This window comes from Pituophis catenifer, unplaced genomic scaffold (assembly GCF_029215685.1).
Source record: "Pituophis catenifer annectens isolate HBS135680 unplaced genomic scaffold, rPitCat1.0.hap2 SCAF_8, whole genome shotgun sequence".
Lineage (NCBI taxonomy): Eukaryota > Metazoa > Chordata > Lepidosauria > Squamata > Colubridae > Pituophis > Pituophis catenifer.
The window spans coordinates 69,616,240-69,890,117 of NW_027256888.1; the positions used below are offsets into that span (position 1 = coordinate 69,616,240).

At 41.9% G+C, this 273,878-nt stretch overlaps 8 protein-coding genes across 11 annotated transcripts; 3 read left to right on the forward strand and 5 right to left on the reverse strand.

Annotated features, from left to right (window-relative positions):
• Positions 1 to 2,097: 2,097 nt before the first annotated feature.
• On the reverse strand, positions 2,098 to 54,890 carry HERC3 (HECT and RLD domain containing E3 ubiquitin protein ligase 3). The gene is made up of 25 exons (XM_070949189.1): positions 54,827 to 54,890; positions 45,283 to 45,547; positions 37,695 to 37,854; positions 36,656 to 36,732; positions 35,334 to 35,555; positions 33,305 to 33,396; positions 31,195 to 31,325; positions 30,490 to 30,650; positions 29,367 to 29,443; positions 28,425 to 28,549; positions 27,238 to 27,297; positions 23,603 to 23,714; positions 21,061 to 21,250; positions 18,413 to 18,576; positions 16,765 to 16,878; positions 15,519 to 15,542; positions 15,348 to 15,437; positions 12,094 to 12,264; positions 10,926 to 11,069; positions 9,589 to 9,755; positions 7,894 to 7,960; positions 6,471 to 6,553; positions 5,091 to 5,274; positions 4,895 to 4,997; positions 2,098 to 2,604 (listed from the first exon to the last, which is right to left on the reverse strand). The coding sequence occupies exons 2-25, from the start codon at positions 45,506 to 45,508 to the stop codon at positions 2,396 to 2,398; spliced, it is 3,153 nt and encodes a 1,050-aa protein (XP_070805290.1). The 5' UTR covers positions 45,509 to 45,547; positions 54,827 to 54,890; the 3' UTR covers positions 2,098 to 2,395.
• Positions 54,891 to 67,671: 12,781 nt separating this feature from the next.
• Positions 67,672 to 111,554, reverse strand: LOC139320257 (E3 ISG15--protein ligase HERC5-like). The gene is made up of 23 exons (XM_070948490.1): positions 110,933 to 111,554; positions 107,721 to 107,841; positions 106,419 to 106,495; positions 105,806 to 106,027; positions 104,040 to 104,131; positions 102,101 to 102,231; positions 99,837 to 99,985; positions 99,172 to 99,245; positions 97,582 to 97,685; positions 95,502 to 95,561; positions 94,925 to 95,027; positions 93,149 to 93,329; positions 88,571 to 88,716; positions 86,635 to 86,736; positions 84,651 to 84,755; positions 84,465 to 84,572; positions 79,648 to 79,791; positions 77,265 to 77,431; positions 76,486 to 76,552; positions 73,726 to 73,808; positions 71,782 to 71,965; positions 68,649 to 68,748; positions 67,672 to 68,089 (listed from the first exon to the last, which is right to left on the reverse strand). Exons 1-23 carry the CDS (start codon positions 111,297 to 111,299, stop codon positions 67,881 to 67,883), a joined length of 3,096 nt encoding a protein of 1,031 aa, XP_070804591.1. The 5' UTR covers positions 111,300 to 111,554; the 3' UTR covers positions 67,672 to 67,880.
• On the forward strand, positions 81,245 to 84,871 carry PYURF (PIGY upstream open reading frame). 2 transcript variants are annotated; one of them, XM_070948486.1, is made up of 3 exons: positions 81,245 to 81,506; positions 82,741 to 82,921; positions 84,641 to 84,871. In XM_070948486.1, exons 1-2 carry the CDS (start codon positions 81,316 to 81,318, stop codon positions 82,880 to 82,882), a joined length of 333 nt encoding a protein of 110 aa, XP_070804587.1. In that variant the 5' UTR covers positions 81,245 to 81,315; the 3' UTR covers positions 82,883 to 82,921; positions 84,641 to 84,871. The 2 variants fall into 2 exon arrangements, with proteins under 2 accessions (XP_070804587.1, XP_070804588.1); XM_070948487.1 differs by having other exon boundaries at positions 84,666 to 84,871.
• PIGY (phosphatidylinositol glycan anchor biosynthesis class Y) lies at positions 82,911 to 84,068 on the forward strand. Its single transcript, XM_070948488.1, has one exon. It carries the CDS (start codon positions 82,927 to 82,929, stop codon positions 83,140 to 83,142), a length of 216 nt encoding a protein of 71 aa, XP_070804589.1. The 5' UTR covers positions 82,911 to 82,926; the 3' UTR covers positions 83,143 to 84,068.
• Positions 111,555 to 114,225: 2,671 nt separating the features above from the next.
• On the reverse strand, positions 114,226 to 156,321 carry LOC139320252 (probable E3 ubiquitin-protein ligase HERC6). Its single transcript, XM_070948484.1, has 23 exons — positions 156,075 to 156,321; positions 151,660 to 151,816; positions 150,420 to 150,496; positions 148,010 to 148,237; positions 145,290 to 145,384; positions 144,449 to 144,570; positions 143,467 to 143,609; positions 142,139 to 142,197; positions 141,601 to 141,728; positions 139,911 to 139,970; positions 139,299 to 139,395; positions 138,323 to 138,512; positions 135,719 to 135,870; positions 135,518 to 135,625; positions 133,211 to 133,318; positions 131,218 to 131,388; positions 129,060 to 129,206; positions 120,769 to 120,935; positions 119,192 to 119,258; positions 118,238 to 118,308; positions 116,680 to 116,863; positions 116,145 to 116,247; positions 114,226 to 115,428 (listed from the first exon to the last, which is right to left on the reverse strand). The coding sequence occupies exons 1-23, from the start codon at positions 156,319 to 156,321 to the stop codon at positions 115,205 to 115,207; spliced, it is 3,105 nt and encodes a 1,034-aa protein (XP_070804585.1). The 3' UTR covers positions 114,226 to 115,204.
• A 2,335-nt stretch (positions 156,322 to 158,656) lies between these two features.
• On the reverse strand, positions 158,657 to 202,364 carry LOC139320253 (probable E3 ubiquitin-protein ligase HERC6). The gene is made up of 23 exons (XM_070948485.1): positions 202,118 to 202,364; positions 197,661 to 197,817; positions 196,010 to 196,086; positions 194,102 to 194,329; positions 191,226 to 191,320; positions 187,862 to 187,983; positions 187,440 to 187,582; positions 185,383 to 185,441; positions 184,835 to 184,962; positions 183,271 to 183,330; positions 182,658 to 182,754; positions 181,647 to 181,836; positions 180,103 to 180,254; positions 179,902 to 180,009; positions 177,567 to 177,671; positions 174,835 to 175,005; positions 173,798 to 173,944; positions 165,898 to 166,064; positions 164,329 to 164,395; positions 163,380 to 163,450; positions 161,548 to 161,731; positions 160,618 to 160,720; positions 158,657 to 159,208 (listed from the first exon to the last, which is right to left on the reverse strand). The coding sequence occupies exons 1-23, from the start codon at positions 202,362 to 202,364 to the stop codon at positions 158,997 to 158,999; spliced, it is 3,090 nt and encodes a 1,029-aa protein (XP_070804586.1). The 3' UTR covers positions 158,657 to 158,996.
• LOC139320544 (uncharacterized) lies at positions 168,043 to 171,562 on the reverse strand. The gene is made up of 3 exons (XM_070948918.1): positions 171,403 to 171,562; positions 169,333 to 169,841; positions 168,043 to 169,047 (listed from the first exon to the last, which is right to left on the reverse strand). The coding sequence occupies exons 1-3, from the start codon at positions 171,560 to 171,562 to the stop codon at positions 168,043 to 168,045; spliced, it is 1,674 nt and encodes a 557-aa protein (XP_070805019.1).
• A 13,864-nt stretch (positions 202,365 to 216,228) lies between the features above and the next one.
• Positions 216,229 to 248,513, forward strand: PPM1K (protein phosphatase, Mg2+/Mn2+ dependent 1K). 3 transcript variants are annotated; one of them, XM_070948329.1, is made up of 8 exons: positions 216,229 to 216,510; positions 223,764 to 223,862; positions 226,020 to 226,514; positions 230,800 to 230,900; positions 238,646 to 238,811; positions 238,998 to 239,142; positions 241,312 to 241,446; positions 244,159 to 248,513. In XM_070948329.1, the coding sequence occupies exons 3-8, from the start codon at positions 226,093 to 226,095 to the stop codon at positions 244,288 to 244,290; spliced, it is 1,101 nt and encodes a 366-aa protein (XP_070804430.1). In that variant the 5' UTR covers positions 216,229 to 216,510; positions 223,764 to 223,862; positions 226,020 to 226,092; the 3' UTR covers positions 244,291 to 248,513. The 3 variants fall into 3 exon arrangements, with proteins under 3 accessions (XP_070804430.1, XP_070804429.1, XP_070804431.1); XM_070948328.1 differs by lacking the exon at positions 223,764 to 223,862 and having other exon boundaries at positions 216,229 to 216,584; XM_070948330.1 differs by lacking the exon at positions 223,764 to 223,862.
• The last annotated feature ends 25,365 nt before the right edge of the window (positions 248,514 to 273,878 follow it).

Consider the following 273,878-nt stretch of genomic DNA (forward strand, 5'->3'; position numbering starts at 1 on the left):
CTTTTCATCAGGGAAAGTGCAAAACGTGGTTGAATTAGAAGGTACACAAGTCCGGCAGCTCCATGCCAACCAAAATTGAATTAGGACTAAAGTCCACCTTCCTCGCCTGACTGAAAAATAAAACCCTCTTCAGGGCTGCGCTGGATCAGGATTGCAATTAGCTTTTACCTCCATCAGACCCAAATGGACTAATTCCATTAGTTTCCATGGATTCAGCCATTATCAACTTCAACTCGGCTTGGACCACCAATTGATAAAATTATCGGGGGCAGGGGAGGGAAAATTCATTGTGACTTCTATAATAAAGTGTGTGTGGAGGGGAGAGAGATTTGGGGGAGAAAAGGAAGCTGGTTGTCATTTTTCTTCCATTCACCCCACTGTCATTTGGCTCTGGATCTATCTCTGTGGGGCAGAGAAGGCCTGCTTCTAAAACAAACAAAAAAAGCATCATCCATTGATAAGACAGGCAGAATGGCAGAGACGTTCAGTCTGCAAGAAACACATCTGCACGCATCTGCGCACTGAGATGGGAGGAAAACATGGACTATGCCAGGGGTGTCAAACTCAAAGCGCTTAAATCTGGCCTGCGGGGCCACCCTGGAAACAGCAAAGGACCGGCCCGCTGCGCCTCTGCCAGCGAAAACGGAGTGTGGTCCTCCAGGGCTCCGTTTTCGGCCGCGACGGCCTCCTGCAACTCTCTGCCAGCAAAAAACAAGGTTGATGCCCACCCCCTCCCCCCCGAACTCCGTTTTCGCTGGCAGAGGGCTAGCAAAACAAAATAGAAACAAAATAAAAGGAGAAATGTTTTCCCTTTTACATTTGAGCACCCAAGAAGGGACAGGAAAGGGAAAGAGGAAAGACAAAAAGAAGGAAAGATGGGAAGAGAGCAATAAAGAAGGGAGGGAGGGAGGAAGGAAGGAAGGAAGGAACGAAGGAAAGGAAGGAAGGAAGGAAGGAAGGAAGGAAGGAAGGAAGGAAGGAAGGAAGGAAGGAAGGAAGGGTTATAATGTGAGGGAAGTCTGAGGGAAGTCTTGCCTTAGCACTTCGCCACCTCATGTGCCCCCACACGAGTGACATTGAGCTGGCCATGCCCACCCCGGCCCTCCCAAGGTCAAACACAACCCTGATGCGGCCCTCAATGAAATCGAGTTTGACAACCCTCGACTATGCTTTGAAATTCCCATTCCTAGAGAAAAAAGAACAGTGCACAGAAACACAAATTCTCCTTTGAACAATTAACCGAAAGGTAAAGTATTCAGGTCCTGTAATCCAATTCTGCATGATCTCTACTGCCTCGCAAGCTTTCGGAGAGGAAGCTGTGCGGTCAAACAGCTAAGCTAAGAAGATTTACCTCACTGATCATTTTCTGCAGACTATAGGAAATGGAGAAATTCTGCAAAGGAGAGAAACTTCTCTGTTTTTCATTTCCTGTCACCGCTCTTCCAATAACAACCTCGGTGCCTTTGAGGCATGAAGAAATTATCCCTGGAACTGAGAAAGCAGGTCTGTGAGCAAAGAGGGAAGTTCTGAGCTGATGGAGAAGGAAACGGAAAGGAATTCACAGTTGTAAAGATGAAAAAGAAATTCACAGTAGGGCAGAATCCATTTTTCGAAAAAGATGGAGACACAGGGGTGGGCTGCTGAGGGTTCGTAGGGGTTTGGGAGGACCTCTTGCAGTTCAGAAAACCCGCAAATCCCACTCCTGGCTGGCTCCGCCCACCCCTCCCAGGAGTCCACACACGGCCCATTTTGGATGCAGGTAAGTGCAGGGCGCGCACAGAGACTCAGGGAGGGCGAAAAACGGGCCTACCAGAAGAGCCTCCAGAGCTTGGGGAGGCCCTTTTCACCCTCCCAGAGGCTCAAAGAAAGCCTCCGGAGTCCAGGGAGGGCAAAAAGCCCCCCCCCCCCGCCGTGGTGCAGGAAGCCGACTAGGCCACGCCCACCATGGTCATGCCCACCCAGCAACTGGGCAGAGAACCCCTTGCTAAAATTTTTGAAGCCCACCCCTGTGGAGAAACCTCAGGAATATAAAGGTAATTTCCCAGACTTTAGAGAAGCAGAGAGAGAGAGAGAGAGAGAGAGAGAGAGAGAGAGAGAGAGAGAGAGAGAGAGAGAGAGAGAGAGAGAGAGAGAAGGAGAGAGAAAGAGAGAGACCGTTTTAAACTGAAATAAGTCATCCAATAAACATAAAATAAGATTTAAGAGATAGGTCAAAACTGTGAATGTTAAAACCCCAAGAAATATTGATAGACCCTTTTCTGTGTCCTTTTTCCTCCCTCCCCCCCCTCGCCCCCTGGCTTCCCTGAGCAATGTCTCCCATTTCCCTGCAAAAGGAAGAACAAGACAAGGGTTTCCTTTCAGTTTCAAAGGGTCTCTGTTGGGGGGTGGCTCATGCTCAGGCCAAGCTGAAGCCCTCGTAGTGGTCGATGGCTTGAGTCAGTCGCGTGCTCAGGGTTTCTTTACTGCTGTACTTGGGCAGGTCAAGAAGATTGTAGCAGGTGTGGGCCACCGGCAGGTACCGCTCGTCACTGGAGGTGGACTGAATGATCATGCGTAAGCTGGACATGCCGTAGATGGGGATGCGGTCACTGCCAGTCAGGAATACTGCCAGAGGGACACAAGCAGAAAAAGCACGTCAGAAAGTCATCAACTGTTGTGGCCCACCAGCAGCCTGCGGAGCTGGCAGCGGAGTCGGACAATGAGGAGGCTGGGGAGGACAATGGGCCAGTCTTGGAGTCAGGGGAAGGCCCGGACGAGGGCTCTGCGTCGGAGGCAGATATGGGGCCAGGGCCATCTGGGAGCGATGCACAGACTCCGGAGCCTCCAGAGGTGGACAGCAGAGAGGCAGAGGAACAGGAGGGGCCTGTTCCTAGTGCGTGCATGCGAAGAGCTGCCAGAAGGCAAGAGCAGCTAAAGCAAAAAGGACAACTCGGGAGTAAGGCCAGGAGATGATTGGCCCCTCCCATAAGGCTTAAAAGAGCAGCAACGGCTCTTGGGCTCTTTGTAGGAAAGCAACGTTGTTACATTTGTTTCTTGTCATCTCTTATTTCTGAACTTTGTGGGGCTTTGCCAAAAAAAGCCTTTCAGGGTGCCAAAGAAGACAAAGGTTTGTGATAAGGCTGAAGGACTTTTTCTGAAGGACTTGTTTTGGAATTAATTTGGACTAAACTGAGAATGAAGTAATTCTCAACTGTTCTAATAAAATATGTTTCTTTAGGACTGATTGTGTCTGGTAATAACTACTTGGGCCTAGGTCACATCAACAAAACAATACTTGCAGAAAACACGCACTGTCCCACTGCCTCCATTCAAAGTCTTCTTTCTGTTTCCCGGGCAATGAGCTGCCCCTCCTTTAGTGGTGCTCAATTTATAATCACAATCGGAACCAGGATTTCCGTTGTTAAGCAAGGCGGGCTGTTCAATTAGTCGTTTCAGATTTTACTACCTTTTCCCCCAGTTGTTAAATGATTCGCATAGTCGTTAAGGGAAATCTAGCTTCCCCCACGGATTTTGCTTGTCAGAAGACGGCTTTGAAGGTCGCAAATGACAATCACATGATCCTGGGATGCTGGAACGGTCGTAAATAATTTGCTAGTTGCTAAGTGTTCCAATTGTGATCACATGACCGTGGGAATGCTGCAAGGAATGGTCATTCAGTCATTTTTTTTTTCAGTGCCACTGTGCCTTCAAACGGTCCCTAAATGAATGGTTGTAAGCTGAGAATTAGAAGTAGTCCTCGACTTACAACAGTTCATTTAGTGTCTATGGAGATTCTCAGTCATCCAGGTCATAGTTGTCCCAAAAGTGCTTTTTGAAAAGGCAACTGGACTTTCTGGATTTTCTTTGAAGACGTTTTGCTTCTCATTTGAGAAGCTTCTTCAGCTCCGACTGGATGGTGGGGAATGGAAGGGTTTATACTCCTTGCAGACAGCTGGTCATTTGCATTCTTTTTAGACAGTCATTGAGGCCACCTGGATGTTTATCTGTGTCATCAGGATCACCTGAGTAGTGCAAATGGGTGTGGAGCCTTCTTGGAACTGTTGAAAGGACTGTGTTGTAAACTAGAGATAGATTATATTTGCACTACTCAGGTGATCCTGAGGACCACAGAGAAACCTCCAAGTGGCCTCAATGACTCTCTAAAACAGGGATCGGCAACCTTAAACACTCAAAGAGCCACAAAGGTCCTAACCGGAAGCCCCCGTTCAATTCTGGAGCCGACCGGAAGTCCAGTTCCCCCATCATAGTCTCCTCCTAGCACGGCATCCTTTTTCTTCTGCTGACCGGAAATCTGGTTCCCTCATCATAGAGTCTCCTCCTAGCACAGTGTCCTTTTTCCTCTACCTGTCCTAACCAAAAGCCCTACCAATTGTGGAGCTGACCAGCAACAGGGAGCCGCAGCAGAGGGATGAAAGAGCCACATGCGGCTCCAGAGCCGCAGGTTGCTGACCCCTGCTCTAAAAGAATGCTAAAAATCAGCCTTCTACAAGGAATATAAATCCTTCCATTCCCCACCATCCAGTCAGTTGAAGAAGCTGCTTAAATGAGAAATGAAACATCTTCAAAGAAAAACAAGGAAGTCCAATTGCCTCTTGAAAAAGCAGCTTTGGGACAGTTCATTTAGTGACTGTTCAAAGTTACAACGTCCCTGAAAAAAGGGACTTATGACCAATTTTCACACTTATGACTGTTGCAGGATCCCCCTGGTCACATGATCAAAATTCAGAAGTTCGGCTTTTCAGGAGCGCAGCCCTGATGAGAGCCCACAACATTTCTGTCCTCACTGGCCTATCTCATCGTCTGTGTTATACTACCAAACCTCAATGAGAGAATCACCAGTCTGAATTGAGTCTCCGCTGAAGAAAAGAAGTTATTGTTCTACGTAAATACTTACAAAGAAATTTCTTCTTCTTTTCTAAAGGGAATTCGTGAAATGTTTCCCAGAACATTTGTACAGTTGGGTGTGTAGCTGAATAATCTCCCTTGTAACTTGCACTCTGTAAAATAGATGCAAATGACAACAAGTTGTTTAAGAACAAGAGGTCAATTATGATAATAATTTGGGTGTGCTGGGTAAAGAGCCCACTAACCTCTTCCAGCTCCTTCCAGTTGTATTTGCTACTTCCAACGATCATAGCCCTCAACTCAGTAGGCTGGAAGAGTTCAAGCACCTTCCCACCACACACCTTCAAGAAGCCACTTGAGAAAGCAGTGTACCACTCATGCACTGAAACGTTGAAGACGTAATTCACATAGGCATCCACAAATTCCTGTCTGGGGGATCAGAAGGAACATCTTATTTCTCTCTAAATAGAAATGGCCCTTTGTTGACCAGGAATCGAATATTTCTATTGACAGTCTTGAGGGAGCATATGTGCCAATGTGGCTACCAACTCGAGATTCATGGGAATTGCAATAGAAGTGCAGCCTAATTTTTCATCCCTTCGTTTTATCAGCCAAACTATGCTAAACAAACAATGCAAAAGATTTCTTAAAGGATGCCATTTTGCTGAAATTTTATCACTTTAAATTGTGGCTCGTCTCCTTTTTTTCTCTCTCTCTCCTGTGTGCATAATTACATGACCTATTCTTTTAATCTGGCTGTAGCACAAAACCGGGATATTAGATATTGTAGGATCAGGTTTCTCCAATCTGACAATGTCCCCTATCAATTATAAATGCCAATCTGGCACAACTGGAGGGCACAAAGTCAAACAAGAGCTGAAATCTCAGCTCTTGCAGCAGAATACAATATGTGCTAGAACGAACAGAAGCTTGAATCCATGTATCAGCATCTAATACGGCGGTGCGATAGCTCAGTGGTTAAGACACTGGGCTTGTCGGCTAGAAAGCTGACAGCCCAGGTTCAAGATCTGAGCATCGTGCAATGGGTGAGTTCCCGTCTTTGTCTAACTCCTGCCCACCTAGCACTTTGAAAGCATGCTAATGTGAGTAGATAAACGGGTACCACTTCTGTGGGGAGGAAACAGTGCTGTGCAATGTCATACTAGCCACATGACAGCGGAAATGTCTTCAGACAGTGCTGGCTCAACAGCCTTGAAATGGAGATGAGCGCTGCCCCCTGTAGTCAGCAACGACTAGCGGAGTAAAATATGCACAGATTCCTTTCCTTCCATTTCCTTCCTCCATCCTTATATGTCCCCTTGGATGGAGCAAAATCTGAGATAATGAAGGAGGCCAGAAGCAAAGAATAGAACCTGATCTTTCTTATATCTCACCATCCCATCATGGATTATTTATCAGTTTGAAACATGTTTCTTTATGGCTCTTTTTTCCTTAAGTTTCATTTTTAGACACATGCCCTCCTATCTGATTAGGCAAATTTGATACTCTTAAGAATTCTAAACTGAAGCTGTTGGCCTCATGATGAAGGATCCAAAATCATTCAGAAAATCATTCAGCTTCAATCATTTAACCTTCTTCAACCTTACCGTCAACCCAACACTTACCTATTATTGTTCTGCACAGGTATTTTGTCTCCATCAGGAACAAGATTTTTCTGCTCAACTACTCCATAACTTTCTTTGCATATCTGTATTTCCAACCCAAACAAACAATGGCAAAGCTGAATTATTCCAGTTTATCTCTTGAGCAACAGTAGCAGTATTATTATTTTCCAGCAGGGACACATTTTAAACAAAACCTTTTGTCTTTCCAACATGACTGATGTTAAGATAGTCTTGGTTTATTGCAAGTGACAATTTCTAATTTGACATACTAGGGATACGGAAGTGTCAACTTTGCAACAACTAAGAATATAATTCATTCCAAAATCTGTAGGACAGATTTTTGAAAACTGAAAATTCTCCAGCTGTGTTAAAAATCCCAGAATTCTCAACTAGTTATTCAATCTTGAATTTTCAGGATTGCAGTCAATATTTTTAGGGAGTGCCCATTTAGGAAAAATGGTGATAGATAGGTTCTGAGATACTTTCAGATTGATAAAGTTTTCAGGCTGCCTGTGTCTCTTTTTCTCTTTGGGATATTCCAGCGTGAGGAAGCAGAATTAGGACTTTCAGAAGATGCCTCCATGAACACAAATTAAAGAACTAGAAGGGACTATCCAACCTATGAAGTCCAACCTTCTGCTTAATACAGGAATCCAAATTAAGATCCTAAACAGAAAGCTACCTAGAACCTGATGGATAATTTCCAGTGAGGTTGGTCAAACATGTTCTACAGTTGTAGCTAAATGTCTACGGAGATTCTCAGTCATCCAGGTCATGGTTGTCCCAAAAGTGTTTTTTTTTCAAGAGGCAACTGGACTTTCTGGTTTTTCTTTGAAGATGTTTCACTTCTCATCCAAGAAGAAGTGAAATGTCTTCGAAGAAAAACAAGAAAGTCCAGTTTTCCTCTTCAGAGCTGAAGAAGCTTCTGGGATGAGAAGCAAAACATCTTCAATGAAAAAGTTGCCAGTTGCCTCTTGGAAAAAAAGCACCTTTAGGATGTTCTACAGTTGAGACATTATTTTTCTCCAGTCAGAATCCGCTGCTTACACTCCAACATGATCGACAACAGATCAACTCCCTGTATTTTCAAATTTAACAGTTGAAAGGATCCAAAAATAGAGTGTTGGGAGTTATGGAACCAAGAAGAAAAACTACACTAGGAAGAAGGATACAACTTTTCAGTAATATATTTATCCAATGTCTTTTTTTGCTATATCCCAAATGGTCATCACATCCCCTAATGCCCCCAAATCTGAGCTTTAAGAGAGGTCATCTTCTCTTGATGTACAGTATCTCCTGGAAATGGGAGAGCAGCTTGTAGAAAATCTCCTACTTCCAACCAATTTGAAACTAATATTGCTTTGGAGCACTGGCATTTGATAAGCTTTCATAAACACCAACAGTAGGTATAAATTGTCCTTACTGTAAAGGAGAGGCAGAATGTTTCTTCGATATCTTCCCCGGGATAATCTAAAAGCTCTTGGAGGCTCCTAAACAGAAGGATAAAAATAGCAGGAAGAAAAAGGAAGAAATTTACTGGTTGCTTTAATTATGTACAGGTAACCCTTGATTTATGACCACAATTGAGCCAAAAATTTCTGTTGCTAAATGAGGTATTTGCGAATAGGGTAGGGTAGGGTAGGGTAGGGTAGGGTAGGGTAGGGTAGGGTAGGGTAGAGTAGAGTAGAATAGAATAGAATAGAATAGAATAGAATAGAATAGAATAGAATAGAATAGAATAGAATAGAATAGAATAGAATAGAATAGAATAGAATAGAATAGAATAGAATAGAATAGAATTCTTTATTGGCTTTATTTGTGTTTTCTTCACAGCACTTCATGAGGTAGATTGGGCTGTTGAAGAAAATGAGAAAGTCAACCAGGGAGCCAATCCATGGCAGATTAGAACCTGGGTCTCCTCATTCTTCATCCACTATTTTTCCTACAGGTAGTCCTTGATTTACCACAGATCATTTAGTGACCGTTCAACGTTACAACGGCACTGGAAAAAGTGACTGATGACCATTTTTCCCACTTACCTTTCCAGTCTCCTCATGATCATGTGATCAAAATTCAGATGCTTGGCAACTGAGTCACACTTAGGACCGTTGCTGTGTCCCAAGGTCATGTGATCCCCTTTTGAGACCTTCTGACGAGCAAAGTCAATGGAGATGCTGGATTCACTTAACAACCGTGTAACTAACTTATCAACTGCGGTGATTCGCTTAACAACTGTGGCAAGAAAGGTCGTAAATTGGGGCAAAGCTCACTTCACAAATGTCTCACTTAACGACAGAAATGTTGGGCTCATTTGGGGTCATAAGTCGAGGGAATGCCCGAACTACACCACACTGGTTGTCGAATTTTGCACATGTTGGGCATACACGATTCATGGCTCTCCTTTTCAAAGATCCTATATATAATCACATGGTTTGCTTTTGATGTTATTTTGGGGGATGGAAAGCTTTGTCTCCAAGGAAATGTACTGAATTTCAGCCTAAAGTATATATTTGCCAATTCTTTTCTTTTCCCCTACAACAGAGGACATTGTAATTTTATGCTGATCACGCAAAATGGCCAGGATAACATCCCTGGGCAATATCTACTGTACTTTTTGGGGTATAAGATGCACTTCCCCACTCCCCAAAAGAGGGTGGAAATGGTGCATCTTATACACTGAATACAGACATTTTTGGCCTCCTGCCCCACGCGTCCTGTTTTCGCCAAAACCGGGCCCGTTTTTCACAAAAATGGGGCCTGCAGAGGGTTTGGGAGGCCTGCAGAGTGCTCCTGGGGGCCGGGGAGGGCAAAAACATGACACGTGGGGGTTTTGGGAGGCCAAAAATGGGCCCATTTTTTGCAAAAACAGGTCAGTTTTTTTGCAAAAACGGGGGTATTTTTGCCCTCCCCAGCCTCCAGAAGCACTCTGCAGGCCTCTCAAACCCTCTCTGTGCATCCCCGCTTTTGCAAAAAACGGGATGTGCAGAGTGTTTGGGAGGCCTGCAGAGTGCTCCTGGGGACTGGGGAGGGCAAAAACTTTTTTTTTTCTTGTTTACCTCTTCAAAATCTTGGTGCGTCTTATACTCCGGTGCATTTTATAGTCCAAAAAATATAGTACCTTCCTTCCAGGGGAGAAAGCTCCTTCAAGTCATCCAGGCCGGGTTTCGCATTCAGAAGTTTCTTATATAAAGCCAATGGAAAGTGGAGGTCCACCACGGTGAAGTTGTAGATAGCCAGACCACAGATAATGCCAATTAGGTGAAACCAGTTGTGCTCAACAAAACACTTTAGGAAGAAGGAAAGCAGCGTTAGGAGGAAGTCTAGAACTAAAATAATAGATTTCAGGTTAAAAAGCTGCTAAATTCACTTCCAAACCAACATCTGTTTTGCCCAGCCTTTCTTCACTGGAATACTCCAGATGTACTACTACATAGAGCAATCTGATCCCTAGTGCAGAGGTCCCCAGGCCATGGCCCATTCAGATCTGGGCTGTGCGAGCAACTGGCTGGAGCACGCATTCGTGCGTGCAGTTTCACTTGCACAAGCGCTGGGCTAGCACACATGCAACTTGTCTTGCACAAGCAGTGAGCCAGTGCACATGTGCATGCACAGCTTGACTTGCACGTGCAGCGGACTGGTGCATGCACATGTGCGCTCACTCAGGGCAGCCTGCCACTTGCACAGACCCGTCCTCTGCTCCCCCCACCCCCCGCTGGGCCATCAAGCCGTAAAGGTTGCCTTAGACAGCTCCAGGTCTGCACAAGACTAAATAAAACTCTTGAGTCAATTACAGATAGCCCTCGACTTACAACCGTAATGGAACCTCCCCATCCCAATCTTTAAGTCACTACAGTTGTAAATCGGGTCACCCACCTAACTGACTTGATTTTATGATCTTTTCTGCAACAGATGTTAAGCAAACACAATGGTCGTAAAGCAGCTACCTTGGTCACGAAGCAAATGCCATGACTGTTAACCAAACCAATGGTTTGTTACGGGATAATTTGGCTAAAAACTGATGGTAAATGCCCGGATTTGGCAAAATCATCCAAACGTATGGTCATGTGATCGTGGGGCATTGCAAATGGCCATAAATACCCCAAGGAAGTCCACTGTTATTTCAAACAGACGTTAAGCGAAGATTGCCCGTATTCAGGAGAACGCATTAGCCATACTTAGGAGCATAGGAGCTCTGGTGGCTCAGCAGACTAATTAACACTCACATACATCTGCTGCCTGCAATTACTGCAAGTTCAAATCTCACCAGGCTGAAGGCTGACTCAGCCTTCCATCCTTTCTAAGGCAGGTAAAATAAGGACCCATATAATGGGGGCAATAAGCTGACTTTGTATAAATATACAAAAGTATGAAGGCTATTGCTTAATGCATTGTAAGCCACCCTGAGTCTCCGGAGAAGGGCGGCATATAAATCAAATTAAAAAAAAAAATACTTACAGTATCCGAGAACCAGAGCAGATTTGAGTCTGAATAGCAGGTGAACATTCCGTAGATGGGATTCAAGAGCTCTTTCAGTAGGAGGAGAAAGAATTCCTTTGTGACACCTCCAGCATCTACAGCTTCCTCACCATCAAAGATCACCTACCAGAACATACTGAATTGATTTCAACAAGGGCAGTTTTATTTAACTATTAAACAAATGTATACGGCCGCCCACCTCACAAACAATGCTTTAAGATGGTTTTCATGGGCAAAAGAGAATAGCCAATTGGCATTGTCTATGGAGATTCTCAGGTCATGGTTGTCCCAAAGGTGCTTTTTCAAGAGACAACTGGATTTTGTTTCTCCGTGAAGACATTTCACTTCTTGTCCAAGAAGCTTCCGTTCTGAACTGAAGAAGCTACTTGGATGAGAATGTCAGAGTTTGTTGCAGAAATCAAATCCAGAAAGCTGGATAAACTGATTCAGCAGGATTCATTAACTTCTTTATATACATAATAATACATGAAGTAAATTTACAATACCAACAGCAGATTTCTTTCAATCTGGTAGCAGTTACAAGCAAAACACAAGCAGAGCACAGCAGACTAGCTTCAGTTCAGAGCAGGCAAGCCCAGACTTGTTTAGTACTCAGCACAAAATCAGACTCAGAGCTTAAAGATGCAGGGCTAAGCCACGCCCAGACTTCTTACTTAAGTTTCTGTTTCTAAACAGCTCTCATTGGCTGACCCAGTTGCTATGCCTATTCATTGGCTGACCTTGTTACCATGTCTTCCCAGTCATGAATATTCTGACAGAGAAGCAAAATGTCTTCAAGGAAAAACAAAGAAAGTCCAGTTGCCTCTTCAAAAAGCACCTTTGGGACAATAAATTCATTCTATCTCTCATTGAAAAAAATGGGGTGACAAGCCACGGCAGGGGATCCCACCTCTCTGAGAAAGTCGTCGTATTTTATTTTATTTTTTTAAAAAATTGAATGTTACTTCACAAACAGGGTTACCCTTCACAGCGTTCTTCATTTCATGTGGAGATAATTATTTTGTATGGGTGAAGTAGTCCCTCACATGGAATTTCACCAGTAATCAGAAATAAAACTTATTGAAGCAGCTCCCAGATGTGAATTGGATGCTGCTGTGAAGATTAGGTCACATTGACAGGAGCTTACCTTCAAAGGCTTTTTCAAGTCAACATCCGAATGGATGCTCAGTTCTCTCAGAGCATCGCCAACCAAGTTGCTCCTGCGAACATGAAGGACCAGGAATGGGCTTCGAGCGAGAAGGGGCTCCAGAGTGAGAAACATAAAGACATTCTGTAGATTTGCTCCACTAATGGCCACCTAGAAACATTTGAGAAATGGATTTCAAGGGAGAGTTCCTCAACCATTCCCCACCTCTTGTTCCCCTGACATCCAAGGAGACGAGTTATGTTTCTTTAAGTAGAAAGAAATTGATAGCCTGGTGGTAGAGTGCTTAGAATGAGTATTGCAGGCTAACCCTGCCCACTGCCAGCAGTTCAATCCTGATCAGTTCAAGGTTGACTCAGCCTTCCATCCTTCAGAGATCGGTACAATGAAGACACAGATTGATGGGGAGAATATGCTGACATTGTAAACCACTCAGAGAATGCTGTAAAGAACTGTGTGTTGTGGTCCGCCAGCAGCCTGCAAAGCTGGCAGCAGACTCGGACAGTGAGGAGGCTGGGGAGGACCATGGGCCAGTCCTGGAGTCTGGGGAAGGCTCAGGCAAGGGCTCTGCGTTGGAGGCAGAGAAAAGGCCATTTGGGAGGTATGTGCTGCCTCCGGAGCCTTCAGAGTCGGACCTCAGCGAGACAAAGGAACAGGGGGAGCCTGTTCCCAGTGCGCACATGTGCAGAGCTATCAGAAGGCAAGAACAGCTAAAACAAAAGGGACGACTCGGGAGTAGGGCTGAGAGATGATTGGCCCCTCCCATAAGACTTAAAAGAGGACATGGGCCTTTGCAGGAAGCGACGTTTGTTCATTCGGTTCAGCTTAAAGCCTGAAGCTCTGTTTGATTCTGGCTTTGCTAATTAGGTCTTTGGCAGTGTGTCAAGGGAGATAAAGGTGGATGATTATCCTGAAGGACTTCTCCTGAAGGCAATAAAAGAGGTTTTTGAGACTACTCGTATGTTTTAATAACGCAGGGAGCCTCGGTCAGAACACTATGGATGGTATGTAACTCTAACTTCTATTGCCATTATAATGAGGCAATCTCAAAAGCTGAGGTTATTATGGGTTTGCATGTATACTGGGCTTTAAATATTAACCTTCTAAAATAGGAAGCAGTTGCTTAGACTCCCAACGTTGGCAACTTCCAGTTGGGTGGACTTCTCAACTATGAACATGCTGGTTGTGAAGTTCTGGAAATGCTGCCCATGGATAGAAAGGAATACAGCCCCAATACTGAATTCCTCCATTCTTTTCAGAGCTAAACAGCAGGAAGGATTATACCTGCTATGCTAGAGAGCAAAACTTTTTCTAATCATCAACATTCTGAACTCTAATTATTATTCTTCCCTCCCGATCCTATTCCCCAAGGTGTTCGTATACAAATGGGAAGAAAGAAGGGAAAAGGAATCTTTCTTTATCTTTAAAAAAAAGTCTATTAATGATTATGGGATCCTTTCATACTAGATATCTAACATGAAAAAACCTACAAAATACATTCAATAAGGCTCAGAAAGGATTGTTCTCAAATCAAATCCAGCCTTCTTGAATTACAACAATTGTACAGCTCTTAATGGATAACAACACACTGTGTGAATGTTGAGAGACACAGAGCCTGGCCCATCTGCTGGTATGTTGGCTACTACCAGAAACATGTACCGATAATGTTTAGCCGACAACAAAGCCAAGAAGGTGGCTTCACTCTGGCCACTCAAAAGTATGATATAGACATGGGGGGAGGGGGGGAGGGGAGGAGGAGAATAGAATGGAATGGAATGGAATGGAATGGAATGGAGTGGAATGGAGTGGAGTGGAGTGGAGTGGGAGTGGGAATGAGAATGGGAATGGGAATAGAATAGAATAGAATAGAATAGAATAGAATAGAATAGAATAGAATAGAATAGAATAGAATAGAATAGAATAGAATAGAATAGAATAGAATAGAATTTTTTATTGGCCAAGTATGATTGGACACACAAGGAATTTGTCTTTGGTGCATGTGCTCTCAGTGTACATAAAAGATACATTCATCAAGAATCATAAGGTACAACATTTAATGATAGTCATAGGGTACAAATAAGCAATCAGGAAACAATATCAATCATAAGGATACAAGCAACAAAGTTATAGTCATACTATATAAGTGGAAGGAGATGGATGATGGGAACAATGAGGAAGAGGGGAAGGGGAAGGGGAAGAAGGAGAAGGAGAAGGAGAAGGAGAAGGAGAAGAAGAAGAAGAAGAAGAAGAAGAAGAAGAAGAAGAAGAAGAAGAAGAAGAAGAAGAAGAAGAAGAAGAAGAAGAAGAAGAAGAAGAAGAAGAACAACAACAACAACAACAACAACAACAACAACAACAACAACAACAGTACACTTTCCTATGGAATTCTCCAGTTGGGTGGGGTGCACTGTCTTGACCTAAAAAACCTAACCCACCTGTTTCCTAGGATGGGAGACTACCAGAAACTAAATCAGTTTATAGGCTACAGTAACAAACTGAAAAAAAACAACAAGGTACTAGGATGCCACTTCTGTATAGTTGACATGAAAATCTACATGTTCACAAAGTCATTACAAGAAATTCAACTGTAAAGAACTGAGATTACTAGTCTTTAAGCCATCTTGTAAAAAACAGTTAACTTGACTAGGTTCTCTCCAAATAATCCCGTAATTTTCTTTTTTTCCAAGCAGTCTTTCCTTTGGAGGAAAACAAGATAGCTTATAGTCTTTGCACTAGCGCCATCTCCTGGGAAGTGCAAACAGTAACTCAGGATGAATTCCTACCCAACAAAAGGCAGAATTCAGCAGTGGATACGGCAAAATTATTGTTCTGCCTTCCACGGTCACTTCTGGCACCACAGTATTTTATACATACACAAAGTGTAATAATTCCCAAAAGGGATGGCATAAGATTCCACTTTTCCTCCTGGCTATTGGTTAGAAATGCAGACACATGTTGTTAAAGAACAGAGCATCCCATTTTTTCACATCCAAGGTGGGAAGGACTGTAGGTGACTCAGGTTTTGCCCAACTGATATAAATGAAGATCCATCTATTTCAAAGGCAAATCAATCCATCTAATTTGGCCTGAAATGAAGGAAGGAACTAACGTTTCCAGCCTACAGCCCCCACATTCGTGATGTTGGTTAAGGCTGATGCAGGTGGCCAATCGTCACATCTGGAGGAGCAAATGTTTCCAAAAGGAAAAGACAAGCAGAGTGAAAGAAGGCACCGTACCTGCATCTGCAGCTTAGCATCTGTCTGCAACATCTTCGTTTTGGCTTGTCCATCAAAGATAAAAGGATAAGAGCACAGAGTCACAGAGTCCTGGAAAGAAGGAACAGTTCAATGGTGGCCATTTCAGATTCCAGTGAGAACTGTGTCGGCGAGAGAAACTGGAATATTTACCTGCATGATAGACGGTCTTGCTTTCTGTGCAAGGAGAGAAGAAAAAAGAAATATAAACAGCATAAGCTTCCAACAAGCATGGCTAATAGGCATTCGGTTAAACTTTATCTCATTATAACAATCACAGATATCTGCGGATATAAGATTTAGCAGTATCAAAAAGTGTTTCAGTTGGGGTGTCCAACTTTGCAACTTTAAAACCTATGGACTTCAACCCCCCCAAATTTCCCAGCCAGCATGGGAAAGCTGAAGTCCATACATTTTAAAGTTGCAAAGTTGAACACTGCTGGTTTTTGATATTCTCAGCCTTTTAGAAGAACAGGTTAAAAAATGCCAGTACCCCACATCTCCTTTAGGGTAGCGGTCACCAGCTGATGGTCCGTGGACCACTGGTAGTCCGTGAGAAAATTTTGGTGATCCGCAGAAAAATTATTTGCATTTTTATATTGCACTAAATATTATTTATCTTTTTTAAAAATTCATATTAGTGGTCCACGGGATTTAAAATTATGAATTTAGTGGTCCCTGAGGTCCGAAAGGTTGGTGACCCCTGCTTTCGGGGACTGGAGGCTAAAACATATAAAGGATGGTTGCTGGAAGAGGGTATGTCTAGTTTAATTAAAAGAAGGACTAGGGGTGACATGATAGCAGGGTTCCGATATCTAAGGGATTGCCACGAAGAAGACGGGGTCAAGCTATTCTCCAAAGCACCTGAAGGCAGGACAAGAAGCAATGGGTGGAAACTAATCAAAGAGAGAAGCTACCTTGAATTAAAGAGAAATTTCCTAACAGAACAATTAATTCAGTGGAACGACTTGCCTCCAGAAGTTGTGGATGCTCCAACAATGGAAGTTTTTAAGAAGAGATTGGACAATCATTTGTCCAAAATGGTATAGGATTTCCTGCTCGAGCAGGGGGCTGGACTACAAGACCTACAAGGTCCCTTCCAATTCTGTTTTGTTTTTGTTTGTTTTTTATTTGATTCTGTTATTCTTTTCTGTTCCTTTAATTTACCATCTACTGCTTTGCTTCTTCAATCTATTGCACATTCTCCTTAACTATTTGACATAGTCCCAGGTAGTCAAATCTGGAAACAAAATTACGTGCATACAAGTAACTTGCATAAAAACTTTTTCAGAATTAACAGTTGGCGAATGTTTAATTTTGATTCAGGGCGCACAGAACCTTCTAATTTAAATAGTTCCTGGAGCATTATTCAGTTTGGCAATTAAATGAAACTTCTTACCACTCTTGCTTGATGCAAAAACCACATCAGGTAGTCTTCTTGAATATCTATCAGATTAGAAATCTCTGGGATATAAAATTTGTCATATTCTATGTGGTTAGCTTTCTGATTTACCTGATATGGGGGAAAAAAAGAAATCAGAATCATGCAATAAACAATTTCTTCACAGAATTATTGCAAATCCCCAAAAGGAGACTAATTGTAAGAAAGAATTGTAAGAAGACTCTGCCAGATTTGGTTTCCCATTAAGTTAATATCCTCTACAGGAAGTCCTCGACTTATGACCTCAATTGGGACCAGAACATCCATTGCTAAGCAGGGCAGTATCGAATGAGGCTTGTCCGATTTTACGACCTTTTTTTGCCATGGTTTTTAAGCAAATTACTGCAGTTGTTAAGTGAATTACATGATCGTTAAACAAATCCAGCTTCTCTCATTGACTTTGCTTGTCGGAAGCTGACTGGGAAGATTGCAAATGGAAATCATGGGACTTCAGGATACTACAACTATCATAAATACATGACAGTTGCCAAGCAACCGGATATTGAACGCATCACCATGGGGATGCTGCCATTGTTATATATATAAGTGATCGTAAGTTACTTTTTTCACTGCCACTGTAACTCTGGATGGTGGCTAAATGGATGGTTGTAAGTTGAGGGTTATCTATAGTTTGCATATCAATTTGCACAATATTTTTTTCAAAGTCAACACAAAAATGCATTCCAAGTTTTCAACAATTTCTCTGTTAATTGCACATAATTTTTCCTAATAAAATAAGAGTATTTATTCATTATCTGCCCTCAATAAGTATTTTTTTATTGGGGAGGGGGGCAAAATATCTTGTAAAATTTGGAAACCTATAAACCTTGACATTCCTTCTTTCATTTTCCAAATAGGTTCAGGAAAGGCAAAGTAGGTATATAATGACAGCAATCAAAACATTGCTAAGAGTCCTAGAATCAATTTGCAGACAGATTATTCTAAAGAAAATCTATCCATGTATTGGTTGAGAATTAACACTGACTTGATGGCACTTAACCAACCAACCAATCAATCAATCAATCGACTTTTCACTCAGTTTAACTTAAAAGTAGCATTTACTTATGATGGAAATAAAAAGCAGTAGACAATAAAATTATGGCACTACTGTCCATCATAAATCTTATGCCAGTTGGCATAAGTGCAAACACAAGTTGCAATATTGCACCATATATACTGTATAGATCAGGGGTGTCAAACTGGCGGCCCATGGGCCGGATGCTTCATGGCAGGCCACGCCCACCCCAGCTCTGCAAAAGGAAAAACCGTCATGATGCATCACGTTGACAGCAAAGTGACGTTTGCTGACATGGGTCAGTGACATGGGTGAGTTTGACACCCATGATATAGATGAACATAAATCTACACAATCAAATATGCAAGCTCTTCAAATTTATACTCTGCATTATATATTTTCCAAGTATGGAAAACCATACAACTCAGGACTTAAGGTATTCCATACACACACACACACACACACACACACACACACACACACACACACAAATGCAAACGTACAATGTACAAATGCTTGGTGGAAAAACAATCAGGGGCATCATTGTCATTAAAGACCAATGTATACAGACTCACAGAATTATTTCCTTACTTTATGTAATTTCTCCAGAAGTTTTAATGCAGCTGTGATGTAATTGCTATACAAGACTGGGACCTGGAGTGTTTTTTTCCCATTCAAGAGATAAACCACGGCATCTTTATAGAGATCCACTAGTCTCAAGAAATACTCTGGGCATACCTGAGACCACCAGTTTTCTAAATAAAGATTACATAAAGCAAAACGGGTTATTGATTTCAGTATAATGGAAATTGAATGAAAAACCAACATGATGGCTGGCTGGGATTCTGGGAATTGAAGTCCACCTATCTTCAAGCTGTCAGGGGTTGAGAAACACTTTCACAGATCCTGAAGATAAAAAATGAGGACAGCAGCCAGACCAGTGTTTCCCAGCTTTGGCAACTTCATGTGTGGACTTCCACTCCCAGAATTCCCCAGCCAGAATGGCTGGCTGGGGGATTCTGGGAATTGAAGTCCACATATCTTCAAGCTGTCAGAGTTGAGAAACACTGGCCTAGGATCTCAAATATGTTCAATGAGATCAGAGATGTACTTTTGGAAAAAATCAAAAATATTAATTGTAATCCAATCTTAGGCAAGTGAATCCTCCTGAATCAAGCGGATTTACTTGCTACATAAACCAAAGACTGCGCTATTAAATCCAAATGCCTTCCTTGAGTTTTAACACTATCATGTTGTTGAAACGCCTGAATAGGGGACGGACGGACTGGTCCATATTGTCCAATTGGTATGTGGAGCCCAAAAATGGATCACAAAAACTGAAGAGGAAAAAAAAAAGGGGGGGGCCCTGCAAATTGGATTAGTGATTCTTCTGGCCCTAAGGAATATTCTGTCAAGCACCAGGGAAACCAGGAGTTTCCAGGCAGTTCAAATGTGTATAAATATTTATTGTAAAATTAATCTCTCTACAAGAATTTGACCAACTGAGCCTGGATAGCTCAGCAGACTAATGCATTGTAATTTAACACCAGCTGTCTGCAATTAAAAGTAAGTTCGAATCTTGCCAGGCTCAAGGTTGACTCAGCCTTCCATCCTTTCTAAGGTAGGTAAATTGAGGACCCAGATTGTGGGTGCAATAAGATGACTTTGTAAAAATATACAAAAGTATGAAGGCTATTGCTTAACGCATTATAAGCCGCCCTGAGTCTCCGGAGAAGGGTGGCATATAAATCAAATTTTAAACAAAAAACAAAAAACAAAAAAAATAACAGTCAAGGGAAATTAGCGGGTGTTAAGAATAAAAAAGAATTCAAGTTGAGCTAAACTTAGATCTCTCGTGGGCATGAAGGGACTCATGACTGATGACATGTTTGACTCCTCCTTCAGACTCAGCCTGGTCATTTCCTACATATTAACAGCTAAAAAATAGTCCTACATCATTGAAAAGCATCCTTCACCCAGGTATTAATCAGGCAACAGCAACGCACCATGTTGCAAAGGGGACATTAACAGTTCTTAAAAGGGACAGTGAAATTTGGTGCCATTTCCTTCACTATGTTGGAAATCATTCATTTGGTGCCTCCTGTTTAGCTTCTAGATTCAACTTTCAACAACTAAACTCCTCTTTTATATTTGTTTTATGAAACAAAAATGAGGGAATGGTAATTTGGAAGAGATGCAAATGGATGAGACTATTTGTATGCATTATTATTGTGAGGTTAAAGCATCAGTTAAGGTTCTAGATGATGCCTATAGCAATTCTCAGTCATCCAAGTCATGGTTATCACAAAGATGCTTTTTCAGAAGGCAACTGGACTTTCTTGTTTTTTCTTTGAAGACGTTTCACTTCTCATCCAAGAAGCTTCTTCAGCTCTGATTAAATGGTGGGGAATGGAAAGATTTATATAGCTATGCAATTTGGGATAAACACCCTTCAAATGGTGTGGGACATTGAACGGATTTCCAGAAAAAATTGCAGACTACAGGAACCATTAGCAGTACTCAGGTGAGGGTGTAAGGATGTAAATTACCAGCTGTCTGCAAGGAATATAAATCCTTCCATTCCCCACCATCCTGTCAGAACTGAAGAAGCGTCTTGGATGAGAAGCAAAATGTCTTCAAAGATAAAACAAGAAAATCCAGTTGTCTCCTGAAAAAGCATCTTTGGCTTCTAAACGATGATAAAAATGCAAAGTAATGGAGCAATTTGGAAGTGCCATCTAAAAAGCAACTTATAGCTGAAGAAGATGAATACTGTGAATTGTCCACCACTGGATCCCTCAATTTTGTCTCATCGACTCATTTCTAACCCCTTAACGCAGCCCTTTTCACCCCCTTTCCACCTGGAAAAATGTGTTGGTTAATGCACATGGAAGTTTGAGGTGATGGCCAGGACAGGTGAAACAGAAAGTGATGTCCTAAAAGCACCACTGATGATGTCCACAACCAAGGAAGACCACAATATTACTATGGGGTTTCTACGGGGAAGTTCTGTCCCCAAGAAAGTGCTGTAGCCATAGAAAACTTAAGCTCTCACTCTCAACCCAAGTCAACCAAGGAATTTAAGAGAAAGCAGTCAGAAGACTTAACTGGGCTGAAGATTAAGTGGTAGTATTTCTTGGCATTTCACAGGGCTGATATAAAACCTGTTTTGTGACTTATTTTGTCCTCAAATCAGTGCAAGACAGCCCACTCCCAGAAAAGAGGTTTGCATCTTCTACCTAAAACTTTACTGGGATTTTTGTCCAGGCGCAGGATAGCCGTTGCCAAAGGAAGCGTTAAGTTTACGTAATATTTTGAGTCTTGAAAGAGAGGGCATTCCGGAAGAATCAGATAGATCCTCATGGCTTCAACATCTGGCGGGGAGCTAGGCAGCTGGGGGATCAAAAAGCTTTCAAAGCTCTTCAAGATCTGGAAAAAGAAGAAAGAAAATTAGGCATGGATTACAGCCCTTATTAAAAAGCAGAGACATCACCCTGCCAACAAAAGTGCGTATAGTCAAGGCTATGATTTTCCCAGTTGCAATGTATGGCTGTGAAAGTTGGACCATAAGAAAGGCTGAGCACCGAAGAATTGAGGCCTTTGAACTATGGTGCTGGAGAAGACTCCTGCGAGTCCCTTGGACTGCAAGGCGATCAAACCGGTCAGTCCTAGAGGAGATCAACCCTGACTGCTCTTTAGAAGGCCAGATCCTGAAGATGAAACTCAAATACTTTGGCCACCTAATGAGAAGGAAGGATTCACTGGAGTCCGTTGTGCCCCTTTTGGTCGCCAAAGGGAAACTTTTGATACAAAACTGTAACCACGTTCCGTTGAAAGCAATTTTAACACTTTGCACAACCAGACAAGTATAAAGTTCACCATGATTTGAAGCACTGTAGCTATGTATGGTTATATACAGCACCCCTACTTGATCCTAGCATATCTTTCCCATAAACCGGTGGGCAAAGTAATTGTGCGGATTGTGTCTGAGCTGTGACACAATCCGCACAATTACTTTGCCCACTGGAACTGCATTAAATGCACCGCATTAAATAAATGGCTAAGATGATGTGGTTCTTGTACAGAATGGTTTGGTAAAATGAAATACTTGCCACAGAGAAAAATTAGAGAATGACCGTTTTTTTTTTCAAAATGTCTTGCAAAATTCTGTTATTGTAGTAGCCAGTCTTGATAAAAATTGTAGTCTCCTTGTGAAATTTAGCTCCTAGTCTAGTCTACCTAGTCAAACTGCCCAAGGAGCTGCTGATCCAATTCTACAGAGGAATTATTGAGTCTGTCATCTGCACCTCTATAACTGTCTGGTTTGGTTCTGCAACCCAACAAGACAGACACAGACTTCAGAGGATAATTAGAACTGCAGAAAAAACCATGACTACCAACCTGCCTTCCATTGAGGACCTGTATACTGCACGAGTCAAAAAGAGGGCTGTGAAAATATTTACAGACCCCTCACATCGTGGACATAAATTGTTTCAACTCCTACCCTCAAAACGACGCTATAGAGCACTGCACACCAGAACAACTAGACACCAGAACAGTTTTTTCCCAAACACCATCACTCTGCTGAAGAAATAATTCCCTCAACACTGTCAAACTATTCACTAAGTCTGCAGTACTATTAATCTATCATTCCTCTCACCCATCTCCTCCCACTTATGACTGTATGACTGTAACCTTGTTGCTGGTATCTTTAAGATTTATATTGACTGTTTTCTTATGACTATCATTAAGTACTGTACCTTATGATTCTTGACGAATGTATCTTTTCTTTTATGTACATTGAGAGCGTATGCACCAAGACAAATTCCTTGTGTGTCCAATCACACTTGGCCAATAAAGAATTCTATTCTATTCTATTCTAGTGGAAATGATATGCTATCATAATATAAGCCCCACCTATGAAAAGAATGGCGCTTATTCCACAATGGTGGAATATTGCACCACAATGGTGCAATATTGTTTTCATTATATTGACAAAGTGATCCTGTAGGAATCTCTGTGTGGCAAATCCTCAAAAATTCAAGCCAGGATTTGCTTCATGGCATCCCTGGAACTGGATGGATCCTAATTTAAAATTGTTTTCTAAACTTTTTTTTAAAGAACAGTACAGAAGAATAGAGTAGAGTAGAGTAGAGTAGAGTAGAGTAGAGTAGAACAGAACAGAACAGAACAGAACAGAACAGAACAGAACAGAACAGAACAGAACAGGAGTTGGAAGGGACCTTCCAACCCCCTGCTCAAGCAGGAAACCCTATATCATTCAAGACAAATGGTTGTCCAATCTCTTCTTAAAACTCTCTAGTGTTGGAGCATTCACAACTTCTGACGCAAATCATTTCACTGATTAATTGTTCTCACTGTCAGGAAATTTCTCCTTAGTTCTAGGTTAGTTCTTTCACTGATTAGTTAATTTCAAATTTGAGATTAGTTTCAAATTTCAAAACCATCAGGAAAAAAACAACGGGATGAGTATCCAGACATGTGTTAGACGTAAAATGCATAATTTTGTTTTTACTTATCAAGGGGGAAAAAACTGATATGCTTGTGCCAGAATTAATTCCAATAGTTTAATTTGCACTAATGAATCAATTCTTTGAAGTTACCGTTCAAGCTTTCTCAACCTAATGTCCCCCAGGCATTCCCACAATCTACCAGGCAGCAAGTGGAGGAAAAGAGTTTAATCTTGAGTTTTCTCCTTAAATACTCCCAGAAGGAAGCAAACACTTGGTTTAACACTACTACTACTATAAGTTTCAGTACCTGGTCACGCAATGTAGAATGCTGAGATGTCATTAGCTTATTAAACATCACTCTGGTGCAATTCAAGTCAATCCCTGGAATTTTGGGACTCGTTTTAAAATGTTCATCTATTCTAGAAAAGAATAAGCACATTTATATCATGTTTTTCTTGGAGCAAAGAATTTAGGCATGCAATGCACCGAATATAAAAACAGCAAGCTGTTATTTTAGCTTACAACCTATAAGTATATATGACTAAATTTCTCATACAAATATCATCTACAGAAGTGGAACCCTATCCAAAGTACAGAACCAAATATTAAGGAATTTTTTTCAGGATTATTTTATATTCCTAAATTCCAGATAGAATCCGGTCGGCTACAACAGCTCTCAAATATATAAAGTTCAACTCAAAGAATTTTGAATTCAGAATATCTTTTCCATACATGGAACAGTGAATGGATTCAAAGCAGCCTGAATTTAAAATAGTTCACCCTTCCTTAATGAGGGGATATAAGTTTATATTTTCTAAAATTTACAGGGTTTTTTTCCCCTTCCTTTAGATTTGCTCAATTTTGAAAGCAGAAACACCATCAAACCAATAAAAAGCAAAATGTAACTCTTGGCCCAGAGCAAATTGTACCCACAAGTGAAACAAATGGATCAATAATTGATCCAATTAAGAAGTTCTGATAGTTCTCTTTATGATGGAGTGGAACAAATTGTAATGACACCTTCATATCAGATATGAGACCAGCAAAAGAATCTGCAACATTACAAATCATGTAACTGAACATTAGATGTCTCCACAAATTAGCGTCTACAACATTTTGCAGTGAAAGAGAATTTTCGTAAGTTGTCAGTACCAAATACCAACCTCATGTTTCTTATTGGTGAGCTTGCAAGTAAACCACTGAGTCAGTTATTAGGAGCTGCAACTACAGCCGATGTTCTCTTGACAGAAGAGGAGGCTCCATTTAATCATATATTTTTACCAATTCCCTGCTAAAGCATGCAGATACAAAGAGCTAAATATAGCTTCTGAGACATAAGTACTATTGCCATAACAACACAAGACAATAGAAATAAGCAGTTCCTGGAAGTCTGTGTCCACCATTCTGGATACATAGACCTCTGGCAATATGGCAATTCAGCCAAAATCTTACTCACTGCCCCATCCTCTCTACCCATATATTAGATATACCATATTTTTCACACTATAAGACACACTTCCCCCCTCTCAAAAGTGGGTGGAAATGTCTGTGCACCTTATAGAGCGAATATTGCGGTCGGGAGGGGGAGAGGGGGTTGGCATGGTGACGGCAATGCTGGAGCCTTTGCTGCTGAGCAGCTGATTGGCGATTGGATCGGCCTCCCGGAATACCACAGATCAGCTGTTGTAGGTGGCAGGGATTGCCGCCGCTGCCTATCACTGCCGCCGTTCACCGCCGCCACTGAATGGCCATCGGCAGCGGCATTGAAGGCAATCGGTGGCAGCAAATGGTGACGATTGGAAGCTATAGGCGGTGGCGATCTCCACCGCCTACAACAGCTGATTGGCGGTATTCTGGGAGGCAGATCCAACCACCAATCAGCTGCTCGGCAGCAAAGCCTCCAGCGTTTCCCAGGGTCAGTGACAACTCAGCTCAGTTGACCAGTGGTGGGTGCAACAGAGTGGAGCCCTGACGAGCCACGGGCTGAGGCTATGATAACCTGCTGAAGCTGACCAGGCTGTTTTCTGCAAGGACACTAGCGTCTTATAGTGTGAAAAATATGGTAAGTTATCACAATAATCTTTTGTTTCTCCCCATAAGTTATGAAGAACGGCAACTCCGTGAGATCAAACTTTTTTTCCTTTTTAAAAAAATCCTGCCTCTTTCTTGTATCAGGAAGCTATAGAACCAGAATATTCTAACATTGGATATACTGAAGAATATTTCTGAACAATGGACTCAGAGGTTATTTTTAATACTGTCCACAGAGACATCTGCCTCTATGGAAAGATTGTGTCTAAAATATATTATGACAGAGGATCATGTGCTCCCTAATTAAGATTGAGTTTAAAATGGATTTACAAATGAAAGCCTACAAGAATGACATGGAAAAAGATGTTACGCTAGATATAAAAAAGAAACTGGCTTCATAATTAAAGTGGACATGCAAACAATAAATCAGAAGAGTGACCTGGATAATTTTCCTATATTGGATTTACAAAAGAAGCTTGGTAACATTTTGGAGAATCTCAAGAGAAGGGACAATGAAAAAAAATGAAAAGAAGTCAAGTTCTATAACATTATTTGAATGGACTAAAAATTAAGATTGTTAGAAGTAAAAGGAAGGAATATAAAACAGCTGTATTTGATCAGGGTTAATATTGATATGTGATCTCTGTAACACTTAATCAATTTCTCCTGACACCAGGATTGAAATGACAATAATTTTTGTAGGTTTCTTTACAGATAAAAAAATGGAATATGGGAATAAAAGATTATTTGCTATACTTTAAGAAAAGATTATAAATTACTAAAAATATTATATCTGTGCTGAAGGTGAGAATTCACTTCTATGGGTTTTTTGGTTTTTTTGCTTTACTATATTCATGTTTTTCTTTCTTTTCTCCTTTTTTTTCTTTTCCGCACTTTCTACTTGTTCATTTTATTTTTCTACATTTTTTTAGTTTATGCTGATTTTTACTGGTGTAATTACAAGTAGTCCTCGACTTAAGATCACAATGGGGCTCAAAATTTCTATTGCTAAGCGAGATAGCTGTTAAGTGAGTTTTGCCCCATTTTGCGACCTTTCTTGCCACAGTTATTATGTGAATCACTGAAGTTGATAAGTAAGTAACCCGGTTTTTAAGTGAATCTGGCTTCCCCATGGACTTTGCTTGTCAGAAGGTTGCAAAAAGTGATCACGTGATCCCAGGAATGCTGCAACAGTCATAAATGTGAAAAACTGTCATAAATTACTTTTTTCAGTGCCATTGTAACTTTGGATGTTTACTAAATTAATGGTTGTAAGTTGAGGACTACATGTACTGTACAGGTAGTTCTCAATTTAACACAGTTCATTTAGTGACCATTCAAAGTTCTAACGGCACTGAAAAAAGGAACTTATGATTGTTTTTCACATTTACGACTTTTGCAGCATCCCTAATGGCCATCTGATCAAAATTCAGACACTTGGCAATCGACTCATATTTATGACGGTTTCAGTGTCCTGGGGTCACGTGATGACCTTTTGCGACCCTCTGACAAGCAAAGTCAATGCGGAAGCCAGATTCACTTAAAAACTGGGTTACTTACTTATCAACTTCAGCGATTCACTTAATAATTTTTGGAAATAAAATAAATAAAATAAATAACTGTGGCAAGAAAGGTCGTAAAATGAGGCAAACCCCACTTAACAAATGTCTCACTTAACAACAGAAATTTTGGTCCGTTCATTGTGGTCGTAAGTCGAGGACTACTTGTATAATCTTTACTTTAAAAATTACTATAAAAGAGGAAGCTATAAAACCAGTATCTCTCTTCCCTGAATCAAATCTAGTCAATTATCAGCGGTCCAAGTTTAGTGATTTATACCGATTTAACATTTCAAAAGCTGGATTGGAAAGTTAGCCAAATATTTTTTTTTCCCCATTTTAAGCTACTTACTTGTTTTCAAGGAAGCTTCCATTCCAGCAAGCTGGTGAAGATAAGATCTGCACAACCTCACTGCTTAGAACAAGGAAAACGCAAGTAAGCAAAAGACAAGAAAACTGGTTAAAGCTTATATTGCTTAGGAATTGCATGTAATTTTTCATATACTGCCTTGATTTGCTTATCCACAGTTATCTGACTTACTGAGCTGAAATTGCCTTGTGTTTACATAATACGCTACAAGACGCTATTCACAAACTCTAACAAACTGAGTTCCTATGACATGATAACCAAAATTAATCAAATCAGATTATGGATTAATGTAGTAACTGAACCTAATTGTTATTCACCCTTTTTTCTCTAATCTGTTCAATTGCCTTTGCTCTTAACACACTGACTTAAAATATACCACACACAACTAATCTAGAAATGCCAAATGGATTCTTTAATTCAGCAGAGAAGAATTTGATAAGAAGTGATTGAAAAATTTGGGCTAAAAATCTGATGAACAAACCTCTGGCTCAAGAAAAAAACCCTTTATGACACACCATTAAAAGATTCTCTTGAACAGCTTGACACTATGAGAAGCCAGATTGTTGGGGACAATATGCTGACTCTGTAAACTGCTTAGAGAGGGCTGTAAAAGCACTATGAAGTGATATATAAGTCTAAGGGCTAAATACTATTCTTCTAAATTATACCATTATGTATGAGTTAAGTATTGGAGTGGTGCGGTGGCCTAGAGGTAGAGCTCTCGCCTAACAATCAGGAGATTGTGAGTTCAATCCTAGGTAGAGGCAGATATTTCTCTCTCTGGGCACACTGAGAATATATCTGCTGAATAAAACTCCGCATTGGCAACAGGAAGGGCATCTGGCCATTAAACACTCTGCTAGCTCCATTCAGTTGCCCAGACTCCACCCCACAAGGGATTATGGAGTCGTTAAATGCATGAGTATGATGTATGAGTAAAAGTGTATTATATCATTAAGAGACCGGGTTTGATATAGTGGTTAAAAGTATCAGGCTGGACGTGGGATTCCATGAGGTCAAGAGAGCTGCTAAACCACAAATCCATAATTTATGAAACTGATTATCATTTTGGATAATGAATTGGACTAGATCAGGCCTCTCAAACTGGCAGCCCGCAAATGCCCACTTATCACAATAATTCTTTACAAATTGAACAGAAGTGAACCTACTTCACCGAATTAGAGTTATTTCTTTCAGAAAGCTTTTGCCTCCACATGTCTATTGTGTTGTCATTAATCAAACACGTGTGGTCACTGTGATTTATGGTCCGGAAATCATCAGCTGGTAGAGAATTCTGTAAGAAGGTGCAGATTTCAAAGAGGGATTCACTGTGAACGGAAGGAGCACCAGAGACATCACTGCTGCTTTTGTTACACTGAGAGTAACTTTCCGGGAGGGGGGGGCAGATTTGCCCTGGATTACTCTCTGTGGGCACCTTTCCCCTCCTCCGAGCAAACGTGCAATTCATAATCCTGGACAAACTACAAGAAGATTACCTAGCATTTCCCCAAACTTCCTTTTTTGTGGATCCTTCCCATTTCATTTCATGCATCTGTCCATTTCTTACTCCGGGGATTCTCAATTTTGGCAACTTGTGGGACTTCAAACTCCCAGAATTCCCCCATCAGCAGTACTGAAGGCCACACATCTTAAAAGCTGCCAAGGTTGAGAAATACTGCCTTATTTCTTTCATTACATTTAGGACTAAAGATTCAAGCTAGATAATTCTCGGTTCTTGTGGATTTTGGTGTTATGGCAAGAAACAAAACTTTGTCATTTTTATTTTATTTTTTTGCAGCTGAAAGTTGCAGAAAGAATGTAATTTGATATAGGTAGAGGAGGCTGTAATATACTTTGCTGCCTCTTCTTTCAAGATTGGGAATTATTTATAATTACCTGTAAGTGATAGATTCATTTAATTTATTTATTTTGCCCAGCAATAAGAGCAGCATAATTTCAGGGGCGGGGGTCTCTTCATACAAAAAACAGGATGGGGGCTGCATGAGCTTTAGCCACACTGGAAAAGGTGCATGGCCTTTACGCACAATTCAGTATTTCCCTTCCTGTAACTATAAAAGATATAATGGAAAGTCCATAAAGCTTTACATTACCTCTTTTCCTGAGCAAATTACAAATGATTGGTCTCCTCCAGAGAATATATGTTTAACAATATAATACGGGCAAGCATCTGTTGAAGAAGATTGACAAGTATTAGTTAAAACCATCAGACATCATAAATATCCCATTTGTCTTTCTTTTGGAAACCAAAATTCATATAGCCTGAAGGGTTGGGGTTGGGATCCAAAAACTGGTATCCTGTATATCCTGCTCTCTTCCAGTCACTAGAGTAATGGCTCAGTAGCTTAATGACCCCAGAGATGGTTTCTGCTCTAGCGGTTTGAGACCTGAGCACCACGACAGGGTGAGCTCCCGTCACTCACCTCAGCTTCTGCCCACCTAGCAGTTTGAAAGCATGTTCTATGCGAGTAGATAAATAGGTACCACTTTGGTGGAGCCAGCGCTTCAGGCGGCAGAATCCTGCTGATTCGGAACCTTCCTGGTTGTGAGACCATCTTTCTTTTCTGGTGCGAAACCAGCTCGCCCTCCTGTGGTGCGCCATGGGAAGCGTGCAAGCGTGTACCTACCACAGCTGCTAAACAGGCAGCCAAACCACTACTCTGCATTAGCATTGTAGTCCTTGAGTTACAACCACAATTGAGGCCAAAATTTATGTTGCTCGCTGAAACATTCGTTAAGTGAGTTTGCTTCATTTTATGACTTTTCTTGCCACAGTTGTTAAGTGAATCACTGCATTTGTTAAATTAGTAACCCGGTTGTTAAGTGAATCTGGCTTGCCCGTTGACTTTGACTGTCAGAAGATTGCAAAAGCTGATCACGTGACACCAGGACACTGCAACCATCGTAAATAGCTGCCAAGCATCTGAACTGAGAGCATGTGCACCAAAGACAAATTCCTTGTGTGTCCAATCACATTTGGCCAATAAAGAATTGTATTGTACTGTATTGTATTGTACTGTATTGTTGATCATGTGACCATGGGGATGCATCAAAGGTCGTAAGGGTGAAAAACGGTCATAAGTCACTTTTTTCAGTGCCGTTTGAACTTCAAATGGTCACTAAACGAACTGTTGTAAGTCGAGGACTACCTGTAGTCTGCTGGCTAATGTAACAACGCCATACGCTAAAGAAACAAATACAATTCTAGTCACTTACCTGCTCTACCAGAGATCTGCTCATCATAAGCTGCCCAATGGCCTTTGACTGGAGAAGGACATTTAACACTGCAGATGTGTCCAGTTCCCAGCTGGCCTTTCGTTCCACAGCCAAATGCATAGATCATTCCTGAAGAAGGCACAAAGGCTAGAGTGTGCTGTCTGAAAATATCAAAATAACCAAACCGTTTGTAAAGCAGTTCATCTTCAACAACCAATTATATTCAGTGCAAAACTGAACTTGAAAGAGGACAACTCTTTTTTTTTTTCCTTCCTGACCATTCATCTATTTCACAAGTGTCAAATTCACCCCGTCACGTTGCCGTCACGTTTTTTCCTTTCGCAGAGCTGGGTGGGCGTGGCCTGCGCGTGAAGCAACTGGCCCACGGGCCGCCAGTTTGACACCCCTGATCCAGGGGTGAAATGCTCCCAGATTGCCCAATCCGGTAGCGATCGTGGCGGGTGGTTCGGAGATGCTGGCTGGGGGATTCTAGGAGTTGAAGTCCATCCATCTTCAAGCTTCCAAGGTTGAGAAACACTGATCAAAGTGAACAGTTTTGGACACCAAACATATAATAAGGAGCATCCAACATTACTGATTAACTCTCCTGAGAGTTCACTTTCCTCTAAATTTTATTTTCTGTTTGTTTAAGCCAGGCTGACAACCTTTGTCCTTGTGAAAAGATTTGTCCAAAAGGCCACTCACCTACCACAAGCGATCTGGGAGACTTCACTGCCCATCAGCTCCAAAACTCTTCTAGGGTTGACTTCATCGTTCAATGAATCATGACCAAGTTGTCCGCATGAACCAGCACCAAAGGTAAACACTCCTCCACTCTGCAACAAAGATCACAAGAACATTTTCATTTAGAGTAAAGCTTCCTTTGACCCCAAATAAGTTCCTTCTTCAGAGCCCTAAAGCAAACAGTTCTGATAGAAATCTCAACAACTTTGAATACAAACTTTTTGGGGAAAATTTTAATTGGCTATGGTATGAAAGAGGAAGAAATGAAGGGGGGGAAAAGGATATGCCATATTTTTCAGAGTATAAGATGCACCTTAGTTTTTGGGGAGGAAAATAAGAAAAAAGCTGATTGCTGGGTGGATCGGCCTCCCAGAAAACCCCCAATCAGCTGTTCCCAGAGGTGAATTTTAGCAACAGATTCATTGGTTGTGAGCTCTGTGCCTTGCTTTTTTTTCAACCTCTGAAAATTCTGAAATTCTGAAACTCTGTTTCAGAAAAAACTTTTTTTCTGAAGCTACCTTTCAGTGGCTTTTTTTTCTGAAGCTCTATTTGGAGGCTTTTTTCCTGAAGCTTCGTTTCTGAGGCTTTTTTTCTAAAGCTTCGTTTCTGAAGCTCTGTTTGGAGGCTTTTTTCTGAAGCTTCATTTCTGAGGCTTTTTTCCTGAAGCTTCGTTTCTGGGGCTTTTTTTCTAAAGCTTCATTTCTGAGGCTTTTTTTCTGAAGCTTCGTTTCTGAAGCTCTGTTTGGAGGCTTTTTTTCTGAAGCTTCATTTCTGAGGCTTTTTTCCTGAAGCTTTGTTTCTGAGGCTCTGTTTGGAGGCTTTTTTCTGAAGCTTCATTTCTGAGGCTTTTTTCCTGAAGCTTCGTTTCTGAGGCTTTTTTTCTAAAGCTTCATTTCTGAGGCTTTTTTTCTGAAGCTTCGTTTCTGAAGCTCTGTTTGGAGGCTTTTTTTCTGAAGCTTCCTTTCAGAGGCTTTTTTTTCTGAAGCTCTGTTTGGAGGCTTTTTTCTGAAGCTTCATTTCTGAGGCTTTTTTCAGCCTCTGAAACCTCCGTTTGAGAGGCTGGGTGGGGCTATATTCGGAGTATAAGACGCACTCAGATTTTCACCCTCCTTTTTTGGAGGAAAAGGTACGTCTTATACTCCGAAAAATACGGTACATTTCTTAAGCACTAAACAAAGAACTAAGTCTACATTTCTTATGTGCTAAAACCCCACCTCTCTGATGTACTAAATAATGAACAAGCACTAAAATATATGCATGCAATTTTATACAAATTATTTGCACTTATGTCAGTATACTTGGAGACAGAGAAAAAGAAAATACTATAAATTAAGAAAACAGTGCATATGCCTAAATATTCTCCAAACAGAATTACTTGAGATCATCCAATTGTTGAACTATGGGAAAAAATATTTAGACACTTGCTGGGTCTTCAAGAATATTACCAATTTAAATTGCTAGTGATGAATGTCCCAGTCATACACATACACTCGGTTATTAGAATAACTTGATTACAATTTATGCTCCTCGGTTGGTATGTGAAATTAGGGCAGGGCTGTCAAACTCCCGGCCCACAGGCCGGATGCGTCATGTGCTGGCCACGCCCATGCCCGGTTTAGCAAAGGGGGGAAAAGTCCCAATACGTCACATAACGCAGCTGTGACGACGTGAGTTTGACACCTCTAAATTACAGGCATTTAGTTTTTACTTACATCAGAAATGCTACCCTCCATTTCAGTCCTATTCTTTGGAACCTACTCCTCTTTGAAAGATATTTGAAGTCCAAACTCCTGAAGTTCAAAAATGTTCTTTAGGAAGCAGGAAGGGCCTTTCGTTTCAAAATGTTTTCAACTAAATTGTAATATTTATTGTTAATACTTGCTTCTTCTATTGGATTCTATTTGGATCATTTTGCTTGTATACGCTAAAGTGCTAGCACATATCAAATAGCAATACTACTATGATTGGATGGAGAAAGAATGTCCTTCCCGCTCTCAAGTACCAGCCAATTTATGATCAATTATAGCGCTGCCTTAGACACATAGCCAACATTTAAAAGATGCTCTCCTACCTTTGTCAGAACAGCAGTATGGTCATTTCCACAGCTGATGTAGACAACTTTTTGAGTCCTTAAAAGTTTCACATGGCAAGGAGATTCCCGATCTGCATTAAAGAGTATAAAAAGCTATAAAACTTGGCTATTCCAAGGAGAAAGGAACTGCTACAGATCCCAGGTCCTATTTGACCGCTTGTTCTTCAAATGTTGCAGACCAGTTGCTAGAATTCTCAAGGATGGCCATGGTGCTTGGAAGATTTGAGTGGCTGAAGACAATGCGTAGGGTAATCAGATTGGGGAAATTTACTAAGCTTGCCTTCACTAAATTCTGGTTAAAAGGTCTTCTGGAATCTGATGGCTGTAATATTTAACAGCCTTTTTTTTTTCTGTGTAAGGAGGACTTTTTGCCAAGCCTCTCTTTTGCAGCTACCCACAATTGTATGAACAAGAGAAGGAAGCCCACAAAGAAGGCTCCCCATTCAAAGACTTAAAATCCTCCATGATGGATCTTCCCCAAGGGAAAAGCAGAAGGAATGGCTTCTACCCTGTAAGCATTTTGACTGAGTTTGTGTCAAGATCAAAGCATGCTTATGTTGTTGCAACCATTATCGCTTCTCAACTTGCCAAAGGACTAGGGGGGAGGAAAAGGTGAGACGGAATGCAGGCTCCAGACTTCAAGGAGGAAAGCCCTGAGGGCCAAGGACACATCTGCAGGTGTCAGCCAAAACCAGAGACTCTTTCTCATAACAATACAATGATAGTCAATTGGACAATGTGACCTGCACTAAAAGGGGTGAGGGGGAATTCTATAAGGTAACTATGTGGGTTTGCATGGGAATTAGATAGAGCTGGTATTGCCTTCAATAGTATCAAAATGATGTACTCAATAAAGTTTTGCATTGAGACATTGGCAGGTTTCCAGTGTGCTTGCTTTAGTTGGGTTCGTCAACAGAACGGATGATGACAGCTCACTTTTCATAAAGGATTTTCATAAAGCACAATGGCAATGTTTTAAGGCCATTCCACTAAAGAAAAATACATGCCCAACCACACAGTTGTAATGGGCCTCATATCAATTCCACCAGGCCGATTAATACACAGAGATGGTTAAGTATCTGAACTAGGCAGAAAAGAGAAGGAAAGAGTTTCATCTCCTTAAAATCTCCCTCTCTTCCTTTCCATTTCTGTGGCTGTTCAGAGATACGCTTGGGCTAAGATGTTTTATAGATGGCACTTTCCACCGGTAAGACTGGCAAAGATGTTTAAAGACAAATCAGCTAAATGTTGGAAATGTCACCAGGCACCTGGGTCGTATTATAATATGTGGTGGAAATGCACAGAAGCCAAAAAATATTGGACAAAAATATATACGTGGTTGGAGAAGATGACACAACAACATATTGATTTGAAACCCGAAATATTTTCGTTGGGGATTTTACTAGAAAGTTATAGTAAAGAGAATGTATATTTAATTATTCATGTAATAACTGCAACTAGGATTGTATTTGCGCAAAATTGGAAAAGTGAAGATATTCCTACGGATGAGAATGTGATTAGGAAAATATTAGAATGTGCAGAAATGAATAGGTTAACACTTGTAATTAAAGAGAAGGAACAAACTGAATATTATATTGTATGGGAACTATTTTACCGATGGCTAGAGAATAAATATGAAAGTTAGAAATAAAAGTAGATGAGTGAAATACAGAAAATATATTAATAGAATTAAATAAGCTTAGAAGAGAATTGTTACAGTATTAGATATGCTATGTATATCAGTATTAAGAATAGGCAAATAAAGAATATGGCTGTAAATTTTAATTGTTATTGCATAAGACATTTGTACCCAGACGACACACTGTTTAATGGAAGATGACTGTTTGTATTAAAATATAATAATAAAAAATTATAATAATAATAATAATAAAAAGAGATACGCTTGGGCTGAGAGAGAGAAGCAGCATGAAGAAATCTCTGAGGAAAAAACGGAAGAATTGAGTTGGAAACTTCTGCAACATCTGGAGAAAAGACATCTTTTAAGTACCTTTCTCGTCACTCAAACCCAGCTGTCCAGAGGTGTTCTTCCCCCAGCCAAACACAGCTCCTGAGAGGGACAAAGCAAAGCTGTGTGCTCCACCTGCAGCCACCTGAGACAACGGGACCCCGTCAAGCGATCTGACACGTTGAGGAGTGTCCTGCAAAGGGAATTCTTTACCGAGCCCAAGTTGTCCGTGGTTGTTCTGTCCCCATGCAAAGAACTGTCCATCTGTGGGGGAGGGAGGGGAGAAATAAAACCCAGAGCTCAGAAAAAAAACAAACTTTTTTCACCTCCCAGCATATAGGTAGTCCTCGACTTACAACCATTCATTTAGTGAACACTCAAAGTTAAAATGGCAGTGAAAAAAGAGGCTTATTTTTCACCCTTATGACCTTTGTAGCATTCCCCATGATCAATCATGTGATCAAAATTCAGATGCTCGACAACTGGTTTGTCCTTATGACCGCTGCTGTGTCCCACGTGATCACCTTTTGCAGCCTTTTGACAAGCAAAATCTGTGGGGAAGCCAGATTTGCTTAACAACCGGGGTGCTAGCTTATCAACTGCAGTGATTCGCTTAATAACGGTGGCAAGAAAGGTCATAAAATGGAGCAAAACTCACTTAACTAACGTTTCGCTTAACCACAAAAATGTTGGGCTCAATTATGGTCGCAAGTCAAGGACTACCTCTATTGCAATCACATGAAGAAAAGCTAACATGTTATTTCTTTAAAACATTTATACAGCTACCCATCTTATATCGAGATATATATATATATATATATATATTTGAGATAATTAGAGAGAGCCAGTTTGGTCTAGTGGAGGCCTGTCAAGCTGGCGGCCAGCAGGTTGGATACGGCCCACACAGGCCACACCCAAGCCTGCGCAGGCCACACCCACCCCAGCTCCGCAAAGGCAAAAAACATCCTGATACGTCACGATACAGCCTGCAATGCGATCGGGTTTGACTCCCCCTGGTCTAGTGAAATGTGTCCAATCTTGGAACTTTAAGACTTGTGGACTTCAGCTCCCAGAATTCCCCAGTCATTATAGCTCCATTACAGTTGTATGTTAAGAACTACTTATAGCGTGCCGAATAGATGTACTTTTGAGAAATTCTACTGTTGAAACTAGTATATTTCAGATATTACAGAGAATTACCATTTTTAGAAACATTATCTTCTGTTGACAAGAAAAAGAAGTGAGGGTCATCCTCTTTTTGAAACTTTTCCCAGAACTGTTACTATCATTGAGTAGAAACTTGTTTAACTGGAAGGGTAATTTAATAAGAAAAGTTGAATTATTAAATGTTAAAATGGTCATACCAGCTGCTAGAGCTAGACAATGCCAGTTCCCGCACGAGACCTGCAGGATCATCTCTTGGTTTAGCTTTTTTATTAACCTAAGAAAATAAAATAAATTACACACTTTAACAAACGTGCAGAGGTGTAATATAATTACCTGGTTTTCATTATTATCATCTCTATTACAGAGATTGTAACAGTGAGACTAATTTAGGCAATATTATCATAGTCCTAAAACATTATTGGCTTGAATTTTAAAAGAAAACAAGAAACATAGGAGTGCTTTATTATTAAATATAATCATGTACTTAGTGGATGAATATCACAGAGGACACAAAAATGAATCAAGAGATGTCTATTAAATCACTTGCATGTAACAGAATAACAGAGTTGGAAGGGACCTTGGAGGTCTTCTAGTCTAACCCCTGCTCAAGTAGGAAACCCTACATCACTTCAGACAAATGTCTGTCCAATCTCTTCTTTAAAACTTCCAGTGATGGAGCACCCACAACTTCTGAAGGCAGGCCGTTCCACTGATTAATTGTTCTAACTGTCAGGAAATTTCTCCTTAGTACTAGGCTGCTTCTCTCCTTAATTAGTTTCCACCCATTGCTTCTTGTCCTGCATTCAGGTACTTTGGAGAATAGGTTGACCCCCTCTTCTTTGTGGCAGCCCCTCAAATATTGGAAGACTGCTATCATATCACCCCCAGTCCTTCTTTTCATTAAACTAGGCATACCCAATTTCAGCAACTGTTGTTTATATGTTTTAGCCTCCAGTCCCTTAATCTTCTTTGTTGTTCTTCTCTGCACTCTTTCTAGAGTCTCAACATCTTTTTACATCGTGGCGACCAAAACTGAATGCAGTATTCCAATGGCCTTACTAAGCTATTATAGAGTTATTAACACTTCACATGATCTTGATTCTATCCCTCTGTTAATATATCTGCAATCTTCCACTGTCTTTCACTTTTTTATGGAAAAACAGATTTCCTTGAAATCAATCTGCAATCTTCCACAAGAATAAGAAAAGTCCGACAAGCATAATCTCTCATCTTTACCTTGGAATTGTTACAGCATCTTCCGTCGTTGTAAGGCCCAACTGCCCATCACTTCCTGCGCCCCAGGAAAAAAGCTGGCCTTGGTCACTAAGCGCGACATTATGAGACTCACCACAGGCCACATGGACAATGTGCTGATCGGCTAAAGCATCAATTTGTTCTGAGGGAAAAACAAGTGAAAGGTTGAACCTTTCCAAGAATCCAAAACCTTTTACCTCATGCAACCCTTCGAAGCAGAAAGAGTGGAAGGGGAAGAAGAGAGAGAGCTCAAAACCCAAGATTCGTTAAAGCTATCATAGCTGAGTTGACCATGAGCCTCAACTCCTAAATATAAAGAGGTAGTATCTTGTAGGTCATTTGAAGTTGTGCAAAACTGCTGAAAACCTTTGAATTTTCAGAATTCTCCATCAGGCAAGTGGACTAGAATAGGGGTCTCCAACCTTGGCAACTTTAAGACTTGTGGACTTCAACTCCCAGAGTTGGAGACCCCTGGACTAGAACATAAAAGTAGTTAGAAGATTTCTATTTCCAAAACAAAAGATTTATTTATTTAAGAACATGTATGTGGCCGTCCACCTCACTTTCAGTCCAGGCAGATGACAAGGATAAAAACCCAATACAAAAACAATAAAAAATAAGCCCCCATCAATCTTGCGACAAAATCAAATGAGTCGTTTGATGGGCTCCATCCCACTCTGGGATCCCCAGCCCCATTGGCAAAACTAGATCTTCAGGGCCTTGCGAAGGACTGTCAAAGTAGGGGCCAATCTTATTTCCCTCCAGAGAGAAGGAGCCACCATAGAGAAGGCCATTCTTCTTGGACCTGCTAGATGGACCTCTTAAGGAGAAAGGACCCATAACATTCCCTGCCTCCCCCCTCTCTAGTGGGTCAGGTACATATGACTGGCAAAAGATGGTTCTTCAAAGATTTGGTTCCTCCTGCAACTTATCATAACTGAACACTACTACGCATCTAAAAATATCCAATTTGCATGTCTGAAACTTCCCTAAATATTATGCCATCTGATACAGATACAGTAGTGGCCAAAATTATGGAAACCTTTTGGGAAAAGTGTATTTTCTAAAACTAGCTAATAACACCACTTTTTTTGAGAGTAGTACTAAAATTATACATCAATGGAAAGATAATTTAATCAAGAATGTAACTTTTATGAAGGATTTGCTATTAGAATAGCAATTATAAAGAAGAAAAGTGAAACGAGATATACAAAAATATCACCATAGAAAAAACGAGATACACAAATATTATCACCATATCAGTTAATACTTAATTGGGTAACCTTTAGCATGAATGACAGCCTTACAACATCTTCCCATGGAGTGAACCAAGTCTTTTAGTTCTGCAGCTGTTATAATGTGAAACCAAGATGGAATGATTGCTTCTATTAACTGGGTTTTATTGCTGGGTTGCTTCTGACTAACAAGTTTCTTTAGTCGGCTCCACAAATTTTCAATTGGGTTAATGTCTGGGCTATTCCCAGGCCATTCCAGCAGTGGAATATGATTATCTTGAAACTCCAAAAAAAAGTAGTGTTATTAGCCATCAGACCTCAAAAATACACTTTTCCCAAAAGGTTTCCACAATTTTGGCCAGTACTGTATCAGCCAATTTTTTCCTCTGTCCCCACTATTGTCTACTCCATGCTAGTTCTGTTACAAAACTGTAGTGTTGCCAGTTTCCCATAATGCTAAACTGCAACTACCCTCCACGAGAATCTTTTTTTCTAGATCAGGGGTCAGCAACCCGCAGCTCTGGAGCCTCATGTGGCTCTTTTATCCCTCTGTTGCGGCTCCCTGTTGCTGGTCAGCTCCACAATCGATAGGGCTTTTGGTTAGGACAGGTAGAGGAAAAAGGATGCCACGCTAGGAGGAGATTCTATGGTGGGAGAACTGGACTTCTCGTCAGCAGAGGAAAAAGGACATCACACTAGGAGGAGACTTTGATGTGGGGACCGGACTTCCGGTGGGCTCCAGAATTGGAATGGGAGCTTCTGGTTAGGACTTTTTTTTTTTTGTAAATATTTTTTATTTATTTTTTCCAAATTTAAACATAAAACATAACTTTCAAGAGCAAAAATCTCGATCCGGTCATAGGTGGTTACCACGCTTACATTCCTTTCACAAGCTCAATTCACAATTTCCATTACATCTTTTATAAGTAAACAAAAAAGGAAAGGAGAGAAGATAAAAAAGAAATTCAAAACTTAAAAAAAACCAGTTTTAACTCAAATTTAACATTTTCATCTATATAAATCCATTATATCGATCCAAAATTAGTTTCAAATTCACTTTCACTCATTTTTACATCTGCATAACAATTCTAAACATATCTTTATTCTTCTTTATCTTATATCTTATACAAGTCATATCAAAATAATTTTTACAATATTCTAACCTCTTGTTAAGTGTTTACCTTACAATGTTATCACCATTTATTCTTAATTTCAATTCAATACCACTCCATTTTTATTATATTTTATAAAACAACATTTTGTCTAATTTTAATCCTTTGACCTTATCCTCAAATCAGTTTACCTTAGTTTTTTTTTTTTCTCCCAGTTTACATATTACAGATTTCTCACAAAGGAATTTTGTGGCTCTTTGAGTGTTTAAGGTTGCCGACCCCTGCTCTACATAGCAAGGAGAAATTCTTGTTTCTCCATTATACTGGGATAAAATGGGCAGTGATGCTTTACCAGTATTCAGTGCACTGTTCCTGACAAATCTCTCAAGTGTCAAGCTAAAAACAATTTAACAGGAGACCAAGACATTCATTTAGCATGCGAAGACTATTAAGGCACACTCTTTTACTCTTCAATTTCCCAGAGCTTTCTAGGAAAGTGCTATGAAGCGGTGAAAAATATATCTGAGATGATCTCCAGTTAACACCCTAACATTATTATCAAGAACTCGTCAGACTGAAAATAGCAATTCGGGAGAACAGCCTCTCCTAGTTTCCTTTAAGAGGCTGCACAGAATTTCAAAGCAGATGGATTTCAGCAACCTTCCAGATGGAATGTAATTTTGGACAGTGCAGCTTGTTCCTTTGATGCCACTTGAGTTCCAGGGGAAGTAGAAAAGATATGCAGAATTCCCTTAGTTGGGCCATCTCAGACTGTGCAAGTTTGATGGCTTCAGGGTGCTTACCCAATGCCTAGAAGTGGTGAGGGCATAAACAAGGATAAACTGATTGCAACTCCAAACTGAGTGTCTCTGCGTTTTTGAGCCCCTGTTGTGGCCGGCCAGCGGCCAGCAGATCTGGCAGCAGATTTGGACAGTGAGGAGGTTGGGGAGGAACATGGGCCAGTCCAGGAGTCTGGGGAAGGCTCTGATGAGGGCTCTGCGTCGGAGGCAGAGAGGAGGCCAGAGCCGTATGCCAGTTATCAGCTGCCTTTGGAGTCAAGCATCAGTGAGGCAGACAAACAGCTGGAGCCTGTTTCCAGTGTGTGCATGCGCAGAGTTGCCAGACGAAGGGAACAGCTAAAGAACAAGGGTTGACTTGGGAGTAAGGCCACAGGTGGACGATGAATGGCCCCTCCCAGAGGGAATAAAGGAGGAGCAAAAGGGGAGGTGTTTTGCAGGTGACAATTACCGTGTTTCCCCGAAAATAAGAAAGGGTCTTATTTTCTTTTGACCCCCGAAATATGGCCTTGGCCTTATTATCGGGAGGGTCTTATTATTTTTCAGGTGCAGGAGGCCCCTAAACATAGGCCCACTGCAGGGGAACTGGTGCCGGAGCACTGACCAGCTGCTTTGCCGGTTCTGCTCAGGCTGCTGCCTCCAGCAATCATGGCAAGTTTTAATTTGCTTCCCGTGCAAACAGCATGAGATGAGGTGGGGGGGGCGAATGGTGGGGGAACATGCCCCACGTGCACCTGCCATCCACCCGGAATGGCCTCACGGAGGCCATTCCCGCAAATCGTAGCTTGCACCCCCCTTCTCTTAGTGGCGACCGCAAACGAACTCTTGCCAGCCCTAGCCCTGTTGACCTGGGGGGACGGGTACTGGCGCTGGAGCCACCGGGAGGGGCATTTTTTCTCTCCCCGGTCTCCAGAGGCTTTCCTTGAGCCTCCAGGAGGGCGAAAACGACCTTTCCAGGCTCCAGAGGCCCTCTGGAAGCCAGAAACGAGCCCGTTTCCAGCCTTCCCGAACTTCCGTTAGGCCCGTTTTTCGCCCTCCCTGAGCCTCCGTGCACACCTTGCACTTACCTGCATCCAAAACAGACTGCGTGGGGACTCCTGGGAGGGGCAGGGTGGGCGGGTCCAGCCAGGAGTGGGATTTGCGGGTTGTCCGAACTGCACAGACTCTTAGCTAGAGGTTCTCCCAAACCCCTGCAAACCCCCAGCAGCCCACCCCTTGTTTGGGACTGTGAATTGTTTGTGAGATACCTCGGCTCTTGTATTTATTGGTTTCGTTTTTAATTATATTGTTCACTTTGTTTTATATTGGCTTTCTACAGTATTGTCAATCACTCAGAATTTTTTGTTATATGCAACCATATATACATTTTGAAAATAAAAAAGTAAAATTCCAAATCCAAAAGAATTTTGGTCCTTTCAAAGGGCCAACGTTTAAAAATTGTTGGTTTGGAGACACACATGAATTTAGTGGAATAAACAAACTGAATTATGGAAGTTTGACCAAACTATCCTCAAGTTAGTACATATGTTTTGCATTTCTTAACCAAGCTAGAGACCAGACTGTATTCATATTGGAAAAGAACAACACGTTACAGGCATGTTTCCAAAATCTACCCTGCAGATGGCAAAATATAATTATTTTCCAAAAACCTCAGTTTGTGTGGGAATAATCTGTGGGGGATAACAGTACTAAACTGGACTATTGGTTCTGCAGGCAAATAGGTTGAGAAGGAAAATCCATGAGAACATGATTGTAAAAGGAGAAATTTATTTTTAAAACTTGTTACCATTGGGGCCACTTCAAAAGATAAACGAATTTTTCCCAATATGTATTTCCCCCAAAATAAGACCCTGTCTTATATTTTTTTTGAACCCTCAAATAAGTGCTTGGCCTTATTGCCATGCACTCAAAAGCCTGATTGGGCTTATTATCAGGGGACGTCTTATTTTGGGGGAAACAGGGTAGCTACAAACTTTTTCACTTCTCTACCTTCAATAATACATATAGAAACACTAAAGGTTTTGTTTTGTATTTGTTCAATCATCAATGTTTGGAATGCTGGCTGACAATTTCCTTATTTCCATGGTTTGGGGTATCTCAAAGTAGTTTAGGCTTAACAGGGAAAATATCCAATTAGATTGATAAAACAAATATTTAAAGTATTTGAAATCAGCCCAGTAAAAAAATTTAAGACAGAAATGATGAAACATACTAAAATTACCCAAAACTACCCTGTTTCCCCCAAAATAAGACATCCCTTGATAATAAGCCCAATCGGGCTTTTGAGTGCATGGCAATAAGGCCAAGCGCTTATTTTAGGGTTAAAAAAATATAAGATAGGGTCTTATTTTCAGGGAAACATGGTAGGAGACCTCCAAGATGCCTTCTAATCAGTGGTGAAATGTTACTGGTTCGCACCGGTTCAGGAGAACCGGTAGTGATAAAAACTACCGGTTCAGGCGAACCGGTAGTAAAGAAAAGCTACCTTTCCGATGATCAGCTGTCCTGCGCAATTTAAAATCGCTAGAAAGCAGGAAATCCTGCTTTCTAGTGAATCTAAATCACGCGACATAGCTGTTCCCCCCCTCGCTGTTCTACTTACCTTCCCAACCCTCCTTTTTCCACGCGAAGTGCACATTTGATGCGTACTGTGCATGTGTACACGCATCATGCGCTTGGCGCGCACCACGCATGCACAGGCAGTGAACCGGTGACAAACCACGGGAAGATTTCACCACTGCTTCCAACTCTGTTATATTCCTTTCTCCTCCTCTTTTCCCCACAACAACCACCACCTTGTGAGGTGAGTGGGGCTGAGGGACAGTGACCAGCCCAAAATCACCCAGGTGGCTTTCATGCCTAAGGCAGGAATATGATACCACCATGCCCTCCTCACATCTCTGAGATCAGTGGTGGGACACTGTAGGTTTAACAACCGGTTCGGTGATTACGTTCTTTATGTACACATGCACAGTTTTACAAATACTAACCTTCTGTGTTACCACCTGGGAGTAACACAGCTGAGGCGCAGCAATCCACTCTGCCGTGCCAATCAGCTGAGAAGAGAAAGGTAAGTAAAGTGCAGGGGCGGGTGGGCGGGCCAACCTGATCGTCTGAGCGAACTGGTTCGCTCCCAGCTGATCATCGGAGCTACCGGTTCGCCTGAACCGGTCCGAACCAGTAGAATCCCACCCCTGCCTGAGACCGTAACATTTTAAAAAAGCAAAGCACAGTCTGTGTCTATAAAGAGACTTCCCCATCCCTACCTTTTAGAATTTGAAATAGAGTCCATAAAATCTATATCATCTGAGACTTTCTATCCATCAGACCAGAGGAGAGAGAAAGCTGCTTTAGTGATTTTGGGAAAGCAACTGTTTGCAAAGCTGCCAAAATCTGAATGAGTAAGAGACTACCAGCATTCTTTTAGCTCTCTGTCAACATCATGGACAAACTGAAACAGGGTGCTCTTGTTGCTGCAAGTGTAAGGAGAAGGATATAATTTGAACAAGACACACTCTGGACGTGACACTTCATGGTTCCTGACAAAGGTTATTTTGAGGTCAGATAGAAAGAGCAACTTAAGCAGGGGTGAAATCCAGCAGGTTTTGACAGGTTCTGGAGAACCGGTAGTGGAAATTTTGAGCAGTTTGGAGAACCAGCAGCGGAAATTTTGAGTAGTTCAGAGAACCAGTAAATACCACCTCTGGCTGTCCCCAAAATGGGGTGCAAATGGAGATTTTGCAGTATCCTTCCCCTGCCACGCCCACCAAGCCACACCCACAGAACCTGTAGTAAAAAAAATTTGGATTTCACCACTGAACTTAAGCCAGATCTTCTAGAGGAGAAGGAAATTACCTTCTCATTATAGAGTTTTATAGAGACTCTTAGTTCACCATTAAAAAGTCCTAACTTTTTCTTAACTTTTCTTATACTGGTCACTCCCCACAAATAATTCAAATAATCTACTATCAAACACAGTATTGATAATATCGCTCCCCAATGTTTCCACCGTTTGGAGCACGTGTCACAACAAACCCTGTTTGTGAAAGTGTCCTCTAACTTGCTTTCAAAAGTTCAGATGTGCTCATCAGCAAAAAAACCCCAACATTTGGAACCCCTGATTAACAATACAGTCACAGAAAAAACATAAATATAAGAATGATAATTCAAAACTCTTCTTCTTCTTCTTCTTGTGCCATATCTGTCATCGGACATTAGATGGTGATCCTATTTTTAACAACAGCCACATGAAAAAGTGCTGTTGAGTTTTGTCCAAACCAGTCTCTTAGATTTTGAAGCCATGATGTTCTTCTCCTGTTCGTTTGCCTTCAATTTTTCCCTCAAAACTATTAGAAACAATAAATGCCAACAGAGACAAATCATGAAAATGAAAGGATTTGGAATCAAGAGCTCAAAATCAACCCACCTGGCTTGCCACCTTCTCTCTCATGACCGAGTTGGCCTTTGGTGTTCACCCCACAGGTGTAAACTTCCCCATCTTCCAGCAAGAACACAGAGTGGTGTTTCCCACAAGCCACTTCCTTGACACTCCTCTCGTGAACGAATTCAGTGGTCTGAGGTTCAGGGATGACCGCCTGCAGAGTACTATCTGAGCCAGGAAATCCGAAAGACCAATATCCCCAACATAACATCTTCTCCGCTTTCAGCAAGGCATGGATCTTGAAATTTTCCTGCAGATGAAAGAAAAAGAAATATCTCTCTCTCAAAAAAAAGAAAATAATAGGGATTGCTGTGACCCAGGCCCAAGTAGTTAGTATTAAATACAAACAGTTCGAAAACAAATAGACTTTATTAGAACAGCTGGGAATTAACTCATTCTCAGTGTAGTTTGCTACACTAGTCATATTTCGTGTAGCAGATAAAAATGAATTTCCCAGATCACATTTTTCCTGCTTCTACTAGTTGCTGTTCAATCTCCTTCAATAAAGTGGCCCAAATAGCAATAGTACTTAGACTTATATACTGCTTAACAGTGCTTTACAGCCCTCTCTAAGTGGTTTACAGTCAGCCTATTTACCCCAACAATCTGGGTCCTCATTTTACCAACCTCGGAAGGATGGGAGGCTGAGTCAACCTTGAGCCGGTGAGACTCGAACTGCTGGTAGTCAGCAGAATTAGCTTGCAATACTGCATTCTAACCACTGCGCCACCACGGCTCCTATTAAGTTCTTTATCCAGAAGTCTCTGCCAGTTCACTTGCCCATTGTGGGACGCTAATGAAAAGCAGAGATTTTATTTCTTGTTCTGATTCTTGAGAAAAAGCTGCAGCAATAGTTGTGTTGAAATCTCAGGTTGTCACTTTTGAAAGGGCAGCTTCTGCTCTGCTGATCATTACTGCCTAACTACAAACTTCTCTTATTCCCTTCCCCACATTATCAGTGGAAACAAACAGCCAAATGTGCTGAACAATGAACTATATTAACCATAATCAAGAAGAGTGGAATTCTTCTGCTCTTTTATTCCTACCCTCAAGGAAAACAGATTTGCTGCTAACTGTTTATCCTCAAGTCATGCTTAATTACCCCATGCTGGAAAGAATAAATTATATAAGATGTTGCAAGTGCTTACAGTACATATTGCAAAAGTACTCCTCTCTACTTCAGACAATTAAAACCTACAGGTCACAACAAAGTACAATGCGTCAAATTCAACTAGGAAGAAGCACTTGGGGAAAAACAGGGTAGCAAACAGAGCACTTTTCTACAAGTAGAAGTAGTATTATTATTATTTTTATTTTTATTAATTTAATTTATATACCGCCCTTCTCCCAAAGGGACTCAGGGCGGTGTACAGCCAGCATAAAAACACACAAATATAAAATTTAAAAACAATTTAAAAATATTAAATAGTTTGGCCCATCTAATTAAAATAAAGCTACCCAATTTAGACATTTAAAATTAAGAATTAACAATTAAAAAATTAAAATTAGGCCAGCCCGGCTTGTTGAAATAAAAGCGTCTTGAGGGCCCGGGGGAAGGTGCGTAAGTTGGGAATCCTCCGTATCTCAGGGGGCAATTCGTTCCAGAGGGCAGGAGCCGCCACAGAGAAGGCTCTCCCCCTGGGGGTCACCAGCTGACATTGCTTGGCCGACGGCACCCGGAGGAGCCCCTCTCTGTGGGAGCGATTTTCCAGATGTAGCTGTTTTCAGGAGTTTCAGTGAGGGCTCTGGAAAACAGGATAGCAACTAGAGCACTTCTAGTTCTAGTTCACAATCCACGTTCTCCTGGATGCATGGCTGTCTTTGGAAGATCACATGACGGCCGTGGCCAGGGGAGCTTTTTATCGGGTTCGCCTGATGCACCAGTTGCGTCCCTTTCTGGACCGGGATGCCCTGCGCACGGTCACTCATGCCCTCGTCACGTCACGTCTGGACTACTGCAATGTTCTCTACATGGGGCTCCCCTTGAAGAGCACTCGGAGGCTCCAACTGGTCCAGAATGCGGCCGCGCAGGTGGTTATGGGTGCGACTCGGTGCACCTACATAACACCCCTCCTGCGTGAGCTGCACTGGCTCCCGGTGGTCTTCCGGGTGCGATTCAAGGTGTTGGTTACCACCTTTAAAGTGCTCCATGGCTTAGGACCGGGGTATATACAAGACCGCCTTCTGCCAGCAACAACCTCCCACCAGCCAATACGCTCCCACAGAGAGGGACTCCTCAGGGTGCCGTCGGCCAAACAATGCTGATTGGCATATGAAATTTACAATCAAAAACAAGAAATAGATAAAATTATATTAGATTCAGAAAATAAATTAATTAGTAGAATTTATAAATTTCTCCTACGCTATAAATTGGAAGAAGAGACAGTCAAAGAAACGATGATTAAGTGGGCTCAAAATATCAAACACACAATACCTTTGGAAAAATGGGAAAAGTTCTGGCAGGAAAACCTAAAGTTAACGAAAGCAACGGCATACAAGGAAAACCAACTGAAAATGTTTTATCGGTGGCATATGTCTCCAACCAGATTGGCAAAAATACAACCTAAAAATAGCCCAATTTGTTGGAAGTGCAAAAAGGCACAAGGGACTTTCTATCATTTATGGTGGACATGCCCGGCAGCAAAGAAATTTTGGTCTAACATCAAAAAATGGTTGGAACAAATAACAAAAACACAGATTGAAAAAGAACCAGAAACATTTTTATTAGGAATATTTAACAAATCATACCCTAAGGATATTAAATATCTTACAATTCACATATTAACTGCTGCAAGAATAACCTACGCAAGAAATTGGAAACAAGAAAAAATACCAAGTGAAACAGAAGTAATAGGGAAAATTTTAGAATGCGCTGAAATGGATAGGTTAACCAAAGAATTACAAGAAAAAGAAGAATCAGACTATTATAAAATATGGAATAGTTGGTATAATTGGTTAAAAATCTATGTGTTTTAATATGGTTGTACACCGCCCTGAGTCCTTTGGGAGAAGGGCGGTATAGAAATCTAATAAACTCTTAAACTCTTGTTCTACCAGTAGGCATTAACAAGATGTAGCTGTTTTCATGGGTTTCAGTGAGGGTTTTGGAAAACAGGATAACAAATAGAGCGCTGGTCTACAAGTAGGCATTTTCCAGACATAGCTGTGTTCATGAATTTCAATGAGGGTTCTGGAAAGCAAGTTAGCAAATCAAGTACTTGTCTACAAGTAGGCATTATCAAGATGTAGCTGTTTTCATGAGTTTCAATTAGGGTTTTGGGAAACAGACAGCAAATAAAAGACTTATTTATAAATAGGTATTTTCCAGACATAGCTGGGTTCATGAGTTTCAATAGCAATAGCACTTAGACTTATATACCGCTTTACAATGCTTTACTGTACAAACACCTGTACAAACACCTTTGAAATGCCATTTTTATAGCACTGTGGAGTTATCTTGTTAATTTGTATAAGCAATAGGACCTAATATACCGCTTCACAGTGCTTTATAGCCCTCTCTAAGTGGTTTACAGAGTCAACCTATTGCCCCCAATAATTTGGGTCCTCATTTTACCCACCTCGCAAGGATGGAAGGCAGAGTCAACCTTGAGCCTGGTGAGATTTGAACTGCCAAATTGAAAGCAGCCAGCAGTCAGCAGAAGTAGCCTGCAGTACTGCACTTTTACCACTGTGCCACCATGACTCGATGAGTGTTTTGGAAAACAGAAGAGCAAATAGAGCACTTTACTACAAGCAGGCATTTTCAAGATGTAGCTGTGTTCATGAGTTTCAGATGAGTGCTACATTCATTCTCCCTCAAGTTCTGAAACACCTCCCTCCTGATTCATCCCAAATTAAATCATCTACCAGTCTAGCCACTCTGTGCATCCGAGGAGGTGAGCTTCAGCTCACAAAAGCTTATGCCTTTTAATTGTTTTTTTAAGAGGAAAAGATGCTATCACCTGGTCTCTTCCAAACTGAATCCAAACACTTCTTTCTAACCAAATGTGAAGCGTTGCAGCTGGCAAAGCACCCATCAGAGCAAGTAAGTCTCGGTATTGTTGTTGGCTGGACATTAATGCCAGAACAAATGTGTTTTGCTAGACATTGTTGGTAATTTATTGCTTGCTCATGCCACCAGAAGCTGCGCGAGGAAAAGCACAGCACATCCTCATATTTTATGACAACTTAATCTTTCAGTAGAAAGCATCCGGTAACATTAGAATTACCGTAGATAGAATTAGCTATCCACAGTATAGCAGCCTAACTAATAGCTCAATTCACATGAAACCGTGCCTAGAGAGGTTGAAAAATGAAATGGTTAAGGGAGTAAAAAAAAGGCACTTGTGTATAGGTAGGAGTGTGTGTTCAATCCCATTCTGAGATGTCTTGAGTACAATTTATTCCAAACTGAAGCCGGCTGAGAATATTGTGCTCCCAAACAGAGGCTGGGAAAAACAGTGCCAGCAATTTTCTGATGGCACAAAATAACCAATCTGTTCTTTACCAAGGAGGAAAAAATCACAGCAGGCCTGTACTTTAAAACAGGGATCCCCAGCCCCCAGTCCCTGGACCAGCACCGGGCTGCGGCATGCCAGAAACTGGGCCACGCAAACAAGCAAAGCCCCATCTGTGGGACCCAGGCAGAATGTGAAATCACGCTCCTTCCAGGCTGAGGGAAAAACCTCAATGGAGCGGGTCCGAAAGGTTGGGGGCCATTGCCTTAAAGAGCTAACTAAAAAAGCTCCTATTACTTATAGCAGGGGTGTCAAACTCGATTTCATTGAGGGCCGCATCAGGGTTGTATTTGACCTTGGGTGGGCGTGGCCAGGGTGGGAGTGGCCAGCTCAACTTCACTCATGTCAGGGGTGCCTGTGGCGGCCCGAGCACTCTGCCAGTGAAAACGGGCTCCCAAGCTCCGTTTTTGGCTGCGAAAGCCTCCTGCAACCCTCTGCCACTGAAAACAGAGCTCGGGATGGCCGCATTTTCACTGGCATAGCGCAGGTTGGTTCTTCCTGTTTCCAGAGCGGCCCGGTTGGCCAGATTTAAGCACCCTGCGGGCCGGATCCAGCCCGCAGGCCTTGAATTTGACACCCCTGTTTTATAGGAACTTTTCAAATGCATAAAATGGAGCTACAACTTCCTTTGAGTCAATTCATACAAAACTGCTAATAATCTTTTGTGTGTTTGTGTGCCGTTGAGTCAGTTTTAACCCCAGGCAAATTCCTGGGATGATCTCTGCAGTTTTCTTAGCAAGGCTCTTGAGAGAGAGTGACTGGCTCAAAGTCACCCATCTAGCTTCATGCCGAAGGCAGGAGTAGAACTCATGGTCAGCTGGTTTCTAGCCTGGCGCCTTAACCGCTGCATCAAGATGGCTCTCATGACAATAATTTAGTAATATGGATTTTTTTTTCCAACAGGGATGAAAGCAAAGATTGAAAGTATTGTTTTCCCTAAAGCAAAAATTACAATCAATTTGCAAGACAGTTCACTGAACAGGATAAAGAATGCATATCCTGGACAAAAGGCAGAGGATCAATCAATCAGATAAATATAATAAAAATTATGTGCATGATTCATACAATAAACGTATTAAGCCTTACAAATGAAGGTAAATATACCTGTCCCAGGTTAATGTTGCAGGATCCAATCTGGGTCAGTCAGCAGGAACGGAGGTTTAATCTTCCAGGTTTTTGCACCCATGCTGGAGCCCATCTTCAGAGAACTTCTGTGTGCTTTGCACTATTCTGTGTATGGTATTTATATGGTGCCTGGTTGAGTGTGGCTTCTTATCGGTTGATTTGATGGCCAGCTATTATTGTAATAACCTTTGTGGCCTTCAAAAACCCAATGTAGAGAAAAGTTGCCGGAGGATGGGCTCCATCCACAAGTCTGAAAGCTCGGAAGACTAAATCTCTGGTCCTGGTGACTAACCCAGATTGGATCCTGTAACTTTAAGCCTTGTTTGAACAGACCACAATGGAAATCCACACCATTGTCTATAAATGGAAAGAATGTGAAAAGGAAGGTCCTTCCATTCAGCCTATCCCTAACCCTGTCACGGATCCTATTGTGCTGACGCCATCATGGGAAAAAGGTTTATTTGCACACAGTCACGTACAATTACAGGCCTACAATTGACAAGTGAGGTTTCATCACAGGCCATTGCAAGATATGTATCTCTAGCACACTTCCTTCTCTGATTCAGGCGAAATAACCGATTGGCAGGCAGACAGACAGGGAAAGGCTTCTAATCTGTTATTTTCATTTGTACTGGACAAAGTTTGGAGATTGCATGAGCCTCACTCAGCATTGTGATTTATGGCAGCCTTCCTGAGCCAGACATGCACATTGCAAATCCTTGAAAGCATGGATTGTGAATTGTGGGGGGTTAAAGTCCACACATTTGGAGCATGGACAGATCAGACACATTTATGGAGCATGCACATTTACCAGCCAGGTAATATTTTTTTTCAGGTAATATTTTTATAATACAATCACCACATCTGGTGGAATTTTACAAAAACTCCAGATTACATTATCTTCCAGTGGAACGTATTTTTCAGCCAATTGTTCCAACTCTCTCTTTTTTTTTTTTCTTATCACCAGAAAATCCTTTACAAAAGGAAAAAAGGAACAGCTGTACAACCGATAAAATTAGCAGCTATCCACTAGGAAACCCTCCAAGGATAATATTCCATCCAGACAAACATTACTGTCATGGCAATAAAGAGTGTGGGAGAAGAGTGCACTAAAAGCAATAAGGTTTGTGTAGCATCAAGTCAAGGGTTTTTTATTGTACTGCATTCTGCTACTAATTCCTTGGCTGCCTCCCATTCACTGACACACCAAGAGAGAAATCAGTGGTCGGGTTTGTATTATACCACCTTTACCAATATGCAAAAATATATACTATACTCAAACTCACAAAAGCAAGCTCCAATTCATGAGAGGCACGCCTGTCTCTCTGTGTGTGTTTTGTGTGTGTGTGTGCATTTGTGCTCACCTCTCTGCTTTCCAAGGTGCATTTAAACCTTCTGATGTCCATTCCCTCCCATTTTTGAAAGGATGCCAATACCATCCTATCCACCCTAGCTTTGCATCGGAGAGATGATGATCTGCACACTGAAAAGTATGCATCACAGAGATGAGGTCATCACCAGCTCCTGGAAACTGGCTGTTGGGAAGCAGACAAGAAAACACCTCCCAGGTTCTCCCAGTCAGCCTGGATGACTGGGAAAAAGAAGAGATGAGAGGGTGGGGAACAGGGGAATAACTTTCAACAGCTTCTCCAGCACTACCAGGTGCAAACGCAAGAAAAGAAATCCAGGAACAGGACAGAGTCCAATTCTGCTGAACAGGACAGAGTCCAATTCTTCAGGATTTATGTTGCCCCTAGTGGGTGTCTACTTTCCTAGACCATGTGGCACATGCCTAGCTATTTGGCAGGTCTGGAGGCCATAGAAAAATTCCAGAGATCAATACAACACCCACTCTTCTCACTCAATGCTCCTCCATTATCTCAGCTCTTTGACAGTTGGCTAATATCTGCAGTGTATTTAAGGAGTAAATAAACCGTTTGAACACCGTTTGAGGACCCAGTTTGTGGGGGCAATAAGCTGACTTTGTATAAATATACAAAAGTATGAAGGTAAAATCATATAAAGAGCCTTGATGGTACAGTGGTTAATGCACCCTGTTATTAACACAGCTGCCTGCAATTTCTGCTGGTTCGAATCTCTCCAAGGCTCAAGGTTGACTCAGCCTTCCATCCTTTCTAAGGTAGGTGAAATGAGGACCCAGTTTGTGGGGGCAATAAGCTGACTTTGTATAAATATACAAAAGGATGAAGGCTATTGCTTAGCGCATTGTAAGCCGCCCTGAGTCTCCGGAGAAGGGCGGCATATAAATCAAATTAAAATAAAATAAAATAAAATAAAATAATAAAAAAAAACAATTGCTTTTCCAAAATATATTCTACAAGTTCCTCTGCGGGGGATCCCTCAGAATGAGATGTTCCTGAACAAGGACCACCAAAGGGAATGGACATCCTGCATTGGATTGTGTGCAGAAATCTTCAAATTATAAAATGGAGAGGAGCCATTTGGGCATCAAGTCTCTCAGAAAGGTTAGATTTTGTAAAAAAAAAAAACCAAAAAAAAAAAAACCAAACCTATATTGGTTGGGATCCATTCTCCCCATCCCATAGCAGGGAACAGAAATGGGGATTCCCCATTCAAACGCACAGATTTGTGTCCCCTCATAAGCACAATGTTTAGAATAGAATAGAATAGGATAGAATAGGATAGGATAGAATAGAATAGAATAGAATAGAATAGAATAGAATAGAATAGAATAGAATAGAATAGAATAGAATAGAATAGAATAGAATAGAATAGAATTCTCTATTGGCCAAGTGTGATTGGACACACAAGGAATTTGTCTTTGGTGCATATGCTCTCAATGTACATAAAAAGACAAGATACCTTCATCAAGGTACAACACTTAATGATAGTCATAGAGTACAAATAAGCAATCAAATCCTACTAGGAAACAATCAATATAAGGATACAAGCAACAAAGTTACAGTCATGCTTGTTTATACCTGTATAAATGGAGATCATACAGACATAACTTAAAATAGAGCAGCCTTTCTTATCTATCCCAAAGGTGCTTTTTTTCAAAAAGGCAACTGGAGTTTGTTTTTCCTTGAAGACGTTTCACTTCTCCTCCAAGAAGCTTCTTCAGTTTCAGTTTTCAGTTCTTGGAAACTTGTCGGTAAGAATATATGTCGGAAAAGCCACTGCTGAAGAAGCTTCTTGGAGGAGAAGCGAAACGTCTTTAAGGAAAAACACAGGTCCTTTTGAAAAAGGACAACTGTGAACTGGATGACAACAGTTGGGACAACTGTGAACTGGATCAGAGTTTCCAACCTTGGCAACTTTTAAGACTTGTGGACTTTAACTCCCAGAATTCCTCAGCCAGCAAAGCTGGCTGAGGAATTCTGGGAGTTGAAGTCCACAAGTCTTAAAAGTTGCCAAGGTTGGAGACCCCCTGATTCCTGGATGACTGCAAATCTCCATAGAAACTTTCTTATTCTACCATAGAACCCCCAGGAGGACCGTATCTCCAAAATGCATGCAAGATCTTACCTAAGATGGGCAGGAACCGTGGCACCTGGGGACCGCTAGGCTTGAAAAGAAAGAACCGGATAAATCCCGCTTCGCTTTTGCAATGAACGGGGGGGATCTGCTTCCATCCACCCCATGCTAAAGTTGGGGATGCGGATGATGGGGACCCAGCGAGGCCAGGATCAGGAGACACACACACACGCATGCATGCATGCATGCATGCAGAATCCGGATTAAAGAGGGGGGGGGGGCGATCCTAGCTAGCGCTTCTTTAGGATCGATCCTTAAGGAAGCCTGCCCTTAGGGACCCGCGCACACCACCCAAAAAGCTGGGAGTCCAGTCCAGCCGCCTCCCCGTTGGCGCCCAAGCCCCAGCAAGGTGGAAAGAAGGAAAGCACCTGGTCACTTGCTCCAGCCGGGGTTCCCCAGCCGCCGCAGCCCCCGGGGGATCCAGCCGCGACCGCAGACTCCGGCAAGGGAGCGTCACCCCCCCTAAACAAGGAAGTTTTCCTTGCTCCTCCAGCAGCCCCCCCCCCACGCGCCCCTCCCGCGAGCGCCAGTCAGACAGACAGCCAACCGGAGTGACCCAATGGGTAGATCTTCCTCCTGGGCCAATAGGAACCTGGCTAGATGATGACGTAGAGGAGGGGCGGGGCTACGGGATAAATTTTGGGGAGGGCGAAGGAGGAGGGAGTCATACACCCCTCACCCACCCCCACCCCAGAGGCTGCCAGGAGGGGTGGCGCCGGCTCTGCTTGTCCAATGTAAGCGCAGCAGGCGAGAGGCGTGCAAGCCGGGCATTTAGGATCGCTCAGATCTCAATCCTCATCCATCCCCCCCCCCTTGGAGAAACCCTGAGTCACATCGACTCAGGAGAAAAATCGGGATACGGGCAGGGGTGGGTTCTTAATTTTTTTTTACTACCGGTTCTGTGGGCGTGGCTTATTTTGTGGGCGTGTCTTGGAGGTCGTGTGACTAGGTGGGCGTGGCTAGCTGGTCAGTCTCATTTCTGGAAGGTCCTCGCACTTACGACTAGTCCTCGCACTTACGACCGGGCGCATTTGTTTGCTTTTAACACTGATCAGCTGTAGGAGGGCCCTTTGAAGCCCTGAGGCAAGAGTTTAAACAGGTTTTTTTCCCCTCTAGTCATCAGCTGGGACTCAGGAGGCAGCAATAGATTGGGGGTGGGACCAAATAAAAGGTAAGAATAACGTGGGAGGGCGGGGGGGGAGAGAACCGGTTCCCTGACGTCATATCGTCACCGCTACCGGCTTGGCCGAACCGGACCAAACCAGGAGGAACCCACCACTGGATATGGGCAGTCCTGGGGTGACATCCTGGTAGCGGTATTCCAGTATTTGTGGAGGGGCTGCCACAAAGAAGAAGGGGTCAAATTATTCTCCAAAGCCCCTGAAGGCAGGACGAGAAATAATGGTTGGAAACTAATCCAGGAATGAATAAAATAAACCTGGAATTAAGGAGAAAACTTCCTTAACAGTGAGGACCATTACCCAGTGGAACGGCTTGCCTTCAGAAGCTGTGGGTGATTCATCATTGGAGGTTTTTAAGAAGAGACTGGACAGCCACTTGTCTGAAATGGTATAGGGCCGTGATGGCGAGCCTATGGCACGCGTGCCACAGGTGGAACGTGGAGCGCCATATCTGTGGGCACGCAAGTGTTGCCCTAACTCAGCCCCAGCGCGCATGCTCATGCAGGTCAGCTGATTTTCGGGCCTTCCAGGCCCACCGGAAGTCGGGAAATGGGCCATTTCTGGCCTCTGGAGGGCCTCCGGGTGGGAGGGGTTGGGGAAGGCTGCTTTTGCCCTCCCCAGGCTCCTAGAAAGGCTCTGGAGCCTGGGGAGGGCGAAAAACTGGCTTTCCGGTCCCGGGAGAGCAGAGAGAGCACGGGGGTTGCACGCACATGAACGGTGGGGCGGGGTGCACTGAATTATGGGTGTGGGTACATGCATGCACGACACCCCTGTGCTCCCCCCTGCTTTTGGCACGCAATGGCAAAAGGGTTAGCCATCACTGGTATAGGATCTCCTGCTTGAATAGGGAGTTGGACTAGAACAGTGATGGGTAACCCTTTCGGCACCGAGTGCCGGAAGCACGTGTGCGCACACACAGCCATAATGCAATGCGCGCACGACCCCACCCGCACACACCCCGTGCATGCGCCCGCAACCCTCACATATGCCCCACCCACCACGCATTTCCCCACAACCCCCATCTGCGTGGCCAGGAGGACTTTTTATCAGGTTCGCCTGATTCACCAGTTGCGTCCCTTTCTGGATTGGGACTCGTTACGCACGGTCACTCACGCCCTTGTCACCTCACGCCTGGACTATTGCAATGCTCTCTACATGGGGCTGCCCTTGAGGAGCACCCGAAGGCTCCAACTGGTCCAGAATGCGGCCGCGTGGGTGGTGACGGGAGTGATGTGGCGCTCCCATGTGACCCCCCTCCTGCGCGAGCTGCACTGGCTCCCAGTGGTCTTCCGGGTGCGCTTCAAGGTTTTGGTTACCACCTTTAGAGCGCTCCATGGCTCAGGACCAGGGTACTTACGAGACCGCCTTCTGCCACCAGTAGCCTCTCACCGACCGGTTCGCTCCCATAGAGAGGGGCTCCTCAGGGTGCCGTCGGCCAAACAATGTTGACTGGCGGCCCCCAGGGGGAGAGCCTTCTCTGTGGGGGCACCTGCCATCTGGAACGAGCTCCCCCCGGAGATACGGAGGATCCAAGACTTACGCATCTTCCGCCGCGCCCTAAAAACGTTTTTATTTCAACAGGCTGGTCTGGCCTAACTCTCCCTTTTAAATTGGGTTTTAAATGTTTTTAGATAAATTGGATGTCTTAAGTTTGTCTTTTGAGCCTAAATTATTTAATCTTTTTTAATAGTTTTTTAACTTTTGTATGTCTTTGTATTTTATCTTGGCTGTTCACCGCCCTGAGTCCTTCGGGAGTAGGGTGGTATACAAATATGATAAAATAAATAAATAAAATAAATAAATCCCTGCAGTGATCCACTTAACAAATGTGGCAAGTGAGTGGGGCAAAACTCACTTTAACAAATTTCTCACTTAGCAACATAAATTCTGGGCTCAATTGTGGTCGTAAATCAAGGACTACCTGTATAGCAATCGATACTGTTGGATGTACTGTCTCCCTCATTGTATTGTTGACGGGGGGGGATTTTAGGATTTTTAACTGGTTACATTGCAATGGAAGTTCATGTTATTGCTGTTCTTTTATACATTTTGTTATTGAGAAAGGTTTAAAAATGATCACTGTTGTTTTTTTTTAAAAAAAAATACTGCTGTTTTGAGTTTACTTTGTTAGATTGTGATTGTAAAGCTATCCTGAGCAAATGTCTGATTTGAATACAGATGTGCATAAATCGTGGGTCTACATTCAGTTCCAGGCAGTAGGTCCAAAGTTGACATTCAGATGAATTGTCTGTAATTGATTAATTCAAAGCAGTGGTCTAGAAAAGCACATGACTCACCTTATTCCATGAGAGGAGACCGAAGAGCATAGCCTTTAGAAATCTTCTAGGAGAATATATGAAGGAAAGCTGAAGTTCAAAGAGACTTTATCTTTAATGATCTGGGATAATGCTCAAAAAGTTGGATTGTCACCTATAAATAAAAACAGATGGAAATTCGTACTGGAATAACCCAGAATATTTGCATGCATTAGCACCCACAAGCATAACAATTTCCATTACATGTAGTCCTTGACTTACAACAGTTCTTTTAGTGACCTTTTGAAGTTACAGTGGCACAAAAAAAAAGTGACATGACCTTTTTTCACACAATGGTTGCAACATCCCCATGGTCACGTGATCAAAATTCAGATGTTTGGCAACTGACTTATATTTATGACAGCTGAAGTGTCCCGGGGTCATCTGATCACCTTTCCTGATCTCTGAATAAACAAAGTTAATACAGCAAAATAAGTTAATGGAGAAGCCAGAGCTCCCAGCAGCCTATCGCTTGTACAAGTTGTGCTGCACACATGCTCCACACACACACACACACACACACACTCAATCCAGCCATTTATGCAGCCCAGCTCTGAATAGGGGTTTGGAGACCTTTGCTGTAGAAACTTTCCCAGTATTTGTTTGTTTATGTTTGTTTGTTTTATTAAATTTGTATACCGCCTTACTCCCGAAGGACTCAGGGCAATGCACAGGCACAGAATAAAATACATAAATACAAAAGTTAAAAACAATTTAAAACCAAATTAAATAATTTAGCCCAGGACAATTAAAAATCCCAATAATTTAAAACAAATTAAAATTTCAGTTTAAAAATTTAAAAGAAAGGGGAGAAAATTAGGCCAGGCCGGCTTGCTGGAATAGGAGGGTCTTAAGAGCATGCGGAAAGTGCGCAGATCCGGGATCCTCCGTATCTCCGGGGGGAGCTCGTTCCAGATAGTGGGTGCCCCCACAGAGAAGGCCCTCCCCCTGGGGGCCGCCAGTCGACACTGCTTGGCTGACGGCACCCGGAGGAGCCCCTCTCTATGAGAGCGTACCGGCCGGTGGGAGGCTGTTTGTGGTAGTAGGCGGTCCCGTAAATAACCAGGTCCTAAGCCTGGACAGGTATTTGCCTGTCCCAAAGGTGCTTTTTCAAAAGACAACTAGACTTTGTTTTTCCTTAAAGACATTTCGCTTCTTCGCTTTAAAATGTTTTTATAATATTTTTTAATAATTTTCCTGTGTTCTTTGTATTATTTTTTGCTGTAAGCCGCCCAGAGTCCCTTGGGAGTTGGGCGGCATAGAAATTCGATAAATTAAATTAAAATTAAATTAAATTCTCATCCAAGAAGCTTCTTCAGTTCTGACTGTCAAAAACTGGGCAAATCATAAATTATAAACCTGAGACTCTGATAGATCTTAGCTTGATTAGAAACAGAGGCCATCTGCAGGGCACCAAGAAAAGAAGAAAAGGCTTAGCTTGTGAAAGCTTCCGATATCAGAGGCGGGTTAGTATTTAAACAGACTAATTTTATGTTCTGTCACCTAAAGCTCCTAGAGCAGGGGTAACCAAATTTGGCAACTTTAAGACTTATGGGCCTCAAGTTCCAGAAATCCCCAGCCAGCATGGATGTCTGGGGAATTCTGGGAATTGAAATCTACAAGTCTTAAAGTTGAGAGTTCAGCACCTCTGTCCTAAGCAATGGATATGTCACCAATCAATCAATCAGAATAGAGCTGGAAGGGACTTTGGAGGCAACCTCTGAAGGCAAATTGTTCCACTGGTTAATCGTCCTCTTGTTAGGAAGTTTCTCTTTAATTCTAGGTTGCTTCTCTCCTTGATTAGTTTCCATCCATTGTTTCTTGTCCTGCCCTCTGGTGCTTTGGAAAATAAGTTGACCCTCTCTTCTTTATGGCAGCCACTCAAATACTGGAATACAGCTATCATGTCACCCCTAGTCCTTCTTTTCTCTAGATGAGCCAAACCCAATTCTTGCAGCTGTTCTTCATATGGACGCACGGCTGTCTTTAGAAGAGCATATGACGGCCGTGGCCAGGGGGGCTTTCTATCAGGTTCGCCTGATACTCCAGTTGCGCCCCTTTCTGGATCGGGACTCCCTACGCACGGTCACTCAAGCACTTGTCACTTCTCATCTGGACTATTGTAACGCTCTCTACATTGGGCTCCCCTTGGGATGCACCCGGAGGCTCCAACTGGTGCAGAATGCGGCCGCGGGGGATTATGGGAGCAACTGGGTGCTCCCATGTGACTCCTCTCCTGCGCGAGCTGCATTAGCTTCCGGTGGACTTCCAGGTGCGCTTCAAGGTGTTGGTGATCACCTTTAAAGCTCTCCATGGCTTAGGGCCGGGGTACTTACGGACCACCTTCTGCCACCAATTGCCTCCCACTGGCCAGTTCGCTCCCACAGAGTGGGCCTCCTCAGGGTGCCGTCGGCCAGACAATGTCGGCTGGTGACCCCCAGGGGGAGAGCCTTTTCTGTGGTGGCACCTACCCTCTGGAACAATCTACCCCCAGAGATACGAGTGATCCCAGACCTCCGGAGTTTTCGTCGGGCCCTTAAAACCTATTTCTTTCAGTTAGCCGGGCTCTCCTGATTTTATGGTGGGTTTTTAAAATTTGAAATTGGTTTTGAATTGAAATGTTTTAAAATATGGGCCAAACTTATTTAATTATTTTAAATCTATTTTAACTTTTGTGTACAAATGTTTTACTTTGGCTGTTCACCGCCCTGAGTCCGAAAGGAGAAGGGCGGTATAGAAATCTGAAAAATAAATAAATAAATAAATAAATAAATATGTTTTAGCCTCCAGGCCCTTAATCATCTTACTTGATCTTCTTTGCATTTTTTCCAAAGTCTCAACATCATTTTTTTGGGGCGACCAAAACTGGATGCAGTATTCCAAGTGTGGTTTTACTAAGGATTTATAAAGCGGTACTAATAATTCACGAGATTTTGAGTCTATGCCTCCGTTTATACAACCAAGGATTGCTTATAGCTTTTTTGGCTGCTGCCACACACTGCTCTGTGTGGCATCGAGAATCATGTACTCGAGTGACGGTGATGATGATTGCAACTCAGGAAATGCATTTGGAATATATGATGATTATTTGGGAGCAACAAAGTGAGCACTGAGAAGCTATTCGAACATTGAGCATCAAACCAATCTGAAAAGATTCCGACTAGGAGAAGACAAATGCATCACAAAGTCTACTGATGATGTTTAGGCATAAATGTTCCAAGGGAATGTCAGAATTCCAGGGTTCATAGGAGTGCACCAAGGCAAGGGACCTATCACTGGCAGCTGTTACAACAATATATTTGATGGTGTATAAAACTACATGAATTTAATAATCAGAAGGTATGCAGCAGATTCTGTATGCAGCAAATTCTGCCATTTGTCAGAAATGGTGTAGGGCAGTGATGGCTAATCTTTTTGCCATCGCGTGCCAAAAGTGGGGGGGGATCGCGGGGAGGTTGCACGCACGTGCCCACACCCGTAATTCTATGCGCCCTACCCCCCTGCATGAGCGCGTGATCCACCTACACTTCCCCCCGCTTTTGACACACAATGGCTCAGTGGGCCCAGTAGGCCGGTTTTTTCGCCCTCCCCAGGCTCCAGAGGCTTTCTAGGAGCCTGGGAAGGGTGAAAACAGCTTTCCCCACCGCCTCCCGGAGGCCTGTTTCCCTACTTCTGGTGGGCCCAGAAGGCCCGAATATTGGCTGGCCTTCACGCACATGTGCGCCAGAGCTGAGCTCGCGTGCCGACTGATATGGCTCCATGTGCCACCTGTGGCACATGTGCCATAGGTTCGCCATCACGGGTGTAGGGTCTCCTGCTTGAGCAGGGGGTTGGACTAGATGACCTATAAGGTCCCTTCAAACTTTGTTAATCTGTAATCAGAGTACTAACCAGGACAAGCCTATGATTTTATAAAGAATGAGAGAATTATTGGGGGGAGTAGATGATGGAGTACAATGATCCCTCCCTTCCCAGCTGTTCTTGATGTTTGTAGCTCTTATTTTTTTGAGTGACATGATCTTAAAGTAGCCTCACAAAAAATTGAAGTAATGCAACTACCAGTCCAGTGGTCAGTTTCTGTCACAGAATAATAAGGTACCAATAACGAAGAATATTTGTAGCTCAGGGTTGAAATGAGGGGTCCTTGGTGCTCTTTGAGCTTCTTTTCTTGGAGACATTTCATTATCCAACTAGATAACATAATCAGTGTGCTGATAGTAAAGATTTTGAAGTAAGCAAATGAAGCTGTACTATGTATAATGACTAAAGGAGGACAGAAATAACCATTTCCAGTTTAAATGTACATGTTTGTGGTTGTGTAGAACAGAGTTAGGGATGCGGTGGCTCAGCGGCTAAGATGCTGAGCTTGTTGAAAATAAGGAGCAAAAATCACTGCCATCATGGCTATTCTGAATCTTGCAATAACAAACACCCTACCATCTCCAAGCTATATAAAAGGAGATAAAATACATTATTTATCCTTCCCACCCATATCCTTATTTCAGTTTTTATCTTGTTCTATGTTGTAAATAGAGGGACACGCTGGCTCAATGGCTAAGACGCTGAGCTTGTCAATCAAAAGGTCGGTAGTTCAGCAGTTCAAATCCCTAGTGCCACGTAATGGGGTGAACTTCCTTTACTTGTCCCAGCTTCTGCCAACCTAGTAGTTCGAAAGCACGTAAAAAATAGGGACCACCTTTGGTGGGAAGGTAACAGCGTTCTGTGCGCCTTTGGCATTTAGTCATGCCGGCCACATGATCACAGAGACGTCTTCGGACAGCGCTGGCTCTTCGGCTTTGAAACGGAGATGAGAACTGTCCCCTAGAGTCAGGAACGACTAGCACATATATGCGAGGGGAACCTTTACCTTTACCTAGAACAGAGTTCCTCAACCTTTCTGGTTTGGTGGACTGGCGGGGGCAGGGGAAGGTTCCACACGAGTGGCAGGCAAGAGTACACATGCGCACAGCTCCATTTGCACAAGCAGGGGGGCACATGCTGCTTGCCTGCCTGCTCATCTACCACTTCCGTGGCCTGGTTCCAAAAAGCTCAAGGCCCGATAATGGGCTGCAGCCCGGGGGTTGGGGACCCCTGATGTAGAAAAATCACTCTGGGCTCGTTAGAGCCCAGAATTATACCTTGTCCACTACAATTACTTCAAAAATTGGCCAATACTGTAAACCCTCTGAGGTAAACCAGGCAGGAAACATGACTAGATGAGCTAATTCAACTTTATTGTAAAGCTACATTAATAGAATCTTGCACGTTTGAAGGTACAAACTGGTTATTGCTGCTTTTAAACACTGTTCCATTAGAACAGAGGTGTCAAGCTCAATTTCAGTGAGGGCCACATCAGAGTTGTGTTTGACCTCAGGTGTGTGTGACCAGGGGGGGGGACACCTGGCCAGTTCAACGTCACTCATGTCGGGGGCACCTGTGGTGGCCAAGTGCTAAGGCAGGACTTCCTTCAGACACTCCCTCACTCTCATTATAATCTTCCTTCCTTCCTTCCTTCCTTCCTTCCTTCCTTCCTTCCTTCCTTCCTTCCTTCCTTCCTACCTTCCTTCCTTCCTTCCTTCCTTCTTTCCCTCCCTCCCTCCCTCCCTCCCTTCCTTCCTTCCTTCTCCTTTCTTCTTCTTACACCTCTTCTTCTTTTTCCTTCCTTCCTCTTTTCCCATCTTTCCTTCTTTTTTGTCTTTCCCTTTTTCACTGTCCCTTCTTTTGCTCAAATGCAAAAGGGGAAACATTTTTTCTTTTCTTTTTTCTTTTCTTTTCTTTTCTTTTCTTTTGAGTTTGTTTTGCTAGCCCTCTGGCAGCAAAATCGGAACTCCGTTTTCATTGACAGAAGCACCGTGGGCTGGTCCTTTGCTATTTCCAGGGTGGCCCCGTAGGTCAGATCTAAGCACCCTTGAGTTTGACACCCCTGCATTAGAAGGAGCCCTTCCTAAGTTTCTTTCTCTGACCATTAAGCCACTGGGGGCTCCTGCCTCTCTTATCTGTTTCCCAAGCAGCATCTCCGTTATAGGTGCCTTTGCCTCAGTGGTGGGTTTCAAAATTTTTCACTACCGGTTCTGTGGGTGTGGCTTGGTGGGTGTGCAATGGCAGGCGTGCCAGGGGAAGGATACTGCAAAATCCCCATTCCCACCCCACTCCTGGGAGAAGGATATTGCAAAATCTCCATTCCCACCCCACTTCAGGGGAAGGATACTGTAAAATCTCCATTCCCTCCCCACTCCAGGGGAAGGTTACTGCAAAATCCCCATTTCCTCCCAATCAGCTGGGATTTGGGAGGCAGAGATTAGATGGGGGTGGGGCCAGTCAGAATTTTTACTACTGGTTCTCCGAACTACTCAAAATTTCCGCTACCGGTTCACCAGAACTGGTCAAAACCTGCTGAAACCCACCTCTGCTTTGCCTGCTATTCAGACAGAGGCCAGTTACGTTACCTAGGCATTCTCTTTCAGAAAATTGCTTATAGGTTTGTAGTGGCCAGGAACTATGAGAAAAGACATACTCTGAAATATCGATGGACTTGAAACACTGCACAACAGGAGTGGGCTGCTGGGGGTTCGCAGGGGTTCGTGAGAACCTCTAGCTAAGATTCTGTGCAGTTTGGAGAACCCCCAAATCCCACTCCTGGCTGGCCCCACCCACCCCGCCCAGGAGTCCCCACGTGGCCTGTTTTGGATGCAGGTAAGTGCAGGGCGTGCTCAGAGGCTCGGAGAGGGTGAAAAACGGGCCTATTGGAAGTTCGGGAAGGCCAGAAATGAGCCCGTTTCTGGCCTCTAGAGGGCCTCCGGAGCCTGGGAAGGCCGTTTTCGCCCTCCCAGAGGATCAATGAAAACCTCCAGAGCCTGGGGAGGGCAAAAACTCCCTCCCGCCGCTACCATGATGCAGAAGGCCAAGTAGGCCACGCCCACCATGGCCACGCCCATCCAGCAACCGGGCAGAGAACCCCATGCTCAAATTTTTGAAGCCCACCCCTGCTGCACAGCCCTAGTTATTATTTCATTTTGTTATAGGCTTTTCCCTCTGACCTGGGGAGTGGGTAGCCAAAATAAGAGCAAATACATTAGAAGCAACTTATTAAAATCACTTTTTACCTTTCTTCTATTTAAAAATCTGTGCCCTGCTCACCTGAACACAAAGGATGCATTACTGTATTACCACATACTGCCAACTCCCCAGGTGACATGGGTCTTCAAAGCCAAATGTTCTCCTACATTCAGGCCAGCTACCACCCTCAGAGGGGTCTGTAGTTCACTCTGATCCCATTAAGTGAAAAAAGATGAAGTCAGTTAGGTCACAAAGACTTTAGTAGCTGCTGCTCATCTAATGACTTCATAGATCTTTGGTTTTGATCCAACAATACAAAGACATTGTCTATCGATTGGTAGTTAAGGAGCAGGGCAAAAAAGTGATTTTCCTCACTAGTGGAATATTTTGTATGTCTAGTTGTTGAAATAAAGCATATCCCGGTTGATTCAGTTCAGAAGTGGTATTCAGCAGGTTCTGACCAGTTCTGGAGAACCGGTAGTGGAAATTTGGAGTAGTTCAGAGAACTGGTAAATACCATCTCTGACTGGCCCCGCCCCCATCTATTCTCTGCCTCCCGAGTCCCAGCTGATCGGGAGGAAATGAGGATTTTGCAGTAACCTTCCCCTGGATTGTGGAGGGAATGGAAATTTTACAGTAGCCTTCCCCTGCCATGCCCACCAAGCCATGCCACGCCACGCCCACCAAGCCACGCCCAAAGAACCGGTAGTAAAAAAATTTGAATCCCACCAGTGATTCAGTTCTATTCTTAGACCTATAGAAGTAGAAACTGGATAACTTGTGTTAGCAGAGATAAAAATATTACTTCAATGTAGATTTTGACTTTTTAAAATATTCTTTCTGATCCTGGAGGATCAGAAAAGAGGAGGAACAGACACGCACATATTAAAACAAATATCCTTTCGTCTTTTAAAAAGTCCAATAGGCTGCAGAAGCACATTGATTTTTAATAAACTGGGCCTACTTCTGTATGGATTGTGGCCAACTTCCTGGGGATTACGGAAAGCTGACAGTTGCATTTATCAGCAACACAAAATACAATTGAATGAAAGCTTTCTGCCAGCCTTTCTTCTCCTCAGCATCAGTACCTTTCATTCATTGGCGTGCAGTTTGTTTTCAGTTCGATTATCTAGTACCTTGCTTGGGCTAAGGAAATATTAAATTGTGGCGAGCAGGAACTGAATTTCTTGCCTGCAGCATCAGATCTTAGTTGTGGCTTAAAACACAAAACAACACAATTCTAACATTTGTTGTTGTTGTTGCTTTTAAAGGGCAAACCCATTGAGCAAATGAAGCCAACTTTTCTTGTTTAGAAATGAAAAGCAGCACATCAAAGCCATAACAGTGGAGCAGGTAATGATTGCTTGGATGAGAAATGGAACAAATGCTGGAAGTGCCTGATTTTGTTAGAACTCTCATGCAAGAAAGAACATTAGACATACAGGATATAATTTAACATAATATAATTTAGCTCTGTAATTTAACACCAGCTGTCTGCAATTAAAGTAAGATCGAATCTCACCAGGCTCAAGGTTGACTCAGCCTTCCATCCTTTCTAAGGTAGGTAAATTGAGGACCCAGTTTGTGGGGGCAATAAGCTGACTTTGTATAAATATACAAAAGTATGAAGGCTATTGTTTAACGCATTGTAAGCCGCCCTGAGTCTCTGGAGAAGGGCGGCATATAAATCAAATTAAAAAAAAAAACAACTCGCAGCCTGTGGGCCAGATGCATCATGCGCTGGCCCCGCCCACTCCCGGTTTAGCGAAGGGGAGAAAAGTCACAATACGTCACGTGATGAGGTGACGACGTGAGTTTGACACTCCTGATATAGAAGAGTTGGAAGGGGACTTTGAGGTCTTCCAGCCAACCCTCTGCTCAAGCAGGAGACCCCATATCAGGGGTGTCAAACTCTAGTTCATTGAGGGCCGCAACAGGGTTTTTTGACCTCGGGGAAGGGGGGAGGGCCAGTTCGACTTCACTCATGTCTGGCGGCACCTGCGGTGGCCAAGTGCTAAAGCAGGACTTCCCTCAGACCATCCCTCCCTCTCATAATCTCCTTCCTTTTTTCCTTCCCTCTTTCTTCTTCCTTCCCCTCTTTCCTTATTTTTCCTTCCTTGCTCTCTTCCCATCTTCCCTTCTTTTTCTTTTGTCTTTCCTCTTTCCCTTTCTCCTTTCCTGTCCCTTCTTGGATGCTCAAATGCAAAAGGGGAAACATTTCTCCTTTTGCTTTGTTTTGCTTTTAGTTTGTTTCACTAGCCCTCCACCAGCGAAAACGGAGCTCAGGAGTGGCCCATTTTTGCTGGCAGAGGGCTGCAGGATGCCGTCACGGATGCGTGCAGTCTTCCCGAGCTCCCTTTTTGCTGGAAGAGGCACCATGGGCCAGTCCTTTGCTGTTTCCAGGGCAGTCCTGCGGGCCAGATCTGGGCCATGGGCCTTGAGTTTGATACCTCTGCCCTATGCCATTTTGGACAAACGGACATGGTACTTTACTGCAGAGCATGGATGCTCTGACATCTTGAAGACAATGATGCTTTGCTGTTTAGTTTGCAATTCTACTACACAGGATAGGAACTGCAATGGAATGATATAATATTTCATTATAATAGCTTTATATCAAGCTATCACCCTTCTCCAATGACAAATAGAGCACACATCAGGGTTACATAACTCTTTATTTACTTTCTTCAAGAATCACTGGTCTGCACAAAGGCTCCTTGCTCTTTTACCATCCAGCCGACGCACTCGTTCAAGATCGCTCAGGAAAACTGCATGGTGAGGTGGGATGCTGAATTTAAATATTCTAGCCCTCCTGGGCATAAGAACCAAATGTCCTAGTATCATAGCAGAATGAAGACCACATCTGGCTTTCAGGCCAGGCCAATGTCCCTAAAGTTCTCTATAGAATGCAATAACTTTTTTTTAAGAATGTGTTTATCAGTGTATCTCGGGAGATACAAACGTTTAGTGCAACTGTGAATTGTGGGCAACTCCTGGTCTGGATTTGCTTTATATACGGCAACAATAGTTATTGAGTCCATCCCTTCTCCTGGAATGTGAGCAGTTCCTGTGAGAAAAACTGAAGGGAGAACAGAAATCAAACAATGCACTGTAGTAAGAACATCACTTAGCGACCTAGTCTTCATACTTAGCTCTAATATTTTTCCCAATAGCACTGGGAAGATAACATGTTCGCTTTCCCTATCTTCTCTCCATCTGTACCTTTTTGAGTAATTGATGTAATATATACATTTATTCCAGTGGTGCTATTCAGCAGGTTCTGACAGGTTCTGGAGAACCGGTAGCCGAAATCTGGAGTAGTTCGGAGAACCGGCAAATACCAGCTCTGGCTGGCCCCAGAGTAGGGTGGGAATGGAGATTTTGCAGTATCCTTCCCCTGCCACGCCCACCAAGCCACACCATGCCCAGCAAGCCACGCCCCCAGAACCAGTAGTAAAAAATTTTGAATTCCACCACTGATTTATTCCTGTGATTATATTCTCTATGATTGCATGTTAAGCTGCCTGTCAGAGTTTCTAAATCAATGATCATTGTACCAAAATAGCTGATTTGGCTTCTTTTTTGTTTCTTAGAATAATGATATTATTTTGTTTTGTTTTTTAAGAAGTAGTTATTACCAAGAAAATCCTTCTTGCTTTCTTCAGGAAAGCCATGAAATACTGTCCAAAAATTCTTGATCATTTCATCTGATTCTTCAAAACCTTCATATTTGGCGTTCTGTAGAGAGAATAAACATTAGCCTCCCTGTTGATAGTTCTGGATAGCATCTCTTACAATACTAGACAACACAGTATCAACAGTAGAGACCTTCAAATTTCTAGGTTCTACCATATCTCAAGATTTAAAATGGACAGCTAACTTCAAAAATGTCATCAAAAAAGCACAACAAAGAATGTTCTTTCTGTGCCAACTCAGAAAGCTCAAACTGCCCAAGGAGCTGCTGATCCAATTCTACAGAGGAATTATTGAGTCTGTCATCTGCACCTCTATAACTGTCTGGTTTGGTTCTGCAACCCAACAAGACAGACACAGACTTCAGAGGATAATTAGAACTGCAGAAAAAACAATGGCTACCAACCTGTCTTCCATTGAGGACCTGTATACTGTACGAGTCAAAAAGAGGGCTGTGAAAATATTTACAGACCCCTCACATCGTGGACATAAATTGTTTCAACTCCTACCCTCAAAACGACGCTATAGAGCACTGCACACCAGAACAACTAGACACAAGAACCGTTTTTTCCCAAACACCATCACTCTGCTGAAGAAATAATTCCCTCAACACTGTCAAACTATTCACTAAGTCTGCAGTACTATTAATCTATCGTTCCTATCACCCATCTCCTCCCACTTATGACTGTATGTCAACTTGTTGTTGATATCCATACGATTTATATTCACTGTTTCCTAATATGATTTGATTGCTTATTTGTACCCTATGACTATCATTAAGTGTTGTACCTTATGATTCTTGATGAACGTATCTTTTCTTTTATGTACACTGAGAGCATAAGCACCAAGACAAATTCCTTGTGTGTCCAATCACTTGGCCAATAAAGAATTCTATCTATTCTATCTATCTATCTATCTATCTAAGGCCACTCTGCATTTGAAGTGCTAAGGATTCCTTTTAGTTTTTCCATGGGTTGCCAGAAACGTAGTTTCAAATAACTGTTGCCCCTCTCCCTCTATGTCTGTAAAACTGTAGAGACTCAAAGCTAACTGCAAGCATTTCTGAACCTGGGAACTGACGGACATTGGACTAGGATCCAACTCCCAATTTTGACCTTAGGGACATTTGCTGGTTAATATTATTGGATCAAATGATACATTCTGCCTTTATTTCCAGTATTATTAGACATAAGAAATCCAGCACAGCTATATATTTTGCAGTGCTTTCAGTATGGATCATCTCTACAGGTAGTCCTCGACTTGACCACAATTGAGCCCAGAATTTATGTTGCTAGGTGAGAAATTTATTAAGTGAGTTTTGCCCCATTTTACGACTTTTCTTGCCACAGTTGTTAAGTGAATCACTGCAGTTGTTAAAATAGTAACAGAGTTGTTAAGTGAATCTGGCTTCCCCGTTGATTTTGCTTGTCAGAAGGTAGCAAAAGACGATCCCATGACCCTAGGATGCTGCAACTGTCATAAATGTGAAGCGGTTGCCAAGCATCCCAAAAAAATCACGATTGTGGGGATGGTGCAGTGATCATGTGTGTGAATAATGGTCATACATCACTTTTTTCAGTGCCGTTGTAACTTCGAACAGTCACTAAACGAACTGTTGTAAGTCAAGGACTAACTGTAGTCCAAGCAGATTCTCTACTTCACTTAAGGCACCTCCAGGCTGTGGTCTGGTTCCAGTGCTCGAAGCTACATTTACTCAAGCAGCGTGCATGTGAAACCATCCCCCACCCCTCCCCAGCCAATGCTGGTCCACAGAGCTGGAAAAGTAGGGAACTGCTGAATGTATGAGTTCCACACACTGAGAAATATACATGTGGATCTTAAGGATGCTGCAGCCTAAGGGACTGCTATTGACACCTCCGTCCTTAACCTGTGTAAACCTTATACTGGGAAGAAATCCCTACTGTGTTCAGATGGGACTTGGTGCCTAGCAAATGTATGTGTCATTGCTTTGTTGATATACCATATTTTTCCATGTATAAGACAATACTGTTTCTTAAAAATATTTACCTAGAATTGGAGGGGCGTCTTATACACGGGCGTGGGAGGTGGGGGCGAAAGGAGAACTGTGATTGTAAAACTGCCGTTACCTTATATCTGCAAACTAGCCTCACGAGCGAAACTTCCAATTGCAGAGACCAACTAACAGGTTTCCTCCAATCATGAACCAGGGGTGAAATGCTCCCAGTTCGGACCGGATCGCCCGATCCAGTAGCGATGGCGGCAGGTGGTTAGAAGAACCGATAGCAAAAATCCCTGCCCCCCCCATGCCCAGCTGAGCCACGTGATCATCAGAGCCTTTTTTTTTACTTTTAAAAGCATTTTTTCTACAACCTCTTCTTCCGAAGAGGTTGTAGAAAAAATGCTTTTAAAAGAAAAAAAAGGCTCTGACGATCAGGCAACTCAGCTGGGATCATCAGAGCCTTTTAAAAGCATTTTTTTTAACAACCTCTTCGGCTGAACAGGTTGTAAAAAAATGCTTTTAAAAGTGTAAAAAAAAAACCTTGGCCATGCCCACCCAGTCACATTACGCCCCACCAAGCCACGCCCACAGAACCAGTAGTAACAAATTTTACATTTCACCACTGTCATGAGCCTTATGTAACTGGCGTCAGCTGATGCTGCGGAGAGTGTGTAGCTAGCGCCCAGATGCGATAATGTTGGAGCGTTCTGAGCCCATAAAAATGTCAGAAAACAAAAAAAATAAATGCCGGTACTGGTAAGGGAATGTCTTACTTTGCAAAATAAATGTCTTCTATTTAATGTTTAAAATATTGATTTCTGAATTTTGAGTGAGGGGGGGGCATCCTATACATGGGGGCGTCTTATAGACAGAAAAATACGGTATTTACTTTGATAGTGCACCTCTTTGAATACTTAGTTATCTGCATTTGCTTGCACTCACATTTTCTATCCCAATACATATTTAAGGATCAATCAAGTTCTATGTCCAACATTCAGCCCTCCCGCAAATTCAAAGAAAAATAATAAGGGTTCCATAAGGACACTGGAATTAAAAGACCAGTAATATAAGGATTGAAGCGGAGGAGCATGTTCTACCTTTTCTAATTGGTCCCAGTTGTATGTGGTATGTCCAAACAGGATACTGCGGAGCTCAACAGGAAGAAACATTTTCCATGTTGTACTTGGGCAACCTCTTTGAAATCCACGCTGGAAGTCCTCAAACTGCTTCTTCACCGAATCATTAAATGTGTAATTCACATAAGCATCAACGTATTCTTTTCTGTAAATATGGGCATTTGGTTATTTGGTAGAGTTTATAAAAGCAAAAATCGGCTCATAAAACAATGGTTATGGGCTTGCAATGTCTGAGGGAGAGAGAACAGTGCAGGCTGCTCCAATTCCCAGCATCCCTAGGCTGGTGTTGCTCTGTCCCAGAAGTGAGCACAATTCTGGATCAGCCAAAATTCATTGCAGCTGCTCAAAAACTGGTTCTTGTTTCCAGGAGAGAGCCATGCGGCCTATGGATGCTAAGGTGTGGAGCAACCTGTTGTCCTCCTCCAATATGATGTCCGGAGCTTCCAGGAGATCTATAGAAAGTAAGTGAGAGATTGTGACAGGGTGGGGAAGAGAATGTGGGTCCTGATGGGGTGAGAAGCAAGTCCAAGATCTGCAGGGATTGGCAGGATAGAAAGTGAAGCATGTGGTGCCTCTCAGGGTAAGGGAAGCCTTGGGAGGCCCAGGGCGCCTCATGATCTACTTAACAACCACATTGGGGAGAGCAAGGAGGGAGATTGCTAAGCAAGGTGTACCATCACTTGTGACCTTAATGGGCAAGCTCCATTACTGTTAAAAGTTGAAGACTACCAATAAATCAGTAGTAGTCTAAAAGACTGATTTGGGAATTAAAAATCCTCAGGTTCGATTTTCTTTTTGATACTGAATTTATAAGTTTGGAAACCTACTACTTCGACCTATATTATTATTAATATCACTGAATATCTTACAGCAGGGGTGTCAAACTCAAGGTCCGCGGGGGTGCTTAAATCTGGCCCACAGGGCCAGCCTAGAAATATCAAAGGACTGGCCTGTGGTGCTTCTGCTGGCCAAAACGGGCTGTGTGCGGCCCTTGCGCGGTCCGTTTTCAGCCTCCTCGGCCTCCTGCAGCACTCTGCCAGCCAAAAAGCACTCTGGAGGCCTCTGTGCAGCCCATTTTTGGCTGACAGAATGCTGCTGGAGGTTGGGGAGGGTGAAAACTGGCCACGTGGGGGCCTCCCACTTTGCCGGCCCATTTTGGCTGGTAAAGTGCTGCAGGAAGCTGTTCAGGACGAAAACAATAATTATAGAATTATCATTATCTAGTAACTTTAGCTGATGGAAAACTTTTAAGTCTTCCAACAGAGTATGGTTTTTTCTACCAAGAGTCTAAATTAGCCAAATCCTACTAAACTATGTTTAGATTCCAAAATGTCATTGAGAAAATTTATATTCCATAAAGCTACCTGAACAAATGATTAGTTTCACAAAAGACGTTGGCGGGGTGGAAAGGGAACATAGAATACCCTACATGCAAGGGTATCTCTGTGGATGTCAAAAAAGCCAACATTGTGGTTGCAATCATGCAATCAAAGCTCCACTCCTTTTTAAAAATATGCACTGAATACATGGTACATGCATGGCTTTGGTCACAGGGTTGTGGCTGCTATCTTGACTTTTTTTTATGCTTCTCCCACATGTGCCAGGTATGTGGATATTTTCTTCTCGCAGCTGTTTTGTTTCTAGCCAGGATTACTACTGTTGTCAGAGAATGACAGGGATGTGGAAAATACTTCAAGAACTGGGAAAACCAGCTTTGCAGGAGAAGAATATTCACAAGGGGAACAAAAAGTAACATATATTGGAAAACGAAAGAAATTTCTGTTATCCCCCGTGCATCAGGATGCTGTTGGAAACTGTCAATATTTTTTTTTCAAATATATACTTCTATCCAAAGGTAACTGTAATTAAAAGTCAACGAACAAACCCATTCCTGGGAAAACTTGCCTGTTGTATAAAGTAACAGGTATGTTGGCACCGTTTTCTTTCAAGTCAACATCAATTATGGATCCGTTACACTCTTCTACTACCTGCATAACGATAGAGGTATAAGATTAGTATGGATGGTTCTGCTTTGTTTTCAGAACGCTAGGCATTATGTACAGATGGGTGAAATATAGAAGTGAACTTTTCCCCTCATATTAGTAGGGCTGGTATTTCACATCGTCAGACACTTTGAAAAAGGCAGGTGATAACAAGAGAAAGGACCTCATGTTGTATTTGGATGTCAGGTCTGGAATTTCCAGGCCAAAATGGGTTCACTTGAATGATCATTATTCTTAAAGCAGCAAGCTAGCTTCTAACTGCAATTGATTACCATGGCTGTGTGATTTTGGCAACAATGGTATATACGTATTATCAAAGACGGGCCACAAATGATATACTTGTATCAGACATTGTGAGACAAGTACATAAATGCAAATCTATTGTATTTTGACAGTCATGATTTATTACAAATTCCATCCTGGGTATCAATAGGGAGTTGGTCAATGATGTCAAAACAGCAAACTCGATCGGTTGATTGACCATCACTGTGTGGTGAGAAGTGCAACTCGTGTTATAAAGGGAGGATTGTTGATTGCTGTGTCAACCTGCCTCTTTGATGCTGACCCCCTGCATGATGGATCTGGATTTCATTGTGAATTAAATTTGTAGTGAATTGTAGAATTTATGTTGTTTTACTGCTATGATGTTTATGTCTGTTGTACTGATTTAACAAAACTGGATGTGCCTGTATCTAAGTACATATACAGAGGTACATGTTAATTAATGCTTATGAAAACAAAAGCTAGCAGAGATTGTCCACCCCAAGGATAAAACAGCGAGACGCAAACTGAGCAAGGTGATACCGTTTCCCCCAAAATAAGACATCCCTTGATAATAAGCCCAATCAGGCTTTTGAGCGCATGGCAATAAGACCAAGCACTTATTTCAGGGTTCAAAAAAATATAAGACAGGGTCTTATTTTCGGGGAAACACGGTATATGCAATACAATGCAGTGAGATGTGCAGATCCGTATACTGGTGAAACAAAACAACCACTTCGCAAGTGCGTGGCACAACATAGGAGAACAAACCCATCAGACCAAGATTTAGGGGTCCATTGCATTTGAAAAACAAAGGTTCACTTTTTTGAAGGCAGCAATGTCCACATTCTGGATAGAGAGGACCGTTGGTTTAAAAGAGGAGTCAAAGAAGCCATCTATGTTAAAAATGAGCAGCCCTCATTTTTAACATGGGAAAGGGATAAGTCACCACCTGTCTCTTGTCTACAATGTAGTCCTTTCAGGAGTTCCAAGAAGGTTCCACACCCCTTTGCATTCTGATTCAGGTGACTCTGAGGGCACAGATAAACCCCCAAGTGGCCTCAAGTGCTTTCAGAGACTGCTAACAACCAGATTACGGCAAAGAAATATGATCCTTCCATTCCATCCCCCCACATCCTGTCAGAACTAATCCTTCCATCCTTTCCACTATCTTGTCAGAACTGATGAAGCTTCTTGGATGAGAAGCGAAATGTCTTTTTCTTCATTTCTTCGTCAAGAAAAAACATAGTGCAGTAGACTTTTGAAAAAAAGCACCTTTGAGACAACTATGACTTGGATGACTGAGAATCTCCATAGACATTTAGCATAAATTCAGTAAACAATTACATTAAACCATGGTTTGGCCCAATAACAATTGGATGAGCTCAAACAACACTTGAAGTCAAAGAAATTACATTATAGTGTAGCAGTTTCCCCCAACCTGACATTCTCAAGATAACTAGAAACTGCAGAGGATATGGTGAGAATGGAGGTTCGTTCTCCGAGCTTGTGGGTTGATTTCTGAACCTTTTGTTACCAGGCTAGGTAACATCTTCAGGGAATTTAGGGAATGTCAGCGTTGATGTTCTTCTCCTTATGAGGGCTTAGTGTGGTCAGTAGGTCTTTTGACGGAAGCGTCATGTCAAGGGTTCAGAGGGTCTAGTGATGGGTCTTCTGAGGGGTCTGGTGTGGTTCATGTCAGGTGAAGGTCTTGTGATGGGTAGGTCACATCAGGTGAGGGACATTGGGAGGCCTTTATAAGCAGAAGAACTGACATTCCCAAAATTCCACTGAAGATGTTGCTTAGCCTGGTAATGAAACATTAGGAAACCAACCCCCCCTCTCATCCTACACCCGAGTTACAGATATTCACTATTGCAGAGCATACAATCGGGTGGGCTTCAAAAATTTTAGCAAGGGGTTCTCTGCCTGGTTGCTGGGTGGGCGTGGCCGTGGTGGTTGTGGCCTAGTTGGCCTCCTGCATCATGGTGGGGGTGGCGTTTTTGCCTTCCCCAGGCTCTGGAGGCTTTCTTTGAGGCTCTGGGAGGGTGAAAACGGCCTCCCCAGACTCCGGAAGCCCTCTGGAGGCCCCTTTCTTCCTGAAATTCCGGTAGGCCCATTTTTCGCCCTCCCCGAGCCTCTGCATTTGCCCTACACTTACCTCGCATCCAAAATGGGCCACATGGGGACTCCTGGGAGGGGCGGGGCACACAAGACCAGCCAGGAGTGGGATTTGGGGGTTCTCCAAACTGCACAGAATCTTAGCTAGAGATTCTCCTGAACCCCTGTGAACCCCCAGCAGCCCACCCCTGCATACAGTGTTATATAACAGTCAGTTCAAGTTATCTTTTCCTCTGAGGCAGTAGAGAAAGGTTGGTCTAACCCAGCCAGATTGTCCTACCGTGAAATCCAACATCCAGCCTTTAATGTTGTCATCACTGCGTTCATCCAGTAAATTCTGAAGATTACTAAACGGGAAAAGAACAAAGTAAAACAAACTGCTTCCTTCAAAATTAAAATAATTCGCTTATTTATGCTTTTGTCAGTTTTAATAGAAATTGATTCTTAATAATATTCTTAAGCCTTTTTGTCTCTGTTCAGTTAAACTAAGACTGACACCTAGTTCCTAAATGGAGAAAATAAAGGAGACTTCATGTCAAGAACAATTCCTGGAGTTATATTCCTGCACTTTTCTTGGCAGCATTAAAGAACTAATTAGGCATTGCCGTCTTCACTCTTCTTTTAAATGTCCCAGTCTAGCCAACACCTGGATTCTCAGATGTCTTTCATTTAAGTATTAACCAGGACAGACTTTGGTTTAGTTTCCAATATCAGCTTGTGTATATCCAAGCAATTTTGGATCACAGAAAAAGAAAAGAAGAGCCTGGTGGCACAGCAGACTAATAGCCTGTTATTAACATTCAGCTGCCTGCAATTACTGCAAGTTCGAATCTCCCCAGGCTCAAGGTTGACTCAGCCTTCCATCCTTTCTAAGTTTGTGGGGGCAATAAGCTGACTTTGTATAAATATACAAAAATATGAAGGCTATTGCTTAACGCATTGTAAGCTGCCCTGAGTCTCCGGAGAAGGGCAGCATATAAATCAAATTAAAAAAAAAGAGAGTACTTGATCTGCCATATCAATTATCACCGCATGGTTCTGAAAAATGTTATGCCATACCGTACAACTGTAGGAGAGAGTTCTTTTAAATCTTCCAGCGTTGGCACCATATTTGCCAATTTCTTGAACAATGCAAGAGGGAAGGGTAAAGCAATTATATTCAGATTTTGGAGTGCTATTCCGAACAGGTTCCCAATTAAAAAATAAATGTCTTCCGGTGTTGATACCTAATTTGAAAAATCAATATGCAAGTACTGAAAAATAAACTGTAAAGGAATGAGTGCCTACTTGCAAAATAAATGTTGTATTTCTGAGACTTCTATAGTATTTCAAACTCATTTCCCATGGCTCGACTTTAGCTGCAAGAGGTTGCCTGCCTACATCTCTGCTTGTCAGTTTTCTCTCTGCCTGTTCTTTGTTTTCTCCAGCAATGTGGATCCTTATAGGCATATGGACTCTTCAAATAAGTGCAGGGTAAAAACGGGTGTCTTCTGAATGTGTATTTCCACCCGATGAAGCATTCTAATCATTGCTCCCTCTATTTCAGCCCTGCTAACTTTAACGAACACTGAAGGATTGTGAGCCCTTTTGTCTATGGCAGGGGTGTCAAACTCAAGGCCCATGGGCCAACTCTGGCTCATGGGGTGCTTAGATCAGGCCCGTGGGGCTGTCCTGGAAACAGCGAAGGACCTGCCCACAGTGCCTCTGCCAGAGAAAATGGAGCTCGGGTGGGCGGCACACAGCCCTCCTGGCCTCCGTTTTCACTGGCAGAGAGCTGCAGGAGGCCGTCACAGCCTAAAACAGAGCTCAGGAGGACCGCATGCAGGCTGCAGGACATCGAGCTGGCCACACCCACACTATTCATACCCACACTGGTCACACCCACTCGGCCCCCCGAGATCAAACACAACCCTGATGCGGCCCTCAACGAAATCGAGTTTGACACCCCTGGTCTATGATATTTCAACAGGGGTTGAACCTGAGATCTGTTGCATGCTGAGCAAGTCATCTGCCATTAAGCTATAGTTCTTCCTGTACAGGTTGTCCTCGACTTATGACCACAATTGAGCCCAAAATTTATGTTGCTAGGCGAAACATTTGTTAAGTGAATTTTGTCCCATTTTGCAACCTTTCTTGTCATAGTTGTTAAATGAGATGTTAAATAAGTTGTTAACTTAGTAACATGGTTGTTAAGTGAATCTGGCTTCCCCATTGACTTTGCTTGTCAGAAGGTTTTAAAATTTGATCACATGACCCCTGGACATTGCAACCGGCATAAATATAAGTCAGTTGCCAAGTGTTTGAACTTTGTTCAAGTGACCATGGAGATGCTGCAATGGTCATAAGTGTGAAAAATGGTCATAAGTCACTTTTTTCAATGATGTTGTAATTTTGAATGGTTGCTAAACTAAGTATTGTAAATCAAGGACTATCTGTACTAGGAAAGAATGGAAAGCACATGATTCTTGATTCTAAAAAGAAAAGCAAAAGTAGTAAAGGAAACCAAAATCTGAATAGTTCACGTTCATAATCTACTTGTGTGATTTCTACCATATTGTTTCTTCACAGTTTTTTAATAGGAATATCTTTTCACACCAGAATAGAGATACAGGTTAATGCAATATCCATGTTACAATCAGAAACTGTTAAGTTTCATCAGATGGTGATCAAATCTAGCATTTATTAAAGCTAACCCTATATATAATAATTCCCTCAACACTGTCAAACTAGTTACCAAGTCTGCATTACTATTAATCTTCTCATCGTTCCTATCACCCATCTCCTCCCACTAATGACTGAATGACTGTAACCTTGTTGCTGGTGTCCTTAAGATTTATATTGACTGTTTCCCTATGAATAGAATAGAATGAATAGAATATAATTTTTTATTGGCCAAGCATGATTGGACACACAAGGAATTTGTCTTGGTGCATATGCTCTCAGTGTACATTGTACATTGTTTTGTTTTGTAAAACAATGTACTATGACTATCATTACGTGTTATACCTTATGATTCTTGACAAATGTATCTTTTCTTTTATGTACACTGAGAGCGTATGCACCAAGACAAATTCCTTGTGTGTCCAATCGCACTTGACCAATAAAGAATTCTATTCTATTCTATTCTATTCTATTCTATTCTATTCTATTCTATTCACCATTTCCCCATTAATAGAGGAGAAATATATCAACAGCTGCTATCCGCAAAAGCTAAATGGACAACAAATTTCCAGGACTACAAATAATATATCTCTGAATAGACAATGCCAAAAAGAGATCAGCTATCACCTCACATCCCTTTTATGGGACAACCATGCATATTTTCTAACCTCTATTGAAAAGTCAATGGTCAAAGAGATCAATTACCTCCAAAGTAATTCCTATTTTTATAGCTAACAGCAGAAAGCATAAATAAATGCAGTACATTTATACATGTACATACCTCATGAGAGAACCAAATACGGTGTGATTTGTCATAGTGCTTAAATACTCCTGCTTCTGGATCACATAGTTGTCTGCTGATGATTGTGAAGAACTCCTGGATCAGCCCCCCATACTTGATGTCAGGTTCTCCTTGAAAATACACCTGAAGAATTAAGTAAAATTAACCAGATATTTACACTAATTTAGACTGATAAACTAAATATAAAAATATTTCTGGTTGCTCAGAAATCAGAACATCTTTACTAGTTTTTTTTCCCTTTCCCCCCTCTGAATTAAAGCTATAACCCTAAATTATTCAGAAGAGACCAGAAACAGCGAAACCTGTTTTCAGACGTGCTAGCCTTTCAAGACCAAAGCCTCTCAAGTTATCCTTAAAATAGGAAAAAATGGGCGTTGACTTACCTGAATGCTTCATCTGGTTGCTCTGGGTCCAGTGGTCAGGACTGGCTGACCACTGAACCCAGAAGCAACGAGATTGGGCGTTGACTTACCTGAACGCTTCATCTGGTTGCTCTGGGTCCAGTGGTCAGCCAGTCCTGACCACTGGACCCAGAAGCAACGAGATTAAATAAATGCCCAAAGTAAATTGTGACACACACACACACACACACACACACACACACCAGAAAGCTGTAAAATTCTCAGAAAGAACAAACAGGATCAGGATTTACTCAATTTGTACCTCGTCTTACCAAAAAACCAGCAACAACAAAAAAGAGACCCATGTAAAATCTTATTTGTTTACTTAGAACGGGGTCTCCAATCTTGGCAACTTTAAGACTTGTGAACTTCAGCACCCAGAATTCCCCAGCGACTGTGCTGCCCAAGGAATTCTGAGAGTTGAAGGCTGCATACATTTTCAAAGTTAGCAATGACTTGGAAGGTGTTTCAATAAAAGCCTTGGCTGCGGTAAATCCATCTAAAACTAGGCTGCCGGTTTCCCAGCCATCTCATTTCTTTCCTCCCGAACTGCCCAAGTCTATCTTCCTCACCTATTCAGGTTCAAGTACTGCTTTAAGGACGGTACAGGATAATAAAAACAAGGACAAATAGACTGAAAAACAGCTTCTATCCCAGGGCAGTAACCATATTGAATTCTACAGTATACTGCAATATCGGGTTTTCAATTTCAATTATATAGAATGTAAAGGATGTATGTTTGTGTTTTTATTTTTATAGTTATAATGTACATTTAATTTCATTGTACCGTGTGCAATGACAATAAACCAGGGGTGAAACCCAGCAGGTTCTGGAGGACCCGTAGCAGAAATTTTGAGCAGTTCAGAGAACCGGCAAATACCACCTCTGGCTGGCCCCAGAGTGGGGTGGGAATGGGGATTTTGCAGTATCCTTCCTCTGGAGTAGGGTGGGAATGGAGATTTTGCAGTATCCTTCCCCTGCCACGCCCACCATGCCACACCACGCCACGCCCACGGAACCAGTAGTAAAAAAACTTGGATTTCACTACTGCAATAAACTAAACTAAAACTAAAACCAAAACCAAAACCAAAACCGGCAGTCCAAACCCCGCCCGGAACCAAAGGCACAGTGCTTAAAAAGCATACCGGAGTTCTATTTTCAAGCGCTCTACTGCCCCGGAAGGAGTTCCCGCAAAGGCGGTTTCCATTTCCAGACTAGTTCGACCTTTCGCGCTCCGCGGCGAATCATGCTCGCCCTGCCCGGCTTGCGGCTTCTGACTCGCCTCCCGCGCCAGGGGCTTCTGCGGGCCAGCCGGACGGCTTGCGCAGCGGCGGCGGAGAACGGGGGGAAAACCACCGGCCAAGGACAGCAAGGGCCGCCCTTCGACGCCGGGCTGCTGGAGATCCTCGTGTGCCCCCTGTCGAAAAAGCCGCTCAGGTCGGCCTAGCAGCTTTTTGACTTTGTTTTGCTATCCGCCCCTCGCTTTTGCCCCGGTTGCCGAGCGGGTCGGGATATGGCCGCTCCCCATGGCCAGCACGCCTTCCCTGGTGGGTTATGGGTTATGTAGTCCAATGCGGCGGCTCCCCGCCAGGGTGGGAAACTCATCCGCCTTTCCCCATTTCATTTTCCAGTAGCTTGGAATTGAATTGTTTATGAAGCATAAGTATTTATATGCTTAATAACATAGGATTAATGGCTTCATAGAAACTATATAATCTATGAAGGAAATAAGATGCTTCTGACAGAGAAATGCTTACACCTCCCTCCCTCCCCCAAAGTCTTTGTTTATCTGTTTATCTGTCTATCCATCCATCCATCCTCCATCTACTGTATCATCTATCTCTCCATCCATCCATCTACATCTATCATCTACTGTATCATCTATCCATCATCCATCTCTCTCTCTATATATATATGTGTGTGTGTGTGTGTTCTGAGGTTTTCAAGGGTGTTTGTATGTAGGTCTTTGGTTATTCAGGTTTTCTCGAGAAAACGCGAATAACCAAAGACCTACATATATATGCGTGTGTGTGTGTGTGTGTGTGTGTGTGTGTATGTATCTATATATGTGTGTGTGTATGTATATGTATATGTATATATATATGTGTGTATGTATGTAAGAGCGATCAATTGATGAAATCTCTTGCGTGTTATAGATTATTAAATTCAATCATTAGTTTAATTCAGTTCAACAATTCCCATTTCTAATAGTGGATGCAGAAGAGTCATGGTGTTTTTACAAATGGCCCCTCAGAAACCCTTATCAAGATAACTTACCATTAATTTAATTCAGTTCAACAATTCCTATTTCTAATAGTGGATGCAGAAGAGTCATGGTGTTTTTACAAATGGCCCTTCAGAAATCTTTATCAAGCTAACTTTACATAGATTTTTTTCTTTCTTATATTGAGTGATTTCTCCCCCTCAGTTGCTTTGCACTGAGTGACTTTGTCCATCCATTAATTGACTCACAACTAGGGAATTTATGCCTGTGAATTGAAATATTGAAGTCCTGCCCATTCAGAATCTCACTTGCAGTGTATGTTCCCCTTCTCCCAAGTGCTGAGTGTCCCCCCCTCCCCATGTTAACTTACTATTTATGTATATAGTGTTTTTCTTAAATCAAGAACAATAATAAATCTCATGAGTCATTATTTGCTGTATTTTCTAGATATAACGAATCCACAAATGAGTTAATTAATGAAGAACTAGGTATAGCGTACCCCATCATAGATGGCATTCCTAATATGATACCTCAGGCAGCAAGAATGATTGGCAAGGAGAAGCAGGAAACAGAATCTGAACAAACCTAGAAGATTATCCTCGTGGAAGGAAGTTGGAAGACAAGTGGAGTAAGATGTTTCCCTCGTTTCCTACCATGACTGTACTTGTCCCACTGTTGTCTTTAGCTGGCCTCTTCTATTCAGCCAGTGTAGATGAAAACTTCCCCCAGGGCTGTACAAGTACAACAAGCATATGTTTCTACAGCCTGCTGCTTCCAGTTACAATACCAGTTTATGTATTTTTCCATCTTTGGACCTGGATGGGCCTTAAACTTTTTCGCCACAACTAGATTGTGCTTAACTCTAAGAAGCCTCTTAAAATTAAGAATGGAGTGAAGCTTTTTGAAAACTGATTTCTTAGTATTCTGACCCTTACAGTACACCTGAAAAGAAACAGAGGCTAATTATCTTCAGATGCAAGTACATCCAAGCAAATTGAAACGTCCCTTGCTCTGTTAGGGCATGCCTACAGTACCGAAGTATCATCAAAGCACACAGAAATATCAAACAATTCAAATATGGAAATCAAGGAAGCAACATGAAGTGATGTAGGCAAATCTTCTCTCAATGAAGGATCTTAGACATGCAACAAAGTCTAGATGTGTCTGCTTATGTAGGAAATAGCATTTTTCTAGTCTTTAATGAAAAAAATATTCTGCAGAATTATTCTAAGACAGTTTCATTATCTGATGATTACAGGCAATTATTTATATAGACTGTCAGTGCAAAATAGTGCTTTGTCAAATTCATAGATGAAAAGCTCTGAATGAATACTAACATTTGAATATATTTCAGCTCTGAATGTGTAACATGATCACAGGTATACTATATATAAAGTTCTTGGCTTACTGACAATGTTAGACTTGATTTCTCTTTGCTGAAGCTGCACTATTGTTCTGCACAGACCCAGAATTTTGAATTCAGATCCACAAATAAATCAGTGTTTTGTCATGAAACTTGACACTAAATGAAAAATAACAAAATTAAATAGGAAATGGTTTCTAATAAAGTAGGTATACTATATATAAAGTTCTTGGCTTACTGACAATGTTAGACTTGATTTCTCTTTGCTGAAGCTGCACTATTGTTCTGCACAGACTCAGAATTTTGAATTCAGATCCACAAATAAATGAGAGTGCTTTGTCATGAAACTTGACACTAAATGAAAAATAACAAAATTAAATAGGAAATGGTTTCTAATAAAGTATCTGCAGTGCCTATGTATTTTGTAAACTTACTACTGTGTTTTTATATATGCTGCAGAACCTTCGTTTTTTAAAAGCACACAATATTTCTATTCAGGTTTTATCAGGAAAGCATCAAAATGAGGTATCAACTAGAATTACTCCAACACTGCAGTTGGTTGCATGCCAAAATGAACCTCTACATCACGGGTATCAAACTTGATCGTGTCACATGACATATCGTGATGGTTTTTTGGTTTTGCAGAGGCGTGGTGGGTGTGGCCTGCATGTGACACATCCGGCCCATTGGCCACCAGTTTGACAGGCCTGCTCTAGATTGTTACTTCTCAGTTGAGTGGCAAATGCATGTCACTGTCTTATATGTGTCACCATAGCTTGATTATAGATATACAAAATGGGATGCTTACTTGAAAAAATTGATGAAAGTGAATTTCTTCTACATTTCTTAGATAGTGCCAGGTATCCTGTAGTAAATACTGCTTCCTTACATTCATTGTCGAGGGTGTATTGTATTTCTAGGATACAAACAACTGGGTTACAAGTCATTTTAGCAAATTTTGTTAATGTTGCATTATGTTCCTAGGTATACATACCAAACTGTATTCCAGGTTCAACACCATGCATTTTGATTTATGCACCACAATTTTATCTTCAAGATTCAAGATCCAAGGAAAATGGCTGAACACGGATAAAGCCCACTGAAATAACAAAGAGGAATTATTTATGATTTAAGACATGTACATTTTAAAGTTGACTTATTGTAAACCAAAACCCAACTAATATTGTAGCTCAAGAATAAAAACCATTGAATCCAGCCCACAATAAAGGCAACCATTTTAATATAAGAGAATATCTGTAGCTCATGGCTGAACTATGGGATTGTTGGTGCTCTCTGATCTTAGTTCTTTGCTTGCAGATGTTTCATTACCCAACTAGATAACATCAGTGCAGGTGTGTGGGGTTTATTGCTTGCTTATATAAGCTTACCCTGCCAGTTTGGATGGGGGTGTGATTTTCTCCTTGGGGGCTCCTTGATTATAATGTTTTCTGCCTGATTGGAGTTAATCCCTGCTTAAAACTATGCATTTTAGAACCCACAACTATCTCGCACAATAGGCATAGAGCATGTCATTCTAAAACTTCATGTTTAGTCCACAGTATTGATGTAAATGGCCAGGAAAGAATGGCTCCATATTTCTTTTAAGATACCTCCAGCAAAACACTTCCCTCTCTGATAAAAATGAATAAAAACAGGGATATTTGACCAGAGGAAATACAGACAATGAAATAATATCTATACAATTTACACTTATATCAGAATATGTCGATTCAAACTGTAACAAGAACTGTTCACAAAAACAAAAAAAAAGCAAAAATAATTAGTAAGCTACATTGCAATTATGCTTGAAGAACTGTCCCCTTGCTGGAATAAGTACCAACGCTCCCTGGGAGCTATTCTATGCAAAAATTTGCTATCAGTTTCCACTATAGTTACAGATAAATAGACACATTTACTTTTTATTTAGAGTGGCATTTAAAAATAGTTCACTGATACATTCTGAACATTCTGAAGGGTAAATTGCACTTCAGTCTTGTAGTTTTATATCCAAATTTAGATCTGGTGAGGAAGATGAAGTGGAGGAAAGAGAATTTGAATTTCTTCCTCATGTACACTGTACCAGTGGTGTCAAAGTAAAATTATAAATGTAGGCCACTAAACTATACCTAATACCTTCTTTAAAAAAAATACAACAACCCAATAATCAGGAAGTAGGCATAATTAGTACGTTAAAAACATTACTATGGTTTTGACTTGATTTTCAATGTTTGTGTGTACAGGAAATCCTTGACTTAACAACAGTTTGTTTAGTGACCGAAGTTACAATGGCACTGAAAAAAGTGACAACCGTTTTTCACACTTAATGACATTTGCAGCATCACCATGGTTGCGTCATTTACATTTGGATGCTTGACAATTGGTTCGTATTTATGACAGTTGCAGTGTTCATGTGAAAAGTCAATGGGGAAACCAGATTCATTTAACAACCGTGTTACTAATTTAACATCTGCAGTGATTCACTTATCAAACATGACCAGAAAAGTCATAAAATGGGGCAAAACTCACTTAACAAATTTCTCGCTTAGCAACATAAACTTTGGGCTCAATTGTGGTCGTAGGTCGAGGACTACCTGGTAGTTCATATATAGGTAGTCCTTGACGTACAGCCATTCATTTAGTGACCAAAGTCACACTGAAATTTTTACCATTTTTCACACTTCAAACTGTTGCAGCTTCACAGCTTATTTCAGCTGTTTCTTTAGAAAGGAAATATATAACAAGTCCCGTCAATGAAATATTGTACAGGAGCGTTGTGTGAATTTATTTGAAGAACTGTTCCTAGTCTATTGGCTAATTTCAAAAGCTTAACCAAAGCTATTATCCAGTTTAATACTATTCTACCACTTTCAGATACCTTATATTGGAAGCAATATATTTTTTTAACTTGAAGACCACCCAGAAACATCAGAATTCAGGCAAGTCTAAATTTAAAATAAAACAAACAAATAAGCACTTACATCGTAAACAATTGGGAAGGTATTCCAATTTAAAATTATTTTCTTTACTTCAGGTACATGAAAATTACCTTCCTGAATTTTGAAGCCAGACCTGCAATTTACCTGTATTTATAAACAGGATTAAAGCAAATGTTAATCTGGGGACAAGATAATCAGTTAAAATACAAACCAAAACAAATTCTGCACTTGTCAAACTAGCAGCATTTGCACCTAATTTTAATATAAAAGCAAATACACAAGATATTTTAGAAAGTTTTTTTCCTAGACAAGGAAGTTCCCAAGGGCTATGTAACTTTTTAAGAAGTTTTTTCTCAAATCCAATAAAGGTTAGTCTTAAGGAAATCAGTGCCTAAACAGAACTTTTCCAAAGGATTTTTTTTTAAGGAGGTATTTTTGTTCTGCTTCTGTAAAGAGTGCTCTTGTAGTTTTGATGCAACCCAATCAAACTGCAGAACGAATGGCAAAATAACAGGGGTGTGTGGCAAGGAGTCAGCATGGAGGTGATGACCTGCATGGGGAGATAGAGCAGAAGGCAGGAAGCAAACCATCTTGGGGGAAGACAACTTGATGGCTAACACCAATGTCACTTTTCAGCCCCTTGTGCACAGCCTAAAGCTTGGTTTACGGAGCCTTGGAGGAGCAGCTGTATTCTGGCATATGCTGCTTTGTCAGAATATTCATGACTGGGAAGACATGGTAACAAGGTCAGCCAATGAATAGACATGGCAACTAAGTCAGCCAATGGGAGCTGAAGCAGTTTGGAGTCTGGGTGTGGCTTAGCTCTGAGTGCTGGGCTGAGAACCGAAACAAGTCTGGTCTTGTCTGCTCTGAACTGAAAACTGCTCTCTGCTCTCTACCATGTTGGAAGAACCACTATTGGTATTGTACATTTATTCATGTGTTATATTGTATATAAAGAGAAATTAATTAATCCTGCTGAATTGGTTATCTGTGTGTGCTTTCTGGATTTGATTTTGCAGCAAACTCTTGACATGCTTAATGCCAGGTTGTCCTGCAATAAAGTTCACCTTGGTCAAAGCCTGAGAAATGGGCTCTTTGTCAGTCAACAGGAGTGTTACTTACCACCAGCTTACCAGGTACTTAGCAACCAAGGGCAAGGCACAAGGGAACAACAACTAAGGACTCAATAGCCAGCCATCAACACCCTACAACTAAAAGCCACATACAACCAGGCACTATATAAACACAACATGTAGAACAACGCACACATTCTGGAGAGAGAAAAATTCAGAGCCTGAAAGCTTAGAAAAATAAATCTATGGTGATCATCTCAGTTTGGATTTTGCAATACGTCTATTGGCCTTCATTCGCAAAAACTATAACAGATTAACAGAGTTGGAAGGGACCTTGTAGTCCAACTCCCCGACCAAGCAGGAGACCTTACACCATTTCTTGACAAATGACAGTACAATCTCTTCTTGAAAGTCTCAAGTGATGAAGCTCCCACAACTTCCGAAGGCAAGCTTCATTGATTTTTCTCACTGTTAGAAAATTTCTCCTTATGTCCAGGTTAAATCTCTCCTTATTTTACCTCATTCACAATCTAACCTGATCATGGATGAGAGAGCCGAGACCTGGTTGGGCACAGAGGAGGCTCTTCCTGTCTCAGAAATGTGCCCTCCACTAGCCACGGCTTTGGGGCAGGGGTGATGGGGTGGCTATCATTTCAATTCAGGAGTCTCTCGTCCTGAGGGGCACTGCCCTAGAGCCAGATATGATACTCTGTGATCAATCATATTGCTTGTACTGTTTTAATACAATGGAAGAAAGGAAAACGTACTAAGTATCAAAAATACAAAAGGGGGGGAGGGGAGAAGTGAAACTAAAAAACAAAACGCACCGTTCAAACTGAATGTTGAAAAAAAAAACCAATAAAACTACTATTCATTCTTTTCAGTCCAAGTTTGTTTCTTACCTCATAAAGCATTTGGGAGACCCAAAGAGGTATAGGAGATCCACCTTTGTTGAAACAGTACGACAATATGTTACTACCAATAAGCCTTCGAAACATGGACACCAGATCCTTAAAGAAGCACACTTCTAAATTGGACCATAGAGTTTCTGAAAAGAGAGCGGACAATCAAATAATACAGTGAGAACATTTTCCTTTATCTTAACTCCGATTTGCAGTGAAATACACTGTAGCTGGGCTACAGCTACAAAAACCTGGTTTTGATTACAGATTCAAAATCATTTATCAGCCCCTTGGGCTGCTTCATTTTATTTCAGGTGACACCTGTAAATCTTCCTAGAAGGAATTCCTTAGGCAAAAACTACAATTGCCCAACAACTCTCAGAAACAATGTCATCTGAACCAATTACCCAACTTCTGCAAGACTATCATAAATAGTTCAAGGGAAAGGTATGGGTACGGTGGCCTTCAGAGCTGGCAGCAGAGTTGGACAGTGAGGAGGCTGGGGAGGACAATGGGCCAGTCCTGGAGTCTTGGGAAGGCCCGGATGAGGGCTCTGCGTCGGAGGCAGAGATGGGGCCAGGGCCATCTGGGAGTGATGCACGGACTCCGGAGCCTCTAGAGCAGTGGTGGGTTGCTACTGGTTCTGCCTGGTTCGCAAGAACCGGTAGTGGAAATTTTGAGTAGTTTGGAGAAATACCATCTCTGCCTGGCCTCTCCCCCAATCTATTCGCTGTCTCCTGACTCCCAGCTGATCGGCTAGAAGGAAAAAATCAGGGCTCACTTGACAAAGAAGGGGGGGGGGAAGACACCGTCGCTTTAAATTGACAAGCCAAGACGCAGCTGCTAGAAAGAAGTTTTTGCTTGCAGAAGCGATGTGACATTCAGCAGTTCGTTTCTGGATCAGCTGAACAACAAACTGGTAAGAGGAGGGATTCTTATATGGTTCTATTTTCTTGAAGTTTTGGGGTTTGTGCAACATGGGCTTTGTGTTTCTAAAAAGGTTTGGGCGATTTCCATTGTGAAATATCCTGTCCTGAATGAGTTTTCTGCCTGCTTGCAAATGGAGCTGAACCTCCAGCTTCCACTTTCTATTATCTCTAAGCACCAGTTGCTGTTTTCTTCTTACAAAGTTTCCTTTATGCAGCTGGCAGGAATGTAGAATGAGTATCAGGCAGGTTCTTTCTTAGCAGCTTGATTGTGCGGAGGGAATGGGGATTTTTCAGTAACCTTCCCGTCACGCCACACCCACCAAGCCACACCCACAGAACCAATAGTAAAAAATGTTGAAATCCACCACTGCATAACTCCATGTTAATATGCTATTCCTGGTATGTGATGTTTTGTATACATACAGAGAAAAAAGCACTCTTGTAATCTTTGACTTTTAGGCTTTCTGTCAAACATTAGCCATGATACTAATGACTGTTTTGAAAAATAGGCAGGTTGTATTACACGAATGGCTGTGAAATTATGACTGAAATATTTCTGCACCTATATTGGTTCACATTGTCAGGAAGTTTCTCCTTAGTTTTAGGGTGCTTCTCTCTTTGTTCAGTTTCCATCCATTGCTTCTTGTTTTGCCTTCTGTTGCTTTAGAAAATACATTGCCCCCCCCTTCTTTCTGGCAGCCCCTTAAAAGCCTGTTGCCTATCACACTCTTGGGCAAAGCATGTGAGCCATTTCCTCCTTTCAGTGGTCCATGAAAGTGCATCTATAGTATGTAGATAATAAAGGTGAACAACATTTTTACAGAACTATAGATACGTTGAGGCTGGGTGTCACAAGGAATGGCTGGGAGGGGAGGGGCCAGGCGAGGCACTGCTTGATGTAAGTGACATTGAGTTGGCCTACCCAGTCACATGACCATCAAGCCACACCCAGAGAACCGGTAGTAAAAAAATTTAGAACCCACCCCTGCTCCAGAGGCGGATAGCAGAGAGGCAGAGGAACAGGAGGAGACTGTTCCTAGTGCACGCATGTGAAGAGCTGCCAGAAGGCAAGAGCAGCTAAAACAAAAAGGAGAACTCGGGAGTAAGGCCAGGAGATGATTGGCCCCTCCCAGAAGGCTTAAAAGAGTAGCAACAGCTCTTGGGATATTTGTGGAAAGCAATGTTGCTACATTTGTTTCTTGTCTTGCTACATTTGTTTTTTGTCACTTGCTTCTGAACTTTTGTTAAGAAAAGACTTTGGCAGGGTGCCATAGTAGACAAAGGTTGGTAATAAGGCTGAAGGACTGTTTATGAAGAATTTGTTTTGGACTTAATTTGGACTAAGCTGAGAATGAAGTAATTCTCAGCTGTTGTAATAAAATGTTTGATTAGGACTGATTGTGTCTGGTAATAACTACTTGGGCCTAGGTCACAACAGGGTAGTCCTGTTCATTTAGTGACTGTTCACTTAGTGACTGTTCAAAGTTATGTCACTGAAAGAAGTGACTTATGACCATTTTTCACACTTATGACTGTTGCAGCATCCCCATGGTCCCCACGATCAAAATTCAGATAGTTGCCAACTGACTTCTATTAATGACGGCTGCAGTGTCCCAAGATTATGTGATCACATAATTGACCTTCAGGTCGCAAAGTCAATGGGGAAGTCAGATTTACTTAACAATTGTTACTAATTTAACAACTGTAGTGATTCACTTAACTGTGGCAAGAAAAGTCATAAAATGGGGCAAAACTCACTTAACAAAAGTCTTGTTTAGCAACATAAATTTGGGGCTCAATTATGGTCGTAAATTGAGGACTATCTGTACTTGGATGGGCTTCCTATTTTTTTTAAAGTTTTTTATTAAGTAAACATTAAAAACATTGGACACAATGTGACCATCCTGGTCTTGTCATATCCATACATGTTTTTAACATAACAACAAACAGTATTACTATTTAACATTCATTGCTACTTTGTTGTTATATACATATCCCTTGTCCTCATTTATATATTTATCTAAACATTATCCAGTATTAATTCTACAAGCCCTAATGGGCTTCCTATCTTGATGCATTTAATGCATCAAAGAAAATCATAGTAATGCCCTCTCCTATGCACTATTATGAGGCAGACACTGTACAAGTAGTCCTCGGCTTACGACCACAATTAAGCCCAACATTTCTGTTGTTAAGTGAGTTTGGCTCCATTTTATGACCTTTCTTGTCACAGTTGTTAAGTGAATCACCAAGGTTGTTAAATTAGTAACAAAAGTGGTTAAGTGAATGTGGTTTCCCCACTGAGTTTGCTTGTCATAAGATCAAAAAAGGTGATCACAGGACCACAGGATATTGCAACCGTCACAAATATGAATCAGTTGCCAAGATTCTGAATTTTGATCACGTGACCATGGGGATACGATGCCATTCCAGACACATGGCTGTCCAATTTCTTCTTCGAAGCCTCCAATGATGGAGCAGCGACAACTTCTGGAGGCAGAATTTCTGTTTCTTTCAAAGAAGGGCTCTGCTGTAGAGATCAGATGTATTGGGACTGCAGCAGAGATGGTAGTTATGAGATTGGAAAACCTGGTTACTAACAGGAGTTTAACAGGAGTTATTGGGAGTAGCTCTATTACCCAAGAAAATCTTAGAATTACTACCTTGGGTTATTTGGGTAATATTTGACTTGTTTATCAAACAGATGCAACTATCCATCTCACTAATGTGACTTGGAGTGGTCTTCAATCAAACAAACTATAAAAAAACATTCCTTAAAGCCTTGATAGTACAGGGGTTTAGTGCACCCTGTTATTAACATAGCTGCCTGCAATTTCTGCTGGTTCGAATCTCGCCAAGGCTCAAGGTTGACTCAGCCTTCCATCCTTTCTAAGGTAGGTGAAATGAGGACCCAGTTTGTGGGGGCAATAAGCTGACTTTGTATAAAATATACAAAAGTATGAAGGCTATTGCTTAACGCATTGTAAGCCGCCCTGAGTCTCCGGAGAAGGGCAGCATATAAATCAAATTAAAAAAAAAAAAAAGCAACCATTAAAACAAGAAAACATACAAATAAATAAGAGAGAACATTTAAAAGATTCACATATAAGGAAACCATCTTACAGGCTCCTTATTTCCAAGAGATCCAGGGGTGCTATTCAGCAGGTTCTGACAGGTTCTGGAGAACCGGTAACGGAAATTTTGAGTAGTTTGGAGAACCGGCAAATGCCACCTCCGGCTGGCCCCAGAGTGGGGTGGGAATGGAGATTTTGCAGTATCCTTCCCCTGCCACGCCCAAGCCACACCCACAGAACCGGTAATAAAAAAAATTGAATTCCACCACTGAAGAGATCCCTAGGACTGCTGGAAAAACCACACATGAAGGGATTTCTGGGAGGTTCCTCGGGGTCAGAACTGGTGGGAAGAAGGGAATGATGTTCCTAAAGATGGGTGCCATGACAGAAAAGGCCCACCTCTTGGATCCCATCAGATGTAACTCCTTAAAAGATGGAGTCTGCAATAAGCCCCTCCTGGCTGGCCTGATAGGATGGGCAGATGTCATTGGGAAGAGGTGATTTCCTCAAATACTCTGATATTTCTCTGGAAGTTTGACATTTCAGTGAAATTAGCAACTGAGCGCCTGCCTTACCAAGTGCTTGCTTGCCTTTCTGTGGGAGTCTCCAGATTGCTTCTGCCAGTTGATTAAGGAGATCCAAATCCAAATCTTGATTTTGTAAAAGTACGGGCACAATGAGGAAGAACCTGAGTGCTTCTGGCGAGGTTGGAGAGTAAAGGGGACCACATAGAAGGCTCTTCAGAGCCTTTTTCACCTTGAAGTGAAGAAAGGAAGAAGAAAGTCTGCATTTAACGCATTTCTTGAGCCCAGTTTTTCTTTCCTGCATGCGGCCCTCCCGAGCTCCATTTTCAGTGGCAGAAGGTTGCAGGAGGCCGTCCCAGCTTGGGAGGCCATTTTCGCTGGCAGAGGCACAACGGGCCACCACCGGCGCCTCTGACATGAGTGACATCAAGCTGGCCATACCCACCCTGGCCACACCTACCCCAGCCCCCCAAGGTCAATCATAACCCTGATGCGGCCCTCAATGAAATCGAGTTTGACACCCCTGATCTAGAACATAATCTCTTCTCCAACTGGTGATTTCCAGGTGTGCTGGGATTGGAAGCTCCACTCAGAGCCTCTGGAAATCTTCAGAATCATCAAGAATTTGAATGCTTGTTCTTGCATTTGATTTGTTTTCCTCCCGAGAACCAGTTTGACCAGAACCAGATAATCAAAGAAACTAACCGTGCCTTGCATTATATAGTCTATATTTTCATTATATTGCCCCACTGCCTGGGCATCCATGGTGGTAAAAGATAAAATGACATTGATGCTGTCACCACGCAAATGCCACGACTTAGCTACCTTCATCAGACATTGGGATGCAAGTATATAATGGTGGTATTTGTATTATGCACTTGTTTTTTGGTGATGCTTTAGTTTGCTGTAGATGGATGCCATGGTCCTGGTTAGTCTATTAATTGTTTCCTAAACTTTCTGAGCAACCACACTTAGCTGCTAAAAATGTTCATCATTTGTTTTGTCTATGAAACTGATGCAGATTTTTTTTAAAGAAGTTATTGCAAAATAAATTAGGCCTATGGCTTGCAGGGATATGCAGTCTTGACATTTACATTCCTTCTTTGGAACATATTTATTCCAACTGTTCCAGTTTACTGGAAATTAATCCTCCGAATTGGGATTACTTTATGGTGTTCCAAATAAAATATACCTGTTTTAAGGCAGCCAAGGGTAGGAGGAAGAAAAGAATGTTCTGCTCCCTGAATGTTCAGTTTTATTATTTCTAGCGGCTTTATTAAACAAACAAATACATTAAATGATTTCTCCAGCAATTATTAATTGATCCCCTAGGTAAAAGAATTGCTGGCCATTGAATAGAGCCTGCTTTCTGCAGCATCCATAAACTACAGAGACAATCTTGGTATAAAAAGCTTTCTTATAAGCTTCTCGGTCCACTCAGAATTATTTACTTGGGATTGACTCAGAGGTGGTATTCAGCAGGTTCTGACCAGTTCTGGAGAACCAGAAATTTTGAGTAGTCCAGAGAACTGGTAGTAAAAATTCTGAATGGCCCTGCCCTCATCTATTCTCTGCCTCCCAAGTCCCAGCTGATTGGGAGGAAATGGGGATTTTGCAGTAACCTTCCCCTGGAGTGGGGAGGGAATGGAGATTTTACAGTATCCTTCCCCTGCCACGCTCACCAAGCCATGCCATGCCCACCAAGCCACACCCACAGAACTGGTAGTAAAAATTTTTGCAACCCACCACTGTATTGACTCCCCAAAGACAAACACTAGGAAATAGTCTATTATATTCTATATGTGAAATCTTAAGGGCACGTTATACCTTTGTGAAGACTTTAGGCTTAGCGCCAATCTTCTTAAAGAAAAGAAGAACAGCTGACATATCAACACCAACGGTCTCCTCAAATGTTCTGAATTTTTCCTCTCTGCAGGAAAGATAAGGATCAATCACCATCAGTCTCTTCTCTACTTCATGGAACTTTACACATTGTGAAAGATTTGAATTAGATTTGGGTATGAAGGTTACTCTATTTATCACAAGGTTGTAAGTAACTAGACCCCTTTTATAATAAGCAGCATGGTCCTCAAGACTAATAGCAGTAGCACTTACTTATATACCACTTTATAGTGCTTTACAGCCCTCTCTAAGTGGTTTACGGAGTCAGCATATTGTCCCCAACAATCTGGATCCTCATTTTACCGACCTTGGAAGGATGGAAGGCTAAGTCAACCTCGAGCCGGTCAGAATTAAATTGCTGGTAGTCAGCAGAATTAACCTGCAATACTGCATTCTAATCACTGCGCCACCACTGATAAATACACCTCCTTAGTTTTGCTCTATATTAAACATGTCTTCCTTAATTTATAATAATAGCGTAGAAAATATATTAATATATTACCTCTGTTCTAGAAAGCTGCCATTGATGCAAGCTGCCGATGAGAAGATCAAGTTAATATTCCTGTTTATGGAAAAGAAACAAAGCAGTGTTTTTTATTAGTTTGATTTCAGAAATTCTCAACTAGGATGGAATGGACAAGAATCTTTGTGTCAGCGTCCCAGCACTGACATATATAAAGAGGGGAGAAGCTTGAACTTTTGCCTACTAAATCCCTTTGAAGATTCTGTCTCCTCGGAGATGGGAGAGGGGGGGAGACATCCCTGTGATCTGACGAAGAAGAGATCAGGAAAGTGACTTGGAAGATAGCCAATGAGAAGCAGAGAATTGGGGATCGGAAAGGGAGGGATTGGGGGGCAAAGGTCAGTACTGACCACGAAAGAGCCAGGATCAGATTGCTGTGCTCAAATAAAGAAAAAATTTCCTTAAAGATCGGCAGTTTGGAAATTCATTTATTTTGAGATAGCATCGAAACCTGACACTTTGATTATAAAGCAAACTAGCTGCTTCCAACTTCCTTTTGAAAAATGAACTTTGTGGAACCTTTCCTCACGTGCAGAAAGTCATATAGCACTGAGATCTTTGTAATAAAAGGGCAAGAGAGAAACGACAACAGGAAAAAACCACTTCTACCACATTCTCTATTATAGGGCAAACATAAAAGGCCTGTTCTTCCATCAAAAGCCATACAATTACTCTCTGCAGTTGATAGATCCAGGAATCCAGTAGGCAGAAGTTACCATTTTGCAGGTGAAGTAATGTCAAAAAATGTCTATAACAATCTCCTCCAGTTTAGCATCTTCTAGATATATTAGGTGCAAATAATTGCTTTTTGGCTCAAAGACAATAAAGAAAGTTTTACTTTCTTTAGGAAATTAAAAATGGAAAGAGAAATATTGAATGCTCTTGGAAGGTGGTAGTTTTAGATTGCTCCTAGTTATAAGGAGGTGGGGACAATTATTGTTGTTTCTGTTTGACATATCTATTAGGAAGTTGTTTGATTTAATCTTCACATACATTTATGTGCTCTTTGAAATGTTTATCTCAAAAAGAAATACTGGAATGTATGCATGTACCGGTATTTATGCACATATTCTTATATAAAATATATTGGTGGCTTTTAGGCTAGAATTAAGGACCAATGATTCAGGGGTGTCAAACTCAAGGCCCACGGGCTGGATCTGACCAATCAGGTACTTAGATCTGGCTCACGGGCCCTGGAAACAGCAAAGGACCGGCCCACTGTGCCTCTGCCAGTGAAAACGGAGCTCAGGAGGGCAGCACACGGCCCGCCTAGGCTCCTTTTTCTGCCGTGACAGCCTCCTGCAACCCTCCGCCAGCGAAAATGGAGCACACGGCCTCCCCAAGCTCCGTTTTTGCTAGCAGAGGGCTGCAGGAGTCCATCGCGGATGAAAATGGAGCCTCGATGAGTGACATGGAGCTGGCCAAGCCCCCCCCCCCCCAAGGTCAAACACAACCCTAATGCATCCTTCAATGAAATCGAGTTTGACACCCCTGCTCTATTTTAAACCAAAAATCCCTAAAGAATCCCTAAAGGGAGACTAATACCATTAAATAGGGAAACACACCAATCTATTTTCCATTGACTGGATATTGCCCAGTTGCATTTGACTCTGGATTTTGAGACTATTTCACAAACGCTAACTTATGATAGAGAGAGATTGTCCTCATTTAATGTCCACTCATTCAGCGACAGATTGAGGGTACGATGGTGCTGAACAAAGGGGGGTTACAGCCAGCCCTCATAGCTATGGCTATTGCAGTGTCCATTTGTGGCCTTCATTGCTGACTTCCGACAAGCAAGTCAATGGGAAAGCCAGCAGGAGGTCACAAATGATGAAAACGTGATTGCAAGAAGCTACATCCACATGGGATTTAATTAACGATGGGAACTGGGATTTGCTGGAACTGCTGTCATAAGTCAATGAGGTCACATGATGTCACAATTTATGACATCATTTAGCAATGGAGTTCCCAATCTCAATTACTGTTGATAAGTGAGGACTACCTATCTATTTGGTTGCAAGAACTGCAGAAATCAGATTATCCATGTGGTATTTACCATTTTATATTATTCCAGCAGCTGGGATCGGAATTGGACAACCACTTAGCAACCTTTTCCTCCTCCACTGTGGCCAGTGTTTGTGTTACTTTAGTGTATGCATTCTGCAAAACAAAAACAGAAAAGAGAGATAAAAATGTATTTTCACATATCTTTTACAATGTATATGGCTTCATGTTTAAACCACAGATCAGGAGAAGCTGTACATAAAGGTACTTTCTCTAGTGCAGAGAACAGCATTATAAAAATATTGAAACTGTTGCATGAGGAACCCATAAAGTGCGAAGTTGACTTTTCAAGCATGCCACTAATATATATATTAGTTGGTTATATTAACAATAACAGCTTGCTTCTCCTAGCAGGTGTCAAACTGTGACAAACTTTATCTCTTCTGCTCCACTTCAGTTCGAAGCACAAACACTTTTATTGTTTTATTAGAATCCCAATTTGTATACGAAGCCCTAAATATCAGGTAACTTTTTAAAAATAGAGATAATTGGGAAAAGAGTGGATAACAGCTCTTGCCTGGCCTTGCTTGGATTTGAAAGTTAAGTTGGTTAATACCTGGATGGGAGATGACTAGAGAATACCAAATACTATAGACTAGACTAGGGGTATGCAACCTTAAACACTCGAAGAGCCATTTGGACCTGTTTCCCATAGAAAAGAAAACACCGGGAGCCACAAAACCCTTCCCATGCCTGACTATTTCTTGAGCAGCCACAAAACAAGCATCTGTAGTTGAATTAAACGTTCTGTTTTCTTCTGAAACTTTTCTTTTTTTGGATTTATCCATGGTTGGCCTACTGGGGGTTGAAAAGCTCAATAAATCGCAGGTGTCGCACATTGGCGGTTGTGATGCATATTTTGAGGGACAGGGAACCGCAGCAGAGGGGTGAAAGAGCCACATGCCACAGGCTGCTGACTCCTGGACTAGACTCAACCTCAGCTACTTTAAGAAGTGTGGACTTCAATTCCCAGAATTCCTCAGCATGGGTGGCTGGGGAATTCTGCAAACTGAAGTCCAGACTAGACTGTGAATTTGAAAAAATATTAAGGAAGAAAACCATGTTGAATTGTGTCTACATGTTACCCTGAACCTAAACAGCCTAATTGTATTCACCTGTTCCTAACACATAAAACTTGACTCAACAGTATTGTTATCTTTCTATTGATAAAGAATAAAATCTGATTGTGACAAGAATTTACTAACTGCCTAGATCAGGGGTGTCAAACTCACGTCCCACAGCCCAGATGTGTCACGTCCTGGCCATGCCCACCCTCAGTTTAGCGAAGGAGGGAAAAGTCGCAATACGTCATGACAACGTGATGCCACGAGTTTGACACCCCTGGTCTAGATAGACAGTGAGTAAGACATTTTGGAACAATAACATTAACCCATGAAATCACTCAGCATTTAGGCTTATCATGTGAGTGAAATAGGGCATTTTTTTCAAAGCATTAGGCAAGCCCTGTTTGACTCATAACAAGGCCAATTCTGGAAGGAATTAAAAAAAAAAATTCAAGTAAATGTTGGCATTTTGTATTACAAATTACACATGTTTATGGCCAAGTTCCCCATTTGATTACCTTTTCTTCCAGGTGAAGCACAATACTTTGGTTGTTTCCGGCAATGATTTTAACTACCTTGTCCAAGGTACTTCCTTTAGTAAGAGACAGAAAAAAGAGTGACTTTTCCCTTAAGATTAAGAAAGATTTCTATCTAGAATCTGATTAGTAGAGGGGTGTCAAACTCATGGTCTAAGGGCTGAATGTGTCATGCACTGGCCACACCCACCCCTGGTTTAGCAAAGGGGGGGAAGTCCCAATATGTCACGTGACATCGCTAGTTTGACACACCTGGGTTAGTAGAACTTTGACTAATGCCAATTATAGTCCAAGCTACTTAATAAAAAGAAACTTCTCACTATCTCATCAGAATCAATCACTGCATGTCAAGAATCATCTCGGCACACTGAATTAGAATTTGATACTCATTTGAGAACACATATACTGCCAAAGCTGGATTGTCTATTAAGGCAACATTAATTATAATCACAAGCCTATATCCCATCTCAATCTCATGTTCTCTGACATGGCCTTTTATTTGTGTCTTGGTCACATTTTTCCCTACTAGCCGCAACTCTCTGTCTGTATGCATCCGTTGTTTATCGTCATCTTAAAATCATTTTCGGCCTTAGGATTTAGCTCGTACTTTGCATATAACGTTCAACTTGAAAAATGGGGTGACTTACTGTACTTCATGTGTTTATTATGAATAGCCAGATTAAGCGGAAGAGGAACCAGCTGGTCACTTGTTCTTCCTTCTCCAAGTTGCCCTGCTGCTCCATAGCCAAATGAATATACTTCCCCAAGGGCCGGGGCATAAACCAAAGTGTGCCATCTGTTTACAAAATCATAGATAATTCATAGATAAAACTTTTACTGATCGCATCAGGCCCTTATAAACTGAGACAATATTATGACTGTTGACCACAACATGTTCCTGTTCTGTTGTTTCTTTTAAGATTCTGAAGCAATACAGGTAGTCCTCCACTTACGATCACAATTGAGCCCAACATTTCTGTTAAGTGACCTTTGCCCCATTTTACGGACTTTCTTGCCTTAGTTGTTAAGCAAATCACTGCAGTTGATAAGTTAATAACCCGGTTGTTAAGTGAATCTGGCTTCCCCATTGATTTTGCTTGTCAGAAGGTCTCAAAAGGTTATCACATGTCCCTTTGCAACCATCATGAGCCAGCTGCCAAGTATCCAACTTTTGATCACAGACACCGTTTGAAATGTTGCTACAGGGCAGTGATGGCTAACCTTTTTGCCATCGCGTGCCAGGAGGGGAGGGGTGGGGGGGGTCGTGTGCGTGTGTGCCCACACCCATAATGCAGTCCGGTGGGACTGCAAGGCCCATTTTTTGCTGTCCCCAGCTTCCATGGCCTCTCTAAGAGTCTGGGGAGGGTGAAAGCAGCCTTCCTTGTCACTGCGTTTTTGTATTTACCAGATGAGCTATTATTTTTGGACTTTCAGACTTAACGTAGCTTGCCAAGTTTTCTTATCACTAAGCTAACTGCGCATGTCTACATTCCATTACTTTCTTCTAAAACTTTCTTTGTTCTCCTGCCAGGAGAGGTCCAGCAGGAACGTTGCCAAGATGTAACTAATTAGACTAGTGAGTTGTTTTATTTTCTTTATAACAAATAAATGAGTTTTTCTTAGAAAATATATCTTCGGGTTTACTTTCTCGCAAAAAGCATACCCAAGGAAAATGCCACGATTCACCTCTAACTCAGGTAATTACCCCAGGAAGGTAACGGGGCTGATTGCCACTCTGACATTCCTCACCCCCACCCCCCAGAGGTCCTGTTAGTTTAGAAGACCCCCTAAGCAATGGTGGGGTTCAAGTAATTTAACAACCGGTTTTCTGTCCAAATAATTTCTTCCAACAACCAGTTTGCCAAACTACTCAGAAAGTTAACAACCGGTTCTCCCGAAGTGGTGTGAACTGACTGAATCCCACCACTGCCCCTAAGCCTCCCAACTCTGATATTTTATGAAATCTAAGTACTGTCAGGACAGGCCATTGACCATCATCCTGGCCAAATGGAGGAAGGGGGTCTTAATCTGCAAAAAAAAAAAAGATTTATTTTTAAGGCAGCTTTATTTGCAGCTGGTTTACCTATTGGATTCCAGGCAGTTCATAATATATAACAAGCCAAATAAAAACCGTATTCAAAATATATAGACAAGATAATAGCCAATCGCTCAATACAGTTCATTTTTTTTAAAAAAAAAAAACACCATCCTACAGAGAGTTCCATCTACGCTACCTCAAGGCCTGGGAAAACGACCAGGTCTTCAATGCCTTCTTCAGGATGGGAGCCACATGGATTTCAGAAGGAATCTCATTACAGAGCAGTGGTCTCCAACCTTGGCAAGTTTATGACTTGTGGACTTCAACTCCCAGAATTCCTCAGCCAGCATGCGCTGGCTGAGGAATTCTGGGAGTTGAAGTCCACAAATCATAAATTTCTAAGGTTGGAGACCACTGTTCCAGAGAAATGTCTTTGATCATCATACATGGAATTGTTTCACTGGAAGGACTTGGAGTACACTGACTCTGTTGGCTCATACTGGGTGGGAAGAAAGCGTGGAAGATAGGTGGCCCCTCAGTTAACCTAGGGGCCTGTGCTATGTAGGTTTTATAGGTAATAAGTAGCACCTTGATTCAAATCTAGAACAATACTGGCACCAGTACATGAAGTTCATAAAGCAGAGGTATCAAACAGACATGCCAAAGCATCACTTCTGCTTCTGTAATATAGACCCAGTTGAAGCTTTCAATTGGTCTTCAAGGGCAGCTGAACAGCACATATTGATATACATACTTCTCGTTGTTGCCTCTGTTCCACTGATGTGCAACTTTGGAGGCCAGGAACCTTTTCCTGATTTCACTTGATATTACTTGTCCTCCATTGAATATTTGGAAGAAAAAGGGATTTCTTACCTTCCGCATGCTACCTGGGTCACCTCTGCACCAAACAGCTCTGCCACAAGACGTGGAAACAGCTCGTTGCAGGTAGAATTGTGGCCAAGCTGACCGTAGCAACCAGATCCAAAGGTGGAGACTAATCCATCCTTAATGGGAAAGAAAAAAAAAACATGACATTGTTCAACACAAAGCCTTTGTCACTTGGCTGGGAATATTAAAAACTGCACACATTGTGAAGGGAAGGAGGAATGATGGTACATAGTAGAAAGTATATAGTTTATATTCTGCACCACACAGGCATCAATAAGGAAACTTAAATCTATATTAAGGAGAATGGTAATTGCAGCCTGTACAAACCATGCATGAGTTTACAGATAGTCCTTGACTTATAACCATCTGTTTAGTAACCGTTCAAAGTTACGATAACACTAAAAAAGTGAATTATGATCATTTCACACTTACGATCCTTGCAACATCCCCATGGTCACGTGATCAAAATTCAGACACGTGGCCACTGACTTGTCTTTATGACGGTTGCAATGTCATGCGATCACATTTTGCAGCCTTCTGACCAGCAAAATCAAACGGGAAGCCAGATTCTCTGAACAACTGTGTTACTAATTTAACAACTGCAAGCATTCCCCGAACAACTGTGGAAAGAAAAGTCAACAATTTCCATTGCTAGGTGAGGCAGTTCTTAAGGGTGTTTTGCCCCATTTTACGACTTTTCTTCCCACAGTTGTTAAGTGAATCACTGCAGTCGATAAGAGAGTAACCCGGATGTCAAGTCAATCTGGCTTCTCCATTGACTTTGCTTGTCAGAAGGTCGCAAAAGGGGATCACATGACCTTAGAATATAACAACGGTCATAAATATGAATCAGTTACCAAGTAGCTGAATTTTGATCATGTGACCATAGCGATGCTGCAGTGGTCATTCAGTGTGAAAAACGGTCATAAGTCTCTTTTTTCAGTGCTGTTGTAGCTTTGAACGGTCACTAAATGAACTGTTGTAAATCGAGGACTACCTGTATAGTACAGGTAAATTTCGACTTAGGAACATTCGTTCAGAGCAGTGTACCCTGCCCTTGTGACCATGGCAGCCACTGCAGTACAAGAGACCTCTGCTGGGTGGGCCCACCAATGCACGGACTTTCCCTCTGCGCCACCATTCCTGGAAAGCATCACTCTGTCCCACTACTCCTAGAAGGCTTGGGCCTTCTCCCCACTCCGTGCAGGTCCACGATGCAGGTCCATTCACTTTCCCTTTCTGTACAGTTGCTGACAAGCAAACCAGGGGTGAAATCCAGCAGGTTGTGACAGGTTCTGGAGAACCGGTAGCGGAAATTTTGAGTAGTTCGGAGAACCAGTAAATACCACCTCTGGCTGGCCCCCGAGTGGGGTGGGAATGGAGATTTTGCAATATCCTTCCCTCAGGAGTGGGAAGGGAATGGTGATTTTGCAGTATCCTTCCCTTGCCACGCCCACCAAGCCACACCACGCCCACCAAGCCACACCCACAGAACCGGTGGTAAAAAAATTTGAATTTCAGCACTGAAGCAAACCCAGTCAATGTGAGGCACAATTACTGTAGAAAGCTAGTCAATGTAATATTTCCAAAGGTAAAAAGAGCCTCAGAACATTGTGTAGGCCAGTGTTCATCTCGAGAGGTTTCTGAGACTCTTTCTAGCCTTCAGAAACATCATGAGGGCTGGCACTTGTCTCACTAGTTCTGAGGCAAACTCCTAGAAGTGCCTGAATAGGTGGCTCAGTGTCTAAGACACTGAGCTTGTCGATCAGAAAGGTCGGCAGTTCGGCAGCTCGAATCCCTAGTAAAGGTCTCCTGCGTGAGCAGCGGGTTGGACTAGATGACCTCCAAGATCCCTTCCAACTCTGTTACTGTTAAAATATCATGCAGATCAGATGAAAAGTTTAAAAAATTAGTCAATATAAACCTTTGAGAGAACTGCAGTGTGCTCGCCACCACATGAAATAAAAACTGTCTTCTTAAGCTCCAATGCCTTCACGTTGGCAGGAATGTATCTGTCTGAAAGGTAAAAAGGAAAATTAAATATAACCACTTCCAGACACTGACAATATTTTTTTAAAAAAAGGTGAAATAAGTATCTGTTATTGTATTTAAAACATTCAATAATAGATGGTTAACAGAGTGATTTGAAGATTAGTGTAATGTTTGGGCTAACCTGTTGACTTTTTAAATATATATATATTCTATGATCCTGATGTTGGGCCGATTTGATTAGCAGATAAGAGATCCCCTTACTTGGAATATTTGTTTATTTAATTTAGTATTTTTATTAAATCGGGGTGGGAAAGCTTATAACTATTTGTAGATCTGTTATATAAAGTGGGGGGAGAGAATTTATCATTTTTTTCTTATTTTTTTCCTCAGCATCCAGTTGGGGTGGATTCTATGTTTCCATTTCATCTTAAATTGATTTAATATTTGGGTCATTTTCCCCCTTTTTTGTACACATCCTTTTCTTTTTTGTTGTTAGTGTTGGATGTATGTCTTTCTGTTTTTCATTTTGTAGGTCTTTGGTTATTCGGGTTTTCTCCCACGTAAAATTGGAGGTGTCTTGGCAATGTTTCGACGAAGTCTCATTCGTCATCTTCAGGCTGGTGTTCTCGGCTTCGTGTTTCTAGGAGCACGAAGCCGAGAACACCAGCCTGAAGATGACGAATGAGACTTCATCGAAACGTTGCCAAGACACCTCCAATTTTACGCGGAAGAAAACCCGAATAACCAAAGACCTATACACACACACACACACACACACACACACACGGTGAAATTAAAAAAAAAAAGTGTCAAGTACTGTGCTTCCTTTCTCTATTTAGGAACATATAGCTAGTCCTCAACTTACAACTACAATAGGACCCTGAAATTCATTGTTAAGCAGTGTGGACATTAAGTGAGACATCATGGGACTGCATCTGATTTTATATTTTTTTCCCCACAGTCATTAAGCAAATTACCATGGTCATTAACTGGGACATTACATAAGTGTGACTTGCAACTTTCCTTGCTGGCTTCACCACTGAATTTGCTTATTGGGAGTTGGCTGTATGGGTTGCAAATGGCGATCACATGACCACAGGAATCATTGTAATTGCACAATGGCTGTGAAGTGCCCAAATCACAATCATGTAACTATGGGGACATTGTGGCAATCATGTGAGGGCCAGTGGTGATTATTTTTTAGTGCCATTGTAACTTTGGTCAATAAATAAATAAATACTTGTAAGTTTTATTTGAAAACCAAATCAGAGCTTTCCATATGTGTTTATCTAAATTACCCTCAGGACCATCTTCTCCTAGAACAGGGGTGTCAAACTGGCGGCCCGTGGGCCAGATGCGTCACATGCAGACCACGCCCACCCCAGCTCCGCGAAGGGAAAAAATGTTGTGAAACATCACATGACAGCAATGTGACGCCGCGAGTTTGACCCTCGTGTCCTAGAAGATGCATGGTTCTTGGTGCTCTCTGATGAGCTTGGTTGTTTTTTGCAGACGTTGCATTACCAAACTAGGTAACATTATCAGAGTATGGATGATATTACCTAGTTTGGTGAAGAAATGTATGCAAGAAAACAACCAAGCTCAGAGACCAATGAATTTAGGTGAGCCATTTCCTACGATTATAAACCAGCGTATCTCTTATGTCTCCTCCACCCCATTTCCAGAATTTCTCCTTACCTTCTGTGTCTCCAAGGCCAAGTTGTCCATACATATTCTTTCCCCAAGAGTAAACAGTCCCAAAGATAGAGACGACCAAGCTGTGAGCAGATCCAGCTGCAATGTTAACCATAGGAATGCCTTCCAATGCTTGTACCAGCTGTGGTTCCTTAATGCGACCCATCACTTTTCCCATTCCAAGCTGGCCATGTTCATTCTCACCCCAGGCAAAGAGTTCTCCTCCTGAGTACAACACACAAAAGGAAGCCATTAATATGGAACCTTCTATATTTATCTATATATTTCTATCCCATTTTGCCTTGAGCAAGGGTCTCCAACCTTGGCAACTTTAAGACTTGTGGACTTCAACTCCCAGAATTCCTCAGCCAGATTTGCTTTGCTGGCTGAGGAATTCTGGGAGTTGAAGTCCACAAGTCTTAAAGCTGCCAAGTGTGAGGAGACCCCCTGGCCTTGAGAGTTCAAAATGGTACAAGTGGAACCTTTTTCCTTGATTTTTTCCCTACAACAATTGCTTGTCAGATAGCTGGGGCTGTACCTATCAGCTGAGACATCCCAACCGAAATAGAAGACAAGTAAGAGAGTTGTTAAAAAAAAGCGCACAAGCAGCCAATACCTTTTGAAAGAGCCAAGGAATGATGGTCACCACATGCAATCTGAACAATTTGTTTGTTTCCTAATTCTTTCAGTAGTCTGCAAAAAAGAGAGAGGGGGGGGGTGGAATACATGCTGCTCAGTTATCAATACTTCTTATATAATGTTATAAAAATATTCCAATAAAAGAAACAGGAAACAGCAATACATTAATAATTCTAACTTTAAGAGTCAGAGGTTTATTTCATGAGCAATTTGGAATATGAACAGCCATCATAACACAACTTATATCAATAACCCAATGAGATCCACTGTCACAGCTGAGTCCAGCAAGGAGTAGCTAGGGCCAGTGGCCCTGACCTCATCCCAAGACATTTTTTAATACTTTTCTGCACGCAGTTCACAACTTCCTTCCTTGTTCTTTCTTACTGACAGACAGTCTCCACATATACCCGTGTACATCTCAAACCTCTATCCATTGGCTACTTTCAGTTCTCTATTTCTCACTTTCAACGTTCTGATTCCAAATATATTTCAAAACTACGTACTTGGCAAAATCACATTTCACACCAAAATCTCAGCAGGATGACAAATGGTTCTGATACACTTTGAAATCTTCCTATCTAAAACTTTGGTTCATGTAGCTTTTTAGGGCCTGCTATCCTTTTGAAACTTATGGACTCTGCTACTCCAATAGGCTATTTTTCCGTTTCTCACAATAAGAAGTTGACAAGAAAGTCAAAGATAAATACACCGATCATTGAAACGTGTGCTTCACAAATAGCTCTGTATTTTCATATTACTCTACCAGTTGTTCTCACTTGAGGCATAAATGACCAGATTCAAACTGTCTTATTTCAGACATATTATGTCAGGGGGTCTCCAAACTTGGCAACTTTAAGACTTGTGGACTTCAACTCCCAGAATTCCTCAGCCAGCAAAGCTGAGCTGGCCACGTCCCAGCCCCTGAGGTCAAACAGAACCCTGATGCGGCCCTCAATGAAATCGAGTTTGATACCCCTGTTCTATCAGAACTGAAGAAGCTTCTGGAATGAGAAATGAAATGTTTTCAAGGAAAAAACCCCCCAAGAAAGCCCACCTGCCTTTTGAAAAGCACCTTTGGGATAGCCATGACCTGAATGACTGAGAATCTCCCATAGACATTCTTCTATTAAGTTTATTTTTAAAAACATCTGTTTCTTTGTATACAAGTCATGGAATCAGCAAATTGAATGATGATTATTCTCTCACCCATGAGCCTTGTTCATTCAGGGTTTTTTTTTTAAAAAAAACAACAACTAATATATAATAAGAAAATTTCTACCTTATTTGTGGGGTTTTGGTTGTGATATCATACTCTGAAAGTTTTCCATTTGATGAGAGAATAAGCAGGTGAGATGCTTCACAATCCAGTGAATTTATCTTCTCTTTTAAGTAGATGGGTCCTGCAAGACATAGCAAGAGAATGTCCACCATGATTTTCACCAATGATTATCTTAATTGGTACTAAGCCACACAAAGAATTCTGCTGGACTGAAAGGCTGGAGTCATTGTGAACTGGGAGTTAGACAGGAGCCGAGGCAGTCACATTTCAATCTTTATTCACCTATGGACTTAATTAGATGGTTATGGAGCAATTCATGTCTCAGCTCAATCTAACCCCGTAATGACGAACCTACAGTGGGATTGGAAGTTGGCAAACGGGCCATTTTCGGCCTCCGGAGGGCCTCCGGGGGGGGGGGGGGTTGGGGAAGGGCTTTTTCACCCTCCCCAGACTCCTAGAGAGGGTCTGGAGCCTGGTAAGAGAGAAAAACGGGCCTAAAGGGCCATCGCGTCCCAGGACTGGGGGGTGGGTGGGGGGTCAGAGAGCCAATCGAGTGGCTAGTGTGATTGTATCTGTTCCTGCCATGGTGGAGGCAGGTTGTCTGGATAGAGTAGAGTAGAGTAGAGTAGAGTAGAGTAGAGTAGAGTAGAATAGAATAGAATAGAATAGAATAGAATAGAATAGAATAGAATAGAATAGAATAGAATAGAATAGAATAGAATAGAATAGAATAGAATAGAATTTTTTATTGGCCAAATGTGATTGGACCCACAAGGAATTTGTCTTTGGTGCATATGCTCTCAGTGTACATAAAAAGACAAGATACACTCATCAAGAATCATAAGGTACAATACTTAATAATAGTCATAGGGTACAAATAAGCAATCGAATCATACTAAGAAACAATATAAATATAAGGATACAAGCAATAAGTTGCAGTCATATAGTCATAAGTGGGAGGAGATGGGTGATAGGAATGATGAGAAGATTAATAGTAATAGTAATGCAGACTTAGTGAATAGTATAGAAACATATTAGTGAATATGTTGTGGGTTTTTAATGCTATAAATTACCTTGAGTACAGTTAGTCCTCAACTTACAACCACAATTGAGCCCAAAATTTCTGTTGCTAAGCGAGACATTTTTAAAAAAATTTGCCCCATTTTATGACCTTCGTACCTTTTGCCGCGCCCTTAAAACACTATTATTCCATCAAGCAGGGCTGACCTAAAATATTATTTTAATGGGTTATTTTATTTTAGATTATTGGCCAAATTATTTAATAATTTTAAATTGCTTTTAACTTTTATATTGTTGGTTTTTTATATTGGCTGTACACCACCCTGAGTCCTTCGGGTAAAGGGCGGTATAAAAATTTTATTATTATTATTATTATTATTATTATTATTATTATTATTATTATTATTAATAATAATAATAATAATAATAATAATAATAATAATATGGTCATGTGAATCCAGCTTCTCCATTGACTTTTGCTTGTCAGAAGGTTGTAAAAGCTGATCACATGACCCCGGGATACTGCAACTGTCATAATTATGAGTCATTTGCCAAGCTGTAACAACAACAACAATAAAATGAAACACCAAGGCTACTGGCTAAATTGGAAAGTTGGAAAAAATATCCCAGGAGGAGTCAAAACTTTTCATAAGATGGATATAAGTCACCAGGCTTAACTCCACAGGATCTCTTTGCCTTTTTATCAGCCAAAGGTGCCAGATTGAAAAAGCCTCAACTCTTACCAACTTTTCTGTTTTCTAGGAAGGCTGAAGCATTCAGGAGACAAAACTAATATGCTGATAAACTTGCAATTTGTTTTGATAGGAGTTGTCATTTTTAACAAGATAGGAGACTGCAAACAGGCTGGAGTGATTAGAACAGGGGCTTCTAAACTTGGAGACTTTTTAAGAGTTGTGGACTTCACCTCCCAGAATTCCACAGCCAGTCATGCCAGATGAGGAATTCTAGGAGTTGAAGTCCACAAGTCTTGAAGTTGTCAAGTTTGGAGATCCCTGGATTAGTGTTGGACTAGGAAACCCCCCCTGGGTTAAAAGTTTTGAAAGACCCAGGTTCAAATCCGCCCTCATTCACAAAACTGACAGGGTTACTCTCTCTACCTTACTCACTGATCGATCCCCAGAGGGCACACCAAAGATATATATACATAGTACACTAAAGAAAAGAAGAATTAGGGGTGACATGATAGCAGTATTCCAGTATTTGAGGCAGTGGTGGGTTGCTCCCGGTTCTGTCCAGTTCTTGCGAACCGGTAGTAAAAGCGACGGAAGGCTCCGCCCATCCGCCTGGACATCATAATGGACAATCTGCGCATGTGCATAAGCTTCTGTGCATGCGCAGAAGTGCGCACGCTCCCGTTCTGAACCGGTAGTAAAGGTAAGTAGAACCCACCCCTGATTTGAGGGGCTGCCACAAAGAAGAAGGGGTCAAATTATTCTCCAAAGCCCCAGAGGGCAGGACAAGAAACAATGGTTGGAAACTAACCAAAGAGAGAAGCAACCTGGAATTAAGGAGAAACTTCCTAACCGTGAGGACTATTAACCAGTGGAATAGCTTGCCTCCAGAAATCATGGGCGCTCCATCAGTGGAGGTTTTTAAGAAGAGTCTAGAGCAGGGGTGAAATCTAACAGGTTCTGGAGAACCGGTAGCGGAAATTTTGAGTAGTTCGGAGAACCAGCAAATACCACCTCTAGCTGGCCCCAGAGTCGCGTGGGAATGGAGATTTTGCAATATCCTTCCCCCAGGAGGGGAGGGAATGGAGATTTTGCAGTATCCTTCCCCTGCCACGCCCACCAAGCCACACCCACAGAACCGGTGGGGAAAATTTTTGGATTTCACCCCTGATCTAGAGGTCCCCAAACTTGGCAGCTTTAAGACTTGTGGACTTCAACTCCCAGAATTCTCCAGCCAGCTGCTGGCTGGAGAATTCTGGGAGTTGAAGTCCACAAGTCTTAAAGCTGCCAAGTTTGGGGATTTCTGGTCTAGACAGTCACTTATCTAAATCGATATAGGTTCTCCTGCTTGAGCAGCGGGCTGGACTAGAAGACCTCCAAGGTCCCTTTCCAGTTTATTTTACATTCTAACATAAAAGGTGGGGGTTTTTTTTTGTTGTTTTTTTTTGCTGCCATTTGGCGGCCGTCCGGATTTGGAGGCATCGGATTACGGTTACTCACTGCGACTTTCCACGAGGGGCTGATGCGGTTGGTCTTGAGCCCAGCCGAAAAGAAGGACGGTTTTAGGTGCCTGCGCCATGGCTAAGTAACTTTGCTTACAGCTGATCTGGCAAATGGCTTCAGGATCCTCTTTGAAGATGCTGCGGGAATACCCCGCCATTGGGAACAAGAGCAACGGGGCTCGGAGTGGCGGGGAAGAGACGGCGGCAGAAGAATCCAACCCATCGCTGTCTTGGGATCGCCGCTCGCGCATCTGTTTTTCGGCCACTTGCTCCCCAGGCCTCCGGCGGGCGGGTTTGGGAACCGAGCCTGCCGGGGAACTACTACTAGGGGCTCCGCGGGGGCGTCTCTTCCGCGCGGACGGCATGACTGCAGGATCCTTCCTCGCCTCCGATCGCCTAAGGGAAAAATGGGCAAGTGCTCCAGGACGACGCGCGTTTTTGGTCCTCTCCGGGCTGCTTTCGGGGCGGCTGGACTTTGCAAACGTAAGAGAGGGGAAGGCGTGCCTGGCGAGGAAATCGAAACTGCGGCGCGATCCGGGGCAGGGGGATTTGGCTTTGGATGGCAGGACGGAGGCACCGGCTGGGAGATTAAGGGTGGGAACTCCCACGCGAGTTGTCACTTCTTTGGAAGCCTCTCCGAAGCATTCACGTTGGCGCTTTGTGCAGAGGACACACACCAGCCGCGGCTCCCTCAGCTTTCGGTCCCAGAGTTTCGGTTTCGTTTCATCACTGACTGACTGCACTAAAGGGGCTTTTTTTATTTCAGGAGGCAACTGGGCTTCCTTGTTTTTTTGTTGTTGTTTTTCTTTTGAAGAGGTGTCGCTTCTCACCCAAGAAGCTTCTTCAGCTCTGACAGGAGAGTGGGGAATGGAGGGATTTTTTTTTATTCCTTGCAGACAGCTGGTCAATTTGCATCCTTTTTAGAGCAGGGGGATTTCATTGAGGGAAGCATCAGGATTGTGTTTGATTTAGGAGGGGCGTGGCCATCTCGACGTGGGGGGGCAACCTGTGATGGCCAAGGCAGGATTTCCCTCAGGCCCTCCCTCACTCTCATTATAATCTTCCTTCCTTCCTTTCTTAAATAATAAATAAATAACTTTATTGTCATTGTATGTGTATACCAGGGATGGGTTCTAAATTTTTTTACTACCGGTTCTGTGGGCGTGGCTTATTCTGTGGGAGTGGCTTGATGGTCATGTGACAATTCTTTAGTGTTTAGCAGAGGTACTGGTCTACCAGGCTTTTAACCGCTTGCAGAGCTGTACCTGTCTACCCATTTGTTTTTGGAGGCACCGGTCTACCCATTTGTTTTTGGAGGCACCGGTCTACCCATTTGTTTTTGGAGGCACCGGTCTACCCATTTGTTTTTGGAGCGTATGGTCTACCACTACACTGCCTTTTAACACTGATCAGCTGTAGGGCGGCCCTTTGAAGCCCTGCGGCAAGAGTTTAAACAGTTTTTTCCTCTAGCCGATCAGCTGGGATTTGGAAGGCAGAGAATAGATTGGGGGTGGGGCCAAATAAAAGGTAAGGATAACGTGAGGGCGGGCGGGACAGCCCAGCTCCCGAACAAAGAGAACCAGTTCGGTGACATCATATCGTCACCGCTACCGGCTCGGCCAAACCGGGAGGAACCCACCACTGGTGTATACCCAGTATACCCATACAACGAAATTCACTTAACACTCAAAGACCAGGTCCAACACACATAACAATCCCCAAACACCCACCCACCACAAATTCCCCGCCCCTAAATCACCCAAACATCCACACAACAGACCAAGTAATACTGTCCAACAGGTCACTTGATGGTGGCCCTTTAGTTCATTGTTAAGTGCAATTATAGCTCGGGGATAAAAACTATTCAGAAAACGTGTGGTCCGAGTTTTAATTGTTCTGTATCTTCTGCCAGAAGGCAACAGTCCAAAAAGATTGTCAGCAGGATGGGAAGAGTCTCCTTCCTTCCTTCCTTCCTTCCTTCCTTCCTTCCTTCCTTCCTTCCTTCCTTCCTCTTTCTTCTTCCTTCCCCTCTTTCCTTATTTTTCCTTCCTTGCTCACTTCCCATCTTTTCTTCTTTTTCTTTGTCTTTCCTCCTTCCCTTTCTCCTTTCCTGTCCCTTCTTGGATGCTCAAAAGCAAAAGGGGAAACATTTCTCTTTTCGTTTTCTTTTTAGTTTGTTTTGCTAGCCCTCTGCCAGAGAAATCGGAACCTGGGGGCGGGCACGCACTCCATTTTTGCTGGCAGAGGGCTGCAGGAGGCCATCGTGGCCAAAAATGGGGCCCGGGAGGCCTCCCAAGCTCTATTTTTGCTGGCAGAGGTACCACGGGCCAGTCCTTTGCTATTTCCAGGCCAGCCCCACGGGCCAGATCTAAGCACCCTGCAGGCCTGATCCAGCCTGAAGGACTTGAGATTGACACCCCTGTTTTAGAGGGTTGTTGAAGCACTTGGAAGTTTCTCTGTATGCCAAGTGCTTGTCAAGAACCACTATCCAAGGGCTTCAACAACCCTCTAAAAGGATGCAAATGACCAGCTTTCTGCAAAGAATATAAAATCCCTCCATTCCCCACTCTCCTGCCAGAGCTGAAGAAGCTTCTTGGATGAGAAGCGAAACGTCTTCAAAAGAAAAAACAAAGTCCAGTTGCCTCTTGAAAAAACACCTTTGGGACAACCATGTCCTGGATGATTGAGAAACTCTACAGACTTTTATGACTGCGTGCATTTTCTCGGAAACTCGGGGGGAGTTACATGGACATCCGACACGCTGGGTTAAGATCTTCTCCTCCTTTGGACTTTGGTATCATCAGGACAGATATTCCTCGCTTAACAACCATTCATTCAGTGACTGAAGTTATGACGGTGCTGAAGCAATGGTAGTTACAACCAGTCCTTGAAGTTGCAACTGTTGCCGTGCCCCTGTGGTCATGTGACCAAAATTCAGACATTTGGCAGCCAAGTCACCCTTAGGACTAAAGTCCTATCTTCCTCCATCTCTGCCCTCTTGGCTTCCCTCTACCAGCTGATCTTAACCATCTTCTTCCTCCCACTGCTGATGCACACCTGGCCAAGGCAGCTCCTGGCCCATCATGAAGCTGCCAAAACACTTGAAACCTTTGATCTTGAAAGACTGGCAGTCAGGCAAAGAAACCAGAAACAACACAAAGAGCTGATCAGAATGATATGTTTAGTTTACTTTATTGATTAGCCCTTAGGCCATATCAAAATGCAGAGTTCCAGACACAAATTATTACTAAATCTGATAAAAACAATTTAAAATGGAATTGGATAAAATACAATTTAAAATGGAATTGGATAAAATACAATTTAAAATGAAATTGGAATAAAATAAAATACAATTTAAAATGAAATTGGGTAAAATACAATAGTTATAGGGTAAGATACAATATATTTTAATACATAAAATATATAAAATAGAATAAAATGACATAAAATTGTATTTCGGTGTCCCCCTTCCAATCTACCCCAATCAGTCCCATGTATGCAGATCTCAGCCGAACCATTTTGTTTAAGTACTGTGCTGTGTTAAATGTTATTTTCAGGTTCTGGCTGCACATAAAGTATGTTTATTGCTACTTGCCTATAGACAGGTATCTCATCAGATAAATGCACTATTTACCATATAAACACTGAACTTTTTGGGGAGATCTCTTCTCAGCTGCTTCCTTCTCACCACCAACTCAAGATTAGACAGGTTTTTTTTTCACTCCTCCCCTCAACTCACTCCCAGATTCCACCATATTAACAGGAATAGAAAAATTCAGCAACAATTTGTCTACAATTGTTTCTTACAATCCGAATGACAAAATGGCAAATGGGTGTTTTTAATAAAATTTTAACTTTTCACTTCAATATCCGTCAGTAACCAAGATGTCAGAAGATACCTGTGGTCAGGTTTGAACCAATTCTTGGCCACTGAGGTAGTTAAAAATATTCTAAAATACTCTTTAAAAACTCTTTTAAGATTCAGGAATAAGATAATCTATTCTAGGAGTATTTTCAGAAATAACCAGATTCATTCTTTCATTCTCTCATCTCCCCCCCACCCATCTTAATTCAATCTAATTACACGGCAGACAAAACAGCATATTTTCAACATACTATATATTTAGGCTGTACACGATCACTTTATTTCTAAATAAAGCAAGAAAATCACTCAGCAGTCATCTAACTAAAATGCCTTGTGACAATCTCTTCTCCCATCTGAGGTCAAAAGAAGGCTACAGCTTCCAAGGTGGCATCTTCAAGTTCTGTTTTAGACTCTGGGCGCAAATCTACCAAAGCCACAATTGCTGCTGATAGCTTGAAGAAGCTTCTCTTCCAGTTTTTGTTTGGTTGAGTAAATTGGCAGCAATAAATGATGCCAACAGGTCCGGGCCTCAGGCATATGATCCTCTGAGGTCAAGACACATGGAGAAATTGTTATCTTCCAAAATTTCATTCCTGTCACAGGGATCCTGTCATTTCCTACCACAAACACTAGAAAAATGGGAAACCATCAGTTAAACAGAAAATACAGACAGATCTAAGAACACGGGATTCTTTGGCTCAGGGTAATATTGCCTCCAAAAGGATTTAATAAAACATCTGTTACCCTACTTGGATCAATTGTAGTGATCCAGCCCTATATTACAGGTAGTCCTCAGCTTATGACCACAATGGAGTCCAAAATTTATGCTGTTAAGTGAGAAATTTGTTAAGTGAGTTTTGCCCCATTTTACGACTGTCCTTGCCTCATTTGTTAAGTGAATCTCTGCAGTTGTTAAATTAGTAACACGGTTGTTAAGTGAATCTGGCTTCCTCGTTGACTTTGCTTGTCAAGACGGTCGCAAAAGGGAATCACATGACCCTGGAACTGTCATAAATATGAAGCAGTTGTCAAGCATCCAAATGTAAATCCTGTGATCATGGGGATGCTACAATGGTCTTAAGTGTGAAAAATGGTCATAAGTCACTTTGTTCAATGTTGTTGTAACTTTGAACGTTCATCAAATGAACTGTTGTAAGTCAAGGACTACCTGTATAGAGTTGCTTCTCAATTATCATTTCAATTCCTTGACTATCTCTATTAAAAGACCCTTTTGGAGAGAGATGAATGCCTTCTTGCTAACATTCGTAACAGCTCATAACGCAGAAAGAAATTCACCTTCAAGATCTTTAGAAGAGCAATGAAGTACTCGCATGTAGATACTTACCCAGAAAACGTTTTTTATCCTCCAAACTCAGCTCATGAAAGACTTCCCAGAACATCTTTATGGTTGGGTGCGTTGAGCTGTATATGTCCTGATACTCAGCATTCTTCAGTGCAAAAATTATCAATCAGACAATGGGGGAAAAAAATCAAGAACCAATAACAATAAACAAACTAAACTACCTATCAAATTATATATATATACATATATATCATTCTATAAGCCACTCAGAGTCACTTGAACAGTGAGAAAGAAGGAAGGAAGGAAGAAAAAAGAAAAAGAAAGAAAAGAAGGAAAGATAGAAGGAAAGAGAAAGGCTTTAGCAGCTTTATCTGCAGCCATGCCATCCAGGCAATTCTATCATTCACTTATTTGATAAGCTATGAGAGTTGTCGATGGAGAAAAATTAATTCCATTTACCAAACCCTACCCATGCCAATTGAAAATTATGCTGTAGCTAATGGCATAGTTCCATCCCTCCAATCATGATCTGCTCATAAAGATGCTTGTCATAAAATACATCTCTCCATCCACTTACCTTTTCGTATATATCCCAATCATAATTGGCATTTCCAATTGCCACTTCCATCAGTTGTTCAGGCTCAAAGATGCCAACTAGCTGTTCATCCAGGACTTTGTAAAATCCTCTCCTGAACTCACTGAAAACATCATCCACTGATTTGTTGAATATGTAATCCACGTATTTGTCAACAAAGTCTTTCCTTTATAAAGTAGAAAATAAGCCTGATTTTTTTCAAGAAGGTCTTGATAGTACAGTGGTCTAAACACCCTGTTATTAACACAGCTGCCTGCAATTACTGTTGGTTCGAATCTCTCCAAGGCTCAAGGTTGACTCAGCCTTCCATCCTTTCTAAGGTAGGTGAAATGAGGACCCAGTTTGTGGGGGCAATAAGCTGACTTTGTATAAATATACAAAAGTATGAAGGCTATTGCTTAACACATTGTAAGCCGCCCTGAGTCTCCGGAGAAGGGCGGCATATAAATCAAATTAAGAAAAAAAAAAAAAAGGTCAAATTCTTGGCCTTTAAATAAATTCATCAGAGTTCAGAATCTAATCTCTTCAGTTAATGTTGCTCATAAATCTAAAACTATATGTTTACATTTATTTGTTAATATAGTAAATATTCACTTTGATATTTACAAGAATTAGTTGAGACTGGAGGTAAGTCTTTGTACCACAAGGCAAAAAATGTATATATTACTCAACATTTAGGCCTTTGAAAGAGAACAAGACTGAAATTTTATAAATAAATAAGAATTAAAAGACTGGACTTGTTGCATTTTAGTTAGCTATGTTTCTCTCTTTTCTCCCCATTTCCTCACCTTTTCCCCAAATTGTCACCCTACAGCAGTCCTTGAGTTATGACAGCAATTGGGACTGGGATTGCTGTCACTAAACGCTGCAGTTGTAAAGCATGATGTCATATGACTGCATTGCTTAGCAAATTCCATTTGTTGTCGTAATCCCAGCCCCTCTTGGGTCTTTAAGCAGGAAGAATAACGGGTAAAGAGTGTGCGGATGGGTGCCACAAGCAAGCTGGCATCGGGCACAAGTGGGTGCTGGGGAGCATGGGCAAGCTGGCAACGGTTTTGGGTGTGTAGTGTGCTGGGGTGGTGAGGGATGCGGGCTGGCACTGGAGAGAAAAAGTGAGAGAAGCATAAGGAAGTGAATTGCAACCTTCTCTGCTATCCCATTGACTTTGCTTGTGGGAAAGTGGCAATTCCTGATCACCTGACAGTGGCTGGCTGTGATGTAAGCATCAGCCAAGTGCCCGGATCATGGTCACATGACCACAGGGATACTGCAACAGCTTGTGAGTGAGTGAGCGATCATAAGATTACCTGTAGTTTAGATCTGAAGCAATTTTTTAAAATCCCATAGAAATTCAAGATGTTTGGGGATATCAGTAACTGAAAGTTTAAGAAGTTATCTGATTCCTACATGGTGCTTTAGTAACGTCTTGAACTATGATCTCCCTTTACTTCTAACATTACTGGTCATTGTGGGTGGGGATCATTTGAACTGTAACAAAAGCACCTTTGGAGGGGTCATTTTAAGAGTCATTGATACATACTTATTGGCATTGTTTACAGCTGTCGAAATGCCATTTTCAATCAAGTCTACATCCATGCTGTCCCAGGAAATCTGAAAAATAAAGTTGCTGCATGTTAGGCAAATCTGTTAAAGCTACAATTAATGTATTAGTAAAGTCTCAGGATAGTAGGCATCACTAGTTTCAGCCAATGAAGCAGTGTGAATAATGCTTTGGCTGGTACACACACGGTCTCAAACCATGGTTTCCCATAACTATTTTACTGAATAACTAAGGAGACTCGGACAACAATCAAACTTTATACCAAGGTCGTGAACCATAATGGCTGGATTCACATAGCATACCAACCATAAACAAATCCTTATGACTTAATGTGTGAATGAGATTTCAGCCTTTAGTGGCTCTTCTCTGGAGGGCCCAACTGTGCCTGCAGGATGTGGTAAAATAAAATGTGATGCATATAAAAAAAACTAAGCTGAACTTGGACTAAACGATCATTGATCATCATCTTCTTTTAATGACTCCATAATTCCTTGCAGGGTAGAGTCTGTGCAACTGAATGGAGCTGAAAGTTTACTGGCCGAATGCCCTTCCTGTTGCCAATGTGGAGTTTTGTTCAGCAGAAATATTCTCATTGTGCCCAGAGAAAGAAATGTCGGCCTCTATCTAGAACTCACAGCCTCCTGATTGTGAGGCGAGAGCTCCACCTCTAGGCCACTGCACCACTAAACTATCATTGATGCCATCTTGAAATTTCTGATGACACCCCTGAAGACTCTCTTCTCAAGACAAGATTCAGAATGATGTCTCTAGCATCACTCACCTATTTATTCCAGTTTATTTGTTCACTCACAGCAAGATAAACTTTACCACCTTTTAACTGATTTTACCACTCTGGATTTCTTCCATTTTTAGCCTCTATTCCAGATTATTAAGCATTTGAGAAGGTATCATAAAAGAATGCAGGATACTCACAGAGTAGCATAGCTGAAACCTATCTTCAAGATCATCTAGTTCACACTCAAGAACTGTCTGCAAACTTCTTCATAACAAAAAGAAATAGAAAATAAAATATTATATGAAGTTCTTTCAGCAGATATTAAAACATTGCCAATCAAAAATACATCCTGGAATGGTTTCACATTTTTATAAGCCTGAGAACATAAAGAAGATCCCCAGACTGGTCCATGCAACCATGAATAGATTCAAGCTTCCCTCTTTTGAGCCATCATATCTAGTGCTGGAGTTAGAATGGCTAACTTGATCCAGATAGTCAAGTACGTGGTGAGAAGATTCAGAGAAGATATATGTATGACTGCTCCAGAAAAACCTTTGGATCCAGATAATTTAAAAAAACTAACTTAGTGGGTAATAAGGCCAAATAGTATACCCAATTTTAAAGGGGACATGCTTCTATTGGGATTTGGGTCATACTGGGATTTACTAAACTAGGCTGAGACACCAGTTACATTGGGCAAAAGAGAACGTTCCTTCTCCTAGACCAAAGGTCTCAAACTTAACACCTGTGGGCCGGATCTGGCCCACTGGGTGCTTAGATCTGGCCCGTGGGGCTGCCCTGGAAACAGCGAAAGATGGCCCGTGGTGCCTCTGGCATCAAAAATGGTGCTCGGGAGGGCTGCATGAGCTCCGTTGTCACTGGCAGAGCGCTCGGGCCGCCATAGGCTCCCCCACTATGAGTGATGTCAAGCTGGCCACGCCTCTTGGCCACGCCCCCCCGAGGTCAAACACAACCCTGATGCAGCCCTCAATGAAATTGAGCTTGACACCCCTGTCCTAGACAGTTCAGAAGAAGTGTGTGATGGCTACTATATTTCTAGACATGTTTTGGAATAAATACATTTTTGTCATAAATCTGTGGCTTATTATCCTTGCTTCTGCTGAAAAATTGAACAAAATCTCTATGCTTACAGAGGACTGTAAGGACATGCTTTTAAAGGACATTTAATAAATCATTTCCACACGAATACAGAGATGGGAGCCTAAGGAGATCCCATAAAGAGAAAAAAGCAGAAAAAAGCAGATAGACCTCAATCTTTTTCTTCCCCTTAACTAGGATGGACTTCTTGCCTTTGGTTATGCATAGAGAACACTTTCTCTGTCAGCCATTACAGCTATGTAACTGGAGGTCTTCTACTCCAGGGGTGTCAAACTGGTGGCCCACAGACTGGATGCGTTACACGCAGGCCACGCCCATCCCAGCTCCGCGAAAAACATCACAAAATTTCACATGATGGCGTTAGTTTGACACCCGTGTTCTACTCTAGGTTACTCCACTATGACAACTCAAATCAAGAGAAGGGATGTATCCCTACTGAAGAAGGGATGAGGGGAGAAATGACAAATGATTTGCTGATCTCTACACCTTGGCCAAGTCATCTTAAACCACATTCAAATGTTAGGATTTCATTACTTTTGGCACATCCTTTGAAACAGAAACATGGTTTTGTCAGTTGTAGGGAGAGTGCAATGACTGGATAAAATCAGTTAAGACTCAATGTCCCTAGTAAGTTGATAGGACTGAATTCATTTACCTTCCTAGGACAGGGCTTAGCTCTTTCACATCACTGAGAGTTGGCTTTTTGTTAAGCAGCTTTTTAAAGACGGCAAGTGGGAAGGGTAAGTAGGCAGTGATTCGGTTGGCTATTGAGAGTCCACAGAGAATACCAAAAAGGAAATATTTATTCTTCTCCACAGAAGGCTGCAAGAACAAAACAGCAAGAGAACATCACCATAACTCCCAAGAAGCACAGTCAATGAGAAGGAATACAGATTACTTTTGCAACATTTAAAGGGACACATGTTTGTACAATGGGATAAACAGCCTAGTACAGTGATGGTTAACCCTTTTGTCACTGTGTGCCGAAAACGCGCGCATGCCGGCACCCATAATGCAATGTATGCATGCCGCCCCTGCCCCGCCCCTGCGCATGCATGCCCCACCCCTGCATATGCGTGAGCGACCCCCCCGCGCTCACCCCGCACATGTGCATGCAACCCCCCTGCACCCTGTTTTGGGCCTAACAGGCCTCCCTGCAGCCTCCTGGGACCAAAAACGGGCTGTGGGGGGGAGGGCGCCCCCACGCTCCCATTCCCCGTACAATCACGCACGAACCCCCCCATGCATGCGCGAGTGTTTCCTGTATGTGCCCTGGGCCCCTCCCCGCGCATGCGTGGCAGAGACCCGAAAATCAGCTGGCCAGTGGGAGGCACGCACGTATGCGCGGTGGAGCTGAGCTGGCGTGCCCGCATAGAGGGCTCCGTGTGCCACCTGTGGCACACATGCCATAGGTTCGCCATCCTGGGCCTAGTAAAATGAAGAGTAGTATTAGGCCACCTAGAGTATGAATCACCAACTTCTTTAGTTGCACTTTAATATTCTACTAGAGCCTACTTTATTTTTATCCTGACTTCCTTATTTTTATAACTAAATCAAGATGATGAACATACCTACTCCTTTCTCCTCCTCTTCTTCCCACAAGAACAACCCTATGAGAGTTGTTGGACTGAGAGAGAGTGACTGGCCCAAGATCATCCAGCTGGTTTTCAGGCCTAAGGCAGGACTAGAACTCACAGACTCTAGATTTCTACGTGCTACCTTAACTAATAGACAAAATCGGCTCTCTTGTTTTTTTCCTGCACCTAAGAATTAGTCTGCATTTTCCTGCAGCTAATGGCGAAATAGTATGACCTTACAAAAAGTCTTTTTTTTTTTTTAAATTTTTATTGTAAACAAACATACACATATAGACATAAACATTAAAACAAACTAGACATAAACTAACTATACAATGAAATCAAGTCGCATGACTTGAACTTTGAAAGTAGAGCTACTTCGGTAATTATATATCAATATATCTATATATATTATCTTTCATCTTGTATCAATGTTTATATAACGATATTTCCTGTTATTTACTTATTTTTGTAGTATTGGGTGGTAATCTCTTATTTCGTGTCTTTTTTATCTAACCATTTGTACCATTCTTGCCAAATTAAGTAAAAGTCTGTATCTTCTTTTCCTTGTATTTCTTTGGTCAATTTGTCCATTTCTGCACATTCCATAATTTTTTGTATTATTTTTTCTTCTGGTGGCGTGTTTTCCAATTTCCACATTTGTGCGAAGACAATTCTAGCTGCAGTTAGGATATGTATTATCAAATATTGTGTCTCTTTTTTATAGTCCTTTGTCAGTATACCTAATAGATAAGTTTCTGGTCTGAGGGGTACTTTTTGGGCGGTAATTTCTTCCAGCTGACTTTGAATTGTTTTCCAAAATTTTTTGACTTTGGGGCATGACCACCACATGTGGTAATAGGTCCCCTTCTGTATTTTACACTTCCAACAGTTCTGATTAGTATTGGGAAACATCCTTGCCAACCGTGCAGGGGGGAGATGCCACCTATAAAACATCTTGTACGTATTTTCTTTGTAGGGCACGGACATTGTCAGCTTAGTATTTACTTTCCATATTTTTTCCCAATTCTCTAGGTTAATATTATATCCAAAATTTTTGGCCCAAATAATCATATTTTCCTTCACCACTTCTTCTTCCAATTTGTATTTTAATAGATAGTTATATATTTTAGTTATTAATTTGTCATCTGATTGCATTATAATTTTATCTAATTCATTTCTTTCTTTTTGGATTCCAAATTTTTCCATATCACTTTTATATCTTGATTTTATCTGTAAATACGGCCACCAATCAATATCCGTGCCTTGTTGTCTCAGTTCCTCTCTTGTTTTCATATCTCCCTCTGTGTTCAACAATTCGTCATAGGTTTTCATCCTGTCTGTGTCCATTGTGTTCGGGTAGATTTGGGCCTCCATGGTTGATAGCCATCTTGGGATTTTGTCGTAGTGTTTTCTCCTTATTTCAGTCCAAATTTTTGCCAGTGCTCCTCTGATATAATGTCTCCTGAAGTGTTCATGTTGTCTGGGCTTTTCTTCCCATAGAAATGCGTGCCAACCTTTTGACAGGTCAAATCCTTCTAGTGCTAGTGTTCTTTTATCTTTAAGTGTCATCCAATCCTTAATCCAAGTTAAAGCTGTTGCAATGTAATAGGTTTGCCAATCTGGTAGTCCCAGACCACCCCTTTCTTTAGTGTCCTGCAAGTGTTTCAGTTTAATCCTGGCTCTTTTTCCATGCCATAAATACTTTAATATCATTTTGTCAAGGTCTTTGAAGTATGATTTTCCTGGGTTTATCGGTATTGTTCTAAATAGATATAGTATTTTTGGTAGAATTGTCATTTTAATTGAAGCAATTTTGCCTAGTAGTGATAATTTCAACTTACTCCATACCTCTAAGTCCTTCTGGATTTGTTTGGCCAATTTGATGTAATTGTCTTCTTTGAGGGATGATATCTTATTGGTGAGCCAGATTCCTAGATATTTTATTTTGGTTGTTGTTTGTATTCCTAATGTCTCTTCCAATTCTTTCTCCTGGGTTTTTGTCAAATTTTTGGTTAGTAGTTTTGTTTTTTGCCTATTAATTCTCAATCCTGCCACTTCACCATATTGATCTATCTTCCTTAGTAAATTCAGTCCTGATTGTTTTGGTCGTTCTAAAATGAATACTACATCGTCTGCGAATGCTTGTAATTTATACTCCTGGTTTTTTGTTCTTAATCCTTTTATTTCATTGTCGTTCCTGATTTCATTCAACAGTGGTTCCAATGCTAATATATATAATATAGGAGAGAGGGGACATCCTTGTCTCACTCCCTTAGATATTTTAAATTGGTCTGTTGTCTCTCCGTTTATCCATATTTTTGCAATTTGGTCTGAGTATATTGTTTTAATCATATTTAAAAATTTGTCGCCGGTTCCCATTTTTTCTAATTGTAGTATTAAGAATCCCCAGTTAAGATTGTCGAACGCCTTTTGTGCGTCACGGAAGAGTAGAGCCATCTTTTCATTCGATTTTTGCTCATAATATTCCAGTATATTTATTATTGTTCTTGTGTTCTTGTTAATTTGCCTGTTTGGAATGAATCCATTTTGATCAGGATGGATGTAATTCACGATAATTTTCTTCATTCTCTGGGCCATGATTGATGTAAATAGTTTATAGTCTACGTTTAGAAGTGATATAGGTCTGTAGTTTTTGGTTTGGGTGAGATCTGAGTCTTCTTTGGGTATCAGAGTGATGATTGTTTCAATCCATGATTTGGGAATTTTGGCTTCTAAGATTGCTTCATTTAGGACTTGTAATAAAATATCATCTATTGGCTGGTATTCAATTTTGTAAAATTCCGTTGGGATGCCGTCTGGACCTGGTGTTTTATTGTTGTTCAGCTTCTTCTTTGCTTCCATTAATTCTGACATCGATATTGGTTTGTTCAAGAGTTCTCTTTGAGTTTCCTTTATTTCTTGAATGTTGGATTTATTTATATATTCTTTCACTTTTTCCAATTGAATTTCTTCCTGTGCATATAGTTCCTGATAAAAATTTCTTACGATTCGCTTTTTTTCTTCGTCCATGTGCTGTAATTGCCCTTGTTCGTCTTGTAGTTGGTGTATTATTTTTTTTTCCTTTTCTTTCTTTAGTTTATAAGCCAACCAACGTCCTGTTTTATTTGCGAATTCAAATTGGTTTTGTTTTGCCATTTTGATTTTCCTAGCTATTTCTGTTGTTGTTATTAAATTTATTTCATGTTTGATGAGATTTATTTTCCCCTTGATCTCTTTCTTGTCAGGTCTGTTCTGTAATTCTGCTTCCTGTTTTCTGAGCTCCGTCAATAAATCGTTTCTTCTTTGCTGTTTCTCTCTGTTTTTCTTCGCCTTAAATGAGATTGTTAATCCTCTTATATATGCCTTTGTAGTGTCCCATAGGACTTGCAATGATGTTTGTTCCCTGTTATTTATTTGGAAAAATATCTCCATCTCTTTCTTTATCATCTCTATGTATTCTTTATCTTTAATGATCTCTCTATCCATCATCCATCGTCCCCTTTTTGGTTGGCCTTTCCAGACTATTGTTATAGGACTATGGTCCGCCCATATATTCGGTGTGATTTCAATTTCTTTTATATTTTCTCTTAATTCTGCGGTCATCCAGGCCATGTCTAGTCTGGACCAGGACTGATGGGGATTTGAATAATAAGTATACTGTTTTTTAGTTTTATTCAGTTCTCTCCAGGCATCTTTCAATTGTAACTCTTGAGTCATGTCCTTAAAAGAATCAGGTAGTGTCTTTTTCCTAGAGTTATTTTTTTTATTACTTTGGTAGCCATATTCCATATCAACGATTGCATTATAGTCCCCTATTATACATAGATGTTCGTAGTCTAATTCTTTAATTTTATCGTGTATCTTTTTAAAGTATTCTTTTTGGCTCCCATTCGGGGCATATATTGATATCAATAACATATTTCGGGTCTCCATCTTAATATCTATCATTAGTATCCTGCCATCTTCATCTGTGTAGATTTGTTTTGCCTGGATGTGGCTTTTAATGTATACTGCGATACCTCTTTTTTTTTGATCTGATAGTGAGGTGAATAGTGTTCCAAGTTTTCTGTTTTCTAGTAACTGTTGATGTTGTTTTTTGATATGTACTTCTTGTAGGTTGATAATATCTATGTCTAATTTTTGAAGTTTTCTGAAAGTGTGTGTTCTTTTGGTTGGTAGATTAAGGCCGTTTATATTAATTGAGATTAATTTCAACTCTCGTCCCATTTCCTTTAGTTTTTCTTTATTAGTTTAAGTTTACTTGTGTTTCTTGTTACCATATGCGTTTTCTCCCTAGCCCCTTCTCTCTCCATCTTCTCCCTTTCCCTAGGCTCCTTCTCTTCCTTCCCTTTTTTTGTTTCCCCCGTGGGGTATTCCTGGTTTACATTATCTGAATCACGTCTAGTTTCCTGTTCCTCTTCTATTATAAAGTGAGTATCAAAGAATTCTTGTGCCTTCTCTATCGTATCGATTTTATATTTTTTGTCGTCCCAGGATATTAAGATTCCCTCTGGCACCAGCCAGCGGAACATTATTTTGTGTTGAATCAGTAGGGTTGTCAAAAAGTTGTAGTTTTTTCTGTATTCTCTTATTCTTCTTGGAACTTGTTTTAAGGTTATTATTTCTTTCCCTTGGTAGCAGGGTTTTCCCTCTCTCATGGACGTGTAGATCTCTTCTTTTACAGTTTTACGTGCGAATCTAACATGTATTTCTTTAGGTAGTTTGTTCCTACGAGCATAGTTCGTATGGACTCTATATATTTCGTCAATTTCCCTACTAATTTCGGTTTTTTCCTTTTGGGTAGCCTCTACTAATATATCTGTCATCAGGTCTCTTAGATCTTCTCCTTTTGTTTCTGCAATATTTTGAAATCGTAAGAAGAATGATGCTTTTTCTAATTCTAAATGGGTAATTGACTCTTCGAGTTCTCTAGTTGACTCCATTTGATTTTGTTCGATATTGTCCATCTTTTTCTCCGTTAGAATCATTTTGGCTTCCATGTTTTGGATTCGTTCTTCGTTTTTAACTATGTTTTGTTGTATTCTCTCAATCTTATCGTCCATTTTTTTAATATTATCATTTATTTGTCCTACTTCTGATTTCAATTCCTCATGGTTCTTTTTTGTTTCTTCGTGGTTATTTGCAATTGTTTCTTGGGTTTTGTTCATCCCCTCCTGAATCATAGCTAGTATAGACTGTATATTCTGTATGCTGTGTGCACTAGCAGCTTTTTCTTTGTCTGTCGTTAACATCGTGTCTATAGTTTTTTGTTGTGCGGGTGAAGATTGTGTAGGTATTGGGTTTGTTGTTAATTTTTTCCCTGATTTAGTTATTGTTAGTGAAGATGTTGCCATCGTTGTCTTTTGTATTAATTTTCCCCAAATTTTCATATACTAATTGGTTGGGGGTGGGTGAAATATCGTTATATAAGGATCAGGATAATTAATTCGAAGGGGTTAGGGAGAAAAAACAATATTTTAACAATTCATTCTTCTATTCTTATCCCTAAACAGTATAATGCAATTAATACTTAAATACTAAATAATCACAATACTTAAATTCACTTTAAAATTAAACAATCTCTATGTAACCTTTCTATATTAGATCAATGGGATTAAAGTTCTCTATAAATCATCTAAAGTATTCTATTGAGTTGTATCACCGTTACCAATATATGCTACCTATATTAATTATAATGAGTCTTATTATAATGAGACTTACAAAAAGTCTTATCTCTTCCTGACAGACTTCTTATATTACCCTGTAAGACATCATGAGAAAACATATTTTCAAATTAGTGCTCTTTATCAATGTGCAAATTGCAGAGTGGCTAAATATTTCCTTTTATTCAGATCAAGTTTTATAGTCCTATTGGAAGTTAAAACCCACCCCTCTCCTAGAAAAATGAAATATTTTAGGAAATATTAAAAAGAGCTGTAGGAAGTTAGTACCCACCCCTTTCCTGGAAGAGTGAAATATTTTAGGAAATATGAAAAAGGCAGAATATTATATTTCCCTGGATGAGAAATGGATAAGCATGTTTTGAAGCAGCTCCCATCTTCCTGCCCCCACCCTTTGTCAATGGGCTATTAAGGCCTGGGCCAGTTTATTCTACATAACAAAGATCTACCTCCTTCAGGCAGAGCCATAGTAGGAATTGCCAAAGATCCAACAAAGATAGGATTAGCCCCCTACACAAAGCAGCAGAAACTCACCACATGTGACCTGGGAAGCACATGTGACCATCAGCCAGCAAGGCTAGCTAAGACCCCCACCCCCTGGGAGTCTGACAACCAATCAGGATACTCTTTCTGGGCCCCAGGAAGTTCAGAGCCAGGGAGAGCATAAAAACCCGAGGATTTACTGTATCTGCCCTTTTCTGTTCAGGAACTCAAGCCATGTTTTTTCAAAAAAAAAAAGAAAAAAAAAGTGATCCTGTCCACCATTAAACCATCTTTCCAAGCAATCTCCATGTTTCCAGTGTCTTTTTCCCCACTTGGAGCAGAACCTAGAAGGAGATTTCTTCCAACAGAGCAGAATATTTCCTCCTAAAAGGGAGACAGAAACTCATCCCCCTCCACTTTGCCAATGGGCCATTAAGGCCTCAACATCCCATCTGCAACACAAAGGACCCATCTAGCAGCAGAAACTCATCACATGGCACCTGGGAAGATTACATTAGCCAGCAAGGCTAGCTAACCCCCCCCCCCCCGGCTCCCTGGGAGTCTGACAACCAATTAGGATATATTTCTTATACAGGAAGAGGAAACACTAAGGTGGGGCCCTAGAGGGTATAAAACCAAGGGACTCTCAGCATCTCGTCCCTTTTTCTCATTTTTTCTTCACCCAACATCTTCAAGGCATATGATCCATCTTTCCAAACAGCCACCATGTTACCAGTGTCTTCTTCCCCACTTGGAACTGAACCCAGAAGGACATTTCTTCCAACAGTCCCTTAAGACAGAGGTCTTCAAACTTGGCAGCTTTAAGACTTATGGACTTCAATTGCTAGAATTCTCCAGCCAGCTGTGCTAGTTGGAGAATTCTGGGAGTTGGAAGTCCACAAGCCTTAAAGCTGCCTAGTGTGAGGACCCCTGCCTTAAGGCATCTTTCCCAAACTTTGGGGCGTCAAAGAGGTTTCGGGATTACAAATCCTCATAATTCCTGAGTTAGGTGTTTTGAAGTTTCCCAGACTATTTTTTCAATGAACAAAAGGCCAGGTGTAGAACTTCACAAATCAAACTTGCACATATTTTCCCCCCATTAAGATCCCATATCCCACCTTGGGTTAATGGGGGTGGTGTTGGTAGGTATCATCTTGATGAATTGAGTTCATTTGAACTGGAGTTGGGTCTGATAAACTTACCTTGGGAGGGAACCACATTGGGGAAGTGGGTTTAGGATACATAAACATCCCATATTCTGGCTGTACCACCTTCTCAAACACCTCTGAAAAGAATTCCACCAGGTAACCTGTACCTCCATAACTAGACATTTCATTTTCAAATTGAACCTGCCAAAACAAGTAAAGAAGAAAGGAAAAGTAGTCCAAATAATGTCTATGGAGATTCTCAATCATCCAGGTCATAGTTGTCCAAAAGGTGCTTCTCCAAAAGGCAACTGGACTTTCTTGGTTTTTTCCTTTGAAAAAGGAAAAAAACAAAACAAAACAAAACAAGGAAGTCCAGTTGACTTTTGCAAAAGCACCTTTGGGATAGTTCAAGGCATCTGTTGACTTCACTGAACGAAAACAATTGAGGAATCAGTGTCCGTAAAAGCCCTTAAGCAGAGGTTAACAATTGTGCTTAGCCTTTATCCAGCAATCTCATTTGTGCCCCATTAGAGCAATGACTGGAAGCAAATCTCAGATAGTTACATGACGCAGCCTCTGAATGGTTCCCTACCATAATCCCCCTCCCACCTGCTTCAAAATCTTCTTTACAAGGGTCCCCAAGGTTTCTGAACAGACCTGGAGAACGCCCAGGCAACTCAGGATTCTGCAAAATTTGAGGAAAAAAGTTGTAGCTTTAAGAATTGCATGAAAGAATTGAAACACAAACATCCTTCTTCAGATGGACAAAGAAAGCTGAAAAATGCTGAAAAATGTTGAATTCCTTTAGTAAATAGCAGAAAAGCTCTGAATTTGTAGAAGGTCAAAAGGATTTCATGTTTTTTGAACTCTTTGGCTGGTTTTGGATGCTGTTAGCTGCAGAAAAATTTAAGAGCAACCTTCAACCTGTAAATTGTGTCTAGTTTCTTAGAATTAAGGCAAAATACAGGTAGTCCTTGACTTACAATCATTCATTTAATGACCATTCAAAATTGTAACTTATGACTATTTTCCACATTTATGATCATTGCAGCATCCCCATGGTCACGTGATGGAAATTCAGTTGCTTGGCAACTGGCCTTCATTTATGAGGGTTGCAGTGTCCTGAGGTCATGTGATCACTTTTTGTGATCTTCTGAGAAGTCAATGGAGAAGACAGATTCCCTTAACAACTGTTACTAACTTAACAATTACAACTGTGGCAAGAAAAGTCATAAAATGGGGCAAAAGTTCCTTAACAACTTAGCAATAGAAATTGTGGGCTCAGCCAAAAATGAATATGTAAAACATTGTATGATTCAGTGGCCAAGGAATTTTGGATATAATGTGATGCTTGAACAAGGAGAAAATATGTGGATGAAGGGTTTAAAATTTACATTAAATTATAATCTTAAAGGAGAATTTCTCTAAGATGATGTATCGTTTTGGAGTATGATTCATATTTTAATACAGAAAATTCTGAAAATGGAGATAAAAATGAAACCAGAACTTCCTTTTGGGTCTAATGGAAAAAGAACTGGAGAAAAAATTTGGAACTTTGTCACGATATATGTTGACAGCAGCAAGTCTATTGTATGTGCAAAAATGGAAAAACACTTTAATTCATGCCATGGAAGAATGGTTGCAAAAGTTGATGGAGTTGGCTGAAATAGCAAAACTGACCACTTTGATTAAAGAAAAGAACGTAAGTACTTTTGTTTCCACATGGAAACCGCTTCTGAACTTCATGCTTGATATAGAAAAGAATGAAACTCTGACTTGGATTTTACAGATTAGATTGATAGATCTTTATAGAAATGACTTCCATACTAATATGGAAAAGCAAAAAGCTGTGATTTGATGTTAATGCCTTATTTTACTGTAACAGAGAGTCAGAAGTCAATGCTTCTTTTTCTCCCCCCCATCTTTCCTCATTTTTTCCCCTTCTCCCCTCATTGCGCTTCTATTTACTTTTCTATTTTGTACTTTATAATACTTTATAGTAATTTATAACTTAATAAAAAATGGGATTAAAAAAATTTGTGGTCGTAAATCGAGGACTATCTGTATAACTGTGATAGAAATAAATAGTGAGTAAACAAACACCTTATGGATAGATTTTTAAAAACGCAGTTCCCATTTTGAAGGCTACACCAGTCAGTTCTCAGATTCAAAGCTCAGGTAACTCTGCATCAGCAGACCACAGGTAGCTCACCAGCAGTTGCTTTTTCAGGTAGGTGTCCTCCAATATACTAAGCTTGTGCCAGGTGTCTTCAAGGAGAGACTCGCGTCGCACTTTCAGAGTAAAGGTAGCGGGTTCTGGAAGGTCACTATTTCTCAGCCTCAAATTGTTGTACAATTCATAATAAGTGTTTATTTTAAAATACTGGAGATGTCCGCGGGGAAAAGAGATAAACACCAATAAATAATTTTCACATTTTATCATAGAAGAAATGTAAGCAAATCAAAGGAAACCTGTTTTTAAGGCAATTCTGATGATAGCATTTATATTTAAGCATTTTCTCCTCAAATAACCTAACAGCATTCAGCCATTTCTTTAAAGGTCTATAGAGATTCTCAGTCATCCAGGTCATGGCTCTCCCAAAGGTGCTTTTTTCACCAGGCAACTGGACTTTCTGGTTTTTCTTTGAAGATGTTTCGCTTCTCATTCAAGCCGTTTCTTCAGCTCTGACTGGATGGAGGCTTCTTTAGTCAGAGCTGAAGAAGCTTCTTGGATGAGGAGTGAAACGTCTTCAAAGAAAAACCAGAAAGTCCAGTTGCTTCTTGAAAAAAAAAAAAACACCTTTGGGACATTTCTTCAAATCTCCATTCTCAAAGTGCTAGCCGAGAAAGATGGTAGGGAATGAACTAAAATATGATTTGGAACTTCCTTAAATGGTAACCAATTGAGCCTTTATGAAACTTTACTTATTTTATTCAAACCATTGGTAACCAATATCCATGACATATTGTATCATGTACAACTGTTTCTGAGGCCAAAGTACTGCAGGAAAAATGACAAGAAAAAGGGTTGCATGGAATCTCCTATATTATTCATTATTTACTTGCTTCTTTGTGTTGTTTGTCTTTACAGTTAGTCCTCGACTTAACATTAGTTCATTTAGTGACTGATCAAAGTTATAACGGCACTGAAAAAAGTGACTTATGACTGTCTTTCCCACTTATGACCATCACAGCATCTCCATGGCCACATCATCAAAATTCAGATGCTTAGCAATTGACTCAAATTTATGACGGTTGCACTGTCCAGGGGTCACATAATCACCGTTTGCGACCTTCTCACAAGCAAAGCCAATGGACAAGCCAGATTCACTTAACAACCGTGTTACTAAACAACTGCAGTGATTCATTTAACAACTGCAGCAAAAAAAGTCAAAAGGGGGCAAAACGTCCTTAAACAAATGTTTCACTTAGCAGCAGAGATTTTGGGCTCAATTGTGGTCGTATTACTGCTGATTATAGGGGTATGGGAGTTTACTCCCTATCATATTTTGAATGGTGCAAACATAAACAAACAAATAAATTGGGGGTCTCATCCATAAGATATAAAGGGGCTCATTGCCAAGTCTCAAGTCATGGGTGTAAAATTTGATTTCGTTGTGTTTGATCTTGGAGGGCTGGGGGGCATGCATGGGCATAGTGGGTGTAACGGGCCATGGTGGGCAAAAATGCTGCTGGAGGCCGGGGAGGCCAAAAATGGGCCGCGGGGGACCTCGCAGGGCCTCTGTGCGGCCCATCTTTGGCCAGCAGAGGCACAGTGGGCTGGTCCTTTGATACTTGCAGGCTGGGCCCGTGGGCCAGATTTAAGCACTCCATGGGCTGGATTTGGCCCACAGGGTTTGAGTTTGACACCCCTGCTCCAAATCAGCCCTTGGCAACTTTAAGAGATGTAGACCTCAATTCCCTAGCCAGTCTGGATGGCTGGTGAATTCTGGGAACTGACGTCCATACCTCTTAAAAGGTGCCAAGATCAAAAAATACTGCTCTACACAAATGGTATGCCACCTTCCCCAAAGCAAATTCCCGATTAGTCTTTTCCCAGGCTGACACATTTCCGCTCCTCTATTCGAAGCCCAATTTTTTTTTTTGCACTGGAAAAAAAATTGGCACGTTCTCTTGCAAACAAGAGAAACCCCACCAGCTCTCCAATAAGCAAGAATATTTTTTTTAAAAAAAAGATTCTTTACCTCTTGTACAACAAAGGACCCGTAATAAAGTATTTCCCTCTTGGTTGGTACATTGTAGATGAAAGGAAAACGGCAGAAAGAGATTAATCTCTCTTCTTCTGGGATATTCTGCATATTGCAAGGGGGAAAAAATGGAAATCTTTTGAAAGAAAAGAATATCTCATAAAACTTCCTTCGCTTCCCAACTGCCTTTGCCCCTTTGGCTTCCAACCTGCATCAATATACTTTTTTTGCTCTTTCCTGGTAAGAAAAGGACTTATGCAACAGCTAAACTACTCAATGTGGAATTCAAATGTTTTCAGATTCACCTCAAAAATAAAAACAATGAACCATCTCTCTCAAAGCAAATGTTTATGCTTGGGCACAATTACATAACTGCCATAAAGGAAAAATCACAAATTCCCCAATTCCCTAATTTAGAACTTTTCACAATTCCACAGCAAAGCAGTCCATTTCACCTCTTAGGCAAGCGAATATGTCAGATATAGATAGTCCTCGACTTACAACAGTTCGTTGCTGTGTCCCAAGGTCATGTGATCATCTTTTGTGACCTTTTGATAAGCAAAATCAATGGGGAAGAAAGATTCACTTAACAACCGTGGCAAGAAAGGTTGTAAAATGGGGCGAAACTCACTTAACACATATCTCACTTAATAACAGAAATTTTGGACTCAGTTGTGCTCATGACTACCTGTACTCAGAGAAAAGCCCTGTTCAAGCATTAAGAAAATAAATCTGCGAGTTTTCACACAGTGATAAAAACACAACAGCAGATCCAATCAACGCGAAATCTAAACGCGAAAGAGAGACAAGCAATTGCTTAGATAGGATGGGAAGAAGGAAGATACACAAGAAGTTTTGATACTGTTTTCTTTATAGGGAGCTTGCTCTTGAAATTCAGGAAATAATACATATTCGTAGTTCTTGAATTTCCTGTTAGTATTCATAAGTGGTTCTAGTTCAGCCTGTAGGGTGAAAGCTAGCAACTGGACTGTACACGCAATAGCACTTTATTAAGCCACATCCTTTGACACCATTCTTAGCCTTGTCATGAAATAATCAGAGCTTCTCGCAAAGAGAGAATTGCTCCACACTCCAGGCTCCAGAAGAAAAGCTCGTTGCGTATCCACTGGTTTACATGTGAAACGAGCCAGAAACCTAGCAAAAATAAGAAATGCGTAATTCCTGTCTTAATTCAGGAAAATTATGGGATTAGGAGCTACAGGGAAACAATCTAAAAGTGTCTTGGAAAAAAGGTTTAAACATTGATCTTTAATAATACAATTTTTGTTCAATGAAATGTTCTCCTCATAAAATTCCTTAAAATGATAATTGTTCTATGCACTATCTTGGTCAAACCCACTGCTGTTTTATAAGTACTTGCTCACATGGTTCTCAGATTTTCAAGTCAACCCTAAGGTAAGAAACTTCTCGGTGTACTATGAAGCAGTATACTGAATAGATTAAAATTAACTTAGTTTGAAGAATTTGCTAACCCCCAGGCTAACCTGGGGATTTACAAACCGCAATGCTAGAATTCACCCAACATGAAGCGTTAGTACCACTTTATAATACCTTGCTAAGACCACACTTAAAATATTGCATCCAGTTTTGATTGCCATGATATAAAAAAAGATGTTGAGATTCTAGAAAGAGAGCAGAGAAGAGCAACAAAGATGATTACAGGACTGGAGATTAAAACATATAAAGAATGGTTGGAGGAGCTGGGTATGTCTAGTGAAAAGAAGGACTAGGGTGACATGATAGACGAGCTCCAATATTTGAGGGTCTGCCACAAAAAAGGAGTCAACCTATTCTCCAAAGCATCTGAAGGAGGACAAGAAGCAATGGATGGAAACTAATCAAGGAGAGAACCAACCTAGAAATAAGGAGAATGTTCCTGACAGTTAAAATAATTAGTCAGTGGAATGGCTTGCTTCCAGAAGTTATGGGTGCTCCAACACTGGAGGTTTTGAGAAAAATTGGATAGCCATTTGACTGAAATGGTATAAGGTTTTCCTGCCTGGGCAGGGGGTTGACCTAGATGTCCTCCAAGGTCCCTTCCAGTTCTTTTACTCTGTTCTGTTCTAACATGGTAAGCAAAAATCAAACCACATTATGGATTAGTGTGACGTTTTAACCCAGGTTTCTTGACTAAAATACTTTCAGCTGAGGAGAAATGGTGAATAAAGCAAGAATATATTCCAATTACTATATGCAAGGACATTTCACCTCTGTCCCAAGCTTCATGAGCTCTAATACTTTCCTTCTACACAAGGCCAAGAGACCATGTAAAATGATACTTACATCATACAACTTCCATCTCCAAAAATCTACTTGTAGGTTAATTTTTTGAGGAATTTCATCTATGCAGAAGGCACTTGTTTGCAGTCGGGATTTAGCCTTCATGTTGACCTTGAAGGAAAATATTTATAGGTCAAAGCCATGGATTTTATATCAAGAGGCAGCATGAACTCTCCATAATCACTTCCAAGTCACCAGACATACCTTATACAGCATTTTAAGCACTTTGAGGGTATCAATCCATGGCTTCTCTTTGGGATAAAGGTTATAACAAGGCAACATGGATGACACATATGTCTTCAACATTTGAACTATTTGCTCTAAAAATGGACCTGGCAGCAAGGACCAATAATTTTCTGAAAGAAAGATATTTTCAAGTCATTAAAAATACAGACAGAATCAATTGTATGCTAAGTAAGCCAAACTGAGGAAAATCCTTGATGAGGCTACAGAAGAAATAAGCAATATTTTGAGGAGTAGAAAGCCAATCTTAATTGTAGCCTAGATTCCAAGATTAATGTCTAGAGGTGAACAACAATGAAGAAAGTACTCTGAAGTAACCCCTTGTATTCAGATAGTCCTTGATGTACAACAGTTCATTTAGTGACTGTTTGAAGTTACAACGGCACTGAAAAAAGGTGACTTATGATCGTTTTTCAGCTTACTACCATTGCAGCATCCGCATGGTCACATGATCAAAATTCTTGGTAACTGACTCATATTTATGACGGTTGCTGTGTTCCGGGATCATGTGATCATCTTTTGCAGGCTTCTGACAGACAAAGTCAATGGGGAAGCCAGGTTCGCTTATCAACAGTGTTACTAATTTAACATCTGCAGTGATTCATTTAATGACTGCGACAAGAAAGGTCATAAAATGGGGCAAAAGTTACTTAACAAATGTCTCATTTATTAACAGAAATTTTGGGCTCAATCGTGGTCATACGTTGAGGGCTAACTATAGCTCTTGGTTTCTTTGGCGTGGTATTAATTTTGCCAGACTAAAGCACTTACCTGCGTAATTATTAGATAATTATTAGACGTACCTGGTAAACTGCCAGGAGGGGTTCATCTTCTGTCTTTTTCTGCATACCAAAAATTCCAAGCTATGTTATCCCTTTGCTCCCTAGAAAAGAGCCCCTCTCTTGGGCAACTCTGGACTACCTTGTGCAGCTCTTGTGACTAACTTGTACCTAAGCCATTTGAGGCTTTCTATAGCACTGAAAGTACATTGTAGGACACATTTTAAGTTTGCTGCAAATTTCTTGATGTCCTCAAGGGCTGTCCTATAAAGCATGGTTCTGACAACCACTGAAAACTTGGCTTTGTTCCCTGGTCTAGGTTGGAAAAAGATGGCTGTGGAGCTCGTTTGTTTTTCCCTTCTGTGGAATTTTTTAAGGTTTTGAGTTTCTCTTTCTAGATATTCAGAATTTCCTCATTTTCTTTCTTGCTTTATTTTATAATGAAGCCACATGACGCTGGATGGCTTCAACATTTAATGAAACAAACAAACAAACAAACATTTAAGGTTTGTCACACAGAAAATGGAATTGTTCTGACCCAGCCTTAGCAGAACCAATAAAAGACTCCTTATCCCGAAAAAACCCTCTTTATTTATCTACTATGAATTAATGGCATTCACACACCGAAAAGTTCAGGCAATAATCCTTCAAAGGGTTATCTGCAGACCTTATCAGTTCCTTGGGATACTTGCCAGGCCAGGAGTTTCCAGCCAAAAGCTGTAAATTAATTCCTGGCAAGCAGTCTCTGAGGCACGAACCACAATAAGCAAATCTTCCGAAATAAATCCGAACGGTTGTCTCCTACAACCACCCCTCCCCTTTCCTTCTATTTATTCCACAGCCAGGGAGGGGCCATTCAGCATCCACGTGTGCCTTTCTTCTTGAGTCGACTCCTTCTCCTCAGTTGTTCTCCTCTCCTAACAGCTCTGCGCATATATGCATCTGGAAAAGGCCCCAGCTGTTCTTTTTTTTTTTTTTTAATTTGATTTATATGCCGCCCTTCTCCGAAGACTCAGGGCGGCTTACAATGTGCTCAGCAATAGCCTTCATCCTTTTGTATATTTATACAAAGTCAGCTTATTGCCCCCACAAACTGGGTCCTCATTTCACCTACCTTAGAAAGGATGGAAGGCTGAGTCAACCTTGAGCCTTGGCGAGATTCGAACCCTGCAGTAATTGCAGGCAGCTGGTCTTAAGCAGCTTAATAACAGGGTGCCTTAAACCCTTGTACTACCAAGGCTCTTCTTCCTCCCCACTTATCTCTGACTCCGAAGACAGCTGGGAAATGTTGGATGGCCCTTGCTCTATCTCTGCTTCTGATGCAGAGCATCCATCAGAGCCTTTCCCAGACTCCAAAACTGGCCCAGGTTCCTCCCCAACCTCCTCATTGTCCGAGTCTGCTGCCAGCTCTGTTGCCAGCTCTGCTGCCAGCTGGCGAGCCACAACAGTAGTAACTAGTAACTAGGAATACACTAGTTCTGTTACCCTGGAGGGCAAGATCAGAACCAGTGAGATGAATCTATAGGGAAGCATTACAGTCAATCAAACAATGGAATACATTTGCCTTATGAAGACATAGATTCCCCTTCACTGGAGGGGTTGAAACATAGACTGGATAGCTATCTTGGATAAAATGATCTCTCTGATATCTTCTATGCTTATGGCTCTATTGCTTTTGCCAAGAAAATGTAGAATTCTCCTGAGCTGGGAGACTGAGGAATGTAATATATGAATGGGGGCACACAGGATGTGTGAAAAGAGAAAAGGAGAATTGTTCCAAACTCACCTAGAATGTTGGAAGAGCTCTTGCTCAGACCTGTGACAGCTTCAGCAAACTGTAAAGCTAGCGACGGTATCCTGTGTGCTCCAAGAGCAACACAGCACTCAGGCACCAGAAGAAAAATAGCAAGAGCTTCTTGGTGACGAGAACTCCGTGGAAGAGCAGGAAATAGGTGGTTCAATAGAGAAGAACAGATCTGTTTAAAAACAGTAGGGATGGTTGGCTAAGGATCTATCTAGTTTCAGAAGAAAAACAGATATGTAAAGACGAACTATTGTTGCTCTGCTCACTCCTGAATTGCATCCCATTATGGTGAGGCACCAGGTTGCATGATCAGACATTGCTTTGCCAGGACTGAACTTGTCCCATGAGGTTGAGGTTGCATGGATCAGGTAGCAAGCCTTCTCAGTGTAGTTATGTTCTAGATAATTTGACCCATAAAGCTTTGTGTAGTCACCTCCTGCTTGGGTTTCCATGACTTTATTCTGCTTTGTTTTTAATCTTAGCTGGGCTGTGGCATCTGTTGTGGTAGGAAAAAGTGGATGAGCTTTTTCTTAATGTTATTTGTTGTTTTTACTCTGTAGTACTCTATGTTGACATGGGCTATGGATGGAATGAGTACATCAGGACAGGATTTCTATGTAACTGGAACTCATGAAGAGGCAGAGCTCCCAATTCCCAGGAAGATCTGCAGCGAATTCTTACAGAAGTTGCATTCCAACTGTAGATAATGATTATCCTAAACCTTAGGACCTAAGGCATCCAAAGCTGGGGTGGGAAGCCAGATGTTCTCCCTGTGTTCTAGATTAGAATTTTGGTTTTTTTATCCTCTACTATTAGGACAACCTTCACACAACTGGAAGTACCACTTGGGGGATCAGGATTATATACCAGTCCATCTATGGATTTTCTCATCTGATCACAGAACAATCAACAGACTGTCCAATGAGGAATAATCCCTGAAAGAATTTTTTTTTTTTACCTGCTCAGCAATCCAATCTTTCTCAGTAAGTTCGTTCAAAACTTCTCTTGCTTCTTGCAGATTCACTGGGATATAACAGTCCATTGACACATCAGATCTAGGAGGAAAAATGGAATGCCCCTTTTCTGAGGAATGTCCAAAGCTCAATCACATGTTTCTTAATGCTATCATTCAGAAATTTTATACAGTGACCACATACATTATATTTCCTAGCTTTGGGCATCAGATCTTCCAAAGAGAAAATTGACTTATCAGGATTTCTGCAGATGTTAAATTCACTTGGGTTACACTAGTATAGTGATCTCCAACCTTAGCAGCTTGGTGGCCCAGCTGGGAGAGGAGAGAGTGGTGGGCCAGTGCATACATACACACAACTCAATCTTGCACAAAATGAGCTGCACTACACATGCTGCCAGAATGTCAACTGCATGAATTGAGCTGCGTGCTTGCATGCATGCCAGCCCACCACTCATAAAGCCTGGTTGCAAATGGGCCACAGAGAGGTAGTAGGCTGTGGCCCTGAGGTTGGGGATCCCTGCACTAGTGAGTCAGGACTTGTTATTCTCTCCTGAGAATCCAACCGCACTGCTACATACAAGGCAGGCTACTCACCTTGTTTGTAAAAAGCTTGCTGTTAAGCAAGGAGGCGAGGAAAAAATTTCTTCTATCTCCCTACCAAAAAGATAAAAAGAAAAGCAATTAATAAAGCCATAGCATACCAACCCAGCTTTATACTTGCTTGGAAATAACTTTGTTCAATGTGAGCCACAGTGGCGCACTGGTTAGAGTGCAGTACTGCAGGCTATTTCTCCTGACTGCCGGCCGCCTGCAACTTGGCAGTTCAAATCTCACCAGACTCAAGGTTGACTCAGCTTTCCATCCTTCCGAGGTGGATAAAATGATCTTGGGGGCAATATGAGTTTTTTTTTTTTGCTTTAATTTGTATGCCGCCCTTCTCCGGAGATTCAGGGCGGCCTCCAATGCGTTAAGCAATAGCCTTCATACTTTCGTATATTTATACAAAGTCAGCTTATTGCCCCCACAAACTGGGTCCTCATTTCACCTACCTTAGAAAGGATGGAAGGCTGAATCAACCTTGAGCCTGGTGAGATTTGAACTTGCAGTAATTGCAAACAGCAGTTCTTAATAACAGTGCTTAGTCCACTGTACTACAGGCTCTTTGTTCATCAACTTCCATGTAAATCTTGACAAAGATTACTTTCCACATATGTTGGTGTACAAATCTGACATCTTGTATTTCTTTTCTTCCCTTTGGCTATAAAATTTACCATATCTTTTCTTTTATGTACACTGAGAGCATATGTACCAAGACGAATTCTTTGTGTGTCCAATCACACTTGGCCAATAAAAAATTCTATTCTATAAAATTTACCGTCAACTATTATATCAGAAGCAGTCAATTATGTCACACTGTGGCACTGAATGAAATACCACCATTGACAGGGACCAAAATTATAGGAAATCACCGCCTTCCAGATGTTGCTGAACTACAATCTCAAACAGCTCTCTTGATATGGCCAATGATGAGAACTGCAGGAAACTTAAGATACAATGACATCTGGAGAGCTATAAAGTTCCCTGTAAAAAGAATGAATTTTTATGTCCATTCAGAAATAACATTGGTCTTTGTTTGGAAAACTTGCACAGTGCATAAGACCTTAATTGATCTCATTAACATCTGTTCAAGCTCCAGAAACTTAAATCTTATCCTTCCCTGATCAGCTATCTGCTGGTAGGGTGGAAACAGACAGAACTTTCTCTACTTCTAATAGGACCAGAATGTTGACTCATTCATCAGCTGGAGAACAGTTTTCAAGTTCAACTATAAGAACAGAATGGAACATAATATTTTAGAGTATTTATATGTTATTCATTCCCTTGATGGCTCAAGAGTGCTGTAATGGTATGTGGGGATGAGAGACAGGAAGAGGAGTTGCAGTCTAGACAAGAGTCTAGGGAGCTGACTTTGCAGAAGGAGTGGGGGCATGGCCAACAGAATAACAAAGTAGCAGAGTTGGAAGGGACCTTGGAGGTCTTCTAGTCCAACCCCCTGCTCAAGCAGGAAACCTTGCAGGAAACAGCTAGGGACCTTCCCTCATTTTGAGAGTCTAAAGGCGAGGATGAGGGAGAGGTTTACTTTAAGATATGCAAAATTCTGCTAATGTAGCTTTACAATAGAGATACTTCTAGTCGTGCTTCTTGCCTGGAGTACCACAAAGGGCTGATAGATGCTTACAGAAATACAATTTTCTCATTAGACACAGGCAATACATGTAACAACCTTTTAGCATTCTGCTGTGCTTCACTTCCTATTTCTGCTGACTTCCATTTCTCAATCAGTCCTTTGTCCAGCTGGCTGATCCTAGGCAAGACTTCCAAAGAGGTGGCTGCATTAGCGCACGCAGAAGCCTAAACAAAGAAAAACCCTAGTGAAAAAGTGTTGTTGCTATCTCACATAACCGATGCTTCATAGTATAAACCTTTGAGAAGGCAGAGATCTATAGTCACTTCTCATTCATGTCTCTCTAGAAACTGGGGATGCAACTTTTGGGAAATTGGGTTTGCAAATATCATTGCAAGTTGACAAATCATCCAAATGTCTATGTAAAGAGAAGAAACTTTTGTATGCAAAGAACACATTTCATTTAGGCAAGTTAGTACTCATTAGAATAGCTGTATTCACAAAATGCAGGTAGTCCTTACTTATAGCATCTTCTATAATCTATTTGAAGTGCTACACAACCTACTAGTAGTAACTTAGCTTACTGATGGTTTGATATTGAAGTCAAAATAGTTTACAAAATAAATAAAAAGATTACCTGAAATATATTGACAAAGTTGACAAATGCTCCAGCAAAAACTTTGACTCCCAACAATTCTACAATATGAATATAAGTGTATTATTATTATAGTTCATCTCACACTCAGACAGTTGTTGTTATTATTGTAATAAGTACAATATTTCTGTAATTTCTCCTCCTTCCTCTTGTGATTTACACTGCAACTTTGTGAAGGTGCTTCTGAAATTTCCAGAAGGAATTCAATCGCATCTTATAATTTCTTTATCCCTCTAAAACCTTTTTCTTCATTAAATTTTCTAACATAAACATGCAGCAGCTCTCTTGTTCTCCACTGACAAAAATATACATTTTCTTTTCATGACAAACAGAAGAATTCTGTCTTCACTCCAATCATACATTAAGTTTAATTTTGCAGCCAGAATGTTGTGCATATTAGATTAGAATGTCAGAATTCACTGTATTAAAAAAAACCACACTTTTATTTTGCTTTCGCTGGTCAAGGAAGTACATATCTACGCAATTCTCTATTTCTACACTCCTGCCAACTGATTAAAATGTGAGACTCTTAAAATTACCTCAGGTAGTACTCGACTGACAACCACAATTGAGCCCGAAATTTATGTTGCTTAGTGAGACATTTGTTATGTGAGTTTTGCGCCATTTTACGATCTTTCTTGCCACATTTGTTAAGTGAATCATTGCAGTTAAGTTAGTAACACGGTTGTTAAGTGAATCTGGCTTCCCCATTGACTTTGTGAATGAGATGGACAACTATCTAAATCTGACAAATCAAATCAAATAAAAATGTAGGTCTTGATTTAGGGTATAATCAGTTTTGAGTCTAGCCATTAAATCTCAACCCAAAATTTTTTAAATTTTGTATTTCTTGTGTTTTATCTGTTGGCTGTTCACCGCCCCGAGTCCTTTGGGAGAAGGGCAATATATAAATATAAACAATCAATCAATCAATCAATCAATCAATAAATAAATAAATAAACCACTTCACAAAGTTTCAGGATAATCTTAGTGATTAAAAAAATGGGGGGGGGAGTCTATCACTTTAGACTTTTAGAGTAAAGCACAACAAAAAATCTAGAAAGATTTAACTCTAAAAAACCTCCATGAATATTTGATCAGAATGTCAAAAAGATCAGCGATCAAACACTGGATAAAATATACTCAAATCGAATATGACTTTTAGGTGTCACTTTTCAAAGAGAATTAACCATCTGTTTTCAAAGCCATGGGATGTCTTAAATGTGCTTAGATGTGGCTGTATGTTGCCCCTTTGCATTCTTGTATTAACACAATTTTGCATTCAGGATTTGTGTTTACAAAAAAGGTACCATTAGGGGCCAGAAGAGCATTGAGGTCAATACACATTCTTTCTTCCTGTCTGCTATCCGACGCCGAACTTTCCGCCTGCTGTAGGAGACCACGTCCAAAAGACCACAACTGCCCAGACTCAGAGACACAAAGGGTGTGATAACTGCAGAAAAACCAAAATACTGTCAGCTTTCCATATGGACAACTCTGCTCTCTATCTTTTTGGGATGTTATGGTTTAGAATCAGTGGTGAAATCTAAAATTTGTTACCACCGGTTCTGTGGGCGTGGCTTAGTGGAGGGAGGGTAATGTGACTGGGTGGGTGTGGCCAATTTTTTTTTTTTTACTTTTAAAACCATTTTTTTCTACAACCTCTTCGGCGAAGAGGTTGTAAAAAAAATGCTTTCAAAAGGCTCTGACGATCCCAACTGAGTTGCCTGATCAGCAGAGGCTTTCTGCCGATCAGGCAACTCAGCTTGGATCGTCAGAGGCATTTAAAAGAAAAAAACCCCTTTTTTTCTTTTAAATGCCTCTGAAGATCCAAGCTGAGTTGCCTGATCGGCAGAGGCTTTTTGTTTTTATTTTTAAAAGCATTTTTTGCCCGAAGAGGTTGTAGAAAAAATGCTTTTAAAAATTAAAAAAAAAGCCTCTGATGATTATGCGGCTCAGCTGGGCATGGTGGGGGGGGGGTGTCAGGGATTTTTGCTACCGGTTCTCCAAACCACCCGCCTCCATCGCTATCGGATCGGGCAATCCAGTCCGAACCAGGAGCATTTCACCCCGTTTAGAATAATGACATTAATACAAGTTCCCTAAATATGTCTCAGATGTATAGTCCTCTCTCATCATCAAAAGTTCCTGGTAAACCAACAGCCTCCAAAATGTTAGAAGGGCTCAATGCACTTTGAACAGATTTTGTTTTTACATAGGCTATATCAATTTCCCTTGAAAACTCAGGTACAATCACTCACATAGATGTGGAAGGAAAGAGATGGTACATACCTTCCACAGGAAATGTGGGAAACTGGATCATCAATCTCATCGATTTTCTGAGGACCAGTCTTTGAAGAGTTGTGTCCTAGTTGTCCAGCACTATCATCTCCAAAGGTAAAAACACTGCCACTCTATGAAGGATGTTAACAAATCAAGCACCATCAAGTTTTTTTCCATCCATCTACATTAGTTTTATTATATATTTCTGGGACTATATGTTGTTGTTTTGAAGAACAAAGGTTATATTTGCATGCAGATGTGCCTGACTCCAACTGCAGCCATCTAATTTTGCAACATTGACAGCAAGGAAAAGGAATCAATCAAAATAGTTTGAAGATTCCCTCTTTTCTTCACTTCCAGATGTGAAAATTTACAGAGCATGTAAACTCATCTCTCTAATCCAGCAGTTCCTTCCTAATTCAGGAAGGAAAAACAGCAATATGAAAGCTTAAAACAAAACTAAAAATGCTTCCGGTCAAAGAGAAAAACCAAAAATATTCACCTATGAGCAAATTAGGAAAAAAAAAACTAATTCAAATCCTACCCACCACAACGACCCATTTTAAATAAAGTCCTTATGGAGAAATATAATTGTTCTAATTGTTTAAGCAAATTCTAATTGTTAAGCAAATCTAAGTTCATAAATTCAATAATATAATTTGGTGGCTTCTGGACTGAACCGATCCCTGGTACCCAAAAATTGGGGGCCACTGCCAGAGAAACCACACCAGTTCCATCATTTCTTACATTTAGTATTCAAAGACTCCAGAATATTCTACAAAACAATTCCCAATATCCAGTTAACAAACTGCTGCTAGCAGTATGGAAACTTCTTTTACAAATTTAATACCTTGGTGAGAACAGCTGTATGTTCATCTCCGCAGCTAATATAAGTCACTTCAAGGTTTCTCAGGGCACCTATTGAGTAAGGTTTGAAGATCTGTTCTGCTGAAAAAAAAAAAACCCACCAGAATATTGTAGCATTTTATATGAATATTCCAAGAACCATCTCCAAGTTTATTAAAATACACCGTTATTTATTAAGTGTGACTAAAATCATTACTGTAGCTGAAGTTGAATTAAAGTAGTTACAGTAAGCTTTGAAAAGCCACTCTAGAAGGATCCAAAATGTAAAGCTTAGAATTGTCACCGTCTTTGAAGTGAGGAACAAAGAATTTGGCTTCTGAAAAGGTTGTTTGTTTTCACCAGGGGTGGGTAACCATGGCAACTTTACAATCTGTGGACTTCAACCCCCAGAATTCCTCATGGCTGGCTCAGGAATTCTGGGAATGGAAGTCCACAGGTAATAAAGTTGCCATAGTTACCCACCCTTGGTCTACACTATGCCAGGATGCATTTTGAAGATATTGAATGGGCTGAATGTACATTTTCTAACAAGGGGGACAAACACGTGTTCAAGCCATCCTTACCATTTTTTGTGCCCATATTCTACTTTGAACCTATCAAATTTATAATAATTTTACAATAATAACTTTGATGAATTGTTTAATAATTAATGATTATGTCGGTTATGTATTTTATATATTTTAATGATGTTAAAGATTGGACATGATAAACAGTTCTCTTCTATCCTGGGCCAGGCACGCTTTTCCTAAACAAAAATATATAGTTAAGGGATCAACCAGAGTCAGCCTGTCCTGTTAGGTCATCTAGGGAGAAACTGACTTTTTTAGGACTAATTCCTATGCCAAAGAAGACCTACAACAATCACCTAAGAGAATCAAATCAGGTCATCTGAAGTACCAATTGATTGTTTCCCACTCTATTCCCTACCTTCAAATCATCTTTTGTTGAAATTTAATTCCCACAGATTGGCAAAAAAGATTTCATAATACTGCAGAGTCTCAAGGAGTCCCTTTGTAAGTTCCCCAGAGTTAAGATCTCCAATTTGTTTATACATCTTAGTTTTATTTTAAAACTCCTCCAAGAAGCTTCTTCAGTCCTGCTATAGAAATGTTCTGCAGAACTGAAGAGGCTTCTTGGATGAGAAGTGAAACGTCTTCAAGGAAAAACAAAGGAAGTCCAGTTGCCTCTTGAAAAAGCACTTTGGAACAACCATGGCCTGGATGACTGAAAATCTCTAGACTCAGGTTTTATTTTAAGTGAATCACCATCTCTTTTTTTTTTTAATTTTTTTATTGTAAACAAACATACATATACAAACATAGACATTAAAACAAACTATACATAAACTAACTATACAGAAAAATCAAGTCTTACAGCTTGAACTTTAAAAGTAGAGCTACTTCGGTAATTATATATCTATGTATCTATATATATTTATCTTTCATCATGTACCAATATTTATACAACGATATTTCATTTTATTTCCTTATTTTTGTGTCATTGGGTGGTATTCCCTTATTTCGTGTTCTTTTTATCTAACCAGTTGTACCATTCCTGCCAAATTAAATAATACTCTGAATCTTCTTTTCCCTGTATCTCTTTGGTAAGTTTGTCCATTTCCACACATTCCATTGTTTTTTGTATTATTTTTTCCTCTGATGGCGTGCCCTCTAGCTTCCACATTTGTGCGAAAGTGATTCTGGCTGCGGTCAGGATATGTATTATCAAGTATTGTGTCTCTTTTTTATAGTCCTTTGTCAGTATTCCTAGTAGATATGTTTCCAGTCTGAGGGGCACTTTTTGGGTGGTGATTTCTTCCAGCTGATTCTGAATTGTTTTCCAAAATTTTTTGGCCTTTGGGCATGACCACCACATATGGTAGTAGGTCCCCTTCTGTGTTTTGCACTTCCAACAGTTCTGGTGAATCACCATCTCTAACCCATCTCTGCTGATTTTCAGTAAGTCTACTGATGCTTTAATACATTAGTTTAAAAACTTTAATTTTTAATTAATTAATTTTTTTGCCCAGTTCTATCCAGATGCAAATCTAGAGGTATCTGTCTTTTCCTACACTTAAGGAGGCAAGGAAAAGATCTAGGATGGGATTTCTTCATCTATATACAGATGCAATCCTTAGGTTTGGATCCGTTTGCTTTATAGGCTGAGATTATGATCATGATACAAAGGAGTCAGTGTCTCTCTCTCTTAATTTAAAATCCTTCACAGATTTCACAGATATCCTGGTTATCCCTCTAAAGACACCAATCAAACCAGGTTTTCCTTATGTTTTATTAAATGAACCACAAATGGCCAGACAAGTGCAACATACTGAGATAAAAACCATGTTTACAATACACAGTGGCTGGGATATCATAACATTAGAACCAAATCAAACATACTTTGGCTTAGTGTGTTTTTAATAATGCTGATAACTGCAGGTGTCAGACAGATGAAAGGATTTTTTTTTACTCTAAAGACATGAAACCCCAGTTTTACTTAGTCACTGTCTATCATGTGCTTAACAAGGTCAAGCCTGATGTGATTTCTGTTTGAAAGAACAAAATATAGACATTTAGCAAAGGATTTATAATTTTTATTCTTGATATCCCCCAAAATTTTTCTCTTCAGTAAAAGAGACAATTAAAAGGAAGAAACCAAGCAGCATGGACATTTTTTCCTGGGATAATTTGAAGACAGACTTACCTTTTGAAGTTTTCTGGCTTAAGCCCAACTGATGTGCATTGTTCCTTCCCCAGCCATAGACTACTCCAGAATGAGACAAGACAAAGCTGTGTGACCCACCAGCAGCCACCTGAGCCAAGGGGATGCCAGCAAGAGAGGAAATGTTACACGGAGTAGCCTGGGATGAAACTTCTTTACCAAGACCCAGCTGACCATGGCTGTTCTGTCCCCAGGAAAAAAGCTGGCCATCTTCATTGAGGAAAAAATGGAAGGAAAAAAACACCATTACATTGATTAGAATATGAATTGGCAACTTGTTCAGGTAGACCAGGGGTGTTAAACACAAGGTCCGCGGGCTGGATCCGGGCCACGATGTAGTCAGATCCAGCTTGCGGGGCCATCCTGGAAAATGCAAGTGGCTGGGCTGCGTCACTTCGGCCCAGTCTACCAGCATCACTTTGGCCTGGTCCACCCAATGCGAAGAGGAAACATCGGGCCAGTGTGGCTTCGGCCTGGTCTGCCCACTGCGAAGAGGATACATGCCAGGGATGTATGTAGTGGCATACATTGGGAAGTGGCATCAAGCTGGCCACACTCACCCAGTCAGCCACACTCACCCAGCCACCCCAAGGTCAACCACAGCCCTGATGCGGTCTTCAATGAAATTGAGTTTGATACCCCTAAGGTAGACAAAAGTAGCCCTCAACGTTTACGATGACAAACATCTCATAAGTTTGCCAGATCTCATGAACAATCGATCATCACGCCCTCAAAATTGTATCTGCTCCCTCCTGGAATCTTGTAGATTCATGGAATGATTTTTGGTGGAATATCACAAAAACCATACAACGTTAACCATGGATGCTTTTAAGCTTTGCATTGCCATTTGTTCTAAGTAGGAGAGCTGTAAAGCTTTCTATTTTATGAAAATACCTTCCATGTCACATTATCTTCTCTAAATGGTCGCGGCAATAGAATTCAGAGTCTAACTTGAACTGTCACACATGACAACTACCAGGTTGACACATGATGCACAGATCTGCATTCTCCTTGACTGGCATATTGGTAATCCTTGACCTACAACAGTTTGTTTAGTGACTGTTTCTTTTCTTTCTTCTTTTCTTTTATTAGATTTATATACCGCCCTACTCCCGAAGGACTCAGGGTGGTGAACAGGCACAGAATAAAATACATAATACAAAAGTTAAAACCATCAATAAAACCAAATTAAATAATTTAGCCCGAATAATTAAAATCCCAATAATTTAAAAACAAATTAAAAATTTCAATTTAAAAAATTTAAAAGAAACGGGGAAGTGGTTAGACCAGGCCAGCTTGCTGAAATAGGAGAGTCTTAAGCACACGGCGGAAAGTGCGCAGATCTGGTATCCTCTGTATCTCCGGGGGGAGCTCATTCCAGATAGTGGGTGCCCCCACAGAGAAGGCCCTCCCCCTGGGGGCCGCCAGCCGACACTGTTTGGCCGACGGCACCCGGAGGAGCCCCTCTCTGTGAGAACGTATCGGCCGGTGGGAGGCTGTTTGTGGTAGAAGGCGGTCCCGTAAATAACCCTTTGAAGTTACAATGGCACTGAAAAAACAACTTCTCTCCATTTTGCACACTTACAACCATTGCAGCATCCCCATGGACATGCAATCAAAATTCAGATGCTTGGCATCGTATTTATGATGGTTGCAGTGTCCCAAAGTCATGTCATGACGTTTTGCCAAAAGTCTGATAAGCGAATCAATAGGGAAGCCAGATTCACTTAACAACCGTGTTAGTAACTTAACTATTGCAGAGATTGACTTAACAAATGTGACAATGTCATAAAATGAAGCAAATCTCATTTAACAAAAGTCTTAGCAACAGAAATTTTTTGGCTCAAAAAGGAGGACCAACTGTATTTCAGATTAACATCACTGACAGGAGACAGGTTGCCTTAACAACGGCTTCTTGCAATTTATTGCATTTTATAACTTTGGGTCTGATCCTGCAGCTACTCAAAAAGGAGTTTTGCGTCGTGGATCACAGTTCACTAAATACATGATTTTTGAGAAATTATCCTAATTTTATCTTTAGTGAAGAGAGTAGAAAAAATTGTCAGTTAATGGGAAAGGTTTCAAAGAATAGCATAAATCAGCAAGTCGTCAAGGAATTTATCAGTAGTTATATAACTGCATTGATGCAGATAATCCTTCTCGGGATTATCTGTTTGCATGAAGCTTTGCCTTCTAAATTCTGTATCAAAACTAGATTTATAGTAATTCCTAAGGAATCTAGTCTCTGCCTAGGAAAATCTTAATCTAAGAAGAAGCATTTGTGTAGATGCACAGAAATACCGGTAGCAGGAAAATGAGCTCCTGCCCCATCCAAAATATAAGCAAGAAAAAGGCAAAAGTTATTGCAAAAAAAATTAAAATCAGTTCTTACCTTTGGTAAGTGCTATGGAGTGATAATGTCCACAAGCAACTTGTATAACATTGTACATAGATAAAGAATCTATTTTCCTATAGAATTTACCGAACAAAAAGAGAAATGATTCATTAGCATTCCAGATACAGAACCATATGATGATATAAAGATTATTGGCAGTTTTATCTACTTAAAATGAAACTGAGTATTACCATTAAAATTTTTTTTTTTTGTGAATTAATTAAATAAACAATAGGATAAGCATTACAAAAAATTATTTTAATCAATGGTAATGATTTCAAATCTTACACTAGACACATAAATTAATTAGGGACAAAGTACTGTAACTTAACATTAAGCAACATTTTTTAGAATAATCCATTAAATCACTTCTTTCTTTAGCTTCTATTCTAGGATGATTTTGTGCCACATTGACACTGTTCAGTTATTTGGACTGTAATTGCCATCATCGTTGGCAGGGTATAATGGGAGTTGTAAACTAAAATATTTGAGGGTACCAGATTAGTGAAAGCTACATTAAAAAAAAAAACCAAATAAAAAGATAGAAGCAGACTATAGAAGCACACTGTACACTATGAAAGCTTATGCAAGAATAAATTGGTTACCCTTTAAAGGTGTTTGTTTGTTTGTTAAAGGTTAACATGACTAGGAGTCATGGTGCCACAGTAGTTAGGATGCAGTATTGCAGGCAAACTATGCCCAGAACCAGAAGTTAGATCCTGACCAGCTCAAGATTGAGTCAGCCTTTTATCTTTCCTGAGGTCAGTAAAATGAGGACCCAGATTGTTGGGGGCAATACGCTGTAAATGGCCCAGAGAGTGCTGTAAAGCACTATAGGCCAGTATATACGTCTAAGTGCTATTGCAATATTGCTATTGCTATTTTGCAATTCTTCCTCAACTGTCTAACGAAGCAGCGCCTACATCAGTAAGCCTCCCATTCCAGCTATGGGAGGGATGTAGACCTGTTGCAACAGCTCTTCCAAGCTTTCTTAGCCAACAAGAAAGGAAACACCCAACCTCTATGAAAAGGAACATGGAAAAGGTCACAAATTCATCCCGTAACATCTCCCGCTTGAATAGCTACCCATTTATTCCAAGTCAGAAATGCAGCACAGATCACAGCTAGAAGAATGTCCCAAGTGCACAAGTCAGGATTCAAACCTGCGTTTTCCTGACTAAAGGACTGCTATGGCTGAGACAAGATTACTTGGCAACAACATGAATCAGTTACTTACTTTGGAGTCGAAGAATCCTTTAGTCTTCCAGTGCCAAGCTGTTCAAAACCACCAGCTCCCCATGAAAATACCTTCCCTTGGCTGCTGATGGCCAATGAATGCTCCTTTCCACAGCTTATGGAGATGATAGTCTGGGCTTCCAAGGCTTGGATTGGTTCTTTCCAGGAGAGAAAAAAGACATTCATTTGCATGGTTATTAGAAGGATCTAAGACAGAGGTGTCAAACACACAGCCCGTAGGCTGAATCCAGCCCACAATAGCCCAGAGTTGTCCCACAGGGCCGTCCCTGAGACGGTTAGGGACAAGCTTGTGCCACCCCAGCCAGTGATGAAATCCAAATTTTTTTACTACCAGTTCTGTAGGTGTGGCTTGGTGGGCGTGGCAGGGGAAGGATATTGCAAAATCTCCATTCCCACCCCACTCTGGGGCCAGCCAGAGTTGATATTTGCCAGTTCTCCGAAATACTCAAAATTTCCGCTACTGCTTCTCTAAACTGCTCAAAATTTCCGCTACCGGTTCTCCAGAACCTGTCAGAACGTGCTGGATTTCACCCCTGACCCCAGCCCTCGCTCACTCAGGCCCTGCCCACTCAGTCAGCCATGACGACCAGCCCAGGCCATGCCCACCCCAGCCCCACAAGGGCAAACAAAATCCTGATATGGCCCACAATGGGATCGAGTTTGACACCCCTGACCTAGGATCAATGAAAAACCTGAAGCTGATCCTCACCCTGTTTCTCTGGTCTTCCCACCTTCTCTCCAGGGTGGACACAGCCCAACAGATTTCATTCCCTTTGAGCCTGCTCTTATTTAAGTCTCAAAAAGGGTAGAAAACATGACTTTCACATTGAGGTAGCTAAGGATGAGCTGAACCTGGGTCACTCAGAGGTTGGGAATGAGAGTGTCATAGCCCCGTTGGAGCCTGGGTATGAGGAGGATGACAAGACAGTCATCACAGAGATGAGGGGACATGACAGAATAGAATAGAGCCTTGGTAATACAGTCGTTTAAAGCACCCTGTTATTAACACAGCTGCCTGCAATTACTGCAGGTTCGAATCTTACCAGGCTCCAGGTTGACTCAGCCTTCCATCCTTTCTAAGGTAGGTGAAATGAGGACCCAGTTTGTGGGGGCAATAAGCTGACTTTGTATAAATATACAAAAGTATGAAGGCTATTGCTTAACGCATTGTAAGCCGCCCTGAGTCTCAGGAGAAGGGCGGCATATAAATCAAATTAAAAAAAAAAAATGCTGACAGAAAGGTGCAAGTGGTGACTTCCATCATGTATGTCAATGTCAATTCTCATTGCTTTCCTCTTTTCGGCTGAAGAGATGTGGTTGTGCAGCAATTAGCCATTTCCCCCTACTTGATAGACCTGTTATCCAAGCACAGCTGAGTCTGTTTCCCCTCCTCTTTGGGTGTCTTCCCATTTGTCCTGGTCATGATGACTCAGTGATTAAAGTTGCTGAGCTTATCAGCTGGAAAGCTGACAAGTCCAGTTCCAGACCTGACCCTGACACCCCAGGATACAGCAATCCTCATGAATACAGGCCCACCTCCAAGTGCCCGAATTGTGACCACGGGAATGCTGTGGCGGTTGTAACTCTGAGTTACGGTTTGTAAATCACTTTTTACGAGCCGCGGTGGTGCAGTGGTTAGAGTGCAGTACTGCAGACTACTTCTGCTGATCACCGGCTGCCAGCAGTTTGGCAGTTCGAATCTCACCAGGCTCAAGGTTGATTCAGCCTTCCATCCTTCCAAGGTGGGTAAAATGAGGAGGACCCAGATTGTTGGGGGTAATAGACTGGCCCTGTAAACCACTTAGAGAGGGCTGTAAAAGCACTGTGAAGCACTAAGTGCTATTGCTATTTCCAGTGAGATTGTAATGTTGAAAGGTTGCTAAACGAATGATTGTAAAACAAGGACGAGCTGTACATGACAGGTAAGAAACAGGTCCTTCTACCGTACGACAGTGCATTCAAAATGTGCCCTCTATAACACTCTGCCCGGAAAGAAATGCTTCTTGATACATTCAACCCATTTTATACAAAAGCACTTGCCTAAGTACAGATGGTCCTCGACTTACGACCACAATTTAGCCCAAAATCTCTGTTGTTAAGCGAGCCATTTCTTAAGTAAGTTTTGCCCCATTTTACCACCTTTCTTGCCATAGTTGTTAAGTGAAACACTGCAATTGACAAATTAGTAACACTGTTGTTAAATTAATCTGGCTCCCCCATCGATTTTTCCTGTCAAAAGGTTACATGACCTTTTATATTACATGGTAATATTACCGATTTAAATATATATATATAATAAAAAATGTTATTAGATTAGGGAGAGGTGAAGGAATATATCATAAGTAGAATTGTAGAATGTCACTCTGAAAAAATGCTTAAGAAGAAATTATACTCTTTTTGTGTATATGTTGTATAAATGTTTGTTGTGTATATGTTACGTCTTTTTTAATATTTATATTCAATAAAAACTACTTAAAAAAAAAAAAGGTTACATGACTGTGGGACACAGCAACGATCATAAGTATGAACCAGTTGCCAAGCACCTGAATTTTGATCACATGATCATGAGCATGCTACAAAGGTCTTAAGTGTGAAAAATGGGCAGTCAAGTCACTTTTCTCAGTGCCGTTGTAACTTTGGTCACTAAATGAACGGTTGTAAGTCGACACAACAGAGAACTCCTATGGTTTATTTCAGGGTTCTGTATAAAACAAGTGGGACAAAAGGCTGCTGCTATGACAGACCTTTTGATAGGTAGTTTAAGAAAAGGGGTGAGAGAGATACAGGAATAAAATTGCTCACTTTTGCCTGTCTTTTCTTTTCTTTTCTTAGAGAGATAAAAAGGGCAAAAGAGAGAAATGAAAAAAAAAATGATGTAATAAGTCACTTTCTATATTTATTTTATTATTTATTTATTGGTTCGATTTAATGCCGCCCTTCTCCGGAGACTCAGGGCAGCTTACAATGCTTTAGTTTAAGCAATAGCCTTCATACTTTTGTATATACCTGTTTAGTAGGGCTTTTTGGGCCCCCCTAAGTGGTGTTCTATTTTATACAAAGTCCATTTATTGCCCCCACAATCCGGGTCCTCATTTTACCTACCTCGAACAGGTTGGAAGGCTGAGTCAACCTTGAGCCTGGTGAAAATTGAACTCGCAGTAATTGCAGGCAGCTGGCAGCTAAGTGCTACTTTAACAGCAGTTAAACAGCAGTTTAGTCCGCTGCACCACCAAGACTCTATCTTTTGATAGGTAGTTTAAGAAAAGGGGCGAGAGAGATGCAGGAATAAAATTGCTCACTTTTGCTTGTCTTTTCTTTTCTTTTTCTTTGAGAGATAAAAAGGGCAAAAGAAAGAAATGAAAAAAAAATCCCAACCCAAAAACACACAACCCACTGGCTGCATTATCCATAACCGACCATTTATAGAAATGAAATTACGACAGAATTTAAACGGGGGGGGGGGGTTAAGAGCAGGGGACGAGAGCAGGGAACATTTCATTTTGCGACCCATAGTTTAATTTATTGCAACGAAAAATTTTCTTTTACAAGATTGGTGCTCCATAGCAGGGGTCTCCAACCTTGGCAACTTTAAGCCTGGCGGACTTCAACTCCCAGAATTCCCCAGCCAGCAAAGCTGGCTGGGGAATTCTGGGAGTTGAAGTCTGCCAGGCATAAAGTTGTCAAGGTTGGAGACCCCTGCTCCATAGCATTCACATTCATCCAGGTAAACCGGGTATTTCTCAGGACACCGTAGCCGCAAAAGTGTCCCTTTCGGAGGGGGGGGGATGCTGGTTGATAGAAACCCCCCCTCCGCTCCCCCGTTGGAACCCCCAACCTGGAGGGGAGCCACACCCACCGCATCACAAACGAGGAAAGCGAAAGCGATCGCGGGGAGATTCATTTTCAGCAGCGATACTCTAGAAAACGAAACTTAAAACGACGGCGGCGGTTGTGGGGGGGAGGATCGAAGGACCGGGTGGCTGCCGATCCGCTGTTGGCCGACCGAGCTGGTTTGGCGTTGAGTTGGCGGTAGGGTTCAACCTTTAACGAGCCACATCTGGACTTAAAGCCACACCTGGACTTAAAACCACATCTGGACTTAAAGCTACACCTGGATTTAAAGCCACACCTGGACTTAAAGCTACACCTGGACTTAAAGCCACATCTGGACTTAAAACCACATCTGGACTTAAAGCCACACCTGGACTTAAAACCACATCTGGACTTAAAGCTACACCTGGATTTAAAGCCACATTCTGAACTTAAAGCTACACCTGGACTTAAAGCCACACCTGGACTTAAAGGGCCAACGCGGTGAAAACCAGGCTAGGCGCGTGAAAAGAAGCCCACCTGGAAAGAAGCGGCTGGGTCTAAACTTCCGCTGCCCTTTCCTACCTGGCAGGTAGCATCGCTGCCGTCCGGCGGGGAGCTTCCTCCCCAGCTGTCCCTGGGCGTTGTCTCCGCAGGAAGCCAGGCTCCCGTCGGCCAAGAGGAGCAGCGTGTGCCGCTCCCCGCAGGCCACTAGGACCACTTCTTGCCCGCCAACCGCTGGCAGATCCCGACGGAGAGGAACCGGTTGGGAAGCCCCTTCCTCGCCCGAGCCCAGCTGCCCGTAGGAGCCGTCCCCCCAACCGAAGAGCATGGCGATCCTTGGTCTCCGGCTCCTTCACCCCGAGAATTCCTCCCAGCGCCGGAGTTCAGTCTTCCTCCCAGCTGAGTTATCACCTTCAGGCGGCTGAGCTTTGATAGACGGGTGTAAAAAAAAACCCACCAACCCTGCTGCTTTTCTGGCCAGCCCTGCCCAGTTGTTCCAGGCCCTGCCCAGTCCTGATGGATGGGTTGCAGAGGGGGAAAAAAAGGAGTAAAAGTCAGCCTCCTAGGAGAATGAAATATTTTAAGGAATGTTTAAAAAGGCAGAATATTATATTTCCCCAAAGGGAGAAATGGAGAAACATGTTTTTTTTTAGAGGCAGAAAGCAACCCCCACTTTCCTTAATACTCCACAGCAGATGTCAACACTTAAGAGACAAAGAGCTAATTGAAAAAGGAAGACAAGTATCTAGATAGCTCTATTCATAGGCAAAGCTAATACTGCAGGCAGAAATCCATTCAAGACAGGATATTTTGAAACTCCCTGCAGCAAAGTCTGAAGGAAGGCAGAATATTAGGATTAGCCGTCACTCAAGATCCAACATAGGACAAAGCCATTAAGAGGCAATAGGAATTGCTTGACACCAGTGGTGAGTTTCAAATTTTTTTACTGCCGGTTCTGTGGGTGTGGCTTGGTGGGCGTGGCATGGCTTGGTGGGCATGGCAGGGGAAGCATACTGTAAAATCTCCATTCCCTCCCCAATCCAGGGGAAAGTTACTGCAAAATCCCCATTTCCTCCCGATTGGCTGGGACTCAAGAGGCAGAGAATAGATGGGAACAGGGCCAGTCAGAATTTTTACTTCTGGTTCTCCAAACTACTCAAAATTTCCAGAATTGGAGAACAGAATTGGAGAACAAGCTGAAGCCCGCCTCTGCTTGACACCCTTTCAGAACACAAGCCCCGTCATCTCAGAGCGGTCCAAACTTCAACCAAACCTGGGAACTCAGGCAAGCACCTAGGATTTGCATTTCATGTTTTGCCTATAGAGGCAGCTATGACCCCTACATGACCCCATAGGAATCTGACAACAGCCAATAGAATATTAGAGGACATGTCCTTGCACAGGAAGCTGAAATACAAAGCCCAAAGAAGGTATAAAAATCTACCCACTCCATTTTGTCAGCTGCATCAGAACCACAAAACCTGGTGGTTCTGTTCATCAATATAATAGATCCTCTTTCCAATCAGCCTCCAGCCTCAATTTTGTCTGTTGTGCCTTTATCCCGACTTGGAACTGGACCTGGATATTACTTTCAACAGAGGTTTATCTGTGTGCCAAGTGCTTGTCAAGTACCACCATCCAAGTGCTTCAACAACCTTCTAAAACAGTGGTTCTCAACCTTCCTAATGCCACGACCCTTTAATACAGTTCCTCATGTTGTGGTGACCCCCAACCATAAAATTATTCCTAAAACCATTGAAAATATGTGTTTTCCGATGGTCTTAGGCGACCCTTGTGAAAGGGTCGTTCGACCCCCAAAGGGGTCCCGACCCACAGGTTGAGAACCACTGTTCTAAAAGGATGCAAATGACCAGCTGTCTGCAAGGAAAATCCTTCCATTCCCCGCTATCCTGCCAGAGCTGAAGAAGCTTCTTAGATGAGAAGTGAAACGTCTTCAAAAGAAAAAACAAGAAAGTCCAGTTTCCACTTGAAAAAGCACCTTTGGGACAACCATGACCTGGATGACTGAGTCTACAGATTTTTATGACTGTGTGCATTTTCTTGGAAGCTTGTGGGGACATAGATGTCCCACACGCTGGGTTAAGATCTTCTTCTCCTTTGGTTTCATCAGGACAGATATTCCTCGCTTAACAACCATTCATTCAGTGACTGAAGTTATGACGGTGCTGAAGCAATGGTAGTTACAACCAGTCCTTGAAGTTACAGCTGTTGCAGTGCCCCTGTGGTCATGTGACCAAAATTCAGGTATTTGGCAGCCCACTCATGCTTAGGACTAAAGTCCTATCTTCCCCCATCTCTGCCCTCTTGGCTTCCCTCTACCAGCTGACCTTAACCATCTTCTTCCTCCCACTGCACACCTGGCCAAGGCAGCTCCTGGCCCGTCACGAAGCTGCCAAAACACCTGAAACCCAGGCTGGCACATGTCCCAAAATCCCTTTCTTTGCCTCTCAGCAATATGGGTAAGATATGCCTGCCCTTCCACTACTAAATCATAGATGAGAAGGTGAGACACAAACACATGCACTTTGCATTTAGCAACAATAACCTGAGGTAAGGCTTCTTTCTTTGGGGTTTAATTTTTTTTATTACTTTATCAAACTATAACATTCAGAAATACAAAGAAAAATGAAAATAATGGGAAAATGGAGGTGGAGGGGAGAAAAGGGTAGGGGAAAGGGGAAAAGAAAAAGAAAAGCATTGGCTCTGATGCAGTAGCATAAAGATAACACACAACCTCAACTTTTTGTTTTTATATAATTAAAAGGAACATATTAACCCAATCAAATTACATGGTAGACAAAACAGCATATTTTCAACGTACTATATATTTAGATTGTACACGATCACTTTATTTCTAAATAAAGCAAGAAAATCACTGAACAGTCATCTAACTAAAATCCCTTGTGACAATCTCTTCTCCCATCTGAGGTCAAAAGAAGGCTACAGCTTCCAAGGTGGCATCTTCAAGTTCCTGTTTCAGACTCAGGCCACAAATCTGCCAAAGCCACGATTGTTGCCGATTGCTTGAAGAAGCTTCTCCTCCAGTTTTTCTTTTGTTGAATAAATTGGCAGCAATAAAAAATGAAAACAGGTGTCAGCCTCAGGGAGAAGATCCTCTGAGGGCAAGATATGTGGAGAAATCTTCCAAGGTTTCATTCCTGCCACCGGGACCCTGTCATTTCCTGCCAAAAACACTAGAAGTACGGGAAATCATCAGTTAAACACAGAACATTAGGGGGAACGTAGATATAAAAATACGGGATTCTTTGACTCAGGATAATATTGCCTCCAAAAAGATTTAATAAAACTTCTGTTGCCCTACTGGGATCAATTGTAATGATGACTCCCAATCCAGCCCTATATAGGTAATCCCCGGTATACAAGAATTCCCTTAGCGAATGTTTGAAGTTACGCGATCAGCTGCCCCTAGCGTTTACAAACAAGTCCCAAAACTACGAATCTTGCAGCACCATGGCAATTGTTCACCCTTACAAACAACTGCAGCGGCTCTGCAACATTTGCGCTGCATGTTGCCAGCCGAAATAGAGGTTTTCAGGGGCACATCTGCCCCTCAGAAGCTCCATTCAGGCGTCCAAAGGCCTCGCCCAGCACAATGCTGGCTGAAATAGTGCGATGCTCATCAGAAGCTCCATTTAAGCCAGCAACATGCCGGGCAAGACCTGCGGAGGCCCAAACGGAACTCCAGAGGGGCACACAGCTGAGAGGCTGGAGAGGAGACTGCTTGCTAGATCTTCATAAGATAAGTGACTCGGTGCATCAGGTTGGGTGGGTGGGTGGGAAAGAAATTGTGGGAATCATGAGGTATTTCAGTAGGTCAAGCAGGCCTTGGGTGTTTTAGGCAGATGGCCTGTTTCATCACTAGCCCCCCCCCACATGGCCTTCCCCACCCTGAAATATACCTCATGTGTACTTAACAAGCCTCGCATTTTATTAGCGAATGCATAGGCGAAAAGAGGGAGTGATTCCATTCAAGGTACAAGATTCACTCCCAAAAGTCCTTGTGTTACGAATGGAATGGGCAGGTAGTCCCCAACTTAGGATCAAAATTGAGCCCAAAATTTATGTTGTTAAGTGAGAAATTTGTTAAGTGAGTTTTGCCCCATTTTATGACTTTCCTTGCCACATTTGTTAAGTGAACTTCTGCAGTTGTTATATTAGTAACACGGTTGTTAAGTGAATCTGTCTTCCTCGTTGACTTTGCTTGTCAAGATGGTCGCAAAAGGGAATCACATAACCCTGGAACTGGCATAAATATGAAGCAGCTGTCAAGCATCCAAATGTAAATCCTGTGATCATGGGGATGCTGCAATGGTCTTAAGTGTGAAAAATGGTCATAAGTCACTTTGTTCAATGTTGTTGTAACTTTGAACGTTCACCAAATGAACTGTTGTAAGTCGAGGACTACCTGTACAGAGTTGCTTCTCAATTATCATTTCAATTCCTTGACTATCTGTATTAAAAGAAGCTTTTGGAGAGAGATGAATGCCTTCTTGGTAACATTCGTAACAGCTCATAACGCAGAAAGAAATTCACCTTCAAGATCGTTAGAAGAGCAATGAAGTACTCACATGTAGATACTTACCCAGAAAACGTTTTTTATCCTCCAAACTCAGCTCATGAAAGACTTCCCAGAACATCTTTATGGTTGGGTGCGTTGAGCTGTATATACCACAATACTCAGCATTCTTCAGTGCAAGAATAATCAGACAACGGGGAAAAATCGAGAACCAATAAGAATAAAAAAAAAATGGACTACCCATAGATCATATATAGCTATCATTCTATAAGCCACTCAGAGTCACTTGAACAGTGAGATGGGCAGCAAAAGAGAGAAAGAAAAATCAGAAAAAGGGGAAGGAAAAGAAAGGTGAAACAAGAAAGAGGACAGAAGGAAGGGAGGGATGGAGAACAAGGAAAGAAAGAAAGAGAAAAAGGAAGGAAGGCATTAGCAACTTTCTCTGCAGCTGTGCTCAAACTTCTAAATCCAGGCAATTCTATCATTCACTTATTTGATAAGGTAGGAGTTGCGATTACCAAATCCTACCCATGCCAATTGAAAATTATGCTGTAGCTCAGGGGTGCCAAACTCGATTTCATTGAGGGCCGCATCAGGGTTGTTTGACCTCAGGGGGCCAGGGTGGGCATGGCTAACTCGACATCACTCATGTCGGGGGCTCCTGTGGTGGCCCAAGCCCTCTGCCAGCAAAATGGGCTCCCGAGCTCTGTTTTAGTGTGACAGCTTCCTGCAGCCCTCTGCCAGTGAAAACGGAGCTTGGGAGGTCCACCCATGACCCTCGTGAGCTCCGTTTTCGCTAGCAGAGGCACTGCAGTCCAGTCTTTTGCTGTTTCTAGGGCAGCTCCGTGGGCCAGATCTAAGCACCCTGCGGGCCGGATCTGGGCCCTGGGTTTTGAGTTTGACACCCTGCTGTAGCTAATGACATAGTTCCACCCCTCCAATCATGATCTGCTCATAAAGGTCCTTGTCATAAAATACATCTCTCCATCCACTTACCCGTTCGTACATATCCCAATCATAATTGGCATTTCCAATTGCCACTTCCATCAGTTGTTCAGGCTCAAAGATGGCAACTAGCTGTTCATCCAGGACTTTATAAAATCCTCTCCTGAACTCACTGAAAACATCATCCACTGATTTGTTGAATATGTAATCCACGTATTTGTCAACAAAGTCTTTCCTTTAAAAAGTAGAAAATAAGCCTGATTTTTTTTCAAGGTGGTCAAATTCTTGGCCTTTAAATAAATTTATCAGGGTTCAGAATCTGATCTCTTCGGTTAATGTTGCTCATAAATCTAAAACTATATGTTTACATTTATTTGTTAATATAATAAATGTTCACTTTGATATTTACAAGAATTAGTTGAGACTGGAGGTAAGTCTTTGTACCACAAGGCAAAAAATGTATATATTACTCAACATTTAGGCCTTTGAAAGAGAACAAGACTGAAATTTTATAAATAAATAAGAATTAAAAGACTGGACTTGTTGCATTTTAGTTAGGTACCATATTTTTCGAAGTATAAAACACTCCAGACTATAAGACACACCTTTTTTGGTGAGGAAAATAAGAAAAAGAACTCTGCCTCCCAGCAATTTTGCCTCGTTGCAGCAAACAGCAAATAGCCTGCTTTACTTTCATTTTTGTTTTCAGCATAACTTGATCAGCACAAGAAAGAAAAAAAATCTGCTCCCAGCAATTTACCTCCTTGCAGCAAGCAGCAGAGGCCCTGCAGCCTGAAACAGCTGAGAGTCGGGAGGCCAATCCAAGTGACAATCAATTTGTGCTAATTAGGCTGTGCTGAAGCTGAAATGAACTGTTTCTTCTTGCTGCTTGCTACAAGGAGGTAACTGCTGGGAGGCAGAGGCCAAAGGGTGGGGGCCAGTGGGTAGGCGGGGCTACATTCGGTGTATAAGATGCACCCAAATTTTCACCCCCTTTTAGGGGGGGGAAAGGTGTGTCTTATACTCCAAAAATTCCAGTATTTCCTTTCTCCCCATTTCCCCCTTTTCCCCAAATTCTCACCCTACAGTAGTTCTTGAGTTATGACAGCAATTGGGACTGGGATTGCTGTCACTAAACGCTGCAGTTGTAGAGCATGATGTCATATGACTGCATTGCTTAGCAAATTCCATTTGTTGTCGCAATCCCAGCCCTTCTTGGGTCTTTAAGTAGGAAGAATACCGGGTAAAGAGTGTGGGGATGGGTGCCACAAGCAAGCTGGCATCGAGCACAAGTGGGTGCTGGGGAGCATGGGCAAGCTGGCAGGGATTTCGGGTTTCTAGTGTGCTGGGATGGTGAGGGATGTGGGCAGGTGCTGGGGAGAAAAAGTGGTGGGAGAACCATAAGGGAGTGACTTGCGACCTTCTCTGCCAAATTCCCATTGACTTTGCTTGTGGGAAGGTTGCCATTGCTGATCACCTGACAGTGGCTTGGTCTGATGTAATCATAAGCCAGGTGTCCAGTTTAGGATCACACGACCCCTGGGATACTGCAACAGCCACAACTTTGTGTCAGAGGTTCCTGTTGTTCATTGCAATTGGAAATCTTGAACTGTTGTGAGTGAGTGAGCGATCCCAACTCAAAGACTACCTGTAGTTTAGATCTGAAGAAATTTTTAAAAATCCCATAGAAATTCAAGACGTTTGGGGATATCAGTAACTGAAAGTTTAAGAAGTTATCTGATTTCTACATGGTGCTTTAGTAACATCTTGAACTATGATCCCCCCCTTTACTTCTAACATCACTGGTCATTGTGGGTGGGGATCATCTGAACTGTAACAAAAGCACCTTTGGAGAGGTCATTTTAAGAATCATTGATACATACTTATTGGCATTGTTTACAGCTGTCGAAATGCCATTTTCAATCAAGTCTACATCCATGCTGTCCCAGGAAATCTGAAAAATAAAGTTGCTGCATGTTAGGCAAATCTGTTAAAGCTACAATTAATGTATTAGTAGAATCTCTGCACTGAACAGTGTCAAGACTTTCTATTTATGGGATAGTTGGCATCAGTAGTTTCAGCCAATGAAGCAGTGTGAATAATGCTTTGGCTGACACATGGTCTCAAGCCATGGTTTCCCATAACTGTGTTTTACTGAATAAATAAGGAGACTCGGACAACAATCAAACTTTATACTAAGGTCGTGAAGCATAATGGCTGGATTCACATAGCATACCAACCATAAATAAATTATGACTTAATGTGTGAATGAGATTTCAGCCCAAGTGTGCCTGCAGGATGTGGTAAAAAAAATGTGATGCACATAAAAAAACCAAGCTGAGCTTGGACTAAACGATCATTGATAATCATCTTCTTTTAATGATCCCATGATCCCTTGCAGGATCGAGTCTGGGCAATTGAATGAAGCTGAGAGTTTACTGGCCGGATGCCCTTCCTGTCACCAATGCGGAGTTTTCTTCAGCAGATACCGTGTTTCCCTGAAAATAAGCCCTCCCTGAAAATATTTAAACGCACGCGCAGCTGGTCCCCACCATTTCCTCTGGTTAGGGTAGAGGAGCCCCGTCTTGCTCCATGCGCCCCAAAATAATAAGACCTCCCTGAAAATAAGACCAAGCGCTTATTTCAGGGTTCAAAAAAATATAAGACAGGGTCTTATTTTCGGGGAAACCCGCTATATTCTCATTGTGTCCAGAGAGAGAAATATCTGGCTATGTAACTGATTTTACCACTCTGAATTTCTTCCATTTTTAGCCTCTATTCCAGGTTATTAAGCATTTGAGCAGGTATCATAAAAGAATGCAGAATACTCACAGAGTAGCATAGCTGAAACCTGTCTTCAGGATCATCTAGTTCATACTGAAGAACTGTCTGCAAACTTCTTCATAACAAAAGGAAATAGAAAATAAAATATTATAGGATGTTCTTTCGGCACATATTAAAACATTGCCAATCAAAAATACATCCTGGAATGGTTTCACATTTTTATAAGCCTGAGAACATGAAAAAGATCTCTTTTGAGTCATCGTATCTAGTGATGGCGCTAGAATGGTTAGCTTGATCCAGATAGTCAAGTATTTGGTGAGAAGCTACAGAGAAGATTTAAACACATGTATGACTGCTCCAGAAAAACCTTTGGATCCAGATAATTTAAAAAACTAAGTTAGTGGGTAATACTCTCTTCTCAGGCCAAATAGTGTACCCAATTTTAAAGGGGACATGCTTCTATTGGGATTTGGGTCATACTGGGATTTACTAAACTAAGCAGACACACCAGTTACATTGGGCAAAAGAGAGTGTTCCTTCTCCTAGACCAGGGGTGTCAAACTTAATTTCATTGAGGACCTCATCAGGGTTGTGTTTGACCTCAGGGGGGTGGATTGGGCATGTCCAGGGGGCGTGGCCAGCTCAATGTCACTCCTATCGCGGACGCCTGTGGTGGTCTGAGCGCTCTGCCAGAGAAAACAGGCTCCTGAGCTCCGTTCTCGGCTGCAACAGCTTCCTGCAATCCTCTGCCAACGAAAACGGAGCTTGTGGCCCGTCCGAGCTGTTTTTGTTGACAGAGGCACTGTGGGCCAGTCCTTTGCTGTTTCCAGGGTGGCTCCGTGGGCCAGATCTAAGCACCCCACAGGCCGGATCCGGGGCCTGGGCCTTGAATTTGACACCCTTGTCCTAGACAGTTAAGAAGAAGTGTGTGATGGCTACTGTATTTGTAAGCATTTGTAGCTTATTATCCTTGCTTCTGCTGAATAATTAAAAAAAAATTCTGTGTTTATCGAGAGCTAAAGCTGGTGCTTTTAAAGGACATTTAATGGATCATTTCCACACTAATACAGACATGGGAGCCTAAGGAGATCCCATAAAGAGAAAAAAGCAGATAGATCTCAATCTTTCCTTCCCCTAGGACTTCTTGCCTTTGGTTATGCATAGAGAACACTCTCTCTGTCAGCCATTACAGCTATGTAACTGGGGGTCTTCTACTCCAGGGGTGTCAAACTGGCGGCCCACAGGCCAGGTGCATTGCACGCAGGCCACACCCAGCTCAGTGAAGGAAAAACATTCGTCAAATGTCACGTGACAGCAATATGACACTGCGGGTTTGACATCGGTGTTCTACTCTAGGTTACTCCATTATGACAACTCAAATCAAGAAATGCCTCCTACTGCAGAAGGGATGAGGGGACAAATGACAAATGATTTGCTGATCTCTACACCTTGGCCAAGTCATCTTAAACCACATTCAAATGTTAGGATTTCAGTACTTTTGGCACATTCTTTGAAACAGAAACATGGTTTTGTCAGTTGTAGGGGGAGTGTAACGACTGGATAAAATCAGTTAAGATTCAATGTCCCTACTATGTTGATAGGACTGAATTCATTTACCTTCCTAGGACAGGGCTTAGCTCTTTCACATCACTGAGAGTTGGCGTTTTGTTAAGCAGCTTTTTAAAGACAGCAAGCGGGAAGGGTATGTAGGCAGTGACGTGGTTGGCTATTGAGAGTCCACAGAGAATACCAAAAAGGAAATATTTATTCTTCTCCACAGAAGGCTGCAAGAACAAAACAGCAAGAGAACATCACCACAACTCCCAAGAAGCACAGTCAATGAGAAGGAATAGAGATTACTTTTGCAGTATTTAAAGGACACACGTTTGTACAATGGGATAAGTAGCCTTTAGATGGCTGATTCCAGAGGGAATATTGGTGACATGGCACAGAGAAAGACATAGATTGGATTCAGTAGAGAAGGCGGAACAATTTTATGATCAGTTTTTGGGACCACAAGAGGAAGAAAGATTGAGAGAGGAAAGAGAGGTTAGACATCAAGAGGAACCTATTGAAGAAAGAGACATACAACAAAAGGAAGATGCAAGAGAACAGGAGGAAATAGCAATAAGAAAAGGAGCAAGGGCAAAAGAAGTAAGAGAGAAAAGAGTAACTAGAACAGCAAATCCCATTTATAAGTAAACACCATGGAAGACGAAATAAAGTTAATGTCAATTAATATAAATGGACTGAATTTGGCTATAAAAAGAAACAAATCCTTTAACAAATTAGAAAAAATAAAATGGGCATTGGTCTTACCTTAAATGCCAGATTTCTTGAGTGGGGTGACATTGTCCAGATGAGGGTTGTATCAGTCGGATCTGATGCTGGCTGAGTCATAATTTTTGACCACTCCCCTTGCTCCGCCCCTTTCATGCTCAGTTTTGACGAAGGAAGGCCACCAGAAGTATCTCCAACAGGAACCACCGTTATCAGGAGGAAGTAAATCGGTCCAACGGGACAACTGGAAAAAAACTACTGAACAAGAACAATAAACTGTACAGGCACTGAGACAGAGGGAGGGGCTGGACAATGTCACCCCACTCAAGAAATCTGGCATTTAAGGTAAGACCAATGCCCAATTTCCTTGATGAGGGTGTGACATTGTCCAGATGAGGGACATACCAAAGATTTGGCTGTCTCAAGGGCGGGATGTCGAAGGGCCTGGAGAGACCCTCGCACGATGCACCTGCTGCAAAACCCTCCTGCCAAATGACGCTTCAGCAGAAGCAAAGGTATCTATCTTGTAATGACGAATAAATGGCGAGGGGGTAGACCAGGTGGCTGCCCTACATACCTCCTCAAGGGAGGCCTGAGTCGCCCAAGCTGCTGAGGTAGCAGCACTCCTAGTGGAGTGGGCAGTAATGCTATTGGGAACAGGAATCGCCTGGGCCTGATATGCCGAGGCGATGCAAGCCCTGATCCATCTACCAATTGTGGCAGAAGAGACTTTGAGCCCTAGGGAGCCTGGCAAAAAGGAAACAAACAAAGCCTCTGACTTCCTGAAGGGAGCAGTCCTTTTGATATAAATCTTTAGGGCCCTCCGTACATCTAAGGTATGCCACCTTCGTTCCAAGGCATGAGAGGGCCGGGGACAGAAATTGGGCAAAATAACCTCTTGGGCCCTGTGAAAGGGGGAATTAACCTTGGGAATAAAGGAAGGGTCCAATCTCAAAATAACTGTGTCCGGCCAGAAAACACAGAGATCCTCCCTAACTGAGAGGGCTGCCAGCTCCGAAATGCGACGGGCTGAAGTTATGGCTATAAGGAAAACCACCTTAAGGGTGAGAAAGCGAAGGTGAACCGTGCGGAGGGGTTCAAAGGGAGTCTCAGTTAAAGCGTTAAGGACCTTGGGCAAATCCCAAGTAGGGTATCTATGAATCGAGGAGGGCCGCAAGAGCCTGGCTCCTCGCAGGAACTTTTTTATCACAGGGTGCTGAGTGAGTGGTCGGCCGGATGGACTGGACAAGGCCGTAGACAGAGCCGCCACATGTCTCCGAAGGGTACTATGGGCCAGACCACGGTCAAACCCATCTCTGAGGAACTCCAAGATCTGGGCAGGTGAGGTTGAAACAGGATCTATCTGCCGGGAGCGGCACCACCTATAAAAGGCGAGCCAGGAGATATTGTAGAGTCTGACTGTGGATTTACGTCTGCAGGCTTGAACAATGTGAATCACCCTATCTGAATAATTGTCCTGCCTTAGACGGGCCCCTTCAAGCGCCATGCAGTCAGTTGGAGCCACTGAGGGTCCGGATGAAGAAGGTTCCCCTGACGCAGGACAATCTCGTCTGGTGGAATTCTCCAAGGGTGAAATGTGGAGAGACTAACCAGGTCTGCGAACCACGGACGGCGTGGCCAGTGGGGAGCCACGAGGATAATTTCTGCTCTGTCGGCGATGACCTTCCGAATCAGGGCCGGAATCAGAGGCAGCGGTGGAAAGGCATAGTGAAGACCCGGCGGCCAGGTGAGACGGAGAGCGTTGACCCCTTCCGCCCCTGGCGTCGGGAACCTCGAGAAGAAGCGAGGAAGCTGATTGTTCAGGTGTGTGGCGAAGAGATCTATGGCTGGGATGCCGAACCTGTTGCAAATCTGATGAAATATGTCGGGATGAATCTGCCACTCGCTGTTGTCCACCTCTGTCCTGCTCAGGAAATCCGCCTGTGTGTTTTCCGACCCCGCAATGTGGTCCGCTCTGATGGAGAGGAGGTGTTGTTCTGCCCACTTGCCCAGGCGAAATGATTCCTCCATGAGGCGCTTTGAGTGGGTGCCCCCTTGACGGTTGACATGTGCCTTCGCCGCTATATTGTCTGTCAACACCAGAACATGACGGTGTTGCACGAACCGGTGAAAGTGCGTGAGAGCGAGACGAATGGCCTTCAGCTCCAGCCAGTTGATAGGGTTGGCGAGGTCTGATGCAGACCAACGGCCCTGAGCCACGTGTGATGCAAGATGAGCCCCCCATCCGTGAAGGCTGGCGTCTGTAGTGAGTACAAGTCGGTCGTGATTCATGAAGAGACACCCCTTGTCGAGAGAAGGCGATGTCCACCAACCTAGCGATCGCCTGACTGAGAGTGGAACTTTGACTGTTGACATGGTGTGAGCTTGGCGTTTCTTTTGAAAAGGAAGCAGGAACCACTGCAAGTGGCGAGCGTGAAGGTGTGCCCATGGGACGATCTGGACGCAGGAGACCATCTTGCCTAAGAGCTTGAATAGAGTGGCCAATGGAACTGATGGAGTTCTGCGAATGAGAGCTACTAGGTCCCTGATGTCTGACCGTCGTTCCAAGGTTAGGTAGACGGTCCCCTGGGCTGCGTCTATGATGGCGCCAAGATGTGTGATCCTGGTGACTGGCACTAACTGACTTTTTTTGTAGTTGACCAAGAACCCATGGTCGTTCAGGGTTTGAATCGTGAGGTGTAGGTCGTGTAAGGCTTGCTCTTGAGAGTGAGCCTGAATCAGAATATCGTCCAGGTAAGCCTGGATTCTTACCGGTTGTTGTCTCAGGTGAGCCGCCACCACCGCCAGGACCTTTGTGAAGACCCTTGGTGCAGATGCCAGTCCGAAGGGAAGAGCCCGGTATTGAAAATGCTTTCCTGCATAGCTGAATCGGAGATACTGTCGATGCTTTGGCAGGATGGGAATGTGAAGATAAGCCTCCATGAGGTCTATGGAAACTAGAAAATCGTTGGGACGAATCCCTTGAAGAATAGAGGTTAGTGAACACATTTTGAATCTGCGATACACTATGTATGAGTTGAGATTTTTTAAGTCCAGAATGGCTCTCCACCCCCCTGACCGCTTTGGAACTACGAACAGGATGGAATAATACCCCTGTTTCCATTGATCGTGGGGGACCTCCTCTATGGCGTGAATCTGTAGTAGGTGCTGAACTGCTTGGTTCATTAATTGACGTCTGGATTCGCTTTTGGAAGTTGGACATTGAAGAAAGCGGGATGGAGGCCTGGAGAGAAATTCCAGGGGGAGGCCGAATTTCACAACTGAAAGAACCCAAAGGTCTGAAGATGACCTTTCCCACCTGTCCGCAAAGAGGGACAGGCGACCCCCTACTGGAGGATTTGGTAGTGAGTCACTTACGACTGCGGGACTGGCGGAAACCAGAACCCCGAAAGGACCGTTTGGGCTGGAATTGTCTGCTCCTGTCCCGAAAATATTGACGGTCCGAGGATCGATAGGATCCCTGAACATATTCCTGCCTGGAGGGGCCTCCCTGGGGGTAGGAACGAAAGGAAGGCCTTCTGTAATATGGAGAGGGTCTTCCTTCAGCCCGTTTGTATGTTGAGGGCAAAATTTTTCGCTTGTCCCGTGTCTCTACAAGAAGAGGGTCAAGTGATTCCCCAAATAGTTTGTTTGCAGAATATGGAGCTGCAGCCAAGCGCCATTTGGCCTTAAGGTCAGCAGGCCATTGGCGAAGCCAGAGCATCCTGCGGGCTGAAACTGTAGAGGCTAAGGCTCTGGATGCAAATTTGGCTGAATTCAAGGTTGCATCAGCCGAAAATTGAGTGGCAGCAATGATTTTATTAATATCCTGATGAAGGCGAACCTCACTGGGGGGTACCCTTGCCTGTAACTGTTGAAGCCAAAGGATGGTAGTTCTATTAAAAAATGAGGCTGATGAAGCTGATTGAATTGCCCATGCCGAGGCCTGATGGTTCTTTTTAAACAGAAATTCTAACTTTTTGTCTTCTGGCCTTAGACCTTCAGAAGTATCCCCAGTTACGTATGAAGAAGAAGAGGAAAGGGCCGCTACAGGACTGTCTACAGGTGGAACTTGCAAGAGTTGAGCAAACTTTGGAGCAACAGCATAATATTTCTTATCTGAACCATGTGCAGATGCCATGGTTGCAGGCCCAGCCCACTGTTTCTTTACCACATCTATGAACAGTTGTGGAGTTGGTACATAACAAAGTTCAGGGGGGGGCTCAGAAAAAGGTCCCTGTAGTCCACCCTTTTGAGCCTCCTGCATCTCTTGAAAGTATTCATCTTCCTTTAAGGCGGCTGTTAAGCGAGCCTTATGCAATAAAGACTTGAATTTATTGGGGGGAAATAATCCTGTAAAGGCAGGTTGATCTTGGATTATCCCCTCATCATCTGATAGGTCAGAATGTCTCTCTTCCTCAAACACAAAGGCTTCACTAACTCTGGAGGCTGCAGGAGAATGAGAGCCAGTAAGACTGACTGCAGGAGAAATTCTAATACGGGCAGATCGCTCTGAAATAGCAGAGCCAGAGTGGTGACCATGAATATTGGCTGCCATTCTAGAAGCAATGGCCTGTTCAATCAGAATTCTCAATCCTTCTGGCACATTTTTTAAAGGATCTTCGGGGGTTAGCACAGGCATAGAGGATTCACCTGTTGAAGCAGCTGCAGCTGCATGGCCACCAAATACAGGAGTTGCAGGGGTCATTAATTGACTTGCAAAGGGGTTTTGCAAATTGCTTTGGTCTTGTTGAAGAACATTACCCTCTCCCTCCGAAGACCAGGCCTGGCTAACAGTTGAAATGGGAGGAGGGGGGGGTAGATGGGGGGGTGTCCCCTTACCAGGCTCAGTTGCAGGCACCTCACTAACTTGCTTTTCTAGAGATTTATGCCTCTTTGTTAAATCCTTCTCCTCAGGTTTAGAAAGGTGCTTGCGTTTGGAAGTTGATTTCTTCCCAGTGTACATAGTATTTTCCTCCCCATGGGAAGAGCGATCTGCCATCTTTAGTATACTCACTGCGACCACGATGTCGACTGGAGAAATAGCTTTTGGTTTCAGTTTCGCCACGTGGTTGAAATTTGAGATGGCAACGACTCTGGCGTTAAGCACGATGGCTGCCAGGTCACACTTGAGCAGGAGGAAACTCTGCTCCGGAGGTATCTGTCTAGGCAAGCCTAGAAACGGACCTCCTCAGCGCCCCCACAGCCACGATGAGAAAAAAATAAAAAATACTGGCTGGAAATGCCACAGGGGGAGGCAAGAAGAAGCTTGCTGCCCCCCCCAAACTTGCAGACTCGTTGGTGGCAAAGCGGCAAAAATTTTCCTTTTAAAATTGCCGCGGCGCTTCAATTAACCGCTCTACAGCTGATCAGCGGTTTTGGGATCGCTGTAGCGTGGGCGGCGGCCCGATTTGGCGATTTCCCTTAAAATTAGGGAATCGCTATTATTGTTGGTGGTATTGTGGTCTAGGGCCCCTTAAACAATCGTTGGTGGGATAGATCAAAAAAATCCCCCCCAAAAAAGACAGGAAAAAGAAAAAGGAAAAAAGTTCCCTTTTAAAATGGGGCTTTCAAAATGGCCGCCGCCAGGAGCGAAGCAAAGCCTGCAGCTTAGGACGCTCTAGCAAGGCAAAACCGGCAGGCTACAATAGAAGGGGGGAAAAATTTTTAAAGGGGAAGTAACAATTTTAAACTAGAGAAATAAAAGGTGGTCAAAAAGACTTACAATTCTGTGATATTGAACAGACCTGGGCTGTATAGCCAGATCTGTAGGAGATGTTTCTCTCAGGCCGACTGAGTCTAAACTGGGCATGAAAGGGGCGGAGCAAGGGGAGTGGTCAAAAATTATGACTCAGCCAGCATCAGATCCGACTGATACAACCCTCATCTGGACAATGTCACACCCTCATCAAGGAAATTTGTAAAATTACAATTTGTTTACAAGAAGTTCATATTAAAAAACAACTTAAAAGAATATTGGAATACCCAAAAATTGGGAAGTTATATGCCTCTCTCACACAACAAACTAAGAGAGGTGTAGTACACTATATTAAAGAGACAATAAAAGCTAAACAAATTTTCACAGATGAGGAAGGGAGGATCTTAATAGTGGAAATAATAATGAACTATAAACAAATGCTTCTAGTGGCAATATATGCACCAAATGATAATCAAGAGGATTTTTATCGTAAATTACATAAGAAAATAATAGAATTGGAATACGAAAACATATGCATTGTAGGAGATTTTAATGCAATTGTAGATGTGGACTCGGACTATAAATCTAGTAAAATAAACAAAAAAACGAGGAAAAGACTCCCAAGAACCTTTTTTAAAATGGTGGAAGATGCTTAGTGAGAAGCATACCCCAAGAAACCTCAATATACATTTTATTCAAACAGACATTTATCCTGGCCCAGAATAGACATGTTGTGGATGTCAACTGAACTAACAGCTAATATACAAGAAATAAGTATTCAATAAATATTCAAACAAATATCTGGGCAGATCACAACCCAATAAAGTTATATGGAAGGGACAAAAAAAGAAGTCAAGATGGACAATGAATCAAACAATATTGAAAGAAAAGGAATATATACAATTTATGGAAAGAGAAATGGACTTCTTCTTCAAAGAGAATAGAACAAATCAAACTTCTACATATTTTCCACATTAAGATCCAATATCCTGAAGATGAAACTCAAATACTTTGGCCACCTAATGAGAAGGTAGGACTCACTGGAGAAGAGCCTAATGCTGGGAAAGATGGAGGGCAAAAGAAGAAGGGGACGATAGAGAATGAGTTTGATTGGATGGAGTCACCGAAGCAGTAGGCGTGAGCTTAAATGGACTCCAGAGGATGGCAGAGGATAGGAAGGCCTGGAGGAATGTTGTCCATGGGTCCAGTGGTATTCAGCCGGTTCTATCCAGTTCGGGCAAAATGGTAGCGGCCACTGCGGGAGGCTCCACCCACCCACCCAGACCTTATCACATCCCGTTTTTGACACTCTACGCTTGTGCAGAAGGTCCTGGACATGCACGGAGGTGGTGCATGCACTCACATTTGCGAACCGGTAGCAAAGGTAAGTGAATACCACCCCTGATGGGGTTGCGATGGGTCGGACATGACTTCGCAACTAACAACAAATCCCACCTTGGGTTAATGGGGGCGGGGTTGGTAGGTATCATCTTGATGAATTGAGTTCATTTGAACTGGAGTTGGGTCTGATAAACTTACCTTGGGAGGGAACCACATTGGGGAAGTGGGTTCAGGATACATAAACATCCCATATTCTGGCTGTACCACCTTCTCAAACACCTCTGAAAAGAATTCTACCAGGAAACCTTTATCTCCATAATAAGGCACTTCATTTTCAAATTGAACCTGCCAAAACAAGTAAAGAAGAAAGGAAAAGTAGTCCAAAGAATGTCTATGGAGATTCTCAATCACTCAGGTCATAGTTGTCCCAAAAGTGCTTTTCCGTAAAGCAACTGGACTTTCTTGGTTTTTTTCCTTTTGAAAAATGAAAAAACAAACAAACAAACCACCAAGGAAGTCCAGTTGACTTTTGCAAAAGAACCTTTGGGATAGTTCAAGGCATCTGTTGACTTCACTGAATGAAAACAATTGAGGAATCAGTGTCTATAAAAGCCCTTAAACAGAGGTTAACAATTGTGCTTAGCCTTCATCCAGCAATCTCATTTATGCCCTTTTAGAGCAATGACTGGAAGCAAATCTCAGATAGTTACATGACGCAGCCTCTGAATGGTTCCCTATCATAATCCCCCTCCCACCTGCTTCAAAATCTTCTTTGCAAGGGTCCCCAAGGTTTCTGAACAGACCTGGAGAACACCCAGGCAACTCAGGATTCTTCAAAATTTGAGGAAAAAAGTTGTAGTTTTAAGAATTGCATGAAAGAATTGAAACACAAACATCCTTCTTCAGATGGACAAAGAAAGCTGAAAAACATGAATAGCAGAAAAGCTCTGAATTTGCAGGTCGTCAAAAGGATTTCATGTTCTTTGAACTCACTGGCTGGTTTTGGATGCATCACTCAGCCAAACTATTCCACCCGTTAGGTGCAGAAAAATTAGAGGTGACCTTCAACCTGTAAATTGTGTCTAGTTTCTTAGAATTAAGGCAAAATACAGGTAATGCTTGATTTACAACCATTCATTTAATGACCTTTCGAAATGACCGTTTTTTACTACGCCAGTCAGTTCTCAGGTTCAAAGCTCAGGTAACTCTGCATCAGCAGACCACAGGTAGCTCACCAGCAGTTGCATTTTCAGGTAGATGTCCTCCATTATACTAAGCTTGTGCCAGGTGTCTTCAACGAGAAAGTGGCGTCGTACTTTCAGAGTAAAGATAGCGGGTTTTGGAGGGTCACTATTTCTCAGCCCCAAACTGATGAGCCATTCAAGAGAAGCTAGGCATTTTAAATCCTGGAGAAGTCCAAGGGGAAAAGAGATAAATACTGATAAACAATTTTCACATTTTATCATAGAAGAAATGTAAACAAATCAAAGGAAACCTGCTTTTAAGGCAATTCTGATGATGGCGTTTACATTTAAGCATTTTCTCCCCAAATAACCTAAGAGCGTTCAACCATTTCTTTAAAGGTCTATAGAGATTCTCAGTCATCCAGGTCATGGTTGTCCCAAAGGTGCTGTTTTCAAGAAGCAACGGGACTTTCTGATTGTTCTTTGAGGATGTCTTCAAAGAAAGTCTAGTTGGCCTCTTGAAAAAAGCACTTTTGGGAGAACCATGAGCTGGATGACTGAGAATCTCCATAGATATTTAGCTATGCACTTTGAGATGAACACTCTTCGAATGGTGCGGGAGTAGGAACTGATTTGCAGAAAAATTTCAGACTACAGGAACCATTTGCGCTTCAGTTTGAGATGCAGGCCTCAACAACTCTCTAAAAGAAGGCAAATGACCAGCTGTTTGCAAGGAGTATAAATCCTTCCATTCCCCACCATCCAGTCAGAGCTGAAGAAGCTTCTTGGATGAGAAGGAAAATGTCTTCAAAGGAAAAACCAGAAAATCCAGTTGCCTCTTGAAAAAAACAGCCCCTTGGGGACATTTCCTTAAATCTCCATTCGCAAAAAGCTAGCAGAGAAAGATGGTAGGAAATGAACTAAAATAAATATGATTTGGAGCTTCCTTAAATGAGCCCTTAAGAAACTTTACTTATTTTATTCAAAACATTTTTACACTGTGTCCAGTGTCCAAGACCCATGTACAACTGCTTCTGAGGCCAAAGTCCTGCAGGATAAAGGGTTGCATGGGAGGATCCAGCATTATTCATTTGCTTGCTTCTTTGTGTTGTTTGTCTTCACAGGTAGTCCTCAACATTAGTTCGTTTAGTGACTGTTCAAAGTTATAACGGCACTGAAAAAAGTGACTTGTGACCGTTTCCCCCACTTATGACCATCACAGCATCCCCATGGCCACATGATCAAAATTCAGACACTTGGCAATTGACTCATACTTATGACGGTTGCAATGTCCAGGGGTCACGTGATCACCTTTTGTTACCTTCTGACAAACGAAGTCAATGGAGAAACCAGATTCACTAAATAATCGTGTTACTAAACCACTGCAGTGATTCACTTAACAATTAGGAGCCTTGGTGGAGCAGTGTTAAGTAGCACTTAGCTGCCAGCTGCCTGCAATTACTGCGAGTTCAAATCTCACCAGGCTCAAGGTTGACTCAGCCTTCCATCCTTCCGAGGTAGGTAAAATGAGGACCCGGATTGTGGGGGCAATAAGCTGACTTTGTATAAAAAAGAACACCGCTTAGGGGGGGCTGAAAGCCCTACTAAGCAAGTATATACAAAAGTATGAAGGCTATTGCTTAACGCATTGTAAGCCGCCCTGAGTCTCCGGAGAAGGGTGGCATATAAATCGAACCAATAAATAAATAAATAAATAAATAAATAAATAAATAAATAAATTGCAGCAAGAAAAGTCAAAATGGGGCAAAAGGTCCTTAAACAAATGTCTCACTTAGCAATAGAGATTTTGGGCTCAATTGTGATCATATTACTGCTGATTATGGGGGGAGGGGAGTTTACTCCATATCACATTTTGAATGGTGCAAACATAAACAAACAAATAAATAGGGTGCGTCATCCATAAGATATAAAGAGGCTCATTGCTAAGGCTCTAAGTCATGGGTGTCAAATTCGATTTCATTGTGTTTGACCTTGGAGGGCCGGGGGGGGGGGGTTGGGGGGATGCATGGTCATGGTGGGTGTGACTGGGGTGACAGTGGCCCAGTGGCTCCCCGGCCTGCTAGAGGCCGGGGAGGCCAAAAATGAGCTTGGGGAGGGGGCTCGCGGCACCTCAGTGCGGGCTGCTTTTATTTATTTGTTTGTTTGTCATATTTCTATGCCGCCCACTCTCCCAAGGACTCTGGGCGGCTTACACCAAAGACAGTATACTAAATAGCATATTGCCCCCAACAATCTGGGTCCTCATTTTACCCACCTCGGAAGGATGGAAGGCTGAGTCAACCTTGAGATTTGATCCGCTGATCTGCTGAACTAGCAGTCAGCTGAAGTAGCTGCAGTACTGCACTCTAACCACTGCGCCACCTCGGCTTTTGGCCAGCAGAAGCACCGTGGGCCAGTCCTTTGATATTTACAGGCCGGGCCTGCGGGCCAGATTTAAGCACCCTACGGGCCAGAACTTGCCCGTTGAGTTTGACACCCCTGCTCTAAGTCAACCCTTGGCAACTTTAAGAGGTGTGGACCACAATTCCCAGGATTCCCTAGCCAGCATGGATGGCTGGGGAATTCTGGGAACTGAAGTCCACGCCTCTTAAAGTTGCAAAGGTTGAAGAACACTGCTCTGCACAAATGGCATGCCACCTTCCCCAAAGCAAATTCCTGATTAGTCTTTTCCATTCCCCTATCCGAAGCCCAATTTTTTATTTTTATTTTTTGCACTGGAAAAAAAAAATTGCACATTCTCTTGCAAACAAAAGATTCTTTACCTCTTGTAGAGCAAAGGACCCGTAATAAAGTATTTCCTTCTTGATTGATACATTGTAGACAAAAGGAAAATAGCAGAAAGAAATTACGCTGTATCCTGGGATATTCTGCATGTTGCAAGGGGGAAAAAATGGAAATCTTTTGAAACAAAAGAAAATCTCATAAAACCTTCTTCGCTTCCTGACTGCCTTTGTCCCTTTGGCTTCCAACCTGCATCAATATACTTTTTTTGGTATATTGCGACAGCTAAACTGTGGAATTCAAATGTTTTCCAATTCACCTCAAAAATAAAAACAATGAACCAAAGAAAAGGTTTAAACTTGGGCACAATTAGATAACTGCCATGAAGGAAAAATCACAAATTCCCCAATTCTCTAATTTAGAACTTTTCACAATTCCACAGCAAAGCAGTCCATTTCACCTCTTAGGCAGGCTAATGTGTCATATATAGATAGTCCTCGACTTACAACAGTTTGTTTAGTGGCTGTTCAAATTTACAATGGCACTGAAAAAGTGACTTATGACCATTTTTCACACTTATGACCTTTGTAGCAGCCCCATGATTGTGTGATCAAAATTCAGATGCTTGGCAACTGGTTTATAGTTATGACTGTTGCTATGTCCCAAGGTCATGTGAATATCTTTTGTGACTGTTGGATAAGCAAAATCAATGGGGAAGCCAGATTCACTTACATACATACATACATACATACATACATACATACATATACATACATACACACACACACACACACACACACACACACATATATATACATATATATACATGGACATTACGGATAGTCCTTGACTTACAACAGTTCATTTAATGACCGTTCAAAGTTACAACAGCACTAAAAATGACTTATGACTGTTTTTCACACTTACGACCACTGCAGCATCCCCATAATCTCACTTAACATGTCTCACGTAATAACAGAAATTTTGGACTCAGTTGTGCTCATGACTACCTGTACTCAGAGAAAAGCCCTGTTCAAGCATTAAGAAAATAAATCTGCGAGTTTTCACAGTGATAAAAACACAACAACAGATCCAATCAACGTGAAATCTAAAAACAGATGGAGCCAGGCTCTACTGCTCAAAAGAGAGAGACAAGCAATTGCTTAGATAGGATGGGAAGAAGGAAGATACACAAGAAGTTTTGATACTGTTTTCTTTATAGGGAGCTTGCTCTTGAAATTCAAGAAATAATACTTATTTGTAGTTCTTGAATTTCTTGTTAGTATTCATAAGTGGTTCTAGTTCAGCCTGCAGGGTGAAAGCTAGCAACTGGACTGTACACACAATAGCACTTTATTAAGCCACATCCTTTGACACCATTCCTAGCCTTGTCATGAAATAATCAGAGCTTCTCGCAAAGAGAGAATTGCTCCGCACTCCAGGCTCCAGAAGAAAAGCTCGTTGCGTATCCATTGGTTTACATGTGAAATGAGCCAGAAACTTAGCAAAAATAAGAAATGCGTAATTCCTGTCTTAATTCAGGAAAATTATGGGATTAGAAGCTACAGGGAAACAATCTAAAAGTGTCTTGGAAAAGAGGTTTAAACGTTGATCTTTAATAATACCATTTTTGTTCAATGAAATGTTCTCCTCATAAAATGCATTAGATTTCTTAAAATGATAATTGTTCTATGCTGAGATGTTGAGATTCTAGAAAGAGTGCAGAGAAAAGCAACAAAGAAAAGCAACAAAGATGATTATGGGACTGGAGATTAAAACGGTTGGAGGAACTGAGTATGTCTAGTGAAAAGAAGGACTAGGTAGGATGACATGATAGAAGTGTTCCATTATTTGTGGGTCTGCAACAAAAAAGGAGTCAACCTATTCTCCAAAGCACCTGAAGGCAGGACAAGAAACATGGGTAGAAACTAATCAAGGAGAGAACCAACCTAGAAATAAGAAGAATGTTCCTGGCAGTTAAAATAATTAGTCAGTGGAATGGCTTGCTTCCAGAAGTTATGGGTGCTCCAACACTGGAGGTTTTAAGAAAAATTGGATAGCCATTTGACTGAAATGGTATAAGGTTTTCCTGCCTGGGCAGGAGGTTGACCTAGAAGTCCTCCAAGGTCCCTTCCAGTTCTTTTACTCTGTCCTGTTCTAATATGGTAAGCAAAAACCAAACCACATTATGGATTAGTGTGACGTTTTAACCCAGGTTTCTTGACCAAAATACTTTCAACTGAGGAGAAATGGTGAATAAAGCAAGAATATATTTCAATTACTATATGCAAGGACATTTCACCTCTGTCCAAGCTTCATGAGCTCTAATACTTTCCTTCTACACAAGGCCAAGAGACCATGTAAAATGATACTTACATCACACAACTTCCATCTCCAATAATCTTCTTTTATGTCAATTTTTTGAGGAATTTCATCTATGCAGAAGGCACTTGTTTGCAATCGGCATTTAGCCTCCATGTTGACCTTGAAGGAAAATATTTATAGGTCAAAGCCATGGATTTTATAGCAAGAGGCAGCACAAACTCTCCACAATCACTTCCAACTCACCAGACATACCTTATACAGCATTTTAAGCACTTCGAGGGTATCATACCATGTCTCGTCTTTGGGATAAAGGTTATAACAAGGCAACATGGATGACACATATGTCTTCAACATTTGAACTATTTGCTCTAAAAATGGACCTGGCAACAAGGACCAATAATTTTCTGAAAGAAAGATATTTTCAAGTCATTAAAAATATAGACAGAATCAATCATATGCTAAGTAAGCCAAACTGAGGAAAATCCTTGACGAGGCTACAGAAGAAATAAGCAATATTTTGATGAGTAGAAAGTCAATCTTAATTGTAGTCTAGATTCCAAGATTAATGTCTATAGGTGAAGAACAATCAAGAAACTACAGTGTTACCTCGGTACCCGACTGCTTCAAAACTTGTTGAATTTGGTACTTGATCTATTTTGATGAGAAAATGTTGTCCAGTACTCGGTGTTCATTTAGTACTCAACACGGTACAATAGGAAGAGGGGGATGGCTATGGAGAACCGGCAGGAAGTCAACCATGCTGGAAAAGTGGCTGATTTAGGAAACGGGACAGACAATAAAGTTATTCCAGGCCAAAAGAAAGGGTCACATGATTTGTTTGGGACTCTTCCATCACACCTTCTGGAACGAATTAACAATGTGTACCGAAGTAACACTGTACACAAAAGTAACCCCTTGTGTAGTACTTGGTTTCTTCAGCATAACATTAATCTATATTTAATAATTTTAATGGACTTTTAATGTTTGTATTATCTGTATTTTATCTTGGCTGTTCACCGCCCTGAGTCTTCCGGGAGTAGGGCGGTATAGAAATTTGATAAATAAATAAATAAAATAAATATATCTAGCCAGACTAAAGCACTTATGTACATCAATATTAGATGTATCTGCTGAACTGCCAGGAGGGTTTCAACTTCACCCTGCCTACCAAAGATTCCAAGCTATGTTGTCTCTTTGCTCCTTGGCAAAAAGAGCCCTCCCTCCTGTAACTCTGGACTAAATTCCACCACTGTATTCCTTGACGGTAACTTGCGCCTAAGCCATTTAAGGCTTTAAATAGCATTGTGAGTGCATTGCAGGTCACATTTTAGGTCTTCTGAAATTTTTTTGATATCCTTAAAGGCTGTCCTATAAAGCATGGTTCTGAAAACCACTGAAAACATGGCTTTGTTCCCTGGTCTAGGAGTAGGGTGACTGTTGAGGTCCCCTCATTTGTTTGCTATTCTTTCTGGGGAATGTTTTGAGATGTTGACTTTCTCATTTCAGATATCCAGGATTTTTTCATTTTTTTTCTTTCCTTATTTTATAATGGAAGTCACTCAGATTTAGATGGCTTCAAAACAAACAAACAACATTTGTCACATAAAAAGGGAATACATAGACCGGATAGCTATCTTGAATTAAATAATCTCTGTGATACCTTCTATGCTTATGGCTCTATTGCTTTTGCTGAGAAAATGTAGAATTCTCTTGAGCTGGGAGACTGAGGAATGTAATATATGAATGGGGGCACGCAGGATGTGTGAAAAGAGAAAAGGAGAATTGTTCCAACTCACCTAGAATTTTGGAGGAGTCCTTGCTCAGACCTGTAACAGCTTCAGCAAACCGTATAGCTAGTGTCGGTATCGAGTGTGCTTCAAGAGGAACACAGCACTCAGGCACCAGAAGAAAAATAGCAAGAGCTTCTTGGTGAGGAGAACTCCATGGAAGAGCAGGAAGTAGGTGGTCCAATAAAGAAAAACAGATCTGTTTAAAAACAGTAGGGATGGTTGGCTAAGGATCTATCTAGTTTCAGAAGAAAAACAGATATGTAAAGAGGAACGATTGTTGCCCTGCCCACTCCTGAATTGCAGCCCATTATGGTGGGGCACCAGGTTGCATGATCAGACATTGCTTTGCCAGGACTGAACTTGTCTTAACTGGGAAGATATTGAAAGGGCCTGCCAAGAAATACTATTGTCCCATGAGGTTGAGGTTGAATGGATCAGGTAGCAAGCCTTCTCAGGTAATTATGCTCTAGATAATTTGACCCATAAAGCTTCGTGTAGTCACCTTCTGCTTGGGTTTCCATAATTTTATTCTGCTGTGTTTTTAATCTTAGCTGGGCTGTGGCATCTGTTGGGGTAGGAGAAAGTGGATGAGCTTTTTCTTAATATTATTTGTTGTTTTTACTCTGTAGCACTCTATGTTGACATGGGCTATGGATGGAATGGAGTATATCAGGACAGGATTTCTGTGTAATTGGAACTCATGAAAAGGCAGAGCTCTCAATTCCACGGGGAGATCTGCAGCAAATTCTTACAGAAGTTGCATTCCAACTGAAGATAATGGTTATCCGAAGGCATCCAAAGCTAGGATGGGAAGCCAGGTGCTCTCCCCGTGTTCTAGATTAGAATTTTGGGTTTGTTATCCTTTACCAAGATTGTTAAGACAATCTTCACACAACTGGAAGTACCACTTGGGGGATCAGGATTATATATCAGTCCATCTATGGATTTTCTCATCTGATCACATACCGTCTAATGTGGAATAATCCCTATATAGAAAGAAAAATATTTTTTCTTTACCTGCTCAGCAATCCAATCTTTCTCAGTAAGTTCCTTCAAAACTTCTCTTGCTTCTTGCAGATTCACGGGGATATAACAGTCCATTGACACATCAGATCTAGGAGGAAAAATGGAATGTCCCTTTTCTGAGGAATGTCCAAAGCTCAATCACATGTTTCTGAATGCTACCATTCAGAAATTTTATACAGTGACCACCTACATTATATTTCCTAGCTTTTGGGCATCAGATCTTCCAAAGAGAAAATTGACTTATCAGGATTTCTGCAGATGTTAAATTCACTTGGGTTACACTAGTATAGTGATCTCCAACCTTAGCAGCTTGGTGTCCCAGCTGGGGGAGGAGAGAGTGGTGGGCCAGGGCATACATACACACAGCTCAATCTTGCACAAAATGAGCTGCACCACACATGCTGCCAGAATGTCAACTGCATGAATTGAGCTGCGTGCTTGCATGCACGCCAGCCCACCACTCACAAAGCCTGGTTGCAAATAGGCCACAGAGAGGTAGTAGGCTGTGGCCCTGAGGTTGGGGATCCCTGCACTAGTGAGTCAGGACTTGTTATTCTCTCCTGAGAATCCAACCGCACTGCTACATACAAGGCAGGCTACTCACCTTGTTTGTAAAAAGCTTGCTGTTAAGCAAGGAGGCGAGGAAAAAATTTCTTCTATCTCCCTACCAAAAAGATAAAAAGAAAAGCAATTAATAAAGCCATAGCATACCAACCCAGCTTTATACTTGCTTGGAAATAACTCTGTGTTCAACGTGAGCCACAGTGGCGCACTGGTTAGAGTGCAGTATTGCAGGCTACTTCTGCTGACTGCTGGCCGCCTGCAATTTGGCAGTTCAAATCTCACCAGACTCAAGGTTGACTCAGCTTTCCATCCTTCCGAGGTGGGTAAAATGAAGACCCAGATTCTTGGGGGCAATATGAGTTCATCAACTTCCATGTAATTCTTGACAAAGTTTACTTTCCACATATGTTAGTGTACAAATCTGACATCTTGTACCTCTTTTCTTCCCTTTGGCTAAAAAATTTACCATCAGCTATTACAGTATATCAGAAACAGATATAATCAGAGCAGAATCAGAAAATTTTATCCTTCACTGATCAGCTATCTGCTGATAGGGTGCAATCAGACAGACCTTTCTCTAGGACTAGAATCAATGGTGGGATTCAGCCGGTTCTCTTCAGATCGGGTGAACCGGTAGTGGCGACTTCAGGAGGCTCCGCCCACCCCCCCCCAGAGGTAATACACGAGTACTGCGCATGCACAGGAGGCTGTGGGCATGTGTAGACGAGGCCCGTGCGCTCACATTTGTGAACCGGTAGGGAAGGTAAGTGAATCCCACCGCTGACTAGAATGTTGACTCATCCATCTGCTGGAGAACAGTTTTCAAGTCCAAAGATAAGAACAAGATGGAACATAATATTTTAGAGTATTTATAAGCTATTCATTCCCCTGATGGCTCAAGAGTGCTGTAATGGTAAGTGAGGATGAGAGACAGAAAGAAGAGTTGCAATCGAGAGAACAATCTAGGGAGCTGACTTTGCAGAAAGAGTGGGGGCATGGCAAACAGAATAATAAAGTAGCAGAGTTGGAAGGCCTGCAAGGTGGATCTGGCCCGCGGGGTGCTTAGATCTGGCCCATGGGGCCAGCCTGGAAATAGCAAAGAACTGGTCCACGGTGCCTCTGCTAGTAAAAACGGGCCAAAATGGGGGAGCGCCCCATTTTCACTGGAAGAGTGCTGCAGGAGGTGTTCGTCCCATCTACTCTCCTGGCCGGCCAACGGAGGACAACTGCAATGCTGATCCAGCCCACAAAGTAATCCAGTTTGACACCCCTGGTCTAGGGAGCTGAGCTTGCAGAAGGAGTGGGGGCATGGCAAACAGAATAACAAAGTAGCAGAGTTGGAAGGGACCTTGGAGGTCTTCTAGTCCAACCCCCTGCTCAGGCAGGAAACCTTGCAGGAAACAGCTAGGGACCTTCCCTCATTTTGAAAGTCTAAAGGCGAGGATGAGGGAGAGGTTTACTTTAAGATATGCAAAATTCTGCTAATGTAGCTTTACAATAGAGATACTCCTAGTCGTGCTTCTTGCCTGGAGTACCACAAAGGGCTGATAGATGCTTACAGAAATACAATTTTCTCATTAGAAACAGGCAATACATGTAGCAACCTTTTAGCATTCTGCTGTGCTTCACTTCCTATTTCTGCTGACTTCCATTTCTCAATCAGTCCTCTGTCCAGCTGGCTGATCCTAGGCAAGACTTCCAAAGAGGTGGCTGCATTAGCGCACGCAGAAGCCTAAACAAAGAAAAACCCTAGTGAAAAAGTGTTGTTGCTATCTCACATAACTGATGCTTCATAATATAAACCTTTGAGAAGGCAGAGATCTATGGTCACTTCTCATTCATGTCCCTCTAGAAACTGGGGATGCAACTTTTGGGAAATTGGGTTTGCAAATATCATTGCAAGTTGACAAATCATCCAAATGTCTATGTAAAGAGAAGAAACTTTTGTATGCAGTCAAAGAACACATTTCATTTAGGCAAGTTGGTACTTATTAGAATAGCTGTATTCACAAAATGCAGGTAGTCCTCACTTATAGAATCTTCTATAATCTATTTAAAGTGCTACACAGCCTACTACTAGTAACTTAGCTTACTGGTAATTTGATAAGGATGTTGAAGTCAAGACAGTTTATAAAAGAAATAAAAAGATTACCTGAAATATATTGACAAAGTTGACATGTGCTCCAGCAAAAACTTTGACTCCCAACAATTCTACAATGATATGAATATAAGTGTATTATTATTACAGTTCATCTCACAGTCAGACAGATGTTATTATTATTGTAATAAGTACAATATTTCTGTAATTTCTCCTCCTTCCTTTCTCTTGTGATTTACAGTGTAACTTTATGCGGGTGCTTTTGAAAGTTCCAGAAAGAAATCAGCTGCATCTTATAAATTCTTCATCCCTCAAAATTCTTTTTCTTCATTAAACTTTCTAACATAAACATGCAGCAGCTCTCTTGTTCTCCACAAAGAAAAATATACATTTTCTTTTCACGACAAACAGGAGGATTCTGCGCTTACTCCAATCATACATTAAGTTTAATTTTCCAGCCAGAATGTTGTGCATATTAGATTAGAATTTCAGAATTTACTGTATTAAAAAAAAAACTTTACGTATCCATGCAGTTCTCTATTTCTACACTCCTGCCAACTGATTAAAATGTGAGGCTTTACAATTACTACAGGTAGTCCTTGACTTATGACAATTGAGCCCGAAATTTATGTTGCTAGGCAAGATATTTGTTATGTAAGTTTTGCCCCATTTTATGATCTGTCTTGCCACATTTGTTTAATGAATCACTACAGTCTTTAAGTTAATAACATGATTGTTAAGTGAATCTGGCTTCCCCATTGATTGTGCTTGTCAGAAGGTCGCAAAAGAGAATCCCCATGATCTTGGGGAAATGTAACCATCATAAATATGAGTCAGTTGCTAAGTGTCTGAATTTTTATCATGGGACCTTGGAGATGGTGCAATGGTCGTAAGTATGAAAAATAGTCGTAACTCCCTTTTTTCAGTGTGGCTGTAACTTTAAATGGTCACTAAACTTTGATAAGTTGAGGACTATCTGTATATCCTTTTCCCTTACCAGGATAAATTCACATTCATCTGTACTCTTCCCAGTTCTTGTCACTCGGAGATGGCAGAATATCCTGTTCTGAACTTCAAAATATCCTGTTCTGAACTTCTAAAGCTGCCAGATAATCAATCAACCCCTCCAAATTATGACATTTGCTCTCTCAGAAATAAGAAAAAGCAGTCTCCTAATTCCCACATTTTAAAAATTAATAGAACCATCCTTTGGAGCAGTAACTTAGATCATGATAATACTTGGCTCCTGAAACTACTCAGTCCTGGGATTGGTTGCCACCTTAAGGCCCTCCCTCCACCTTTTAACTTCTAACTTATTTTATTTTTCTTTCTACCTGGCTCCTTTTACTAATTATGCACTGCATTTTTAAATGCTACGTTTTTATGCTTTTAACTGTACGCCACCTAGAGTTATCCCAGGGGTGAAATTCATTTCCTTACCAGTTTGCAAATGTGCACATGCCATTGTCTGCGCATGCGCAAAGCCTTCTGCGCATGTGCAGAGGCTTAAAATGTCGCAAAAAGCGACGTCATGATGTCCGTGCGGGTGGGCAGAGCCTCCCGCAGGTGCCACTACCGGTTCTCCTGAGCCGGATAAAACTGGCTGAATTTCACCCGAGTTACCCTGTGAATGAGATGGACAAATCAAATACAAATTTAGGTCTTGATTTAGGGTATAATCAGTTTTGAGTCCACCTTCAGCCAGGGAAACACATTGGGTGACTTAAGTCTATTAAGCCACTAAATCTCAACCCAAACCACTTTACAGAGTTTCTGGATGATCTTGGTGATTAAAAAAAAATATGGAGTTGTACTTGTATCACTTTAGACTTTTAGAGTAAAGCACAACACAAAAATCTAGAAAGATTTAACTTTAAAAAACCTCCATGAATATTTGATCAGAATGTCAAAAAGATCAGCGATCAAACACTGGATAAAATATACTCAAATCGAATATGACTTTTAGGTGTCACTTTTCAAAGAGAATTAACCATCTGTTTTCAAAGCCATGGGATGTCTTAAATGTGCTTAGATGTGCCTGTATGTTGCCCCTTTGCATTCTTGTATTAACACAATTTTGCATTCAGGATTTGTGTTTACAAAAAAGGTACCATTAGGGGCCAGAAGAGCATTGAGGTCAATACACTTTATTTCTTCCTGTCTGCTATCCGACGCCAAATTTTCCGCCTGCTGTAGGAGACCACGTCCAAAAGACCACAACTGCCCGGACTCAGAGACACAAAGAGTGTGATAACTGCAGAAAAACCAAAATACTGTCAGCTTTCCATATGGACAACTCTGCTCTCTATCTTTTTGGGATGGTTATGATTTAGAATAGCCACATTAATAAAAGTTTCCTAAATATGTCTCAGATGCATAGTTCTCTCATCATCGAAAGTTCCAGCCTCCAAAATGTTAGAAGGGCTCAATGCACTTTGAACGGATTTTGTTTTTACATAGGCTATATCGATTTCCCTTGAAAACTCAGGTACAACCACTCACATAGATGTGGAAGGAAAGAGATGGTACATACCTTCCACAGGAAAGGTGGGAAACTGGATCATCAATCTCATCGATTTTCTGAGGACCAGTCTTTGAAGAGTTGTGTCCTAGTTGTCCAGCACTATCATCTCCAAAGGTGAAAACACTGCCGCTCTATGAAGGATGTTAACAAATCAAGCACCATCAAGTTTTTTCCCATCCATCTACATTAGTTTTATTATATATTTCTGGGACTATATGTTGTTGTTTTGGAGAACAAAGGTTATATTTGCATGCAGATGTGCCTGACTCCAACTGCAGCCATCTGATTTTGCAACATGGTCTTTGACAGCAAGAAAAAGGAATCAACCAAAATAGTTTGAAGTTCCCCATTCTTTTCTTCACTTCCACACTCCTATGTTGTGGCCCTGCCCTCTGAGCCTATCTCATCGGAGGAAGAAGGCTCCGAACATGAGGGAGAGGAGTCAGCCAGGCCTCCCTCTCCAGGCCCCTCCCCTCTGGCACTGTCTCAGGTGCCGGCTGAGGGAGAGGAGATTAGCCAGGAGCCAGGTGTCTCGGATGAGAGCGAGGAAGGAGAGCCGTCGTTCCTGGATGCACGCCAACGAAGGCGTGATAAACAGTTGCAGCAGTTAAGGAGGCATGCTAGGGATTAGAACTGAGTCACTGGACCACACCCCAGAGACTATATAAGAGAGGGTGGTGGCTGGTAAAACTCTGTGACGAACAAAAACTAACTCTGGCTAGTCACTTGAACAACGCCTGAAGCTGCCGAAGGGATATTGTTTTGCTGGACTATTTGCAATGCATATGTAATTTTATGTTATCTGTTGCAGTAAAGCTCTTGGCAGACGGTGTTTATATTGTTGCCAAGTTTGAGATAACGACCTGTGTGCGTGCCAAGTACTTTCTTAACCCTCGGCTGGCTGTGTTTGTGTGTGTGTGTAGACGGGGACAGATCATCCTAGAGCGTATAAACTCATATCTCTAATCCAGCAGTTCCTTCATAATCCAGGAAGGAAAACAGCAATATGAAAGCTTAAAAAGGGGGTGTCAAACTTGCGGCCCATGGACTAGATGCGTCACGCGCTGGCCATGCCCATAGGTTAAACAAAGGGGGGAAAGTCGCGATATGTCACGTGATGACATGACAACAAGGAGCCTTGGTAGTACAGGGGTTTAAGGCACCCTGTTATTAAGCTTATTAAGACCAGCTGCCTGCAATTACTGCAGGGTTCGAATCTCGCCAAGGCTCAAGGTTGACTCAGCCTTCCATCCTTTCTAAGGTAGGTGAAATGAGGACCCAGTTTGTGGGGGCAATAAGCTGACTTTGTATAAAAATATACAAAAGGATGAAGGCTATTGCTGAGCACATTGTAAGCCGCCCTGAGTCTTCGGAGAAGGGTGGCATATAAATAAATAAATAAATAAATAAATAAATAATTTTATTTCTATACCGCCCTTCTCCCGAAGGACTCAGGGCGGTGTACAGCCTATTTAAAAACACAAAAACACAACAACAATTTAAAATTTAAAATCATTAAATAATTAGGCTCCAATTAAAATCCCAGAAATTAAAATACCCCAATTTAAAACGTTATGTTAATAGCCCTGCCTGGCGGAACAACAGGGTCTTCAGAGCGCAGCGAAACACCCGGAGGTCGGAAATCTTTCGTATTTCGGGGGGCAGTTCATTCCACAGGGCTGGGGCTCCCACAGAGAAGGCCCTCCCCCTGGGTGTCGCCAGCCGACATAACTTGGCTGATGGCACCCGGAGGAGACCCTCTCTGTGGGAGCGGACTGGTCGGTGGGAGGTATTGGTGGCAGAAGTCGGTCTCGAAGGTACCCGGGTCCTATGCCATGGAGCGCTTTAAAGGTGGTAACCAACACCTTGAATCGCACCCGGAAGACCACTGGGAGCCAGTGCAGCTCGCGCAGGAGGGGTGTCATGTGGGCGCAACGGGTTGCACCCATAACCACCCGCGCAGCCGCATTCTGGACCAGTTGGAGCCTCCGAGTGCTCTTCAAGGGGAGCCCCATGTAGAGAGCATTACAATAGTCCAACCGGGAGGTGACAAGGGCGTGAGTGACCGTGCGCAAGGCGTCCCGATCCAGATATAAATCAAATTAAAAAAAAAAAACATGAATTTGACACCCCTGGCTTACAACAAAACCAAATATGCTTCCGGTTGAAGAGAAAAACAAAAATATTCACCTATGAGTAAATTAGGGGGGGGGGAATGCTAATTCAAATCCTACCCAACACAGTGACCCATTTTAAATAAAGTCCTTATGGAGAAATGTCTGAAAATGCTTCTAATTGTTAAGCAATTCTAAGTTCATAAGTTCAACAATGTAATTTGGTGGCTCCTGGCTTGCTTAGCATGTTGTGTGCAATCTGCCACTGTGATTTGCAAGTTACACTTTATAGTTTAGGATACTCCGTCAATCGTGATGCATTTGGTAAGGCATGATTTAAGAAACATGGCTTGGCACTAATGAAACAAGTCAATATCTCCAAATATTACTACTGCTACTGCTACTACTGCTACTACTACTACTACTACTACTACTACTACTACTACTAATAATAATAATAATAATAGGCGTGCATAAGTGCACCAACGTGCCTACCGTTCCTATCCTAATGTCCCTTTTTATTCATATCCTTTTCATGTATTCAAAATCATGTTGATACTTTTATCTGTTTATCTTATATATGCTTGAAAAAATAAAATAAATAAATGAATAAGCATTGCATTTGGCTGCCAAATCCATATGGCCTTCTGAAACCTCCTGCCACATGCTATTTAAAAAAAGGTTTTTATTGTATCAATTGCAACAAAATAGCTGCCACCAAGTAATTGCATCAAGAGCTCCTAGTTATGACGTCTATGGTTGTTATCATGACTGAAGGCCATAAGCAGGAAAATATTAGCATGTTCCTGTTCATGAATAAGAATTTTGATGAGTGTTTTGATGGCCTTTTGTTAGCCACTGTGGGAACAGAATGCTGGACCTAGTAAGCTTCTGGTCTGAGTGAGCTTTTCTTATAGTTGTATACCATAGAGCAGGGGTCCCCAAACCCTGGTCTGTGGACTGGCACTAGTCAATGGCATCCCAGCAACCGGACCACACAAACAAGCAAAGCCCCATCCATGAGATACAGGCAACATGCAAAACTCTCCCCCCCTCCTAGTCTGTGAAAAAATCTTTCTCCACCGAACCGATCCCTGGTGCCCAAAAGGTTGGGGGCCACTGCCAGAGAGACCACGCCAGTTCCATCATTTCTTACATTTAGTACTCAAAGGCTCCTGAATATTCCACAAAACAACTCCCAATATCCAGTTAAGCAACTACTGCTAGCAGTATGGAAACTTCGTTTACAAAGACAATACCTTGGTGATAACAGCTGTATGTTCATCTCCGCAGCTAATATAAGTCACTTCAAGGTTTCTCAGGGCATCTACTGAGTAAGGCTTGAAGATCTGTTCTGTTGAAAAAATAACCATCAGAATATTGTAGCATTTTATATGAATATTCCAAGAACCATCCCAAAGTTTATTAAAATATGCCGTTACTTATTAAGTGTGACTAAAATAATTACTGCAACAGAAATTGAATTAGTTATAGCAAGCTTTGAAAAGCCACTCTAAAAGTTTCCAAAATGTAAACTTTAGAATTGTCACCGTCTTTGAAGTGAGGAACAAAGAATTTGGCTTGTGAAAAACTTGTCTACACCAGGGGTGCAGGGCTGGGTTCTACTTACCTTTACAACTTGTTCGCATACCCCCATGTGCGCGCTCTTCTGCGCATGCACAGATCACCTATGATGACATCCGGGTCAGTGGGCAGAGCCTCCCGCCAGTTTTACTACCGGTTCTTGCAAACCGGTCTGAACCGGGGGCAACCCACCACTGCAGGGGTGGGTAACTATGGCAACTTTACAATCTGTGGACTTCAAATCCCAGAATTCCTTATGACTGGCTCAGGAATTCTGGGAGTTGAAGTCCATAGCTAATAAAGTTGCCATAGTTGCCCAGCCCTGGTCTACACTATGCCAGGCCGCATTTTGAAAATACTGAATGGGCTGAATGCACATTTTCTAACAAGGGGGACAAACACGTGTTCAAGCCATTATTACCATGTTTTGTGCTCATATTCTACTTTGAACCTATCATTCAAATTTATAATAATTTTAAAATAATAACTTTCATGAATTGTTTAATAATTAATGATTATGCCAGTTATATATTTTATATATTTTAATGATATTATTTTAAAGATTGGACATGATACATTTTGCTCTCTTCTACCCTGTGGCAGACAAGTTTTTCTAAAAAAAATATATAGTTAAGGGATCGATCAGAGTCAGACTGACTTATTAGGTCATTTAGAGAGAAACTGACTTTTTTAGAACTAATTCCTATGCCAAAGAAGGCCTACAACAATCACCTAAGAGAATCAAGTCAGGTCTTCCAAATCAATTGTTTACCAGTCTATCCCTAGAACCTATTTCCCACCCTATTCCCTCCCTCCAAATCCTCTTTTGTTGAAATTTAATTCCCAAAAGTTGGCAAAAAAAGATTTCATGATATTGCAGAGTCGCAAGGAGTCCCTTTGTAAGTTCCCCAGAGTTAAGATCTCCAATTTGTTTATACATCATAGTCTTATTTTAAAATTAATCCAAGAAGCTTCTTCAGTCCTGCTATAGACCTGTTCTGCAGAACTGAAGAGGCTTCTTGGATGAGGCTTCTTCAAGGAAAAGCAAAGGAAGTCCAGTTGCCTCTTGAAAAAAGCACTTTGGGACAACCATGGCCTGGATGACTGAAAATCTCTAGACTCAGGTTTTATTTTAAGTGAATCACCATTTCTAACCCACCTCTGCTGATTTTCAGTCAGTCTATCAATGCTTTAATACATGTGTTTAAAAACTTTAATTTTTAATTTTTTTATTTATTTGTTTGTTTGCCCGCTTGGAGGGAACCAGTTCTATCCAAATGCAAGTCCACAGGTGTCTGTGTTTTCCTACCCTAAAGGAAAAGATCTAGGACGGGATTTCTTCATCTATATAGAATAGAATAGAATTCTTTATTTGCCAAGTGTGATTGGACACACAAGGAATTTGTCTTTCGTGCAAATGCTCTCAGTGTACAGAAAAAGATACATTAGTCAAGAATCATAAGGTACAACACTTAATGATAGTCATAGGGTACAAATAAGCAATCAGTATCAATAAATCGTAAGGATACAAGCAACAAAGTTACAGTCATGCAGTCATAAGTGGGAGGAGGTGGGTGATAGGAATGATGAGAAGACTAATAGTAATAGTAATGCAGCCTTAGTGAATAGTTTGATAGTGTTGAGGGAATTATTTGTTTAGCAGAGTGATGGCGTTCAGGAAAAAACTCTTCTTGTGCCTAGTTGTTCTGGTGTGCAGTGCTCTATGGTGTCGTTCTGAGGGTAGGAGTTGAAACAATTTATGTCCAGGATGCGAGGGGTCTATAACTATTTTCACAGCCCTCTTTTTGACTCATGCAGTATACAGGTCCTCAGTGGAAGGCAGGTTGGTAGTCATTGTTACTAAATATAGATAAATATATTTATATGGTAAATATAGATGCAACCCATTGTAAGCCGCCCTGAGTCTCCGGAAAAGGGCGGCATATAAATCGAACCAATACATAAATAAATAAACCCTTAGGTTTGGATCAGTTTGTTTATAGGCTGAGATTATGATCATGATACAAAGGAATCAGTTTCTCTATCTCTTAAATTAAAATCCAACATCAACCTTCACAGTTTTCACAGATATCCTGGTTATCCCTCTGAAAACACCAATCAAGCCAGGTTTCTTTATGTTTTATTAAATGAACCACAAATGGCCAGACAAGTGCAACATACTGAGATAAAAACCATGTTTACAATACACAGTGGCTGGGATATCATAACATTAGAACCAAATCAAACATATTTTGGCTTAGTGTGTTTTTAATAATGCTGATAACTGCAGGTGTCAGACAGATGAAAGGAAGGTTTTTTACTCTAAAGACACGAAACCTCAGTTTTACTTAGTCACTGTGTATCATGTGCTTAGCAAGGTGAAGCCTGATATAATTTCTGTTTGAAAGAACAAAATAAAAACATTTATCAAAGGATTTATAATTTTTATTCCTGATGCTTGATATCCCCAAAACATTTTCTCTTCAATAAAAGAGACAATTAAAAGGAAGTAACCAAGCAGCATGGACATTTTTTCCTGGGACAAACTTACCTTCTGAAGTTTTCTGGTTTAAGCCCAACTGATGTGCATTGTTCCTTCCCCAGCCATAGACTACTCCAGAATGAGACAAGACAAAGCTGTGTGACCCACCAGCAGCCACCTGAGCCAAGGGGATGCCAGCAAGAGAGGAAATGTTACACGGAGTAGCCTGGGATGAAACTTCTTTACCAAGACCCAGCTGACCATGGCTGTTCTGTCCCCAGGAAAAAAGTCGGCCATCTTCATTGGGGAAAAAGTGGAAGGAAAAAAACACCATTACGTTGATTAGAATATGAATCGGCAACTTGTTCAGGTAGGCCAGGGGTGTCAAACACAAGGCTTGCGGGCTGGATCCGGGCTATGATGTGGTTGGATCCAGCTTGCGGGGCCGTCCTGGAAAATGTAAGTGGCCGGGCCGGTCTACCCGAATCACTTTGGCCCAGTCCACCCAATGTAAAGAGGAAACATCAGGCCAGCGTGGCTTCGGCCTCGTCTATCCACTGTGAAGAGGATACATGCCAGCAGTTTGGGCAGTGGTGTCAAGCTGGCTACTCCCACCCAGTCGGCCACGCCCAGTGAGTGGCGTCAAGCTGACCACGGCCACCCAGTTGGCCATATCCACCCAGTCAGCCACGCCCTGATGCGGCCCTCAATGAAATTGTGTTTGACACCCCTGAGGTAGACATGACAAACATCTCACAAGTTTGCCAGATCTCATGAACAATCGATTATCACTCTCTCAAAATTATCTGTTCCCTCCTGAAATCTTGTAGATTCATAGAATGAATTTTTGGTGGAATATCACAAAAACCATTCAGAGTTAACCATGGATGCTTTTAAGCTTTGCATTGCCATTTGTTCTAAGTAGAAGCACAGCTGTAAACCTTTCTATTTTGTGGAAATACCTTCCATGTTGCATTACCTTCTCTAAATGGTTGGGGCAATGGAATTCAGAGTCTAACTTGAGCTGTCACACATGACAACTACCAGGCTAGTAAGTATCATCACATGCACAGATCTGCATTCTCCTTGACTGCATATAGGTAATCTTTGTTTAGTGACCATTCGAAGGTACAATGGCACTGAAAAAATGACTTATCTCCATTTTGCACACTTACAACCATTGCAGCATCCCCATGGACATGCGATCAAAATTCAGATGCTTGGCAACTGAGTCATATTTATGATGGTTGCAGTGTCCCAAAGTCATATCATGACCTTTTGCCACCATCTGATAAGCGAGTCAATAGGGAAGCCAGATTCACTTAACAACAGTGTTAATAACTTAACCATTGCAGAGAGTCACTTAACAAATGTGACGTCGTAAAATGGAGCAAATCTCACTTAACAAATGTCTTAGCAACAGAAAAATGTTGGGCTCAAAAAGGAGGACTAACTGTATTTCAGATTAACATCACTGATAGGAGACAGGTTGCCTTAACAAAAGCTTCTTGCAATTATTTATTGGATTTTATAACTTTGCAGCTACTCAGAAACAAGCTTAGGGCTGTGGACCACAGTTCACTAAATACATGATTTTTGAGAAATCATCGTAATATCATCTTTAGTGAAGTGAGTAGAAAAAATTGTCGTTAATGGGAAAGGTTTCAAAGAGTAGCATAAAATCAGCAGGAAGAAGTCAAGTAATTTACCAGTAGTTACTTAATTGCAGTGCTGCAGATAATTCTTCTCGGGATTATCTGTTTGCAGCAAGCTTTGCTTTCTAAATTCTGTATCAAAACTAGATTTAAAGTAATTCCTAAGGAATCTAGTCTCTGCCTAGGAAAATCTTAAACTAAGAAGAAGCATTTGTGTAGATGCACAGAAATACTGTAGCAGAAAAATGAGCTCCCTGCCTCCATCCAAAATACAAGCAAGAAAAAAGCAAGTTATTGCAAAAAAGTCAAAATCAGTCCTTACCTTTGGTAAGTGCTATGGAGTGATAGTGTCCACAAGCAACTTGTATAACATTGTACATAGATAAAGAATATATTTTCCTATAAAATTTACCAAACAAGAAGAGAAATAGTTCATTAGCACAGCAGTCATCAACAATTGTGGCCTCTGGGACCACTAAATTCATCATTTTAAATCCCGCGGACCACTAATATTAATTTTTTAAAAAGATAAATAGTATTTAGTGCAATATAAAAAATGCAAATAATTTTTCTGCAGGCCACCAAAATTTTCTTATGGACCACTGGTGGTGACCGCTGCATTAGCATTCCAGATACAGAATCATACCATGATATAAAGATTCTTGGTGTGGCAGTTTTATCTACTTAAAATGAAATTGAGTATTACCAATTTTTAAAAAATTGCTTTGTGAATTCATTAATTAATTGATTACTTAAATAGGATAAGCATTACAAAAAATTATCAAATGATATTTTAATCAATAGTAATGATTTCAAATCTTACACTAGACTCGTATGCTAATTAGAGAAAAAATGTTGTAACTTAACATTAAGCAAGATTTTTTGGAATACTCCATTCAATCATTTCTTTCTTTAGCTTCTATTCTAGGATGATTTTGTGCCACATTTGACACTGGTTAGTTGGACTGTAATTCCCATCATCGTTGGTAGGCTGATGAAGTACACTGTGCATTATGAAAGCTTATGCAAGAACAAATTGGTTATCGTTTAAGGTTGTTTGTTTGTTTGTTTGTTTGTTTGTTTGTTTGCAAAGGCTAACATGGCTAGGAGCTAACATGGTTAGAATGCAGTATTGCAGGCAAATTCTGCCCACAACCAGAAGTTCAATCCTGACCGGCTGAAGGTTGACTCAGCCTTCCATCTTTCCAAGGTCAGTAAAATGAGGACCCAGATTGTTGGGGGCAACATGCTGTAAACCACCCAGAGAGTGCTGTAAAGCACTATTGGATCAGGGGTGGGTTCTACTTATCTTTACTACCGGTTCACAGTGGGGCCGCGCACACAGAAGTGTTTTCGTGACGTCGGGGTCGGTGGGCGGAGCCTCCCGCCGGTTTTACTACCGGTTCTATAGAACCAGTGCAAACTGGGGGCAACCCACCACTGTATTGGATGGTATATATGTTTAAGTGCTATTGCAATATTGCTATTGCTTTTGCTATGCTTCTTTAACTATCTAAAGCAGGGCTATGAAACTCCTGGCCCGCAGGCTAGATGCGTCACATGCTACCCATGCCGAGTTTAGGGAAGGGGGGAAAAGTCCCAATATGTCACGATGACGACGTGGGTTTGACACCCCTGATCTAAAGAAACAGCGCCTACATCAGTAAGCCTCCCATTCCAGCTATGGGAGGGATGTAGACCTGTTGCAACAGCTCTTCCAAGCTTTCTTAGCCAACAAGAAAGGAAACACCCAACCTCTATGAAAAGGAACATGGAAAAGGTCACAAATTCATCCCGTAACATCTCCCGCTTGGATAGCTACCCATTTATTCCGAGTCAGAAATGCAGCACAGATCACAGCTAGAAGAATGTCCCAAGTGCACAAGTCAGGATTCAAACCTGCGTTTTCCTGACTAAAGGACTGCTATGGCTGAGACAAGATTACTTGGCAACAACATGAATCAGTTGCTTACGTTGGAGTCGAAGAATCCTTTAGTCTTCCAGTGCCAAGCTGTTCAAAACCACCAGCTCCCCATGAAAATACCTTCCCTTGGCTGCTGATGGCCAATGAATGCTCCTTTCCACAGCTTATGGAGATGATAGTCTGGGCTTCCAAGGCTTGGATTGGTTCTTTCCAAGAGAAAAAAAAGATATTCATTTGCATGGTTATTAGAAGGATCTAGGACAGGGGTGTCAAACACGCAGCCCATAGGCCGAATCCAGCCCACAATAGGCCCATGGGACCATCCCGGAGACGGTGAGGGACTAGCCCGTGCCACCCCGGCCCTGGCTCACCCTGGCCCCGCCCACTCAGTCAGCCATGACCAGGCCATGCCCACCCCCAGCTCCTCAAGGGCAAACAAAATCCTGATACGGCCCACGATGGAATCGAGTTTGACACTCCTGATTGGGCTCAATGAAAGACCAGAAGCTGATCCTCACCCTGTTTCTCTGGTCTTCCCACTGAAGGGAAACAATAATAAGGATATAATAAATAATGCTAGGATATGATATACTGGTATACTAGATTCTGTAACCATTAGGTTCTTGTAATACACATATGCCTTTGTATTTGTATCACATATATTATGCCTTTATATTTGTATCTCCTGTAACAAACATATTCTGTTATTAGGCCTGTAATGTATCTGGTATTTGTCAGACATATGTCCCTGCCATTTGACCTGAACCCATATCAATCTTCTCCCTGTTTTTTTCTTGTGCCATCTAAGAGCATGGTACATATCTCCAAGGGATAATTTACACCTCAGTCTTAATTTATGTTGATCTGGATAGACTCCTACTTTCCAGGGCCAGGGGGCCAAAGTGGCCAATTGAGTAAACAAAGAAATGCTCAAGATGACTAATTGGGAAGTTTCTATTCCCCCTTGCAGGGCAACAAGGAATGCACGGGCCTGGATTGGGAGGCCAGAGTTGGGTACTAAGCTGACGTCTCTGAGGGTATAAAAGGACGCCATACCTTCCCCAAGGTGTGGCTATCTCCTCGCATGCATTGTATCTGTATGTTCTGGATATAGTGCCACCCAGTATTTTGTTTTTGGCCATAAATAAAATCTGTTTTTTTTGCAAGCCTCGTCTTGAGTCTCTCTCTTTGGCATTCTGGTGACTCAAGTGTATTTTGGGACCTTACACCACCTTCTCTCTAGGATGGAAACAGCCCAACAGATTTCATACCCTTTGAGCCTGCTCTTAGTTAAGCATGGGAGGATTGCGCGTGTGCGTGCCCACACCCACAATTCAATGCGGATCCGCCCCCGCACGTGTGCACGACCCCACTGTGCTTTCCCCGCTTTTGGCACGCAATGACACGGTAGGCCAGGTAGGCCCACTTTTTTGCCCTTCCCAGGCTTCAGAGGCTTTCTTGGAGCTTGGGGAGGCCAAAAACGGCCTTCCCCACCCCCCGGAGACTGGAAATGGCCCGTTTCCCGACTTCTAATTGGACCAGAAGGCCTGGAAATCAGCTGGCCAGCGCACGCATGTGCGCTGGAACTGAGCTAGGGTAACACTCGTGTGCCTACAGATATGGCTCCGTGTGCCACCTGTGGCATGTGTGCCATAGGTTTGCCATCACGGTGATAGGTAGTTTAAGAAAAGGGGTGAGAGAGATGTAGGAATAAAATTGCTCACTTTTCCTTCTTTTCTTTAAATAGAATAGAATAGAATAGAATAGAATAGAATAGAATAGAATAGAATAGAATAGAATAGAATAGAATAGAATAGGACTAGACTAGACTAGACTTTTTTATTGGCCAAGGGTGATTGGACACAGAAGGAATTTGTCTTGGTGCATATGCTCCCAGTGTACATAAAAGAAAAGATACATTCGTCAACTATCATAAAGTCCAACACTTAATGATAGTCATAGGGTACAAATAAGCAATCAGGAAACAATATCAATATAAATCGTAAGGATACAAGCAACAGAATTAGTCATAAGTGGAAGGAGATGGGTGGTGGGAAAAGAGGGCAAAAGCCAGATGCTCAGAGACTTAGAAAGATGGAAAAATCTCCAGCTATCAATTTTGGGAAGGGTGGCAACCATTAAGATGTGCGTGTTACCCAAATGGTTATTTCTATTCCAAACAGCCCCGGTAAGGTTGAATAAAGACTTTTTTACAAATCTGGATAGGAGTATATCTAAATTTATCTGGCAGGGAAAGAGGCCGCGGATTAGACTTAAAATGTTACAAGAACCCAAAAATAGAGGAGGATTTGGACTCCCAAATTGGGAGCTCTATCACCAAGCAGCGAACTTGATTTGGGTGAAAGAATGGATGGTCCTACAAAAGAGACGACTTTTGACATTTGAGGGAGCTGGTCTTCAACATGGCTGGCACTATTTTCTATGGCCGGGAGCATCCGGCCGTCCTAGACACTTTGATGATCACTATTTACGTAGGACGCTTGGGTACACTTGGGAAAAGGTTAGAAGAAGAGTATATTCAAAAGTTCCATGTTGGATTTCGGCGCAGGAAGCTCAGGTTTACCCGACATTGTATAAAGGGGAGAAAACCTTGACGTATGAAGGTTTCTTGGATGTTCAGGGTAATCCGAAGTCACGAGAATTATTAACTCTTCAAGGATATAAGATAGACTGGTGGTCTTATTCTCAAGTGCACTCCAGGTATAAAAAAGATTTACATAGTGAAGGAATCTACCGTAAAAGACAAGAATTGGATAAGATCTTATTAGAAAGAGGGAAAGGGATATTATCTAAATGTTATGCATATTTATTGTCTCTGCAGATAGGACAGGATGTAGTGAAAGATTGTATGATAGCATGGGGGTGAAATTTTGGATATCCCCTTGACCTCCAGCAATGGGAACAGATTTGGTTGAAAAATATGAAATTAACCATGGCCTCCTCATATAAAGAAAACATATATAAAATGGTCTACCGGTGGCATCTCCCCCCGGTGAGATTAGCTAAAATGTTTCCTGGGACATCTGCCTGCTGTTGGAAGTGCGGTTACAGCAATGGAACCTATTTTCACCAATGGTGGACCTGCCCGCAGGCAGTTAAATATTGGAAAAAAATACGGCAATGGATTTTGGAAATTACACAGATTAATTTGGAATTAAGACCTGAGATTTTCCTATTGGGGGCAAAACCTTTGAATGTTAAATCAGATATATGGTTCTTGTTGATTCACAGTATCACTGCAGCAAGATTAGCATATGCGCAGGAGTGGAAAAATCAATACTTACCGATAGATTTGAAAATAATATATAAAATTAATGAGTGTGCGGAATCAGATAGATTAACTAGATTGATCAATGGTAAAAAAGATTCAGAATTTTATAACAGTTGGAAAGTATGGTAAGATTGGGTCCAGAAAAGGTGGGATAGAATAGATATATGATGATGTATATATATATGGTGGCAAATATGTATGTATAAAGGAATGATTTTATACTTATGGACAATGTAATCATATTATACCAAGGTGGCAGGATTGTATATTTTATTTGTGTATTAGTGTATAGAATATATTAATAAAAATTATATATATATTAAAAAAAAAAAGGAAAAGAGGGCAAAAGAAAGAAATAAAAAAAAATCTCCAACAAAAACGAAACAAAACCCACCACTGGCTGCATTATCCATACCGACCACTTATAGAAATGAAATTACAGCAGAATTTAAACGCGGGATTTAAGAGCAGGGGACGGGAGCACGGAACACTTCCATTTGCGACCCATAGCCTTCATTTCTTGCAACGAGAAATTTTCTTTACAAGATCGATGCTCCATAGCATTCGTATTTCTCAAGACACCGTAGTCGCAAAAGTGTCCCTTTCGGAGGGGGGGGTGCTGGTTGATAGACACGCCCCTCCGCTCCCCTGTTGGAATTCCCAACCTGGACGGGAGCCCCCCCCACCGCCTCACAAACAAGGAAAGCGAAAGCGATCACGGGGAGTTTCGTTTTCAACAGCGATACTCTAGAAAACGAAAACGAAAGCGAAACTTAAACGGTGGCAATGACGGTGACCGGGGGGGGGGGGGGTTGGCAGAACCGGATGGTTGCAGATCCGCTGTTGGCCGACCGAGCTGTTTTGGCGATGAGTTGGCGGTGGGGGGGTTCATCTTTAACGAGCCACACCTGGACTTAAAGCCACACCTGGATTTAAAACCAGGTTTTAAATGTTTTAAATCCAGGTGTGGATTTAAAACCACACCTGGATTTAAAACCACACCTGGATTTAAAACCACACCTGGACTTAAAGACACATCTGGACTTAAAACCACACCTGAATTTAAAGCCACATTCTGAACTTAAAGCTACACCTGGACTTAAAACCACACCTGGACTTAAAGGGCCAACGCGGTGAAAACCAGGCTAGGCGCGTGAAAAGAAGCCCACCTGGAAAGAAGCGGCTGGGTCTAAACTTCCGCTGCCCTTTCCTACCTGGCAGGTAGCATCGCTGCCGTCCGGCGGGGAGCTTCCTCCCCAGCTGTCCCTGGGCGTTGTCTCCGCAGGAAGCCAGGCTCCCGTCGGCCAAGAGGAGCAGCGTGTGCCGCTCCCCGCAGGCCACTAGGACCACTTCTTGCCCGCCAACCGCTGGCAGATCCCGACGGAGAGGAACCGGCTGGGAAGCCCCTTCCTCGCCCGAGCCCAGCTGCCCGTAGGAGCCGTCCCCCCAACCGAAGAGCATGGCGATCCTTGGTCTCCGGCTCCTTCACCCCGAGAATTCCTCCCAGCGCCGGAGTTCAGTCTTCCTCCCAGCTGAGTTATCACCTTCAGGCGGCTCAGCTTTGATAGACGGGTACAACCCCCCCCCACAATGCTGCCTTCCTTGCCCAGCCCCGCCCAGTTGCTCCAGACCCTTCCCAGTCCTGATGGATGCGTTGCAGAGGAAGGAAGGAAAGAAAACCTGACTAGGTGGCTCAGTGGCTAAGACACTGAGTTTGTGCAGTTCGATGGTTCGAATCCCTAGTACAGTCTCCTGCGTGAGTAGGGGGTTGGAGTAGATGACCTCCAAGGCCCCTTCCAACTCTTGTTACTGTTACACCTGTTACATCAAAGAAAGAAAGAGAAAAGGAGATTGTAGAGAAAAGAAAGAAATCCAGGAAGGCAAGCTTCCTCTGAGCAGGCCTGGCTCTCTTAAGAGAGATCTGGATAGCTGCTTCTGAAAAGTTGCTGGCTGGTGCAGGTATCTTAAAAATAGAATAGGGAAGTTGGAAGTCTATGGAGAATCTCCGCCATCCAGACCCTGGTTGTCCTAAAGGTTCTTTTTTTCCCCGTAAAGTTTTTTATTTTATAACATATAAAAATTCCATTTTCAGTTAAATAGTGTGTTGCCTGGGTACAAATAGTTTTAGGAAATAATACATTACATTGGTATTAGTTCTATAGTAGTAATGATAATAATATTTGCTTATCCATTTTAATAAACTTCTCTTGTATTATGGTGGGACAGGTAACAAATAAAATAAAATAAATAAAAACACGGGTCCAGTTAGATAGTCACTGAAGGGCCCTCTTTGTTCTTAATATTGTAAGAGAGAAATTGCTTGCAATTATATTAGAACACAGGCAAGGACATTCTTTGCAAGGATGCTTACTTCAAGGCCTCTCAGTTGTCACAGATAAGAACAGTCTACGTGATTTACACCTTGAGGTTAAAGTGACAGAGATGTCCACTTTGTTGTTTCAACAAAAGATAAAAGAAATGCTTCAGTAATCTACAAAAAGAATTATAACTGTTTTGCAAAGAAACTCTGTAATGTCAACTAAAATTGATAAATGTATAGGACCATATGAATTGCTGACCTAACAGAATCCTTTGTCTAGAAGGGTATAAAACCATTGTACCTAATTCCTGTCTTTGTTCAACGCTTCATGTACAGAGCCTTGAACCTATTGCGCAATATATAAAATCTGTCTCTGATTAATCTAAAAGTTGTGTTTGTCTTATTAAATCCACAACAGTATCATTAGTCCTTTTCTTATATTTCCATGTTTTTAACTTCTGTTTTTATTAGCGAACCATTGATAAAATAAATCCCGTGTCAAAAAATATTCAGTTTCTTTCTTTTCCTTAATGGTAAATAATCTGCACATTCTAATATTTTTTAAATCACATTTTCATCTGTAAAGATGAAAATGTGATTTAAATCTTCACTTTTCCATTGTTGAGCAAATACAATTCTGGCTGCAGTTAATACATGTAAAATCAAATATGTATCCCCCTTGTTATACTTATCCAGTAAAATGCCCAACAAAAATATTTCTGGTTTTAAATCTATATGTTGCTTTAAACATTTTTTCCAAACGTATGTATGTATTTTTGTCCAATATTTTTTTGCTTTTGGGCACGTCCCCCATATATGATAGTACGAACCAGGTATCTGATGACATTTCCAACATTTAGTGGAACATCTTTGCCAATCTTGAGGGTGAAAAATGTCATCTATAAAACATCTTATAAAGATTTTCTTTATATGCAGTTGACATCGTTAATTTATCATTTCTATTCCACAATTTCTGCCATTTATCTAACTCTATTTTATAACCGAAATTTTTAGCCCATACTATCATCTCCTTTACTTGCTCATCTTCCATTTCAATACTTAGTAGATAGTTATATATTTTCTTTATTAGTTTTTCATCCGTCCCTGTTAATATCTGATCTAATTCTGTTAATTCTTTATAAAAATCATACAATTTAGCAAGGTGCTTTTTTCAGGAGGCAACTGGATTTTTTTTTCTCCTTGAAGACGTTTCGCTTGTCATCCAAGAAGCTTCTTCAGCCCTGATTGGATTGGTAGGGAATGGATTCTATTCAGGATGAGTCTGTGTTGTCTGCAACTCAAACTGCAAGAGTCGAGGTGGTGCAGTGGTTAGAGTGCTGTACTGCAGCTACTTCAGCTGACTGCTAGTTCAGCAGATCAGCAGATCAAATCTCACCGGCTCAAGGTTGATTCAGCCTTCCATCCTTCCGAGGTGGGTAAAATGAGGACCCAGGTTGTTGGGGACAATATGCTATTTAGTATACTGTCAATTGTTGTAAGCTGCCCAGAGTCCTTGGAGAGTGGGTAGCATAGAAATATGATTAATAAAATAATAAATAAATAAACTGAAGCGCAAATAGTTCCTGTAGTCCTGTGATGGCGAACCTATGGCACGCATGCCACAAGTGGCACACAGAGCCCTCTCTGTGGGCATGCCAGCCGTCACTCCAGGCCAGCTCCATTGCGCATGCATGGGCACCTCCCGCTGGCCAGCTGGTCTTCGAGTCTCTGCCATGCATGCATGGGGGGCGGGGAGCATGCGGGGAACGCACATGCACAGGATGTGGGAAGCATGTGCAGGGGGGTGCAGGTTGGTGCAGGAGGCTTTCAAAACCCAAAATGGGGTGGGGAGGGGACTTGCACTGTACCTCCAAACCACCCGCTGCCATCGCTACCGGATCAGGCGATCCGGTCCAAACCGGGAGGATTTCACCCCTGCTCCAAGGTCCCTTCTAATTCTTATTCTGTTATATTCTGTTAAATTCTACTTACAATAAAGTAGAATTAGCTTGCTGGTGGTGTTTCTTGTCTTGTACACCTAGTAAGAACTTGTCCAGAACTCAAGAAAAATATGTGGGATGTGGACCAGATGAGAGGTTTCCCCATAGAATTATGAATGGACCCAAGTCTCTTTGTCCTCAAGCAAATAAAATCTGTTATTCACACATGCTTACTACATAACTTAGGATATTTGGTTATATTAGTTTTGTAATTTGTTTTTTCTGATGTATGTGGGTTTAGCTTTGTTCTTTGCAATGCAAGGAAGTGGGGTGGCTACTACAACAAATTGTTGAATAAAAACTTCCGCTTTATTTTATAAAATGAAGTATCAGATTGCTCCCATAGAGGGCAGTGTACACTGAAAATATTGACACAGAATTAAGCTCCCTCTGATTAGCACAAAATCATGTTTACTTTGAATGATTATTCAAGCGAGGTACAGACAGGTTCAGATTCAGAGAGTAGAAGTTTAAATTGGGTTTCTCTGGGGAAGCTTTTGGCCCAGAAAGGAAGTAAAGGAAATGCTTAATATTTTTTATAATTTAAGTTTTAGTAAGAAAGACAAAAAGAAATACATTTTGGAAAAAGTTATAATAGTAATAAGGCAAATTACTTTTTGAATTTTATTTATTAAACAAATATATTTTTACATTAATATACAGTGTTATGTGATGCTTCCTATAGTTTTAATTCACAGGAGTGAACTTAAATCCAAAATGCACTTTGGCTAAATCTATCGTTGGAGTTTGATCCAATCTGTTGACTTCAATCCAGGGGTGAAATCCAGCAGGTTCGGACAGGTTCTGGAGAACTGGTAGCGGAAATTTTGAGTAGTTCAGAGAACCAGCAAATACCACCTCTGGCTGGCCCCCGAGTGGGGAGGGAATGGAGATTTTACAATATAGCAGTATTGTACAGAGACTAGCAGTCTCTCAGACTGACCTTTCTCTCCCCAAATGTAAACACTGTGGCAATAGCAAGGATGCAGCACAAAAAACCCCCAAAAACCCACAACCAAATGAAGTAATGGTAAGGAGGGTGGGCTATCTTTGTGTTCTCTCATTGGTACAACTGGAAGGAGTGTGGAAGGAGGATCTTCTACTCCTGGTAGAAGAACTGAACCTTGCAAAGATAGTGATGAAGACATAAACGGAAAGTACAAAAATATCTCTGAGGGTTTGTGGGGAAGTTGGTGGTTGTTGAAAGTACCTTAATGAAAATACATGTCAGGATTACACACAAATTAATTCTTAGGTGTATCTGTGACTCCTTGTGTATGGTCGTCTTGGAGTGTTTCCCATGGCAAAATTCAGATGAAGGTTTTCAAACTTTTTGGGCCAGATGGTCTGTTCCAGTGTTTTCAACTTATTTTTCACCCATGGCCTCACCTAATCTTTTTTTTCCTGTTGTGGATCCACTTTTTTACTTCGTAGACCTCGACTTACAACAGTTAGTTTAATGCAGAGGTGGGATTTAGCTGGTTCCGTCCGGTTCGAGTAAACCAGTAATGGTGACTGCAGGAGGCTCCGCCCACCCACCCGGACATAATGCGTAAACAAAGAGCATGCACGGAAGGCCATGCACATGCACAGAGGAGGAGCTTGTGCTCACATTTGCGAACTGGTAGGGAAGGTAAGTGAATCCCATCTCTGGCTTAATGACTGTTCAAAGTTACAACAGGACTGAAAAAAGTGATTTATGACCATTTTTCACCCTTACAACCATTGCAGCATCCCCATGGTCACATGATCAAAATTCAGATGCCAGTTCATAAAATGGGGCAAAACTCACTTAACACCTGTCTTGCTTAGCAACAAAAATTTTGGACACAATTATGGTCGTACATTGAGGGCTACCTATACTTTGTTGATATTACGCCAGTAATATACTGTATACCTACAATTACAAAAGTATATATTTACCCACTCCTGGCAGATGTTGCAACAAAGCAACAGATCAGTTTTGGCACACAGATGTGCATTTGCATATTTCTTTAGGATACAGTATTCACCTTTACCTGAGAGTAAATTCTACTGAGTAAGATTGGCTTCTAATGTCTGTGCAGGATTTCACAAGGAATTTATTTCCTGTGCAGTTCTATCTCAGTTCAAAGCATTCTTACACAGGAGTAAGTCGCCTGTCCAAAATTAAGAAGATATCTTTCCTGGAGACACCATAAAGGTGGTCACTTTAAAATCCACATTGGCTGGATTTGTTTTCATCAGCACATGGGATTCTGAACCTTTAAACTTTTGGCTTCAAGAACACAAGCTGATGTAAACTCAGTAGCTGATTTCTGAGGTTGACTGTGTGTGCGTTGAAGCTTGAAGCCAATTATGGTTTTCTGGCCCTAAGGAGGCTGTTCTCCAAATGAACAGCTGGCAGCTGCCAAGCAAAGAACTTGTGCTAGTGGGAATAGTTGGGTGTGATCTCATTCCTTTTCATCTCTGAGTCTTTTGACCCCTCAGGACAAATAGTGAAAGATAGAGGAACAGAAATATCTTTACAGGATCCCATGTCTTTCTCCTACCTGACCTCCTGTTAGTAAGATTAGTTTCGGTGTACCCATAGAATATTCAGGGGTGCGATTCAGCTGGTTTGGACTGGTTCGTTCGAATTAATTTTACATCTGGTTCACCGAACCAGTAGTTGCAAGGACTGGCTGGCCCCACCCACCCCTCCCCTCCCCTCTCAGGAGTCTCCACACGTCCCGTTTTGGATGCCAGGTAAGTACAGGGCCTATGTGGAGGCTCTGCGAGGGTGAAAATTGGGCCTCCTGGAAGTTCCAGAAGTCTGGAAATGGGCCTGTTTCCAGCCTCCGGAGCCCAGGGAAGGCCATTTTCGCCCTCCCGGAGGCTCAAGAAAAGCCTCCGGAGCCTGGGGAGGGCAAAAAACGTCCCCTCCACCGTGGTGCAGGAGGCCGAGTAGTCCACGCCCACCTAACAACCGTTGCTAAAATTTTTGAATCCCATGTCTGGAATATTTATAGTTCAGGATTGAAATGAGATGTCCTTGATGCTCTGAAATTGGTTGTTTTGTTGCAGCCATTTCATTGCCAAACTAGGTAACATCATCAGTGCTAATAGGAAATGGGGGTTGCTATATTCAAAGTTACAACTATCTTGGAAAAAGTGATTTACGACCGTAACAAATTCGCCCACACCTTATTTTAATGGCCACGTGTATTGTTGTACTAAATAAGTCTGATTTTCCTCAATGCCTCAGGGCCAGGAGGAGTTGTGGTATGAAATTAATTTAATTTAATCTCCCCAGAACATGGAGGGTGGCAGCATTGGCTACCAACCCAACATCCAAGCAGGGGGTGGCGGGGAAAGATCCAAAGGCCTTTTTGAGAGAGGAATTTTACAAACTCCAGCAGTTATCCAACTGGCAAACTATGCTCTTATAATTGTTATTTGTTGTAATCCATCCAGTTAATACTGTTCTTCGGCCTCCATTCTCCATTTCATGCTTTATAATTGTTTCTGCCTTCCTGACAGAACAGAGAATCACTTTTGATCCTGATGGGGAAGAAATAGGGAACTACTCTGAATATAGGCAGTTACACTCTTACTTAAATTGTGGTTGTTGCAATGATAGAAATAAAATGGACTTTGTTTCTTCTTTGATGTTAACCCAATGTACCACGGAATGACCACCTTTTTGTTGTTGAAGAAAATTAATATTTTTCGAAATGGATAATGTGACAAAATGAAGATATCTGATCACGTTTGGGCCTACTCAGCTGCACCTGACAAAAAATGTTTGTAAAAATTAAAAAAGCTACTATTATGAGTAAAATAATCATAGAGAGGCATTCATTCCATGCCAGGTCAGATGTTAATGTCTCTTTAGGTTTTCCAGGCGGTTGTTAGGAAAATCATAGTTTCTGATAGTTCTTTTACACCTGATGTAAGCCAAGATAGTAGTTATTCACCTGGTAGAACATACTGTTGTGGTCCGCCAGCAGCCCACAGAGTTAGCAGCGGAGTCAGACGGTGAGGAGGCTGGGGTGGAACATGGGCCAGTCCTGTAGTCTAGAGAAGGCCCGGATGAGGGCTCTGCGTCGGAGGCAGAGATGGGGCCAGGGCCATCTGGAAGTGATGTGCGGACTCCAGAGCCTCCAGAGTTGGACAGCAGAGAGGCAGAGGAACAGGAGGAGCCTGTTCCTAATGCACGCATGTGCAGAGCTGCCAGAAGGCAAGAGCAGCTAAAGCAAAAAGGACGACTCGGGAGTAAGGCCAGATGATTGGCCCCTCCCATAAGACTTAAAAGAGCAGCAAAGGCACTTGGGCTCTTTGTAGGAAAGCAACGTTGCTAAATCTGTTTCTAGTCAGTGTCTCTTGTTTCTGAACTTCGTGGGGCTTTGCCAAGGCAGGCCTCTGGCAGGGTGCCAAAGAAGATAAAGGTTTGTGATAAGCCTGAAGGACTTCTTCTGAAGGACTTGTTTTGCAATTAATTTGGACTAAGCTGGGAATGAAGTAATTCTCAGCTATTACAATAAAGTAGGTTTGTTTGGGACTAATTGTGTCTTGTAATGACTAAGTGAGCCTAAGTCACAACACATACTGCTTGCCCCCGGATATGATGAGCTCATGTATTTATATATCTAGATAGCACTTCTTGAATTTATCCCTAGTTAGGGAAGTAAGAAATTCACAAGAGAAGTTTTACTTCCTGAAAGATTTAGAAATTCAATTCTTTTCTTTTAATTTGGTTCTCAATTAATTGTGGGTTTTCTACAACTTTCAGTGCAGACAGAAAAAAATAAATTGATAATCCAGCCAGGTGGATTTATCTCTGTTGGGAGAACATACCAACTACCTAGTTATGCCTAATATATGAGTTTGGAACAGTTTTCTGTGGCTGTTTCATCTAAATGGAGAAGCGCTTGAAACTCAACTTTTGGGCCTTATTTTTAGGTGAATACAATAGTGCAGTGTTTGAAAGAGAGAAAAACCAATTCAGCTTTGTATAATAGGCTAAAAAGCAGCATTCAGTATGCTACAAAAAAGAAGTTATGTTCCTAGAAAATACTGGACTTTGTCCTCTGCCTCTCTACGATATACAGTCCAAAGCTAGATGATTGTGGACCCAATGGACGAAGTTACATGACTGGAGGGGATAGAGATACAACTCTGGATAATGATCTGGTCAGTAGAAACCCAAAATAACTTCTCCACCCCATTCTTTGCTCTCATATTCTAGGTGAACCCTCCATATAAAACAGGGTCCAATAAATCCTGAGTACATTTAAACAAATTACTACGAATAATAATAAGGAAATATATTCATTCCCTCATCTAGAGTATGGTATAACATATGGAGCTAACATGTGATCCGAGACTATCTGATGCAATAGATGGCAGAATTTAGATGTTATTTGCAATCTGGCCTGTTGTTTAGAAAGCTGTCTTGATTCTTCCAGACAAAATGTCACAGAACCACCCGACTTTCCAAAGGTATCCATAGGAAGATGAACAAATTAAGAACGGTCAAATAATCAGATCAATACTGATCTATTGCTTTTAGATTTCATCCCCTCCAGTGGTGAAATCTGAACCGGTTTGCTACCAGATGCACACTGCGCCCGTGTATGCGCACCAAATGCGCGCTGCGCATGTGCATGCACCAAAAGGAGGCTTGGGAAGGTAAGTAGAACAGCGAGGGGAGGGTGAATCAGCTGTGCCGTATGATTTAGCTTCGCTAGAAAGCAGGATTTCCTGCTTTCTAGTAAAGCTAAACTGCACGGCACAGCTGATTGTCGGAAATACCAGTTCAGAGGAACCGGTAGCTGTTTTCAACTACCGGTTTGACCAAACCGGTAGCTTTTTTTTTTTTTTTTTACTGCTGGTTCGCCTGAACCGGACCAAACCGATAGCATTTCACCCCTGATCCCCTCCCAAAATTCAAGTAGGATTATTTTTTGGTTAATAAATTCAGTTTTTGGTTTGGATAAAGGAAAGAATGGTGGGACATAGTAAGCTCTTCTTAAAACTCAACACAGACTTAATTCCTCAAATGGATGACTTGATGGATTTCAGCTAGATACTAATCCAACATCTCTTTTACAGGCAGTTCATTTAATGACCATTTGAAGTTACAACAGCACTGAAAAAGTGACCCTTTTTCACACCTATGACCGTTGCAGCATCCCCGTGGTCATGTGATCAAAATTCAGATGTTTGGCAACTGACTTCTATTTATGATGGTTGCAGTGTCCTATGGTCATGTGATCACCTTCTGACAAGTAAAGTCAAAGGGGAAGCGGGAGTCAACATCTATGTTACTAATTTAACAATTAACTTTACAGATTTGGCAAGAAAGGTTGTAAAATGGGGCAAAACCTCACTTAACAAATGTCTCGTTTAGCAAGAGAAATTTTGCCCTCAGTTGTGATCATAAGTCAAGGACTACCTATATTAGTAACTGAGATACTCTGTTGGTATATGGTCTGTTTGGCAGTTACTTTGCCTTTCATTGTGTGTAAAATTTAAATTTATTTTTATATTGTATTTTTAAATTTGTCTTAGATGCCCAGAGTCACATTTATGAGATGGGCAGCAATACAAAGCAATTTAAATAAATAAATATTTGGTTTTAACCTAGGGCATGGTTTAAATAAAATCCATTTAGGGTTTATTCAGTAAATTCACACAGGGTATTGTTTACTTGTCATGTACTCACACATCACCATGTAAGGTACAGCGAAAGTACAGCAAATAATTTACCAATATTCTGATTATGGCCTTCAATTTGCACATGATGCGGTTATTTCAAGAATTTTATTTATTTACCCATTGCATCATTAGAATACCTTGAACTCTGGAGTTTTCGCTCCAAGCTATGGAGAAGACATTTCAAACTAGACAGAGGGAGGGATGAAAAAAATTAATGATTTCCAGAATGGCATTTGCTTTCTTCGGGAGTGGGTGGGTGGTTTGGGTTTCTATGGCTGCATTTACTCCATTCCCTCACTCACACAGTCCTCGCTGACATAGATTTTATTAGCATATATAAGTTAGCAAGTTAGGATTTTTCTCCCTTCATGTTAATATTCATGCCTCCAAATTTGTAGATATCTTTCTGGAAATGTTTACCAGCGCTTCTTATTCCATGCAATCTTTTTTTTTTTTAAGAATAGAATAGAATTCTTTACTGGCCAAGTGTGATTGGACACACAAGGAATTTGTCTTTGGTGCATATGCTCTCAGTGTACATAAAAAGAAAAGATACATTCATCAAGAATCATAAGGTATAACACTTAATGATAGTCATATCATATCATAGTCATTACAAATAAGCAATCAAATCATACTAGGAAACAATCAATATAATCGTAAGGATACAAGCAACAACGTTACAGTCATACAGTCATAAGTGGGAGGAGATGGGTGATAGGAACAATGAGAAGATGAATAGTAATACAGACTCAGTGAATAGTTTGAAAGTGTTGAGGGAATTATTTGTTTAGCAGAGTGATGGCATGGGGGAAAAAACTGCTTGTGTCTAGTTGTTCTGGTGTGCAGTGCTCTATAGCATTGTTTTGAGGGTAGGAGTTGAAACAATTTATGTCCAGGATGCGAAGGTCTGTAAATATTTTCACAGCCCACTTTTTGACTGCTGTAGTCAAAAAAGCATTTTTTAAAATGCTATCAGTATTTTGGCACCTTGAGTGCTCACTTCTAATTCTAGATCAATTATAAAACAAATGAATACACACCAATTCCAAAATACTTTGTTGAGGGATGGCCCAGATCATATCCCTCCATAGCAAGATTTATTTAGTCATTTAGTCCTTCTTTCTCTTTTCATAAAAGAACTTTGCTCATAAAAGCTAATTTTGCTCAAGAATCTGGGTTAACTTCCCTGGGAGCTTCCTGGAGGACCAAATAAACATCTCTTCTTTTGCATCTTTTCTGATTCTTTACATTCTCAATCTACAATAGTCAAGAGGCAGAATCTATTTTGGTTCTCTTTAGGAACAAATGTGTTCCTAGAACAGTGCCTTTTAGTAACAGGAAGTGAAGCAGGAAGTGAAGCTTAAATAATTATGCCTCATTTCAGTTATAAACATCTGTTGGGATTCCTCATTATTAAACTTGACAGAATTAGGCAAGTTTTAGATACAGGACCCTTCTTTATATAGACATTATTCAGTTATGAAGCCCACAATGTATTAAGCAGTAAGTTACCACTTTGTTGAAAATGTATTAATTTTATTGCAAGAAAGGTCAATGCAAGAAAGGTCTTGCAATGTTTATTGCAAGAACAAAATGAACACATTAATCAGATCAGCAGACCCTGCAGGCTCGAAATGTTTTTTTTTAAAAAATAAGAATGCTGGACATATGATGTGGCCTTAATCAACCTGGAGCCAGTTTATTTGTTTTCCCCCCGAACACCATTGCTCTGCTAAACAAATAATTCCTTCAATACTGTCAAACTATTCACTAAGTCTGCATTACTATTACTATTAGTCTTCTCATCGTTCCTATCATCCATCTCCTACCACTTACGACTGTATGACTGTAACCTTGTTGCTTGTATCCTTACGATTTATATTGATATTGTTTCCTAGTATGATTTGATTGCTTATTTGTAACCTATGACTATCATTAAGTGTTGTACCTTATGATTCTTGACGAACGTATCTTGTCTTTTATGTACACTGAGAGCATATGCACCAAGACAAATTCCTTGTGTGTCTAATCACACTTGGCCAATAAAGAATTCAATTCAATTCCATTCCATTCTCCATGTTCTATCCATACCATGGCTTCCTGATTGTGTATTTAAGCTTCTCATGAGGACAATGACATTACAGGTAGTCCTCGATTTACAACAGTTTGTTTAGTGACTGTTAAAAGCTACCACGGCTCTGAAAAAAGTGACTTTTGAATGTTTTCAGTTACCTATGCAGCATCCTCATGATCTTGTGATCAAAATTCAGAAGTTTGACAACCGATTCATATTTATGACCATTGCTGTGTTCCAAGGCCACGTGATCATCTTTTGCAACCTTCTGACAAGCAAAGCCAATAGAGAAGCCAGTTTCACTTAACTGGGTTATTAATTTATCAACCGCAGATTCACTTAACAACTGTGGCAAGGAAATGGGGCAAAGCTCGCTGAACAAATGTCTATGGAGATTCTCAGTCATTCAGGTCATGGTTGTCCCAAAGGTGCTTTTTCAAGAGGCAACTGGACTTTCTGGGGTTTTTTGAAGACGTTTCACTTCTCTTCTCATCTCATCAACTGAAGAAGCTTCTTGGATGAGAAGCGAAACATCTTCAAAGAAAAACCAGAAAGTCCAGTTGCCTGTTGAAAAAGCACCTTTGGGACAACCATGACCTGGATGACTGAGAAACTTCATCGACATTCACTGAACAAATGTTGAAATGTTGAGACCCTAGAAAGAGTGCACAGAGGAGCAACCAAGATCATTAGGGGACTGGAGGCTAAAGCATATGAAGAACGGTTGCAGGAACTGGGCACGGCTAGTCTAGTGAAGCGAAGGACCAGGGGAGACATGATAGCAGTATTCCAATATTTGAGGGGCTGCCACAAAGTGGAGGGGGTCAAGCTATTTTCCAAAGCACCTGAAGGCCAGACAACGAATAATGGATGGAAACTGAACAAGGGGAGATTCAATCTCCTTATTTCGAGACATTTTCTGACAATGAGAACAATCAACCAATGGAAAAGAAGTTGCCTTCAGAAGTTGTGGGAGCTTCATTCCTGGAAGCTTTCAAAAAGAGACTGGATTGCTATTTGTTGAGTCTGCTGCTTGGGCGGGGAGGGGGGTTGGACTAGATGACTTCCAAGGTCCCTTCCAACCAGAGGTGGGTTTCAGCAGGTTCTGACCAGTTCTGGAGAACCGGTAGTGGATATTTTGAGTAGTTCGGAGAACCAGTAGTAAAAATTCTGACTGGCCCCACCCCCATCTAATCTCTGCCTCCCAAGTCCTAGCTGATCAGGAGGAAATGGGGATTTTGCAGTAACCTTCCCCTGGATTGGGAAGGGAATGGAGATTTTACAGCATCCTTTCCTTGGATTTATTTATTATTTATTTATTTTGTCGCATTTCTATGCCGCCCCACTCCCAAGGGACTCTGGGTGGCTTATGGGGAAATGGGGGATTTTGCAGTAACCTTCCCCAGATTGGGGTGGGAATGGAGATTTTACAGTATTACGGAGGATCCCGGATCTGCGCACCTTCTGCCACGCTTTTAAGACCTTTTTATTCCACCAGGCGGGCCTGGCCTAATCTTTTCCCTCTTTTTAATTATGCAAATTTTAATCGGTTTTTAAATGATTGGGGTGTTTTAATCTGTCTGGGCCAAATTGTTTAATTCGATTAAATTTTGTATCTATGTATTTTTAATGTTTGGCTGTTCACCGCCCTGAGTCCTTTGGGAGTAGGGTGGTATATAAATCAAGTAAAGTAAAGTATCCTTCCCCAGCCACGCCCACAAAACCGGTAGTAAAAAAATTTGACACCCACTCCTGCTTCCAACTCTATTAATCTGTTAATCGTTTCCCTTAACAACAGGAATTTTGGGTTCAATTGCGGTCATAAATCGAAGACCACTGTATTCTAGAATTCCCATTTTTCTGAGTACTTTCCACGGGAGGTTTCTTGCTACTCCGTATGTTTCGAAGAATAGGTGGCTTCCTTTTGGTTCTCCGCCGCGAAAACTCAAAAAAACCCCATCAGGCAGATGCGCCTCTTTCTCTGTAGGCGCAGCGGCCCGCCTTGCTGTCTTCCAACCCCACTTCGCAAGCAAGGCCCTTTTAACGCGCCTCCTTCAATGTCAAGAGCAGGAGGCCGAAGGCGGCCTCAAGAAGAGGCAGGAGACAGACACCACCCGAGTTCCCGCGCGGCTGCCATTGGCCCCGGCCGAGGGTGGGGTCGGGAGGCGCCTCTCCCGGAGGCTGAACCGCCGGCGTTGCATCACTCGCTTGCGCAGGCCTCCCACACCGCGCGGCTGTCAGAGGGAAGGAAGGAGGCTCGTTCGGAGCGGCCAACACCATTGGGCCCGGGAGCGAAAGGAGGCGGGTCGCCAAGCTCTCCTCATAGGGCAGGAGAGCCGCGGGTGAAGGGCTGCGTCTTTGGCCGGCCGAGAACAGAGCTGGAAGATTTTGCCAGGGACCTTCAGTCCAACCGTCGCTCCGCCGGGAAGGGGGAAAAAAAAAAAAAAAAGCCGAAGGATCCCAACGGGAGAGGCTGCGCCTGCTGCGTAATTACGCATCGCTTCTCCAAGAGTGGCGCTTAAGTGCCAGGTACTATTGTAGAAGCTGCGCGCTTTCCATTCATCCTGGGCGAGGCCGCGGGTCTCTTGCTCGCTCGGTGGAGGGTGAGTAGTGGCGGGTTTCGGAGTAATTAGGAGTGGGGGGGGGTTTCCTAAGCCTCCCCCCACCCCTGGTCCTAGGGGAGAGGGATGCTCTGCCGGGGTTAGAGAACCGTAGGTGCTGCCCTCCCCCTTCCCCGATCTTTCTAAAGGAGCTTTGCCCTTCTGCTCTGTGTCGCCTCGTGGTTACTACGCGGGTACTCCTTTAGTTGCCTTTAATTGCATCAGCGCCGCCGCCGCCTTAATTGGTCTCTTGGAGCAAATTGCTGCATAGGTGGAAGGGAATGCATGATGCATGAGCGGAAGGTTGCCTCTCCGCTGAAAAATGCTCCTGCCTAGCGACGCGCAAGCATTGCCGAGTTACAATTTTGGGGCAGTGGGGTGGGGGGGGGCAGATTCGAGGGGACACCTGCACTTCTCCTCTGGTTCTTGCAGTGGTGTCGAAACTTCCAAGAAATACGCGGAGGGCTTTTTTTCCCCGTTAAGCGTCAGGAGGGTTGATTTTTTTTTTTCTAGCAGTTTGAAGTAGTTTTTTTTTAAACATTAAAATGCATGTCATACTTATTCAGGGCTCCAAATTGCGCGCGACTTGAAGAGGATTGGAATTTCATGAATTGAAATTCGGTCTTGCAAAAGAGACGCTACTTCTGAACGCGGGAGGGTTCCTTTTTTTTTTTTTCCCCGTCGGGCAAGCAAGCATGAATGAGTTACCGTGTAACCGGATAAAGATCATTTGTAAACTCCGTGTAAATTGCCTCCCCCCACTCACTCTCTCTCTCTCCGCTGCCTTTTTAACGCGCGCCCCCTCGGCGCGGCTTCTTCGAGCCGCCCCATGAAGTTCAACGGGACTTCCTTCCCGCTGCCTAAACGGCCTTTTGCAACCTGGCGCCCTCCAGATGGAAACCTCATCTCCCACAATTCCCACTTTGGGGAGGGGGGGGAGTTGTGAAGTTGCCCTTCACAAAAGACATCTGGCGAGTGTAAAATTGTACGTGGCGCTGCATTTCAGCTATATAACACAATGGATGCTTTTGTTCCCTGTTTTTATATTTTGACTGCCCAGAGTCGCATAGTGTGAGATAGGCGCGGCTATATAATTTTTGTGTGTGTGTGAATTTGATTTATATGCCGCCCTTCTCCGGAGACTCAGGGCGGCTTACAATGCGTTAAGCAATAGCCTTCATACTTTAGTATATATTTTTTTACAAAGTCAGCTTATTGCCCCCACAAACTGGGTCCTCAATTTACCTACTTTAGAAAGGATGGAAGGCTGAGTCAACCCTGAGCCTGGCAAGATTCGAACTTACTAATTGCAGACAGCTGGAGTTAAATTACAATGCAATAGTCTGCTGAGCTATCCAGGCTCCTGGATGAATCGCAATCTACTGGGTTAATTTTGTCACTGGGCATCCGAGCTTCCTGTGAATTCTTCGCGATTCTTGCTTTCAAGCCCGCTGTGGCTTGGCTGAAGTCCAGGGATTGGGAGCGGCGACGCCGCCTTGATTTTTTTTCTGTTTGCGCTGCGTGGATTGCCAAGGTTTTGGAACGCGCCGCCGAGCAAGGCACGAGTGGCAGCCTGGAGAAGGCGAGCAGGACGGTGCCGCGTCTCAGTTGCCAAGCGAGGCGCTGGGATGCGAGTGGGAGGCGGCTCCGGTTATTTCTGGAGAATGCGGAAGACACCCAGCTCGCTTCGCTCCGAAGAGGAGGGCCGAGCAATGGAGGCTTTGCAGCCAGACCCTGGAAGGCGGTGCCCAGTCCGGGAAGGCTGGGCTCCTGGGCTTCTTGCGCTGATGCTGGTTGCGTGGCTTTTCTCTCAGAGGCGCGCCTGGGTGCTTCATCTTTCTCTTTTGACGCGCGAGGAGGAGTTGGTCGTCGGGACGCGTGACGCAGTTCGCGGGGTTCCACTTCGTTTTTTAACCCAGCGTTGTGAACCCAGACGAGGATCTCTTAATCATGTGACGAAGTTAACTTGAATTGCGCCCTGTTTAAATTAATTAGAATAACAGAGGTGGAAGGGACCCTTGGAGGTCTTCTAGTCCAACCTCCTGCTCAGGCAGGAGACCCTATAACCGTGATGGCAAATCTATGGTATGTGTGCCACAAGTGGCACACCGAACCATATTGGTGGGCACATGAGCATTGCCCTAGCTCAGCTCCAGCACGCATGCGTACGCTGGCCAGCTGATTTTTGGGCCTTCTGGGCCCAAGGGAAATCAGCAAATGGGCTGTTTCCGGCCTCAGGGGAGGTGGGGAAGGCTGTTTTTGACCTCCCCAGGCTCCTAGAAAGCCTCTGGAACCTGAGGAGGGCAAAAAAATGGCCCTACCGAACCCACCGGGCCATCATATGCCAAAAGTGGGGGGACCATGGGGGGGGTTGCGCACGCATGCGTGGCTGCAGAGCGCATAGAATTATGGATGTGGGCACACACACATGCGACCACCCCACACTCCCCCAGCTTTTGGCACGCGATGGCAAAAAGGTTAGCCATCACTGCCCTATAACATTTTAGAATAACACAATAACACAGTCGGAAGGGACCTTGGAGATCTTCTAGTCCAACCCTCTGTTGAAGCAGGAGACCCTATACGATTCCAGACAAATGGTTGTCCAGTCTCTTCTTAGAAACCTTCAGTGATAACAGCACTCACCACTTCTAGTGGGTGGTGGTGGTGGTGTCGTGTGCAATCTGGTTTTGGCTCTGTTGCTGATAATATTGGTCCCCTCTATTAGTTAATACATTGGGAAGGATATCCCAAAGGTACTTTTTCAAGAGGCAACTGGACTTTCTTGTTTTTTTCTTTTTTTTTTGAAGACGTTTCGCTTCTCATCCAAGAAGCTTCTTCAGCTCTGACAGGATAGTGGGGAATCTGTAAGAGCTGAAGGAACTTCTTGGATGAGAAGCGAAATGTCTTCAAAAAACAAACAAACAAGAAAGTCCAGTTGCCTCCTGAAAAAACACCTTTGGGACAACCGTGACCTGGATGACTGAGAATCTTTACAGATTGGGAAAGGTGGCTTAATAGCCAGAAGTTCAAATTAGATTTAGAATATCTTTATTGTCACTTTGAATGTACACTAATCTGCATATGTTAAAATGTAATTTTGTTGCATAAAGTTCTCAGAGAGTCACCAACTCCAATACATAGATAGATGGTCGATATGCGTGACTAAATAAATAAATAAATACAAAATTAAGCATATAACTGCAAACCCACATATACGACACATTATATGACACACAAAGTTTTGGTTTTGTTCATTGAGGGGTGAAGATCTGCATGGTTTTTGGAGAGTTAAGTTCAGGGGTGAAATCCAGCAGGTTCTGACAGATTCTGGAGAACCGGTAGGGGAAATTTAGAGTAGTTCGGAGAACCGGCAAATATCACCTCTGACTGGCTGGGGAGTGGTGTGGGAATGAAGATTTTGCAATATCCTTCCCCCAGGAGTGGGGAGGGAATGAGGATTTTGCAGTATCCTTCCCCTGGAGTGGGGTGGGAATGGAGATATTGCAGTATCCTTCCCCTGCCACGCTAACCAAGCCATGCCCACCAAGCCACACCATGTCCACAGAACTGGTAGTAAAAAAATTTGGATTTCACCACTGAAGTTGCATTATGTTCAGTAATTGTGGGTGGTTAGATATCCTCTGATTTGTAGGTATGTACGCCACACTAGGCAGTTTTCTTTGACAAGATATTTCAGACTGGTTTGCCATTCCTTCCTTCCTGGCATTGAGAGGGTGTGGCTGGTCCAAGGTCATCCTGTTGACTTTGCTCCTAAAGTGGGACTATGACTCAACTGGTTTCTAACTTGATAACTTAATCCTTACACTACACCAAACTGGCCTACCCTCTGTAGAATATCATTATTCCTTTCTTAACAGCTTTTACATTCTTCCTCAAAATCCTGGAAGCTAAACAGTTTAGGACTTGGTTAATCCTTGCTTGGAGATCATTGGGAAGTTGCAGAAATATCCCAGAAGTTGTCTTAGTTTTGACCTGACTTACATTTTTTTGATATGGACATGTCCCAATTAAAAAATGAAAATGAAAACATGGACTGTATCATAGTTTAAAGCTCCTGGAATTATTGACGTTTTATTTAAATTAATAATTGTATCTCGGTGGTTGCATGACCTATTTAGATGCCAATACGCTAAATAGCGTATTGGCCTTGGTAGTACAGTGGTTTAATGCACCCTGTAATTAACACAGCTGCCTGCAATTTCTGCAGGTTCGAATCTTACCAGGCTCAAGGTTGACTCAGCCTTCCATCCTTTCTAAGGTAGGTTAAATGAGGACCCAGTTTGTGGGGGCAATAAGCTGATTTTGTATAAATATACAAAAGTATGAAGGCTATTGCTTAACGCATTGTAAGCCGCCCTGAGTCTCCGGAGAAGGGCGGCATATAAATCAAATAAAAAAAAAATAAAAAAAAATAAAGAAATTAACTGGAAATATGGTGCTGGTATCTATTGTGTTTTACAATCAAAAACTTTATTTGGCCAAGTGTGCTTAGACATGCAAGGAATTTGTCTCCGGTGCAGAATCTGTCAGTGTATAGGCAAAGCAACATTATTATCATGAATAGTAAAGAAGGATAATACTACAACAATTTTACCTTACATAGACATTAGATAGTTACTGTGAGAATTAGGTGTTCAGCAGAGTGATGGCACAAAGGGAAAAAACTGTCCATGTGTCTTAGTTGATTAGTTGATTTGGCATGCAAGTAACCTCTGGGAGGAGGTTTCGAAGTATTTCTAGAAGGACTACCAGATTCTGTAACAGCTTTGTTTCAGTGGTGGGTTTCAACCAGTGTTACCACCGTTTTGCTTCATGAAAGCGCTTTGCGCATGCGCATTGCATTTCTGAACAACTGAGGTGAGGCAATCCGCTCTGCCGCGCCTTTCAGCTGGGCTAAAAACAACCAAGTATAGGAAAGTATAACGCAGGGGCAGGCGGCAGGGCCCAGCTGACAGTCGGAGCGAACCGGTTGACTCAGCTCACCATTGCCGCTACCAGCTCTCCAGAACCGGGGCGAACCGGTAGAAAGCCACCACTGCTTTGTTCCCTATGCCATCCATCTGGCAAAGTCGCAAGATTCATTTCTCTCGCCATTTACATGTATACATCCGAACTAGAGTGTGCTGTTTCTCGGTGTCATATAATACGTGGGTATATGCATAATTTAATATTTATTTATTTTGTCATGTTTATATAGTGTATATTAGAGGTGGAGACCCTTTAAGAGCTGTATGCAATGAAATTTCATTTTAATGTATGCTGATTAGTGTACATTCAAAGTGACAAAGTTGTTCTAAGTTCTTTAATTACTAAAATATAGTTGTGATTGTCTAAATGCAGAGTGAGCTAATAAAAAAGGGAATTCCTTACACTTTTACTGATTACCACATACCAGGATGAATAGAAATATCCCTTTGATGGTGACTAACAATCTCCCCAGCCCTTCACACAAATCCTACACTATCCCTTTGATGGTGACTAACAATCTCCCCAGCCCTTCACACAAATCCTACACTATTATTTGGCTAGTGTTGTTATTTTGATTCAAGATTAGATATTGTCAAAGCCACTGTACAGATCCCAAGTTCTAGGCATGTGAAATTCTGAACAATAGTTGCAAGCACATTCTCAAAGTACTGAGTCACACGCTATAACCAGCTTATTTGCATTCCAGTCTTTGAAATCGGCAGAAGGCAATTGTATCTCTGAATTGCATGACTTGTAAATAGATTATATGAAATAAGAAAGCTGTATTTCTCCATCACTTATGTCTTTGGAAATTTTCAAAACAATTAAGTTTGAAGGGAATGGACAATGAAGCAAAGAAACGATTTTATGCTTTTTTTTTTTTAAACTTAGAAGTACAGATTTTCTCTTTAACATAGGAACTATTCCCCTTTCTCCCACCCATTTTTTGCCAAGACCAGGGTGGATAAAAATCAATGATTTTTAAAAAAAAAAAATCAAAAAAATCAGATTTTTTTGATTTAAATCGGATTTTTTTGATTTTTATCGAATTTATTTTAATAAAAAACTTTTGGGGTAAAAATCTATCGTAAGATAGTTTTCTATTTAAGATAAATAAATAATTTAGTTTATTCAGCATGAAATGGAGCTTAGTTATGTAGCATGAGGCTGTATATTCTGCAACACTGGGACTATCGGTGAGTCAACAGTGGGTCAAAGGAGTAGCAGAGATGACAGTTGCTCTTTAAAAATTATGCTTTAAATCGAGTTGATTTAAATCAAGCCTTTTTACTAGTGATTTAAATCATGATTTAAATTGTGATTTAAATCAACTCTATTTAAATCAAATCCACCCTGGCCAAGACTGAGATGTTTCTGATCCTGAGAGGGTTTTTTCCATTGTGTTTTAGAGCAGTGATTTTCAATCTGTGGTCTGCAGACCCCTGGGGGGGGGAGGTGCACGGACCTTCTGTCACGGAGTCCGTGAAGGCTTGAATGTTATGGTTTAAATCTTGAGTTACTGTATTTTTCGGACTATAAAACACACTGGAGTATAAGATGCACCTAGATTTCGAAGAGGAAAACCAGAAAAAAAATAGTTTATGGCTTCTGCGTGTCAGGTGCCCTCCCTGGCCCCCAGGAACACTCTGCAGGCCTCCCAAACCCTCTGCACGTCCCGTTTTTGCCAAAAACGCACCAATTTTTGGCGACCTGAACCACCCACACATCCCATTTTTGCCCTCCACAGTTCCCAAGAGCACTCTGAGGGCCTCCCAAACCCTTCACACATCCCATTTTTGGCGAAAACAGGACATGCGGAGGGTTTCAGGATGTGCAGGGGGGGGGGGGTGTTCTGGAGGCCAAAAATAGGGCCGTATTCGGCCTATAAGACGCACAGACATTTCCACCCACTTTTCTGGGGGAAAACTGTGTGTCTTATAGGCTGAAAAATACAATAAGTCTTGGTGGTCCGTGCCCATGGTCTGTGGCCACTGAAGGTATTTAAAAGGGCTCTGTGCCAGTGAAGAAAAAGTTGAGAACCACTGTTTAGAGTATGTAGATATATTCCCAAAGAATTTCCATTAGTCATGCTTGATAGAATTTGGCAAGCAAGGTCACTGTTCTGATTTCCTCACCTTCCTCTTGTATAACTTTAAAAAAAAAACTTCTGAACTTATTTTAACTCTTTAGGTGCTGGGCTGCTCCCTTAAATTTCTCTTGAGTGGTGACTGGAAGATTCTACTCTCAAGGCAGAAATGCCACAGATTACTCAATGTTTGATCTGCCATTGTAAGAATATTTGTTTTTATTTTACTACCCAAGCTGAGGTTAAAGTACTCTCATTACTCTAAATTCTCAGTAACAGCATTGACCTCAGGTTGACCCTCAGGGATAAAGATAACTTATATTATTTCTTTCTTGGCCTTGTAGAGGAACACAAAAATCATTAAGAGACTGTCTACCGTATAGATTTAGAAAACTGTTCCAGGGAAAGTAGAGGTCTCTGATTTTCTTTTCACAACAGTCCTGATGATTTATACATACACACATAAAAATATAAGGACCAGTTTGGTCTAATAATTAAGACAATGGGTTAGGAGCCTTAGGCACAAAAGCCAACTTGGATGGCTTTGAGACAGTCCATTCTCTCTCTACTGTTTGAAGAAGGAAATAGCATTTTCTTTCCAAAAACGTCTCCTCTCTTAATTGGATTGGCTTGTATATAAAAATAAATCTCTCTCACACACAAAAAACAGCTAAATATATTGCAAATGAGTAATTTTGCAAGTTCTTTAGAGCCTTTTCTACATGGCTGAGCTGGCAGAAGATTTAACCGGTAGCATCCATCCATATTTTTATAGCCTCTGTTCTGACTTGCTGCCAAATAGCCAGTGTCCTGATTTCAGGTGTGCAGGAAGTGTGAAGGAAAGCTCTTGGTGAAAATCGATGGCTTTACTGTCCTTAACCTTTCTCTGTACATCACCACCTGGTGTGAAACAAATCTGCCCATCACCACAACATTGCTGGGGCTGGCAGCTGGCATTGACAGATGACTGGATCTGAGCATCTAGCTATCTGTTAAAACTCTTCCTAGGCCTGTGGAACGAGTAATCCTTTGAGGGTGGATGGGGTAGAGAAGATTACTACAGGCCTTGGAAGAGTTTTATCAGATAGCTCTGCTTTACATGTTGTCCTCAGTTGTTGTCGGCCACAACTGAGGCCAGAACTTCCATTGCTAAGCAAGGTGATGGTTAAGTGAAATTTTATGATTTTTTTTTTTTTAAATTTGATTTATATGCCGCCCTTCTCCGGAGACTCAGGGCGGCTTACAATGCGTTAAGCAATAGCCTTCATACTTTTGTATATTTATACAAAGTCAGCTTATTGCCCCCACAAACTGGGTCCTCAATTTACCTACCTTAGAAAGGATGGAAGGCTGAGTCAACCTTGAGCCTGGTGAGATTCGAACTTAAAGTAATTGCAGACAGCTGGTGTTAATCACAATGCTATCAGTCTGCTGAGCCACCAGGCCCATTTTGTCATGTTTTTTAAGCAAAATCACTTGCTGTTATTAATCTCATGGTTGTGAAGCGAATATGGCTTCCCCCATTTTGTCTTTGCTTATTGAAAGCCGGCTGGGAACGTCGCAAATGGCAGTCAAGATGACCCAGGGACACTGCAGTCCTGGTTTGTTTGTTTGGTCATGTCACAATTAAAACAAGGCATTTTATGTCATGTAAAATATAAAATACAAGATTAAAATAATGTACCAATTAAACAGATTTTGCCCAGAATTCATGTCAATTGCACAATTGATTGTGCAGCTATCAGGATGCTATTATGATTGTAAATGTGAATACCCGTTGCCAGTCACTAGTTCCAATGCCGTTGTAACTTTGGTCTCTAAACGAATGATTATAAGTCGAGGATTACTTGTACTGGACAGTTCCCCCAATCTTTATTCTTAACTGTTGAGTAGGCTTTTTTCTTAACTGACTCCATGTGCAAAAAAATAAGGTAGAAGAACCATGGAACGAGGTGGGAATCTTTCAGTAAAGCTGCCCACTTCTACCCAACAGCTTGAAGGCCTCATGCGGACTTGAGCTTTAGACCACTTGCTCTTTATTCATTGAATCATTGCCAGTTGGCTGTGTCATTATACCAACATTATACCCCCCCAAAATCATGGTTTATAAAATATGGTTTACATCCATAACACATTAAGCCGAGAGGCCAAGCAGCCTATTTACAGCTTAGCTGTTAAAGAACCTGGCCAGCAAGATGTTTCCATGGAAACCACGTCCATATTGCTGCCAAGAAACCAATGTGAACCATGTAGTCCCTAGGAGCTGAGCTCAACTTATGAGAGACTTTATCTTTTAATTATATGTGGGGCAGATGTTCTGGATATCAATTCTGTTTTGTTTGTTTGTTTTTTTTCCTCAGGCTCCTCTTTTCGACGTTTTCAAAGCCGGCTTCCCACTGTCTTGTTCCTCATCACCATCTCTGGCATTGAGTGATGTCCACGGCTGCCTTAATCAGTCTGGTTCGGAATAGAGGCCACCAGCTGCAGAGGGCCCTGCTTACATCTTGTACAATTCTCAGCCCCAAGTGTCAAATTTCCACCAACGACTGCAAGGCTTCGCGTTTTGATCTGGATGGGAGCGGCTGCCCCGCCACCTGGGATTCCTTTGGGATTTGGGACAACCGCCTGGACGAGCCCATCTTGCTCCCCCCCAGCATCAAGTATGGGAAGCTGATTCCCAAGGTCAGCCTGTCGAACGTGGGCTGTGCCACCCTTATTGGGAAACGGAAGGAAAACGAGGACCGTTTTGATTACGCCCAGCTGACGGAGGAGGTCCTGTATTTTGCCATTTTCGATGGGCACGGCGGGGTGGCAGCAGCTGATTTCTGCAACAAGTACATGCGGGAATATATTCGGTGAGTCCTGTGTGTGGATTTGTAAGGGAAAGGAGAAAGACATTCAGTGTTCACTTGCTTAGTTACATATATAGGTAGTCCTTGACTTAGAACAGTTCATTTAGGGCCGTGATGGCGAACCACGTGACCCAGAGGTGGCATACAGAGCTCTCTCTGCTGGCATGCACGTCGTTACTCCAGGTCAGATCTCCGTGGTGTTTCTTTCGTGAGCTTCTGTTTCCCTACAAATGATGAAAGCAGAAGCTCACAAAAGAAAAAGATTTAACAGAAACAGAGTTGGAAGGGACCTTGGAGGTCATCTAGTCCAACCCCCTGCTCACGCAGGAGACCTATACTAGGGATTTGAACCGCCGAACTACCGACCTTTCTGATCGGCAAGCTTAGCCGATCTTAGCCACTGAGCCACCTAACCAGATCTTACCTCTTGCCGTGCTGCCGGTGTTGGGATGCCCCGCCTCCCACTGGCCAGCTGGTCTTCAGGTCTCTGCTGCGCATGTGTGCATGTCTGTGCATGTGCGTTTGTGTGCACCTTTCATTTTGGGCATGTGTGCATGCACAGTTTGGGCACTCGGTGTGGTTCGCCATCACTGATTTAGGGTCTGTTTGAAATTACAACAGCACTGAAAAAAGTGACTTGCAACCATTTTTCACTCTTATGACCATTGCAGCATCCTCATGTTATGTGATCAAAAGTTGGAGGCTTGGCAACTGACTCATATTTACGGCGGTTGCAGTGTCCCAGGGTCATGTGATCCCCTTTTGCGACCTTCTGACAAGCAAAGTCAATGGAGAAGCCAGATTCACTTAACAACCATGTTACTAACTTAACGATTGCAGTGATTCACTTAACAACTTTGGCTAGAAAGGTCATAAAATGGAGCAAAACTCCAGATGGTTGTTAATTGAGTTTTGCCTCATTTTATGGCCTTTCTGGCCACAGTTGTTAAGTGAATCACTGCAGTTAAGTTACTAACACGGTTGTAAAATAAAATTGGTTTCCCCTTGACCCTTGCTTGTTAGAAGGTCGCAAAAGGTGATCGCGTGACCTGCAGCTGTCATAAAGTTGAGTCAGCTGCTAAGCATGTTAATTTTGATTACGTGACCGTGGGAATACTGCAACATCGTAAGCATGAAAAACGGTCATAAGTCACTTTTTCAGTGCCATTGTAATTTTGAACAGTCACTAAACGAATGATTATAGGCTGAGAACTACCTGTACTTAGGACAAGTGGAAGCTTTCTAGTAGCAATAGCAATAGAAAAAAACCCTGTTCCTCTTCTATTTTAATAGGAGCTATGTGGATATTCTTGCTAGCTCTTGGTTGTTTTGCTTCTCAATAACTTGCTTTTCCTGCATTCTGTTATTGTAATTCTTGCTGGTTTGATTTTCTTGCCCGATTATCTGTACTCCCTCACTTAAGCTTTCTTGTTATCTACAGTAGTGGCCAAAATTGTGGAAACCTTTTGGGAAAAGTGCATTTTTGAGGTTTGATGGCTAATAACACCCCCCCCCTTTTTTTTTTTTGAGTTTCAAGATAATCCTATTCCACTGCTGGAATGGCCTGGGAATAGCCCAGACCTTAACCCAATTGAAAATCTATGGAATCGACTAAAGAAACTTGTTAGTCAGAAGCGACCCAGCAATAAAACCCAGTTAATAGAAGCAATCATTCCATCTTGGTTTCACATGATAACAGCTACAGAACTAAAAGACTTGGTTCACTCCTTGGGAAGACGACATAAGGCCGTAATTCATGCTAAAGGTTACCCCAACTAAGTATTAACTGACGTGATAATATTTGCATATCTCATTTTTTCTACGTTTCACTTTTCTTCTTTATACTGTAACTGCTATTCTAATAGCAAATCCTTCATAAAAGTTATTGCATTACATTCTTGATTAAATTATCTTTCCATTGATACATAATTTTATGGTAAAGGTTCCCCTCGCACATATGTGCTAATCGTTCCCGACTCTAGGGGGTGGTGCTCATCTCTGTTTCAAAGCCAAAGAGCCAGCGCTGTCCGAAGACGTCTCCGTGGTCATGTGGCCAGCATGACTAAACACCAAAGATGCAAGGAACGCTGTTACCTTCCCACCAAAGGTGGTCCCTATTTTTCTACTTGCATTTTTTACCTGCTTTTGAACTGCTAGGTTGGCAGAAGCTGAGACAAGTAATGGGAGCTTACCCTGTTACGCGGCACTAGGGATTCGAACAGCTGAGCTGCCGACCTTTCGATCGACAAGCTCAGCGTCTTCTCCACTAAGCCACCGCGTCCCTTGAATTTTATGGTACCACTCAAAAAAAAAAAAATGTTATTAGCTAGTTTTAGAAAATACACTTTTCCCAAAAGGTTTCCACAATTTTGGCCACTGCTGTATTTTGCTTGGTCAGAAACAGGAGGAGGAGGAGGTTGACAAGTGTTAGTAGGTAGACTTCCCTCTTTAGCCAGTGTTACTCGGCTACATAAGCCATCTTTTAGCTGGGACATTTTTTTATACATTGGACCATTACACTGCATGCATGAGTCACTGGGTCACTCATGATATGAATAGATGTGCCTGGTTCCAAGTTCTCAGCAACTAGAGAGAGGAGGCATTTCTGTGTCTGCTGAAAACAACCGGTAGAAGCTGGATAAGATCCAGTTGCTGCTTCATTATCACCATAGTCAGGCCATGTGACTGGGCTTGTGCCAGAAGATCGAAAACACCGCTTTAATATTAGAGCAGATCATCATGAAGCTAGGAGGCCCCAGGAAGGTTGTACTGCATCACGAGAAGGTGACCTTCAGGAAAGGTTGTTAGTGAGGCATCTTCAAGCTGATCGCAAGGCAGCCATGACATAGCCTTAATTTTCAAGTCTTCTGATTATTCTTTGTCACCATCCTGACATCTGTTCCTGGTGGTCTCATTATGAAAAGCAAGGTGAATTGAACTCAATCCTGTACTTATTGAGATGGTCCCATAGGTAGAAGGGCCATCAGTTCCTTATGTTAGACAGTTTTAATTCATGTATGCTGTCTTCTAATGCTTGTTTAAGAGCCTCCATAGCTCAGTGGTTAGACCAGGGGTGTCAAACTCAAGGCCCGTGGGCCGGATCCGGCCCATGAGGTGCTTAAATGTGGCCCGTGGGGTTGGCCTGGAAATATCAAAGGACTGGCCTGCGGTGCCTCTGCTGCCAAAATGGGCTGGGGGGGGCTGCATGCAGCCCCTGTGTGGCCCATTTTCGGCCTCCATGGTTTTCTGCAGCACTCTATTGGCCAAAAACTGGCCTAGTGGGGGGCCTCACATTTTTGGCCAGCAGAGTCCTTCTGGAGGCTAGGGAGGCCAAAAACGGGCCTCACAGGGCCTCCACCCAGCCCGTTTTTGGCCAGCAGAGTGGAAAAATTGCATCTTGAGCCTGTGTCAAAATGCTCACCCCCAGCCATCACTTCCCCTGGCCCTCCAAGATCAAACACAATTCTGATGTGGCCCTCAATGAAATCGAGTTTGACATCCCTGGGGTTAGACTGCAGTACTGCAGGCTAACTCACTGCTCACTCCAGGAGTTCAATTCTGACTCAACCTTCCATCCCTCCAAGGTCGGTAAAACGAGGACCCAGATTGTTGGGGGCAATATGTTGACTCTGGAAACCACTTAGAGAGGACTGTAAAGAACTATGAAGCGATATATAAGTCTTAATGCTATTGCTATTATTTTGCTCTCTCGAGAGTGCCAAACGAATTAGTGGTTTAGGGAAATTAATGCTCAAACCTTAATATTGGGAAGTGATTTGTGGGTTCTGTATGATCATTCTCCTTACTATTGCTGGAAGTTGTGTTTGATTTGGAAGTGGCAATGACATACCATAGAAGAATTCACTCTTGTTAAGATGTAGATCTCAGCTAGGGATGGTCATGATTATAATGTCTGAATTTACATACCACACAAAGCCATATGTTTTAAGCATGGTTTCCTAAATAAGCGAAGTAGGGTTGGATTTACACATGCAAAAATATAAATCGTACTTTATAATTCACCATGGTTGGGCCCATGCAATATTCTGTACAAAAGTGAAACAAAAATATGAACGATCTTAACAAAACCACTGATAGTGGGCGCTGAACAGCTATAGTTGAATTATTAATGAAAGCTCTTCTAGTTGCAATCCATGAGGCCTATTGTGAATATTGCAAGATTTAAGCCACACCACTTGAATAATTGATATGTAATAGTTTATGGATGAGAGCAAATGGTTAGTTCCTTCAGACAAGACTTTAACATGGATTACTTTTTATTTTTTAGAGAATTTCTCTCTGAGGAACGCAACATGGAATTAGTATTGATTAAAGCTTTTCTAGAAATAGACAAAGCATACATGAGACACGCCCACTCATCTGCGGACGGTAAGTACGAAATGTTTCTCTGTTCGTTGGTAACACAAAAACTAAATTTACTTCCCTAGCAGCCAAGTGGTACTGAAGCTGCAGGCTAGCTGTCCCAGGGGAAAAATTGCAACTTGAATATCAAGGATTTGCTATATCAAAATCCACAGTAAATCACGAAATCTACAGGAGTCTGTGGACCACAAAAGATTTTGAGAGAGAAAAATAAAATTTCAAAATTAAGTCGGTACATGCTTTAAGACCGTGTTTTCCCAAAGTTGATTCCAAATATTTATTTGGAAATCACCACTGAGATGTTTTCAGTGTACACTTCCATTAAGTGAGTAATGCAGTTGTTAAACAAATCTGGCTTTTCCCCATTGATTTTGATTGTCCGAAGCTGGCTGAGAAGGTTGCAGATGGTGATCACATGACTTCAGATACTGCAACTGATGTAAGTACATGCCAGTTGCCAAGTGTCCGAAATTTGATGATGTGACCAGGAGGATGCTGGGTTGGTTGCAAGTGTGAGGAGCAGTCATTATAACTTTGAACAGTCGCTAAACAAATTGATGTAAATCAAGGATGGTCTATCTGTACAGTATATAGTACTGTGGGTGTAGGAACAGTTTTTGTTTTGTTTCCTGACATACAGTCATGTGAAAAAAAAAACTACGAGTTCTACGGTTTTACATATCAGGACAGGACATTCTTCAAAAGTTTTTCACGCATGGCTTCTTCATTTTGGCTTTCTTTTTGTAAAATAAATGAGGACATAGTGTAAAATGTCATGTGTTGTTGTTCATCTGAGGTTGTATGTACCTACTTTTAAGAACTGCTAAAGGACCAGATTGCAGTTCCCAGTTGCAATGTATGGCTGTGAAAATTGGATCATAAGGAAGGCTGAGCGCCAAAGAATTGAGGCCTTTGAACTATGGTGCTGGAGAAGACTCCTGTGAGTCCTTTGGACTGCTAGGCGATCAAACAGGTCAGTCCTAGAGGAGAGCAACCCTGACTGCTCTTTAGAAGGCCAGATCCTGAAGCTGAAACTCAAATACTTTGGCCACCTAATGAGAAGGAAGAACTCGCTGGAGAAGAGCCTAATGCTGGGAAAGATTGAGGGCAAAAGAAGAAGGGGATTGCAGAGAATGAGGTGGCTGGATGGAGTCACTGAAGCAGTCGGCGTGAGCTTAAATGGACTCCAGAGGATGGTAGAGGACAGGAAGGCCTGGAGGAATGTTGTCCATGGGGTCGCAATGGGTCAGACACGACTTCGCAACTAACAACAAGGACCAGATGATTTTTTTTTACTATGTCTGATATGTAAAACCATCAAATTCAAAGGTGTATTTTCTTTTCACGTGACTGTAACTGCCACTCTAGAAAGCAAACCTATTTAAGGACCTTAAGGTAATTTCATTAAAAAAAAAAAGTTGTGTATCCCACCTCTGAAACAATTCCATCTTCAGATGTACGTGTCAGAAGTGATGGACATAATACTAGAAAAACCTTTCGAACTTTGATTGGGCTGGATAACAAAATGGGGGAGGCGGGAAGTGTTAAGATCCCAAAAATCTCTATAGAGGAGAGAACTGATCCTTCATTGGTATGTTTGACCTGTTAAGCCTTTGGGAAAGAAAAACTCTCAGCCCACATGTGGATCCTTTACACCAGCTGTCTTCCAATCTGATAGGGTTATACATGCATTATTCTTCAACTCACGTAATTCACAAGAGTATGTTTATTTATTTGTTAAATTTATATACCGCCCATCTCGCCATCAAGGTGGCTTAGTTAAGCCTTCACATTTGTGAATTATGGGAGTGGGTGAACATCAGTTTGGGGAGGCTGACTTACATTATTGCAAGAAGCAAGTTCTTAACAGAAGCTTTATTACTCCAGCCATTTTTAATATTCCCTGCTTTATTATGGGTAGTTAAAAGCGCTGTTTCCAAGAATGATGTTTATGATGATTATTACATTAATCTTAAATGGCGAAAATATAATAGATGAAAATGTTGGGGTTGTCTAGTTAAAGAAGATGTGAGTCAAAGCCATGGTTTTTAAGTTTTAAAATGTTAACCTGCAACACTGAAGAAGGGAGAGAGCTGCAGAAACCTATCTTTAAATTATCATTTGGTATATTTTATTAAAATCAAACTTTCTAATTCTTTTTAATGAGGTTGTAATTAAATTTGAAGTGATTTGTATTTGTAGGAATGTCAGGTTGTCATTTAACCTTTAATTCCATTGGAGTACAGTAATTATTTTGCTCTTTAAAAAGATGCTATATTGTATAAATGGCAGAATCTTTTTATAGTGAAGTTAAGCACAGGCCTGAAGGATTCTACCCAGCTGAAAGTTACAAGACACACAGAAATCGGCTATTTGTGTCTGAACACAGTTGTAATTCTTAACACATATTCAATTGCACATTTATGTCTTATTTGGTGATTTCTTATCCCAGTATTCTGAAATCTCAAAGCAAAACCTCTTAAGGTACATAAAAGTGCTCACGTATTAAAAATAAAATGTTTGCTTTTAAAAGTCTTTTGAGTACCTTAACATTTCAAATTATCACTGTTTAGCAGTAGTGAACACTGAACTCGATTGATGAGATTGCTTGGGGGAAATTAATATGTAGGAAAGAAAATTCAAAATGATAACATTTCCCCCTTTTTGTTTCCATAGCTGCTTTGAAGAGTGTTTGAATTCAGTGCCTCTTTTGCAGCTCTCTTCCTTCCAGCTGTTGCAGGTTTTCTGAATTGATTTGAAAGCACAATTCCTGGGTGAATTTTTCCTATTTGCCTCTATGTGTACATGTGATTTATGGCAGACACGATATCCGACCAACAGCTCTAGAATTGGAGACCCGGGACTCTATATGCTGGGCTCCAGTGGAAAGAGAGATCTACTTATGGTGGTCCCAGGTGAATGAGTCCGGCGGGTTCCTAGCCTGGACTGCTGGAAGGTTCCCACATCCACTTTGTCCCATTAGTTGAGATGACATGCTCTAAAAAATGTCCAGTGAGTGCAAAGATACCTATTGAAAGATATTTTTTTTAGATGATAATATATGGATGCTGTTTGGGAAACCACCAATGTCATATTTATGCTTTTCAAGTTAAATCAAGCTGTGTAAGTGAGCTTTTTAAAAATGCACTTGGAGATAAGCACAAGTGATTTTGATTCATGATATGATTCCTTGATTTTGGAACTCTGTTGCTGATTAGATCTTCTCCTTCCTGCTGCGTTTCTTTTCGCACCAGTAGAACTTGTAGCCTGTGAAGTCTTCTTTAAGCCTCACCTGAAGTGGACCTAAATTTCCTTGTTATAATCACCATCCTTAACTTGATGCTTTCCATGGTTGTTATTAATATTCTTTAATATGCTATCCATATTAAAGAAGTCTTACAAGTCTCAAATCTTATAGGGCAAAGAGATTTCCAGTTAATGAAACTAGAAATTAAGGACATAGGATTGGCATTCATTTCGTAGGTACATATGAAACGCCTATGGAGATTTCTCAGTCATCCAGGTTGTCCCAAAGGTGCTTTTCAAAAGGCAACTGGACTTTCTTAAGTTTTTTTCCCTTGAAAATGTTTCGCTTCTCATCCAAGAAGCTTCTTCAGTTTTCAAAGGAAAAAACCCCCAAGAAAGTCCAGTTGCCTTTTGAAAAGCCACTTTCATACATATGAAGTAGGACAGGGGTGAAATGTTCCCGGTTTGGACTGGCTCGGGCGAGTAGGTAGCGATGGGGGCGGGCAGTTCGGAGAACCGGTAGCAAAAATCCCTGCCCCCGCCCCCCATGCCCAGCTGAGCCGCGCGATCATCAGAGCCTTTTTTTTCTTTTAAATGGCTCTGATGATCCAAGCTCTGACGATCCCAGCTGAGTTGCCTGGTCGACAGGCAACTCAGCTGGGATCGTCAGAGCCTTTTGAAAGCATTTTTTTACATGGTTTTCCATGTAAAAATGGTTTTAAAAGTAAAAAAAAAAAATTGGCCACGCCCACCCAGTCACATTACACCCTCCCCCACCAAGCCACGCCCACAGAACCAGTAGTAACAAATTTTAGATTTCACCCCTGAAGTAGGAAATTTTCCTTTTTTTTTTTTTTTAAACCCTGTAAGAACTTGTCATTTGAAAACAACCCAGCTGATCTTAAATATTATCTGAAACAAATCCACCCAAATCTGATAAAAGGAGCAGAGTTAGTTTCACTGGAAAAAGCCTTCGTAATACTGGTCCCGGTACTTCGTTGCTATTTTATCTAACCCTGATAATGACGGGGTGTGATTTGTAGATGTGTTAGCTCCATGAGTAGCTCCTACAGGTCTCTAAAAATAGTATACTTAGACTGACCCAACACATTTTGTACTAACCTATAGTTTACTTTCTGAAGCTTTCACATATTGGCTGGATTCTCATAACATTACACCAGTGTTTATATTTGCTTAGTATGTTTTGTATACCTGTACAACTTAGCTGTTTTGTAAACTATGGCTTAAGGCTGTTAAACTGTTGTGTGAACACAGCCAATTAATGGCTAATTTAACAATTTTGCGTCGTGTGTAAACCTACTGACAGTTGTGCAATTTCCTAACGCTGTTGCACTGGCAACCTCAAAGAGGAGGAAATATTGAATTCATAGTGTTAATCTGAAGAGCAATTTGAAGCATCATGATTTAGTGACGTGCCTGAATGCAGCCAGAGAATTAACCCTGATCCAAGAATGATTACTTTTTAATTGCCATTGATAGAGTCAGTATGAAGCATTATCCTGGCCCTGAAAAATATGTGTTTTTCGTGGCAGAATCATTATATCTGCCATTTTCTTCTCTACTGCTTTAAATGGAGGACCTTCGGATCTCCCATGCAGTCTGAAACATATGAAAAAAATAAGCCCATTAATTTGCTATGTCCAGCAGTTAGACTGACCTTCCTTTAACCCAGTGCCCTTCAGAAATGTTGGACTACCATTCTGGAGTCGTGGGGGTGCAGTGGTTAGAATGCAGTATTGCAGGCTGACTCTGCCCATTGCCAGGAGTTCGATCCTAACCAGCTCAAGATTGATTCAGCCTGGCATCCTTCCGAGGTGGGTAAAATAAGGACCCAGATTGTTGGGGACAATATGCTGACTCTCTACATAGCTTAGAGAGTGCTGTAAAGCACTGTGAAGCGGTATACATAAGTCTTAAGTGCCATTGCTATTCTGATCATTCCTAGCTAGGCTGCGCTTGCAGGAGTTGGTAGTTCAACATATCTGGGGAGTTACTGATTTATACCTTGGAACAAAAGGATTCTATTGTTGGAAGCAGCATTTCCAAAAGCAAGGAATCGACTGGGGAGATTGTTGGTGGTCTTGAGACTTAGCCTTTAAGCATTGAAGGGGATTGAAGGGAAGAAAGCAACTGTCTTCTCATAGTGTTTTACTCGCTGATTAAAACAGGTATTTTACGGAGAGCACAAAAAGGTTCAAATTGCCTGTCTCAAAAGTTCTGTTTTTCCCATTTCTTATCTTAACTCACTTTATTTTAAGCACTCCAAGTAGATTGCCTATAAAGCATATTAATTCTCTGCATTTCACAATAACGAAACATTGAAATCATAAGCATACTTTTTTGCTGATAAGATTTGGTTGGTGGGCTGCCTAATGCATTGCTAAAGATGCGTTCTTAGAGTCAAACATGTGCTGTAAAAATAATCAGGACGTTTGACTATTATTAATACATGGCCTGCATAAAAGGAGTGGAGGAAGAAAACCTACCTCCCTGGAAATTGTCATTCTTACATAAAACTCAAGGACAGTATTGAAGAACTATTTAAAATACCTGTTTTAAATAATAGTAGTAGTAGAGTTCTAGGAATGTATCTCGATTTTCTTTCCCTTTTTGTTTGAGTCTATGGAGTTTGCATAGCACAACAAGGCTTCATGCATATTTTTTTAATCTGTCCAGGATGTATTGAATCTGTTTGGAAGATACAGCCCTTTCAAATAATCAGGGACTGAGTATCTTGTTATTTCTCCCCACCCCATTTAAATTCTACATCGGTTTTGTCATTTGAATAGCACTTGGTAACCCATTGGTAAGCAGTAAACAATTCGGCAATTACTATTCTGCCAGAGTGGCTTTCCTTTGACCCAGCTGCCTTCTGGACCAGCTGTAGTTTTTCAAGCAGTTTTCAGAAGCAGTCCCAAGTATAGTATTCTAAAAGGTAAAAGATTCCCCTCGCACATATGTGCTAGTCATTCCCGACTCTAGGGGGCGGTGCTCATCTCCATTTCAAAGCCGAAGAGCCAGCGCTGTCTGAAGACGTCTCCATGGTCATGTGGCCGGCATGACTAAACGCAAAAGGCAGGGAATGCTGTTACCTTCCCACCAAAGGTGGTCCCTATTTTTCTACTTGTATTTTTTATGTGCTTTTGAACTGCTAGGTTGGCAGAAGCTGGGACAAGTAACGGGAGCTCACCCCGTTACGCGGCACTAAGGATTTGAACCGCTGAACTGTCGACCTTTTGATCGACAAGCTCAGTGTCTTAGCCACTGAGCCACTGCAGTCTAAAAGCATCAATCACTCTTGCCAAGGCTCGGTGTTCCAAAAAGAGCCACAACTAATGGGCTTGATTAAGTTGAGAAAATCTTGGCCATTCCTTCTACTGGTCAAGCGGTAGCCCTGAAGGACCCTCCCTGAATCTCAGACTTGCTTTTCCAGGGAAAGTTTAACCCTATCCAGAGTCAATAAAAGACTAAAAAATGGCTTGGAAGTCTCTGGGGTTCATATGTGCCCTAGAGCAGGGGTCTCCAACCTTGGCAACTCTAAGACTTGTGGACTTCAACTCCCAGAGCTGGCTGAGGAACTCTGGGAATTGAAGCCCACAAGTCTTAAAGTTACCAAGGTTGGAGACCTCTGCCCTAGAACCCCAGATTGTCTATTCCTATCTTGTAAGAATCAAGGATTCTTATATAGGATGTATAGAGAGAGTGGGTGGGGAATTATGCTCTATAACTTAACATTCAACTTACATTGAAGAGCTATGGTGGTGCAGTGGTTAGAATGCAGTATTGCAGGCTAGCTCTGCGCACACACCAGGAGTTCGATCCTGACTGGCTCGAGGTTGATTCAGCCTTCCTTCCATCCTTCTGAGATTGGTAAAAGGAGGACCCAGATTGTTGGGGGGACAATATGCTGACATTTATAAACCACTCAGAGAGTGCTGTGAAGCATTGTGGAGCAGTATATAAGTCTAAATCAGGGGTGACATCCAGCAAGTTCTGACAGGTTCTGGAGAACCGGTAGCGGAATTTTAGTTCGGAGAACCGGCAAATACTGCCTCTGGCTGGCCCCAGAGTAGGGTGGGAATGGAGATTTTGCAGTCTCCTTCCCCTGGAGTGAGGTGGGAATGGAGATTTTGCAGTATCCTTCTGCCACGCCCACCAAGCCACACCATGCCCACCAAGCCACGCCCACAGAACCGGTAGTAAAAAAAATTGGATTTCACCACTGGTCTAAATGCTACTGCTGTTGGTACATTTTAGTATCTTGTGGTCTTGTTAGCTAATAACCCCCTCCCTCTTCCATGAAGCCATGTTGTGTTTCTCTTTGCTCCTTCCATCTTTTCATGTCTTCAGAGCTTTAAATATTTTTAAGCGGTGGCTCCTTAGTGGAGTTAGCACAATCCATGCCATTTAAAGCTGAAGAAACTATGCCGTAGGGAAGTTTGGGGCTCAGGTGCTGATTACCTCTCTCTCTGTGACATTTATAGCTACCTTGCTGAATACTGGGACCACAGCAACGGTGGCTCTGCTGCGAGATGGCATTGAGCTGGTGGTAGCCAGCGTGGGCGATAGCCGTGCGCTGTTGTGCCGCAAAGGAAAAGCCGAGAAACTGACCATCGATCACACTCCAGAACGGAAGGACGAGAAGGAAAGGTACCTCTGCAAAATATGTCACTTTAGGCTGAGTTTTTCTCCCCCCAATTTTAAAGAGATGTCTTTTGAAGTTGTAGAAATGGGATGACTTGCCAGAATTCTTCAAGTAAATATTATTGTGTGAATTGTTTGTAGAAACATAACATGCACGATGGTAGCTGTTATTTTATATTTTTTCTTTTTAAGAATCAGGAAATGTGGTGGTTTCGTTGCCTGGAACAGTTTGGGGCAACCCCATGTAAATGGCAGACTTGCGATGAGCCGTAGTATTGGAGATTTGGATCTCAAGAAATACGGTGTGATTGCAGAACCTGAAACTAAACGGGTGCAGGTAAGCAGTTGTGTAGCATGCCTTCTCTCGCAGGTCTTATTGAAAGCTTATGTCAGGTTTCAATGCTATCTCAAAATAAATGAGCTTCCAAACTGCCGATCTTTAAGGAAATTTTCTCTTTATTTGAGCACAGCAATCTGATCCTGACTCTTTTCGCGGTCAGTACTGACCTTTGCCCCCCAATCCCTCCCTTTCCGATCCCCAATTCTCTGCTTCTCATTGGCTATCTTCCAAGTCACTTTCCTGATTTCTTCTTCGTCAGGTCACAGGAATGTCTCCCCCCTCCCCATCTCCAAGGAGACCGAATCTTCAAAGGGATTTAGCAGGCAAAAGTTCAGGCTTCTCCTCCCTTTTCTATGTCAGTTCTGAGACGCTGACAGCTTATTTGGTACAAACACAGTAGTTGTATGCAACTTGTATGCAACAAGTTGATGCAGGGGTGGGCTTCAAATATTTTAGCAAAGGGTTCTCTGCCGGTTGCTGGGTGGATGTGACCATGGTGGACGTGGCCTAGTCAGCCTCCTGCACCGTGGGGGGGGGGCGTGTTTTTGCCCTCCCCAGGCTCCGGAGGCTTTCCTCTAGCCTCTGGGAGGGCGAAAATGGCCTCCCCAGGCTCCGGAGGCTCTCTGGAGGCTGGAAACCTCTGGTAGGCCCGTTTTTCACCCTCCCCGAGCCTCCACATGCACCATGCACTTACCTGCATCCAAAACGGGCCGCATGAGGATTCCGTGGAGGGGAGGGGTGGGTGGGGCCAGCCACGAGTGAGATTTGAGGTTTTCTGAACTGCACAGAATCTTAGCTAGAGGTTCTCCCGAACCCCTGCGAATCCCCAGCAGCCCATCCCTGGTTGTGTGGGATGCCTGGTTGTGACATCCTTGTTTTAGGCAGCACTGAGCAAGTTCATGCTCATATCCTGGACTGAGAATTTTATTTATATTTGAACTTCATTGCCTCATTGTATAGTGATAATATCGCTCACCTCAAAAGGAGAATAACACAGTGGGCAGTCCATCATGCGTATGGTGTCCCTAGTGATGTGTGAGTGCGATATGGATCTACGTATAGATCACCCTGCAGAATTCAGAAACTTATCTTTTCTTAAATCAGGAATAGGCAAATATTTTTCATCTGAAAGGTGTTCCTAATAATAAAAATAATAGATCTCCAGCAGGTATAGGGTATGAGGCCCACTGCAGTGATATGATGTTACTTGAGTGCTTTATTGCTCTAATTTAGTGATGGCTAACCTTTTTGCCATCGCGTGCCAAAAGCGGGTGGAGCTCAGGGGGGCCACACACACGCATGCCCACACATATAATTCTATGCGCCCCCCCCCCCCCCGCGCATGCACGCGTGACCTCCCCCCGCTTTTTGCATGTAATGGTACAGTGGGACTGGTAGACCCGTTTTTTACTCTTCCCCGGGCTCCAGAGCCTTTCTAGGAGCCTGGGGAGGGCGAAAACAGCCTTCCCCATCCCCCCGGAGGCACTCCAGAGGTTGAAAATGGCCCGTTTGCTGACTGGTGGGCCCAGAAGTCCTGAAAATCAGCGCGCCAGAGCTGAACTTGCGTGCCCACCGATATGGCTCCGTGTGAGGTTTGCCATCACAGCTCTAATTCAATGATCCCCAACTCCCGGATCATGACCCAGTGCCAGGCTGCCGCTCACTCAGAACCGGGACGTGGAAGTGGTGGGCGAGCTTCTGAGTGCATGCAATGCTGCATTTGTAAAAGCTGCTTGCATGCGCACATGAAACCATCCCACATCTCTTCCCTGCCTCTGGCCAAACCGGGAAAGTTGGAGACCGTTGCTCTAATTTATATATTTTTGCATCCAACCTTATCTGATGTGTGCTATTTTGGAACTGGGAAGTGTGCCAACTAAAATAGGTGTTCCTATTTTTAGTTTAGGAAGAGCCAGTTAGGTCAGTTTGCATAAAAATAGAATCCAAACAAGTTTTTTTCATTATTAATCTCTGTGTAGCAGTTTCTACTAGAGCAGGGGTGTCCAACTCTCATCGTCATGTCGTCACGTGATTCGCGCCCCCCCCCCCCGCTAAACTGGGCGTGGTCACTGTGTGATGCATTTGGCCCGTGGGTTGTGAGTTTGACAGCCCTGTACTAGAGCATCTTAAGTCTAGATAATTTGTATATTCTTTGTGTTGCTTTAGTTGCACCATACAAGCGACAGCTTCTTGGTCCTGACCACAGATGGCATCAATTTTATGGTAAACAGCCAAGAGATTTGTGATTTTGTTAACCAGTGTCATGATCCGACCGAAGCAGCTCGCATCATCACTGAACAGGTTGGTATTTCTGCCTTGGGAACAGTGGTTACTGGCCAACTTTCAGCTAACGGTACCTGCATTTCTGGGACACCATGTATGATTCCAGTGGAAGAGAATATCAGTAGCTGAAAGAGGAACTGTTAAGGTTTTGGTGCTCTCTCAGCTTGGTTGTTTGGTTGCAGGCATTTCATTACCTAGCTAGGTAAAATCATCAGTGCACCGGTGATGCTCCCACTGGTGTTGCCTAGTTTATTTATTTATTTATTTATTGGTTCGATTTATATGCCGCCCTTCTCCGGAGACTCAGGGCAGCTTACAATGCGTTAAGCAATAGCCTTCATACTTTTGTATATACCTGCTTAGTAGGGCTTTGCTCCCCCGCCCCCGCCCCCCAAGCGGTGTTCTTTTTTATACAAAGTCAGCTTATTGCCCCCACAATCTGGGTCCTCATTTTACCTACCTCAAAAGGATGGAAGGCTGAGTCAACCTTGAGCCTGGTGAGATTTGAACTTGCAGTAATTGCAAATTGCAAGGCAGCTGGTGTTAACTTAACAGTGCTTTAGTCTGCTGGACCACCAAGACTCTAGTTGGGTCTAGATAGTCCTTGGTCTAGAACAGTGTTTCCCAAACTTGACCCTTTGAAGATGTATGGACTTCAACTCCCAGAATTCCTCAACCAGGCATACTGGTTGGGGAATTCTGGGAATTGAAGTCCATGCATCTTAAAATAGCCAAGTTTGGGAAACACTGGTCTAGAACCATAACGGTGCCTGTCCATTACAGTGGTAATGGTCATAATAAAGCCGTGTAAGTGACCCAATTTTATAACCTTTTTTGTGGTGATCGTTTAGTGAATGCAGTGTCGTAGAGTGAATGCCACAGTAGTTAAGCAAGTGTTGCCCTTGTGAAGCAAGAGACACTTTTGCTGAAAATGGGAAGTAAATGCTGGCTTTTGGGAAAACTGTCGCAGTCATGCAACTCTGCAAATGGCTGAAAATGCTGGCTGGTTGCTGGGCAAATGCAATCATGTGACTTAGGCGGGGTGGGGGGAAAGAGCGGTTGAAACTTTGGAACTGGGTCATAATTACCGTTGGGTGGGTTCTGTTGCTAGGCAACTGGTCATAGAAGTCAAGGACTATCTCTAATAAAATGTCTGCAACAAGTAACCAAGCTTAGAGAGCATCCTTAAATTCCACAATTTAAGGATGAGGTATCTTCTTGTAAACTTTTACAGCTGATGCAATCAGAAAAGCCTGTTTTGTTTTCATGTCTCCGAAGGGGGTGGTAATAATTCTAAAACAACATGGATAGCTTGCCATCTGGCACTCTGGTATGATTTTAGAAGTTACAATTACAGGACAGTCTAAGGCAGAGGTGTCAAACTCAAGGCCTGCGGGCTGGATCTGACCCACAGGGTGCTTAGATCTGGCCCGCGGGGCTGCCTTGAAAACAGAGAAGGACCGGCCCACGGTGTCTCTGCCAGTGAAAACGAAGCTCAGGAGGACCATGTGCGGCCCTCTTGAGCTCATTGTAACTGGCAGAGGTTGCAGGAGACCATCGCAGCTGAAAATGAAATTCGGGAGCCTGTTTTTGTTGGCTGAGCACTTGGGCCACTACAGATGCCCCCGGCACAAGTGACATCGAACTGGCCATGCCCCCCCCATCCCCCCCAAGGTCAAACACAACCCTGATGCGGCCCTCAATGAAATTGAATTTGACACCCCTGGTCTAAGGCCAGTCATGGGATATGTACAGCTTCCCCAGCATCCATCCATCCTCCCTCCCTCCCTCCCTGTTAGAAACCATGATGTTTTCACTAAAATTGGAGGGCTTAAGCAGGACAGAATTTCCACTCTTGAGCTCCCACCCAAAAGTTTGAAAAAAGGCCCCCAAATTAATCCTTGTTTCTTTTGATAATGTCGTCATCCTGGGGCACTTCAGCATGATTGGGTAAGGAAAGGGGCAGGAAAAATTGCTCGTCCTTTGGACTGTGGGAAATTCTCACTCCTGGATAATAACTGTTTCCATAAGATACCCACAGAAACAGTTTGGTTTTAGAAACAGAAAAAAGTTTTCCTTCTCTTTATAGAGGGTGATCTGATAGGAAAATCTTCCATTAGATTTTATTTAGAGGTTACTAAAAAGACTCCCTGATATGGTTTAATATTTTTGCTGGTCCCCTGCTTAGTTTATCTTTGCTTTTCTGTGAGAGCTGGAACATTCTCCTCATCAAAGCAATGAGCTGTCACCATATATTATTTTTATTTATCCTATTGAGGCCAAGCTGGGCCTCCAGGAATTCTTATAAATGAACATAATAATAAAGTTCACCTTTATCAATAGAAGAGAATATTTGTAGCTCAGGGTTGAACTGTGGAGTCCTTGGGGCTCTCTGAGGCTGGTTGTTTCCAGGCAGACATTTAATTACCCAGCTAGGTAACATCATCAGGGCTCTGATGATGTTGCTTAGTAGGATTATGAAACGTCTGCAGTCAAGTACAATCAGGCTCAGAGAGCACCACGGAACCCAAAGTTCATGTTTGTTCTATAGAATGACAACTTCCTATTCCCCCCCCCCCCTTTAAAATATCCTTTAAACATTTTATTTGAGGCTGGAATGAGAATGACTACCATGGTTGTCAGATCGTCTCAACACTGCAACTGAAATTGTTTGAAGATTGGTGATTGAGAGTGAAACTAAAACTTCTGCCTTTCTCATTGTTCTACAAGGCTATGCAGTACGGGACAGAAGATAACGGCACCGCTATTGTAGTGCCCTTTGGAGCATGGGGCAAATACAAAAACTCCGAGATCAATTTTTCCTTCAGCCGGGGTTTTGGTTCAAGTGGACGCTGGGCGTGAGCATCTTCTGCACCAAGCTGCTGAACGTTTAAAGATGTAGATTGCAGAAAGGTGATATGTAGGTTAAAAAAAAATCCCTCCATCTCTTCTAGCAAAATGCCCTTTCTGCTTGGGTAGCAAACAGCTGTTAACTTGATGTCACCTCTTAACAAATGTCTTTGTTACTAGCTTCTCTCAAACCGAGCATTCTCACACTTTTGGTCCTTCCATGTGGACGTCTGCAGGGGCAAGAAAGATGCTGATATTTTTGTGGCTGACTGTCATTGTGGTATCACCTGTTTCTCCTGGTGTTCTGGAGATGTTTTAGAGAAATGAAGGAATGTGGCAGATGCAAGCAGACTGCACAGCACTGCAGTTGAGGAACCAAAGGCCAAGAAAAATAGCATTTTATCTCCTTCGCTATTCCATCCTGTGTAAAAGGAAATTCAAAGACTACCAGGAGAGTTGGAGAGGTGGGTTTAATTGTTAGTTCACCATCACTGTCAGATTGCGGGTTAGAATAGTTCAACTCTTAAAAAGCAGCACTTTGGTCTCAAGACTGATAAGCCTCAGGATTGTGGAGCCCAAAGGCAGAGATATAACTGTGTACTTCCTGTACTGATGTCCCCTTTCTTTCAAAAGTAGAGAGAGAGAGAGAGTTGTACACTTGGTTAAATATCTGCATTTTGTCTAATATATGACTCGAGATGCACTATAGCTTTTGAAACAGTACTAACCACGATATGCTGTGTTAGTACACGTTCTCAAAAATATCAAATGAATTCTGGTTTTTTTCTTCTTTCTTTCTTTAAAGGGGCCAGTGCTAAAACCCCTCCTTAAAAAAAAAAAAAGTTCCACATTGGCTACTCTTAAATTCCTTTTCTAAGTATTCATGCACAGCTTTTAATGCAATGAATTTTGGTGATGAGATTATTTTGGTTTGTTTCACAGTTGAGAAAAAAGATGAGGTAAACCCACTCGGTTTTCTAGCTTCTGGCTATTTGAAAGAACATCGTCTAAAAAAGTCTGCTTAGAATCATCCCCAACTTTTATCTAAAGTAAACATTGGAGGGAACTGAAAGTTTCAGAGAGGCTAAATAATATATTTTCAAAAGATTCTATCCTTTCACATTTTAAATTCCAGCTGTGAAAGAGAACAAATCTGTGTGTTCCTCAGCAAGGCTACAGAAATTGAAGTAAAAGCAAGGTTAATTTCATGGCCCAGACATCTGTCAATTCCCCTGGGCAGCCTTCTCCAACTTTCTGCCCTTTTGATGCTGGCCGCTGATTACACCCATCTGATTGGGAATTTCAAGTGTTTTATTATCCACCTGAGAATATCAGGTGGAAAAGAGAGCAGAAGTACTGGTGCTAACATCTATATTTCTAAATCTGAAGTTGTTTGTCTCAACGGTGAGATCTCATGACAGTGCCGAAATATCACACATTTTTTGCCGAGTAAGAGAACTGCAGCCTCGTGAGATTTGATGATCTTAGAAGCTTCCAGCCTTTGGGATGAAAAAACCCAATGACTCTTCAAAACACCCCTCATTTAGTCCAGTGCCACCTACATACGTTGTGAGTGTAATGTTACTGGTGGATATTGAATTTCCAGTCCCTATTAATATATTTGTACGCACAAGGTGTGAGAAAGCTGGAGGCCTCCTGAGTCATAGATATCCTTGAGAGAGCAAATGAGGAAACCTTTGTCATGACCTCATCGGACGAATGTGATTGGCATCAATCCGGGGACAGATACAAATTACATAACGTTGTAGGATGGTGTCATGATGATGCACTTCATAATGTTATTGTGACTTCTGATGGATGCCTATGGCTACAATATAAACATTGGGAGCATTTCCTTGGACTAAAAGGGAAATAAATGTCAAATGTATAATGCAATATTCGTCTTCCCCTGCATAGAGTTACTTCACATGTAGGAATAATAGCACTGAGCCATTTAGTTGAACCCTGGTCACAATGTGAACGATGGACTTTACACAACTGCACATCTAATCCTGTAGCACCGAAAACCACTTTGGTGTCAATCATTCCGACGCTGCCTCTCTACATTTGCCTGTTCATAACGGATCCTTTGAACTTGTGAAAGACTTTGCAGGCAGCACCCCGGTGTTGTTCTGTTTTTGTCTGCTGTAAATTTTTATTTGTATTCTATATGCACAGTTTCTATAATACGATTATATAGACTTTAACGGTTAAGTTTACTTTTATCAGTTGCTATCATTTAAGACACTAAAGTGGTGTGTATTGATGTTAAAAACATTTTGTTCTTCCTGGGATTATTTTTTTTTTAAAAAAGGGCTTTTGTTTTGTTCTTGTTCGCTATAATAAAAACACCATCTCTTCCGTGTGCTAAATCAGAATTATCACCATTATATAATATAAATATATGACGCAAATATACTTCCAGGAAAAGGAGCAGTTTTGGCCATGATTCAGCTTTTTTCTCTTAGGAAAAAAAACACTCAATAGCAGCAGCTCATAAAAGAAAAGGAAGCTAATAATTACTGAATGCAGGGAAAGATAATATGTTTTTCCCTTTACTATGGCCCTATCCCCACAAAGCACATGCCATTTTCAGAAAAATGGAATTTTCCTCTAGAGCTCTAATCTTAGTTATCCTATCCTAAATACCCATTCCTTCAGCTGACATGGCTGGCAAATTTTTTTAAAGTTACAGCAATAAACACAAGGACATGCAGATTATTTCCTTTGGCACTCATAAATCTAGAAATAAAGGGAATCTCAGTCAGGAAATTCATAAATCTAATCTTAATATATATCTTTAAAGGCACTATATATTAAAAGGCAATATGTATTGTATAGTGTAAATCTGAAATTGACTGGTTAGGAAAAAAAATTGTAAAACTTTCAAAGAAATCATTTTAGGTTGTGACTGAAAGCATCAAGGCACTAAACTAATTGCAGCCCTTTTTAGCTACAAGAAATCCAGGTTTGGAAGATGCAATTGTTTGCTTCCTGTTGTCGATTGCAAAAGAGGTTTATCAAACACCTGAGTTACGGGAATAGTTGCCCCCATCCAGCTTAGAATATCACAAGGTTGAAGACATTTATTATCCTGCATCCCTTATTGATCTAGTGATAGTTCAGTAGACATGGAATTGAACTCAGTTGCCATTTCCTTTGTAACCAGGAGAAACTGGACGGTGGTATATAGATTTACCTGTGGTTTACCTGTGTAGTCAGTGTGCTATCACCGGTTCATTCAAGGTGTGTTTTGTATCAGATGGCTGAGTGAAAGTTGCCCTATGTTTTCATATTCTTCAATTCCAGCATATTTAAGCTGCATAAGCATACATTTGGGAAAGGAAATAGGCAAACCAGCTGGGATTTAGGAAAGGAAGTTGAGGTGTGTTTTGACACACCGTTTATTGATCCCAAACAATAGGTAAATTTTCTCACCACATTGAATGTATTGCAGGGAAAGTTTCCCAAGGTTATGAAGCTGCAGTGCCTCCTGCACAGGAGGAAACAAATAATGGTTAAGAAAAGATTACTATTCCTGAATATCTAGAAAGGTTTGGCAAACTGGCACATCAAAATTAATTTAAAAAAAAAATCTAAAGTGTGCTTCTATAAAATCACTATGCATTTCTGTTTTAGAAAGCATGTCAAAAATGTACCCTCAGCAATCCAGATTTCCTGGAGGAGGCGTTGTAAGATATGTGTTGGCCTTAGCTGCTGTATTTCTGTAGGATGTAAGATGGGAAATGATTGTGGTGAAAGTCGCACAAATGTTTATGAGACTATACTTATTTCTTAAGGCTTATTTATTCTTTTGTTGGTACAATATGCTTCCTTTCGGTTTTATTTCCAATGTTGCAGTGCATGTTCTTGTATGCGTCACCCCGTGGAAGCAATTTCCAAAGGAGCTGCACAGGCCTTGCAAAAGATAGGACTGTTTTAATTATGCAAAAAAAAAAAAAAAAGATAGGACTGTTTTAATGATGCATTTGTTTATGTCCTCTTGCATGGCACCGTATCTCTTGGTTGCTTTTCATCACCATTTATTGTTTGGGTTGAAGGCAAGACTGTCCAAAATATCGGGTATTGTGATAAAATATGTACATATTTTGAACGAGTGTAAAGATGACTGGCTTGTTATGTCATTTTCACTGGTTTATTTTACAACTGTATATTTGTCTTGGAGCAAATGGAAGACTGAAAACATTTGAAATAAAAGAGCCTGCTCCCTAGTGCTTTCTGCCTTCTTTTTCTTTTCTCTTCAGCTGCATAGTTTTTCATAATATTTATTTATCAAATGTAGACGCTGTCCATCTTCCTATCCAAGAACTTAATCCAATGCAATGTTGCCCAAATCTAGCATTCCCCAGATATTCCCAGCCAGATTTATTGCCCTGCTGGGTGGGAATTTAAAGCAGGATTTTCAACTTGCTTTGTCAAGGGAGAAGGATGTAATTTTACGGACTGTGTGCTTTCTATACAGAGGTTAATTGGATCTCCAATTAAAAAGATCTCAATGGTGTGTTATTCCCAGCCTGCATAGACGGTGCTGGGTTTGGTAGGCAAATAATATGACTTGTTATATTGGGTCCGCCTTAGGAATGTTCACATGCTACTTTATTAACCTAACTGACAAACCACAATGGTTAAGTTTACACAACACACCAAACCCAAGCAAAACAAATTACATTATGTTGTGAACTAGGTTCTTGTATTCCATTCATAAAATCAAAGATTGGAAGGACGACTCCAAATGAAGCCATCCACGAATGAGACACCATCCATCTCCCTTGTATTAGAAGACATCCTTGAAAGGGAAGCTCAGCGACAGCATGGTATTACCCTCTCTTCAAGCAGATCTATTTCATGTCACTATTTTTAACGCAGAAAATGTACGCCTCAAAATGTTGAACGACAAAGGCAGCTCTGTCTACATGTTTGCTTGCAATATATACAATGGAGAAATAGCTTAACAGTAGTTACAAAAATCCGGACATGTGAATTAATGAAGTGGAAGATGTTGGCACGAGATAGTGGCACGCATTACGTCAAATAGCTCAGGCAATGCAAAATTGGATTCTCTCCATGGCAAACTTTGAGAGAAATCAACCATGTTAGATGAGATACTTATTTGTAAACTTTTGCCAGGGTTTTTCCCTAGCGAGCAGTCAGAAGGGCCTGTCAAATTAATTAGTAATTGAAGTAGCATGCCACTTTAACCCAAATTTGGAGAGTGAAACTAAACAGGCTAAACTGAACTGCTAAATTCAAGTTCTTGGATTTATAGCCAAGATACGCCCTTTTTAGTGACAGGTGCTCTGACCCAGATATAAAACTCAAAATAGCTTTTGAAATGCTGGCCAAGGCTGACTGACACATGTGGAGAAGCACCTGCCCATCTTGTTACACAAATGTATACACAATAGTGTATGATGAAGGAATGCTCAGCTTTGCCAGGGAAGATGAAGCATTGTTTCTTCCATTGACTGGAACTGGAAAAAAGCTTTTATTTTCTACATATATATAAAAGCCAAATACCACTCATTCATCACAAAATCTCCAGAATGGTAAAGCCTACAAACTTGAAATTTGGCACATATGTTCCTATCGGCTTCTAGGTGCTCGCTAAGAAAGGATTTTTAGACATGACCATCAGACCATCAGTATTTCATATACAGTATTATATTCAGACGCTCTGATGCTAAGGAGTTAGATGTTCTACTCCCTTCCCCACCTGAAAAGGACTCTGTTCCAGCTGCCAGTTGTCTTATATTAACACGCTCTGATGCTACCACTTCACTAAACCGGGCGTGGGCGTGGCCAGCGTGTGACTCATCCAGCCTGTGGGCTGGGACATTCTACTCCCCCTCCCCCTCTGTTCCAACTGCCAGTTGCCTTATATTAACACACACTGATGCTACAGAGTTACACATTCTACATTAAGTTTCAGACTTTAAGTGTCAAGTTTATCACGCCCAATCACATACTTTTGTAATGAAGCACGGGTGTCCAGCTAGTATATATAATTATTTTATATATTGTTTGGTTCTGCAACCCAACAATACAGACACAGACTTCAGTGGACAATTAAAACAATTGCTACCAACCTGCCTTCCATTGAGGACCTGTATACTGCACGAGTCAAAAAGAGGGCTATGAAAGTATCTACAGACCCCTCGCATCCTGGACATAAATTGTTTCAACTCCTATCCTCAAAACGACGCTATAGAGCACTGCACACCAAGACAACTAGACACAAGGACAGTTTTTTCCCGAATGCCATACTCTGCTAAACAAATAATTCCCTCAACACTGTCAAACTATTTACTATGTCTGCACTACTATTAAACTTCTCATTGTTCCAACCATCTCCTTCTGCTTATGACGGTATGACTGTAATTTTGTTGCTTATATCCTTATGATTTATATTGACTGTTTCCTAATATGATTTGATTGCTTATTTGTACCCTATGACTATCATTAAGTGTTGTACCTTATGATTCTTGACGACTGTATCTTGTCTTTTATGTACACTGAGAGCATATGCACCAAGACAAATTCCTTGTGTGTCCAATCATACTTGGCCAATAAAATTCTATTCTATTCTATTCTATTCTATTCTATTCTGTTCTGTTCTGTTCTGTTCTGTTCTGTTCTGTTCTGTTCTGTTCTGTTCTGTTGTTCTGTTCTGTTCTATTCTATTCTATTCTATTCTATTCTATTCTATTCTATTCTATTCTATTCTATTCTAAAATTATTTGGTTTTAATGTGTACACTGCTCAGAGCCCCTCTATGAGGGAGATGGGCATTTTAAAAGCTTGATAAGCAAACAAACAATTAAATTCTTCCCAGTGTTAAAAAGTTAAGATGTTTAATAATGTGGTTTGTTTTTATCTCAGGTCCTTCTGGACAGAATGTTCTCATTACAATAACATTTCTGATTTGGCCTCTAAACATGCATCAGAAACAGTCACACACCAATTTCAGCCAATCCTTCCTGATAAAAGCAGGCTACAGCAATTCAAAGGCAGGATGAGATTAATTCCCAACTACTTGGATTCTCTGTAAAATTCAACAAGAGAGCTGGGCGATTGAAGAATAGAAAATTACTTTTTTAATAGCCCTCTGCTTAAATTACTGGGTGCTACTGGATTCACTTCTTGAGGACACATTTGTCATGCTTTCTTCCAATTTTCTCAGTTTAGGTTATGTGGCTTGGTAATTAAAGTCTGGTTAAAAACAATCAATCATTTCATTTACCAAGAAACTGAAACAGATACTATGGTTCCCTCTTTCTGAGCAGTGGCCAATCTTTTTCAATCTTTTCAAAAGATTCTTTCTAGGTTGGTCGTTCAACAGCCCAGCTGGAAAAGAGCCAGAACAGAGTCACACAGGCCAATCACAAAACCGGCAACAGAAGAGGCTACCTTACTGTCAACATCATTCAGTTATCCCCGAGGAGGTGTGTGTCTTTCTCTTCCAATCAGAGCTTTTCCTGCAGGTCCTGCCCTCTTCAAACTTCATGCCAAACACAGAGTGTTGCCCGGGGCCAAAATATTCCATCGAGGCAGCTGGCACTTTGCTCATAGGATTACCAAACTGCAAAAGTTAAAAGTCCCCTGCAAAAGTTTTTTTAAAAAAACAAGAACAGCAGGATAAGTTTCCATCTTAAGAATCAAAATAAGCAACCCACATTCACATAGAGCTAAACAACCAAGGTCACTGACTGAGATGAGTCAAATGTCCATGTCCTGAGGTTACAGAAAAAAAAAAAAATCTCTGGCCAGGGGAAGGATACTGCAAAATCTCCATTCCCACCCCACTCCAGGGGAAGGATACTGCAAAATTTCCATTCCCACTCCACTCCAGGGGAAGGATACTGCAAAATCTCCTTTCCCCCCCCACTCCAGGGGAAGGATACTGCAAAATCTCCATTCTCACCCCACTCCAGGGGAAGGATACTGCAAAATTTCCATTCCCACCCCACTCCAGGGGAAGGATACTGCAAAATCTCCATTCTCACCCCACTCCAGGAGAAGGATACTGCAAAATCTCCATTCCCACCCCACTCCAGGAGAAGGATACTGCAAAATTTCCATTCCCACCCCACTCCAGGGGAAGGATACTGCAAAATTTCCATTCCCACCCCACTCCAGAGGAAGGATACTGCAAAAATCTCCATTCCCACCCCACTCCAGGGGAAGGATACTGCAAAATTTCCATTCCCATCCCACTCCAGGGGAAGGATACTGCAAAATCTCCATTCCCACCCCACTCCAGGGGAAGGATACTGCAAAAATCTCTATTCCCACCCCACTCCAGGGGAAGGATACTGCAAAATCTCCATTCCCACCCCACTGGGGCCAGCCAGAGGTGCTGGTTCTCCGAACTACTCAAAATTTCCGCTACCAGTTCTCCGAACTGCTCATAGTTTCCGCTACCGGTTCTTCAGAACCTGTCAGAACCTGCTGGATTTCACCCCTGCGTTTTTTTCCTTCACAGAGCTAGGGTGGGCGTGGCCTGCATGTGACGCATCTGGCCCGCGGGCCACCAGTTTTACACCTGTCATTTCTAGATCAGTGTTTCTCAACAACACCCACCTTAACATGTGTGCACTTCAACACCCAGAATTCCCCCAGCCAGTGATATGTACAGCCTTTAAACAGAAATGATTTTTTTTAATGCTGTTCTGATCAACTGTAGTTAGCGGAAGCTCTGGACCTGAACAACCAATCTGGACTATTAATTCTTGGTAATACTGTACTTACACTTTGAGGAGCACTTCAAAACATCACTGAATTGCCTCTCCTGAGTTCATTGTTCGAAGAGTCATGTCTCTTGAGAGCTCCTGATGTTTTACTTCTGCTGACCACCAGGGGGCAAGCATTATTATAATAAATTTCATCCTAACTCGGGCTGTTCGGATGAAATTAGACAAATGTTATTCTATGAAGTTTAAATCATCTACCAGGAATTGTCTTTCAGCAATTGCAGGAAGGGATGTGTAGAATCTATGCAGATAATATATATGTTACTGGCAATATGTCAAAAGCAGGCAATACCTAGGAAATCTATAGAATGTGACTTTTTTAGTCAAACCATGAAATGCCTCCGTTATTTAAATATGCTATATACTTTCCTTGCATTGTATATAAGACCTAGACATTGGACAGAATAACAACAACTATTTAGGTAAAGTCAGGGGTGAAATCCAGCAGGTTCTAACAAGTTCTAAAGAACCGGTAGCGGAAATTTTGAGTAGTTCGGAGAACTGGCAAATACCACCTCTGGCTGGCCCCAGAGTGGGGTGGGAATGGAGATTTTGTAATATCCTTCCCCCAGGAGGGGAGGGAATGGAGATTTTGCAGTATCCTTCCCCTGGAGTGGGGTGGGAATGGAGATTTTGCAATATCTGTCAGCCTCCGCTTTCACTGCTTCAGCTGCCATAAGAAACGGGGGGGGGAACCAGTCAGGGGGGCCAGGGGTGGGAAGAGCGCAGGAGGTGTCTTCCAAAGAAACGAAACCTATTCTCCAAAGGAGGCGTTAGACCAACCGTCACAAAGTCCTGATGGATGACGTTGCCAGACGTGATTCCACCTGACCTTTGGGAGACCTTTGGATTGGATGATGGATGATGAACACGGGGGGGGGGGATGCTATCTAGATGCTATTTCGCGCGTTTTGCTCACTTCCAGCTTTACCTGGGTTGCGATCATTTCAAATTCAGTAAAAGTACTAATCTCTATAAAATATGGAGTTTGGGTCTTTCTTTCCTGGATTTTGAAGGAAGCATACCTGACAATATCCTTCCCCTGCCACGCCCACCAAGCCACACCCACAGAACCAGTAGGGAAAAAATTGGGATTTCACCCCTGGGTAAAGTATGAAAATACAGCCAAGAAAAGATAACCTAATCCTGGCAATGACCATGACGATGACCCTATCCCTATCCCTAACCCAATTATGCAATTATCATTCACCATATTTGAAGCCCCAAGCTACAGAAAGCAATTCTATGCATACAGGTGGTCCTCGACTTACGACCACAATGAAGCTCAAAATTTCTGTTGCTAAGCAACACAGTTAATTGAGTTTTGCCCCGTTGTATGACTTTTCTTGCCACAGTTGTCACGTGAACCACTGCAGTTGTTAAGTTAGTAACAAGGTTGATAAGTGAATCTGGCTTCTCTGTTGACTCTCTTTATCAGAAGGTCACAAAAGGAGATCATGTGACACTGCAGCCGTCATAAATGTGAACCAGTTGCCAAATTTCTGAATTTTGATCACATGACCATAGGGATACTGCAATGGTGAAAAACGATCATAAATCACATTTTTCAGGGCCTTTGTAATTTCAAATGGTCACTAAAGAAAAGCTTGTAAATCGAGGGCTACCTGTAGTAATTTCAATTCAGAGCAAAGTTCCTATATTTACTCTTTGTTCCCTGCAGATAGATTGTATTGTCTATTACGTCTGGATTCTAGAGCCAAGATTCCTTGGGGATTTGATTAGTTCCGGTTGTGGTTATCTGATTTTTGAGAATTCTGGGATTTGAAGTTCACACATTTTGAATTTGCTAAGGCTGATAAACACTGTGCTAATAGCTCTCAGTATGTCATCTATAACGTAACGGTATGTTACGTTATAGTGTATATAACCTAAATAATGTAACATTATAGTCAGGGGGGGAAATGCTCCCGGTTCGGACTGGTTCGGCAGAACTGGTAGCGATGGCGGCTGGTGGTTCGGAGAACCGGTAGCAATGGCACCTGGTGGTTTGGCAGAACCGGTAATGATGGCGCCTGGTGGTTCGGAGAACCAGTAGTGATGGCAGCATGAGGCTCCGCCCAACCTCCCGGTCATCGTTACTTCCTGGTTTTAACCAGGAAGTAACCTGTTTTTTACCATCTGCGTATGTGCAGAAGGGTTTGCGCATGCGCAGAGGGTCTGTGTGCACATGTGACGCGTGCGTGCGGTGCATGCACTTCCAAACCAGTTGGGAAGGTAAGTAGATTTCACCCCAGTTATAGTAAATATAACATTATAATATATATAGTATATATATATATATATATATATATATATATATTATAGTATAGTATATATTGCTATAATATATATAATGTAACGGGGTGAGATCCTGTTACTTGTCCCAGCTTCTGCCAACCTACCAGTTTGAAAGCACGTAAAAAATGCAAGTAGAAAAATAGGGACCACCTTTGGTGGGAAGGTAACAGCGTTCTGTGTGCCTTTGGCGTTTAGTCATGCCGGCCACATGACCACGGAGAGGTCTTCTGACAGCGCTGACTCTTTGGCTTTGAAATGGAGATGAGCACCGCCCTCTAGTGTCAGGAATGACTAGCACATATGTGCGAGGGGAACCTTTACCTTTACCTTTATGTCACCTATATAAAGAATACAAATGTTAAAAATAGCATAGTTGGAGAAATAAAAATAATGTCAATCCATTAAAAGCAACAAGGTCTAAAACAAGTACCATATGAATATTTAAAAAGATTTCAGAGATGCCTATTTCCCTTGCAAATATGGATCTATAAGAATCCTGCCCAAATCTGTCACAACTGGCTACTACTGATAGCTAGGTCAGGATCACCTGCAGTACCACTGTAGGCCAACAGGGGCTACCACTGATCTTTGCAAAGAAATGCTTCTCTAACATTTACAAATAGAAGAAACGTAGAATTGGAGTCCTTTTGTGTTAAGAAAGCTGTATGGTGGTGTCCTTGCGAGATGTGACCCCCCAAAAAATCACAACTATTTTGCCTTCTAATAACATTTGTTAGTTAGAAAACATGCTATTTGTATTCCTTCTGGTTCTTTGCCACTGTACACTAATACTGCTTTTTTCCTCCAACAAAATGGAGGAGATGAGAGATGTTATTTTGTCTAGCACAACAGCCCTTTTAATGTAGATAAAAGAAATAATGTGAATAAAAGAAAGGAATCATACAGAGTCAGATATATGGGCTGTGGGGGACCCTCTCTATTCACATTATTATAAGGGGAAGACGTGCTTAGATACATGAACTCTGAGAGAGCCTCTCTATTCACATTATTATAAGAGATGAAAGTGCTTGTTGGAAATTACATTAACAAACAGTTAAACCCCATTAAGTGGTAATATATCTTCTGAGACCTAGATGTCACGAAAGGACTGCCATATGGAAAACATCTGAGTGACCTCACTATGAATGACACTATATGTTACAAAGAGTTATTTAATCCAATAAACTTACCCAAGGACAGTAGTAACTCTCCCATAAGCAACTCCGAGCACTTAAGGAAAAGTTGTGTGGCTAAGATAATTTTGTAAACTAAAATTAATGGTTTAAGTAATTAGATGAACACATTATCCAATGTATGTAACCATATAGGGAAAATCGGATGTATGATCTCATGTTAACCATATATGGAAAATGTATGATCTCACTGAATCCTTTGTCTTAGAAATGTATAAAACCAGTTGTATCAGGGTTCTCTCCTTGTTCAAAGCTTCATGTACAAAACTGGCTCTGAATCTTGCGCAATAAAACTGTCTCTGGCTAACCCAGGAATGTTGCTTGGTCCTTCCATTCCACAACACTTTGATGGCAAGGTGAGATTAGAACACCATTGATTGATTGTTTATAGAAATAATCAACAAGTCAACCAATCAGCCAGTTTGGTGTAGTGGTTAAGGTGCTGGCCTAACAGCCAGGATACTGTGAGTTCTAATCCCAGCCATGAAAACCACCAAGTAGCTGACTTTGGGCCAGTTGCTCTCAGCCCAACCCACCTCACAGGGTTGTTGTTGTGGAGAAAATAAGAGGAGGATGGGGTATTATGTATTAAGTATACTTGCTGCAGAGGTGGGTTTCAGCAGGTTCTGACCAGTTCTGGAGAACCGGTAGTGGAAATTTTGAGTAGTTCAGAGAACCGGTAGTAAAAAATTCTCAGTGGTCACGCCATTTTGAAGTGAGGAACCCAAGAAAAAATGCTGCACTGAGATGAGGATTGGACTAGCTAGCTGCTAGTCCCTTTCAACTCTAGGGTTTTATCATTTTTGAGAAGCTCCAGGACGAATTGTAATTAATCCCTCTTCTTCTCTCCAGGTGAATCAGGAGTTTTATATCTTTCCCCTACCTATTGTGGCACTTGTGTCCAAGATGGCCTCTGACTGAAGAAAGGTTGCTGTTTTTTGCAATTAGAAATAGCAATAGCCTGCAATAGCAATAGCAATAGCACTTAGACTTATATACCGCTTTACAGTGCTTCACAGCCCTCTCTAAACGGTTTACAGAGTCATCATATTGCCCCCAACAATTTGGTTCCTCATTTTACCCACTTCGGAAGGATGGAATGCTGAGTCAACCTTGAGCCTGGTGAGAATTGATAGCCAGATCTGGCCCTAGGTTCTGCCTCGGTTTTTACCTTCCCAATAAGCAACAGAATTGGAAAATCATTCAAAAGCAGTTTATTAGCACTTTATCCCCTGACAAAGTGGGATCTCTCTATAAAAAACGAGAGAGAGAACCTTGAGCCCCATGTTGCATTCCTTTTTATAGTTACCACAACAAAGAAAATGCAAGAGGAAAGTTGATTGGACAGGATAAAAGTAAAGTAATCTCCCCTTTGCATAGGAAATCAGTTACATGTAGTCAAACATGTTGCATATTTGCATCCCATAATACCACGCGTTTGTTAAAATGAGGTCTGACGTCAGAAGGGGTGTAAATTGTAAGGAAAAAGGCTGTTTGGAGTGCACAAAAGAGATAGACCAGACCTCAATTGGTACTAACAAACTTTTTCTTATCTGGAGCCAGTCTCCATCCTGTTGATCAGTTTAGGAATGTTAAAAGCTAATAAACCTGAACATCCTTTTAAAAGTGGAGACAATAAGCTGACTTTGTGTAAAGATACAAAAGGATGAAGGCTATTGCTTAGCGCATTGTAAGCCGCCCTGAGTCTCCGGAGAAGGGCGGCATATAAATCAAATAAAAAAAGAAAAGAAAAGAAAGAAAATAAATCAAATGAAAATGCAGAGTAACTATGTTAGTTAGCAAGTTACAAAATCCAGGTCATGTGCCCCTCAGAATTGAACTGCTGGCAGCAGGCAGAATCAGCCTGCAAAACTGCATTCTAAACCACTGCGCCACCACATCTCTTATTCATAGACCTCCAGCTTTTCTAGGCAGGGCAATGTGTCTAGTTACACAGCGAATACTACTGTTTACAGTCAAGCCATGTAAACCAGTGATGGGTTCGCCCGGTTTGGACCGGTTCACTAGAACCGGTAGTAAAACTGGCGGGAGGCCCTGCCCACCTCCCCAGGTGTCGTCATCAGCGATCTGCCATGCGCAGAAGCTTCTGCGCATGTGCAGAAGCAAGGCGCCCACGCAAGTGAAGTGAGTGCGTGGGTGCGATCCCGTTGCGAACCGGTAGTAAAGGTAAGTAGATCCCACCCCTGGTGTGAATATGTTTGGGAGTCAACTGTACCCTTCCCCACCTTCTCATTCCCCTTGCACAAGGGGGCCCAGATCATTAGGGGGAGAGACACAACTGTAAGCCCATGAGACAAACTTTTCCTTGCATGTAGAAGGAACACTAGTGTGGATGAGTTATATTGGATTCTGAGCTGGGTTCATTTGATCTGAGAATCTGGCATTAACGAATGTCAAATGATCCAGTGTCAAGTGACAGAAATTGACAAAATGTGGACGAAGCACTGCATGTGACCAAAGTAGAAAAAGAAAGCAATGAAAGGCATGGGAAGGGAGATCCAATGTTGCCCTATAAAAGCACTTCTGCTTTCTGCTCAAATGCTGACTAAGACCTTCTCTAAGGTTTGAAAGAACCAAGAAAAAAAGGTTAAATGAGAGCTATTTGGCCCAAGCTGGAACTGTGAAGACTCCTCAAAAAGTCTTCTTCCAAGTATACATTGCTTTTTCTTTAATTAGAGTACCACCCTGGACTAATTAAGAAAGGTTCGCCTCTTCAACCTGAAGATACAACACAGGCCTTCAGACCAGAGGGAGCCATCCTATTTGGTAATTATATCTTCTGCTATGATTGTGGCCTTTTGTGTAATGGTAGCCTTGGGAAAGCATGCTAAATTCATCAAGCTATTTTAAGATCTTAATCAATATCTTAAATGTGTAATTAATAATATCTTAAATGTGTAATTAACAATCAATATCTTAAACCTGTAATTAATAAAATGGATTTACTTGCCTAAGTAGGTTTACGAAAAATAGAATAACATAGTTGGAAGGGACCTTGGAGGTCTTCTAGTCCAACCTCCTGCCCAGGCAGGAAACCCTACACCACTTCAGACAAATTGTTATCCAACAACTTCCTAAAAATTTCCAGTGTTGGGGCATTCACAACTTCTGGAGGCAAGTTGTTCCACTGATTAATTGTTCTAACTGTCAGGAAATTTCCCCTTAGTTCTAAATTGCTTCTCTCCTTGATTAGTTTCCGCCCATTGCTTCTTGTTCTACCCTCAGGTGCTTTGGAGAATAGCTTGACTCCCTCGTCTTTGTGGCAGCCCCTGAGATATTGGAAGACTCCTATCATGTCTCCCTTACTCCTTCTTTTCATCAGACTAGACATACCCAGTTCCTGCAACCGTTCTTCATATGTTTTAGCCTCCAGTCCCCTAATCATCATTGTTGCTCTTCTTTGCACTCTTTCTAGAGTCTCAACATCTTTTTTACATCGTGACGACCAAAACTGAATGCAATATTCCAAGCGTGGCCTTACCAAGGCATTATAAAGTGGTAAATATGGCATCTATTCAGTGTTGTTAAACTGTTGTAATACCAGTACTGTTAGCATAGTCCCAACTGGGATCAGGATTAACAGGTAATTCCAAGTAGCAAAGAAGCCATTTTTTTAAAGAAATGCAAATGGCTACTAAACTATCAGAGGAGGATGCACCAAGATAGGATGAGAACCAGGGGTGGTATTCACTTACCTTCACTATCGGTTCGCAAATGGGAGCGTGCACATGCTCTCTCTCGTTTCACTCGCACACGCCACCTCCATGCATGTGCAGGACCTTCTGCGCATGCTCAGAGTGTCAAAAACGGGACATGATGACGTCTGGGTGGGTGGCCGGAGCCTCCCGCATCCGCCGCTACTGGTTCTCACGAACCGGATAGAACCGACTGAATAGCACCACTGATGAGAACTATAAACTGAACCCCACATCTAGCTGTGGTCCTGACATTTGGAGAAAGTTCAGAAATATATTGAGAATGGAGAAGACGAAAAGGGAATATAAATGCTAAAAGTGGTGTTGCAGGACTTCTTTAGTTTGCAATATTAGTTTGCAATATTCAGTGCAGGCAGCAAAGTTGTTGGCAGAAGGGGGGGTCAAAAAAGTCAAGATGATTATGTTTTATAAACAAAAATTACTTAATTGGTGTTATATAAATGATATGGTTTGATAGAATTTAGGATAATTGGGAAATTGTGTTTAAAAGCATTATTTGAACTAAGAACTATGTTTAAATGTTAAATTGCTATATTTCTAAAATTAAAAAGATAAGATTGAAATCTGATAAAGTAATAATGGAATAAAGATTTAATGAGCATAATGATATATAAATACGTTTGAATTGTATTGTTAATAGTGAGGATTTAGGGTAACAATTGTTGTATTATGAGTTATTAGTTGAATTAAGAATTAAGGTGGGTTAATAGAAGGGTAATTGTTTTGATTAAGTAAATATGTGTTAATTTTTTAAAGATGGTATTAGTTAAATATGTGATATAAGATTTAAAAAATAAGTACTATGACAAAATAGTATAGTTAAAATTTTGTTAAAGATTTTGTTAAAAATTGAACAAAGTGATGACTGGATCAAAGCTCTGTTACGAAAGGATGTAATTTGCATGTTTGGAAAAAAATAAAAAAACTTTTTGCAAAAAAAAAAAAAAGTCAAGATGACAGTCTTCACTTTGTGACACAAATAAAAAAAAAGTGGAGTTTCAGTCACATAGTGGACACCTCCTTTTGTTTTTTAAAGCCCTGTGGATATTTCAGGCAACCAGAATGCAACCAAATAGGTAAGCAAGGCCACCAAGAATTTTTGAGCTCTTGTAAAACAATTAGCATGGAAAAATCAGATTGAGTTGAGCAGATTGAGTACAAACTCAGATTGAGTTATACAAATGGAAGCCCTGAAAAAAAACAAGTGAATACATCCAGGATTAAGAATGTTAAGAAGGAAAATGCTCAGGAATGAATAGGCTGCATTACTAAAAATGGCAGATAGCGTTCTCTTTCACTCAAGCCCATGAATCACTGAAGCCATGCAATGCTTTTGGGAATTTATGGTCGCTATGATATAAAAAAGACATTGAGACTTTGGAAAGAGTATAGAGAAGAGCAACAAAGATGATTAGGGGACTGGAGGCTAAAACATGTGAAGAATAGTTGCAGGAATTGGGTATGTCTGGCTTAATGAAAAGAAGGACTAGGGGTGACATGATAGCAGTGTTCCAATATCTCAGGGGCTGCCACAAAGAAGAGGGACTCAAGCTATTTTCCAATTCTCTGCCTCCCGAATCCCAGTTGATCGGGAGGAAATGGGGATTTTGCAGTAACCTTCCCCTGGATTGGGGACGGAATGGAGATTTTACAGTATCCTTCCCCTGAAGTGGGGTGGGAATGGAGATTTTACAGTATCCTTCCGCTGCCACACCCACCAAGCCACGCCAACCAAGCCATGCCACGCCCACCAAGTCACACCCACAGAACCGGTAGTAAAATTTTTTGAAACCCACTACTGCTACAAGTCCCAATTTACATATAAATTCAAGTTAAAGACAGATTTACTTTTACTTTACTTTTATTTGATTTATATACCGCCCTACTCCCGAAGGACCCATTCCATTTAGGAATGGAACTTGTTCTTAATCTGGGGACTGTCTATATTACTCTATTTGGTTCAGTTAAAACTGAGACAGATATGGTAAGTATCCCATGGATCAGTTTAACAGTCATACAAGGAAACTTAAAAGAGCTTCAGGTTTGTTAAATTCAACTTAATCAGTGTTCACAACAAACTTCTGAATGGAGTTGATTGAAGATTAAATAAAGCAGAATTTCTCCTGGTATCAAGTACGAAGGGAAGACCAGAAGCATCACGAGATGTAAAAAAGCATAACAAAACAAAAAAAACTAAAGACATTCTGAATGAACTCTGATGGGATTGAAAATCTTTTCAGAATAGTTGTGGGTGTACAGAAACATGTCTCTGAGGAAAAGGAACTTTGTCCCTGTTACTGATGTAATAGTAATTCAAAGCATGTAAACACAACTGAAAATAGCTGATTCATTTCCATTGTGCTTGCTCATGCTTTTGTCATTCTTCTTAGTCATGCACAGAAGTTCTCTAAAAAAAGAAACTTGCAGGATAATTTAATATTGAAGCATGTTTGGGAATGTGAACTTTTTGATTCTCTCTCAGAAGTGCTGAGAGATGGACATCCACACTTTGAAAATAGTAGAGAGAGCATAGGAGACAAATGGTAACATTGTCTGGTTCCCCCTTGTGAAGGTAATAGATTTTTTTTTTAAATTCAACTAAGTAATATAACCTGAGATTTGATTACTATGTATGATATGTGGATTTGGTGTCTTTCATTGGATAAGTTTTTTTTCCAGAAAGTATTTTATGAAAGAAAAGTCATAAATGTTCTTGAGGAATACTAAAAGCAGGAGCTTATATCTGTTGAGAGAAGAACAACTGTAATTATTTTGGTGGGGTTTTTTTTACATGTGATTTTAAGATAGATTTGCAGACTTTTGGAAATCCAAAAATTGACTCTGAAGTAATAGGGTTTGAAGTAGGAAATTATATCTACGGTAGTGGCCAAAATTGTGGAAACCTTTTGGGAAAAGTATATTTTCTAAAAGTAGCCAATAACACCTCCTTTTTTTTTTGAGTAGTACCATAAAATTATATATCAATGGAAAGATAGTTTAATCAAGAATATAATGCAATAACTTATGAAGAATTTGCTATTAGAAAAGCAGTTACAGTATAAAGAAGAAAAATGAAAGACATAGAAAAAACAAGATCTACAAAAATTATCACCATGTCAGTTAATACTTAGCTGGGTAACCTTTAGCATGAATGACGGCCTTACAACATCTTCCCATGGAGTGAACCAAGTCTTTTAGTTCTGCAGCTGTTATAATGTGAAATCAAGATTGAATGATTGCTTCTATTAACTGGGTTTTATTGCTGGGTCGCTTCTGACTAACAAGTTTCTTTAGTCGGCTCCATAGATTTTCAATTGGGTTAAGGTCTGGCCTATTCTCAGGCCATTCCAGCAGTGGAATATTATCTTAAAACTCCCCCACCCAAAAAAGTGGTGTAATTAGCCATCAAACCTCAAAAATACACTTTTCCCAAAAGGTTTCCACAATTGTGGCCACTACTGTAGGTAGATGTATTCTATGTGGCATGAATATTCTTGAGCAGAGAGAAAAAGCAATGATGTTCGAAAGAAAGGAAGAAAACAGGCAATTTGGTTTATATTGAACAAAAAAGGAAAGAATGTAGGATTTAAGAAATTAATTTACATGTAAACATGTGCCTATACCCAATGTAAAATAATTGTGGTCAATGTGATGGTATCATTTAATATGTTAGATGTGTGGAGAAGGACAATGCAATTTTAACCAACCAACCAAGAATAAGCATAATTTCACAGATTGGCATAAAGCAGTATGGTGTTTTTGGAAGATATATTAATTAATACCTAAGCTGCTAAGTTTTTATTTTTTGATTTGATGGTTTACAAATTTGCAGTTATTGAGATGTGAACCTTTTAATAGTTATTTTATAGGGTTTTTTTTTATAATTATGGAACAGTGAACTACTTTAAATTGTGTTTAAGATTGGTGGCCATAAAAGTTACTAAATAAATGAAAAAAACAGCCAAAAACAGCCAAAATAAATTAAGATGGTGCTGCCAGAAAGCAATAGAATGAAGTCATAACATGAGAAAATGTGTGAATGTATTTGAGTGATTGGGAAGAAAGATATGGCTATCAGGCACATGGTTAAAAAAAAATGATGGGAATCAGGTCTGGAAATAAGATTTGGTTTTGAATTTTTTCCTCCTAATACTCTTGTGAGTGTAGCCTGAAAAGTACAATGGGGCAGCTCTCTAGGGAAGACTATACTGTAAAATCTGGGGAAAGTGGAAGGAAAGAGAAGAAAAAGATTAACTAGCAGGAATGGGGACGGACACAGGGGTGGGTACTACTTACTTTTACTACTGGTTCGCAATGGCATGTGCAGATCGCCGATGACGACATCCGGGGTGGTGGGCGGGGCCTCCCGCCGGTTTTACTACTGGTCCGAACTGGGGGCAACCCACCACTGGACGGACAGGATTACAGCAGTGATGGGTGCGCTGTTGAAGACCTGAAGTTCTGAAGAGCTAGGTTGGGAATAGATTAGTAAGTCTCAGTGTGATGCTAAAAATTGATAACTAATTGATGGCACATAATCAGTCAATGGGTCCTCCGTGCAACCATTCTGTCTTTGATTTTGTACCTCATTAGACTAGACTAGACTGGACTAGACTAGACTAGACTAGACTAGACTAGACTAGACTAGACTAGACTAGACTAGACTAGACTAGACTAGACTAGATTAGACTAGACTAGACTAGACTAGACTAGAATAACAGAATTGAAAGGGATCTTGGAGGTCTTTGTGTCCAATACCCTGCTCAGGCAGGAAACCCTATACCTGTGATGGCAAACCTATGGTGGCACGTGGAACCGTATCTGTGGGCAGGTGAGCATTGCCCTAGCTCAGCTCCAGTGCACATACGCATGCTGGCCAGCTGATTTTCGGGCCTTCCGTGCCCACTGGAATTCGGGAAACGGGCTGTTTCCAGCCTCCGGAGGGCCTCCGGGGGGATGGGGGTGGGGAAGGCCGTTTTAACCCTCCCCAGGCTCCAAGAAAGCCTCTGGATCCTGGGGAGGGTGAAAAATTGGCCTACTGGGCCCACTGTGCCATCGCATGCCAAAAGCGGGGGGAGCGCAGGGGGTCGCTCACGAATGCGTGGGGTGGGGCTCATTGAATTATGGGTGTGGGCACATACGTGCGTGACACCCCCCCTGGCAACCCCTGCTTTTGGCACGCGACAGCAAAAAGGTTAGCCATCATGCCCTACACCATTTCAGACAAATGGTTGTCCAATCTCTTCTTAAAATCTTCCAGTGTTAGATCACTCGCAACTTCTCTAGGCAAGTTGTTCCATTGATTAATTGTTCTAACTGTCAGGAAATTTCTCCTTAGTTCTAGGTTGCTTTTCTCCTTGATTAGTTTCCATCCATTGCTTCTTGTCTTGTCCCACCTAATACCGATGGTTAAAATAAAGAGTTGAAAATGGGGAAATGAAGAAAGTCAAGTCAATAATCTTACAGCCTTTACTTATTACTGGGTTAAAGTACTATTCACTTATGCCTGAGTTGGCAGAAAACTACCCTGGCGTGACCCATGATATCCCATCCTTCCTTTATTACTCATGTTTTTCAACACTGCAATCCTTCCAGGTCCTTCCAGGTTAATGATGACAAAGTCCAACAGATTTTATATGCTTAGAGGCTGCCCTTGGAGGGTGTCAGAAGAAGGGAGAAAATATTACTTAACAGTGATATAGTTAAAGAAAGTCTAAGTCCATCTTCCCTATGGACTAGAGATGAGATTAAGGCAATATCATGGCTTTTAAAAACGATGCTTACACTTAGTGACTGTTTGAAGTTACAGCCAACCCAAAAAAAGAGGAGTTACAATCTGGAACTGAAGTTCCGATGTTTCTCCCATCCCCACAGTCACGTGACTGCGCTTTGGACACTTAGTAGATGCTTGCAGTGTCCTTGTGCTGTATTGGGAGTGGTGGGAAGGCTTCTATTCTTTGGTTTAGATGGGATTACAGGGGGGACTATGTCTAGGGCAGCCAGAGTCATTTTGGGTCTGATGCAGAGGTGGGTTTCAGCAGGTTCTGACCAGTTCTGGAGAACCGGTAGCGGAAATTTTGAGTAGTTTGGAGAACCGGTTAAATACCACCTCTGACTGGCCCCGCCCCCATCTATTCTCTGCCTTCCGAGTCCCAGCTGATCGGGAGGAAATGGAGATTTTACAGTATCCTTCCCCTGGAGTGGGGAGGGAATGGAGATTTTACAGTGTCCTTCCCCTGGAGTGGGGAGGGAATGGAGATTTTACAGTATCCTTCCCCTGGAGTGGGGAGGGAATGGAGATTTTACAGTAACCTTCCCCTGGAGTGGGGAGGGAATGGAGATTTTACAGTATCCTTCCCCTGGAGTGGGGAGGGAATGGAGATTTTACAATATCCTTCCCCTGGAGTGGGGAGGGAATGGAGATTTTACAGTAACCTTCCCCTGGAGTGGGGAGGGAATGGAGATTTTACAGTATCCTTCCCCTGGAGTGGGGAGGGAATGGAGATTTTACAGTGTCCTTCCCCTGGAGTGGGGAGGGAATGGAGATTTTACAGTATCCTTCCCCTGGAGTGGGGAGGGAATGGAGATTTTACAGTAACCTTCCCCTGGAGTGGGGAGGGAATGGAGATTTTACAGTAACCTTCCCCTGGAGTGGGGAGGGAAAGGAGATTTTACAGTATACTTCCCCTGGAGTGGGGAGGGAATGGAGATTTTACAGTATTGTTTCCCTGCCACGCCTACCAAGCCATGCCACACTCACCAAGCCATGTGGTATACTAAAAATTTTTGAATCCCACCATTGGTCTGATGGAATTAGGCAAGGAGATGAACTGGGTTTTTGACTCTGCTCGTGTCCAAAAGCCAAGGTGCAGTCTTCATTGTGTTTGTTCGATTTATTTTCTCCACCACACAGGAATGGGTGTTTTGCAGGGGTGGGTTCTACTTACCTTTACTACTGGTTTGCAGCGGGGCCACGAATGCGCTCTTCTGTGCATGCGCAGAAGCGTTTAGATGACGTCAGGGTTGGTGGGCGGAGCCTCCCGCCGGTTTTACTAACGGTTCTATAGAACCGATGCGAACCAGGGGCAACCCACCACTGGTGTGTTGTCTGCAGGTCTACCGTGCTCATATGAAGCTAACATCCCTTAACCCTTTTAGAGAAGTTTCCAGGCAGCAAAGAGTCTTCATTCTGCCCCCTCCTTTTGGTGCAGAATTACAAATCCCCTACCTGTTTTAGAAAAGCAAGGGGGAAAAAAAGTGTGTGTGTGTATGTGTCACAGAACTGGTGTTTCTCTAATGGTCTTATTGGCAGGTTGCTTATCTCCTTTGGCAATCATACATTTAGATCCCTTTCCCAGGTATGTCATGTAGATAGGTTCCAGTAGCTGTGAGACAGGATGAGACAGACTCTTCCATGCACGGCTAAATATTGATGTTTTGGCAGTGACAAACACTGTTTAAAAGCGGAATTTCCTATAAAGCAAGAATTGGAGGAAGTTAACACTAATTTGCTCTGATAAGCACTTGGCAATGTCGTTATATGATGGGCGTGAGAGGGAGAATTAATTCAATTGAGGCTCTGTGTTGCCTTATTGTATGAAAGAATCATAAGGCTTGAAGGGATCTTGGCAGGGGTGGACTGCTGGGGGTTCGCAGGGGTTCAGGAGAACCTCCAGCTAAGATTCTGTGCAGTTCAGAGAACCACCAAATCCCACTCCTGTCTGGCCCCTCCCCTCCCCTCCCAGGAGTCCCCACACGGCCCGTTTTGGATGCAGGTAAGTGCAGGGCACGCGCGGCGGCTCAGGTAGGGTGAAAAACAGGCGTACTGGAAGTTTGGGAAGGCCAGAAACGGGCCCGTTTCCGGCCTCCAGAGGACCTCTGGAGCCTGGGGAGGCCGTTTTCGCCCTCCCAGAAGCTCAAGGAAAGCCTCCGGAGCCCAGGGAGGGTGAAAACGCCTCCCTGCCATGGTGTGGGAGGCTGACTAGGCTATGCCTACCATGGCCATGCCCACCCAGCAACCAGGCAGAGAACCCTTTGCTAAAATTTTTGATTCCCACCCCTGGATCTTGCAGGTCTTCTAGTCCAGCCCCCAGGAGTCCTTACATCATTCTGGGCAAATGGTTATCCAATTTTTTTCTTGAAAAACTCCCATGATGGAACACCCTTATTATTAATGTTAAGAAGGTAATGTATCAGTCACTTATATTTCATTCCTTTTTTTTGTTCGTCAATCCACAGGAAAAGATGCTTGGAGATGTCTCTACAGCATGTTAAAATAGTTTTGTTTGTCTTTAATTTGTTTTATAACAGGGGTGTCAAACTGGATTTCTTTGAGGGCTGGATCAATATTGTATTATTATTATTATTATTATTATTATTATTATTATTATTATTATTATTATTATTTATTACATTTCTATACCGCCCTTCTTCTGAAGGACTCAGAGTGGTGTACAGCCATGATAAAATAATACCAACACAAAAATTAAAAACAATTTAAAATAATTTAAAGCATTGGCCATATTTAAAACCCCTAGCTAAAACCCCTTTAAAACCATTAAAACCCACTTAAATTAATTCATTCGGTCAGGCCGGCTTGCTGAAACAATAAAATCTTCAGCGCACGACGGAAGATGCGGAGGTCAGGGATCTTCCTTATGTCCGGGGGCAGCTCATTCCATAGGGCAGGAGCCCCCACAGAGAAGGCTCTCCCCCTGGGGGTCACCAGCCGACATTATTTGGCCGATGGCACCCTGAGGAGGCCCTCTCTGTGGGAGCGTATCGGGCGGTGGGAGGCATGCAGTGTCAGAAGGCGGTCCTGTAAGTATCCCGGTCCTAAGCCATGAAGCGCTTTGAAGATGGTGAGTAGCACCTTGAAACGCACTCGGAAGACCACTGGGAGCCAGTGCAGCTCGCGCAAGAGAGGTGTTACATGGGAGCGACTGGTCGCCCCCATAACCACTCGCGCGGCCGCGTTCTGGACCAGTTGGAGCCTCTGGGTTCTCCTCAAGGGAAGCTCCATGTAGACAGCGTTACAGTAGTCCAGACGGAATTGTAGTTCTCTGTGGGCCAGCGCGGGGCAGAGCAGGGGGGGAGACGGGATGGATGCCTCCTGCATCACTTTACTGGCCAAAATGGGGCACGGGGAGGGGAGGCCCTGTGAGGCCCCCTTGTGGCCCATGTTTGGCCTCCCTGGCCTCCAGCAGCACTCTGTCAGTCAAAAACAGGCCACGCGGAGGCCTCTCTTTTACCATTGAAATTCCCCCTGTACAATTTCTATCACAGTATTTAAATTCAATCTTACAGTCTTAGACTTGTTCCCATCTGAATATATGATTTCATATGTAGATGAGTTCCATGGATGAAGGAAAAGGAAGGGAAGGGCTAAATTATCTGTAGTGAATCCAAAAACCAAAACTACTTTCAACTGTTTCCATGCATTAATATCTTAGGTTTTTCCCCCCTTCTCAAATAATGCTTCAAATAAGTATCAAACATATTGCTCATTGGGCAGAATTTCAAAAACCTTTCTTATCTAAATCACATCTTGGAAAGGAAACCTCTGTTAACACAACCTAAAAACCTTCAAACGTTCTTGATGTAAAAAGTTCCAATCCTTTCATGCACCTTCTACAAGGTTTTTATTGCCTGTCTGTTTTTTACGGCTATTTGAGCGGTTGTCACGCATTAGTGCCTGGAATATAATTATTTATTTATGAGAGTGAGTGTCTTTACTCACGGTATAAAACAGCTGAACTCGATTTGGCACTTGTTGCAAAAGAGCACTTGTTGCAAAAGAGCAATTTGGCACTTGTTGCAAAAGAGCCAAATAGCAATTACAGTATAACTATATGAACGGTAGTCACGGAATATAGTTATTTATGAGAATGAGTGTCTTTACTCACAGTACAAAGAGGGGAATCCTACTCTAAAATATTGAAGTATTGAGTTGATCCGGCTTCTTTGGAGGAGAGGGGGGGTCACTTAACCAAAAAAGGTTGGTGAAATACCCAACCATAGCAAAATGTATTTTCTCCTTAAGGGAAAACTTAAAGAGCCTGTAGTACAGTGGACTAAGCACTGTTATTAAGAACTGCTGCTTGCAATTACTGCAAGTTCGAATCTCACCAGGCTCAAGGTTGACTCAGCCTTCCATCCTTTCTAAGGTAGGTGAAATGAGGACCTAGATTGTGGGGGCAATAAGCTGACTTTGTATAAAAAAGAACACTGCTTAGGGGGGGCCGAAAGCCCTACTAAATATATAATTTATATTTGTATAAATATACAAAAGTATGAAGGCTATTGCTTAACGCATTGTAAGCCGCCCTGAGTCTCCGGAGAAGGGCGGCATATAAATTTAAGCAAAAACAAAAAAAAAAAAACAAAAAAAAAAAAACTGCTACTTTAGCATTGGAACAATGTAGAGCCATTTTCAGCTGCTTTGGTATGGGCTGGGGACATCTTGAAGACCATGTTTCACGGTAGAAAATAGAGGATACTAGGACATCTTCGTGCCATCATTGAGTAACAAAAAGCCCTAATACTGACTCTGTGCCTCTGTGTGCATACGTGCGTGTGTGCTCATATGTGTGTGCGTGCACATACGTGCGTGCGTGCACATGTGCAGAATTTGGCCTCCCTCCTAATTGCAGAAATGACTGGATTTGAGATAATGCTGGATGGCTATATTGAGCCAAGTAAATTATTGAATTTACTACTATGTATCTCAAGGCTCAAAAACGATTGAATAATTGGTGATAGTGGTAAGATCACTGTTTGTTCCACACAGCTGATGGTCTCCATGTCTCTTTTCCAGGCCCTGCTTGCCCTAACCACAGAACAAGAGAGATCCCAAAGTTATTAAACATGAATTGAGTAAGATTATTATAGTTTCCTCTTCCCATTTAATGGTCTAGGCCCATGATCGCGAACTTATGGCATGTGTGCCACAAGTGGCACCCGGAGCCATATCTGTGGGCATATGAGCATTGTGCTAGCTCAGCTCTGGTGCGCATGCGTGTGCTGGCCAGCTGATTTTCGGGCCTTCCGTGCCCACTGGAAAACAGGAAACGGGCTGTTTCCGGTCTCTGGAGGGCCTCCAGAGTGGGTGGGGAAGGCCATTTTAACCCTCCCCAGGTTCCAAGAAAGCCTCTGGAGCCTGGGGAGGGTGAAAAATGGGCCTACTGGGCCCACCGTGCCATCGCATGCCAAAAGCGGGGGGAGCGCAAAGGGTCGCTCATGAATGCGTGGGGCGGGGCGCATTGAATTATGGGTGTGGGCACATACATGTGTGACACCCCCCCCCGCGCAATCCCGCTTTTGGCATGCGACAGCAAAAAGATTAGCCATCACTGGTCTAGGCCCATGATGGCGAACCTATGGCATACGTGCCAGAGGTGACACACAGAGCCCTCTCTGTGGGCACGCACACCATCACCAGCTGGTCTTTGTGGGTGCCAGAGTGTCAGAAAACAGCCTGAAAATGGCCTGGAAAAATGGCCTGAAAACAGGCATGTGCGGTCTTCGGGTTTCCGGCATTCCGGTGTGTGTACATGCACTTGCGTTCCAGTTTGGGCACTCGGTGCCAAAAACGTTCACCATCACTGGTCTAAGTTACATGACATGTCCTTCTTCAATGTCACCACTTCTCACAGTTTAGATAGGGAAATGCAGATAATTAATTGCTTGGCTTTCTTTTCTTCTTCAATAGAAAGTTACAGATTCTAACCCAATTGAATGATTACAACAGGAGAAACCCAAGGAGAAGCATAATTGCTTATCTATACTTGATCTACACAGTTGCCTTATATTGCATCAAGCAATGAGTTGGTTTATCAAAATTTGGTGCATTCTGAATGCAGCTGGTTCTTTAGCATGTGCTTCCTACTCAAGAACCTTTAAGTGGAAATACTGGGTATTAAAACTGGGGTCTTATGAATGCCAAATGTTGCCCTAATGCTGAGTTATAGCCCTCCCAGAAATTTAGAATATGGCTTGGTCCATACTAAGCATTGCTTCTCAGGGATGAATACAAATATGCAACAGAGACCCCACGTGCAGACATTCCTGAATAATCCTTTGTCTCCTTTGGAAAATTGATAAGAAAGATCCCATGTGTTTAGAAAAAAAAGGAGGACTTGTCTTCTTTAGCTAATTTAATTCCTTCTATTTCAGCTGGTTAGTTTCTAACAGCTTGATTGTAACTGTACATGCAAGTATATATGTAATTATACCAGGGGTGAAATCTAAAATTTGTTACTATCGGTTCTGTGGGCATGGCTTGGTGGTGGTGGTGGGGTAATGTGACTGGGTGGGCATGGCCAACTTTTTTAAAAAAAACTTTTAAAAGCATTTTTTCTACAACCTTAAGAGGTTGCAGAAAAAAATGCTTTTAGAAGCCTCTGACGATCAGGCTGGGATCGCCAGAGGCTTTTAAAGGCATTTTTTTTCTTATAACCTCTTCGGCTGAAGAGGTTGTAGAAAAAATGTTTTTAAAAGCTTCTGACGATCAGGCAAGTCATCTGGGATCGCCAGAGGCTTTTATAGCATTAAAAAATGCTTTTAAAAGTAAAAAAAAAAAAGCCTCTGATGATCGCGCGACTCAGCTGGGCATGGGTGGGGGCGCAGGGTTTTTTGCTACCGGTTCTCCGAACCACCTGCCGCCATTGCTACCGGATCGAGCAATCCGATCCGAACCTGGAGCATTTCACCCCTGAATTATACCAATTATACCTGAGGGTCAAAATGCACCTTTGATCCAGCTTTATTTCTTTTGTAGCTTTTTGTAATCTAGCTGTGGCAGTTAAGAGTTGGAAGCCCATACATTGGGAGGGGAACATGTTGGGAAAACTGCCCTAGTACTGCTCTTCAACATCCTACAGAATTTATCTATTTAATTTATATCCTACCTTTTGTTGTTCCGCCAGGCTGGGCTATCAACATAATAATTTTAAATTGGGGTATTTTAAATTTGTGGGGTTTTAAATTGAGCCAAATTTATTTAATTATTTTAAATTTTTAATCGATGTTTTGTCTTGTGTTTTTAAATAGGCTGTACACCGCCCTGAGTCCTTCGGGAGAAGGGCGGTATAGAAATAAAATAATAATAATAATAATAATAATAATAATAATAATAATAATAATAATAATAATAATAATAAATTTTACAAATAACTCAAGGCGGCAAACAACTCCAATACACCTTCCTCCCCCTATTTTTCCTACTATGTGAGGTGAGTGGGGCTGAGAGAGAGGGACTGGCCCAGGGGTGAGTTCTACTTACCTTTACTACCGGTTCACAACAGGACCGCGCATGCGCAGAAACTTCTTGATGATGTCCATGTCGGTGGGCGGAGCCTCCCACCAGTTTTACTATTGGTTCTTGTGAACCGGTCCAAACCGGGGGCAACCTATCACTGGATTGGCCTAAGGTCACCTAGCTAAGGAGGGACTAGAACTCACATTCTCCTGGTTTCTAGCCTGGTGCCTGAACTACTAGAAACCTGTCTCGTGTACTTCCCTATGTTCTTAGCTCAATGTACCCTATTGGCAGTAGAGGTTCCTCAACGTACCCTATTGGCATTGGATCACAAGGTCCCTGG

Excerpts from the sequence above, each read along its gene's own strand:
- HERC3 (XM_070949189.1), bottom strand. The coding sequence starts at position 45,508 with ATGTTATGTTGGGGATATTGGTCTTTCGGATTTCCTGGCTCAGATAGT. Across the intron at positions 33,397-35,333 it reads GGGTTTGAGTGACGAGAAAG|ATCGGGAATCTCCTTGCCAT; the intron begins GTACTTAAAAGA and ends TCTTTAATGCAG. Across the intron at positions 6,554-7,893 it reads CATTCTGCCTCTCCTTTACA|ATATGCAAAGAAAGTTATGG; the intron begins GTAAGGACAATT and ends TTGGAAATACAG.
- PYURF (XM_070948486.1), top strand. The coding sequence starts at position 81,316 with ATGCTCGCCCTGCCCGGCTTGCGGCTTCTGACTCGCCTCCCGCGCCAG. Across the intron at positions 81,507-82,740 it reads CTGTCGAAAAAGCCGCTCAG|ATATAACGAATCCACAAATG; the intron begins GTCGGCCTAGCA and ends TGTATTTTCTAG.
- PIGY (XM_070948488.1), top strand. The coding sequence starts at position 82,927 with ATGTTTCCCTCGTTTCCTACCATGACTGTACTTGTCCCACTGTTGTCT.
- LOC139320257 (XM_070948490.1), bottom strand. The coding sequence starts at position 111,299 with ATGCCGTCCGCGCGGAAGAGACGCCCCCGCGGAGCCCCTAGTAGTAGT. Across the intron at positions 99,246-99,836 it reads TAATAAACACATGAAGTACA|GAAGTACCTTGGACAAGGTA; the intron begins GTAAGTCACCCC and ends CTCTTACTAAAG. Across the intron at positions 73,809-76,485 it reads GCTGGATGTTGGATTTCACG|GTAGTAGAAGAGTGTAACGG; the intron begins GTAGGACAATCT and ends ATCGTTATGCAG.
- LOC139320252 (XM_070948484.1), bottom strand. The coding sequence starts at position 156,321 with ATGCTCTTCGGTTGGGGGGACGGCTCCTACGGGCAGCTGGGCTCGGGC. Across the intron at positions 135,626-135,718 it reads TGCTTAAAATGCTGTATAAG|GTCAACATGAAGGCTAAATC; the intron begins GTATGTCTGGTG and ends TTTTCCTTCAAG. Across the intron at positions 116,248-116,679 it reads ATTGGGATATATACGAAAAG|AATGCTGAGTATCAGGACAT; the intron begins GTAAGTGGATGG and ends TTTGCACTGAAG.
- LOC139320544 (XM_070948918.1), bottom strand. The coding sequence starts at position 171,562 with ATGGCAGATCGCTCTTCCCATGGGGAGGAAAATACTATGTACACTGGG. Across the intron at positions 169,842-171,402 it reads GGTGCCTGCAACTGAGCCTG|TTGTGAAATTCGGCCTCCCC; the intron begins GTAAGGGGACAC and ends GGGTTCTTTCAG. Across the intron at positions 169,048-169,332 it reads CTCACCTGAGACAACAACCG|CTCTTAGGCAAGATGGTCTC; the intron begins GTAAGAATCCAG and ends ACTCTATTCAAG.
- LOC139320253 (XM_070948485.1), bottom strand. The coding sequence starts at position 202,364 with ATGCTCTTCGGTTGGGGGGACGGCTCCTACGGGCAGCTGGGCTCGGGC. Across the intron at positions 194,330-196,009 it reads CTCCATAGCACTTACCAAAG|ATGGCCGACTTTTTTCCTGG; the intron begins GTAAGGACTGAT and ends TCCCCAATGAAG. Across the intron at positions 161,732-163,379 it reads GCTGTAAACAATGCCAATAA|GAAAGACTTTGTTGACAAAT; the intron begins GTATGTATCAAT and ends TACTTTTTAAAG.
- PPM1K (XM_070948328.1), top strand. The coding sequence starts at position 226,093 with ATGTCCACGGCTGCCTTAATCAGTCTGGTTCGGAATAGAGGCCACCAG. Across the intron at positions 226,515-230,799 it reads TACATGCGGGAATATATTCG|AGAATTTCTCTCTGAGGAAC; the intron begins GTGAGTCCTGTG and ends TTTATTTTTTAG. Across the intron at positions 241,447-244,158 it reads CTCGCATCATCACTGAACAG|GCTATGCAGTACGGGACAGA; the intron begins GTTGGTATTTCT and ends TTGTTCTACAAG.